The sequence below is a fragment of the Lepisosteus platostomus genome, chromosome 13 (assembly GCF_059453375.1).
Source record: "Lepisosteus platostomus isolate fLepPlt1 chromosome 13, fLepPlt1.hap1, whole genome shotgun sequence".
In the NCBI taxonomy this organism is placed as follows: domain Eukaryota; kingdom Metazoa; phylum Chordata; class Actinopteri; order Semionotiformes; family Lepisosteidae; genus Lepisosteus; species Lepisosteus platostomus.
In genome coordinates, this window is record NC_142623.1 from 33,265,986 (window position 1) to 33,554,343 (window position 288,358).

Consider the following 288,358-nt stretch of genomic DNA (forward strand, 5'->3'; position numbering starts at 1 on the left):
CTGTGAAATTAATTAATAATTATTTTTTATGAAAAATGAGACATAGTGAAACATGAACTGTGTCATGCCCCAGAACCAAGGAAACTGAGAATGGAGAACAAGACAGGTACAGATAATTTAGAATGCCCATATGTACTTTTGGGATGAGATGGTTTCAATTTATTATCTAATGCTTTTTAAGTCTTTTATGATATTACACTCAACAGGTCTGCTGCTATCACTTATCCTACTCGGAAAATGTTATGTGTGCTTTTTATTTTAGATTCAGGCAGGAGACTGTGAGCTCACCATTTCTTATCTTTTTGATTTACTGCAATGAACTAGCTTCATATCTAGGGTGCAGTCTGTCTTTGAACCCTGTGCTTGCTAGATAATCTGTTGGCTTCCGTGACCTCTGTGACAATGGAAGGATGTTATTGTTGTGCATCTCGGATGAAATATCAAGAAAGTGTTGACATACCACTGATACGGCTTTAACAAGAAAAAAACATTAATTTGACATTCAAGTAGGTGTACAAGGCAGGATTCCGTGGATTAGTCTTGTTATAGATTTTGTCCTTGAGGGGGTGGGAGCATAGATGAAGAAGGTGTCAGGCATTATCATTGTGTATATCCTGAACCCGTCCTCTTGTGCTGTTTGCCTGATTTGTCGACACCTCCACACTTCTGGCATGCTGTTTTCAGCAGGAATTTAACTACAGCCCTGGGATTTGCCTGCTACAAAAGATAGGTTTAAAACCACTTGGCCTCGTTTATTTTGGAAACAGTAGCATCTGCTGCATATTAAAAACAACGTATTTTTTGTATTTTTTCATCTTTCAGCTGCCGGCTGCATCTTGGTTCCACCATGTGACTGAACGTTTTACACGGCTTGAACTTTGTTTTTCAAAATGTTTATCCAGTGTCCAGAATTTAAGGAAAATAAATGATTTCATTCATTCGTTTGGTTGGACGTCCCAGCTTGATATCCTTATTCTGAAGCTTGGTAACAAAACCATGGACTGGTGGCTCTGTGGCTCAGGCTCTGCGCCTGTGGCTGGAAGGTTGCCAGTTCAAATCCCACAGCCGGCAGAGGAATCCTACTCTGTTGCGCCCCTGAGCAAGACCCTTAACCCCAGCTGCTCCAGGGGTGCTGTACAATGGCTGACCCTGCACTCTGACCCCAAGCTTCTCTCCCTGTCTGTGTCTCATGGAGAGCAAGCTGGGGTATGCAAAAAAGACGAATTCCCACTGCAAGAAATTGTATGTGGCTAATAAAGTGATCTTATCTTAAAGGGTAATTTTTGCTCTAAATGTTGCTGTCCTCAGGCCAGAAGGCAGGTAAACATGTAGGCAAATGCAGATGATCAAAGAGAAGTCCTAATACTTTATTCCAGTTAATCAACTTCACTATAAATCATTATGACTGCCATGTTTAACAATAAATATTCAACGGTGACTGTGCCATTTCCTAGCAAGATCTTTAAACTAGGCTCCATAGGAACAGACCACAACATACAGTAAATACAGGAACAGACGTGCATGTGAAAACAGGGAAGCAAGAAGGTAGAAGAGGTAAGAAGGAACATCACCCATCATCCTCCTTTTGCTTTTTCATCCATAGCTTGTATTGTGAGAGAAATTATACTTAAATTTATACTTGAAACCAGATTCTGTCCAGGTAATCTGAATGCTGAAAGAGTTCCGCACATTGAGCTTTATAAAAGAAGAGAGCTTTGTCTTTTTTTATTTGTAAATTCCAATTTCCTTCATTGTGGAAATGTGAGAGACGTCTCCCACATTTCAGGAGGCCTTTGTGGAATTAGGAAATTGGTTCCTAATTTTTTATGAGGTATCTGTTAAGAGCTGGAGAACTAGTCCAGGTTAGGACACATTTTGTTTATTAGAGCACAGGTTCTCTCTTTACGGCCTGTTAAAGTTTTGAAGTAGTTCAGGTGAGTAGCTGTGTCAGCATGCGTAGTCTGCAAAGGAACAATTAATAGGTTTATACCATGCTGAAAAGAGAAAACACAATGTTTTTGGCTGTGATGTCTTCTTCAGGTGCCTCAGGTTACTTGTTCCTCTGTTAAAGTTTTGTTGTCTTCAGATACTCAGGAAAGAATTCAGGCTTCAGAATCTCACTGAATTGTGTATATCTGTGCATGGTGTATGTTCTGTGTTTATATGGGTGTGTAATTTATTGTAGTTTTATATATGGATTTAGAAGTTTGAACGTAACTCTTGATGTTCCCTTACTTCAGGGGATGAAAATTATTCACCTTTATTATTTGCTTACATAGCAAGCTGATGTGGTTATCTCTATTAGGAATTTTAACACACCCCAATAATCCTGTAATAGAATCCTGTAAGATACAGGATGTCAGTGTTCTGAGTTCCATCTATGTCATAGATATTGATTTTGATAGTATTCTACAGTATCTGCTGCTAACATTTTTAGGGTATAAAGTGCCTTTACAAGTCATGTATTGGACTTATGTTGCAATCACATGAGCTGTTTAGTACTTCACCATTACTATTTTATGGTGTTTACTTCAGGGATTTAAATTGGTTCAACTTTATATTATAGAATAACTCAAGACATGAGGAAATCATTTCACAGGCTTGTCTACTGTAGAGTGCAGTGGAGTTTAGTTTTAATGATGACACTTGATGCAGGAATGGAGTCTCTTAAGAAAATTTTGTATGATTGAACAATAGATGTTATACAGTGCTTTGCAAAAAAAAAAAGATTCACCCCCATGATGTCCTACTTTGTTGAACTAAATTATGCATACACCTTTCTTTTAAAGTGAATGTTTTGAATAATTCAAATGCTGAAACTGAACTCTGAAAGTGGTGTTAAAAATAATTTAGCTGCTTTTGCAATTCCGTCACAGGTATGTAGGTTACTTCAGCTGAAAAGATTAGACGATACGGTATTTACCAGTAAAATATGTCTATATCCCCTGTAGGCAAAAGAGAAACCGACTTCTGCACAAAAATACGGAGCTGCAGTGTAGTCACAGATTAACTTTCATAGCCTTAGGGTGGCCTGGGGTCCAGTCAATGTGATTCTGGAATTCATTATTGAAAAACATGTTGGACACTCCATCACGCATGTGTGACTAGAGTATCACTGTGCATTTTGACATTTGACAGGTTACACAATTTCTGCTGTTCCATGGGAATGTTTTCAGGCATGCATAATTATGGTAAAATACAGGTATTGTTGAGTGCAGTCTGTCCTTGTTTTTGTAGAGGTGTGTTTGTACTTAAAATCTCCTTTTGTGCCATCAGCAGTAGATGTGAAATGATGTTGGGAATGTGTTGTCTATACATCCTTATTAATCCCAGGAGGCCAATATGTGAAGTAGTGCTGGCTGAATCATCATTTGGCACCGTCTGGCATCGTTAGAATATAGGATTCCCAAAACAATAACTACACATTTTAACTAATTACCAGCTTGATTGATGATCTAAACTGGTGGCTAAATGCTTCTGAAGTGGGGGCAGACAGTATACACTTCTGAACAGCTGTCACAACTACTGTAATCAAAAAAAAATATTAAACTCTATCTGGAAAAAATGCTGATGATCTCTCTTAAGTGTATTTCTACAGTCTCTGTTCCTTTACTTTTGTAAGTTCCTTTATGATTGCTTATATTTTCTGTAAAACACTATAAACTCGCGCAAGGTCTGGAAGTTGAACAGTTATAATCCTTGCTTGAACAGTCAAGTTCTGCCTCCATATTTCTCATATTGTTATTAATAATAGAAATATTGAAATAAATACTTGTTGCAAGATAAAGATGGTAAAAATTTCAGATATTTATCTCAAGTAAATTCAGAAGTTTTTGGAAAAAGAAAACAAAACTGAATTATAAACAGCTTTATTATATATCATAACTAAATGTTTGCAAGTCATTGTAAAACATGTTTGTGTGCAGACATATGTATTCCATTACAAACAAGATTTCTTCAACAGTTAGAAATATACATCTTCAGCAGACATAAAGTGAAACCAATAAATTCACTTCAACACCAAAATTTTAATTTAAAATGTCTTATTTAGTTTCGACACACTGATATTAACAATGTGAACTCTATAAAGAATAACATATAATACTCTAAACAGAAAAGCACTAATTGTTTCTAATTTTTACTGTACTGGATTTGGATATGTGAAATTGGTCCAGAACACCCACTGATGCTTAAGGATGCTATACACCAAATAATGTGAAAATATTTGCAAATGCATATCCAAAAGAAAGAAATCCCTGAACATTAATAGACATGCAAAGCATAGTTGCAGTGCAAAAATGTTGGCATTCATAAAACAAAAAAGGCATATTGTAGGTTTCAATCTGCCAGGATCGAACTAATCAGCTTTGGCCACAACCAGTAAAAAAATTCATTCTCAATTTTAAAATTTTTAAAGTGCTATGGAATCACAATGCCTACTTTTCCAAAAACTATAAAATACATACCACGTCTGAAACCAATAATACTTTTAAAGACATCCTCCCCTTCTGTAGTAATAGTACCAAGCTGATTAGTCTAACAGATTAAATACCCTTCAAAAGTTTCCCTTTTGGCTGAATAGCTTCCTCAAGATGTTCCAAATAATCTAAGTTTAATTTTCTAGATAATGTAAAAAGCCTAGTGGTGTAATTGTTTTGTTCTTTATACAATACTGTATATTTAACTATTATATTAGTCAATCATAGCATAAGAATAAAAACGTAAGCATTTCAAATCCTAGCAATTTCACCAGTTTCTAAGTCCACACTAGAATGTATTGTAAATCTGTATAATCATATAATATATGGTTTTATTACTTATTCTAGTAAACATGCAAATAAAATAGCATAAAGTGTCATTTGTTTTGTTTTTTTGATGGCTCCAAATATCAACTGGGATATAAAATGTTTATTGATTAGCCCAGCCTTGATAATCAATGCCTTACTACAACTATGTGAAGTAGAATTTTTCCAATAGGTCTCAATTTTCTACAAAAGCATTATTAGAGACTTACAGGTGGATCCTTCAACTTTAACAAAGCCAGGAAGGTCCACCACAATTCTGTTTACATAGTGAGGGTGCACAGTGGTCGTAGCAGTAAAGTGTTTTTAACTATGCCAAAAATAACAACACAAATGTGTAGTAGCAAATGGGTTACAAAAGGGAGAAGTAACAACTCAAATTAATCCTTATAAAAATGACTTATACATATATCAAAGGTGTGACATTGTACATGTACTGTAAGTGGGTGAGAAATTACATTTTGCAGAGATTTTAATAGCAATGTTGTTTTGAGGTGCTTCTAGCAAAGTTGACGATCATGTTACTTTGAGTAAAGTATCTGAAATTGTAGTCCAGCATTACATTGTAGGGTTAGCAAGAATAAAACCAAAAAATGATCCTGTGTCATTTTAAACAGAAAAGCAATGTGTACAACCTTTAAGATTAATTTTCTGCAAGAAAGCACTACATTTCTCAAACTACGAATTCTCAAATTTTCAGTTTTCATTTTGTGGACTATGAAATATAACTGTACATGACTAAATAGCTCTAACAGAACTTGCACATAAGAGAGCACTGTAAACATTTCTCATTCCACTGTCTGCTATAGTAGTCTGCTGCAGTCAGTAGGCTGTATCTGATGTTTCAGTCCTTTACTTGGCATGTAATGAAATCTTAATTTCAAGTGCTTTAGTCTAATTTGCAATTGTGCTCTGCATTGAGTTTAACCCTTATCTTTTTTTGTGGAATTTTCCATGCCATGTTCTAAAATAGAAGAAAATATATTTTTTCGAATTTGTATGCCAATGAACTACTAACAGATACAAAGTCTTTGTACATGTGTACAAACCTCGACAAATGCTTATTGAATATGTGCACTTCCAAATTAATGGTGAATTTTAGATGTTAAAATACAAAATGCTAGAATAATATAAAAATACTTTCTTATTCCAGTTCGTGGTGTCAATATGTTGAATATTGTACATGGGTCACATTTCACTTCCATAAGTACCAAAAACATACAGTAATAAAATACTAGGTCTTTGAATCTTAAAGTGTACCAGAAAATAAGACTTGAAACTCCCAGGCACCAAACTTGTGAAAAGGCTAAACTCAGAGTTTCCTTGAAATACTGAGTTAATGAAAAAAATCTATTTACTTAACATGTTCTTTGGATTCATGTGCTTATGTACCTTGTGTTGTAAGCCACAGGTTTAGCTTAAAACTAAAATGGTTACAACTTCAGGACATGATTTAGGGTTACTGAAATATGTTTTTTTCTACGATAACTAATAATTTGCTGAAATTTTAGCAAATTATTTAAAAGTAAAATAACAAAAACAAAAAAATACGGTGACAAAACAATCTGATCTTTTCTGGTATTCTTTAAGAGGAATTAAACTAACTTTCTGTGCAACCTAACGTTTTTTTTAGTTACTCAAAAGTCAAAGTGCTGTGCCACACTTCACAACTTTATGCAGCAGTGGGAGATCTCTCTTCCTAACTAGTCAATAATTGATCATTAACGTCTTGTGTATGTTTTGTTTCCCAGCACTAAATAAATGTTTGTGTGAAAACATCTTGCGTTTACAGATGTTAATGGACATCAAAATAAAGGCCTTAGGAGTGCTGTTGAAATAGGCAAAACTCCACAAGTGAGACGCTATGAGCTGAATGATCTCCCAGCACTATCTACTGAAAGGAGAGGCCTGTGACACATGTAGTGATGATGAGGTCAATGAGATTACGCACAAATGCTTAAAAGCTTATCAAAACTGAGATTATTCCAAGTAAGGCAGTGTTCCTGGCGTTCGTGTGACGTTAACTTCACGGCAGGAGAGAGCCAGAGTAATCCAGCCTGACGTTCCCTTGTTTTAGCTTTGAGAGAAATACTCCAGAACGACGCGCAGGTGTCCCAGCCGGTCCCTGAGGGACGTCAGCGACAGCACCGTGGTCTGGTACATTGGGTCCAGCTGCATCACGGAGAGCAGCCACCAGCACCAGGACGGCCCGCTGGGGGAGGCCTGCAGGGCAAATGAAACGCGGATTGAGGCGCCGCAACAGAAAAGGCAGTGAAGTCGTTCTTTCGCTCGTTTTTTGGTCGTCTTCCGCCACCCAGTAGTTCAAATGAATATTTTACATCTAAAATCAAGGCTCACTGAAGGTAAGGAAAAATTTGAGCGCTTTGTTTTACATTTACCTGGTGATCAGTGTATGTCTTGTAAAATGTACACTCCCCCAGCCCATACCCCCACTGACCGCTCATGAAATAAACCCCAAAGAAACTGTCCTTCTACGACTCTCCAGTGACTGAGCCCATAAAGATGTGCAGTGGAACACGGGCGATGTCACTAGCCAGCTGGATCAGGGGTATCCCAAACCAGGACATTGTTAGCTGCAGAGGTTGGGGTTAGCTGAATGAGGCTCCCTCTCAATGAGGGACCTTCTTCTCCTTGAGTCAGCGATACCTCAGCAGTTGGGTACAGTGGAACCTGCCAATGACGAACAACTTAGCGGGTGGGTAAGTGGAGAGAGTGTGCCTACATGTCGCATTCTGGCCCTAACAGTCGTGGGCGGAGAGGTGGCTTTGTGCCTGTGGCTGGAAGGTTGCCGGTTCAAATCCCATGGCAGGCAGAGGAATCCTACTCTGTTGGGAACCCTGAGCAAGGCCCTTAACCCTAACTGCTCCAGGTGTTCCATATAAATGGCTGACCCTGCGCTCTGAACCCAAGCTTCTCTCCCTGTCTGTGTGTCTAATAGAGAGCAAGCTGTGGAATGCGAAAAGACAAATTCTTAATACAAGAAATTGTATTACGGCTAAAAAAGTGATTTTTTCTTGTCTTAAATGGGGGGGGGAAAATAATTGCCGATTTAAAAAAGGATTGCTTATCGCAATTACAAAACCTGACTGTGTATCAATACAATACACTGCTGGAAGAACTTTACATTTTACAAGACTTGGACTGATCACCAGGGAAATGTAAACAAAGCGCTCTAATTAATATTTCCTTATCTTCAACGGACTTCAAAATTCAATGGACTTGTAATTTTAGATGTTGCACATAAACTATTAATTTGTTTACACATAACTGTAGACAAATAAAAATGAGTGAAACAACATACTTTCTTTAAAGGATTCTTTAAAGTTTGAAATAAATATAATATTTATTTCAAACTATCTTCTGAATCTAAGACCCATTTTACAGCATAAGATAAAAGGCCTGCTACATATTATTGTATGCAGTCAGGTGTCTGTAAACACTAAATTAAAGGAAACAAAAGTTCCAAAACGCTTTAATAAATAATTGGAAGTATTACTGACATTAGTGGAGAGTGAGGTCCCAACCATCAGACAGGGCCAAAAAACCAAGTTCAGCACTTCAGTTTATATCCTAGGGTGAAGTTCGAATTCAGTGAAGGAACTTTCTTATAGCTTAATAAGAGATTAAAAGAGCTGTTTTTTTTCCCTTACTCTCAGTTATTGTAACAAAATGCTTAAATTTTGAAGTTCCGCATACCCCTCTTTCTTTTAAATAAAACCTCGATTTTCAGGATTTCCGTGGGATATTTCTCTTCCTCATTGCTTTGCTCTCCACTCATGCCTTACATACTCATCTTCATCCAGAAGGAACGGGAGATTAACCTGAATGTTGTCCTCCCTCTCGGGCATGTGGCCATACTGCTTGTTGATCTGATCCCGGATTCTCGGATTCAGCCGATGGTACCAGTCACAGGCTTGCTGATAAATGCTATCGTGCAAGCGCTGCACGAGCTCCAGCTCTGCACCTTCTACCTGTACAAGAACACACACACAAACCTTAGAGCCTATGGGCAACACAATCCAAAAGTAGAGTATGCTTTTTTAGTGTCTAAGTGTGCCAAAAGCTGAATCATGTAGTACAGTACAGAGTTACAAAAGTCAAAGCTGGTGAGGGGATTCACAAAGTGAATCACATTTCACAGTTATTAAGTTAGTTATTAAAATAGTCTTTCAGTGCAAAATAATTAATGTTAGAACTTGGTGAGGACTGGATGAAGGTCAGATATGTCTTAATATTTGAAACCATAACATAAAACATAAGGGAGTGTACTTTCTTTTTCACATCACTGTATATGCTGAACCATATACAGAATATAGTGTACATATAGTACCATATACAGAACCATAAAAACCTAATGTCAATATTAAATACAATGAAAAATATTAGTGTGGCAGGTATCTAGCCCCTTCTTGTATATAACGTGGTCAAACACAGGCTACACAGAACTAAACTATCTACCAGTTTTGTAATGATATTCTGTAAGAGAGCCAACGTTTGACAAGGGCGTACTTTTTGGTCCTCCAAATATTCTATGTCTGCTGTGTGGTAGCCATCTCTTTGACCTCTCTTTGTAACCCGGAAGCGGTTCCTTCCTATGGTGTCCACATAAGACCTGCCATCAGGAAGGAGATCCAGACCCAGAATCTCTAAAATGCAACCATAGTCTGCAAACCTTGAAAGCAGAAAAAAAAAGTTCAGTTTTCACTACATGAAATGCCACAATTTTCACACCCCGTGCACATGTAACTTAAAATGTTTGATAATGCAGGATCTTTCCTTTTCATGAATTTTGCACATTTCAAAAGTGTTTGGTGAGTGTGATTTTCTTTATGTAAAGAATTATGAATTGTGTGTAGCGTATGATTCCGAATAGTTTTTTGTGCTAAAATTAACACAAGGTACCAAAAAGAACTACTTAGCAAATGTAGTTCAGGTGGGTAGCTGTATCAGCTTAAGGCTGCTAAGCCGAAACATTGCGTTTTCTTTCTTCTCTTTCCAGCATGGAATAAACCTATTACTTGTTCCTACTTAGCAAATGATTGCAATAATGGTTTTATTATGTGAATAATTGGAATCCTTTGAAGTTTCCAATCCTGCCTAACTCAGGGGGATCGCTAACATGGTTTTCTGTTCAATTTCCAGTACCCTTTTCCATGTTCGTAAGTACACATTCCAAACTTCTTTGTGCCCGTTTCCATACACCTGCGCATCATCAACCGGTAACGAGGCTCAAATATGTGCAGAGGACAAGGAACTCCAGGGAAAGCCACTGTGCACACGAAGATCGGAATGTCCTTTGTTAAGCTGAAAGACAAAGCACATGTGATCTTAAGGGACTGAACAGGAAAGGTAAGGTCCATTGCAAATGATCCTGCAGAACTTGTATTTTTAAATGTCTGTTAAGACTAACTTCACTAAGCATTATAGTAAAGCAGTGAAGGTAGCCAAAGTTTAGCAATCATTCTCATGAGCAACAGATCAACAAAAGAGTACTTACTTTGAGAGCTCTGCTATTTCAGCATCGTGTATCTGCTTCCTCTCCGCAAGTTCACAAGGGAACAGTCTGGACATAATGTCCTCCAGCAAAATTGTACGGTTATACTTTCTGTTTTTGAGATACTGCAAGGGGGGGAAAAATGCTTATCAAGGTGTGTAATGTAAAAAACTGCTTCTCTTTTCATAATTAATCATCTCAATTGGACAAAGGAAAAATCTGCACACGTCTGCAGTCTTTGGAGCTTCACTCACTGTATAATGATTTTTTTTATGGGCTTCTTATAAAAACTATACTTAGAAAACATTAACCAAAACTTTTAAACTGTAGTTTGATAGTAATGCCAATAGATGATGCGTGATAGCTGTAATACGTATACCCATTTATGTTTGTTAATTAAAATATGGTTAATGATTATGGTTTTTCATAACATTTGGCCATTGAAGCTTCATGAAATAATAGTAAGATTCAGAAAGTTGCTTTTTTTTTTGCTATTTCAGATCAGACTGACAGTGTGATGTGTTCTGTGATAGTCATTGGTAACACTAGAGTTAGTTATTAAGCAAACAAAAAGGTAAATTGTCAAAGTAAGTGAAAATGAAAACTTTCATTAAAAATATATGTAAAATACTGAAAATATTTAAGAAAACCTCCGGAGATGTATGTTCATGTAGTAATTAATAATTAATAATTTGTAATTAATAACAGTACCCTCACATTATTACTTTTTGTAATTTTTCACACACAGTACAGATATGTTGGTGGACATCTGTGAGTCACCTTTTACCACTCTCCAACCATTCATGCATTTTCAAACAGCCTCATCCTGTTTAGGGTTCCGGAGGAGCTGGAGCTTATCCCAGCAAGCAATGGGCCCAAGACAAGGTACACTTTAGATGGGACACCAGTCCATCTCAGGACAGACACAGACACCAGGGCCAATCTTCCCAGAAGGCAATTAATCTACCAATATGTCTTTGGGCTGTGGCAGGAAACTGGAGCACTGGAGCACATGTGAACACAGAGAGAACATACAAACTCCATACAAACCACCATGCCGCCCATCTTTTGCTCATTAAAAAATCACAGAGGAGAAATGTGGAAACCTGCAGCCATTATCATGAAAAACACACCTCCTGGAGGGGCTGCTTGCACAGAGGGCACCTCAGATTGTGGTCAAGGCTTCGTTCGATACAGCTTTTGCAGAAGGTGTGTCCACAGGGAGTCGTGACTGGTTCGAAGAATAACCTAGAAAAGTAAAGAATTTGAGTATTATTTGTATCATTATATCAACAGCATTTACAGTACCTTAGAATATGATTTTGAAAAGTTACCAATGTAAAGTACATGTACCTCAACACTACTGAAGCTCACATCAGAAAACATGGTCCTATGGATCATTTTTGTATAAATTCCAAGAATTAACTTAAAACATGGATGTTTCCTTACCTTATGCACAGTGGGCATTCAAAGTCCGATGGACTGAGCATATTGAGAGGAAACTCTTGGACGTCGCTGCAAATCTCTGTACTCGCTCCTAGGTTTTTGAGAGAGACATTAAATATGTTGGAATACAATTTTACTCAAATTAACTAGGAACTGTCTTTGATCAAGAAACAGCCCATCATGGATGTTCGGTCAGTACTGGGGTTTACCAGGGTGTAAATACAGGGAGGGCAATCTGTTGTAGGGCTTCAAACTGAAACTGCAGGTGTCTGGGAGGGCAGAGGCAGCTGAAGCATCCAGTGAGCACCCACTTGAACAGGCTGAAAACATGCAGAGTTCACACAGACAGCGAGGCTAGTATAAATGCTAACTACCATGCCACCATGCTGAGGTAACCTTTACTGGGCCAGAACAAAGATAAATAAAATAATATACATATACTTCTGAAGAAATAGATGTTCTGCCCCAAACATTAGACTGTTTCCATCTTAATGCCTTAAAGGTGTCAATTGTGTGACATTTCACTTGCTTTAACTCCCAAGTGGCTTGTACTGTATTTGTGCTTTCTGCAAAAGGAATTATAAGGGTTACAAATGAAAACCAACCTGTCCATTTTGCTTATCTGGTAGCTAGTGGGTTCCTTTACATGTATATTTCTTTAGAAGTCTAAAATTGGTTGCTTGAGCACACTCTCAGCTACCTTTTAAAGCGTTGTTTTATGCATCTGATATTCTCTTGGTATTTAGGCATAAAAAGATAATTAACTGGTGCTTTGACATTGTGATTTTCCCTTGGGTTCTCTTTTTGACCCCCTTGGACTTTTCCTTTGAATTCTCTCCATTTTCGTATTAGTTTACGTGTTTTTAAATTTCCCTGTGAATCCTTATCTCAATTCTGATGTAATTTATCACATCTGTACAGAAGCTGTTTGCTTCCTGTGGCCTAAAAAAAAACTGAGCCTCTTTCGTCACCCCGTGTCCTCAGCCACTGTTTTTGTGTTTAAGGATTCACATTTTGGTTTGTTCACCTTTGTACAGTAAAGCCAGGAAGCCGGAGAAAAACACTGATTTGGTCCCAGTCATCAGTCAGTTTCCAGTGAAGTCAGCCTTCTTTGTGGAGATGAGAGTGACAGATGTTGCTTATACTGTATGCGTTTGGCCCTCCTGCTTAGATTTTAATTCTTATTCAAGCTGCCTTATCAGCTCTGCATGTGTACTTTAGCTCACAATAACATGAAATGAGTCACAGGACTCTCTTGCTCTGTAAAGTGAATCAGGAAATGGTCTCAACAGGTACCACTGCACAAAAATGCAAACAAGTACAGCTCCAGTTATTTGCTTCCTGAGAATGATATTCGGGGACATCTGCTTTGCTATATGACAAATAATTTTTTCTTACCTGTCTTGGAGCTTCTCCCTCTTAATTTTTCTAAGCTATCGTAAAATATGACACTTAATCCAACACTTACCGCTTCTTTGGTGCTCAGTGTCCCTGTTCATCAGTTCCTCTTCATTTTTTCTGGCTGGGAGAAGAGAGACAGAGTGGCTCAGGCTGACGCAGCTGTCGGCCTTTTTGGCTTTGTTTGTTTCTCCCGAGGCCTGGAGAGAGGAAAGGAGTGGAGAACTGCGTCAGAATGATATCTTCATGTCAATACGTTAATCTCCCCTCCCTCCTGTCTTTACTCTGATGTGCAGAGATCATTCCTGAAAAGGGGACTGACTTGCACTCTCTCCTCCTCCAAGGGCTGGGAAAGTGGGGCGTCTTCACTCAGCACAGGGTCTGCTGCTGGGCAGGTGTTCCTCAGATACATCGAGGTGACCTTCAGCAGGTCTTCTACTTCTTCTGGCACAGACACACCATTTGAATGCAGTATCTGAATATTTCCAACCAAAAAGAAACCGATATAAAACATGTTTTTACAGTTTTAGAGAAAATCAATTTGGATACTTCCATTCAGGTGTCTATGACAGTACATCTTAATTTTTATTTTTCTTCCCAAAACCATGATTTGTCCAATTTGGTGTACTTATATCATAATATTAGTGCTATGTGGTAACGCTCTCATGTCTTTTATCACATAGCCCACCCGGACCTGACCCACACTGCTTTTGCCTATTAAACTACACTGTCATAGATATATAAGACATCATCGGGAGTTTATTATAATGTATGCATGTTACAAGCATGAACAATTTTCCTAAAGCACCCACTAGTGTTTTAAACTGCTACAGCAGCTTTGACTTATTAGCACATGTTAATCTGGGCGAGAAGAAACCAAGCTTGTTATTTAGCAATATTTAATCAGATTATCAAATCCGTGATCAAAGCAACTCGGGATAAACTATTTAAGCAGCCAGCATTTATTGTGCAGGGTCTAATCTATCATATTTGCCCGATCAAATGTCATTGATTCACTGTAAGGTGTTCCTACATATTAATTTGTTACCTAAATTAATTATAATCGATGTCCTTAAAAAACATAAATAGGAAACAACAAGACTCTCCTTTTTTCTCTTTCTGTGTAGATCTGTTTAAACTAAGTTTTAAGTACCACTAACCATAAGATCTGAAATAACTTAAAGTTGTATTTGTCTTTTTTTTAAAAACACTAGATAATCCTTGCAACTCCTGCTATAATTCACAGTAAGAAATACAAATGCTGAATAAAATAAATAGATACTAGTTAACATCCTGTGCTTTAATATACATGTATTTACATTTCTTGACTTAACATAAATTATTCTACAGCTTTCAACAACAGTTTGAGAAGTTTTAAAGTAGCAATACATAGTTACAACACAAAATTCACAGGATCAAAGGCCTGGAATTTACCTTTTGTATTTCATGCTTGGCAGGAGCAAATTCATGCTGAAGTCTGAGACAGTGATGATATTGAATCAGAGCTTCTGTTTTTCTTCCCATTTCCAGGAATATGTTCCCTTTTCGAAAAAAAACCTAAGCAGAAAAAAAGATCAAAACTAACAACTGACTTTCATAGAGGAGGAGAGAAGTGATTCTCTAATAATCATCTGCACATCAAAATGTAGGCATAATTCATTCAACAACAGAAAGCATGTTATCATACTGTCTATACTTTCTAGAACACACAAAGCCACTTCTTTTTGTGTCTTTCTAAGAGGGTAAGATTAAGGTTTTGCTGTTCTATTGTACTGTATGTAAAACAGTGGGAAAACACTTCCTGGGCTTCTGAAATTTTGAGGAAATACTCTAATGAATAGTCAGATGACGGACAGAATTCACATGAGCAAAGGATTATTTCTGTACTGTAACGTCTTGGCTTGAAAACAAGACTCTAGTGGTATTTTCACAGATGTTCAGTATAAATTTCATCTCACAGGTCTAATACTATTCCTTTAAGCTTATGGTAACATTATCAACCTGAAGTAGAAATGACAACTTCACGTACATTAACCAGTATGACAACTCTATCATGTCTGCCCCAGGCAAAGTAAACATAGCTCCATAAATCCATCACCCATGAATGGTTACAAATATCCCTTGTACTTCTTCACCAACTAAGAAAAACAGAAACGTAAACTGACCACTCCCCAAGAATGTTTTTAATCATTTAAGGAAACAGTTTAAGAAATAATGGTTCTTTCTTTTTCTTATTCTCCCAATGGCAGGTAAATCAATGGATTTGGGTGTTTACTGTACTTCCCTCTTAGATACTTAACACTAGAATACTTTGGATTATTAAAGACCATCTTTTATATTATTTAACATTATGTACAAACTTACAGGGAGTGCATACTGTACAAACAACTTTAGTTAAGAACACTACTTTATAAGCAGGCCTGTGTCATTTGGAAGATGATTTTGTTTCTGGATTCACTGCAGTATGCAGCATTCCATCACTAGCTTTGTTTTTCAGAAAACAAAATGACTCAACCCTGTGGAATATGAAATTATACTACAGTATACCAGGAATATAGAACCTGGATGGTGATTAATATACAAGCTTTAAGTATTTTTAGCAGTTTGAAAAGTTTTAGCTTTAAAGAGAAACGTAAGAATGAAAATTAAAAAGAGTTCCCTCTGAGCTGTATTGTTTTATTGAAAAAAAATCAGATGGCAAGGGCTTAATCAAGTCACTGAAACACTCCATTCCACAGTAAGTTCTACTGCAGAGGAGTGTGGCTTACATTTTTCTGTTAGTATGACACACGAAATGGGGAGGTTTTTTTGACCTGTTATTTATGAAAAAACATGTCACCTCAGTCCATGTGGGCCGCATTTCACATAACAAATCCAGATCCTTCAGTGCGTCACTATAGCGCTGTAGTCCCAGTTTGGCCTCTGCCCGTGAAATTTGCAGGCTGACATCATTAGGTGCTGTAGGAGGAAAGAGAAATAGTCAAAAGTTTCCCTTGGCACAACAGACAAGAAGAAAACCGATTTGCTTTTTGGTGTACCACACACACCACAACACTACTGTACAACCCAAGTGGACAAGAAAGAGCTATTATCAGAATCTAAAAAGGAATGTTCCTCCTTTGAAAATTCCAAATTTAAGAAATGGCATATTGCACTTGTTGCATGATTCTCACATGACATTTGCTCACTGTTTCAGAGAAATGTTTGGGGCCTTGAAGAAACAGATTTTTAATAAATGGACTCAGTCTTGAATAAGTCATAGTGTGATACTTAAGAGTTAGAAACAACACAAAATAGTTCCTTGCTCATACAGTAACGGTCGTTTTCCCATTTGGAAGGAAGTACTGGTAGTTATACAAAGTCTCTTGTCGAAGAATCAATTTCTTTAAAAGCATGAAGGACTAAAGCAGATTATCAGGAGCATAACTTATGTTGATATAATGTTTTGCATATTCTGCCATGTTGACAGCCTTATTACTAGTCGGAACAAGAACCAATACAACAACAGCCTCCTGTTTTCTTCTTCGTTCATTCTTTGCATATTGTAACATGAGAGTATGTTACATAAGAGAAGGCATGCGCACTCCTTATTACTATTGGTACACAGGTACACAATAGTACTGAAGAGACTGACTGAACGGCTTTTGATTAGCTTATGAACTTCTCTCTATTGTAACCTTCTATGCAGTACTTTCTTATTCTTCAAGGGAAAGTACATTTCTATATTAAGAAAATACCTCATCTTCAAGTTCCGCATCTGAATCAAAATGTAGTAACTAGTGTGCTCTCAGGGTCAGCGCTTCTGTATTAAGAACCCCTACTGACAACCACATCCTACTGCACTAAATGATGCACAGATGAGAGCAGATTCAGAGACACATCTGATAATGGGGAAACAGGTGTTTGAAGATGAGATGTTTAAGGTTATATTATAGAGAATAATAAATAACCCTATATTAAATTATATCCAGCTACTAAGCATTTAACATCATTAAAAATCATTTTTATCCATTTCCTTCTCTGAAGGTATGCATGTTCTTAGCAGTGTTTGCACACTGTCTTTTAAAGAAAATATCCTGGTGCCTTTCAGCAAGCCAAAGCACCTGACAGAATTCAGTGACATTAGAGCAGATACTGAGGATAAATCCTTCAAAACAAGAAGTGTCATCCAATTGTTTAGTATGTTAACTCAAAAGTAACAGACTTAGGTTTAAATCCTTTTTTTTAATTTACTGAGGCTGAAAACTGTATTTTAGTAATGAAAAATTATGTACTGATATAAACAGCAAAAGATTCAAAGATTCAAAGAAAACAACTTGCAATATATTCTTCTCCAGCGAGGCATGGTAGAGCTAGCACTGCTGCCTCGTGGCTCCAAGCTGGGTTGGATTCAGTCCTCAGCCATCTATCTGGCTATGCGCTACGTGTTTTCCCAGTATTCATGAGCATTTTATCTTGGCAGTCTGGATTCCTGCTGTCCCCAAGACACACCGACGGGGTTTAACTGGCTATTGTAAAATTGTCCCTTTCTCTGTGGTCCTGCAATGGACTGGCATTCAGCCCCAGAGACAGAAGCTGTGTGCTGTTAGTCCCACTGTGCACTGTATACTTCCAGAATAGGCCCAAGCTTCCTGTGAGCACTGCCAGGACATGTAGATTTCTGAAAGTGTACACATAAAAATCTGCTTTAAAGTGCAACATCAGTCTAGTTTATATTTAGAACACATACTGTTCTAGTTCTGTACATAGTTTAAATATAGAGTAAACCAATAACCTAAAGCACAGTGCACTGTCATCTAAAAGCTATTTAGGTAAAGGCTCCAGCAAAATAATCCTAAAAATCATGTCAATGGCGTAAAAATAACCTAAGAGTAAAATTAGATGTTCTTTTATATGAATTTTAGTTCCCACTTCAAGTTTAAAAATCTAGATTCCAAAGCAAAGCTGGCTGAATTACTCCTGTTACACTTGGAAATGGACTGATATTGTGTATCTGTCTCTGTGATTAATACATCCCACAGAGTAAACTATGTTGCGTTATAGTACAGGACATTATTTAAAAATCCTAGAACATACTGACAGTTAACCCTGAGAACTGCTTCATTATCAACACAGCATTTAGGACAGAAATCAATATGAATTTCTTTACAGCGAAGCTTGTGGAATCTTAAAACATATTGCCAAGCAATTCTGTTCAGGCAGATTCGCTGGGGTCCTTCAAAAATCTGCTCTAGAAGGGGACCATCAAAAATCTGTATTAATAATAAAAATTAATATGTTGCTAGCTGCCAAATAAGTGATATGGGCTTCCTCTACTTTCTTGTGTTCATATAGAGGGGATGCCAGTCATACATTTACAAATCTCTTTGACTTCTGTACAAAGAATATATCCTGCTATAAGATATGCATATCTACCCTTGTGTACCTCTTGGTTAACCCATGTCTATGCAAGTTTTATGGGGATTGTTACGAAATGAATTAACACATTTTATCTATACTTGCTCTAATGAGAAAAACTGACCAAGCTTAATGATGTGATTTTATACCACCATTTATGCGTTGCCATAATTATTTTTTGTAGCATTTAATATGACACCATTTTAAAGCACATCAGCTTTTCTTGTCATGTGTAGCCTAATGCTAGTGCACAGACCTTTAACAGAATCAGAAAACTGCACAGGACCACATCAACTTTATAAAGCAGCTGAACTATGCTGCACGAATCACGGTAATATTTACCTGGGAATGAGAAAAGATGTAACATTTAATAGGATAAAATACGATTTAGGAAAAGGGTCTCATCAAGAAGGCCTAAGCCTAAAATAAATTAATTTGAGGGTGGTTGCTTTACTGAGTTATTCAGGAGATCCTAAGCAATGCATCACTGAGATCCATTGTGAGGTACTGATTCAGTTGCTCTTGTAGCAAGTCTTGTAAGAGCAAAATAGTAGCTAGACACAAATAAAATAATTGCTGCAACATGAACACTTAATCTCTTAATGACACTGACTGATGCGTAATGGAGAATTCCAAAAACAGCTCCTGTTTTTCAAGCAGAACACCTATACTCCCATGCCCTGCGAACCATCTCTGAGTTTTCAGTTCCCATTTCTTCTGCAACATTAAAAGGCCAACAGTTATAATTCACACACCAAAAGTAGTCTAATACTTATAACTGCAGCAAATTCAGAAAGACTGTCTTTTTGAACAGACATGACCGTGGGAAATCCATTATGCTAGTATTTGGCTATTGTGAAAATAGATGTTTTTCCCGAAGTTAAGAAATATGCTTGCTATTGGATGAACATACTTAATATATAAAAGACACTTAGGTTTTTTCTGGAAAAACATATGTGGAGACAAGACAGTTTTCCAGATAGCAACCCCCCAAATTGCAAAATTCAATTTGCAGATTGCTGCTGACGTTTTATCTACATATTTTAACACTGCACTTGCTTTATGGGTGTGTATGTCATAACCAGTATTTTTTTTTTCTTTTCTTCAGACGTCAGGAACCTATTTCAACAACAACTGCAATGGGGTTTTTTTTCCCTGGGAGAGATTGGCAAACCTCACTGAAGTTCCTCGAATTCTCCACTAGGTGTCAGTGAAGTCTTAATGTTGCACTTAAAAAATATTACACTAGGAAATCAGCATGCGTGCGTTATTAGTAATATTTCAATCGCAAACCACGTTTCACGTTTTGTTAAATTGGGTATATAACAAAATGTTTGATTAGGTGCCCTGCAGTGCCATGAGAACAGCAGACTGAGCACCACACAAGCAAATTGCGTAATTGGGTGTAAGGGGCGAAGTACTCCATGTTGAAGTTATACAATTTTTTTACATTACATACCTTACGGGTTACATAAGTCTTTTTTTTTTTCGCAAAATATATTCGATAAAAACCTTACCCAGCCGCATTCCTTCATCTATAATCCGCAGGGCTTCAGTAAACTCGCAGTTTTTAAGACGATCCTGCAAATTGCACTTCAGTTTTGTGTCTTCTGGGTAGCATTTTTCCATCACGCTGAACAGCAAGACGTTGGTTTTTATGTTTTTCACGTCTCTCAGCTTCAACCTCTCTCTGCAGATTTGGCACCTCGAAGGTAAAATCGTTCCCATGCAGCTTTTGCAGAAAGAATGTCCGCAGGACACTGTCACAGGCTCGGACATAAGACAATGGCAAGTTGGGCAGAGTAAGAGATCCATTTTCGTCAATAAACTTTGTCAGGTTGGTTTCACTTTTAAGAGATGTCGTTATAAGAGTCGGGAATACGCCTTTTTAAAAGGGCAAAGAGAAAAGTTAATTGCGTGTAATCCCAGATTGCATTCAAATGTATACTTTAAACGTACCCTAAGCACCAGTCTAGCGAGGTTTATCTGCACTTTGAGGTACTGTAGTAGTAGCCTAGATATCCTTTTAATCTGACAGCAGCGATCTCTTAGCAGCCAAGACATTAACGAACTGTTCGTCCATCCTGGTTTCCCCAGAGTAAGAAATCCTTTCAGTGTTGACCTTCGGATTATGATCGCCGGTCCTTGATCATTTATCCGAAATTTCGGTCAAGCGCATTGAAGAAAAGTATGTTGTATCCTCTCCTCTTCCATTGATAACCACAAAGAGAAAATTCACCTCTTCGTTACGGGAACTGCCGTACTTCTTTTGTGTGTGTTAAAACAGAGCACCACAGAGAAACCACAGAGCCGAGAAAGAAATTTCCTACAGTTTTGCGTTATTAAATTTCCAGTGTACCTTGGTAGGCTTCACCTGAGCATCACAAACAGTATCACAAGGATAGACTACTGTATGCATACCCCATGGGATTATATAAATAGAGACCATGTGATTCGTAAGAGGCTGTGCCGATTGGCTTGAAACAGCCGGTCCCACCCTGTTGTGAAACAGTCTCCCAACGTGTTTCATAATCCAATATCAAAGGCGGAATCGGTGAAAATGTTTCTTTCATGGGATATTTAAATTATAATGTCGAAGTGTCTGTGCAGTTTTGTTGAACGATTTTTATCCGTACGTTAACTGAAGAAAGCGGTATAATTTATCATATATTATTACTTACGATATTATTCACAAGCGGTGCTTGTGAAATACCCCAGTAACCTAGTTAATTTAATTGTTAAAACGTAATTCTAAAAATGTTGGTATTTTAAATCTACGGTTAAAAATCTCTAAAGGAGACACCCGCATAGAAAACGTTTATTGCTACCAAAAGAAAAACCTATTTTAAGGAGATTGCAACTGTGTACCAATGGGAAACTCCTAAAATCTCTTCGTTGTTGAAACAAGCTGTTGACTTGTAGGTTAATTTGTAACTGATTAAATTTTACTGGAATACATGTTTATAAACCGAGTTCTTAGACGTATATATGTATAAACTATAAACATTGAAGTACACAAAACATACCTCTTTTTTGCCTTAGTCCTTACTTTGGTCTAATTATGGAGTGTCATATTAAGTAAAGCTTTGCACAATGATTGTTATTACTAAACATATACCTTGACTTATCCATCACCAAGAGTCGTGTTTATAAAGCAATAATTTACTCCTCGAGTACTTCGTGTTGCTGAAAGTATGCATTAATTTACTCCTTACTTTTCCTCCCCAGATACAGTATGCAGTGATTGCAGATTTAGAAAATGAGGAACTGGAAACAGTCATAAATATGGGCCTTAGCGTCAGCCAAGCCAAAAACAATAAAGTGTAATAAACTGAACAGAACACCAATAACACAAAAATAAATGTATATATAAAGCGTTGTATACAAAATACAATACAGTATATAAAGGAGCAAAATGTACAGTTTCATGGCAGTCTATACAAAACACTATCTGTGTCAAGATCATAATGCATACGTAATGTTATATCATTAAATTAACTTTTATTGGCAGAGGTATTTCCTATGTCTTAATAGTACTTAACGTACTTTAATTTTTTACATGTAAAGATTTTTGTAGTTGTGTAGAAGTGGGTGGTGGTCTGCTTTTTGCCCCAGCCAAGTATTTCATCACATGCTGATTTTAGTTTTCAGCCTGCGACCTTTTTTTAATTTGCTTTCACCTCTTAAAATCACATTTTAAATCGAGAAGCTGAATGAGGTTTAGAATTGACAAATTGAGAGTCTGCAGTTCTGCGTGCCGAAATGGTCAGAAATTATGTACTTTAACACTTTCAGGGTATTTTTGAAACCAAGAAGATTAAACCAGAAAGCAGGTCGGTTACAGATGCCAATTAGTACTGGTGAATAAGGGCCCATATGGCACAGAAGCATTGCTGTGGCCCTGGGTTCAATTCAAGACTTGGGGTGCTGTCTGCATGGAGTTTGTATGGTGTCCCCATGTTGATGTGGGTTTCCTCCAGGTGATCCAGTTTCTTCCCACTGTCCAGAGATATGCTGGCAGGTGAATAGGCTTCTGGGAGAATTGGCCCTGGTGTGAGTGAGATCATGTTAGTTTGTCTATGTGCGCACTACAGTGGACTGGAGCCCGTTATTGGCATTACCTGTTACAGTGGACTGGCATCCCATTGACTTGTGCCTGTTACGTGCTTGGATAGGTTTTAACTCCCCCTGCAACCCTATAATGGATAAAGCCTTTAGAAAATGAATGAATAAGAGCCCTTTTAGAACAGTAACCTGCAGACACAAGTGGTCTTCAGGTCCAAGACTGACAACCATCAACATAACCCACAGTTTAGAAATGATTTTTTTATGATTTCTGGTATTGTACTTTGAATCATCTTCCTTCTGAAACATCCTGCTGTGTCTGTGAGCCTAATTTAATCTTTCTGGTGAGCAGGCATAAATTATAGTTGATATAAAATGTGCTTGAAATGCCCCGTAGTGTGTTTATCAAAAGGCAAGCTACCAGTTACAGATTAAATTTGGCATTTCATTCTCAAAGCTCAACAGTGAATGTGTACGAAACCTTTTGCCACCCACTGGTGTTAAATGCTTATCTAACAAACAGCCATTTTGTAATATCATATAAGAACACATCTGAATCATTTTCATGTTTACCTTAAGACATGGCTATACAAAGCTAGCCTGTTGATACTACCAAGAAACCGAGAGGCTTGTTTATTGTAGTTTTTTTCAGAATATAGTTATTATGGCCCTTAGCAAAACTGTGCCCAAGTAGAGACACTACAGAAACTGAAAGTGATCATTTTTGTTTTTGTATGAAGCTGAGGATATATTGCACTAACAAACTAACCTAATACTGTTTAGTTCCTGATTCTATAACATAATACTATTGAAGTTATCACTAAAGGACTGGGAACTTTCGTAAGATTGTGAACTAGTAAACAACATTCAATCTCAAAGAATCTGATAAATATTTTGCATTCAGCACACCAGGAAATGCCTCACCTGGATAATATTCTTATGTCATAAAACTAAAGTGCACTTGTATAACAGAATACATAAGCCCAGCCCATATTGTATAATATTTTCAGTTTATTAAAATGAGCTCTTCTGATCCACAACAGCAATGGCATAGCTTTGTAATTTCTCTTTTTAAGTGGCTCAATTAGCTAAGGCTGTAATTGTTTTAAATGGGATTTTACGGACATATTTTTTAACGAGATAAAATCACGCAAGGCATGCGACTTTTGTTAACCCTTTGATTACAGTACATCCATCCATTTTCTAACCGCTTCTTCTAATTTCAGGGTTCCAGGGGAGCTCAGCAAGCAATGGGCACAAAGTGGGGGTACACCCTGAATGAGATGCCAGTCCTTCATAGGGCATGCACATGCAGACACACAGCAGGCCCAATTTTCCCGGAATCCACTTAACCTACCAGTATGTTTTTGTCTGTGGGATGAAACCCACACAGACATGAGGGAACATACACCATCTATGCAGATAGTATCGCAGGAATTGAAAACCCAGGGCCCCAGCACTGAAAGATAGCAATTTATACCAGTGTACCACTGATCCCCTCACTTTGATTACAGCATATTCAAAATCAAATCCTAAATAAATGCAGTATTTGGTGAAAATCATCATCATCATAACTTCCCCACACTAAGAACACACTTGATCTTATCCATAACTAATGTCAATCACACAACAGCAGTACATTCTGTGAAGATTCACACTGGCCTCCTTGGGTCCTTTCAGGCTCCAGCAGAAGTTGTCATATGAGTCCTTGAAGAGAGCAGCTACTGTATCTACTTTGTTGAAACAGCAACAGTTTCTGAATGGATCCTGTGATCAGAGGAAATACTTGGAGGTTCAATAAGGTAAGGTAGGCCTGGTATCTGGAGAGCCATATTCAAACTATCGGTGACACTGACCCACTGCATTTAAGACATGAAAATTCTAGCTACATTGTGTGCAAAAACCTAAAGGACGTGTAACCTTCAAGAAATTAAGGATGAGTAAGCAATTTTAAGTCACATCTGAAATAGACAGCTTGTGGTATTTTTACAGTGTGAGCCAACATGTTGCTCTCTTTCCATAGTAACAGTAGTTTGCAGAGGCTTCACAAAGGTGGTCAGTTATTCCAACAGCGTTGGAGGTTCTGTGTAATCATCTACCAAAAGTAATTTCATCGACAGATACTGTGCGGAAAGATCAGCATATTCGCAAAGGGACAGCCATCTACACTAACAGATTCTTGAAATTAGAAAATTATTAGACCCCTCTTTTCCTTTTTGTTTTGAAATGTTACTGGCAGAGCTCCGAAGAGTAGGGGTAGTATTTCCACTTTCTACTCCTAATGTACAAGGAATGTGTCGATTATTCTTTGATCGAAAGTAACAGGCATCAATCTGTGTGAAACAACGACCGAGTCTGTCATGCGTTTAACGAAGAATCTCGGAAAGCTTCAAAAATCATATTCCTGCCAAAATAATAATGATGCCCAAATCTGGGATCGAAAGGTAGCAGAAAATGTCACAGTTCTTTAGACTTCGTTTAAAATTACATTTGCATTCTCCCTTTTTAGTATACGTATGTAACGCATAATCTATGTATTTACCATAAAGCACCTTAACTCAGATACAAATATTTCAATTTTTCATTTAAAATGAAAAAATATTCGTACCTTGAAACATGCGGCATAAACTACGCGGAACACGGAACCGTCGACTCAACTAGTTTAGCTGCTTTACCTGCAGTTCTGCCTTGGCCGGGTAAAAATAATGCTCTGGTATTTGCTAGTACTATGCATTTGTTTTTTAACTGATAAACTGGTGAAATCGTTACTAACCGATTGAAACATTTTAGGTAGTTTGTGTCCGTTAACTGTAATGCAGTCTGTAAAAGAGATATTCCTGTTTTTTAAAGCGGCGCGCTGTGATGGCCGAGTGGTTAAGGCGTTGGACTTGAAATCCAATGGGGTCTCCCCGCGCAGGTTCGAACCCTGCTCGCAGCGATAAACCTTTTTTTAAAAAAATTGCATCCAGCTATTTATAGTTACGTATTTACAGTATGGAACATAAGAATTTGTTTTATAAAACGTCTCATTTATTTAAAGATTATTTTCTACCGTCGGAAACGTGGAAATCGGTTGCCGGTTTTAAAAGGCGCCGCTAGATGACACTAATTCTACATTCATTTTTAATTTGTAATCGACTGCTGCAGAACGTGGCTTGCTTGGTTAAAACAACACTGGAAAATACGTTTTAAAAAAGAAAAGGTTACGAAGGCGCTGTATGTGTACTTCCAAAAATGTATGGAGTTTGGAGACTTTTTTTATTTTAAGAATCAAATATTCTAAAAAAGTAACGCAAGACTTCAACAACAAAATAATGAGTTTGTGATGGGTGTCATTAGTCTGCGTTAATGATCTGTTGATTAGTCTAATTGATTTGCGTTAATGAACCACTAACAACGTTCAATTGCAACCTTTTGAAAAGATAAGTGTCTCAGTTTCTGCACTAACTTACTAGGTCAAGAAATACACTCAGTTTTCCTGATGATATGATTGATACTTTATTTATATTCAATTAGATATTAGTTTACAGATCATTTTAATTTTTAATTTTGACTCCTTAAAAACGTATTCTATTCCAGAAGAGCTGGTGCCAAAATCTCCAAAACACGATTCGTGTAAAACTTGCCGTGTTGTTCATTATATACACACAAATTTTTCAAAACCTACTGTTTTTAATTACTTTTTCTGAAGAGAAATCTTTGTGTTCAATAGATTTATACAATACACTTTCAAACAAATTGTTGCAACCTTTAAATAGGTTAAAAATTTATATAGTTTAACAGACACATTAAGAACTATTGAGGATGTGTACTTAGAGAGCCAAAGTGTTATTTTACATATGATATATACTTGTGAATAAATACATTAAAGTAGTGGACACTTTCAGTTTTTGGCTACTTTTGGGAAAATGTGAAACTGTTATAAGCTTCATTTTCAAAGTAGACAATACCAGTTCATTGTTCCCAGTTTCAATATCTACAATATTCACTTGCTACAAAAATAGGACATAGGAACTAGAATAATATTGAGACATCAATTCTGATACTTCAAAAGCCCTATAATTTGTTTTGGTAACTAAACTGCTTTATTATCTTAGACCTTTCAAATGTGTTACAAAATGTAATAATTTGAAGTATTTTTTTTAGAAAATTCGATGGGGAAAAAAAAGCCACTGATTAACTGTAGCTCCACTGACTGAATCAGTCTGAGACCACACTACATCTAATCCTGCAAAACTGAAATAAAATTGGTGCTAGAACAGGTGCTAAAGCATGAGTTTAAAATGAGAATCTAAAAAAAATGGAATAAAAAGGCTGCGATATTAAAAGCAAACTGCAACACTATTTTTATATTTCGTGGTTACAAAGAATAAGCACAGAAGAGTGCATTTCAAACCTTAATAAAAGTAAGATATACAGAGTAACACGTGATACCTCTAATTTACATCTCAAAATAGGCAAAATTTCCAGGTATGTGCAGCACTATATTCGGCGATTCAGAACAAGGCAACAAAAAGTCCAGTGATGTGAAGCTGCCTTATCACATTGTAAACAAGCAGACTTGTGAAAACATCTCTTGTAATCCCATAGAAATATTACTGTCGACTTCAAGATGGTTTTCCTTTCAAATACTACTCACTAACTCTGCTTGCAGATCACGTTGGAACATTTCTGGGGTGACATGTCTGCTGCACAACCTGTACTTATTCGCTCGGAAATCACAACACATTACATACTGTACAGTCATGACAGGGACTAGTGACCAGGAAGGGCCACCCCACGTCACAATTCACGCAGTTCTCGAGAACTCTCACCCGTGACGAGACCAAGGGTTTGTGACAACAATGGAGATTACACAGTCATTTCACAAAGTTCACGGTTCTGTGCTTAATTTGGAATTTGTCAACTATTTCTGTGCCAGCAATTATTTTGTTACAGAGATTTAATAACCGGTCTGGGAAGTTGGGACTGCAGTTCCCCCTTAAGCTTGCTTTGGTCAACTGGATACCTAACCTTTCTTAAGCTTGCAGCGAAATGAAAGAGAAATGTCCACTCAAAAGTGTGACTTTTATTTCCGAAAGGTTCCTGAGATATTTTCCTGCTTGAACAACAGCATCGCCTCAGATAACACAATACTCAAACTGTTCATCCCCTAGACACTTGTGACTTCTGCTTATTTTTGCTCTCAACATGCAACCAAAGAGGACATCAACATTTTAGCATACACAGCCCCTTTAGCCACACAATATCATATCTTTATTCTCACAACTCCTGATGTTGCAGCTTCAATGCGGTGTCGCATTGCTTTGAGAAAAAACACCCACGTGGTATTTGAAAGTACAAGGAAAAGTCTGTTTATGTCATTTCGTCAATGATGCTGCACATGGCCGCGTCCTTGTCCCACGTTTTGTCCCTTTTGTCCTTTTCTTTGTCCGCCTGTCCCACCATGCAGCCGCCACCGGCTTCGTCCACGTCCATGGGCTCCGATTTCAGCCGGGGGTGCCCGCCGGTGCCCGCCTCGGGCTGGGGCAGGTCGTCGGGGAGGGAGGCCAGGCAGCCCTGGATCACCTCCACCACCCGGTCCAGGTGCTTCTGGAAGCGCTCGGCCGTCTCCAGCCGCTGGCGCTTCTGCACCTCCATCATCACGCGCAGGGTCTCGCGGGCCTGGTGCGGCCGGTATTCGTTGATCAGGTGGTGCATGTGCACGAAGAGCAGCTTGAGGTCCTCCAGCTTCTCCTCGCGCTTGATGCTGCCGGGGCTCTTGATCAGGATGTCCAGGAGGTCCAGGAAGTTCACCAGGATGGACATGTTGAGCTTCTTCAGCTCCTTCTTGTGGTCAAACTGAACGGGGTGGAGGCGCTCGATGCCCTGGCTTTCCAGGGGGCGGATGATGAGGTCGTCGCACTGGAACTGGTTGCCGAACATCATGTAGGTGTCCTTGATGGGCGGCGGGGGCTTGGGGGCGAGGGCCTTCCGGACATTTTCGTCCGTATACTCCTTTATGTACTGCATGGGCGGCGGGGGGAGGGCACTGACCTGCTGTGGCTCGCCCATGGTGGAACCTGTGGAGACAGCAGTTTTTTTTTTAAACTCTGCTATCCAACTACATAACTCATTCTCGTGTTGCTAAACAGCACTAGTTTACCACGTTGTAATGCAGATCGGTTCTGAAATAACTTGCTTTCAGGCAAAATACAGTGTAAAAAGCTGTTTTGGAATAAAAAACACACAATGCTCATGGAAAATGCAACTAAACATAAACGTATGTGCAAAGTTGTTGCACAGACCTAATAAAGATTGAGAAAAATTAACACTTTCTGATCAACAGTTGCCAATAGCATAAATGTACTCCATAACATTAAACCCAAACGTATGGTAAAGTAAAACTCCAATGTATGAGTATTGGGTGTGTGATTATTTTAACGAATAATCAGTTAATATTGACAATAAAATGATGAGAAAAATGTTTCAGCAATCGGCTCTGACCATCTATCTACAACAATTTTTTTTTTAGGTTATATTTTGTCCCCACTAACTAGCTTAGTTATTAGTCCCGGACGATCTAAAAAAACCCGCAGAATGTAGCATTTACTTTTGTTTATACTACGTTGAAAATATTTAAAGTTACAACACTTGCCAAATAAGACATGCCTGCATCAAAATATTAATCTTCGAGACCAATCCAAAAGCATCTTGCAGAATAAGGACACACTGTACACCACATTCGTTGTGTAGCGCTCACGAAAACAAGGGGCTTACAACATCGCATATTTTTGTTAAATGTACCTTATAAACATTACAACTAGCCGTATGGACCACGAAGACACCAATGTGCCAAATTTAAAAATGAAATGTATTTACAGCGAACAGTTTACAAAAGTAAAACAGGGACTGTGCTGGTGCTGTTGATATGACTGCTATTCAGTGGGACACGCTCCATTCACTCACACTACCTGTACATATGTCACGTTTTACAAAAACGCAGGGTAAACTCCTACCTACCGTTCGTCGCCTTTATAATTTTCTATTTCTGAAGCATTCACAAATGGGTATTGAATCCCTTGAATATTTTAGATGAAGACATCTAGCATTCTCTCAACAACACTCGGTTCTCTTCCTGCACAACAGGGGAAGCCCAGGCGCCATTGGCTGGAAGCCGTCTCGATCCTCTTTGGATCTCATTGGCTTTTCCAGTCTCTCCAGATTCATCAGCAAAGTCTATTGGACGTAACGCGTTTAATAACGTTAAATCCGATTGGCTACGAGAGTACCTCCCTCTCGCGGGCATAGGCGGAGAAGTAATAGTAGGGCAATAGTTTGCAATACTTTACTAATAGTTTGCGATCTGAAGGGAATGTATTTAAATTGACAACTAATTATATGAAATGTCTAAAAAATTGATGAAATAAAAATGGAAGTTTATTCTACTGTTTTTCAGCCTGGCCCAAGCGTGGGTTTCAGTTTAGAAGTGCTGTCTTTACTAATTAAATTATAAGTTGATATCACCCTCCACCCCGAGAAAAATACACAGTGCAGGGTTTCATAGGAGAAGCGGTCCTATGAAGGAACTGAATAACTGAGTTTAACCACCCTTGGAAAGAACCTGGTTATTCCTACCCTGGTTTCCGAGAAAAAAAAAAACTATTCGAAATTGTCTTCTGTGTAGACTAGTGCCACGATCTGACAAACCCTACATGAAAAGAAAAATCAAACCCACTTCTTCGGACAAATGTGCTGGACCATATCACTGAGTCTTGCTTGTTTAAGCTCTCTCGACCACAACTGGGTCAAGGTCTGTGTCAGTTCTGCATGTTGCTGTTTGAACTATGTAATTCAGGGTTCCATTTATGATTTTCTTATAGGAGCTGCACATCCCAGTGGATCTGGTGTTTGGGGGGCTACCAAAACGTGGACATTCAACTTTGAGAGTTTGTGAACTTGTCTCAGGACTGGGTGAAACAGAAACAGTATAATTTATTTATTGTCTGGACATGCTTTCACTGCTTATTATTTACTGTTTTGTAATGTACTGTCCACATTGTGTGGTGTTGTCGGTTGCACTGTGCATGTCCTAAGAGAACTGCCCAAGTAAGAATCCCAAAGTACACGTACATATGGCAAAGAAACTCCTCTATCTATCTAATCATGGGGGCCAGAACTCTACTCTTTGTGAGCAGGTCTAGGTGTACTGCTTCACAGGAAGCAGGAAGGAGGGGCAATAGCCCGTGTTTGTGGCATTCTGGGAGGGACCCACACTGAACAGCTGTCCAGTGTGGTTTATGGAGAGTTCTGGGATGTGTTGCCTTATGAGGTGTAACGGTTCTTGGGGTCTCCGCCCTAGCTGCTCCTGACCTGCCAGTTGGTCCCTCACTGCCTGGGCGCGAACCCGTGTCTCCGGTGTCACACAAAAGGGAACTTGCCAGCTGAGCTAAAGGAGACTTCCCCCCCAACCTGGGCAGCTAAGATCCCTGTTATACGGACATTGGCTCCTCCACCAAGAGCAGGGGTCAACAGCTGGACTCCAGCTTATAGGACTTCTAGGACAAGGAGGGGTCAGCAGACCACGTGCAACACCTGCCGCCAACAACTTCTGGATCCTGGTTGTAGCAGTTATGCACCAAGACCTCTAATCCAACTGATTGCCAGCAGGGGGATGGCTATCTGAACAGCGGGACTAATGAAGCAGGGAACCTGCAAACTGGGAAAAACCTGGCTTGGCTCTAGAGTCAGGATCTAGAGAGATGATATAAATAAGTACCTACAGGAAGATTCCACGGACTGATTCTTGTTCAGTAACTTTTAATGCATTTATGTCGACTTGATCAGTTCTGTATGCATGTCAATGTGTTTTATAAGACCGTGTGAGAGACCACCAAGGTTGAGACTGGGTAAGTGAGAGCTGTTGCTCTGCTGCAAACTTCTTCTTGGTAGAGAAGCTATCTTATACTTCTGCCAATAAGAGAGCTAAAGAGTAAGTCCCTCGCCTCTTTTTTTCTGAGCCTAAATGGGAACATGCCAGAATTACAAGTTAATTACAAGAGTTAAGACCAACGCTGATATACTTATTTAAAACAAGCCCAATGCACTTTGGCAAGAGAGCCACATCTTCAAGACATGGTTATAGATTCAGATACACTGATTTGATGCTTTTGAGTCTGACGAACCAGGAGTACAAATGTTGACTTTCACATTACCTGGGAAGTGGTTAATTTGTAGATTTTTTTTCATTTTGTCTGTGTAAACTCTTTAGTGTTCATTAAAGTAAAAAAAAAATGCTAACCTTTTCTTAATTTGTGAAATATAAGAAACAAAAAACTTCTTCAGTCCATTTTTGGGAAGACAAAAAGTATACGCGAGGAGATTTCATTTTAAAAACATAATTTATTGTCCCCGTTTTTTTTTACCTATTTATATCATTAAATGTGTTTAAATATTCGTGGGATACATAATGTTTGTGTGATGCAAATCAGTGGGTGGACAGATGACTCATAATCCAAGGGATTATTTATAATTTAAGATGTCTGTACTGTCACTACTGTACAGTACGTAGCACGGATATAATTTAAAGTGACAAATGTATTCATATGTTACAGCTTTCAGATTCACTCCCAAAAATTGTATAAACTCTAGTTCTGTACGTGTATATTTGGATTTGTAAATGTATATATACATTTAAAAACTCGGTTTATTTCTGGAAAGATTTTAATTTACGAACAGAATTCAGAAGGAAGTGGTTTTGCCTGCTGCCTTGCCGGAAACTAAGTACCTCATATACTTCTTGATTGTTGTGAAGATAGTGCATTGCATTTTTTTTATTGTGTAAGCACCATACCAAACTAACAGTACACTGTCTCGGTTCTTCTCTTTCGACTCTAGTAAAAGGTTTCTCCATGAAGGATCATTTTCTTTAGGATGAATAGACAAATCATTTTAGAAGAGTTTCTTTTCAAGAAATCCCAGCAGAAACGAAGAACCTCACCTTGCAATTACAAACAAAGATATTTCGTTTTAAGTAAAGATGAACTGGCTTACTTCGAACATCGCCCTGGGGTACGTAACGTCATTTCACTCTTACTTTCAATGATAAAAGTAGAATTACTGTAATACAAGTGTATTTTATACAAGAACCTAATGCTTCCAAGAGAGGCACCTGAAACGAGCACGACATGTCTTCAGCACTGTTTAGCGCGATGTAGTTCCACAACCGCAGTTATCTTGGAAAAAATAAATAAAACAGAAGGTGATGTGCAATTAGAGTTACGCCAAACTTCATACAGTAGTCTTCTGATTTAATTTATCCTGAAAATATCGTCTGTGGCATAATGCAGTTAAATCATTGATATAGCGGCGTGAGTTAAAACGGGTTTCTTTTGGTTCTGTGTTATTGCAGCGTATAATGCACAAACATTTCAAAATGTCAAAAGGATTTTATTTTTTGGTAAAGCATAAAATTAATAACTTGCCATTTCAGGCACTGTGAGTTTCAAGGATTAATATATTATGGATGTCAACATGTAGTAAACAGCTATGATGGTCTACGTAAATGTATTACTACATACAGTTCAATTTTTAAAATTACTTTTGATATATGCGTTACATCCACCCCCAAAAATTAAATAAAAAGATGCACATCTACTAATATCCATGAAAGACTAGTTTTAGAACTAAAATAATTGGATAAGCATATGTAAGACTATGTTAAAACAGCATCAAATTAAATAACTTAAAACAAAGTTTTTACAGTATACAGTACAGTATATTCCCAAACAATTCCATTGTGGTAAATATCTAACACAGACACAACATTCATAATTTACAATTATTCCTCCACCTGTGAGTTTGATGTCATTTTTATGCTTTTTTTAGCTTAGTATTTTGTGTTTAAATTTATTGAATCAACATGTCTGTTTTCTGTTCTTTTGAGGCAATTCTTATGGGGAGTTAGTTGTATTGTACTTGCCTTGGACCTCAGTTGTTCATTTTTATGTGTATTTTAAGAGCAATATTACAAGATTTTTAAGCCTGAAATACATTTTTGGTTTTACACAATGTTGGGAGTTTTAGCATATGTTTAATTCAGTTGTTTTGTTAAATATGGGAATTGTTGTTGGCCAACATGGAAACCTTCAGATAAAAACATAGCCCTCCCTGCCTTTAATCTTCAAAGTTACAGCTGAACAGGCTACATGTTGAAGTTCTTATTTTAGTTTATTTGTCTTTGTACATTGATTAGTGTTTTGTGTAGTAGCAATATCATGATCCACACCCCAGGTGGAATCAAATTAGTCTGTCTTATTTGTCGACTCATGTTTAACTGATTTTTACAAAACAAGCTATAGCTTTGCTTTTATCCATTTAAAAGTAATAAACAAGTGAACTCTAACATCATTGCTAGAGAATGGTTGTTTCAGACATCGATAAATTGTATTAATCTTCTTGCCTTATTTTGCAGGTCTAATTCATACGAGGTTGTTAAGTTTATATTTCAAAGTTGAATGTCCTTTTCCCAATATACTGTATATATGTGTAAATTCCACAGTTCAACTTTTAAAATAGATTTGAGAGTGCATTTTTTGTATGTATTGTAATATGGATATAAGGTCATAATGTTATAGTCATACTAATATAATCATATAAGAGTAAGCAATTCCACGTGAACAGCAGATATTTTTCTGTATTTTTTTCTATTAACCAGTGTCACAATTAGCAATACAATATGTGTAGATACTTTATAAAGCCTGTAGAATAAGGTGTTTCTGATTAGTCTGTTAACAGTTACTTATCTTTGGCAAACAAAGTATTGAAGTGATGGAGAAGTCTTCTGCCCATGGTTAAAAATCTCTTAATCCCAAATGCCTCCATGTGTAATCTGCAAAACTTTTTTTTTTTTGTTTGAGGTAGTCTTTTTAAAGTAAAAATAAATAAATTGTGAGCTAAAATGTTATTAGAATGTAATAGAATTTGTAAAACAGCTTTTGAATAGTATTTAATCTATATTCATTACGTGCTGAACATACTGTATATACATTAGTTCAGTTCAGTTTATTGTCATATGCACTGAAATGTGTATTTGCATGTGTGCTCCAATACAAAGAATACACAGATATTAACAGCGCACAGAACAGCAGCACCACCAACAACAAGTTAAATAACATACATATTAGAATAAGTTATATGTAGTTGATTAAAAGTTATTTTTAAAGAAAAACTTTCTTTCCCCTTAAAGATCATGTCTCCTGGTACAGAAGATGCCAAGTAAATTTGTCAGATGATTTAGAAGCATGATAAATCTGTGTAGACATCACGAATGTAGAAGGTCCACCCGGTCTTTTATGTTATAACTTGAAAATAATCCATCCATCAGTTGTTAAAGATTGTTTATTTGAAATTCCATATCTGTTCATATTTCTATGAAAACTGTTCAGGGAACGCCACATAATGAGCAACAATTATGTTCAGGCACAAGTATGTAGAGTATTTAACTGAATTTAACAAAGACTGCTCTTAAAAAACATTTCAACCATATTTAAAGATTTTTTTGTCCGCAACAGTTTTTCACAGAAGCACCTTTGAACTGGGAACTTCAGAGATTCACAGAAAATCCATAACTTTTTACAAACAGTAACCTCGTAGAAATTAGAAGGAGATATATACATATATACATACTACTACTATACATATATACATATTACTGGGATCTTCGATTAAACAGGAGCTTCGGAGCTGGAGGAACACTCCATGCACTTTCATGAAGCAGCGATGTTTTGTTGTCTATGTGCTGTATAAGGATTATCGTATAATCCGTACAGTGCAACAGGCTATGCTATCATTTCATAAATAGAATTTTATAGAATTTATATAGAATTTATATAGAATAGAATTTTTTTATATAGAAATATAATTTATTTCAAAATGTATAATTAATTGCCTAAACATTTCAAAGGCAAAGGGTGATGACATCATATGTCATGGATGGCCCTCTCTTTATCATCAATGCTGTTTCCCAGGCATGGGTTAATTAATGTCAATTCTAAGATCTTGTAAGACTTTGTCCTCTTGTCGCCTGTATTCACTTTTAACTATTTTTAAAAACAGTACAAAAATACTCAAAGGAAAGTCATCATTCCTGGAAAGGGAGAATGAGGGATATCGGGACCAGATGGTTATCCCCTCAGGGATATTGGGAATCTGTGTCTCCTGATTAATGCTGGAACATTATACATTATTTTAATGTACTTATTCTGTGTATTTGAAGCCCAAATATCTTTTTAGCGACACTGTTGCTAAGTGGGTTCCATTTTCAATGCACTACACATGTGCGGGGTCCAACATTGCCTACAAACTGCAAAAACCTTCTTCACTAAGTCTTTTCAAAGGATGAAAAAGATATTTGATAGGACCGATGCAGGAGGGAATGTGTGTGTATCTAAACTTACTTTTTCATGTCTGTATGAAATTCTGTTTATCTGTTCATCTGTACTGCTTAGAATCAGAATCTACATTCTACATGAGGAAAAAAATATCAGACAGATAATGGTTTAAATTGCACAAGTGGCTAGACATGCTTTTGGGTATTGCAGAGTGCGAAGTAGAAGGTGAAGAGTTGTGTTTCTTATGTTTCTCAGAAAAAGCCGACACTGAAAGGCTCCATTGAGCTCTCAAGAATCAAGTGTGTCGAGATTGTTCGAAGTGGCTGCTCAATACCATGCAGTTTTAAATATCCTTTTCAGGTGAGTGTAACTCTTCCCATTGGATACTGTATGTTATGTATGGGTTTTGATGCTCAGGTAAACAATACCATAGCATGTGCAATTAGTGCCTACTTGTGCAAGAAATGTTCTTACATATTTTTCAATACCTAATCTTTAATACCTTCTTAAGGTTCAAGAAATGCTTAAGTTGGGATATTTCTCTTACGAAAAAGCAATATCTAGCAATAATTTAGTTTAATTGCATGCCCCTGACAATTATGAGATCAAATAATTGTGTCCAATGAAAGCATTCAAGAATTGTCTTAGATACCACTGACTTAGATGTTTGATCATTGCACAGTCACATGGGCACAGAGCATGACCTTTCCTACTGCACTGAGCTGGGCACCATCAGCTGTTACCTTTATCTCCTCTGTGCAAATAACTGCAATATCAGTCAGATAGGGTTGAAAGGAGCTCTTGGATTTCTTCATTAAGGGAAATAGCAGGTGCATTAAAGCTTATCTCTCTTCTTACAAGTTTTCAGGATTTCAAGAGATAATAAAGTAATACAGTTGTGTTATCTCTAGGTTGTTCATGACAACTACTGCTTGTATGTTTTTGCACCCGATAAAGAAAGCCGTCATAGATGGGTATCGGCATTGAAAGAGGGTAAGTGAAGTGTTTTTTTCCAAATATTTAAATGAATGGGCATAATACGTTAACAAATTCACGTATTAATAATTATATATCCTTTGTGTTTCTTAGTTTCTCTTGATCATGCTGATGATGATTGAGGATTATTGGAAGGCAGTGACATTAATATTTTCACTCCATATTAAGTTGTTGTATTTAAAATCTATTATATATATATTTTTTCTTTTCAAGAAACAAAAAATAATGTTTTAGCTCACAAATACCATCCCAACTTTTGGGTGGATGGAAAGTGGATCTGCTGCTCTCAGGCTGACAAGCTGGCTACAGGCTGTGTTGAATACGACCCCACCACACCGAGTAAGTATTAACAGGTTTCCTCTCTGGGGTTCTGGAGAAAACGCTTTGTATTGTGTTCAGTTAATAACCTTTAAAACAGTTTTTGAATTGGAATGGAATGTTTGCATTCTGTAACGGCATTGGGAAGCTTCTTCTGTTATTAGTTGATTTGGCATTTATAGATTTTATTATAGAGTATTTGCTACTTTAAGAGAGTGCTAGAATAGTGTCTACTACTCTCATTAAGAGAGTACATTCTACATTCTACATTCTACTTAATAAAAGCCTTCCTTCTTAAGAAGAAAAACGCACAGAGGCAAAACCAAGTGAAGATGGGAAAGAAATCTTCAACATCACTGTCAAATTCTATATATCACTTAATGTTATCAAGCTCCTGAACACTTTGCCTGACCTCACCCAGTATGGGGAGCCAGAGCCTATCCCAGCAAGCAACTGGTGCAAGGTGAGCTCCACCTTGTTTTCCCAGAAGCCAGTTTACCCACCAGTATGTTTTGCTCCACCCAGAATAAACCCACACAAACATGGGCAGAGCATACAAGCTCCACAGATACTGTAACACTCCAGGTCTGGAACTGAATCCAGACCCCAGCAATGCAAGACAGCAGTGCTGAGCATCCGTGCCTTCCAGTGAAATATAGGTAGCCCCGCTTTTCTATGGGAACACCTACAGACTACACACTTGATGAGTTCAGTGAAAACTGAAAACACGATTAGCCATAACTCGAACTGGCAGTGGTCCAAGTAAACAATATGCATTGCACACAGATCTATCGGTAGTTGATTTTAAGTAGGACATCCACCCATATGGATGATGTGAGTTCCCAAAACATTCCCATTTTTTTAACAAAAGAAGGTATTTTTGCCATTTTTCACCATATACTTAATGCATCCTCACATTCATATAGTATTTTCCACACCCAAAGGATCCTGAAGTATTTCACATATAGAAGGGAACCTACTTCATTCGATAAATTGATCTTTCACCCACAGCTGACCAGGTGACCAGGTGGGAGACATTATTTCACCAGTTGAAAGAAAAGGGTGATTCTAGCAGCTTCGTCCAATTCAAGGTTGCAGGGGATCAAGAGCCTATCCTGGCAAGGCCTAGACGCAGGGCAGGATACATCCTGGACAGGACACCAGTCCATTTCAGGGCACACAGAGACACAGACCCAGACAGAGACTCACACCAGGGCCTGTTTTCCCAGAAACCAATTACTCTACCAGCCTGTTTTTGGACTGGGGTAGGGGGGGGGGGGGGAGACTGGAGCACCTAGAGGAAACCTACACGAACATGGGGGGAGAACATATAAACTCCACACAGACAGCACCCCAGGAACTGAACCATGGGCCCTAGCTTTGCAAGGTAGCAATGCTGATCAATGTGATGCCCTTTCTCAAAACGTAATGAAACCAAAATAAAACAAAAGCAGATTCTTAATCAGTTGAGATAACCTTCACTAGCATATACAGAGTTTGAGATCCAGCTCTCAGAAATGACTTTCAGTAATATTTTGTTTTATTTTGCAGCTCCCAAGCCACTACCTCCAACACCAGAGCTACAAGTGAGTTTTTTTGTTGTTTTTTTTCCCCCAAAGAGGACATATAAGTACATATACTCTCCCCCCCTTGAATTTTAAGAAATGGTTGAAATACATTAGTAACAGAAATGCAGTAAATGACTGCATCTGCAGAGAAAGTGAATGCACCGTGTTTTTAGAAGATATGTAATGTTAGCTGCTTTTTGCTGAAAACCAGGCGGTTCATTTTTATCAATATGAAGAACAACATACAGAGAGTGTGATTTTTTGAAGCCATAAATAAAAGGTATTTAAATTCCGATTATATTGCAGTCTAGCAGGCTAACATTTGAAATCTTTATTGTGGTGCAGTATACTGTCTTTTATTATAATAATAATAATAATAATAAACTTTATTTTATATAGCGCCTTGCAACTCTTACTCTCATGCCTTTAGCTAGAAGCTGTAATATGACAACATTGCACTTTGCCTCTGGACTTTCGTGTCTTTCAACATCTTCTTAAAAATTTCTGAGACACATTTTCAAACACACATTTTCAAAGTTAGTTGAAGTTGGTCTGAATGATTTTTTCAGTGAAGACTTTTGAGTCTAACTGTGAACTGTGTGTGGTGAGAGTCACCGTGAGAGAGATTACCGCTGTAATCGTATGACCACAGTCTAAGTGGCACTAAGGTGTTAGTGAGAACTATAAAAACCAAAGAACTGCAGGTTAATTAATAGATTTTTCCGACTTTAATTTTCAGTGTTTTTCTTGTAACATGCATCTTGACCACTGCTTCTGTTAGAGACCTGTTTTATCTTCAGGATGCGTGCATTATATATATTTACTTTAAGAAGCTAGACAATGACTAGACAAGACTTATGGGTAGATTTAAGTAGTATAGATCCCTCATTTGAGTCTATGCCTAGTCACTCTACATAATCACAAAACATAAAATGCCCACCATACTGTATTTCTATGTGTCCACTTTTAAACATCTTACGAGGATAATAGATGAGGGGCAGTCTTAAGTTAGTACAGCTTTCTCAGAGCTAGAACGGAATACATTAGTTTGATTTCCTCAGCCAATTTCTGTAGGCACAAACATGCAGTGCTTTCAGGAGAGCCATAAACTAAAATAAATAACATGTAACTTGACATTTGTAGTGAGTTCCATGTGTGTTGGCTTTTCTCTAGCCTGCTTCTCCTCTGCTTCTTTTTTATTATCCTCTTGGTAGAGAATTTTTCTGTTTTTGTATATATTTATTTTTATAGACACGATTTAAAATAATGCAGTCTGCAGTCTTTGTAGCCGAAACCTTCCTTCACTGTGAGTGACATGATTCCAAAATATAATATCAGATCACTTTATTGGCCATATACAATTTCTTGCATTAGGAAATTTGTCTTTTCGCATACCCCAGCTTGCTCTCCATGAGACACACAGACAGGGAGAGAGAAGCTTTATTGGGAGAGCGCAGGGTCAGCCATTGATTTGAAATGGCAACCTTCCAGCCACAGGTGCAGATCCTTAGCCACAGTGCCACTGCTCCTCCCTTATATGGAAGAGATTCCCTTATATAATTTCCTCTCTCTTTTTTCCCCAGAGGTGCTTCTCTGATCCTGGGGAGCTTGTCGTGGTCGCCGTCCACGACTTCTCACCAGCAAGAGAGCAAGATCTTCCCCTGTACAGGAATGAGGAATATATTGTCATAGACCAGTCAGACCCATACTGGTGGATTGTTCAAGACACAAAAGGGTAAATGACACATCACACCCTTGAAAGTAGGTCATTGCTGAAAGCTGATTTATTCAGTGACTTAGGTGTTTGCCATGCTAGCCAGCCACTGGTATTGTATGATCAATCTTAAATTCTCTCAAAATATTTCATTTTTGTGTTTTGAGGGCTCTGATAACTATAATATTGAAAGCCTAAAACTTCATATCTCAAAAGGATTTTGTATCATTCTTGGCCCCTGAGTTTAGCTGATCATGAATCTCTCAAACGCCTGTTGAACTTTGTCATTTTAATGGTAAGGTAATTTTTTTTTTCACTTCCCCAGTGACCAAGGTTATATTCCAAGCAGCTACGTCATTGTGAAGTCACCGGAAGGCATAGAACATCATGAGTAAGTTCAGCATTCTATTCATTCTACAATTTTAATTAATTTTAAGGTACTTTGTTAGAATTTTTTCCCTTGACAAAATTTCCCATCTCATAAAAAGTATTATTGCATGCAAATATGGTTATCACAAAAAACTCAAAATATACCAGATAGTGAGTTTTGTATGTGTCACTCCTTTTCATTGATTTATAATACAGTGAATACAATATATGTGTTTGTGAATGGAGTTTCATGATTGTGCCCGTTTGGTTTTAGAATAACCCTAAACCAAGGCTTGGTTTTCTGTTATAGATGGTACAACAAGGATATAACCAGAACAAGAGCTGAGCAACTGCTCTTCAAAGAGGTACAGCCATTCGAATAGAAAAAAATGTTTCTCTGAGATTTGCTTTAATTCTTAGATGTATGAACGGGACCATTTCTGCCTGCTGCACAATAAACTCCAACTCTTACATGCGCTGCAATCTTGCTTCTTGACATTATGTTACCACAGATCCAACAGGTCTTGTAAGCTTTCAAGCAGATGCACATTAAACCAGGACAGCACTTCATTCTGCAGAGGTGAAAGCCACATTTGCAGGATGTGCAGTTGCAAGAAACTTAGTTTTCTACATTCAGGCTTTCAAGCCACACTTCTGGTTGGGGATTTCCTGTCTGCAGCCTGTAGTGTTTTTTCTTCATAACCTGCACGGCAAAGGTCTATAACATTGCGAACGTTTCATAAATGAGATACAGTACATCTCCCTTGTTCCCCAAATCCAAAAATACAAATTGCTCTTCCACTCTGAAGATAGATTTAATTTGCTGTTGCAGTGGTACTCCGAGTAACACACAGTGGCCAAATACAAAGAGCATTGGGTTTATTTGACTAATAAGGTGAAACTGCAGTGCCTTTTGATTTAAAGCCGTTTTACATGTTATTAGAATCAAATAAAACTGAAAACATGAGTACGTCTATAGCATGTACTTTCCTTTTCCCACCCGAATCAGTTTAATTTCCACCAAGAGAGTGCCAATGAATAAAAGCGATGTTTTCTGTCTATACATCAATTTTCGCTTCCCCAGTGCTGCTTCCCCAGTTATTCTGCTTAGTCCCTGTTGTGACTTATGTATATTGAGAGGCCTTGAACATAAACATGAGTTTAGCATTAGAATTGACTAAAAAACAAAAAAACAAAATACAGATTCATTTATTTCTGAGGCAGAAACAATACACATATGAACATATTGTCAGGACATGCTGCATGTACATTGTCACATGAATGTGATATTGTCAGCTGGTGCGTATCTCCAGGTGACCCTGGACAATGAGTTTCTGCCCTCAGCTTTACAATGACCACTTCCCTTCTGCTTTGTGGCATTTTTGTTCAGCCACGTTCAGCGCTCATTACCCCCAGCTTTTTCATACCCACACTGATTAGGAGTGGTAACGTGAATATGTTATATGCCACATTCCCATCCACATTTGCGCATCTGCAGACCACAATTCCTTACATGCAGGGTAACAAATCTGGAAGTAAATGAGATGAGTTCTTCATGTTTGGTTAATTGATTGTTTGGAAATGAAGTGAGTGAAATGATTTCTGGCAATAATTTGTGGCTAATTGCATTTGTATTTTTAATGCCTCTCAAAATATGTCAAATATTATAACAGGTTGTATTGTATGCACTGTGTTATTTAAATTAAATGCTGTATTTTGAGGCACAAATATTGAAATATTTACAGGACAAGGAAGGAGCTTTCATGGTGAGAGACTCACGGCACGCTGGAGTGTACACAGTGTCTGTGTTAACAAAAGCTCTTGGGTAATTATTACTGAGACTCGAGACATACTGTACAGTATCTGTTCAGTCAGGTTTTCAATCATTGTCTACCTTTTCTGCACTTTGCACTTTTGCATCGCTATTTTTATGTCTTTATTTCTCCTTCATGTTATTTTGACTTTTTTCTCTTTTTCGTGTGGTTTTGTTTTTACCCTGTGAAGTGCTCCAGACACTGTTGGTGTACATAGGCACTGAAATAAATCCTTCCAGTTGTTGTTTTATAATTTTGTAGTTAGCATGGGTTTTTAATGCTCCACCTTCCGTGGTTTCGAAATGTCCAGTTCTTTATTTGGTGTATTTTAAATGAATCCTTTTTCAATTTACACTCTGCTCCATTGTGAATTATTTAAATTTCAGATCTAATGGCGAAAATAATCCAAGGGTAAAACATTACCAGATCAGAGAGACCACAACAGGAGAAACAAAATATTACCTGGCAGAAAAATACCTCTTCAGCTCCATTCCAGAACTCATATATTACCACCAGCACAACGCTGCAGGTATGTAACACTATATTTATCTCTTGAATACATGATCTAACAACAAGGGCTCCTAAACATCCTCATTGCTTTCCTGGAAATGTTTTGAGAAAATGTATTTCTTTGTGCCTTTGATCTTAAAAGCATACTTTGTAGCTTCGTCTTTTTCCTGTTGTTAAACTTATTTCACACCTTGTACTTACAGTGTGTACTTTGTAACTCACTTTGCTGCTGCTGGTGGTCCAGCTTCCTAAAACAACCCCTGAAAAAAATAAGATTTTAAGTAAAAAGAAAACTGCACCTGTTGAAAATGATCGTGGTAGTATTTATTTTATTGCAAGGCATGTCACAAAAATAAAATGAGATATAATACTTGACAAAACATTTACTTCCAGTTGATTTTACCTAGTATATATTCATCATATTCTAAAGGCTAATACACAAATAGATCATAAAATTAATATTAATTCCCTTGTTACCAGCGTAGCAAGTGTGTCAGGTGTGTTCTCCCTCTTAAGAGTGACCAGTGTAGCAGACAGGGAGAATTGATCTACAGTATTTAATATTTTATCATCTGTATAAACAGCTTTCATTGAAAATGAAGGAGAAAGGAGTTTGAATCTCTGGTGCTCAAGGGCATCATGGGTTGTGTGCAATCGTTTTTATTCCTATAACTAAATTGACTTCAGCTCAACAGATTTCTTGATGTGACGTATGTCCTCCTATACTAGGAGATGCAACAAAATAAAATGCATAAAAAAGACTTAGTACTGTAGCTCAAAATAGCTCAACACTCATCAAAAACTTAGCAGAAAGAACGTTTTGGCATCTAAACATCATTATAAATGTCAAGGTACAGTATGTTGAAATACCATCCTTCAACACACAACCTTTCAACAGATGATTTGAATTTGAGTTTGTCTTACAATTTGAGTTTTGGAATATTTAGAAATTGCAACATCAGTCACAATTCAGAAACAGGAATTCCAAATGCAACAAACAACTATCCTACACTATATGCAGTACTTTATACAATTAGATAATATGGTATTTATGCAGTGCTCTTTCTATTGCCTAGTTCAACAATACTTGTTTTTCTCTTTGTGTCTTCGTTAAATGGCATGAGCGTGACAATCACACATTTGTGTGGCAAAGGTCTTAAGAAAATGAACTTATTAGCTTATAACAAGTTTGCGTTGTCACTGAAGTCTGCGTACACTAAAGAGTTTATGATTCTTTTATCTGTAATCTCAACAGGTCTCATTACAAGACTGAGGCATCCTGTTTCTACAAGGAGAGAAAGAGCTCCGAGACCAGCAGGTTTTCCAGCTGGTAAATATTGCTTCATGCAATCATAGATTACTGGACTTTGTGGGGTGGTGTTCAAAGAAGGGGTGATAAAATGTTTAAGTAAAATAAAGCTGTGCATAACATTTATGTTTTCAGACATACTGGCGATGAGAAAATAAGCTTCTTTGGAAGGGTGAATTACACTAAGGGAAAATTACTAGCCAATATACTAGTACAGTATGTGCATGCAAAGAAATCCGGAGCTAACAAAAGGAAGGAAGCTTAACCTGAATTATTAGCTACAGAACTTTGTGATCCATTTCGTCTCAAAAGCCTAACGAATGAGCAGCAAACAACTGTAATCCAGAGAGAAAGTCCCTCTGCTCGGGGAGACAACTGAGGGGGTTGTTATAGCTACAGATGGAGCCTATGGGTTGAAAATCTACCCTCTGAGTTCTCTCAGCTCAGTTGCGTTCTTTTTAGAAAAGAAAGACACATAGGAATCCAGACCTGAGTCCTTTCTGCTTAATTGTTACCGCAACAAAGAGTAAGAGTAAGCTGGAATGAGTGTTTCAGCTTGCTTAGGTGCTGAATCACTCAAGTTTCACAACAGAGCAAGTCTCAGCTCTTCAGTAACGTTCTTCGGTTCCTCAGAAAATTGAAAAACATGAAAATTTCAGAGTAATGATTCCGCCTTGTGTTCAGACATCTGTTAGGGAGTATTAATTCATAAATTCAAGTGGGTCAGTTTATGTAGGCTGCAAAGGAACAAGTAAAGGTTTATTCCGTGCTGAAAAAAGAAAAGAAACACAACGTTTCGGCTCTGGAGCCTTCTTCAGGTGTGACATCTGAAGAAGGCTTTACAGCCGAAATGCTGTGTTTCTTTTCTTCTCTTTTCAGCGTGGAATAAACCTTTACTTGCTGCTTTTAATCCATAAATTGCTGTCTAAGTAATTGTATGTCTCTTAAATACATGTTTTAGATCTTTGTAATGTGACACATGTATATGTTTTAGCAAACCATTCCAATAAGATTATATTTTGTGGGATACCTCACCTCTGAAAAGTGTAAAACTGGTTATACTGTATAGGCTTGTGCGCTAAAAAAAGACAACTCTGTTTCGGTGTATGCAACTGCTAACAGGTCCTAAGAAAAAAAGGCTTTTACAAAATTTAACTTTGTATTCCTTTTGGAAAATGCTACATATTGTATAGTTGAAACTGTAGTGATGGTTCTTTCAGAAAAAAATCACCATTAAACTTTCTGCTAGAGAAACAAACAAAACTGTGTTAAATCAGTTCTTTGGAATATCGGAGGATGGATTCTCAGTGAAAATAAAAATGTTAGGAGGGTAAAAGCACTTCTAATTAAAATTCACACTGCTTCAAAAGGGTTAATATCACATAGAGGATCTGCTCTATATCTGCTCTATCTAGCCATTTTCCAAACCGTTTTCCGGTTCATTTTTTTTAACCAGACATATTGGAGATCGAGCCGTCGGAGGTGAGCTTTGTTGAAGAAGTGGGGAGCGGCCAGTTTGGGGTGGTGCAGCTGGGTTACTGGCACAGCAATGACAACCTGAAAGTCGCCATCAAGATGGTGCGGGAGGGGGCGATGTCTGAAGAGGAGTTTAAAGAGGAGGCAAAAGTCATGGCGTGAGTCCTTTCTTAATCATTTCATCATCCATGTTCTTCCAAAAGAACACTTTGTAGAAGAGATTTAAATTGCTTTTGGAAACGTGTAGAGAAGGATAGGTAGCTGAGCTGTTGTTTCTGCTCATTGTACACTGATTTTACCTCAGAGTGACCTCAATCTAAAGAGGAAAAAGCAACAGTTTCATGTTTCTTCACAAATATTAAGTTCAGTAGTTCTTGCTTGTTTTCAGTAGCATTTGATTTACATTTGTACTTAGAATGCACTATTTTGATGAGGAATAAATTAGATTCAGTGATGTAAAACCAGTGCTAATTCTAAGATCCAGGCCTGTCCTTAAAAGAAGACAGATCACTATGCTTTTAGAAATACTGTGAGAGTATTTCTCATGTGAGAGTGAATGTATGTGCTAAGAGGCAGAAAATGATTTGAAGGGTTGAGGTGAAAACAAACTTAACCGATCAGTAAATAATAGCTAAAGCAGTTTTCCTAATGCTTTTAAAAAATGAGAAGAATTATGTTTTCTTTGTGATTTTTTGTTTTGGAACAGTAAAATGTCTCATCCAAAGTTGGTTCAGCTCTATGGACTGGTTACCCAGACGGCTCCCATGTGCTTAGTGTTTGAGTTCATGGAGTACGGGTGCCTATCCGACTACTTGAGGAATCAGCGGGGAAGCTTTTCCCAGGATACTCTACTGGGAATGTGTCTGGATGTTTGCGATGGAATGGCCTACCTAGAGAGTGCCAATTTCATTCACCGGGATCTGGTACTGGAAACTTGCTCTATTCCAGCTTTTCACTCTACACCAAAGCACTCAGCATATAGATTATATTTAACAATTGTGTGTCAAACTTTTTTTTTCTTGTTTCACTAACAAAAATTGTAGTATGTTATTTTAGATTTAGTTTACAAACACATCAAAGCTTTATCTAACGACATAAACACTGCTTAAAGCTGAAACCTTAGTGGAATTCAGTAATATTCTCTCTTTCAGGCTGCAAGAAACTGTTTGGTTGGAGAGAATCAAGTGGTAAAAGTCTCAGACTTTGGTATGGCAAGGTATGAATTTGAAGTTTTTTTCAGTTCAAGGTCCGAGATTCAGATTGTTATTCATATAACAAAAAAGATCATGTACAGTAATAGCAGTTGAATAATGCAAAAGGTTGAAGATTTTGCACTGGCCTGATATGTTTATGTAAGTTAAAATCTTAATTGTTTGTTCTGTATACCTAAAGAAAATTGCAGTACAATGAAATGCTTTTGTACAATGACTGATTGAGGTTCCCGTTTTTTTCCAGCACTAGTATGTGACATATGGTGTTAAAGTATTTCTGAAATGGAATCTTTGCAGTATGTAGCTTAAGATTTATTTTTTCTCCTAGGTTTGTCCTGGATGACCAGTACACCAGTTCCTATGGCTCTAAGTTTCCAGTGAAGTGGTCAGCTCCTGAGGTAATCCAATACTGCAAATTCAGCAGCAAATCAGACGTGTGGTCCTTTGGTAAGTAATGAAGCGGAGTGAGATAGTTAATCTTCATGTGCTGACCTGGTATAGCATTGTAAAACACCACCTGACATACACAGGACAGCCACTGGATGAGTTTGTTCTAATGAATAAAATAATGCTATGAAGTGAAAAGTGGTATGGTGTGGAGTGTTTCCTGTCTCACAGTTTTAGGGTCCTGGGTTCAATTTCAATTTAAGGCGCCTATATTCTGCTCTTCCTGTGATTGGGGGGGATTTTTCTGGGTGCTCCGGTTTCTTCCCTGCTCCCGGTGACAAATGTATTAGGTTTGATTAGCTACTTAGTCACATTTATCTAGTTCAGGCAAGGATTCGAAGGGGAATTCAGCAGTTTCCTCCCAGTACAGTACGTTACTGGATATGAGGTTACTGGTAAACACAGTCACATGAGGTTGATACAGTAGGTCAAATAGCCTCCTCTTATTTGTGATATGTCAATAAAATACAAAAGTATGTCAGAATGTGGCTGCTGACAGCAGTAAGCCCTGGGAAGATAAAGTAAGAGAGTATGCAATCAATATCAGAATGCATTAGACTTAACGCCACATGTGAAGAGAGGGTTTCATTGCGTAGAAAGTCAGGCAGAAATGATGTGTGGGCTTCACACGGAAGTTGAGAAAAGCCTTAACTAACTGTAAGTTTTCAAGATGTATATAAACTCAGATATATACTCTTTCTTCACCTCTGTTATTAGTGAGGCTGTTAATGTTGCCACAGCAAATGACTTCAAACTCACAATGAAGGCTAGGGCTTGAAGCTCTCTGGCGTGCAGAAATGTACTGTATGATGCGCTTGTCCGTCTTTTTGTAAAGTCAGTAAGAATGTAAAGAATTAAAGGGTCTCGTCGGCTTTGCGTTGCTGCAGGGGTCCTCATGTGGGAGGTGTACAGTGAGGGCAAGATGCCGTACGAGAACCAGTCAAACGGAGAGGTAGTAGCTTCAATTTCATCTGGCCTCCGACTTCTTAAACCCAGACTCGCTTCAGAGGACATTTATCAGCTGATGGAGTGGAGCTGGAAAGAGGTCAGTGCAACAAGGAGCCAAGTAAATGAACTGAAAATCAAATCTAACACACATATGCTTATACAGTATACCTAAATTCTGCTTTAATAATACGTTTTCATATGTTTGTTTTAATTTCAAACCTCTGCATCAAGGCTTAGAGCGCACATGAATCAAGGGAGAGTATGCTACTTTCACACCACTAGTTATGGCAACTGACGCAACAAAGCTGGATAGTTTTCTTTTTCGAGCAAATAAAATCAGCAATTTTGTGGTGCAGAGACTAAGCTGTGAAAAAAGAAAAGATTCACAACACAAAAAAGAGTTTTTCATTTTACCTATACTGTTATTGTTGGGATAGAAGAAGTTCTCCTGATGCAAACTTTTTAAACATTTTTTTTTCATGTTTTTGTTTAATTCTCTCCTTAGAAACCAGAAGACCGCCCATCTTTTGCAATTCTCTTCCATCAGCTGGCAGAAATTGCTGATTTCTGAAATTAAGCTGTTGGAAGCCCAGATGAAATGGACATAAACTGTATAAAGAAAAGAATATATATATATATTTATACTGTATTTATTGCTTTTTCAGATACCAAAATTTACATTGCAGTAGCATACAAAAGCAGAAAAGCTACAAGGCTCTTAGACAAAGCCTTAACAAAAATGGTTCAGGTGGGGAGCTGCGTCAGCATGCGTAGGCTGCAAAGGAACAAGTAAAGATTCCTTTGAAGAAGGATCCACAGCTGAAACGTTGATTCTTTTCTTCTCTTTTCAGCATGGATTAAACCTTTACCTGTTCCTTGACAGAAATTGTCACATGGTTGCTTAATAAATACCATCCTGCATTTGTGTTCTTTACAATGTAATTTAACAGTAATCTTTTTCAGAATCGACCATGGGACTTTTTATGGCTATCATGACAAGCTATCCAGTCATGTTGTTTAGGCCAATATCCTGGTTTCATTCAAGGAATGGCTGGATGACATCCCCAATCAATTAACTACTAATTAACAATTGGTAGTTTGATAATTAACTACTTTTGGTATCAAATGGGCTGAATGTCTCCCTATTGTTTATAACCTTCCTTACATCTTTGTTACTTGCTTGTACAAATTGAGTTCTGAGAAATATTTTAATCCTGACATCTTGTATTTTAATTACATTTTTCCTATAGTTAATTATGATTTCCATAAACACCTACTGTACTCTTACAAACAGTGCAGCTTTAACAACCATAAAGCTAAGAGCCAGGTTTAAATTCTCAGTCAGATGGTGACTCTGGCCTGCTGGTCCACAGCCTACAACAGCTGCAGGTTCGTTTTGCTCAGAGTAGGAGCTCCCAGCCTTGGTCCCGGAGATCCACACATCTGCTGATTTGAGTGCTCCAGCTGAGCAATCAGTTGAACCCCTTAACAGACCAAATTATAGGTGTATAAATGTGACTTCTTTAGTTGTTTTGAATTGTTAAACATGTAGGAGGTTGCCTTTTAATGATTGTGTTTCAAATGGAACTTAAGGTATCAAACCTTTCAGTCCAGAAAACATAGTTACAACGGTAACAACCAGGACAGTCACTGGTTCAGTTAAGGATTTATCTGGTGTGTGAGGTGCAGGACTGGGGATTTTCCATTCCTGTGTTGGTCAGTCCCATCATTGCCTAGCTTCTAATCAGGCTAAAAAGTGGTATACTGACAGATAATGTCACACTAACACTTGTACAGATGCTTACACACTGATAAACCCTCAAACCTTTACAACGGCACACTGCTGTGATGACAGATAATCTCACACTGACACTCTTACACTCACTCTATTGGTCATCCATTATTTTTATTACATTATTTTTTTAGTTATTTTTAGATACTATCAAAAATCCGCATATTTCTGGTATAGGTAAAGATTGCGGTAACCTGCAGCCTAACACAGACAGACAGAGTACAAGGCAGAACTACACTCTGGATGGGAGTCCAGTCCATCGGGACTCACAGAAGGACCATGTAGAGCACCAGTTAAACAGGCCTTTGGGAGGCAGGAGGAACAGAGGGGGGAAATCTGAATTGCCTGTTGTGCTAACCATTAGTGTTGCGAGCATTTGTCTGTTCATATGAAAGAGTGACATCTATTGGCAGTGATTGATTTTCTTGTGAATGTGTTTGTTCAATCTGTGCGAGATTCTTTAGCTCTCACAACTATTCCAAGAGTGTAAAAAGGTTAGCTTTGTTAATGTATTCAAAGGTTTTTGTTTTTATTACTTTAATTCCATTAAGGAGGAAACAATGGCTTAGTTGCATTCGTTGCTATGTGCAATTTTAAAATCCTATTTTTTTCATCCGTATATTACTTTCTTCATGTATTGAATGCTCCTTCTAATTTATCTGAAAGCACTACTTTCTGTATAACATTCAATTGTCTCCTTATTTGTAAAAAGAATAAGAAATATTTTTTCTATATCAACCCAGTCATGCAGCTTATTTGAACACGGTAATACAGTATGACACATACTTTAATATTTTACATTTTAGTAGTTATCTTTACTTTTTGGTCTATAAGTACCTTGATTTTGTAAGTAAACAATTAAAAAATGGAATGTCTTACATTTTTCTCCTTGTGTTTGTGTCAGAAGTTGCTGTGAAGTCCAGTTACTAAAAAAACACAACTGTAACAGTAATAATGGGTAATGTTTCTTTTTAAACTGTTAACACCATAAGATGAGTAACAGTAAATCATTGTGTGCAATGGAAGATGGGGCACAATGAGATCTGGAGAAACGCAAACACTAAAAAATATTCCAGTCTTTACATTTAGAGAGTAAAACTGCAGTGGCCCTTCCAAACTTCTTTGGAAGAGTGAGACACACATGCTGTATAGGTTTGTACCCTGTGCTAGTTTTTGTTATATGCAATTCAAAGGATGCTCACTATTATTAACCCCTAAAATAATTGTGCCTGAAATCAATAAAGTATAATTCTCTTAAATCTACAGTATAACCAAGGATGATCTACTTCAATAATTGTTCTAAGAATAAATTGCAGCTCCAGTATATAACATTTTTATCCAAAGCATCTCACATATTAAAGATTTCGCAAGTTAATCAGTATTGCAGTACTGCCATTCTTTCGATAAAATCAACTTAGTGTGGTGGGCAATTGTTCTTTTACAACTGTGGACCTAAATAACAAGATATCTAATCTAATTACCATGATTTGGTCAAAGACAAAATACATGTTCATGTATGAAAAGTTTTATTCTTATCTGAGCATTGCTTCACATTTCCCTGCAAATGTCTGATGCTTTAATGTCCCAGAGATGGTACAGTACAGTATGTCTCACTGTGTCCTGCCTGATGTATCATTACATTAGGTGGGGCAACAAAAAGGGTGAGGCTCAGTGAGACAGCTTTCAAAAATTGCTTATATCTTCTGTTATACCCTCTGTTTATAGTGTTGTATTGTTATATTGTCCATGGTTACGGTTGATATGCCAAAAAGGAGTGATTATGAGAGAAATCACTTTAAAGTTTCTGGTTTCTATAAACACAACAGACACTCGTGTCTCAATGTACCACCACTCTCCACTGTTTTTTTTAAACGGATACTGAGATTGATTTGTGGCATGTCTAGAAATTATTTTTTTACCCGACTTGATATATTTCAGACACTACAATTTAACTGTGACCCACCTGCACAAGGACAGCCACACGAGATAAGGGAAGGATGGGGGAAGGAAAATGTTAATTTCACATCTTGTATATCTATATTTAGGAAAATAAATGTTATCTGAAGTTCATAACAATGGTACAGGACACACTCCATTTTCCACTGATCACTGACTGTAAGGTATAATAGGCCTTTAAGTCACTATTTCCTAGTGTTTGTCACAATATCACCTATTGGTATCCATCCCTCCTAGTGCTGCTGCCAATGTAGAAAACATCTGGTTTATAATATAGCGGGTCTCATACATTTATCCACGTGGATGTCTCAAGCAGGTTTAAGCCTAGCCGTACCAATAAATGTTCCACACTCCCATTATTGGGGTTTGTGTGTTTCTTTGAATTAAGGGTTTTACTATACATAATTCAGTATGAGAATTAAAACAAACTCAACTCTTAGAATTACATTGATCTTGTCATGGTTGCTTTATGTTCTATATATCAAATCTGGGTTAATCTTAGAACGGTATCGTTGAGCTACAGTATTTATAAGAGGTTCGGTTTAGTACTTTTTTGTGTTTGTTCAACCCAAGTATTTGCATTCTGCAGATACCAGTTACAGTACTTACCCGTTCTCGAAGACCAGTAGACATGGAAGTCAGTTGTTCTTTTTAAGTTTCGTTTTTATCTTCTACTGTTCTGTTTTTCGTGTTATGCTTTTAATCTAAGAACTTTTTATTTTTTTTTTATCTTCGCACGTTTCTTGTTCAACACTCCAGGACAACCCTGACATGAATATGCTCGATACAAAAAAAAACTGGTTAATTTTTTTTTGGCCATGTAATAACCGAAATAGTCTCCATCATGCAGCATTATACTGTATGGTTTGAAACCCCGCTTCCAAGTGAAAGAGGAATAACTTCTGTAAATTATGTACACATCAGTGTCATTTGCACAATTTGATGGTTTTATCATTCAAGTGCTGCCGTTGGAATAAACTCAATGCAGATTTCAGTCTGGGTTATGGTTCAGTTACCATGAATTGGCTTGCTGATTGATATTGTAACGCATACGGCTACAATATTAATATTAATTTGTATATAGCTACAGTTTATAAAATAACGCGAGCTTTCTATGTTTAGGGGAAGGGCAGATTAAATGCATCAACAACTGGACTGAGAACATTAAATGAAAAAAAAAATACCCTTCCAACCTGCACATTCATCCACTAAATATAGCTAACGCGAGCCGCTTCGGAGCCGAGCAGTGATGTGACTGCTGCTGTGTTGACTGTCATGTAGCTTTAAGGAAACACATTTGCAGCCATTTTCTGCTCTTTGTGTTTCGGGGATTAGCGGATGAGCATTCTGCCAGGCAAGAGCATCACTGAGACATCACCACTTTAAAACACAGGTCTGAGGCGTAAATGCGAACCGTTCCGTCAGCATCGCCAAAAAGGGTCATGCGAGCATCAGGTAAGATTTAATTCTTTATCATCAATATTGTTCAAACGCGATGAGAGAGATGCCACAGACCTGCCAATGGGTTTAGTGCAGTTACATGATGCTGTATGCTACCACAGGCTTTGCTATTTAGATAATATGAGAAAAAATTGTGGACATTTTTTGCAGGTGACTAAATCTATGGATAAGTATAAATATTTTTTCCTTACTATCCTTTAGGTATTCTAGAAGATTTTTCTCTCGAACGTGATAATGCATAAGCCTCAGCTACCATTCGAGTATTTTTTAATTGGGTGGGGTGAACTGTGTCTATGTGTGCTACTCGGTATTGTAATTCCTGTATGTCTTACTTGATATCGGATGTGTGCATTACTTTTCACGAATGACGGGTTTTCAGAAATATATAGATTATGCGCTTTTTTTTTAAATGATGAAAAATACATATCATCTCTATATTCATGTTGCGATCCTTATCTACAGTTTAAACCTGCATTCACTCAAATTTGGTGTCTGTTATTGTTTTCAATACATTTTGAAGTGATGGACCTGGGCTTTATTTTATTTTTAATTTTGTGTCGCTTTACACGACGTGTCTCTTTAAATCCACCTGAATACCCAGAGCTGGATGTCGCGGTTCTGATAGGATCTCTGTGGTGTCATGCAGGCAGCTTGCAATAGCCAGGCCTCGTATAGTTTTTCTTTCTGCAATCGAAAAACTAGAGCAAATATGCAAATTAAGAATAATAATATTCATGAAGCATGGTCTCTCATTTTCTATTATTACCTGGTTTCAACTGGTTGATTTGTTTCTGTTGCAGTCACTCTGCCTGAACATTAAGAAATACTTTGTATCTCCTCAAACGCTACGTGACGCCCTGTTCTCAGTAATTCAAGTACTGTAGCTACACGATCCCTTGTCTAGACCTGAATAATGCATAATATCAAACCTTGGGCATGTACATTAAATAACGTATAACTGAGTGAAAATGTTATGTTGTCATTCAGCCATTTGCACAACCAAATCCAAATATGTTGTAACCAGGAGCTTGGTAATCCGGTACGCAATGACTTCAAAGAAAAAAAAACCGTTTTTTTATCATTTTAATGTACAGTAGAATCTCTTTGCTAAAAATTTGTTTATAAAATTAAAAAAAAAACTTTTTGATGCAAACATTTAGATGAGTTACATTCGTATAGAATTAATTTAAAAAAACTTAAGGAAAAATGTGTTAGACAGTAGTAGGGCTCTATTACACCTTATTATATATCTTAGAAAACATTACATAGTCTGTTGTAAAAATGATAAGTGCTTTAAGATAAGCTTTTTAAAAGCTTTCTTTGTTGCATCAAATTGACTTACACCTTCTCCTAAATGGTATTTTATTTCTGCCATTGTGTGGAAAGTTTGCTGTTTTGTGGCCAGGAACATTTCTCCTGAACTGTTTTGGTCACAAGTCAGATCCTTGTTGTACAGTATGTACAGTATGAACTACCAAAATGCAACTTCGAAGTCTGTAACTTCCTACTGTACCTGCTAACTTGGTGCAAAGCTTGACAGGAACTGCTTGATGCAATGGTTCTGAAGTCATACCATTGTTTTTTTCCTATTGTACGTACTGTATGCGGTGTTCATGTGTGTCTCATTAAAAATGTATCCCAGGGAACCGGGGAACAGGAACCAAGGGGGAAATTATTTCCCATCACAATCATTGCCTAGTTAAACTATCAAGGAGACTTGGCAATAAAGCACAGGACTATCCAGCAGTGATACAGTATAACAGTTAAATAAGCAGGACCCCAAATTTACAGACAGCTCTAGAACACAACTGATGTGTTTTGTTTTGGCATAAGCACAAGATATTGTTTGTAGACCCAGGTAATTCAGCACTCCTGGGAACAGATACCATCCTCTTACATCAGTTCCTCGTTTGAATGTGTTCTCGCATGCACACAAGAGAAATCTGACAAACCTCTGCTTAGGACTTAGAGGTATCATGGTTTTTGCTTCTATTTGCAACAGAACGCAAGCTGTAGAGTGTGTATGTCTAACCCTGGGCGTGGAGAGCCTCAGTCCAGCCGGGTTTACTGTATAACCAACAAGTAAATCTGCAGTTTCTAAAGGTTGAGAGCACTTTTGTTTCAGGTGTGAGTATCCCATGCCCATGTCTTTACTTTTGACATGAGAACAAACAGATAAGGTGAGTTCTCAGTGTTTGAGGGAGAATTAAAGCTTTATTAGCGTCCAGTATAAACAAGATAAAAGTTGTCTGCAAAGTATGACATTTCAGACCAAATTAAGGGCAACATTCAATTAAACCTTAAGTGCGTTTAGCTCAGAGATTGTTGGCTTTCTAAGCTAAGAGGGATTTCTGTCCCCTAAATTTTCTTTGGAAGGACTGAGAACTCTTCAAACCCTTTGCCAAGTTCGGGTCTTGGCACTGTTGGGAAACTATACTATAGTGTCTTATGGGAGTTAGTGCTGATTTGAGGAGCAACACATCTCCTGGATACTTACTTTATAAGCCCAGATGGGAGATTTGCACTGTAGGCAGATAAAAAAAGGCAATCACAATACATAGTACTTTTAAAACAACATGAGTCCATTAACAAATACAAAAATATACACATCATAAGATTAAAAAATAGAAGCAATCCTCACTGTCCAAAATAGGTATATAAAAGATTGGACAATCTGTGAGTGAAATAGATACCGTACCTCAGTAAGATACAAACATGATGGAAATAAAACGTAACAATCCATTGCTTTGTGCGAATTGAGCAGGTTCATAGTTGTGGGAATGAAAGAATCTAAAATGAAAGAATGAAAGAACATTTGCACTTAAATCTAGGCAGTCTAAATCGACAGAGGGAGTTAGGATTTACTGTGCTAGGTCAATCAGTGACTATATTGGCTTTCCACACTTCTTTTTTAGTATAGATGCCTGACAGCTAGAAGCTGTTGTACGCTGATACCTTTGCTGGCTACCTTCACTAGGTAATTGCATGGTCCATCACTGAACCACCAACATCTACACTCTTAAACAAGAAGCTTTACTGTTTGAGCTACTCGGGAGTTCTCTTCTTTTGTACAGTTTTGTCTGGTTCTGTGAAAGTACTGGATTATACTGTAAGTGTGGATGAAAACTTTTCTTTCTTCAGTGAGCCAGCTTAAGTCTTCTAGCTCTGTTAGTGTTTCCAGTCTCAGCAGTTTTTGTTAGTCATTCATCTGAGTTTTCAGTAGATACACGCCTAGGAGGATCAATCTAATTACTACATTTTTATCTGTTCAGCTCTCAAGCTGCTGATATAGATGGCTGTTGCGCTTTTATACTGGGTGTTCCCTTGCATTTATCTACATTTTTGAACTGGGCAATCCATGTTGTAGGATGACAAAGATTTTGCTGTTACAGGTGTTATTAATGTTATTCTCAGCAATACTGTGAGACTCTTCGCCAGGTGCTCAGTTATCTTAACTCGTTTGGTGAAATGTTTTTTTGACTGCCTGTGGCATCAGCAAATGTATGTGCTTTAGTGTTTGCAGTTACAGAGTTTGCAAGTAAAGTTAAGAAGAGCAAACCATGTACTGAAAACTGCTTTATGTTGGGGGTGGCACAGTGCAGAGGGTAAGCTTTTGGACTCGTAACTGACACATTGTGGGTTCAACTCACCACTGGAGATGCTGCTGTACCTCTGAGTGGCTGAGGTCTGGTCAGATGAGGTTCAGGTATGAACTTTAACTCCCTTTCACATATAGAGTATATACCCATTTGGAGGTAATGTACTAAAAATGTCCATGTGTTCAGGGCTTGAGAAAATTGTGTTATGCTGATAAAAAGGCTACAGTTTATTTCCTGTGAGGCAGTGCACTACTGTAGCATGATTCTATCAATATTCAAAAAGGAAATCATTTTTTTCAGTATCTTCTGTGCAGCCAACCAGAAAAAGAATAACTATTGTATCACTCTGAATAAAGGCTCACATTCCTACTGTACCTCAACTGACAACAGTGACGTGTATTAAAGAAAATCCAAGAAGTACAGTGGCATAGCACTGAGGTTTGTTTTAGCGCTATTTCTATCCTGTGTGATGGTGGATTGTAGTAGTAAGTCAGTTGTTAAGTTTTATCAAAATTGTAACAATTATTTCACGACTCCTGTGACAACAAGTTTCACACGTCTCAAAAAATAGGGTGTAAGGAATCTGAATGAGTTGACTTCATTGCTGTTCCTTTTACAGCTGCAAGTTGAATGTGTTTGAATATTAAAAGGGGAAGTTTTTAAAGCAAGAAAAAGACAGAATAATATGTAGAAGTGCTGAATGTACGCTAGCTATTTTTATGTCAGATAATGTAGTTTGTTCTGGTTTTTGAGGTTTGTATTGTTGTTGACATTTAATTCATTTTAAAAGTCATTTAGACTTTCCAAACTCTATAACCCTTGATAAAGTATTACACAATATGTAAAACATAGTATTATATAATACAATATATTTTAAAGTTATGATGAATCTGTAAATGACCAGTGTTGTTCAATTTCACGTAGCAAATTTGTAATGGCTAAGGGACAGTTGTTTCTAAAAGTGCATTTGGATTTTTAAAGATCTAAAGTTTCAGTAATAGCTGGCTCATCACCATGCTGAAATCGTTCGCTCATTGACATGCGGACCTCGCATGCACGAATAATGTGCACCAATGGAATGCCAGAAGGAAGGGTTTCGCGTTGCTCCTTTTTGTGAGTGTGGCAGTGTGGGAAAGTTTACACAAGCTTTACTGAATGTGCATTTCCAGAGAAAAACACCAGGCTAAGCGGTGTCTTTCTGAGAGCATTCATAGTCCCTGCAAAGGAAAAGCAGAGTTCTCGGGCTCCTGTGATCTTGAATACAGCAAGCTGTGAGGGGTAAGGATTTTGGTGCAGGTTGCTGGAGCTTCTTGGTTATTCTCTGCTCATGTCCTCATCAGAGGCAGTGTCACAAGGGAGAAAAGCCTTTTAGAGCTACTTTAGAGCGAATGCATGACATTATCCATGGTGCTGAATACTGTATGGAAATCCTTGGAAGTTACTTCAAACTACTGCTGTATCAGAAAAAGAAATTCAATTGCAGGCTGCTATTTTTGGGGTAAATGTAGGGGTTATGTTAGAAATGGATAAGACGTAGAAACCAATGGATATAATCTACCAAATGGGTTACATTTGATAATTTTTACAGTATGTGTGAAGCCATTAGAGAACTGATTATATGTGTGATTTTAACTGGAACACTGATGGTATGCAAGTCCCTTGACTTCGCCCAAGTAAAAATCACCACGTGTGCATGTGATGGCAGTTTGAGACACCCGCTGTCAACACCGGGTGTGGTTAGGTTAACAGGAAGCTTCACCCTTGTGTGCAAGGCTCAGTAATGGCTCTTGAATTGTGGATTTTCGTTTTAATGTGTACTGCTTGTCATGCGTTATTGTTTGAAGAAGAAAAAACACAAAACAGTTACTTATTACCGGGCCACAAGTTGAGATTCAGAGTTCAGTGTCTAAGTGGTTTTCATACTGGTTATTTCTCTGTCTCTCTGTGAATAGTTTCAGTTTAAAAGATCATGCCAAACACTGTTTCCTCACAGAATAGGAGGTCCGTTTTCTGAAGTGGGAAGGTTAATTTTAAAACGCCGTGTCTAATTGCAGTATATAGAGTTTCACCACTGAGGGAAAGGGCAGATTCTTTCTGATACTTTATTTTAGATTTGTTTTCCTCCTTCCTCTTGGTGCCTCCTCAATTTCACTTTGCGCCTCTCAAGCTCACAAAGTTACAGACGTTACGCCACATTTCGGCATCATTGAGGAAACGATCAAGTTCACAGGCGATTGTGCTGTTAAAAGAAAATAAATGGGTTTTCAGTAAAAAGATCAAATTGTGTTAAATTGTATCCAGTGAAACACCGCATGTTTGTTATTAAACTGCATGTCATTCTCTTGTGAACTACAGTGTTTAACTTAATCTTACTAGTAACTTAATCTACTGCTAGTTTTGTCTTGCCAAGGTATAAAAATGCAGCACGACTGCTGTCATTTCTCACACAATGACTAAAAAACCACAAAAGGCCTTAATGGGACAGTACCTACTGTATTAGGCCCAACACAAGTTGTCCCAAACTGGTTGAATTAAATTTTATTTAGACATGTCAGCTTAAGACAATCACTTAAACCCCTGCTTTGGAGACAAGGTTGAGATCTCTGGAGATTTAGCAGTATCTAAATATCTGAGAAAGAAAGCTGATCAAAACAGAGTTAGACCAGGATGATGATATCCTTTTCATTGTTGTTACTATTGAATGTGCCTTGTACAATTATTCTACACAAAAGTTATAATAATGCTGACATACTGATTATTTATTCATCTTTACTTTATCAAAGTAGACAGAAACCTAAAGTTTTAGTTGAGTCAAAAAGAATAAGCACAGGTGAAGCACAGAAGGAAAAGCCTCATTTTGAAAAAACAAAAAAAAATGAGTGTAATCTAGGAATTTTAGTTGAAAAAATTGAGTAACGCACCAAACATTCTGACATTTAAGATATTATCATTTAAATTGAGTAATTTTTGGCAAAATTGATCTTGGTAGCCTAATAATAATAATAATAATAATAATAATAATAATAATAATAATAATAATAATATTAATAATAATAATAACACTTATATAGTGCTTTTCTGGACACTCCACTCAAAGCACTTTACAGGTAATGGGGACTCCCCTCCACCAGATAATAATGGGAAAGGATTTATGTATATTATTATAAAGGAAATAGAGTTTACAGGTTCTAATAATGGTACACATGTGCCATAAAATAAAAGCTTTCTATTAAGAAAGATGTACAGTAATTGAGCTTTGAAAATCTTATTTTTAATTCAAAAACCTGTCTGATATCAATTGTTGCAGGAAAGGGAAGAATGGAGTTCCATAAAGTGTTACATTCAGACAATTAACTGAACAGCCTTTTACAAAAAAAGGAAACAGTTTGGAACAGCAGTTCCCTTAAGTCTTGGGTTTGTTCTAAAAACAGAAAGAACTGCATAGCTATGTAAAACAACTTATATAAAAAAGAAAAAAAGATACATGAAGTCAAATGATAAAGACAGCATATGACAGCAGCAACACAGACATATGGCATGCAGACAGCACCCTGCCATTTTAATTTTCGCACCAGGTGAACGATTTAGTTGTGCATGGCCTTTAAGTGATTGCTAATTGCCATGTCCAGAGTGTCAGACATTAGAGGAAAGCATGTGAACTACATTGTGCTCTCTCACTGACAAACAGCGACAGGGATAAAATATTATATATATATAAAATGTTTTGAACATTCAATCGAAAACAATTTTTTTTCAATTCACAATCAAGAATTCAAACCCATCTTATGACCAAGTGTGAATCAATATTTTTTTACTGTTGCTTTAATACCTGAAAATAAGATGTAGTGTATTTATATTGAAAAAAGTTGAATAGACTTTGTGTTGCGGCAAAAATTTATTTCCCACGTGTTGTTTTAATACAATATTTAAGAAACGAATTGATTCTGAATCATTGCAATTGTAGTCAAGTTAAATAGCAGTTAATGCTAATGCTCTAGATCTGGTCAGAGATTCCAGCCTCATTTTGAAAGAAAACAAAAAATGAGTGTCATCTAGGAATGTTTGCAGAGGAAGAATCCAATTATCAGCCCCAAATTCAAACCACAGAACCGGGGCCTGCTGAGTCAGGAGAATTAACATGAATGATCAGTGTAGGCCAGTCCCGGAGACAAATGAAAGATACATTACTAATTTATCTTTAACAACAAGTGTTTAGCACACGTAAATCCACACACTGGTCGATTGGACTGCCTTGGACCACTCCAGTCACCTGCAGTGGGATCTCAGAGAGTCCCGAGTAAGGGACGGCTCTATTATAGCTCCTGCAACAGCTGTCCGGCCCTGTAATATTAACCCCAGTATCAGCACAGCTGTCACTCTTCAGAATGGACAGATTTAGTACAGGGTAAATTAGGTGGATGTCAGTTTCAATATTGTGCTGTTTTAGAGAAAATAAATTCTTAGGCCTATTTAGCATAAATACTGTAAAAAAAATCATATTCCAGCTTGGTTAGAATAAGTAGTTTATTGCTTTAATTCTTTATTATTTAATTATTCAATTATTTTCATTCTTTATTATTTTCATTAACAGTATTTCTCATCAGCAATTCACTATATGGATATATGGATCCACTATATGGGTCTTTTCAGATAAGATCTACTGTTGTTTTAACTAGTTTCAATTTTTCTTTCAAACAAAAAGTGTCATTAGGCTAATGTTAATTTTTAGTTAAACCCAAAATATACTGATGGAAACGCAACACCTCCTCCTCCACTCTCTGGCCCTCCCGTCTGCGTGGAACAGACTGAACAGTGACTCATCCGTGAAAAGGACCCGATGCCACTGCTGATAAGTCCATCGCAGCCTCTGTCTGGCCCAAGCCAGTCGGGTGTGACATCAAGGAGGTGTGAGCAGAGGGCCTCTGACAGGCTGCCTTGCTCTTAGGCCAGCAGCATGGAGCCTCACTGTCCTGTCACTGATGCGGGCATTGTGTCTGCCAGCAGTTTCAGCAGCAGTAAGTGACAGGTGGCAGATCTGATCTCTCTTAGATGGACCAGTCTGATGTGTCGGTCCTGCTCTGGTTTGGTCACTCGAGGGCGACCGGATCTTGGACTATCATCTGTCCTCCCGGTCTGCTGAAACCTTCTCTGCAGTCAGGACGCAGTGGAGCGGCTTACACCATAGTGTCTGGCAACGCTGGCACATGACATGCCTGCCTGCAGCATGCCAATAGCCCTCTCCCTTGCTTCTGGTGACATTCGAGGCATTATGGAATGCACCGAAAACTGACTAAGTGTGGCCTTTTTCTTGCAGTGACCTAAGCTTTGAATCATGGACTTAAAGATGACCTGATCAGGCATTGTTCCACCTGGATCTTGTTGGGTGAAAGTGCACCTAACGAGCTTTCTTGTGATTGGCAAGTTGAAATGCCTCACTGCACAAGCTGTATTGCTGGTCAGAGGGCTTAAAACACATTGACAACTTTTTGTGAAAGTACATAAGCTATAACTATAGTATTCTCATTCTAGAAAATGTTGCGTTTCTTTTTTCCATCAGTATACATACCGCAAGCTAAAGTAGGCGTTGATCAATAGCATTACACAGTATTGGCAATTAGCTGTTTGTTAGGCAATAGCATTACCATGGGTAATTAATGGTTTATTATGTGTGCATCCATCTTGAGTGACGTCTGTTGGTATCAAACAAATGTGAAATCAGAAAATAATAGCATTAAGGTGTGAGTCTGGTCAGTACCTGGATGGGTGACCTCCTGGGAAAGCTAAGGTTGCTGCTGGAAGTGGTGTTATTGGATCCTGTAGGGGGCGCTCACCCTGCAGTCTGTGTGGGACCTAATGCCCCAGTATTGTGACGGGGACACTATACTGTAAAAAGGCGCCGTCCTTTGAATGAGACGTAAAACTGAGGTTCTGTCTCTCTGTGGTCATTAAAAATCCCAGGGTGTTTCTTGAAAACGGTAGGGGTGTTACCCTGGTGTCCTGACCAAATTTCCCATTGGACCACTCCAGTCACCTGCAGTGGGATCCCCATTACCAGTAAAGTACTTTGAGTGGAGTGTCCAGAAAAGCACTATATAAGTGTAAGCGATTATTATTAAGTGGAAGGTTAAAGTACTGCTATCCCTGAACTCTGGCTGTCTTAGTAATAATTATATCTATTTACAGTACGTAAGTGATGTGCTGTAGTTATCTTATGCCCCGCAAGCAATTTGCGCGCTCTCACTCTAGCCTTAGACAGATCTTTTTCTGATCACGCCGGGATAAATGTGTTTCACACTGGGGGATGGACCAAGGAGAAAGAAAACGCCGCTCCTGGAGAAATGTCTTCCATATGGGAAGGTTTCCTTTTCTGGCTGCTTTTGTTTTGCAGATTAAGTGTTGGTCTGCTTCAAACCCGCGATCATGACGACCCACGTGACTCTGGAAGATGCCCTGTCCAATGTGGACCTGCTGGAGGAGCTCCCCCTCCCTGACCAGCAGCCCTGCATCGAGCCCCCTCCCTCCTCCATCATGTACCAGGTCGGTCCTCGAGGGGGCGCGCTGGGAGAGCTGTCGTGTTTGATCAACTTCCTAATTGATGTGCAGCGATTGCAGTTATAATCGGGTTAAGTAGCAGTTAGTGCTGATTCTCTAGATCTGCTCAGAGTTTTCACGTCTCAAAGAAATGTCAAATCTTTCCTCTCAAGATTCTGGTACTCATTCAGGTTTGTATCACGATTCTGGAAACCATAGTTTACCATCAACCCTGGTTTTAAGCTTAGTGCCATCTTTTGCCATCTGCTAAAACGTGCAAGTAACTGACTTCTAGAGGGGTCTGCAATCGGTTCTTTACTTTTTAATGTCACTCTGCCTTTGCGCTTTGTATTACAAATATGCATGTCTTCATTCTAGGGTTACTCTAGGATTACTCACTTGGTTTGACAGCGACAGTCAAACAGCGACAGTCAAACAGTCAGTGTAAGACCCTTTGGAAGTGGACTGGACTTTCTTGATTTGGTGCACTTCCTTGTCTGTAGTGGTTTCAGTTCACTGGGGTTTATGTTCACTCTGGTGTGACAGAACTGAAAAATCCTAGTGTGCACAGGCTCTTACTTGCTGCAGTACATGTTTCTGCATTCAGCAATGTTTTGACACTTTACTGTGGTTGGATAATATGTCATTGTCAGTAAGTCATTGAAATTGTGTGAAGAATCACAATAGGGACGTTTTTGCGTTTCCCGTCTATAGCTTCCCTTACTGGAAAGTAAATAATTTGGGCCGTTTTTAGAATTGGCTTTAAATATGCCTTTTTAGGATGTTTACATTTGTCCCTATAACAACTTTTATACATTTTATTTATTGTCAAGTTTAGTTTTTAGTTTATTTTGCCAGGAATAGCCATTTGTCTTGATATGCAGAACTGCTTCTTTTTTCGGTCAAGCCTTGTAAATGAAATGTCTCTTTCTAGGCTAACTTTGACACCAACTTTGAAGACAGGAATGCATTTGTTACAGGGATTGCCAGATACATTGAACAGGCCACAGTTCATTCAAGCATGGTGAGTATCTTACTTAGAAAAAAAATTGAAAAGGTATTTGAAAATTATCAACCAGGCCCAAAAGCACAATAAGTTTAAAAAAAGACAAGCGACACATTTCAGGACATTAACTGCCGGTGCTGGATAACACATGTTTTCTTTGAGTTGAATGTTCCTTTAGTTTTGCATTGGACAGGCTCCAGGTTTTCATGTCTGTTTTTTTTTCTGTGTTTCACTGAATCCTATCACCTCCAAACAGACTGGAAAATCCTAGTGATTGGCTAGGTCAGTGACCAGATAGGAACATGGGAAAACTCCTGAACAAAGATTTCCTTGTTGTTTTTTGAGATATATACTTTATTGAAATTGATGGCGACATTTTTCTTAAGGAAAAAAAAAGGTTTTATAATCTTTACAGCAGAGCCAGGCCTATGTCACTAACATTGCATGTTTGCAAAAATATAAAAGAGATCTACTTATTTTAGGTGCTGTGGTTTCTGTAACTTTCATTTTCCCACACAGAAATACCCTTTGCTTATTGCTGAATCTGAGGCAGAGTAGTTTCTGTGAGCACATGCATTATTTTGCCGCTGCTGTGAGTGTGAGGCCTTTATTCTGAAGGTCGTGTGAGAAATGTGACACATTTAATGTGTTTATTAATCTGTGGTTGCATTTCTTATCCCAGAATGAGATGCTGGAAGAGGGGAATGAGTATGCTGTCATGCTGTATACATGGAGAAGCTGCTCCAGAGCTATTCCTCAGGTACTAACCAAACACAGTGACCTCACTGTGATTGCTCAATAGGTAGCACTCAGAACCTTGTAACACTTCAGTGTTGACAAATGTACAGTATATTACATGTTTTTCTAGATATTCACTTTACAAGAGCAGACTGACTTTATTTTCTGTTATAACTATGTTTAGCAATTCTATGTTTCTATTTTCACTGAACTCACAATAGCATAATAAAACACATATCTTCTAATCTGAAGTGTTGTGCCAGGGGTAGGGGAAGTTAGAGTGTTGAATGACTCATAGACTGAGTGACTGACTGGTGTGAGAAAGCTGATGAAGTATTGTTTTCCCTGTCCTCAATCAATAGCTGGTTAGCCTATTCTGGAGTTCACCTTTTGCTGTGCTTTCTTTTAAGAAAAGAGAAATGTGGAGATATGCTTTAGAAGCAATACATATTTTTTCAATGTACTGTGTATATTCAGAAATGTATGGATTGAAAAAAGGCAAATGAAACTCACCACGTCATCCTAACACACAAGATAAAGTAGGATGATCAAATGGTAGTTTACTTGGGCAGAATTTCAATCTGTGTACAGTTTTAGCAAGGGGTCTTTAAAGCAAACCAGCAGGTAGGGTTATTGTGAAATAATCACACTCCTTTGGTTGTGGTTCATAGCCAAAGGATTTCTGGTATGGTCCATTTATTTTATGTCAAATGCACACCACAAAGAGAATTTTGGAAATGTAGTAAGATCAATTAGTAAAAGTACCTATTGTAAGTACCTGATTCACTTACTGTGTCTAAATGAACTGTGAATCAATCTTGTGCCATAGTGAATTTTATCATGTTCCTTCTGTTTCCAAAAATAGTACTGTCTACATTTGACCAATATGTTAGGCAGAATTTCAATATGAATGATATTTTATTGTTTTTCAGTTTTAATTCTTAAATAGTTGATTCCTTCTTAACTGTAACATGCTGGAAGCAGTTCAGTGTAGTTGTATAGTGCCTTGATTTGTCTATGTTTAGTCTGCTTGGTACACCAAAAATGACAAAAGACTGCTTTTAATGTTTCAATATGCTGCAAATGCAATAGATGTTACCCAGACAAACATGTCTACAGCCCCCTTGTGGTGGTATAAAGAAATTTCACAAACTAGGAAAAAAAAAGTCCCTTGAACCCCCAAAAAATCACCTTTAAAGTCTCTTTGTTCTGTGAGAACTGATGTGTGTCCTGTGCAGGTCAAGTGTAACGAGCAGCCCAACCGAGTGGAGATCTACGAGAAGACAGTGGAGGTGCTTGAGCCGGAAGTCACCAAGCTGATGAAGTTCATGTACTTTCAGGTAAAGCCAGCAAAGGAAATAAATACAATAAGATAGTGGTGATGATGATGAAGGATGTGGGATGTAGCCCATTAAGATAAAAGCGTCTTGGTCTCTGTTACAGCACTTCTGATGATCTCTTTGCATTATTTCCCTGTGTGATGTTTCTTCGAGTCGATGGTGAATGTTTGTTTTGGACCTCAGCTGTCTTGATCTGACTGACGTGAAGTCAGATTTGTGGCCAGCATCCATGCATCACAAGTGACTTTGCTTAGTGAGAGTTTTGAGACTAAACGGCCCAAACATGAGACATTTAAGGCAGTTTTACACTTTAAACCTTCGCTTTTCTATTTTATGAATAATGGTGTTCAGATATGCTAGTCTAATTCAAAACGAGAAACTCGTAAGCCAGCAGAAACTAAACAGATGTGAGAACTTCCCTTTCGCTGGAGATTAAAGCATATTGTTTGCAATAAGGTTAAAGGTGACTTATGAAATATATCTGATTGTCCTTAACAGAACAGAAAAATAAAGACATTGATGTATACTAAATAATAACATTTAAAGTCTTGGTTCTTTTCCCTTTTTCATGTCCTGTTAGCGCAAAGCAATTGAGCGGTTCTGCAGTGAGGTGAAACGCCTGTGTCACGCAGAAAGGAGGAAAGACTTTGTCTCAGAGGCCTATCTCCTGACCCTGGGGAAGTTCATTAACATGTTCGCTGTGCTGGATGAACTGAAAAACATGAAATGCAGTGTGAAAAATGACCACTCAGCCTATAAGAGGTGAGCTCTTCATAACACATTGCTAGCACTAGACAGCAGGCCAGGCAGGCAGCGTATTTCTGTGAATATGTCATAGCTGGAGTCTAAAATTATTTGTGTGCTAACTAGTTTACCTACTTTCCATTATTCAGGACGTGCAAAGGTGTTGTTTCTGTGAAAAAAAAAATGATCATGTCACATCATTACATCCTGTTTGACAACCAATTAAGGGAGAAAAATGATTTCATGTATTATTTGCAGAGCTGCCCAGTTTTTAAGAAAAATGGCCGACCCTCAGTCAATTCAGGAATCCCAGAACCTCTCCATGTTTCTGGCCAACCACAACAGAATAACACAGGTATACTTTTTCATCCTGCCTTGTTCTCAATTCCTTGCTCTTCTCTCATCCTCCAAACCAATCCACTGTAATTCCCAAAACAGTACCCATTGAAGGTCATTGCGTCGTGTTCGTTAGTGTTTGCTTCTGTGTTTTTATTATTAATTACCAAAGCCCAACCTCACAGCTGGGTGCTGCTTGTTCCCCTTGCAGTGTCTCCACCAGCAGCTTGAAGTCATCCCTGGTTATGAGGAGCTGCTGGCAGATATTGTAAATATTTGTGTGGACTACTATGAAAACAAGATGTACCTGACACCCAGCGAGAAACACATGCTTTTAAAGGTAGGAAATATCTTGTTTTAGAATACTGCCTGTACACGCATTATTGGTTTTGTTCACATTCTTGTGTTTTAATCTCCCCAGCCAACTGTCCTTAAGTTTTTCTTTAACATCACATTGTTACCGAAGACTTAGTAAATGCGTACCATTATATTCGTATTGTTGAATTCCACATTCTTTTCAGAAATAAATATTTCCCAAATTTATCTGGGGTAAATAAAAACTAAAGAGCTTTATTTATATCTGCTTATCAGAATACAAGATTTTTTAGGACTTTCTAGAACGCTACAGATTCATGAGTTTTGTTAAGGAAACCAGGGCATTTCTGTTGTAGATAAATTGGTTGGATTTGATATCAACATGCGAATTGAACACCAGGTGGCACTTATTAGCAAGCAATGATCCTCAGCATCCATTTAGGCCATTCTGTTAACTCCGATTCCTCAAACCATTGCTAGTTGTGAGCTGAGCAACCTAAAATGGAGTGATTATTTTTTTGTTGCTGTGTTTTCAGCAGGCAGTTTCACAGGAATCACTAGTTTGTCGGCCACTGCCATTTTCTCCACTTTCACATGGTTTTTACTAGGTCATTCAAATCTTTCTGATGTAGGTGATGGGGTTTGGTCTGTACCTGATGGATGGCAACGTTAGTAACATTTACAAACTGGATGCCAAAAAGAGGATAAACCTTAGCAAAATCGACAAGTTCTTTAAGGTGAGACTTTGTTGGTTAATCACTGAAACGTATACCGTAGATCTGGTCTTTTACACAACATATTTGTGTTTATCAATATTCATGTTTCATGACATTTTTTTAAGGAATAAATAAAAAATATATACTTTTTAATCTCAAAATGACCTTAAAAAGTAAGTACCACAGCCCAGTAAATTAGGCACCCTCTTATCATTTCCCCTAGAGATAATAAAGAGCATTGCATAAATGAGTTATGAAACATTTCTTTTGTCTTCACTTGTTATAAAGACACCAGGGCTGCCATCTGTCGACATTGGTATGTTGTGTGCTCCCAGACTTCTGTGTGTTAGGGCAGCAAGCCAATTATTCCTTCACTGATCGTCCAACGCTGAATTCTTGTTTCCTTAACATCTAGAGTTTGATCTGACATTCTCCTGTATTATTTTTTAATATAATGTTTGTGTCTACTGGGATGTCTTCAGGTTTAACTAACACTCGGGTATTTATGAGGCATGTCTGTTGAGCCAGCAAGTCCTGAAGCAAAGATCCATGTTTCTGGAAACTGCTGTGCTCATTTCACATGTACCCGTTTGGCTTTTGCTTATTCCTTTTATTATTAGCATACTTTATTTTACTAGCAGTTGCAGGTAGTCCCTCTGTTTGGAGACATGCAGATTGAGTTGTCCAGATACATTGAGACCAGTGCCCATTATGAAGAGAACAAATCCAAGTGAGTCATTTTTTCCTCTACTACAGAATTTGTTGCCTTAGGATATCTGTTTGTAATCCATTGACATGTTTTGCAGTTCGGTTGTTTAATTCAAGTGAAGTTTTTAACACATCAGAAAACAGCTATCCTTTGTTTTCTTGGGTCCACTATGTGTACTGTACCTCAAACCTCCTGAAATATCTAGGAGGTACCAGATGTTTGTAGTTTCCATATAGCACAGCTTGATGTGTTTGTACTGTAATTTGGTGGAATACTATTATGTAGTAAGAAAATAGTTTATGTATGAAAGCTTTAAGGTCCTAAGGTATCAGAATAGAAAATGAAACATTAACAATATAAAACATTAAAACATATAATATATATTTTATAACATATACAAACATTAAAACATGAACAATATCAATCCTAGAACAGAAAACGTACTGTTTTTTCAAATTCTGTCCAGGGTGGTGTGTAAGTTGAACAGCCCAAGCTGAAAATGGCACATATCTGTTGTTTTTTTTGCCTTTCAGTGGTTAAGGGTGTGAGCCTCCTCACAGGCTCGCGTTTTTATTTTTTGAGCTGGTGGCTACCGCAGCCTTTTTTATTTCCATTTCTGAAAAATTTGGAATGAAAAAAAAAAGCCCTCCAATTTGCTCTCCCTTCTCCTCCCCTAGATGGACTTGTACTCAGAGCAGCATCAGCCCCCAGTACAACCTGTGTGAGCAAATGGTCCAGATCAGGGATGACCATATCCGATTCATCTCCGAACTGGCCCGCTACAGCAACAGCGAGGTCCGTGAGTGACGAGTGCTCCTCAGTCTTGGACTGCGTGTATTCTTTCTCAGTCAGACGCAAGCAGGAACATTACATTACAGCAACCATTTCAACCGGGCTAATTCACTGACAACAACATTTCAAATCACATAAGTCGATGATAGCGTTTTAACAGTGCTGAAGTCTTGCAGTACTGTTCGGCAGCCAGTGGAGGGAAGAAAAACTGCAGGCTCTTCACACTGATTTACTAATAAGTGTGGAGTGCAGCAATGAAGGCTCCATCAGCTTTCTGTTCAGAAGAGAGCAACGTCCTTCTTCTCTGGTTATACTGGAAATCTGCAGCTTTTCTATCTGCAAAAGTAACTGCAGATTTCCTTCCAAAGCCCCCGAAATTTTCTGTGTGCAAATATTTTAATGCAAATCTTTTGGATTTTAGTGCGCTATACATTGCTATCCGAGAATTTGAAGTGTAATAACAATACGTTTATTTCTAAAATCACCACATTTTCTATAAATGTATACAGGTCTTAATCCTTCAGTCCTTCAACCTCTATGGCATTGCATATGTACTTTATATACTTAAAATATTCTGTCCCATAAAGATCCATGAACACTCCCAATTCACAACTTTATTGTAAAATATTCATTCATTTGTATGAACAAACTGCCTGTCACGACATGTGTTCAGCAATGGACTCCCACCTCTACTAGCCCTTTCTCTTGTGCTGTTGACAGGTGGTGACAGGCTCGGGGCTGGACAGCCAGAAATCAGATGAGGAGTACAGAGAGCTCTTTGACTTGGCACTCAGAGGCCTGCAGCTCCTTTCAAAATGGAGCACCCATGTTATGGAAGTGGTAGGTAACCGATCCTGAAGTGTCACACTGTTTCCTTAGTAAAGGTGGATGGATTAGCAAATATTTTCGCTGCACACACAACGCAAAAGACCACCTGTCCTGTCTCTGTGAGATGGCGGACTGGGCTGGCAGCTCTCACAGTCAGTGTACTAGTGCTTCGTCTATAATTCATGTGACAGCTGAAATGATCAGCTGGGTGACACTGTGATTTTCCCTGCCTCTTCCTCATTCAGTACTCATGGAAACTTGTCCATCCCACTGATAAGTTCTGCAATAAGGACTGCCCAGGCACTGCGGAGGAGTATGAAAGGGCCACCCGTTACAACTACACAAGTGAGGAGAAGTTTGCTCTAGTTGAGGTGAGAATGGTTTGCTATCCTTATTAGACAGTGAGTTTGCCCTCAATATAACCACAGTGCAGAGAAAAACCCCAATATAATTTGAGAAATTACAATACCTAACCATGCTTCTCTTGTTTACATCAAAAAATGTTTTTTTTTAAATAGCAGGATAATCACAATTAATAATTTAAAGATTTACATTTACTAATTATGCATTTAAGGTTCACTCAGTGTTTTAAAATTGAGAATCTGTTGTTAATTTACAGAGTATAAATATACTACTAATGTCTTCTCTGCGTTTGTAGTTTTATGACAAATACAAAAGTGCAGTGACTGCATTGCCAAGTAATTTTGGAGCAGTGTCTCACTTGTTGGCTTATAAAAAATGAAGAATGCTGTGGCAAAAGACTCATTATATGATTTAGCGCTCCATGAATGAAATGCTTAGCTTTCTGACGGTTGCCTTGGTAAGTAACGAGTGCAATAAGCATACTTTGATTTTTTCCAAAATGCTTCACACGCAATTTGATCCCATGACCCATTCCTGTTATTTATGTATTAAACTTTCTTTCATGTGCACATATCTGTAATTTATTGTTTAATGTATAACACACTGAAGTCTACGAATGGCAGGGGGGCTGTTGGGTTTCATCACTACCAGTGACCCCTGGTAATGGAAGGAGCTTGTGTTTGACATTCCCAGGTGATCGCTATGATCAAAGGCCTGCAGGTCCTGATGGGCAGAATGGAGAGCGTCTTCAACCAGGCCATCCGAAACACCATCTATGCTGCCCTGCAGGACTTCGCCCAGATGACTCTCAGAGAGCCCCTGCGCCAGGCTGTGCGAAAGAAGAAGAATGTGCTCATTAGGTAGGGGACCTCTTTGAAAACAAAAATGTTTTGTTTTTCTTTCCCCAAACCTGAAATGAAAAAAGAAGTCCCTCTCCAAGTAGAAAGACATTGAGAAAGACACACCTGAAGAAGGCTCTGCAGCCGAAACGTTGTGTCTTTTCTCTTTTCACCGTGGAATAAATCTTTACTTGTTCCTTTGCAGCCAACGCATGCTGACACAGCTCCCTACTTGAACCTCTTCAACCCACTCCTGCTGTGACCCACTATGCCTTCCTCTAAATCTTTGTCTCTTCGTCATTCCTCCTCCTCCTCCCTGAGCTACTTGCCCCCTTCTCTCCACCATGAAAGATGTTGATTCCTGTCTGGGTTTCTTTATTTTTTCTCGACTCATTCTTCACCAGCGGTCTTCCTCTGTGCTTTTAGTGTTCTTCAGGCGATTAGGAAAACGATATGTGACTGGGAGGGAGCGAGAGAGCCCCCCAACGATCCCTGTCTGCGGGGGGAGAAGGACCCCAAAGGGGGCTTCGATATAAAAGTTCCCCGACGTGCCGTTGGACCTTCTAGCACCCAAGTAAGCTGACTCCTCAATCGAAATATCTGTTTAAATCTATATTATTAAATATAGATTTATTAAGAATTTTATAGAATATTAAATCAGGGATGAGTAATCTGGAGTTTCCATTCAAATCAGTACGTGCTTTGAATTGATGCTTTGATCTGGACTGGTTTCTGTCTAGATGTGGTTTGTTAGTAGCCGAGTAACTATAAGGCTCTGTAAGTACCAGACACTGATGTATTATATAATGCAAGTATATTACCCTGATGTATTATGCCCTAGCTAGAAATAATATAAATTTATAAATAATAGGTATTTATAAGTTGTTATCGTTTGGTTTAGCACAGTCACATCTTTGTTAAAGTTTCTACTTTTTGACAATAAAAGAGGGAACACTCATTTGCAGGTTTTCTGAAAATCAGGTTATTAACACTGAACAGCTCTTTTCTTCTGCCTGACTGGGTGAGCAGTATCACATGCTTGTGCATTGCATGGCAATAAGGTACCTCTATTATTCTTGAGGAGGGTTTAATAACTTTCACTTTCTGTGCAAATTAAAAAAAAAACTGGTTTGAAAACATGAGGGATGATAAAGGAATGAAGTGACTTCGACTAAATGGTAAGGCTCTGAAGCCATGACTCAATGTCTAGAGTAAAGCACGAGAGGGACTCCAAAGGTTATGCGTTTTTCTTTTCAGCTTTACATGGTGAGAACCATGTTAGAGTCTCTCATTGCTGACAAGAGTGGATCTAAAAAAACTCTACGAAGCAGCCTGGATGGGCCCATAGTCCTTGCCATCGAAGATTTCCACAAGCAGTCCTTTTTCTTCACTCATCTGCTTAACTTCAGTGGTAGGCTTTTGGATTTTTTCTTATCCTCTTTTGCAGCTCTTATCTTTAGGCCTGTGTTTTTGTAAGAGAAAATATTTAACCATTAAACTGTGTACTGTACATTCCTTTGTGTATAGTATATTATTGCTGTTTCTACTAATTTATTATTTTCTAAAGTATGCTTCTCCTTACTTGTAAGTTTCCATTTTATTGTAATACAATGCCTCTGTTCACTGTTTAATTTAGATTATATTTTTGCATTTTGCTGCTTAAACTGGCGCACCTTGGTGTTAGAAGGAGTTTTGAAATGAAGGCTATGTTGTTCTAAAGCTGTGATGTTTTAACTGTTTGTTTTGGCATGTGCAGAAGCTCTCCAGCAATGCTGTGATCTGTCCCAGCTCTGGTTCCGAGAGTTCTTCTTGGAGCTCACAATGGGACGAAGAATTCAGTTCCCTATTGAGATGTCGATGCCCTGGATTTTAACAGATCACATTCTCGAGACCAAGGAACCTTCCATGATGGAGTAAGCCAACTATCTTCCCCATAATAAGCATCTTCCCATGACATGGCTCTGTGTTTTGAATACATTGTAAGCTAGTTGTGTCAGGATAGAATGTTTTGGTAAGGCCCCATAAAGTGGCAAAGTTTAAAGGTTACTTTTAAGATGGAACTGAATAAATTCACCAGGTAACCCCCTCCCACCTGTCTTGTGTTTTTATAGAATTAATTCAAGTTGTTTTCCTGTATAGTTTTTTGGGAGCCAGACTACATCTTTTTCAGTTGAATGTCTGGAAGTGGTAGCTGTTTTTGAAGACCATTTTTCAAACAGAAGTCAAGATCTTTTTTTCTGCCATAGTGGTGCCCTGGCAACCCCTCCACACAAACACATAGAGAGACACACACACACACACCAGGAGTTCACACACTCACAAAGTTGTTGAATGGGGATAAAAGGCTTTCAGAACCATAAGGGTCACAGAAAGTCGACTTCGGTTTTAACCTTGATGTGAATAAACAGATTATTTTGGAAAGCCCGTGTGAACAAGCAATTACATTTAACTTTTTTCAATCTTCTGTTTTATCTAGATATGTTCTTTACCCACTGGACCTTTACAATGACAGTGGATACTACGCTCTGACAAAATTTAAGAAGCAGTTCCTTTACGATGAAATTGAAGCAGAGGTATTTTTTTTTTATTGTGAAACCATCATAAATCAAGATGCATCATTTCCAAGTAGAAACTGGTAAACAGCAAGCAAGATAGTCATCAGTTTCCTGGCTACATTAGTTTTTCCCCCTACTTTTAAGATTAATGTGCAGAGTTTTGTAGCTTTTTCAAGTGACATCCATCTTATTTTTCATTTAATCCATTTTAAATGAAGATGAAGCTAGTTCATGCCTAATACTGAGAATATTATTTTTTTTCAGGTGAATCTTTGTTTTGATCAATTTGTCTACAAGTTGGCAGATCAGATATTTGCCTATTACAAAGCAATGGCTGGCAGGTATGGTTTTTGTAAATTGATGCATGTTGGGGCTGGTGAGTGGGTTATTTTTGTGATGTTGGATATTGCTTAGTGCTGTGAACTTAGAAGCCTATCAAGTAAAAAATTAAAAATCAAATATTATTGCACAAATTCCCATTCATTCATGGAATATACAGCATACAACTGTAACTGAAAGTTGTGGGATAAATATTCATGGAATGATAATGAAACAATGGCATTTCTTGTCTTTCAGTGTTCTCCTTGATAAGAGGTTTAGAGCTGAGTGCAAAAACTATGGAGTTATTATCCCATATCCTCCATCCAATCGCTACGAGACATTGTTGAAGCAGAGACATGTTCAGGTATACAGTTTTGCAGTTGCAGTATTCATCTGCAAAAATATTATAAAATGCGTGCTGTACAAATACAGACATTTGGAATAAGATAAGGCAAAATAATTACATTTTTTATTTACTTTGTACTTAGAAGTGCACCACATAATTAACTCTTGCAGTTTGCTGCTTAATTACTAAATGAGTAACTGTTTAAATACAACGCTTGAAGAATAAAGTTAAAAAATGTAAGCAAGGATGTCCTTTTCTTTTTAATAAACAACTTTTTAAATAAAAGGAAACCTAAGCAATTTCAAGCGTTACCTTTACCTCGGTTCTGCTCTCCAGCTTCTAGGAAGGTCAATTGATCTGAACAGATTAATTACACAGAGAATATCAGCTGCTATGTACAAATCCCTGGATCAAGCAATCAGCCGCTTTGAGAGTGAAGATCTCACCTCCATTGTGGTAAGAGGCCTTAGCACACATGAAATATTACTTTTCCTGTTGTGACAGGGAAAGGTTTGTGGGACTCGGACATATATGAATAGTATACAGTGTATAGAGATATGGCATAATGACTTGCCTTGTAGCTAAAGGAACAAGCAGAAACTTGTTTGTATGTCGTTTATCACAAATAAATGTAAATGTTAATAATCAAATTAAACTAAGTAAGTAATGCTATTGAATTGTTTTCCTATGCAGTTTGATCTGTGGCATATTCAGGGAATTGCTGTTTGGCTTTTAAAACTTGCAAGGAAGCGTATAACAGTCTTGCTAGTCACAGTCAGCGCTCCAGATAGGCTGTGCAAACCGTGTGTTGAGTTTTATTCTTTATTAACGTCTTATAGGAGCTGGAGTGGTTGATGGAGATCAATCGACTGACTCATCGGCTGCTGTCGAAGCACATGACTCTGGACAGCTTCGATGCCATGTTCAGAGAGGCTAACCACAACGTCTCGGCTCCCTATGGCCGCATCACTCTCCACGTGTTCTGGGAACTGAATTTCGACTTCCTGCCCAACTACTGCTACAACGGTTCCACCAACAGGTCCGTGCTTCTCTTTATAAGGGGAACTGTGACGCTATTCTTATATTTCGGAGTTAGAAAGAACCAGTATTGATTGCATTTCAAACCACAATAAATGTAAAATGTACATGGTAACTTGCAAAACCTCCAATTTACACCACAAAATACACAACATTTCCAGGTACATTATGCGCAGCACTGTATACTGTGATTTAGAATGAGGCAATAAAACTTCCGGTGATATGAAGCAGCCTTATTAAATTGTAAAGAAGCAGGCCTGCGAATACATCTCTTTTAATCCAAAAGAATTATTGCTCTCAGCTTCAAGATGGACTTGCAGATAAATAGAATTAACTTGTTAACTCTGCATGCAGACCACAGAAACATTCTGCGGTGAAATATCTGCTGCACAGCCTGTATTTATTCGCTTGCACATCACATTACATTAGTCATTACAGTGACTAGTGAGCAGGAAGGGCCGCTTCACATCGCAATTCATGGGAACTCTTGCTCTCGCCTGTGATTTTGTTCTTGATTTGAAATTTGTAGAATTTATCGATACCGTCAATGAATGAATTTTTCCCTGTTTAAAGTTGGGGATGTACTTGGTAAAGATACTTACTGTCACACGCACATCCAAGCTCACTGCAGTTAACAACATGCTGGAAAAGAACACTTCCTTCTTTACATTTTGTACTATTTGAAGAGATTTTTAACAGAGAGTCTCTGTTACCTGTGGTCAGAATCATTTATAATGTTTGCAAAGGAACAAGTAAAGGTTTATTCCAAGCTGACAAGAGAAGAAAAGAGACAACATTTCAGCTGTGGAGCCTTCTTCATGTGGCTCGGGAACATTGTCTCTTTTCTTCTCTTGTCAGCTTGGAATATACCTTTACTTGTTCCTTTGCAGCCTGTGCAGCTCCCTACTTAAACTATTTATAATGTTGTATCTGTAATAGTAATAGTGGATACCAAAAATCTCTCAGCTTGATAATCATGTATTGGTTAAAGCCATGATCATAAACATTTATGACTGAATTCTAAAATATTAGCTTTTTCCCTTAGATTTGTACGGACTGCAATTCCTTTCACCCAAGAGCCACAAAGAGACAAACCTGCTAATGTCCAGCCATACTATCTTTATGGCTCAAAGGTTGGTACTTCACAGCATTCAAAGTCAATGGGTACTGAAGATCTGCTTACTTTTTGAGACTGAAAGCGAAATATCTTTTTCCTTAAGAGTACAGTAGACACATAAGCATGATAATCATTCGTCATTTCTTGTTTTAGAATTGTGGAAAAAAAGCAGAGGCAGGCTTACCTTGACTTGTTTTGCACAGATTTCTGGGAAATGATCTTTGTATCTTTAAAGTATGTTCACACGCTTGTTTGCAATGCAGCTGCGAGCAAAACACATTTTTATTGCAGTGTTTCTCCTTTTTTAGCCCCTGAACATTGCTTATTCCCACATCTACAGTTCCTATCGGAACTTTGTGGGTCCCCCTCACTTCAAGACTATTTGCCGCTTACTAGGGTACCAGGGGATCGCTGTGGTGATGGAGGAACTCTTGAAGATTGTCAAAAGTCTGGTAATGTTTGAGTGTTTCCTTAAGGCATTCATAAGGCAACTTTACTGACTTGGCACCTCAAAGTTGTAACTTTGACCATTGTAGCCAGAGTGAAGGACTAGCCCGAAAGTCAGGGACAATGGATTTATAGCTCAACAGCTTTGACCAAAGAAAGAACTCACTGTCCAGAATGAATTCAGCTCGTACAAATTATCAACTGCATGTGCCAGGTGTGCAAATTGAACTACATATCACAGTGACTGCCAAAAAGGTGCATTTGTAATTTTCTGGACATTCTTTAATTTTGACCCTTTTCATCTTTATCCTGTTGCAGCTGCAGGGCACTATCCTTCAGTACGTGAAAACCCTGATAGAAGTAATGCCAAAAATCTGTCGTCTGCCGAGGCACGAATATGGATCTCCAGGTGAAATACAATGCCATGTGTTCTTTTTCTTGTATAGCCCACAGTAATATTACCAACATTGAATCTTTCCCAGGATTAGTCAACTGTATACTGCATCACTGGGGAATTGCCATTTTACTGTTGGGACAGACTCAGTACCAAATGATACCCATTCTACTTCTGTTGACCTATTTCATCTTCCTTGAATATGGAATCTCTTTCTGAAATGATGTTGCTTTTTTATCTCCTGGTGCCAGTGCTCCTTCCCTACTAATGCATGTGCTGTAAATAGTAAAGCAGTACTAGAAATTGTATTAGCTTCCATTAGCATTAACCTTCAAAACTAAGGTTAGGCTGATGCAACTTAATAAACCAAATAACCGTGTTGTTCCCTTTTTACTCATTTTCCATACATGCTAAGTGAACACCAGAGAGACCCCCTATTTCTTTTCTGTCTCTGTTTCTACTTACATTCAAATATATTCTAGGTATTCTGGAGTTTTTCCATCACCAGCTGAAAGACATAATAGAATATGCAGAGCTGAAGACGGATGTGTTCCAGAGCCTCAGAGAAGTGGGAAACGCCATCCTCTTTTGTCTGCTGATAGAGCAAGCTTTGGTAAGGACCATGCTTTTTGTGCTTTATTGACATTGACAGAGGGTCCTGAATACATATTTGAATGTCAGTGCATTAAGAAAAATTTAACAAGCAAATTCCTCCCAATCTTCCTTTCTTTGTCATATTCTTGTGATCCATAATTCTGTTTATTTTATTTAATACTTCATCCTGTTTTTCATTAAATATTGTAGGTTCTACCAATCAGAAACAATTGTTCTACCTTAATAGCACCAGATATTCACTTCAACATGGTGTCAACTGCATTGCATCAATGACTTAGCTTTTTTAACTAAAACTACACTGCTTAATAGTTTGGGTTAATTGATTGTCTAATAAAACTGTTCAATTTTATGAAAGCCTTTCACATACATATGCCTTTAATTTCAGTCTTGCTGTGGATTTTGTGCTATGGCAGCACTGTGGCTTTGCCTGAATACACACACATTAATACGATTTCTGCAGCTGACGTTTTCTCATTTTCATAACAGGTTAGACTGTTTTTAGTAGGGTTTGCGTACAAGGTTATTAAAGGTAACTGATCCTTAGCTGTGGGAGATATTGTAATGGGAAAACTGTCTGCTAGAAACTGGCAGAACTGTTGATATATTTTATGTTGACATTTTTCCAGCAAACTGTTTAAAAACGTGATCTTTGTTGGTAGTTTAATAACTGTAAATCTTTACAAGCAGCAGCATGTTCCAGGGATTACTTGTTTAACAGGATCACTTGTCAGATGTTTGCAAGGTTCGCACTACCTCTGAAGATAGAAGTGTATTAAGTACACACCCAAATTACAAAGAGACTGTCAATGTGAAATTTGCTGAGTGTTTGTATATAGCTACACTGAATAATTTGTGTTTTTTCTTAAATGTTTGGTTTAACTTTAGTGTCAGTGAGCTTTATTATTCAAGATTCACTAGAACTGCATGCAGTGCAAAGATCTCTCATTGTTGACCATTTTTTAACCAGTTGTCTATTTTAAATGCATAATGTGAAACCCATTTATCCTGTGTCAATTGTGAATGTTTCATGCTGCGGAATGACTGATCATGGTGTTTCCTTCCAAATTTGAATGACTGAATATGGAAAAGGTATTGCTGTTCTGATTACAGAGTTATTAATTATTCCTGAAACCTTATTTTTTCATTACATGCTGTCAACATCAAAGGTGGTAAGAAATTAGGTCATTTCCATGGTAACAAAAAACACATTGGTACCAGTAGCTGTTTCAGCTGTCACCAAGTTCATTTGTTGCTCAGCATTAAGTTAGGGTTGCCATGGAAACAAGGTATTTTTTTCTTTTATGAAAAGCAATTTTGGGGCATTTACAGATTCAACATTTTTTTCTAGAATATTAAAGACAAATATTAATAATTCTGTAAGAGAAGAACATACAAAACCAGATATTGGGTTATTTCTGCCAGATGCCAGATGAAAACTATGCCTGCATCTTCATTCTTCCACACCTTTTTCTTATTGATACTACATGAAAAGAGCTCTATATCCTTGGCTTCCATGGCAAGAATGGCCATATGCTCTGTCTGAGATGCCTTGCATTGCACTTTTGCTTTGGAATTGCTATTCATTGCATGTTGAGCTCTTTTCTTTTGTTCAGTTGCCAGTAAAAATCCCAGGACCTTCTGGTTGCTTTGCCAAATTTAAAATTCTAAAAGAATGCACAAGAATCGTTCTTAAAGGCTATTTCTGTGGTGCTTGTGTGTTTGGATCAGTTTGTTGTTTTTTTTTTTTTTGCTTATTCGTGCCAGCAAAAGCAAAGACAAAGTGTGATGTTTTGTTCATATAGCTCTATTGTGGAAAAAATCAGTCAGTGCATGTCCTGTAACCATCTACTCAGCACAGCTATGTGCAAGGAATTTGTCAGCGAACTTAAACAATGTCAGATAGTTATCACACAAAAGGCACATGCTTTAACGAAAATATTGTTTGTTACATTCTAATGACCTATGAATGTTATTAAAATGAAGAATTATAAATTTATTAAGAAGAAACCAATAATGAGTGGTGGTAATTGTATGTACTGTAGTTCTATTGAAAATCTTTGTTTATGGTGTTTACTCATGTATTGTTTTAGGAATCATATAGTCTCTAAGGCAGATCTGCCTCTAATGTAGACTTACTGTACCTTTGACATTGTTTTCATAGCAGCTTCTCCATAACAAATCTTGCAGAACAGATTTCGGGAGAGTTTCTTATGATAACATACCTGGGACTGGCTGTATCTCTGGGTCATCTGAGGGACCTACGTAAAATGTTAAAATGTTTTCAAAGTTTCCAAAGTTTCCAAAACTATCATGGTAACTGTATCGGAGGTGAATATGCCATGGAAGAGATAACGAAAAACTACAAACATTAGTGTTCAAGGCATAGTTAATGTCCTCTTTTTTCTACATCTAATTTATCAAAAGAAAACCTGAAGGTCTTAACATTTCCAATTTATGATAATGTACCTGTTGATAATACTGAATGTATTATGACAAAGCACCTGTTAGGGATTATGTAATATGGAATAATCTTCTAGATAAAAATCTATTGTCACCTTTGGTATAGAAAACCACTCTGTTTTGCTGCTTTAAGAATTGCAATTATTAGCAAAAGGAAAGAGGACTTAGTAGCTTAAGAATGAATAAAAACTATTGTGAATTTCTTATTTGTCTTAGAAACAGTAACCCATACTCACTGCATTTCTAATGCCATTTCATATGGCCACCGTAAAGCATTTGAAATCAACACACAGACTGCAGTGGCCAATTTTTAACTACACTTAGAAATTGATTAATGTGCTTTGCTATAGTTTATCTGGTTCTTTGCCATCTTCATCAAATATTTGTCATGAGTTTTATAAAAGAACAAAACCTAAAGCTTGAACAAAATGTACAGTCCAACACACAGGAGCTTGTGAGTTTCTCAAGCAGTAGAGCTGTCCTCTCAGAGTGAAGGATCAGTTGTATAGCCTCTGGACAATGACAGTTTGAGCTTGGCCTGTCATTAGCTGACAGTATCCCAGTGACCAGGATCCCAGAAGTGTTGGCTAACAGGTTTAGGTAAGCTCAAGTCAGCTGGTGTTTCCTCAACTTTCTGCTCGGAACAGGCCCTGGGATTGCTCTTCTGTGAGCTTGTGGAGTGAGTAAGAGACCCTACTGGTCTCATAACACCTCTTCCAGCAGCAGCCTTAGCTTTCCCAGGAAGTCTCCTATCAAGGTACTGGCCAGGCTCACACTTCTGAGCTTCAGTGGGCTGCCAGTTGTGAGTTTCAGGGTGATATAGCTGCTAGCTAACACACATTCATACAATTAATGTGTGGTATCACATAGTCATACATTCATTCTGTCCTGGATTTAATTAAATATGGCACCTTTACTGAACTCTTTACATACTCAACAAGTCAGTTACTGGAGTGTATGCATTTTATCACATTTGTATTTTCATCATCAGCAGCCCTAAAATATGGAAACACTGAGAAAAAAGCTTCAAAATGGATTATTTTTCAACTTATTTTGCTTGAAAGGAATCGTTGGCCTTAGAAGTGCCATTTATTTTGACTTGTATTATGCTATCACTTCCATCGTTAAACATGAGAAGAATAATTATTGAGTATTAGAGATTCATTCCTGTTAGAATCTTCTTTCCAGCGTGTTTTATGTTTACCCAGCCTCTTGTATTCTTAAAGTCTTTCAAAGCTCCTGTCATCTTCACATATAATTCAGCCTGAAGCATGACTGTGCACAATAGTGAAGTAAACCTGTCAAACTAATTCCTGAGTTATCCACAACAGACATGTGAAACACAGGAATTAACAACAAACACAATAGAGTCTGCTTAACCAACGTCATTGTTTTAATGACCCAAGACAGCTGTAAGGTTCTTAAATCAGCATGTATTGTAACTAAGGTTACATCCAATGGATAATTCCACCCAGGTTCTGTCATTATATGTCACAATGCTGCCATAGCAACTGTCCACTCTGAATCGCTTCACATTCCCATAAGCATGTCTTTGTTTCTACTGATTCATTTAAGTGGGTTGCTCATCTGTGAGATATCACAATTTTCCAAATGTCACATCTAATAATTCTTAAGTTAACCCACCAATAAAAAAAATATTTTTTCATTTATTTTTGAACTGATCACCTTATTAGCATCACATGAAAATCATGTAAATCCTAATTAAAATAACATACATACTCTCAAAGTTGAAACACAATTTGTTCTTGCAGCTGCTTCTCTTCTGTTGTGTCAATATTTTGGGGCTTTGTTTTTTCTCTTTGTGTAACGACACTTTTGGGCCTAAGCTTTCACAACTAATCTCCAGATGACAGGGATTATAAACTGATCTAAAATAGTCATCCCACTTTGCACTTTAAAAGCTAGAGGAAAAAAGGATTAAGTACATTTGAGTTTAAAATGTTACATTTAATTTGCCATTTGATAAAATGAAGCCCTGTATAACTTCAATGAAGCTTAGGCTACAAAATGAGTAAACTGCACTCAGCATGCTGTCACTGTAGTTGTCTGCATCACATTTCCATGTATGTTATGTCTGGGCATGTTTCCAATTAAAACAATTAACATAAATCAAGGATTGGGTAGTATCAGAGGCTGAACTGCTCTCTCGAGTATAGAAAAAGGCAAGGTTCTTGTAGGTAAGCTGAAGAGGAAGAAAATGTAAGGCTCTCTCCAAAGATTTGTCTGCTCTCTGTAGTCTGTGGCTCAAATGCTCAGCCTTTTGACAAAACTTCTGCAGCTGCTTAAAGAAATGGCGCCATCTTGAATGGTTGTCCACTGTTTTTGTGATTCACAGCTAAAGGTAAACTATAAAGTTCTTTAAGGGCTCAACCATTGTAGACACGGGCTCTGAGTGCATGTGATCCAGACGTCTTACTTGGGTTATGTCACCAGTCAGCTGTGACTGTGTGTCCCCACGCAACAGTGCACAAATGGGATCTGCATACCAGGGATTATTTGGGGATAAGTCAACCAGGGCTCTCTTAGTTCCCTGCACAGCAAACTTCCAGGGCACATGACACGATGAGGTCAATGAGGGACTCGTCTCTCCTCCAGCTTTTGGAGCAATTTCATAGAGATGACTGGCTTGATTGGAGAGCAGGTTGGCAGACCACTTCCTCATTCTCTCCTGTGGGCACGGGGGTCAGCACTGCACATTAAAAAGGCAAAGACACCACTGACACCTCCTGAAGGGATCGGCCTATGAAAAAATAAAACACAACTGACAATTCAAAAATCAAATAAAGCCAAGTGATTCAACAGTTTCTTCGTTAAGATCTCCTCTAGTCTAAATAACTCCAGCCCGTACCATCAGTCTGTCCTCCCCACTTCCTCCTTACTGAAACAGACTTTGACCTGTTGAGAACAGTTCATGCCAGCTGCTGCTTCATTCTTAGATTTTTCCATGAAAAAGAGCGTATGTTACAGACTTATCCAAAAAAGGTTAGGGAGAGTTTAAAGAAAGCTTCAGAAAGTCGCTGATTTAATTTCAGCCATTTTAAGAATAAATCTGACAAGTTACTCTGTGTAAAAACACTAAGCAAAAAAATATTTTTTACCCAAGTAACAATAAATTCACTGACTCATTTTGAGTAAAGCAGAAATGCGCATTCTTTATCTGCACGTACTGTATTTTGTTTGGTTCTATTAGAATATAGAGAACAGGAATAGAAAACTAAAGGATATTTTGCACAAAATCATGATCTGATCTCCTGCTGAAGAAGTAGGCCTAAGTGTGTATGTCTTTAGAAGTTGGTTTAACTGGTTCATGGTTTGTTTGAGAAGTGTGACAATTGTGAATACTGCTACAGATGTTGCAGTTTCAATGTAACACTCTTTTTCTAGTCCCAGGAAGAAGTATGTGATTTACTTCATGCAGCACCTTTTCAGAATATCCTCCCTAGAGTCTACATTAAAGGTAATTTTCTTTTTTTTTCATATTTAGATTTTCTCTCAAGGACGTGTCTTGTGCACAGGTTAGATGAGTAGTTTGTCTTACTAGTGAGCTGTCCATGCGTTTTTGTGTCAGTGCTTGATTTTTGTTTCGCAGACTTGTTTTTTAAGGCTTTTGAAAGCTGAGAAAAATGACGTCAGGGGTTCCCAGTGCCTGGTCTCGAAGGACCGTACACCTTGTTTTCATTCGTTCTGGGCCTAATTACGCAATTGAATATTATTACATAATATTATTATAATATATTGAAGTCTTAATTGCAATACCAATTTGCATGACAGGAATATACAGTATGCATTTGTTTTCCAATCAAGAGTATGGGATCTACTTATAAAATATACAAGTTAAAAAGGTGATTATCGCCATGTTTAAAAAAAGCAAACAGTCAAACAGTCCAGACTAATTCTATTATTAAATCAATTAAGGGTTCAGCTGTGTATGTGAGATCTGGACTGGAACAAACACTAGCTGGTGTGTGGGTCTTCAGCACCAGCACTGGGAACCCGTGATGTGTAATTGATGGTTTTGAGGTATTTTGATTTGCTGCTGCCTTATAGTTCATACAACAGCTGATCTTTCAACAGATCTGTGCAAGTTTGTTTCTTCTGGAGTAATTCTGTAGCATTTTTAAGTGAAATAAAACTACAGACTCAGACCATACACATGCTTATTTACATTAAAAAGCTAAGTAGTGAACATTCATTTCATATTTGTTAAACAGGGTTCAACCAATAATATAAACACTATGAATTGTTTATCATTCTTATTTGTCTTGCTCTGAAGGCTTGGATTGGAACCAGACAGGCTAGTCTTACTCAGGGGGCATTGTAGACATACTGTAGATAGTTTAGGCTAGTTTCAGTATTTTATGGAACACAGCAGGAAACATTTTTGGGAAGGAAACAAATGTAGCTCACAGGACTGTCATTTAAGTCCTTTTCATTTTCCCGTAAACAGAGGGAGAACGTTTGGAAGTGAGGATGAAGAGGCTAGAAGCGAAGTATGCACCTCTTCACCTGGTGCCCCTGATCGAGAGGCTGGGAACCCCACAGGTAAGCAGCAAGAAGAGCCGAGAAATTAAATGAAAATCTACTTTTCTTCGGTGCTAAGATGAACAATGTTTGGATCGTTACTTTATCACCACAGGCTGTCCGAAATTCTTTTGTTGTCCTGTTAAAAACTTCATCCCAGCCAGCAGAGGAATTTCAGGCAGAAGAAAGGATCTCGTCAGCGGAAGTAAACAAGGTTCTAACAAACAGCACAAAGATGGGCCTCATCTGGACCTTTTGCACAGAGTGAAAGATGGATTGTCAGATTAGATGTACTAAATTTGTGAACCTATAGTCCCTTAAGCATAAATACATAACTTTTCATTCCAAAAGCCTTTGTTTGCAAACTACCTAACTACTCTCCATTTATTGAAGATCAAGATGATAGATTACTATTAATAAGAGCATAATTGTGTTGAACAGACTGGGATAAAACCCAAAACTCCTTTTTTTCTTTGGTTGTTGAATTTGCTTGACGTCACAGAACTAGAGTGCAGAGAAACTAGTTTGCTCCTTAATAAATGAAATCTTTAGTATGAAAAAAAGTGTTTTGATATATATATACTTTATATACAGTATATATTCTATAGACCAACTGAAAGTTTAAAACTTTTTTGGTTTTAGGATATACAAAATGCTCTTGGGTCATAATCATGAGGCATTTTGTAATGCTGCAGAGCTGAGACGTTCTGAAAACATCTTCAAGAAGTTACAGTACGTGTACTGTACAGTGTATCTGTATGCTGAATAATGACCATGAGAAGGCTTCTGAAGTTATCCTGGTTTGTTTGCACTCTTTATTTTCAATGCGAAAAAAATAATGGAAAGAAAAAAACACTTTAAAAGTTCATTCCTGGGGCTACAGGCGAAAATAACGTCATTAAATATCTAAGTGCGAAGCATTATAACACCAAAAAAAGCTTCATCAGTGACTGTGCAGCCTCCATGTTCCTGTAGCTCTTACACAGGGCTCTGACAGGCAGCTTCCACACTACCGAGAGAACACCAGTGTGTTGAAAGGGAAAATCGCAACTTTCTGCTTTCCAACCTAATCTTTATAGTTCTATTTTTAATATTTACTGTTTTATTCCAGTCTTTTGCTGAGAGAGGGCATAGTTTTTCTTGCCCAGACTATTAGTTTTCAGTACCTGTTTAAAACCACTAGATTATTTTATACCTTATTGAATTTAAAGAAATATCTGCATTTTTAATCTTAAATTTTCCTGCACTGCAGAATAAGACGATCTCTGAGATTGTTGCCCCCCAAACACCAGCAGAAGTGAGACAGTATTTGTACACAGCATTCCTGAGAAAGTCAAGAGTCTAAACAATGGAGTGATTACACACACTCCAAATTGTAGAACAAAACACAAATGTTTTAGTTAAATGAATCATGGAAAGTAGCATTAAGCAGTGTTATAACAAAAAAAAAAACAGAAGTGAATGTACTACCTAAACCTTTACTAGCTAAACGCAGAACATGGAAAAGGGAACCCATTCAATTACTGTGATATTTTCCAAAAGCATTGTAGAGAAGTATGATGCACTTTTCTCTTTAAGAACAGTGACTTTTTCACAAGAACACACCCACACACCTATCACGCTATATACGTTTGCTTACTCAGTGAGATAACCTTTATATTAACACTAGGAGAAACAGGTTCTGGCAATGTACACTGTAGAGCAAACAGGAAAGTAAACACTGCGACAAAGGCAAAAAAAATGCTAAATGTGTACCAGGTTTTTAAAGCTAAAATTACAAGCTGTCCCAGAGTATACGAACTCAGGCGTTGTCAAGATTAACATGGAAGCTATCTTTCTTATATGTGCTTAGTGAGTATTGCCTCTGTTCTGCAGAAAACAAATTTTAGGTTAAGCATTATGAAACTGACATGTCAGTGAACATGAAGAATTGTCACTAGCTTGGGATTTCTGTAACAATCATAAGGCAACAGCAGCTGTCCTGCCAGTTACCCTTCCTCCTCTGTTTAAAAGAAAATCATTATTCAATGTCAGCACCAGATTGGGTGTGTAGGACATCACAATGGGGACATCTGATGCTGGGGATATCCACTTTGATTGTTTTAGGTTGATGGGAGCAGGTCTTTGCTCTTTGTGTATCCTCTGACACAAGCTGCTGGCAGACCTAAGGTTGTTGTTGAAGGACTTAGGATATTAGTTTTCTCTATTAGTTTTGACCCTGAATAATTCTCACAGGAGTGCTATGGTCTGGGGGCCAAAGTCTTCAAATACAGCAGGTGTTCTGTGGAAAAATATTTATTGTTTTCAGGTGTTTGTATTTTTTAATGACAATCCATCCCAAGAATAGTCTGTACAGTGGAGTTAGATCTGGCTGTCTAGTGTTACTGCTGCTAAGAGAGCATGGTAACTCAGTGGTTGTGGCTTCAGTGGACGTCACTAGAGCATTGTTTAGCCTGTGCCTACAGACTGCTATCTGATGCTGGGGCGGGAAAGGGCTGCCACCTAGGATCACAAGACTGTTTGCAAACAAGTCGGGATCATTCAGGCTTATTTGGCTTTTAGTAGTTTTTTTCTGAGCTCGCCTCTAGCCATTGCTTGAAAAAAGAAGGGTGGAGATGTTGGGAGTGGGGAATGGCAATATGGAAGGTATAGGAGAAAATAGGATTGATATTTCTATGTTCTTTCTATTATTTTTACAACTTTTCCCAAAATATAAAATACAATATGCAATATAGAGATCAAATATAATACCAACTGATTAAATTACTATTATAAGTAAATAGACCTTTTTAGTTTTTCAAGATGAATCAACCTACAAAGAATGTTTAAGAATTATATGGCTGGTAAAGTTCATTTTTGTTGTAGTTGAGGATTTTCAAAGACTTTTTCAAAGGGCCTTTGGAGCAGTCCTCCTGGTTAGAGCAGTCCTCCTCACTGCTGGTCTTGGAGGCAGGAAATTTGTTCCAGATCTTTGCAAACTGACAAAAAATAAAAACGGCTACAACACCTCACTAGGGTTTGCCGGACTAAAAACATGGACTGAGTCGCAATTAAGGTCAATCATTGACCAGGACCAGGACCCGTCGGGGAGATTTCTGTTGTTCTAAATTTCCTTCTGATTTCCTTGTAGCAAATTGCAATTGCGAGAGAGGGGGACCTCCTGACCAAAGAGCGCCTGTGCTGCGGTCTGTCCATGTTCGAGGTGATCCTGACCCGCATCCGGAGCTACCTGCAGGACGCCGTGTGGCGGGGTCCCCCTCCCACTAACGGGGTGATGCACGTGGACGAGTGTGTGGAGTTCCACCGGCTCTGGAGCGCCATGCAGTTTGTGTACTGCATTCCCGTGGGGACCAACGAGTTCACAGCGGAGTACGTCGCGCCCAGCCCCGTCTGCGTCTGTCGCACTTGATGATGATCGGACTTGATCACATGCACATAACGCATTTCTCAATCCTTTAACATTTGAATTCAGCTACAGAATAACGTGCAAAACTAGATTTGCAACTCTTCTGAGCTTTTTAAGCCAAAAGGGCTACGCCTGCATTATATACAATGAATTGGAAAGACGTGTACATGCTTGACTTCTTAATATACTGTATGCTCGTCCACACAATCTGTTTAGTTTCTGTGTTTTGGAATTGATCGTAGAACGCTGGTTTAGTCCTTGGTTATACAAAGAGATGTCTAAGCAGGACGGTGGAGTAATGCATTGCATCTCATTTGGGTATACAGCAAATTCCTATCTTATCTGTAATATTACCAGAGAGTTAATTGTTTTTAATCTGTTCTTCCATTAATTTTTTGGTAATGTCCTAATATTTTAGGTACTGCATCTCATAGGTATTAGATACTGTATCTCATAATGTATTATTTATCATGTGAAATTTGTTGTACCAGGCATTACAATGCTGATTTTACGATACACTTATTCAAACTGGGATAACAATAACAAAGTGGGATAACTGGAATAATAGCGGGAAATAGGCAGGACAATTATTAATTGTAATTGCAAACATGAAGTGGAGTTGTTAAGTCTGACTCCTGTCTCATCACTATTGGCTAACATACAGTAGTAATGTTTATATTCCATGATTCGCAGTGAGATTTCACAGGAGAGACAGGGACAGGTGTTACAAACAGGTTTGATAAGGTAGATGACTTAATGTTCCTTTTAAAATCACAGTACCAGAATATTTTTTTAAAATTTATTCATAAATATTTGCAGAATGAGTGATCGTAGACTTAAGACATTACCTTGAACAAATTAGGAACTTTTCAATTTTGAATTCCAGCTGAATGCAAAAGTCAAAGAAGCTGTGGCCTAGAATATAGCTGTAGATTATACATGCCAGATTTTCCAGGCTTCCTTTTGTTTTCAGTGCAGAATACTTAAATGCACACGTATATTACTATTTCACTAGGGATAACAGCATCCAAGAGCTGAATGCTTTGTGAATGTTTCTGTTATTTGGTGAGAATGGTTTGGCTTAATGGCCTTTCAGGCCAAAGAATGAGAAGGCTCAAACTCCAATCACAGAGGAGTGAAACTAGGGGGAGTTGCAAGGTGGAGATGGGTAGAGGAGAGATGCTTGAGATGAGAGTGAAGGGAGGGATTTGAGTTTGATGTATAGAGCTGATTTCACAATGATGGTGATGAGGTGCAGCTGCCTGCAATTTGACATTGTTATCCCTCCCGAACTTCAGCTAATGATGTCCATTTAGTAAATGTAGGAAATGAACTTGTATTTCTTTCCTCAGCGCTCAGAGCTCTTGTGCTTTCTGTGTAGGCAGTGCTTCGGGGATGGGCTGAACTGGGCTGGCTGTTCCATCATTGTCCTGCTGGGACAGCAGCGGCGCTTCGATCTGTTTGACTTCTGCTACCACCTCCTCAAGGTCCAGAGGCAAGATGGCAAGGATGAAATAATCAAAAATGTGGTATGCTGATTAGGTTTTTTCATCAGTTTTTTAATGTGTTGCAGACATCTGAGAAACTTGTCTTCAGACAGACATACCTGCATGAAGTTATCTGGGGAACTGGTATGCTGGCTGTGCGTTACAATTCTGGCTTCATCATTGTTGCATTGAATCATTTCTTCAATTGTATCACAATATATTGTCAACAAAACTGAGTTATGTTAAGAGTAAGAAAACTTTATGGGTAACAAATGGAACAATTAAATTATGTATTAAAACAGGATTTTGCTAGCAGAAAATTTTATATTGACACATTAAGTCTGCTTTGGCAGTGGTTGGCCACAAATTTGCATCTGTACTGGTTTTCAAATATTTTTGTATAATTTTTAACCTGTATATTTACAAAATGTAATTATCCAATTTTTGCTGTTCTTTACGCAGTTTTGCCATAAGATGTGGAAAAGTGATTAACCAGAGTGGTCAGCATGTTTGGCTTACTTATGAGTCATTTTTTCTAGGGTGCAGTAATGTTTTCTATGGGTAATTATTGGTTTTGCTTTGTAATGTTTTAGTTTGGTACAACAAAGCCCTGACCCCTTTCATCTTTAACAAAACTAAAAGATCATGTTTCAACCTATTCTTGGAACCAAGCTTTTGTATGCAGCATTGTTTCCTTCTCATGGAAACCCAGGCAAAGTTCACTGTTGAATCACTTTTGCTGATCAAGAAGCAAAAAGACTTTGACTGATCATCGCTTGAATTAGTGGACACTTTATTTGGACTGATAGTTCGCAATCAGTCACTGCTAAACCAGGCCAGACAGCCTACGGAGCAGTTTATGAGGTCCTATTTATGATGTTATCAGCTGTTACATTTTATTCCAATGTGTCATTTTAATGGCAATCTCTTTTCTTTCTTTGCTAGCCCTTGAAGAAGATGGCTGACCGCATCAGAAAGTATCAGATTTTGAACAATGAGATCTTCGCAATCTTGAACAAGTACATGAAGGCCGTGGAGACGGACAGTTCTACAGTTGAACACGTGCGCTGTTTCCAGCCTCCTATACACCAGTCCCTGGCCACCACTTGTTGAAAATGGCCCACTGCCCAGGAAGCCTTTAATATAGCAAACCATTCACTTGGTCTTCGGCAAATTGGTATTAAAGATTAACGTACCCCATAAATGCTGTTAAAGCCTTTTTGCCTTGAATGCTGTGGTGAAAACTGTCAACCGATCTTCGCATGCTCTCATTTTGGTAGTTTTAACTGATGCAAGGGAGTCGCTGGCTGTGGACCTTCAGCTCCTGCACGCAATTTTCAGAGGGTGGTCAACCATACTGGAGGAAAGCTGAGTGTGAGCTGGTAAATATGACACCAATAATCTAAGCCCTTGATGCGTTTAGCTGTATGGTGATAAAAGTATTATGATTTTAACCTCACGTTCAAGTACGTAATCTTCACAGACAAAGTTTCAGGAGAAAAGGTTTTGGTTTCAGGTTCCTTTGAGACACTGGATGTCATTCAGTCTTCAGTTGCTTTAGTCTTGTCTCCAAACTGAACAGACCTTGGGAAATAATGATGCAGCTTTGGGGTTACTTAACTAGCTTTACAAATCTGTGGTATATATCTCTTTCAGATAGTGAAATGATGACTTCATTTAAAAACTGGGTTTCTCAAAATCAGCCTACAGAGAATTTGTGTTCCTTGAAGGTAGAATAGTAAAATGCACATAAATGCGGAGACTTTAAAGGACAGAGACAAATCTATGTAACTTGAGAAGCCCGAGTATCAGTTTGGCCTTTGTAGTAATACTGATGATATTACTAATAATATGGTGACAAGGCTTTTAAAGGAAATCTGTGTGCTTGGTGGATAAAATGAGCGCAATTAGACAGAATAAAGTGTGTTATGTTAATAAAGCATAATATGGCCAACAGTTTGCATTCCAAAAAGGCCAAGTGATGACTATGTAAATCTTCCTGTCCCTTCACAGTGACTTTCTTTTTACTTTTCTTTTGTTTTTTAAAGAGTGAGACGTTTATTTTGACCAATTCATGTATGTTCTCTGATGTTTAAAGAATTCCTTAACGTAAATAGTTCTCAGAATGACACATTTTAGGATCACTTAATGGTGTGCATGCCTCCTTTAATATGAATTTGTAACATGTGTAGGAAACTAACAGCCCCACCTTTGAAGTCTGTACATTCTCTTTTTTTTATTTTTTAGACGTGCTAATTGTTCATTCATGAGTAACAGAGTTTTACAGTGACAGGCCACCATAAAATAGTTTCACTACCTTGGAAGTTGTATATTCGTACATACCTGGTTATGTCATGCTGAACCTCACCTCATTATGCATGTTTGCTTAATCTCTTTACTCTGGCAAAAACTGCTACTTTACCAACCACAACACACCCCTTTTTGTATGGGAGCCACTGGCTATGAAAGTCCTGCAGGCTTGCCTTCTTACCACTGTGAAGAGTTGAAGGCAGCACTCCTCTGGAAAAACTAATTTGACGTGTAAGATTTTACTTGTAAATATTCTTGCTTTTGTCTTACCCATTCAATTAGGCTCATTCTGGTTGGAGTCAAAAGATAAGAAAAAAGGACAGCACCCACACTGCTTTTCAGAGCTTTTATTTTTTCTTTTTTCTTGAAAGCAAAAGAAGAGCATTCCCTTGAAATAGCAGCCTTTTCGTGTTCCCATTTTTTTGTTCGCAAAATACCATTTTGAGTTCCTGGGTGGTATAAAATTCAGCCAAAGATTTATGAGTCAACGAAGAAGGAATTAAAATGTTCCCGAGTGTAGGGTGTGTGTGGCAATGAGGGACAGTGACAACAGATTGCAGAATCCTGTGTGTTTCTTGATGTTTTGTTAAAATGAAAGAACATACCAGTGTGAAACTATATTATGTCAGGGCCCTGCCTTTATCTCTTTATGCTCATGCAGTTTAGTCTCCAAACTTTCTCTGTGTTAACACATCTGTTTAACAGATATAGAAGAGGGAGTATAATTGGGAGATAAAATAGGTCAAAATGTGTTGTTTTCTTCATATATTAATGCACTTCCTTGATCTCCATCTCTGCAGTGACTTTCACAGAAATATTCTGTACTTGTGAAACATGGTTATTTAATCTCATTTGTAACACAACAACTATGTTAAAGAACAAGTTAAATGTCAAAAGGTCAAGGAAGTCAAACTATAACTCTCTCACATTGAGTTTGAATGAAAACTTTCCTAACAAGGGGAATGTCATCAACAAAACTGGTGAAATGGTCAAATTACTTCTGAATTTACTCTTCTGACTCGCACCTCTAATGAATTTACAGTAGTTGTCATTTAGAAAACACTTTCCAAGCCATGGTAGGATACAATCAAGTTTTAAAAAAGTGCTTTGAGATGTCTTTAAGGAAGGATTTAATGTATTAAATGTTTAAGATATATTTTTTTTCCAGAAATAAACAAGGAAAAAAAAAGTTGTTCCTCTTAGAACAGTGTACTGTAGATCCATTGTGTAGTTTGCAGTGACCAGAAAGTAGCTCCTGCGTCATGCTTCGAGTTTGCCTCAGATCTTGAGGAACAGAGTCTCATGTCATTTATCAAGACAGATACTTGGCTTTCCTGATCGGTAGTATAAGCACAGTGGAAACATTATGTAGCCATTAGCATTCCATTTCCTGCACTGGACTTCTTTTAATTTTGTTTTGTACTATTTTAACACTCAGGGCCTGATTTTCAAAGCAAAGTAAGTTATTCCAAGGAATTTGTCATGTTTTGTTTTTTTCTTTATAGACTGCCAAGTTTCTTGACTATAGGCTAGCATTTTAAAGCAACATTCCCACAATTCACTGTTACTGTGATGAAGTCTTCTTGTGATGTAACTGACCTCATCTTGGGTATTTGATAATTGTAATAAATAAAACATAACCTGCATTGGTGGCGTACATGAACAGTAGTTTAGGAAAACTACTCAGTCACAATTTCCTATGAAAATCAGACCTTTACATTTTGTGTTAGGTCCTATTGACATTTCTTAAAAGTGTTTAATATAGGGATGAATATCTCTTTCTACATTACTTTTGTGTATTTCACTAGTAATTTGACAGTCTCTAGTATTGTAAACCTTGTCATTTGCAGGTGTTCATATCTTCAGTTCTGATGAACAAATGACTTTTTTACCAATCGAATTAGAACATTGTATGTTTCTGCTGCCTTTTTAGCGGTTGTTTCATTGCAAACGTATGCAAACTGCAAATGTGTCTGTAGATTTTCAGATCTGTAAGAATTTCATCACAAAGTTAGAATCAATTTTGTAAAAAGAGCCAAGAAAATAAATGTCTTGTTAACAAAAGGTGTTAAAATGAAATCCTAATTAAAACTGTTAAAAGAGAGAACTCTCAGATTTACAAATAACATGGAATAGTGTTTGTGAAAACTTAAGAAGAGTCAGATTGATACACATTCATTTTGTGACCTTCTGAAGGGCACATTTACAGCTTTGTTTGGAGAAACACTTTTCTGAAAAGGGGGACAAGACAGTATTAATGATTTACTTTTTACTTTAGCAGTGTTACTTGAATATATATATTTTTTCATTTGTTTTAAGCAGGTGCATTTTGATTATCAGTTAAACACACTTGTGGAAAAAATGCACGACTGTGTCTGTTGTAAAACGTTTTCTGTTGAATGCTTTCTTTTCTTGTTTAGTTTTGTATTTAAAAAAGACCATTGGTTTTACAACGACTTTAAGAAGTAGCTGTTTTCTTGAACTGTATTTATTAATACATGGATCCATTGTGTCGTTCCATAAAGGGTGGACGTTATTTAAAAACATGACATTTTAAAAAATTTAGCATGGCAGGCAATTGAACATGTCTCTATTTGTGACATAAGGTTATGTTCATGATATTGTTGTACGAGTGATTATGTTCTAGAAAAAAAATAAACAACAAAATCCTTTAAGGATACATTGAAAATATGTTGTATTTTCATTAAATAAAATCTAACTTAAATATGTGTAGAAAATATGTGTCATTAATATGTTGGAAGGAAAAAAAACACTTGCTGAGAGGAGAGTGTGGCAGCATGCCATTATTACCCACAGGCGTCTTTGTATATTACACAAGGGATATAAAAGTTTGATAAAAATCAGATTAAATGCCCAACCATAATCCAATAATTTGAAATGACTTTGTGTATTCTGTGTGAATTTATCATGTTTGTTTTTTGCTAACAATGTCTAATGATAGCAAAATAAAACAGAAAATGCTGAGGCATGGTGATGGGAAACTAAGATATTATTGCAAACCATTCTGTCAACAAGCGTAGATCAGGACCCTATGCAGACAGTAGAATCCGGAAGGGAGTGAAACAGACACGGGGAAGAGACAACTAGGAACTGGGCTCGCAGACAAACGGGAGCGTGACCACTGTGCACTGGGGCTCGGGGGCGTGGTCCAGGCATACAAGTCCAAAGGAGTTCGAAGGGTAAATCCAGGGTGAAGTCCAAGGGTCCACAGCCGGGTGATCCATCCAGGACAGACAAGACAAGGTTTAAAAACGGGAGCCAGATTCGGTGCAGGGACGGGGAATAAAAGTGGGTTAACGGGGCCGGGCACTCCCAGCCCTGGACCCAGAGGGTCAGGACGTCGTGGTGAAGCCAATGCCTCCGGTCTCTCCTGGACCCGCTGGTAGGTGGGCTTCCGGGAGTCCATCTTCCAAAGCTGAGCCCAGAATGGTAGGAGTATCTGGCTTAAATAGGGAGGGGCTGAATAGGAGGCAGTGGCACAAAATCAACTAAAACGGGAAAGAGCCGGAGCTCCCTTAAGAGGGGGGATTTACGATCTTGACACATTCATCTCAGAAGCATGCTCATCTTAGGGAGTTTTCTTTTGAACAGAAAATATCAGAAACAAAGCAATATGTAAACAGGGCACCATGCTGGCACGTATGTTAGCATTGCTGCCTCACAGTTCTGTGGTTCATTTCTGGACCAGGGGTGCCATCTGCGTGGAGTTTGTAAGTTCTCCCCTGTGTGTGTGGGAGTTTCCTCTGGGTGTTCCAGTTTCTTCCCACAGTCCAAAGGCATTCTGGTAGGTTAATAGGCTTCTGGAAAAACTGGCCTGGTGTGAGTGTGTGTATGTGTCTGTGTCTTGGTGTGCTCTGTGATGGACTGGCGTCCCGTCCAGGGTGTATCCTGCCTTGTGCCCACTAGCTGTTGGGTTGGGCTCCCCCACCACCCTGAACTGGATCCAGTCCACTTCAGTGGTGAAAGAAGAGGGTTCCCTCCTATATTTGAAGTTGTTTGAGATCCTTTGAAGTGGAAAGAATACAGATGTCGGCATTAATAACTTTAGGGAAATAAACTGATGGAGAATGAGTTCCAGGCAGTATGGAATCTGTAAGGCTTATTGCTACACAGCACAAGAAATTAAATTTCTTTTTACAGATTGTCAAGTTTTTGCTCTTTTCTGAGCAGTTTCGTAAAATGTCTTGAATCCACTATCATTTCTACATGATTCATTTTTAGATATTGAAAACAGCATAAGTATATGGAAAACTTCGGGCATATGTAAAAGTACAAACTTTGGTATTTTTCTTCTAAAGTCTGAAGCTTATAGTTCTCTGCCATTGAATTGGCAATTGGAACCAAATAGTCTTATTAACATAAATTAACTGTGCATGGGTTCCTTATTCTGCTGTCTGGTCTTCAGGGCTGTGTTGCTGTTCCCAGCAGTATTTCAGGTTTTGCAGCATTCTTGGGAGAACCAATGCTTTTTATAGTTTTTTTTTTCCAGGAAACTTAGAAATCCCACGGGAACGGTAAACATCAACAGGATCCTAAAACAATTATGCTTTCACAAAAAAAAAATTAATACTCCCCTAAGTAATACATGTTAGTAAAAAGGCCTGTCATGTCACAGATAAAAACATTTTTGCCTTTATTTTCTGTAGCCTCACCTCACTTTTTTTTTTGTGTGGCTTACAGTCCCCAACGCTTCAAGGTCGTTTCTCAATGACGAGCTTATCTTTCTGGAAAGCTCTACAAGGGAACGTTGATGGAACTACTTCAACCACTGTTTTCATCATTACGTTTATACAGAGATTCCTTATTTATGTTTCCAGCTTTTTTTCCAGGACAAAATTAGCAGACTGGTTTTCTAAATACCAGTTTTCTTTTTCACCTTTTCAGTATCGTTGTGTTTTTTTTTTTGTTGTGTAAATGGTTGTGTTGTTGTTGTGTTTTGTTTCCTGAAATAGTGATGCATGGTGCTTTCAGAGAGGATAATTTTCTTTACCAGCTCATTGAATACCTTCGTGGTGCTTCACACCTCCAAAGACCAGGCACTGAAAGAAATCACCTATAACCTGACACATTCTTTCCCCGATTTAATGAAAATGCGGTCTGCAGAGGCGTGGTCTATATTACTATGCTCAAGTGTACTAATGACAATACCATCAAAAACAGGTTTTGTCAGAAGCAGTAACAGTTCTTTCGAATGGGAGTGTCGCAGTTTACAACAGTTTATTAAGTCTGCAAATTGTGAAGCGCAGAAAGGGAAATCTTTGCAGAAAATTACAAAAAAAAATCAATGATAAACAATAAATATCAGCCCAAATGATGAAACGTAAAATGCAATCAAAACGCATTTAGACCCAGTAACCCAGTTGATCCTGCAGTCATGTTTTGAAAACCTAAAGGCTGTTAAAAGATGCTTTACTGCCGTAACAATTATCGCAGAAATCTCTCACGTGTTTACGTGGAGAAGTGGCACTTGATCTGATGAAAATGTAAATTAAATCGCTAAAACGATTTCTTAAGTGTAAAATTAGGCTGTGGTTACGGTGGATTGCTAACCCGTTACTACTTCCACCAGCTCTATCTTTAGGAGTTACATTTTACCCCTTCAGCCCTGTGTTTTGACTGCTACTGAAACATGCATTGCCATGTGTTTTTAATAGTTATGAGAAAGTTGCACATAAAATTACATAGCAATAAACATATCGATTCGCGTATTCATTATTTTAAATTAATTTACCACAAAATGTTATTGCTTTCACGCTGCATACGAGTTATCCAGTCTTGAAAATATCAAATGTAAAAAACTAAACTACTTGGTGGTTCAACAGGGTATTGGTAGTTTATATTTTATTATTAATAAAGTGACGCAATACGGCAGATAGGGAGTGCCAATTGACAAGCTTGGCAGTGACAACGCCCGAGAAGACACGTGAAAAAGTAGTATCGTTACCTGTAATTTACATTTCGAGTTTTTTAGATAAATGGGCAGAGGTGTTCAGGGCGAGAAACTGTTCTCCTTTTCAGTTGGAACTGAAAAGCATGCGTTGTACGGTTTATATGGAAACGATATAATGTCAGATACAATGTGTGATTTTTCTACAGTTCTCATTTGTTTTGTTCTATACACCACAAGTAACAAGTATGAGTGTCTTTTAAAAGAGTTTTTCTTTTGCATGACTGTAATATTCTTCCTCAACACCGAATCTTCATGAATCACTATCATCCTTTATATAAATTGGAATCCGGAATATAGGAATTGTCGATATCGAATTGTTCTTTTTTTCTTTTTATAATTTATAACATAACATACAATCTTTCTATAAAGGATGAGCACTTTTAGGAACTGTGGTCTAACCTGTGAGATCGCCTTGTGGCTGTTCAGAGGAGGGCGGTGCTAATCTCAGGTAGAGTTCAGCAGGTCGGGTTGTTTTTCCTCTCAACACAGTTACACGGCAGCCGGACTCACGGGAGGAGACGGTCTATGTATGAAAACATACGGACCTGAGAAATAAGATTGGATTTCTGTTCTCTGAATATTTTCCCCACCGCCGTCGCTGAATTATTATTCGTGTTTGGATATTTTTTTTTGGGGGGGGGGGGAACTGTTTTCACGTTTTTTCGAAGAAAGAAAAAAAACGGAACTAAATAAGAAAAAAAGATGCAGGACGTTCAATTATGGAACAGTTCGTGTGAGAACGGTAGGTTGCTGCCCAAACCCGTTTCATTTCCTTTAAAGATAGATTGCAGTGAAGTAGCTTTTATCTTTTCCGTGCGATTTGTTTGACTGATATCGAGATGACGTAATATGCCCTTTATTAATGGTGGTTTTTGCATGATTGAGTATGCAGTCAATAAATAACGAGAAGAGGGTTTTGCTGTAATTTGTAAACGTGCAAGGTGAAGTTCCTGACCCACCCAATAAAGCTCTGTTGAACGTGGAGCTACTCAAGGACAAGTGTTAATATGGATATTCAATGTGATATAAAGCATCCGATTTATCAAGATGTGAAGAAACTGGTCATAATGATAGATTAAAAAGCACTTTTATGGTTTCACACGTAAAGTTTAATTTTGACCACAGAGGAAATCACTAGAAAATTATATTAAGCTAACAAGTCTCCTTATTGAGATACACAACCTTTACGGTCCGGAAGATGGTGAGGTGTGTAATGATCCCCGAGTATTTTAGGGGCGACATGAAGTTTGTGAACTCACAGGTTTTGAAAATTCTATCTCCGATGTAATGAAAAGTCAGTGTTTGTATTAATTGATGTGCTTACTTGTTGAAGATGTTTAATCTGAAAAACAACACACGTGTGACTAGTATTATGGCTAAGGTGTTCAAGGGATATGCAGAATTCCCCGGCGATGTGTAATAATAATAATAATAATAATAATAATAATAATAATAATAATAATAATAATAATAAATAACCCTTGGCATTGTTAAAAGTTGCTCTAGGTTGTTAAAACTCATGTTGGAGCTGTCCTAGCAACGCTTCATGTGCTCAGTACCCTCTGTAGACCTCTTCATTAAGGGCTTTTCCTACTGTAGGTACATAGAACACGAAACTATGTTAGGGAACGAGATACGCTTCGAATTGTGAAGTATAGGACTTAATATTTATTGAATGGTTAATTGTACACATACATGAAGTCGTATATACCAATTACCTCAACAAATTAACATCATACGTGTTTATAGTTATTTAAACTTGAAGACGGAGTTTTTTTCCTGTAAATTACCTAAAGTACCTAGTCCACATTTCCTATGAGGCAAAATGGTTTGACGTAAAAAACCTAACGGTATCGGTAGAAAACTATGAAAGATTAAAGAATTCCAATGAATATTCTGTATATTTTGTATTGTTTCCTAAAAAACATAAAAAATGTCAGACTCATTTATGTATCCTAATCTGAACACTTGTATATATCCATCATGTGTATATCAGGATTTGATCAAGGACAATAAGGATTTTTTGTCATAACAAAACAAAATCATTTCACCTTAATTCTTATATTTATGTGTATACATTTGTGGTTTCAACCAAAATATATACTTAATACAATATTTAATTTTTAAAGCAAAAATACCTTTTTGACCAGGAAGGTCATGTATTATCAATGGATGATGTGTGTTCGTTTGTAAAAGTATTCTGTACTAAACCACTTGTCGTGCACAACACTTTATCTAATGAGTAGCTTGTAAAACAGTTTTTTTTTTTGGTGTGATTTACACGGTCAATAACTACACAACACGTCTGTCTTAATAGCTGGATAGTAAGTTAAATTTCACAACAACACGCTTTTCTTCACAGTGCTCGTTGTAAGTGTTTAAAAGCTACCAAATGTATTGGGGGTTAGGAGTCTAATGTTGTGTGTTATTCATTTTAAATCATGTTTTTGAGACATAATTACATTTTTCACTGTTGAGTTTGTACCCTAAATATATTTTTTCATTGTGTAATAAGACAAAAAAACCTAGGGAGGTATCCGTATCCATGGTATCTTAGGAACAAGACTCTGCTTGAAAATAGTGGAAGAACAGGAAACTCTTGATAAAGATAACCTTGTCCATTTAAGCATTTGAAGACAATCCCTAGCTTGTCCTGGTGACAGTAGCTGTGAAGTAAAAATGATCATTTGTTTGTTTGGGTCTCGCTATACTATTAAAATTTGATAAAGCATAAAAGATATGATTAGCTGACAAGCTCTCAGGTGACTTCATTTTTTATGACTAATGATACTTATTTGTGTCCAGAGGACAGCCATCTTCATACTTCTGCATGTCTTTTTAATTTTTCTTTAAATATTTGAAGAACAAATGTTTGCTGATTAAATACAACTGCACAGAGACTTTGCAGTAAATGTATATACACTACCTTAAATTCATTTAGAGATACGGTATACTTGTAGCATAAGTGCAGGCATAAGAACCGGAATGGTGAGGAAACGACAAATCACAAGGACTTTGAAAAGAGGTGCATAGCTGGTTAATGGAACCAAATGATCCGTAGACAATCACATCTTAGCTGCTGATACTGTATATACGGTAGCAGGTTGATCATCTTTGTGGTTTTGACTAAATGAGGAAGTTTCCAGTCATTAAAACTAAGTTGATCTATGCCACCAACAGTGAGTACTATTCTAAACTGTTGAGCCACAGTTTCATTTCTTAAAGCAGCAGTAGAGATGTTTTCATTAGTCTTTTCCTTATGTGAAGGCATACATTTTCTGAATATACTGTGTCCAAATGGGGGGGATTTTGATTTATGAAAAGTGACTTTTTATTGTAGATTAGAACCTCCCTTGTGTCAAAAGAGGATCTTAATTTAAAGTTGTTCATTTCATTCTCCATGCTGGAGAGCCGTTAAAGAAAGATTACGTGTAGTTCAGGCTTTATCTACAGTACTTGCCACCTGTAAGAGCTCCAGCTCTCACCAAGCATCTTCATGCGGGACAAAGGTTCTTTCTTTGATAAAGTGTAAGAATGATTTGTTTTTTTTTTCTGGCTGGAGTACAGTTTGAATGCCAAAGTTCAACTGGCAATGTCAGTCTTTTTTATGCAGCTTTATCTTCACAAAACTGACACCGATGGTGTGCATTTTTCAACTTTCATGGAGGTAAAAAAAAGTTGGACTGTAGGCAAAGAACATGCAAGTCTTCTTTACCTTTATGAAATAGATGATGTCATACATTTTTTTCGGTTTTCTTTCCTTTAAATAACCATACTTTAGGACTTCTGTAAATTTAATATTTAAACAATTAACTGTGATGCAGACTTTCACTGGATGAAACCTCTTCAGCAATGGAATTAAATGAAGTTTTCACATTCTATAATAAATCATAAACTTCCAAATGGGAGACATCAAATGCCCAGTTCTTTTTAATTATAATATGCATTACTTGTAATTAAGACGTCATGCTACAATCAGAACTAATACATATTGAGCCTTATAATTAAGACTTATGTGTATAATATTATGTCTTTAAATTGCATTTTGAATCTATGTAAAATGAACATCACACGTTTACACGTCCCCATCACCATACAGAGGCATTAGGACCCACACAGGCCGCAGGGTGAGCGCCCCCTACTGGCCCCACCAACACTGTGGCAGTGCGGTGGCTCTGTGGCTCAGGATCTGCGTCTGTGGCTGGAAGGTTCCGGTTCATATCCCGTGGCCGGCAGAGGAATCCTACTCCCTTTGGCCCCTGATCAAGGCCCTTAACCCCAACTGCTCCAGGGGTGCCATATAAATGACTGACCCTGGGCTCTGACCCCAAGCTTCTCTCTCCCTGTCTGTGTGTCTCATGGAGAGCAAGCTGGGGTATGCGAAAAGACAAATTCCTAATACAAGAAATTTTGTGTGGCCAATAAAAGTGGTCTTATCTTATCTTACCTCTCCCAGCAGCAACCTTAGCTTTCCCAGGAGATCTGCCATCCAGGTACTGGCCAGACTCACACCTGCTCAATTTCAATGAGCTGCCAGTTGAGTTACAGGTTGATATACAGTAGCTACTGGCTATAGTGTAAATAATTTCCCAATTCTTATTTACTCAGGCTTCAGATTTCCATAATAGATATATATTTTCAGTATACAGAAGATTAGTGTTTTAAGTGAGTCTTCTGTGTAGGTAAGTGAAAACGAGTGTTATATACCACATTTTTCACATTTGTGTGAAGTGTATGTGCTGAGAATATCCTGCACTTTAACATCTTTACAATTCAACTCTACTTGACATTTACAAATGGATGCATACTTCAGTCTTTTTTGTAGTTTGTAAATTAAATTCAGTTTTCATTCCTGTGTTTTTGTTTCTCTTTCTCCTGCGCAGGTTCGTTTATTACTTTGCCCTGCCCCTCACAAAATATCACTTGCGAGGTCCTCAATGAGATGAATTCCACCATCATCCTCAGCTACAACAACGGCACTGCCATTGACCTCCCGGAAGACAGATGGCGAAATTCCAATTTCTGGATTGGCCTGTGTCTGGCTGTTTTCTCTTCAGGCCTCATTGGTGGCAGCGTCATCCTGAAAAAGTTGGCTCTGTTAAGACTGGCTCGGACAGGGGAAACCAGAGCAGGTACTCGCGTTAAAATTGTAGTAGAGTGGGGGAAGCTTAGCATGGGTAGGTGAGCCCTGGTTTCAAGATTTTGTTTTCTGTGATCACGGCTCCATCTCAGGCAGCACAAGTAGATGCACCAGAAAGGGCAAGAGATCTCAACATAAATGGCACTTTCGGGTTGTAGAAAACTGTGAGGTACTGTACATCACGAATGCAGTTAGTGCTCACTGACCTGTAAGGTGCTGTGGAGCTTGCAGTGGGTGAAAAGAAAAATGCTCTGACACTTGAGCACCTGTGTAGGTCTTCATTCTCCCTGCTCTTTGGGTTAAATACCTGGCAGATAAAGGAGTTGCCGCCAGAAATCCGAATCTTAAACAGTTGCTGACACCAATTTGGGTGGGTATAGCAAACAAAAAGGAATTTTTGTATGGTTTAGTTTTTGCAACGTCAGTCACTTGAATGGATTAAGTAATGGTAGGGGGAGGAATGTCTACTGAGATATGGAAATATGTTTAAAATATTTTAAATGTGGTGCTATCTTCACTATCTTTCTGATGTATACTTATCTGGGTTCCTTGGTTCATCCTGATATTTGTTTTTTGGATTAACTTGTTTTCTGTGCTCAACTTAGTAGAGGAACACACCACTGCATACCCGACTGCACAGAGAACCTACCCATAGCCCGAAGAGAAACAAGAGATCAGAAGGTTCTTGGGTATCTGTTTAGAATATAACAGGCCTGGAAAAAGGTGCTGTACTGGTTATGCAGACGGAGGTTCGTGACCCGTATTTCAATAAAACATATCTGTTATTTTAAAGGTGAAGGTGGTCATGGATACCTGAAGGACTGGCTGTGGTGGGGCGGTTTACTGACCAGTAAGTCCAGTCTCATGTCTAAGCAGCTGGTCACATGGTTTAGCAGCACTGCTTATGCTGAAGGTAGAATTAAGAAGTGTGAGAAGAAATGTATATCCGCTTTTTTTTCTCCTGTTAAGATTCAATAAAAGAAATACTCAAGTGATTTGAGTAAGGGGAAAGAGAGTTTCTCCAAAGTCTCTGGAAATGTGTTTTTACTGAGAACTTACTGCAAATGCAATCAGAAAATACAAAAACACTTCTGAATTGTTAGTTCTATGGGGGAGTAGACAATGGGTTGCAAATCATCCTGGTTCTTAAGTGTGTCCCATGGTAACAATTCCAGGTTTAACTTAATAAGATAACATGATTTGATAAAAAAAAGACTTACCTTATTTTTTTTTCTACAGTGGGTGGTGGTGAAGCTGCCAATTTTGCTGCATATATCTTTGCTCCAGCGACAGTGGTAACTCCACTAGGTGCCTTAAGTGTTCTCATAAGGTAATCCAACCTCTTCGTGGCTCGCCTAATAATATGTGACATTTTACAGATGCATTTTCAAACTCTTAAGTTCCAATAGAATGCGTTATGTTTTGCCCACTATTGTGTGATGTTTAAAAGTGGGACTTCATGTTTCTGAATGTGGTTTTCTTTCACCTGCGCTTGAGGCTGTATACGGTTACAGTGCATTGCTTTACTATGGGATGGTTTATGCCCCTCCATGCCTTGCTTCCGATACTCTGATTTGCTGTGGCTTGATTTCCAAAAACATGTTGTGCCTTGTGCACTGTCCTGTTCTTCTGGGTACTAAAATTGTCAACGTGTGTAAAAAAACAAGTGTGGAATGTGCAGTCGTTGCAAAATGGGTTACACAAAAAGATAAAAGTAATTCTTAAAAGGTGTAACTGAGGGCCAGAACAAGGTGCTAGTTTTCAGCTAGGGTGTGACGCAGAGCACATACAGTTATCTTGTGTGCAGTATGGGCATCTCTTAGAAGAAAGCTCTTTTTGAGGACATAGTTTGTATAGATAATTATGATCTGATATGATGGAGATTCAGGTAAACCAGTAATAATGAAACCTCTAAAAATAACAGGAAAAGGATTGTGTGGATGACTTGTTTAATTTCTAATACGGAAGATGCTTGTTTCCCCACAGTGCAATACTGTCTTCATACTTGCTTGGGGAGAGCCTGAATTTGATAGGAAAACTAGCTTGTGTTCTCAGCCTACTGGGTAGTACTGTAATGGTCATTCATGCCCCAGAAGAGGAGGAAGTAAGAACATTGAATGAAATGACCGCCAAGCTTTTAGATCCAGGTAAGGATCTGTGTTCCCCAAAATGCTGTGTGGCAAAATCCCACTTTGTACTTTCATTCTGGTCCTTGACATAAAATAAATACTGACTTGAGCTAGGATTTGAAAAACATTTTTTATCTTGCTATTTTAATCCAAGGTGATCCAGAAAAAGCCTTTTGACATTTTAACAGGGCTTTGTATGCTTATTTCACCGATATGGAGAAGTTGCTATAATACTGTATTCGTCATTGCATGGTTTTATTTAAATCCTATTTTCTTCACGTCTGTTAGACAAACTCTAGCTAAAACAGGTTGTCTTACAGGAAAACTCAGAAGACCTCGGTGTATTTCTTTATTGCTGTTAACTTGTGATATTTCTGTTAACAGGATTTCTTGTCTACGCAAGTACTTTGCTCATTGCAACTTTGCTGCTGATCTTCTACTTCTCACCACGGATCGGGCAGACCAATATCTTGATCTACATTAGCATTTGCTCTCTTCTTGGGGCCTTCACCGTCTCCTCCGTCAAAGGTCTGGGCATCGCCATAAAGACGTTCTTCTCGGACCCCTCTGTGATAAAGCACCCCCTGACCTGGATTCTGATTGTCTCGCTAGTGGCTTCGGTTATCATCCAGATAAACTACCTGAACAAGTCACTGGATGTCTTCAACACCCTGCTGGTGTATCCCATCTATTATGTCTTCTTCACAACCGTTGTCCTGACCACGTCCGTCATCCTTTTTAAGGAGTGGTACTCTATGTCAGGAGTGGACATTGTCGGAACACTGTGTGGGTTCCTGGTGATTGTTTTAGGGGTTTTTATGCTGCACGTTTTCAGGGATCTCAAAGTCAGCTTGGCCAACCTTCCACAGACTATTAATCATAGACAGGTGGAAGAGCCGGCGCCTCAGGTGATCAAAGTTGATGACAAACACATACTCATTGAAAATATGGAAAGCCTGCCTCCTTTCATGGAAGACTCACCCAGAGTGTTCATAATCAGCTGAAAACATGGGTTGTGCGTCTTTACAGTGTATATATTTTAATGTTGTTTTGTATTTATTCGCGTTTGTGGCTGCTGACAACGCTGTTGATGAAGTGGCCAGTACAGAAAGCAGTATTGTTCTGAAATGGAAATATCCTAAAGTGTAAAATAATATGTACACAATTGCGGTTTTAAGTGCAATTTGTTTTGAAACTAACCTACACCTACAGTTTTCAAAGTTGTAGGATTTGCTTCTTGACTCCCGAGTTGTCACTTCTGAGTGAACCTGGATTTTTTAAGTAATCATACCTTGGACCTTCAGTCCTGTATGTTTTAAGGAAGAAAGCCATTCTTGAGAAGATTGTAAACTAGATTAAAGATATGGAGAACTGTTTGCTTTTGAAATGTTTAGTTTCTAATCATCAGTAGATTTCCACATTTCATTTTCAGGAGTGTACTGTGTTTAAAGAGAGGCAATATCATAAATTATACATATGTAATACTTAGTTTCAGAGTTTTTTTTAATATGTATCAAGTGCTATTTTTATACATTAGCTGAGAGGTCTATTACTAAATTTAATCTGAAAACAGATTACATTTTCTCATGTACAGTATTGGTTAAATGCATCAGTACATGTGAAACGTATTCTTGCAAAACATTTCCTTCTGTAAATCAGATTTTATATTGGTAATGAGATCTATGAATAATAAACCTCTGTAGAAATATTTGTTGTTTTTTTAGGTGGGGAGAGGGTAGAACTTTTTATATAGTAAGTCATCCTTCTGTCTTTTTAGATTTTTGCTTTTTACTCAGTCTCAAGACTACTGCCCTTCCTTTAACAACTTTTTGTCTATATAACGAGGAGTGAACAAACTCTCATTCTAAAGTGGTATGTAGTCGACACTTTAATAAGAATATGTTGTACAGAAACTAGAATTTTCTTCAAATTCCTATTTTAATTCAATATGATTATTACATAGACTGGTGCACATTTTTCCAGTTCATTGAGGTATTTTAAATCAAGAGCAAAGTCTGAGATGTATTTGTTATCACAAATTCATTTGAGATAGTCACTAATATGACTCTAAAGTACATATTACGCAAGAGCACTCCTGGTTATCTTCCCTTAAAAAAAAAGAGTTTAAATCCAATGCCAGAGTACATGGCCTAGTTATGCATGCAGATTAATAGTGTCAGTTAATTCTGTGCATGGAGAGAGGAGGAAGCAGGAATTGTTTTGCATGCGAGATTGAGCACAATTCCTGAAGGCAAATGTGTGTTCATTATGCATTACAAAACCTCTCTCATTCACGAACCTTTCACATAGTATACATAGCATGATGAATGATGGTGTGTGGTGGGGGTTTGATGTAGAACTGATGTTCAATGTAACTTATGTTCAGAACTGCCTCCTCCTAATACTCCAGATGTCAATCATTTACTAGTTTCTACAGTTTCAGCAGAAACAATATGTTGTTGGAACATTTTCTGCATACTAGGATGATCTTGAATTTCTTAGTTATCAGCCTCTTAGACATCTGCCTGTTTGAAATGCTTTGGGCTATTGATTTATATTGATGAGAAATGTTCCAAACTGTTATTTCAGTATAAGCTGTCTGAACCTTTGATCTTTGTTAAGCAAATAGCTAAAGTATCTTTTTAGCAGATGCTCCTCTTGCAGGCTGAACAAATGTGTGGAATGAGAATTAAAAAAACTCTGAAAGTTTGTACTAATTCAATGATACACCTGTTTATATTCATAAAAGGCAGTTCTGTCTGTGGGAACAATGTTCCTCTTTAAACATCTTGTAAACGGCTACTGTTTTTTAGGTTGGTCTGTAAAGCTTGGGATTTTGTGTTCTAAAGTATGCTTTCACTGTGAATGTAAAAAAGCTTAAGCGATTCATGTTCCTGTGATTTACTGTATTTTAATCTGACAATTTTGTTTTGTAGTTTTCTTTACATAAAACAATTAAAAGCAAAAACCTTGGTCTGATAAAATGTTTACATATACTTGTGTCCCATCATTTGCCTTAGTAAAAGTTATTTGTTTTTTTACTATCTCATTTGTACCCTTAATGTCATAGAATGTTGCTTTTGTTTCTGTTTTCTTAGGGAATGTTTGAGTCTATTTTCTGCCAAATGTTAGATTTTCTTCACGTGGACCCCCATTGGGAGTTTCCTTTTCTCCCCAGAAATCTATATGGAATAAATGTATTTTACAATGTAAAACATCTTCTTAAGAGACTTTTGCAATGTTGCATGTCAGTCATTAGGTACATACATCTGTATCAGAACAGTTACGTAAAGAAGGCTTAACTGAGTCACATTTATTTATGTCAAAATTAACAGACATATGAAATAGGTTGGCTAATTAAAAAACAATCATTTAAACTGCAATATTGTATAGTCATTAGATATAAAAATGTTAATACTGCACCTATACATGTTAGTACCAATTTATCATTATAGTTCTTCCAGTAGTTTAGAAACTTTATTACCCGTTCAATTTAATTACATTTTAAAGGAACAGGTAAAGTTTTATTCAATGGTGAAAGGAAAGGTAAAAGGACAAGAGAGAAAATGTTTTGGCTGTGGAGCCTTCTTCAAGTGCAAACTTCATTGAACTTTGTTTTGTAAGTCTGGAAAGCACGTTTCTGTTAGTAAATTCCTTCCATAGGTAGGATACTTTCTAAAAAGCATGACACCTAGTGGAAATACTGTACAACGCACCAGTGTGGCCCATATTCTGTCTGCTCTTCTGTTTTCCAGCTGGAGGAGCTGTCGATTCAAACTGCGGTGTCAGTTGTATGCAGATCACTAAAAGACCTGAGAGATGTGGTAGAGCATATGCAGGGAAAAGGGAATTCTTCTCTTCAAGCTATTATTAGTTAACACCTTTTTCTAAATTTTATGTGTAATTAATAATCAGTGTTGCCCCATGTCTGAAGTTGTTTATATCACACAAATGACTATTTTGATCTAGGATTCAAGACTTTGTCCCTATACGTATGATAGAGATGCTACAACAACTCTTTGGGCCCTTTTTAAAATGTGTAATTATGGATTAAAACATACTTAACATTTCTGCAAATGAGGTACGGAGTCCAGTCTAGTTCCTAGGGGTACCTTTGAGCATATTTATGACTAAATACCTAACCTCCTAATCTGTACAGTGCGACAGCATTAGTTAAAGCATGTTGAACTGAATATTTCTATCAACATTAAATGCGGATTCCAGAAAGACCCCTGATTCAGCCAGCCCCTGACTGCAAAAGAAAAATAAAGTGAGTATTTTGGTTTATTTAAATGCTATTTTGGAAAATGACATGAAAAAGAAACCATGGAGCCAATTTTGCTCCAGAAGCTTTGAATGACAATATAAATGTTTTTTTTTATATTATAACTAAAACTGAAGGCAGATTGATGGTATGTGAATAGTCTATGCGAGTCAATGACCATGAGCATTGTCTTGAAAGTATCACATTAGCCATCTGGTGACACTGCTGAGTGCTCAGAACATGAAGTGTTGTTTTAAAGTCACTAATGGAGTGGCAGGTGGTGAAGCTTATCTTGGTCAATGCCTGTGATGAGATCCTTACATATGAATTGTTCTGTCACCCCGCATCTATACAATTTAGCAAGACAAACATACTTAACGACTTAGAAAACTAAATTAGAACTGATTCCATTAAATCAGAACTTGCCAACAGTGCAAATTTTAATTCACCCACAAGGGTGGTACCTACGTCACTCGTGCCGAGCTCAGGAACATTGTAGGGGTATATATAGGGATGACAAAACTGGCTTTCCCAGCATCTTTCAACTTCCAATTTGCTTTGTTGAAGGTAAGAATGATCTTTGAGTTTCATGCCACGCATATATCAATCAGACAGGAGCATTACAATATGTTTTGGAACATTTGTAAAGTGTTTTGAAAATCTACCTGGCATATCTCAAGAAAATCTATATGGTTTCCAATCTTAATGGTTTCAAAGTGGAATAGGATAAAATTCAAGACAAGCTACCACAATATTTTTCATTGCATAAGAAAGCTTTTTTTAATTACATAATCTTGACTGTTTTCTGAAATGCATGTATATAGGACTATTCAATATGGGTGTGAACACCCAAGATTTTCAAAGTAAACAAAGGATTAAATAAGTACTCAAAACTTTCTGCAATTTTTACAGGATTATAATAAATATCAGTATTTCTACAATACAATAACTCTAATGTAGTGATATAGTAAACAATACAGTAAACATAAACATCAAGGTGTTTGCTAAACAAATAATACAGTAATAATACAGTGAATATTCATGTCCATATCATTTTGAAACCAACAAATAGAAGATTAATTGTTTGGTTCAACCAGTAAACAATTCAAATGACGTCTCTTTGTCACGCTAGACTCAAGTTACTTGTAATTAAACAGAGAATGGAACAGAAGGGAGTTTAGTTAGTGCATCTTACTCGTAGCTTAGTGTTTTTGACCATAACAGTGAATTGACACCTGCAATATGATATAAATTACCAAAAATATCCCTGCCTTCAGGATTTCGCTGAAACTTTTTTACCGCTCCTACGGCTCTCCGCAGCGCTAGTACTATGGCTCGGCGGTTCCAAGTTTTCTCTCTGCTCGCCCTGCTGGTCCTGACTTCTCCACCCGTGACTGATGCTGCAGCCAATCAGCATCTCTGCGGGTCTCACTTAGCGGAAGCCCTGTATTTGGTCTGCGGAGAGCGGGGATTCACCTACGATCCCGATAAAATGAGCGGAACGGAGCCGGGACTTGGTAAGCCGTACTTCGCTTTCTCATCTCTGTGGCTGAAGGCTCCAGTCTGCACAAAAGCTGATATTGTTGAAGCTTCCGTTTTGACTAGTGCCTCATGGCAAAGAAAACATTTCTACAAACAAGTGTGTGGGGAGGTTATCCCGATTTCTCCGTCCAGCAAAATGAATTCTAAACGATCGCTCCATATTAAACAAATGTAGCAGTGGACCTGCTATATAAAAAAAGTTGTCTTTGTCTGGACTAGCATGTGCTCGTTGTATAGTGTGTAATCAAGTAATAATTATAAAATGCTGAAAATACGTCTTTTCTTCTCTTTTCAGCATGGAATAAACCTTTACTTGTTCGTTTGCAGCCTACACATGCTGACGCAGCTACCCACTTGAATATAAATAAAATATAGTTTTTAAACCCCTATCTGACGTGCTATTTATTACAAATTATACATGTAATTAAAAACTAAATCTATTAAAGCTGCATACCTAACTTCTTGCTGTTTTGAGAGCTGGTTTTAGTTAGGTGGTTATTTGATCATCGTTTTGATTCTGTTTTTTATGTTTAATTAAAACTAATTTTGTAATGTTGGACTGCTTGTAGGTTTGCTCACTGGAAAAGCTGGGGAGGAGAATGTAGTGGACGAATATCCATTCATGGAACAAGGAGAGATGAAAGTGAAGAGAGGCATCATTGAACAGTGCTGCCACAAGCCTTGCACCATATACGAACTGGAAAGTTACTGCAATTAAAGCCAAGTGATTACACTAAATTAATGTGATTTAAAATATCCATGTGTTGCATTATTTTGAAACATTAAAGATTTAAAAACATTGAAAAAAAGGACTTCAGTTTTTTAAAAACGAAATCTGTGACAGCATTAATGAATTAACATCCATCTGCCACAAAACTATTAGCTGGCTTTAAACCTTTTGCCTTGACATTGAATTAAAACATATACATGCATCCCCCCCAACAGGATCCTATAAACAGCTTGCTCATGACATAAAAGAAAATGAAGAAAGATCTGTGAATAAAGGTTGCAACATGACATGAATGTTTGGTACAGTAGCTTTAAACTCAAGTTAATGTGATTATTAAAAACACATGGTGTTCATAAGTTTGTGTTGTTTGGTTATATAAAGTTACACTTACAGTATCTGTTCTAACAAAGATTTGTTTTTGCTACAAAAGATGGCAGACTTTCAGAACACCCAGAATCAATTGGATATAACCCTCACCTTAAACCACTTCATCTTAAAGGGTTTCTGTCCAGAAAATGTGAAAGTCTTAGGAAGCAGAGACACTAAAGTGATACCAATGCTTCACTTTTGAAATCTTGAAAACTGAATACTAGACACAAATAACTGTGGCTCGAAAAGTGGAATAACTCATCAGCTGATCTGATTAAAACATGCATTTCATGCAACATACAGGGGTACAATACCAGTGTTACCTTGTCATATAAGTCAGTTAAAAGTGATTCTCAAGCCAGGATTTAGGATTACAGAAGACAATCCATAAAATATATCAGGAATACTAGGCATAATTATAACAATGTTTTTCATTACAAAGAAATCTTAATGAATTGCAGTAAGATTTTCCAGCCCCAGTTCTTGGGGTTGCCCCCTTGAGAGTGTTTTTTTATAATCTCTTCCATAATATTCGAAAAATGGAACAAATTCAACATCCAACAAAAAAGACAGCATAGGTTTTCATTAAATATATATAATACTAGTTATATATATATAAAATACTGCAGCGTAGGCTGCAAAGGAACAAGTAAATGTTTATTCCAAGCTGAAAAGAAAAGAAACACAACATGTTTCATTCATGTTTCAACATTGGCCTGTGGAGCCGTAATGTGCTACATTAATACTATATAATGTTAAATACAGTGCATAGTTTTACAGTTTTTATCCTTCATTGAAATATAATTCTTACAGGCACATATATAGTAAGAAAGTTTTAGAAAGCAACACCTGTTTAGGAGTTCTTTTTACGTTTTAGAAAATGAATTGGTATTGGAGGCTACCTGCCGTCATTCTTGCTCAGTGCCTGTTGAGAAAGCCTTTGATTCATGGTTTGATTTGATAATGCAAGAAGAGGACGAAAGGAATCACAATTGCTATCACGATGATCTTCGTAGTTAAATCAACAGACTGAAATGTTTAATAGCTTTGACCTAAACGGCGATCCGTAGGTGAAAGGCACCGGCGTTGAAAAAAATAAATGACGTAGAAACGCTTTTCGCGATGATTGGCGGAGAGCGCTCAAACCGATTTCTTTGCGAGGGTTCGCCCTCCGGCTGGAAACATGCAGGTGAGCTACAATTGGCTGTAGAGTTTACATTTCCGGTTATAATCTGCTCTCTGGTTGGACGTTTAGTTTAACGTTCTAGTGAGGCAAGTTTGAATATTTCTTGTTTTGGCAAGTGTCTATCTGGGTGAAGCGTTGTTATTGTAAATCGTTCCAGATAAGGACAGGAATTGCAGGACGGATTTATACATACGGTTTTCCCCGAAATGTCTTTCCCAAGGGCTCCGATAAAGCGATTCAATGAGCAGATTGGTAAGTAATAGCGTAGTCATTGATGAGTTCAACGGAGTTCGCACACGGCCCTCTCTGTGTAAAACATCTAATGTAAAATTGTGACAGGAAGGGAGCGATTCGTAGCGTATTTGACATCATTTCTGCATCCAATTTGCGTTTTCAGGCACCGGTTTCAGACACGGTGTTTTAACCTCTTTCATGCCTGGAAAATAAGGCGTAGATAGATTGAAACGATTCGAGCTGCGGTCGTAGTATCTCAAGGTAACCAGCGGGGTCTCCTGTATGTCATTCACATTAGTGGTAGTGTGTAGATGTTTACCCCGACCTTTATTTTTCTTCCACTAGCCAGTATAGGAGCAATTCTTATCGGGTTGCGTGAAAGCAAGTTTAAGAGTTTAATTGAAGTTTCCCTATGTAGAGACTACAGTGGTAACATATTTACTTTTTTAATATATTGTCTAAAAACTGTAATCTGTCTTTTTCAGGGTGTGCTCCTCCTCCTGGAACCTACGAAGTCAAGCTCGTTGAATCCGGATCAAAGGGAGCAGTGTCCTTTCAGAAGTCTGATCGCTTTAAGACTAATAAAGGTAATTTAAATGAGAATGTCTCTTATCAAGACCCTAACTCTCTTCTCAGTTTTTAAAGGTGTGGCTGAAAAGAAGAGAGTGCATGCTTTTCCCGTCACATACTCTTGCAGAATCTGTTCAACATATTCCTGGTAACTGTATGATTCCAGAGTGGTGTAGGATTTTTGGTAACCCCGAGCAATTCCAAAAGAGGTCTTAAACTGCATTGTGCAATTTTTAAACAGCATGCAGAAGTCTACACTTTTATCTAAGCCTATATATCAAACAGATCATTAGCCTTTTTTGCATTATGGAATTTGTTTAGAAGATTGCATGCATCAGCATAGGCTCTTAGTTCTTTAGCTCTGGGCTTACCATTTTATACATATAACTCTCTTCTCAGTTGTTAGTATTGCACACATCATGAGAGAAAAATCTCCTCTGTACATCTGTAAGCTGTGGGAATGGTGTAGTAGTTTTTATGTACTGTACAGCTATCAAGATGAGAGAATACTACAATATTGTACCTGTTCCATGTAGTGTGTACAGTATATCTCTTGATTACAGTAGTTTAATGTTATTTCAGGCAACTTTGTTCTCCCTAGGAAATTGTGATAGAAAAGCAAAACTATGTCTAGGTTGCTCATCTATATTAAAAATATATAATAAACATTAAACACTACACACTTCTGCAAAGTTTGCGATGTTGTCCATTGTATTAGTCGAAGCAATTTATTGCTGTAAATATGGTGATATAAGAGCACTTTTTATTGATTTTGAATTTATGATGCGGCTTTACAGATGCATGTCAGCCGTCTACTGGGATGGAAAAGATGACATCTCCCATGCGACGAACGTGGTCTGCCGACGGCCTTGTGAGTACTTCCTTTTAATGCGTGGTCGTGCAAACCTTTGAAATTATTAATGGTACAACACCTGTAGTGAAATTATTAATGGTACAACACCTGTAGTTCATCTGATGCTGCGTGTACAAGAGTAGGGTAACCCACGTTCCTAGCTGTTCATAGAAGAGACGGTGATTAAAAATGACTGCAGTGTGCTGTATAATCTGACCTGAGACAAGGACTTTGTTCTTGCAGTTTACCAAAATGTATGGTAACAGCAAGCAGGAGCTAATGTAATTCAAATGATTTAAGTACAGTTGTTAGCCTTGCAGTAAGTGAGTATTTTTATGCTTTTCAAAAATTTATTTTAAACAATTGGTCCAAAGATTATCCATGCTTTAATTAGCTGAGGTAGCTTTACATTGCCATTGCTTAATTAGGGGCTTAAATCTGATCTATGAATGAACTCATAGGCAGGCAGACATTTCTCAGCTAAATTAAGAAAACGTAGAGACACTTATATCCCTAAGACTTTTCTAGTAGAAAAGAGGCATCGTTGTTGCTTTAATATTGTATACATATTGCCCCTTTGTAACAATTTTAAAGAATAACACAATTAAATGTGATTGAGTCCTTCAAAGCACTATTTAGTTTTGCCTTCTTAGATTCTTCAGAATGCTGAAGAAAGTGTAATAAATATTTTTAAGTTGACTGTTCCTTGATATATCTGTATGCCACTGACTTTACACTAGGTGATTGGTTATGATAAAGGCACAATGGGAAATTGTGGATTTAGACCAGATCCCTGTGTGGTAGCTGTAATTTTCTTTTTGGGATACAGAGATGGTACCACTTCATCCTTACCCTGCCACTTTTTGGCTGCATCCATCCTTCCCATTAGATCGATGGCGCTTTCTTTGGAAAAACCAAGCGCTGAAGATGTGGCTTGATATGAGTTTAGTGGAAACCAGCATTGTTCTGATTTTTTGGGATACTCATGATGACTTATACCACACAGTGATAAGGCATGTTGGACCCGAATCTGATTTGGCAGGAGCATGGTCTAGTGCTGATGTTTTGCATTAATTAGCCTTTGTAGGTATGCAGCCTGTATATGGTACTTCACAGTATCGTACTCAGAATTGTTTTTCATTGTGTTGAGACATCACATACCCCCCAAAAGTTACAGCTTAATACTGTTCAGGGAACCTTTTTTGCATAGCTTTCAGAATGAATCTTTGGTTCTTCACAACATTAGATGAGGGTCTGCTCTATAGCAGTTAAAGCATGAATCATGTACTGTAGGTAGGTCCCTTTTCGGGCCATAAATGCCCATGGGGAATGGGGGCAAGGGCCACCATCTTTCTTTGACCATCCGACACTGGAGGTGATGTAATCATCATGCTGTATGGTCAGGTTATTCATTTTCATACGAATTTGTCCTCTGTGTACATGAAATTTTCCCATAATACTTGATGCTGCTGGTGTTCTTTTTAAGTAATGCTTGTTTTCTTTTCAGTCTGGTGTAGGAAACCAGAAAAAAGAGAAGCAAGCTCTTCTAAAGGAGATGAAACAACACAAACTGCTGGAGAAAGAGGTAGGATAAGTCTTGGACAGTGACAGTTTGTGTTGGTTCAGTCTTAAACTTAGGTGGCTCCTCTCCGAGTACACTTCGTATTTTGTTTTCTTCAGAAAAACATCTTTCTTTTTTTTGATTTAAGTATTTACTGGTGTTCAGATTTTAAAAAAACAACAACCAAAGAAATTATTGGATTTAGTCAAGGCTCTGTGTAGTTTGACAGATATTTGACATGTGCTGTTAGTTTTGGTCATTGTGTAATATGCTGTATGTAAGTAGTAAATTTATATAGTAACTCAGTAAATTGGCAGTTAAATTAATTTCGTGTAATCAAAAGTTTCACTCTTGTGATTTCCATCATTAGCATCTAAAGATTTTAATCATGTCTGATTTAATTATACGCCTGTGGTACATCCTGAAATCAGTTGTCCTCGTTAACAGGCACGTAAGTTACCCTAATAAGTAGTGACTTCATTTTCAACGTGGATGTGATTACTGCCCTGGGTTAAGGTGTGATGATCTTCTCCGCAGATTCGCTCACTGGTCCAACAACGGGGCGAGCAAGACAAGAGGCTTCAAGCCTTAGAAGAAGAGCTGAGGAAAGTGGAAGCAAAGCTGGTGGCTGCCATGCGAGAGAAGACGGGGCTTGCAGCCACAGTAGCGTCTCTCGAAAGACAACTTGCAGATTTAAAAAAGGCAAATGATTTGCTGAAAACAAAGGTAACAGTGTCTTACGATTTCAACTCTGCTTTATATAGATGTATGCACGTCCGTAGAGGGCTGCTCTTTCCACAGGCTCTCATCCCAGTGCATCTCTAAAGAACCTGACTGACCTCATTCCTTTAACGTAGCATTTTAAATCTTCTTCATATAACAGTTTGCTCTTCCCTTTTACGAGCCTCTTTATGCAATATTGTCTCGACATCTGCAAACTTACCATTCACAAATTTGCTTGTTTGCGTGTTGGTCAGGCCAGTGGGAACTTGGATGAAAGAAGAGCAGAGCAGGAAGAAACTAAGATGAAGGTTGTCGAGCACAACTTTGAAATGAGCTGCACAACAGCCTGGGGTCATAAGATGAATCTAGCTAGTTGAGTGAGCCTATGTCTGCCGCCTACACAAGTACCCAGTACTCGGCATCAGCATCTCAACGTGCTTTTGTTCTTATATGTTCTGTGTCTGGAGCTCCTGGTTAGCTGATTACTCTAAATTTGCGATAAGTGTTTTGTTTTGGTAGATTAATCCATTTTAAATTTACTTAACAGCATCGCATTAGCACTTTAATTATCGTATAATAAAGGGTTACCTATGTCTTTTAAACAAACATACTACTGTTTATACTGTAGTACATTATGCAGTGGTTTAGATGCTGACTTGGTTATATCTGAATTTGGTTAATCGTGACAGTTCTCTGCTCAAGCTGAAATCCTGGATGTCTCTGCAGGTCTTCTGACCATCTATATTTCTAATGACCTGATATGGCTTATTATTGGCTTAACTAGAACACTTTATCAGTTTCTCCTAGTTTATTCCTCTGCTGGGGGTTAAGAGCTTTAAAATAGCGAGCTTATTATTACTTGCACCTGTCTTCCAACTTGTTGGAATTGCTCCAGAATAATTGAGGCGCATGCGTTTCTCAACAGTTTTCCGAGGATGGCACTAAAAAGAAAATGAATGCCCTCTCCATGGAAATACTGGAATCAAAGAATAAAATAGATGCAAAAGATAAGGTATGTTTTCTGTGTAATACAAAATGATCATTTCCTAAATGGTTGCCTCATTGGAGATGAAGATTCCCAGGGGAATTTACATTACTTTACATTACTTTGTCATGTTATTGGTGGTGGTGGAGGGGAGTCCCCATTACCTGTAAAGCGCTTTGAGTGGATTGTCCAGAAAAGCGCTATATAAGTGTAAGCAATTATAATAATAATAATAATTATTATTATTATTATTATTATGTTTCTTTATATTAACTAAATTGTCTTACCTGTGCACTAATGCTGAACATGGATACAACAGTTGGCTTTTGTATCTGTCTGATTGATTTTGTTGTCCAGGATATTTGCTTATGCACAGGTCTGATGTGATTATTTTCACACTTTGTTTAAATATGATGGTGGTGTTGATGATTTTGTAAATTTCTTACCTTTACACAAATCGCAAGAAAATCTGTTTTTGTTTGTAGTATAAAATAACTTAATACAATGTAAGCCTGTATTCAAATGTGCTTAATCATTATTTTTAACACTTTTAGGAGCTTGGTTATATGCAGATTAATTTTGAAGGACAGATTAAAGTGTTGGAAACTGACTTGGTAGCTTCCAGAGCTACAGTGGAGGCAGTTAAAGAGAGGAATAAGGCCCTAGGTAAGTTTGTTTGGTGTACCGAGATGTTAGATTTGTATTGTTCTGTATAAAGGAATGTTTTGTTGATTTCAGTTTGGGGAAATGAAGATGATAGAATTTCAGATGTACATGTTTCACGCAGGAATATGCTGTTAATGTTCAGTTTTTATGGTATACTTTGAATAATGAGCTCTACTGTTCCAGATTTGTATTTTAAAATGCCAACCATGTAGTTTTACACTATATATGGCGGGGATAAATAAATACCACCTCGTATGAATGTTAAGCAGGCAATAGAAAGAAATAATCCTAGTCTAAGAAAAAGCATTTATGATCCAGTCTTTTCATTACGGATCACAAACTACCATTGTTTTGCATTCAGAGGATCTGCACCAGGAAGCAAAAATGCACAATGAGGAACTTGAAAAAGAAGTGGACAGGCTGCATGGTAAGAAATGGAAGAAAACTGCTGAGAATACCTGAGTATGCATGTGCTTTGTATATGTTAGTATATGCTTTCTGCTATGTAGTACTTCGAAGTCTCTTGTGACTTAAATGAGTGGGGCATAAGCACAATGCTGATAAACATGAGCTGTTAAAGGGGGCAGTAAGGGCTAACAGCCCTGTAAAGGTACAATGCAGTCTACACCTGCTTAGTTTTGCAGCTATACACCCGTATCTTTAACATGTTTTACTGTTTATGTTGGTTAGTACATTCAGATTTTAGAGCATTACTAGGATCACTTACAGTTACCATGTATTGCAACTTACAATGTTTTTATTTAGTGGACACTGTTTGCTTGCACATGCATCTAGGGTTTGAAATATAAATATATTGTGCAGATTTCTCACTCTTTGTCTTGACGGAATCTTTTTCAGCACTTATACAGGAGTTGAGGAAAGAGATCCAAGTCTTGGAGGGTTACTTGGATAATGCTAATGAAGAAATTCAGGTATTTTTTAAGATTAAAAAAACTTATTAGAGGTTTTCTGTATAAATAATTCCTTTTACCCCAGTACATTGTTTATTCAAGCTCTGTATTTCCTTACAGCAGAAATTTGTAGTTTAAGGGTGGCTGGTTGATTAAAAGCACAGGGATTTGGCTGTGATTTATTTTTACCTCGTTGGTGTTAAGTCTCGAATAGAATTAATTTGGACAACCTGCACATATTATTTCTTCTGATCTCAGGAGCTCCGCCTAAAAGATAGTCAAAGGGAAAAAGAGTTTGAGAATCAACTCCAGCTGACTGCTGCTGCGTCTGAAGAAAAAAAGGTACCTATTGTTTTTCTAAAACATCTGTTTTTTTTTTGGTATTGTGCATGTTTTTTATGTAAATGACTTCCTGAATTTCAGCATATGATGAAGAAGCTAGAAGAAGCTGCAAAAGAACTCCAGGGTTCTCAAGACCATTTGAAAGAACTTCGCAATAAAGTTGAGCTACTTCAAGACAAATTGTGAGTGGCAACCGTTTAACTTTTATTATACAAGTTATCTCAGCTTGAGCCTTGAAGACGATTCTTGCATCTTGTTTTTATTGTAAGAATTGTAAATATTTTACATCAACAAAATGAAACTCTGAGTTTGTTCAATTTAAGTTGGAGCCATGTAAGAATACAAATTTCTACATTTTAAATGTTTAAAAAAAAACTGCGATTATTTGTGAAGACACCTGTAGCATTGTCTTATTTTTGTACTTTTGTTTTGTAGATCCAAAACTGAGGATGACAGAGAGCAAGTTTCACTGGAGAAAGCTGAAACTGAACAAAATCTTTCAGCTTGCGTAGCTAAACTAGGGTAAATATACAACAATTCGTGGATATATGCTCTTAATCATTATATTTTTGAGTATTTTATGTTTTGAAAAACTTTACTTATGTCTTATCAGGTTAAATGTAGTGGTTATCATATTCTGATTACTGCAAATGATCATAATCAGAAAAAAAACGTTATCTGCAGAAAAAGTTTGAATAAGAATAACAATGTTTCTCCCTAATAGTTTAACATATAGCATTGTTTTCAAATAAAATGGTACATATACCATTGGAGTTTTGTCTATTTAAAAAATGTTTAGTATGGTACAATATTCATTTGAAAGGTAAGATGCCTCACTTGTTTACATGCTACCATGAGTCCATAATAAATAGTATGGTACATTTCTGTTGTCAGCTACTAATAGGAGGAATAGATTTTGCAATATACTGAAAGCATGAAACTGATTTCTATGTCTTTGACCTCTGCAGTGAGCTTGATGAGCATCTGGAGAAGCATAAAGAAGACGTAGCCAATGTGCAAAGCAAACTAGAAGCTAAAGAACAAGAGGTCATCGAGTTGAAGGGGCTCCTTAAAACCACAGAGGAGGAACTAACCCAACAATTCAAAGATCTTGAAGTTAAATACCAGCGTCTAGAAAAGGAGAAAGGTGCCTTACCTTTGTTTGAAGTTTTGCTGTCACTTCTTAATGTCTGAACAGTCAAACAGAAAAGTATTTAAAGTTCAAGCAAGATGATTGCTGCCTACCCCATGACCATACTGACAGCTATGTAATGTCTTTGATGCAGGACCTATGTAGATCATACCATACTGAAGTAAAGTAAGGGTTGCTACTGCGGACCACATGTACGGTATACAACGAGTGATGTCCCACACTTGGTTGTAATTGTTGATCTTTGCTTTGTCTTCCTTAGCTGTGAAAGAGGAAGAAAGCCAAAAGCAAAAGGATGACTTGAAAGTTGAAGTCAAGGCTTTGGAAGAAAAGCTAATGAAAGGAGAGTTGGAGCACCAGAATCTTCAGGAGTCGCACAAAGAACTCCTTGCGCTCTATGAAGAGGAAAAGGTTTCCATCTCTGCCATCTTATTAAGCCGGTTTATATGTTACACAAAACAATTTGGGTGTACATTTATGTCTAATCAAGAATCGATGTGTGTATATACACAGATGGAGAAACAATTCCTCAAAATAAAACGGCCTATATTTTAAACCATGGTATTCATATAAGCATATATACTTAATTACTGAGCCTAAATTGACGGTATTCAAGCTCTTATTTGAATAATCTGTATCTGCAGTAGAATTTATCTTGAAGATTTCTTGCCTTGTATCCAGGGTCTCCATATGAAATTTTAAAGAGTGAAATTGCTTAGATGAAAGTGTCAGCAAAATGTATTTGATGTTTTTCTTTAAGCGACGTTAGTTTTTTACTCAATGTTGGGTCCTTCCTTTCCGTGCCCTGCAGGAGAAGTCCAGCTCCCTGCATGAGTTGCTGGAGGGGCTGCAGACAGATACGCAGGCGGAGAGGAGCCAGCTGGAGACTGAGCTGGAAGAGGCCCTGGACGAGCTCGGTCAGATGGAGACAAAGGAGATGCACAGTGAAGAGCTCATTCGACACCTGGAAGAGGAAAACCAGCAGAGAACTCAGGCCGTCCTTGACATTGAATCTCAGCTAAACAGGTTAAGTTCTAGATCAGTGCTTGCTTTGAGACGTTCAGCTTTAACTTAAGCATTTTTAGGGCTCTGTTGTTTTTTTGCTACTCAAAACGTCTTGTGTGTCATTTATAAAGTACAAATTCTGAAAGTAATCTTACTCCTCCTTCATTGAAAATGAAATATTTTCATCCTTGTAGGAAGAACAAAGAAATTGAAGAGATGATTGAGAGTCACGAGCTGGCCATGACAAAACTCAGAGAGGATCACAGCAACTCACTGAGGAAGATTGGAGATATGGCAACAGAACTTGAGAGGTAAGTTTGCAGTTTTGCAACTATTTTGGAACTCAGGTTTTGGCCATAAATTGAATTAATCAAAGGAATCTTCTGTCCTAAATGTGATAAACTGTATTTGTGGTGTGACAAGATGTTTAAAGGATTCAACCAAGGAAATAAACCATTTAAAAAGACAATTTTTAATTTTGTATAGGGGAGGAATATGCCCAGTATATCATTAATGGAAAATGTGAACCCAGAATATGTTTGTGAATCTAATTCTACTCCTTAAAAAAAAAAAAGAAAAGCTACTAAATCTTTTAAGTTTTGAAGCTGTGCTGATATAACTGATTTTTGTGAAGTGACACCAAACAGAACAAGTGTTTTTTTTTCCCCAGTGTAAAAAATCTACCTGATTTTAAACCTTCAATGACATTTCTGAAATTAGAAACATTCTGCTCCTGTATTTGTAGTAAGAAACACTGCTGATGTCTGTCTAATAAACTTGCAATAGAGGTCAATCGCAGTCTGATGCATTTTTCCTGTAGCACAAAAAAATCAATGTCTGAAGAAATGAGACTCCTTGAAGTTAGAAGCTGTACACTAGAGGAGAAAGTGTTGAAGGTGACACAGCAGCTGGAAGAAGAACATAAGCTTCTTGTTGAAGCTGAGCAATCCAGGAACAAGGCCAAGGAGGAGTATGCAAGGTACATTGAATTGGCAGGGATCTTTATTATTTCTGGTTTTAGGAATTCTCAAATTTGTGGTGAATTCATGACAAATTCATGTGTACTGTCATTTAAAGAATTTTCACTTTTTGTAAAATATTAGTTTGTTGGCAAGAATCCTCAGTTAATAGCAAAGCATGAGTTGAGACATGGACCTGAAAAGTGTTTAACATTTCTGTACATTAGGAGTTTTTTTTTACTAGAAGTAAAACGTAGATATTGCAGAACATATCAGCCTCCTTGAGGTCTACTTCTAGTTGTCTATATGTATATCTACATTTGAGACTGGATGAATTTGAAGTTGTTTGAAAGTTTGTTTTGTTTTTTTACCCACTAGAATGTTACTCGATGCCCAAACTAAACTAGCCCAGAAGGACTCCGAGCTCCGCAAATCGCAAGAGTGTCATTCTTTGGAAATGATGCAGCTCCAAGAAAAGATGGAACGTCAGAATAAAGAGTTCCAAAAAGAGCTCAAAGAAGTGGAGGGGCGAAGGTAGGTACCGAGGAAGTGCAGTCCAATATGTTTGTGGTGTGCTGCGTTTGTTTATTTATAAATTCAAAGGTGTTCTGCTGGTAACCTGTGCCATACAACAACATGTCGCAATTTGTGATGTCCTGCCTTTTCAAGTTTCTTTTTTTTTCTTTGTGTTGCCGTTTGGAAAGTTGTGTGCATGGATTGACCAAGGGGTTTACATTTGATTCTGTATGAAATATGAATGAACATTTTGTTCACTATGATGTGCTTAGAGTACAATTACAGTAACTTTGCCTGTTGGGAACTAATGTAAATATATTTTGGACGAAAGCAAGTTTTGAACTAAAAACAAATCTCAAGTTCTGGCTTGTGAATGCTTTGCTGCTCTGTTTTTGCTTCTGTTCTCGGGGAATTTGTGCATGTGGATTTTGTTAATAAATTAACAAGTGGCATGCTCCACCCAAAATAATTCAGTCTTATGTTTTGTGGTTTCCTGCATTTTATGATCTCTTACAAATAATACAGGATCGTAGGGTGAATTGCAATTTTTAAACTAACCTCAGTTAAAGCTAAACTTTGTGATCTGAGCTAGACCTAAAGACAGGAAATTAGACTGGCCTCATTCAGCTTGCTTTTTATTCACAGTTCACACATGGTGACAACGTCAGAAGTTGAGCACTGGAAAAAGCTTTATGAAGAACTATATGCTAAAGTCAAACCTTTTCAGGTAAGTTGGAGCTTTTACAACAATAGTGTAAATGTTTCTGGTAGCCAGTGTAAATTATGGCATTAATCAAATGTACACTATTTAGCAGTGCGTAATGAGGTAATCCCTCATTTGTATTAGACTTATTCATCCAGCAAATGCTTTTATCCAAAGTAACAAGTTGCAAAGGATGTCAATAACGGTAACCTTACAGAACTCATGAAGGATTCGTCAAGCATGTTAGAGTTGTGATATTTAATTGTACTACCTAGCTGTTAGTTTTAGCTGGGCCGCCATGCTGCAGCTAATATTGCCATTCTTGGGAGAGAGACAGGCTGGAGAATGCTGCTGTGCTTAATTGAGGCATGTGTTATTCTGCAGGGTCCATGGCAGTTTGCCACTTTAAAAGTCACTACAGGTGTTCTAAAACATGGCATTAACAAAAGCTCCCTGGATGCCTATGCTTTGATACTTAACGAGCCAGATGCATCTAGTTATTGAAATGTGTTTAAGCAAATCTTCGAGATCTTCACAGATGCATGAAAGCACTGACTGCCTGATGTTTACTTATGCCTGATGTTTCCTGAGTTATTCAGATGTGCATTTTAATTTTTGGTACAGCAACAGCTCGATGGCTTTGAAGCAGAGAGAAAAGCCCTCTTGAATGAAAATGGAGCTGCCCAAGAAGAGCTGAACAAACTTGCTGATGCCTACGCTCAACTTCTGGGCCACCAGAACCAAAGACAAAAAATCAAGCATGTGGTGAAGCTGAAAGAAGAAAACTTTAATCTGAAGCAGGTACGGTCTTCGAATACAGTCTCCAGTTACTGGGGAAATGCTGAAGCTTCTACATAGTACTATTAGTACACTAATTGAGGTGCAGGATACACGAGTGTGGCTTTTGTCACTTGTATTCTGCAGTTTCACTAACTTATAGTTCAGTCTGATACCTCTGATTGTCAGTCTTGCTACTCCAGACGAATCTGAAGTAATGAAATCCTCAGCATTCTATTCCAGTGGAAGACTATCACCTACCAGTGCTGCCTCATAAAAGCCGTTGTAAAAATTATTTTAAAAACCTTGCCAGAGAAGGGGACAGCACAGTGGTGTGCTGATGAGAGCTCCTGGTTCACGGCTTTAGTGTTCTGGAAAGTCTGGTCTTGTGCATCTGTCTGTGTGGAGTCGGCACGTTCTCATGTTCATGTTAACTTGGGGATTTTCAGTTTGCTTCTGCTTCCCAAAGAAGTGCTGACTGGGTTTGATGTAAATTTTCTTTTACTGTGACAGGCATCCTGTTTATGGTGAGTGTAGTTGTTTGTTGTCCATTCCAACTTTCACATCGGTCACGTGAAATGGATTTCTATTTCTATGTTAAAATTAAGTGGCTTCTTACTAACTTTTATTATTAAAAGGAGGCAAGCCAAAACATGAAATACTCTAGTGAAAAAAACACACATTGTTTGCTTCCAGGGTTTCCAGACCTGCTTAAGTTATCAATCTTTATCAAAAACTAGAATTCTTAGGAAGGTGATCAGTATATGAGGTACAATACAAATGGGTTGAATGCCCCCTTTCTGCTCTGTTTGCCTTTAAAATTTTTAAGCAGTTATTATGTATATCACCTTACTTTTAATAACCATTTATTCACTTCAGGGTCATGGTGGCCTGGAACCTAACCAGGAAAGCGCCGGAATTGGTGGGATACTAAGTGGAATACACCCATGTTGGGATACCAGTTAATTGCAGGGCACACTTAGAAACGAGTATAGACACACTTAGACTCGCACCAGGTCCAACTTCCCAGAAGTCAATCGATCTACCATAGTCTCTGGTCTATGGAAGGAAACTGGAGCACCCAGAGAAATCCCATGGAGAACTAGACAAACTCCACACAGATAGCCCCAAGGTCTAGAAGTCAACTCAGGAGCTTCAAGGCAGCAATGCTAGCCACTGCACCACTGGGCCATCCTATTAGGTTTATTATGTTTTCTGTACTGACATTGAAAAGGCAAACTTCTATTTTTGTTGCATTTAAATAAAACACACTGGCATTGCAGGACCCAGGTCCATTGTGTGGTGGCAGGTTTTGGTCCAGTAAAGATCTGTTCTAGGAAGCATGCCTTATTTTCTGATATGACCTGCACAGAAATGTAGTTATTAATGTTATTATTTATATACTCAGGAAGTCTCAAAACTGAGGAACCAAATGGCAAAACAGAAAAAAGAAATGGAGCAACTTAAACATAACCAGGGACACAAGAGATTTGATCCTTCTAAAGCCTTCAAGCATGATAGTAAAGAAAATGGCCCTCCTATCACTCCTCTTAAAGAAGGTAACTTTTGTTTTTGTAATGATTTATATTTGTCATTGGGCTGCATAAATGCTGAGTAAAAAGTTGGAGATTAATGCTACATTTGGAATGGGGAGGGAAAGGATCCTGCAAAGGGATCCACGGACAAAAATGTTGCTTTTCCTTTTTTTCCAGCGTTAAATTTAATCTGCTGGTTCCCTTGTGTCTTCATATGAGCTGTAGCTTCCCAATCAAAGCTCTTCTTAAATGCTATAATCAATGCAATTCCACACTAAATCGGGTATTGATTCAGTCTGCATCACTGGGGACAGACATTATCAAGGGTGTGGAAACTGCTCAAGCTCTTAATATGACAATGAACATCTCTTTGTATTGAAACCTAGTCTACTATGTAAGTTTTAATATACACCTTGAAAGATATTACAAAGGGAAATAATTAGAGCTATTTTAGTCATTTTAAGTGACTTAATATAAGTGGGAATGATACAAATCTAACCTTTTGACCTAATTTTCCTTTTTAGGTAATCGGAATATGCTTTAAGCCTTTTGGACATCTGTCACTTTTACAAATAGCAGAAGAAACGTCTGGCGTTTTAACTGATGTATTTTTAGCTGTCCAGTTTTCTGTAATAAACTTAAGCTGTTTTTGTACACTTTAATTGTTTTTTACACCCTTGCTGCAATCCAACCTTGGTTTTAATGTTGACGCCAATTGCTTTGACTTGGAATTGAATATATCATAGTTTCAGTCCTCTTGTTTTTGCTACTGTCAGATGAATGTTTACTGCAGGTGTTGAACAGGAATGGCCAAAATTTACCTCGAATTGGAGTTTCTTTTGCTGAAGCGTTCAATAAAGGTATTTTCGCTTGTAGGTTACACAATTGTTTGTGTAGATCTATAATTATTACATGCCAGGTAATGGGTAATTGAACAGCTGCTGAAACGTCTGATAATGAGACCTTCATTACAAGTCTGTGAGGCTTATATTAGCGGAACTGCAGCTGCCCATGGGCTGGTTTGGGCTCCGAGATTAAGAGGAAGGGCGTTTTTGGCTGAGAATTAATCCGTTTCTCATTTTTGTTTCTGCTTTGAATGGTGTGGGATATGTCTGTCATTGTGTGACCTTGGTGGTAAAGTACTGGTTTTGTAAAATGCTGCACCAAGATACATACTTTCTGTAGAGAGTGTTTTGGGTTTAGTTTGTTAGTGTTGTAAATAGATTTTAAATTATTTTCTGTTCATTTTTCCGCCACCAAAGTGTTAATGGACGATTAAAGAAGCTGTTATCCCTCTTCTGTATCTCTTGGTTGACAATGTTTTACTAAACTATTTTACTTTATACTGTATTTTATCAAGTTGGTGTCGGGATTATGAACTAATCTGAATTTTATTTTCTTTTAAATATTTATTGCTCTTACTTCTAACTCCCCCTCTCTTGCTATAAATTATAAAAAACACCCAGATGGTTTAAGATTTAATTGAAAGTTAGAAATGTGTTTTAAATTCAGATAATTCTTATGTTTTCTTATAAACATGTATGTACTTTTTTTCCCACAAAGTCTTGGAAAAGAGTGTTCTGTCTGTAATGCAAAGCAGTGCAGTACTAAGAGTTGGGATTTTTAACTCCCTGAAAAGCATAATGGCATCATTTGCGATAAAAAGTGTTATGTTCGCCATATAGCTATTACTAATACACCTTGTTCCCCATACAAATATGTGCATCATATTTAATTCTGAATATAGATTTTAGGTATCCTCTTTAGTTGTTTACTGTACATCACAAAGTGCAAAAAATATTCCATTATATAGTATACTATAGAGTAGAATATTGTTTGGTGGAATGCTAATGTTTTAACCAATCCATTGACTTGTTGTTCATGCCATTGTATCTTGGATCTAGAAATTGAAGTTGCCAAAGATTAAAGTCTTGATGCAAAACTTTTCAGGGATCTTTCTTTTTCTGTCAAGCCATGAGCAAGCTGTTTCTAGGAGTCTTTTTTGGGGGGATGCATGTACATGGTTTAATTTAGTGTTAAGACAAAAGGTTTAAAGCCAGCTAACAGTATTGTAGCAGTTGGAAATTCATTCAATAATGCTGTCACAATATATTTTTTTTAAAAACTGAAGTCCATCTTTAATGTTTCTGAATAATGCATAATTAACAACAAATGGATATTTTAAATCACATTAACTTAGCGGAGCGATGGTAATCACTTGGCTTTAATTGCAGTAATTTTCCAGTTCATATATGGTGCAAGGCTTGTGGCAGCACTGTTCAACTATGCCTCGCTTCACTTTCATCTCTCCTTGTTGCTTGAATTGATATTCGTCCACTTCATTCTCCTGTCCAGATTTTCCAGTGAGGAAACCTACAAGTAATCCAGGACTTAATTACTGAAATATGAAACATTTAACAATAATACGCATAGCACATGAAGAAAATTTTTATTTTTCATTTACTAATGCTACCTAATTAGTAACTGAACTGAAACAGTACTTAACACGCCAGCACTAATCTATCATACAGTGGCTGTGGTACAGCTGTAGCTTGGGTTTAATTGGTTTTACCACAAAGTCCTTACCATAGGATTTCGGTTCATCTCCCTGTCAGGCAAGTATCTAGATTACTTTAACTTTTTTATACAAAAAACAAGGTATTAAAATGTTTCACTAGGTTGGGATATCTCTACCATTCTGCTTGGAGGTTTAGGTTAGAAAAGGGAAGCAGCTTACCCAATACTGGTTCCATGTCTCTCTTGGCTTTGTTGGGGTTGTAGAAGAAGCCCTTTTCTCCACAGACTAGATACAGAGCTTCCACCAAGTGAGACCCGCAGAGATGCTGATTGGCTGCAGCATCAGTCACGGGTGGAGAAGACAGGACAAGCAGGGCGAGCAGAGAGAAAACTTGGAACCACAGAGCCATAATGCCAGTGCTGCCAGAGAGCTGTATGAGCAGAACCGAAAATGTGCAGTAGTACATTATACATCATACCACAGAGCACAGCGCAGATGGTGGTTAATATTGCTAAAAAGCAGATTGGTGGACTAAAACTGAACAGCACCTTAGTTGTCATCTTATGTTTTTCCATAATTGAAAACTTACAAATATGTAAGGCTTTTATGGCCATTTTATGCATTATCTCATGCCTAAATTCAGTTGCCTCTATTTCTTTTTCGTCTTGCTATTGCTTTTAGTAAATTTTATCGCCATTTACCCACCACACCATGCCAGCCCCCGTGAAGCAGATTATTAGTTCCTCAGGGTTGAGTTATTACATTCAGGTATTCAGATTTATACTGCAGTGTTCAAATACCCCTGGACAAATGGTACGTGGTTGGACGAACCAACTGTGCCTCGGGTCGCGTAATGCTTGTTGAAGCTATTCTTCATGATACTTGCTTCCCATGTAGATGGGGGTTGGAGGAGATGCTGAAGGAAAGGGACATGACTACATGCCAGCGAGGTCTACTTATTAAACCTGTTGAGGTTGGACTTTGGGGGGTTACTCTTATCTGGCAGCAGAAAGAAGAAAGCTGTTCAGGCAGGTCATGGTATGACAGCTGAGATCTTCCAACCCCACCAATTCACTCCTGCCTGTACTACATAGGAAGCTCCTGAGCTTTTTGTTAGTGGCAAACCTTCACTAAATGAACACGAGTTCCAAAATCCATGTATTAGATGCTTAATGACGAAAATCCTCGCCTTTATTTACTGAACTGTGCAATTCTACGAATGTTATCTTGCAGTATTATTTCCATCATATAAAGACTAGCCTGTGTAATTCTTAGATTTTACATTCTGATTGGAGGCTTTGACTTTAATCGTGATCATTTATTAAAAAATGGGAATTATTACATCAAATACTGTTGTTCGCACTTGAATTCTCCATTTCTGAGTGCTATCTATTGTATTTTCTTGCAGAAATGCCCTAAGCAGATGTATTTAAGAAAAAAATAAGGCATAAAGTACTCTATAGTATAATGCATAGCATATACAAGTTATTTTCCCCAATCAGTAATATTCATTCAAAAAAGCTTACCTTTTGATTAGGAGCTCAGAAGTGGAAAGATGTTGGAAAAGTCAGCTTTGGTGTTGCTGTATATATACTGTTACATTGACCATAGAACTGGCATGAAGGAACATCTAGTGACGTTTTCATCGCCATGTGGGAAAGTTAAATGTGCACTGTTGGCAAGTTCCAGTTTCATCTTCCAAGTCATTAAATGTATTTGTCAAATATATTTGTCTTGGTAAATGGTATTGTTTCAATTCCAGTGTACTGAACTGTACAGGTAGACTACCAACTGATATGTAAATAACGTGCTAAGGATCTCATCACAAGCATTTGACCAGAATAAGCTTGACCACCTGCCACTCCATTAGTGACTTGAAGACAACACTTCATGTTCTGAGGACTCAGCAGTGTCACCAGATGGTTAATGTGATACTTCCATAGAAATGTGCTTGGCCCATTGTGGTGTACGGGTCATTAATTTATCACCAATCTGCCTTTATTTATTTTTTTGTTAAGTAAGCTTACAGGAGTCTTTCCTTAACTTTTTGCTCTAGATGCAGAATTTGCTTCACCTCTTTTGACTAACAATCACATTAGTCTAATTTTGCAAAGCAATGTACTTTGTAAGGAACAAATATTGACTTCTTTCCTCTGAGTGTGTTGCCAGACTTTTACCTTCAGACATTGTCCATTATATTTAGAAGTAGGAACAAAATTGGACTGATGGAAAAAGTTTTGTATTTTCACCTAAACTACGTCTTCCATTTGGAACTTGTATTTAGACTTTTAGTGTGGTTACTGTAAGCTTAGAGCTCAATTTGACATTGGCATTGTCTCCCTTTTTTTGTTCTTTTTTGCCAGGCAGAACATATGAAAAGTTAAAAATGGTCACAAATCGCTACATAGTATGGCATGGGCTTTCACAAATACATTTTTTTGTGCACCACACAAAGAAGTCACCACATTAAGGTACTGTATGAGGCTCATGAACAGAGCCAATGGAAGATTTAAAAGGGTTGGTCAATGCGCTTGGAGGAAACATGCAAACACTAGTTCCTTGGCCTCTATTTTAAATGTGAAAGCACACTACAGGGCATATCGGATGAACAGTTACTTTTCTACAGAACAAAATGGGAAATTTCCCCTTTAATCCTGGACGAAAAGCCTCTTTAGGTGTGTCAGCATTTTGAAAAAGTTTTTTCAGTTTTCTTTCTGCTTGGCCTCTCTATGTTCCTTTGTGGCATACATGCTGACACAGCTTCCCACACAAGCATTATGTGTCTATATGCTCCAGGAGTTTAATTCCTTTTTCCCTATGCAATATACTGTAATGACAATGTTATTGACAATATAGGCAATCTGTTATAATCTAATCTTATTTTGTCAAGTTATCAAGTTATAGTTATCGAGTTATATTTCAAAGTTTGTCTTCTGGGTAACTTCTAGATCTTGGTTGTGTTCAGCACAGCTGATCCTGGGTTGCTCTAGTCTAAAAAAATAGCTTAAAAAGCTTTCAGTCACTGAAAAGAGTGTTTTGCCTTGCTTGTCACATTTTCCATGGGTTATTTCATTAACTTTAGAGGGATATTTGGAGGAACACTGGAAAATTGCCTAATCTCTGTCTGTTCAGGCTCTTCTCATATAGATTGCTAATGCATTGTACAATTCTAACATACCATCTCTTGCCTTAAATTCTAAACCTTTCACTAGAAATTGCTTGCATTTGTATTGCTACCTGCATTGTCTAGAAAATGAAAATGTCAACATAGATACCCATGTCTTTCTTTCAGAAGTAACCGCTTCAAGCCCAGTGAATTGTTCTAACAGTCTGCATTGTCAGATGTTTGCACAATCTTGAATTCTGTCTAAATATTTCGAAATAATTGCAAATCCTGCTATTTTAGCTTCATCTGAGGGCACTTTTAGAGACTGTACCAGAATCTAAATCGTTGATGTAAGTTAAGAGTGGCAGTCCCATTACAGATCCCTGTGGTACTTAGCTAAAAACATCAACCCATATTGAGTATTCACTCTTTCTATCCATTAATTAGTTCGTAATCCAAATCCATTAATTTGAATGTCTATAACCTATAGTTTGAAGTCCTCAATGGTAAAACTGGAAATATGCAATTTGGCCTCCAGTGCAATTTTCTTCTATTGACTTTTCTCATTCTTTTTTTACTTGAGCTTGTAATATAAAGTATTGCCTTTTTGTAGCTGTTTTTTTAATGTTGTTCATTTGTGCATTTTGTCCTCTATTTTTTCCTAATTGATTTAAAATGATTTCAACCACTACTTTCCAGGATTTGATTTACTTAATCTAGTCACGGATACGACTGTCACTGTCAGTTATCTGCAGATTCCTTCTCTACCTTGTTCAATTCTACATCGCTGAACTCTTTCATAGTTTGCTTTACAAAAATGATCAATGTTTGGTGCTCTGCCTGTGCATTTTCCAAGTACAGTACAGCAGCTTTCAAATTAACCCATATTATGATGGCTGTTCCTTAGTAATTCCTCCACCTTTCTTTTCCTCAGTTTGTCTAGATTGTTTGAAAGGATTAAAATACATTTATTGCAGGAGGATTTCAATTTCATCTGTCGCCTTTTTTAAATCTTTGATTTTTTTTGCGTGTGTGATGCATATTAAAATTGGCACAATAAATAATTCCTCCTCTTCACAGTCATTCCCGATTGCATAAAGTTGCATTATAATTGAATCTGAATTTCATGAAAAAGGAACACATTCTGAGCGATATAGATTTACACTTGATTTATCAAGGTTACGTTCCTGTGCCTAAATGCTTTATTCCCCCAGACACAGTGCTGCATCTTTCCAATCTCTTCAGATAGCTGTATATACACTGATGCTGATTTACCAATCTACTACAATCAACAGTTTCTAAAAGAGTTCTGCGGCAAACGCTCTATCAAATAAAAATCGAATAGTTTTCAACAGGTCTTTAAACGGATTGGTACGTAATGAAGACTGGAAATGGCGTCAGTACAAAAAAAGTCATCAGCAATGTGCCATTTCTCCACTAGATGTCACCCTTTCCACATGCATACACAGCATACGTTCCGATCTCCAGGTTTGCCAATAAATGTTTAATGCGATGGTTTCTGTATTCCGAAAATTGAAATTGCATATGCCAATTTTTATGTCAATAACCGTAAGACTTTGGAAAAGGCTCTTGGGAAATTTGTAAGAAACTAAAGGAAATCTAAATTAGAAGTCACGTTACCAGACAGTCCTTGCTTTAGTTTATTTCACACATATCAACGTTCTGGAAGAAATGCGTGGGTGAGAATATCTGAATACACAGTGTTAGTCATGGTGAATTAAACCATCCATGCCCTTCAGATTTAATTAAAAATGCAATGACCGTTTGCGGAATCCAGGCTATCGACTGTGTGCTATGAAGAGTTGCGCAAAAACGCCACAGTAATAACAGTTGGCTATAAGTAAACTACAGCAGCTATCGTCAACAGGCTATGTATCGAAGCCCAGGTAATGAAGCTAGCTACTGTAGAGTGTATTCAATGTTAAATATTTTGAATGACAACATATACGTTGTTTTTAACGTAACATTGGTCTTTTCCTTACATCAATAATCATTTTCCTTACATATGTCTCAAGTAATGTTGTTTTCTAAAAATACTGTAACATACTTGGCAAGAGGTGGTTGTGGTATCCCCGTTTAATATTTTAGTACTGGTATGCGCAAACCTTAAATTAACACGCTAACAAAGAGTTAACCGACAAGCTTTCAGATGTGAAAACTTTGCAACAGGTTGAAGTATACCGCCGCCGTTTTAAAAGCCCTCCTTACATCAACCCCTTACAACAGCCTGAATATTCATGTCAGCCATGACTTCGTGGTTCTTTCAGAGAATTACGACAGTCTTGCCTGACCCTGTACTTTAATATTTGTCTTGGCATCACGTTCTCTGCGGTCTCTCAATCAAATACCATCAATAGCGTAGCCTAGTTTTCAAACAAAGATTAAGTGACCCCGTCTAATCTGATGCCAAGGGTAATGGAAATGCTCCAGACCTGATACATTAGCATCAAAATGATTTGTGAAGCTGTTGAGAATAAAGGATAAGATTATTTGGCTCGCTACTCCCTTTGCTTTTGTGAGATGCTGCGCAGTCCCTCTCGCTACGGCATTCTCTGCCTGTTACTGATGGAGAATCTGCTAATACCTTCTAGCAAGTGTGTCACTGTGAATTTGAGAGTGCTTCCCAAGAAAAGTTTCCTTTATCTGTGCACCCCAAACAAAGTACTCTCTAGCTCTAAACTCCCTGACATTAAAAGGCTTATACAGTAAATGAATATCATGGTGACTACCATGTCCATGGTCAACCGATTTACTAACCATGAAGAAAAAGGCTCAGACACCTTAAGCAGAATGTGTACCAAGTGATGGGGGTAAATCTGATAGTTCTTTCTCAAAGTGCTATATTGTGTCCTTCTAGCTACAGTAATTGTAACACACCTCCATTGAACGTGGTAGAAACAAATGTAGTGCATGCACCTGCATAATCAGAGTGACTGAATAGATATCAGCTACTGAACACAAAAAAAATCAGTACTTAACACAGAAAATGTGAAAGAAACACATTCTTTTTGTAACACAAGTGAACATTTAAAAAAAACTGTGTCTAAAGCAGACACAGATGTGTTTATTTGAAATTTTACATGATGGAGATTATCAATAAGTTTGATTGCCCAAATACAGCAGAATAGTCGCATTCTCAATGTCAAAGATCACTATGCATTCGATATTCATGAAATATAACACCTTTGATGGGACATAAAGGAAAAATGAGTCAATAAGTGAATTACACAGCATACTTTAAAAGGCAAGGAAATCAGTGTGCCTTTCCGATACTGGCTGCAAAAATGTCTCTGAAATCACTGAAGCACATTCATTTCTGAGTAAGAACAATGCCCAAGAGCTTTGATTGTGACAGTTTCTTTGTAATCTTTTTCTTTTTTTTCATATTTAAAGGTTAAGGAGGTAGCCATCCATACAGACAGGCCTAGATCAGAATTCCTGACATTAAGGAAAGCTGGAAAACACTCACCAATGGTAATGGTGAGTGCAATAAAATAATTTAGGTATTAATGTGTTTTTAATTAATCTTATTAGTGTTTACATGTCAGACAGTATGAAAGGAATCTGGTAATAGATATTTGTTCTTAGCAAATACTGTATTTAATACTGTACACATGATGAGCTTCCACAAATGTTCGTAATGCATTCTAATCATGCATATGGGCTTCTGTGCATTACAAAGTGAATGCAGAGTACCAAATATATATTTGAATTTAAAATATTTTAAGGTTGCACCTTATTAGATAATTGACACTGGTTTTAGGCAGTGAGTGTCACAATATAACCTAACTGAGTTATTTCCATTATACTCTATGTAGCTCAAGTACAGGGGTTCTCTACTGTCATTCTTACATACAGCGCGATGTTGGAACAATGTGCACATTGAGTGTCATCTGTTTTTTCCCCCCACATGAGTTCTAATTTACATACTGTAGTTGGTCTAGGTGTTCGTGAATTAGCTTGCATAATTATACCTCTGATTCAAGGCACTTGATAGATGATTTTGCTTTTAATGGAGTTAGTTACGAGTATTCCACGGTAAAAGACAATAAGAAACATCCTTTATATGTCTTGCTTAAAAGTAAATAGCTAAATTGCTTAATTAACTACATAATTTAGAAAAAAACCCAGAAGACCTGCAGGAACTGAGTTAGAAAACCCCAGTAATCGACCTATATAGATGATATAATGGTAATAATGGTAATAGCTATATTGTGACAATCACTGGTTAAAACTGTTTATTTTGTAAGATGCCATGTTAAAAATATTTTAAATTAATATATGTTTATATTTTGGGTACTCTGCATTTGCTTTGTAATGCATAGAAGCCCATTATATTTTTTTTAGAGAACCACTAATCAGACTAGCCATCTGCTGGACTCTTCTGTTGTTTCTCCAGTGCAGTTATTTTGGAAACTCAGTAGATGTCACCATTAACACATTTTTCACCATCTTCTCTCTCATTTGTTCTGAGACATTTTTCTCCTTCAATCTAGGTCACCTTTGCAGAATAAGAGAGATCAATGTTACATTAATTAAAAAGATCCTTTCATGTGTAAAAAAAGGGAAGACACTTCATTACAGAAAGTAAAAGAAACTAATCAAATTTCTTTGCAAGTGTGTGGAACGCTGAATCTGTAAGAGCAGAGTTACTCCTGAGTGTAGGAGTGCACTGCCATTAGTTCACTATGGGAAGGCAGGTTATCCCTGGTTTGTGTCATGGCAATTCAGAACCTGTCCAAGAAGCACAAGGTGTGACTACACCCTGGACAGAACACTAGTGCATTACAGTGTACCAATGCAAACACAATCGTCACATAGGGATAATTCTGAGACACTAACAGCCAGTCTGTCTTTGGAAGGTGGGAGGAAACCACACAAATAAGAACATGTCAATTCCACACAAAAGCCACAAAAATCCACCCCTGAAACCTATTAGGGCATAACTTTCACATGTTTTCTGGCAGATTCTTCAGACACTTAATGAAGAATTACCTAAAGCCATGTGCTGTGTATGCTGATGCTTGTAATGTAAAATAAACCATCCTGTTTTCACTGATTTGTTAGAAGTGTGTTGTTAGACGAATCATTGTCTGCATAACGTCAATTAATTTTACTGCATGATACTGTGAGCCTTATTTAGCTTTTTCTTATTTAGTGTTATTCCCTTAAAAAAGTGAAATTGTAGTGCCTGCATGGGATTCACAGCTTTTAATAGTTTAAAAGCTTTGAACTTAGTTGGATGATAATGCAGAGAGACTTTGTCTTTATTATGTAAACTCTGTGAATGCCGGCACAGTAAAGTATCTTGTATCTTGACCTCTTATCTATTTTTTGCTTAGTGCTGTGTTTTTCCAGACGTCCTGTAAAAATTGTCAGTCTATAGTTTCATGATACAGAAGGCGTATCAGACTTAAAGTACTGCATTCCTTTCCTTTTCAGAACATCATTTAGAGGCTGGTCATTTTGAATATCCCTTTTCATTCCTGCTTATTGTGTTTTAAAATATTCTGGCTTACTGTACCTGGTGTCAATAGAATATTGATCCACAAAAGAAGAGCAATGCTCGGGTCTGATGGATTTATTCACAAACTTTAAATGTAGATAGAAAACATAATTGCAAAAACAAAGTGTATCAGTAATACAGATCGTAGAATTGTGGTAAATTTTGAGTATGTATTGGGTCAAACGGTCAAATTCCAAGCACTAATTTATTATCAGATCTGATTTCCCTGAAGATTAACAGTCCTGATGTTGTTGGCTTACAGATCCAAGACAGAGCACTTTGTGATGTTCTTCTGCTCTTGCTGTGCAGATCCTACTGACAAAAGTCAGTCAGCCAGTGGCAGTGATCTGCTGTCAATGGCATAGGTGACTAGTTGATTGGATTAGTGGTTGTACTCATTTCAGAAAGAAGGGCTGACCATGACAAGACCTCTTGCCGAAGTCGTGGAATTGTTAGCCTTGCACTGGGTGGTGTTGCATTGTCAAACAAGAATGTTGCCATTTCTGAAATGGCTTGTCGGAGTTTAAAAGTTGTCCCAAGGACAATAAATAACTGAGCAGTTAACTTGTCCTTAAATCTACATCAAACAACACATTCTGGTGTTAAAGAAGAATCCTCCCCAGGTCTTAGCAAATCTTCCACTGTGCTGATGGCTAGATCTGGCTGCAACAGTCAGCATAATGTGAGCCATAATGTCTGCACTTATGTTTTCTGGGCCATACAGTATTCAGCAATGCATGATACACGCCAACACTCTCTCTGCTGCCACCTCAGAAGATCTTTGCTGCTATCTCTGGCCCCCAGAAGATGACAATCTAGTTTCTCAGCTGTCAACATGTTATCGTTGGTTAGCCTAGAAGCATAGTGATCTTTTTATGCAGATGACATGCATGAAAGTGGCAGTCTTGGGATAGTGTCGTGACCCTGTACCTTCCAGGATATGGCCTGTAATACAGAAAGCCAGTTTCCTGGGTTCTCTGGACTAGTCGGTTGATTGTTGAAGCAGAAAAGCTCATCCTTTAGGCAATTTTTCTTATAGCCTGGATATTTTTGATCATGCTGATACAACCTGTTGAACTTCATTATGCAGGCAGGGCATAGACATATTATTCTCTGTCCTTGCGTTAATTAAAATTGTATTTTTGAATGGCAATGCAGATTCTTCGTCAACTTATATGAGCAATTTACCTCAATTCAATACCAAACACAGACCATCAGGTTTTTAAAATACATTTATATGGCTTAAGCTAAATAATGAATTCCAAGGTGAAATATAGTACTGAAACCACAAATCTATCTGTTATTTAAATTGTAAATAGTGTCAAAAGAACTACTGATGTGAAACTTAGACTATTTTAATTGTGCTTCCCTATACTGGAGTTTGTGGCTATAAGGAAACTTTATACATTCCTTTATCAACATTTACTGTGGGTTTTAGCAGGGGGCTGACTGCTGTGAATTCCTATCTCGTTATTGGGAAACCTGAAGCAGTTTAACAGTAAATAACAATATGCAGTATGTTTTTCTTTAAAAAATCTAGCAGTGTAATGTTTTTTTAAAATTGTTAATACTACGGCACCATTAATTTCAATATAGGACAGAATTCAAGACCGTCTGCATCTGGCCCTACCGGGCTCGGTATAGGTACTGTAGTCGGTGACGGAGACAAAAAGTTAGTGAAAACCCTGTTGTCGAACAACCCCAACCCACATCACCCAGTCAGAACATTCTCAAATGTCATAAGGCAGATTAATGAGCTGAGTGATTTCCATATCATACCGAAATGAGACACACGTCTATAGATAAATCAAAAGGCTGTATGAAATCCCTTTTTTAGATACCACCAACCTGCTGCTAGCTCTTACAAATACTTCACTGCAGCTTCAGATACTCCCTGACTTTGCAAGTCAAAATTTAGACTTGAAATCTCCTGACAGAGATAGAGATGAGAGTCAGGAGTGGGTGACAGATGAGAAAATGTCTCTGTGTCACAAATGTGACAACTTATCAGGCCTGGGGATGATGAAATCATTAAAAGGGAACAGAGAAAGGCAGGGCCTCCATATGGGGAATGTTTGTATAAAAAAGGGATATCTTGAAAGCGGTATGTTATTGACCCATGTGACCTTTAATATGAAAAAACGCTGCCAAGGAGGGGAAGAAAAATAATTTGAAATCTAATTTTGTTCTCTTTCATTTTGATATAATCTTGGCTAGATAGATTTAGCAAGTAATCCTTAAGCTTCTTGAAGTCATTTTTCATCTTCCGCATGCCGTCAGGAGTGCGTGCCGTATTTCTTCAAAGATAGGCCTGCTCAAAAGTGCTCCTCCGCTTTGGTAAAGGAGTGCAGCAGCGAGATGTGAGAAAAGTGCAGGAAATCAAGATTTCAATAAGAGTTATGCATATAGCTTGTGTAAAACCAAAGACTTACTGTACATTCAAGAATCCATTCAGTTTATTATTGATTTGAATTAGTGCATTCCTGCTTACATGCTGTTTTTTTCCAGTGTCACTACACAGTGGCTTTCCTAAACTGTCAAATTAGTGAAACTGGCCATAGAAATTGGGTATGTTTTTATTTGCTTTGTTATAGGCATTTTTAGGAGTTTGACGTTTGTATTATTACTATAACCTGGTTCATCGACTTTAAATATTTTGTTACTATGCTGTAGAGTTCTGTATTGCAGTTTTTTTTTCTATTTGTCTCTCCCTCATACAGTATAACCTGTGTATTCCTTCTCACAAACCGCAAATGTGAGCAATGTGTAGCTCCTGTGTGCTCCAGGCTTGTAAAAAAGAAATTCTGATCGCCAAGTCATCGATGTACATCAGAGTGTAGAAAAACTGGGCCTTTTGATTTCAGTGTGCAAAAGTGTCAGACAATATGATCAAGATGTTTGCTTCAAATTAAACAATAAACAGAATATTAGGGGCATGATTTACTTAAAATTAATTCACTGTGTTGAAAAGGAAGAACTTCCTGAAGAGACTCTTTATTTCTGCCTTTTTCATGTATGAAGTCATAATTAATGGGCTCATAAGCCTTCGTAAAGTTGCACTACTTATGCATGAAAGACAGGGATGCAATTCTCTTTTCATTGTTCCGACTCTTCAACATAGTGAATCTTAAAGAGCTAATTAATATTCATTTCCAAAATATAAATACATATGTAGAGACTACAAGCTTTTTAATAACACCACAACAGGTTTTGTTCCATAAAAAGAAAGATGTTTCTTGAATGATAGCTATTATATATGCTGTATATACACACATACAAAGAAGACAAATAAATTACGCCACTTAATTGGACAAACTTTTATATTTTTAGTGTATAAAAACATTAAGGAATGGGTTGCCTTCTTGTCATGTAATTATTAAATATCAATTTGATGGCTGAAAGAAAACTAAATCGATTTTTTTGAATTTCAAATTGACCATCTGTTTTCAAAGTAAACTCTTTGAGATCTGAGCTTAGCATTCATTCAGCTCTAGTCATAACAAATGTCAGCTTTTTAAATACAATCCTGTTGTGATTTATGGAGATGAGCACAATGAGTGACAATCTTTTCATCTTACTGTAAGATTCAATAACACAAATAGCTTTTCTGTCTCTAAAGATGGACCTCGAATGGGGGTATTTTTCATATTTTCTTCATTCTGGTTTAATTTTATCACACTCCAGGGAGACAATAATCAGTGTATTTGTAAAAGAAATGTGAAATTATATTAGTAATAACAAAGATACTTCTTCTAATATGAAAGGAATTATCATGATAACAATATTGAAATATGTCAAAACCACAGGTTTAATAATCCTGCTTTTCCAGTTTTTATATTAGAAGTCCTTCTTTGATTAGTCCTTTCATTTTCTTAAGGATTAAAGGCCCTGTCAATAAATAGAGTGCATATCTAATGTTTTAAACTGTAAAAATGTATTATTTTATACTAGTTTTAACCAATGACTCTTTTATATAAGAGTAATACTTGATGATGAGAGAATTATGCCTTTCTGTGTCATTACATCCACTTCTGTTTTTCCTTAATAGGAATAAAATTCAAAGATAATGGAAATCGTTAAATATCAGCTTGCAGCAAATTCAAGTCAGAGAATCTCAGTATCTGTTTGAAGTGACGCAGAGCTATTTTGCCTGATGAGTTACTGTTACTTAGCATGAATATGTTAAGAAAGATAATAAAAGTTAATAATAATGATCAAATTGGAAATAATAATCACATAAGTTGTTCTTTTTTAAGAAAAACTTGCCATTAAGTTTCCTTCAGTTCTTCAGTGGTAATGCTGGAAGAACAAGTAATAGGTTTATTCCATGCTGAAAAGAGAAGAGAGAAAACGCAACGTTTCGTCTGTGAAGGCTCACACCTGAAGAAGGCTTCACAGCCGAAACATTGTGTTTCCTTTCTTCTCCTTTCAGCAGGGAATAAACCTATTACTTGTTCCATTGCAGACTATGCATGCTGACGCAGCTACCCACCTGAACTACTTCGTGCGTTGTGAATAAAATAACGCTATTGAAGAATAACATTGTTCTTTTTACACATTCCTTTAGCTTGTATTGACCACGTACTAAAATCTTAATATTAGTAACTCTGGGGAATCCGTGAAAGAGTTTTCTTATCAATCATCGTGATGTTGTGGCAGGACAGCCTGAGCTTCATTATCAACATTTAATATTTTAACTTAGTTTAACATTTTTTTCAAACAGATTGCACACTTACTGCATACGTTTCTTTTTTCTTCCTTTTCGTAATGAACTTTTTTTCATCACAATAAACCACTTTAATCCTCTGTCATGTTGTTATGTTAACAACATAATCCTAAACCTGATCACAATTTTTTGTGCAGATATATACTCACTGACATATGCGTCACAAATTTGGTATGAATTATTTATTTCTAATCAGTCAATTTGAAACTTTTGTGGGTTTATTTGAATAATTTGTCTCAAGTCTTTAAAAGAACTATTCAAAGTAAATATTGGTGAGTTTAATTTAAACCACATCACTTATCTCTAAGGGATCATTCTGTTTTATCATTGTATATAATCCTATAATATTAATTTACCAAACCAAACCAGCACTATAAACATCAACAAAATAAACTTCAATATGTCCCTGTTATCCCACAGGCTTGCAGGGAGGCATCTGGAATGGATTTTAAAGATCATTTTGATGGCATTCAAATGATTAAAGCTGGATCTTTACAATGAATCCTGTAACTCATCACCAGTATGTTGCCTCAGTGTTTGGTAGCCTACAAGACTTACTTAACAAGGGACTGAGACTTGATAGGGACTGAGGCCATAACTAAAGATGTGCCTTTCTTTTCATCTTTTTTTTTTACTTTATATAGAGGAATAAACCTCATCTGTTGTTTTTCCCAGCTTCATCACTCAAATAGTTCTATAAGATTTTTTTCTGTATTTGCAGCTGCTCCTCTCATTTTTCCTCAGGGGAAAGTATGAGTATCTTCTTCCTTGTCCTGAGGAGCTTTGAGGTTTGCCGAATGAAACTGTTTTTTTTTTTCAGCAAGTAAAGTGTCTTTTCATACTGTGGAAACTATAACGTTCTGTACAGCTCCTCTTACAGGAACAAAACTACAAATACATGTGAACCAAGTTGTATTTGTATGGAAAATAAATTAAAAGATAATATTGTTTTATTTCTTTTAAAAGTTCTAATCACAGTCTGCTTTGTATTGGATTCTGTCAAGAAAATGAAAGACATTTAGTCTTTGTTTGGGAAGGGTCAGGAATTTAGTAGATGTTTTATAACAAAATACATTTTTGTTGCAGATTTAAGTTCTGCTTGTACAGCTAACTGCAGGACAAGTGACATAAGGCAAGGGTATCAATTTAACATGTTTTTTTCTGAGATCAGTCAGTGTTTATATACGGTATAAGCCTTGTTGTCATGGTAAACTACAAAATCATTGCATTGATTTACTGTATTAAATGCTCTTGATTAACTAGCCGAGCATGTTTTCTTAATTGTCTCAATGGTGAATAAATCACTATGAAATAGAAGGGCTGTCTATGTTATACATCGTATACAACAATCAGCTGTGTTTGCAGGTGTCTCATGGTGCCTGTATTGATTGTTATATGAGACCTCATTATAGTACAATGTATAACTTTTTTTTGGTTCTGCTGTCTGCCTCATCCCTTTACCCGTGCCAGAGTTACAAATGTCACTGAATCTAACAGGCAACTAAAATTGACTACTGACCTGGCTGCACAATAGGTGGTTTGGTAATTACAGGCTGCTTTGGGAAGTTTTTAGTTGTAAATCAGTACCTTGTGCTCTGGGGTTCAATGGCTCTGCATTAGTATTAAGAAGGTTTGGTGTTTAAAGAGAGCAGTATGATAGATGGTACTTCATTAATTTAATCTAATGAAAATTGCTTGGTATAAATCTAGTCACAAGTCTTGTTATTTATTGTCCCCAATTGGGACTCAGAGGTACTGAGAAGCTCTGGATGAAGAGTAAATAGACCAGTCATGTTTTGTAGTCATTGTCTTTACACATATGCAGCCAGATGGGGTTTGCATCTCCCCTGTTTAATGGAAGCTTGGCTTTGAGCACACAGGCACTGAGGATGATCAGCAAAGCTTGGGCATACAAATGAACTGAGCATTATACTGTACATAATAATCTGAACCCAGTAGTTAGTTGACTTGAGGTATGAGACTAACTCCAAACTCTGAATCAGCTGCGAAGAATTAAACTTTGTTCCACCTATGTATTATGCCTGGTCACGACCTGAATCAGTGACCCCCTGCTCTAGAGTTGGAGATATTATACTTTACTTTTGCTAAGGCCTTAATAGCAAGTCTGTAGTTAGATACGTTATACCTACACCCTATCTGTCCCAAGGGAGTCATCTTTTACAATGGGTTGCAGCAAATGAGCTACAGATTAGAGCCTCGGGAAACAGGGAGAAAGAGGGAAGGAAAGAAAATAAGACACGATAAATGTTTTATGCATAAGAAACGGACCATCGGAAATGTCATGCAGCAGTGCAAAGAGTACAGAAAATTGTTGTTATTCTTAAACAGATGGTGCTACAAGCAACACCTTTGCTTGTGGGGAACTTATTATAGTTAGCTAATAGGAGGAAATCAGATCAGTTAGAAATATTTGTCGCAAAGCCGGACTTTCAAAGATAAACACCTAAGGTTTGTAAATCCCAGATTAAAAAGCAAAAAAAAGAAGTCAAGAAGTAAGGTTTAAAATGATAGAGGTGAGCCCATGTGATGTGCACTTGAGCTCATTTATATAACAGAGATCACATTTCATTTTTAGATTAAGAAAATTTCAATTCTTTCACACCAGGCTGTACAGTACTAAAGGTCAGAATAAATCAATTCTGTGCACCCCCCTGCATTTCATGTCTGGCAAGAGGACTGAGTTACTCTCTGGTTTGTAGAGATAAACTGGAAGGGATAAGCCAGAGGAAAAAAGGTCAGAAACCTCAGGCTTGCTAATGAAGCCAATAACCTAGCCAGGTGCGCACAGCCGGAACGCACTGTGCTCTAGGGTTGTCAGTAAAGCATGAATTAAAAATGGACTGCATAATTTTTGTCTTTTTCAAAGTGTTCAGCTTCATTTTATACAGTCCATTTTCTGAGGTAAAGACATTTCGATAAAAAGAGCAATCAATAAGAACTACTACAGCATTACATATGATATAAACATGTTTAAAGATAAATCTTTATAATCTATTTATTAGGCTTCTAGGCTGGCCTACACAGGCGCTGGGGGGATTTATTTTTTTCGCTTAAAAACTTTTTCAAACTTGCCTGTTTTCTTGTAGCGTCTGTAATGGGTGTCTAAAAAGTGCTGGAATAGGTTTCAGGTATTTGGTAGACTACTTGTTTGGATTAATTTGAACACAAAAAATACCATGTGTGACAATTGTAAATAGTATGTGTTCCTAAAAAAAGCATGAGCTACATTTCCTATGTTGGTGTCTTGTATTTATATTAAAATAATTTGTCATGACAATTTATGTGAGGACTTGCTTGCCATCACTTCATATTTATAATGTAATTGCTGCAGTATCCAAAAGGAGCACCCTGAGCAGAGTGAGTCAGAGCTGGAAATGAATCAGACCCTTACAGTAAGGAGATAGAGCTTTTATAGAACTTGGGTCAAGCAAAAAAAAAATGTTATCATCCGCAACATGTAGTCCACAGAGTTCCCAAGATGACAGCCTGGATATTTCAGTATTACATATAGGTTATGATGGTAGTACGGTATTACATTCCAGAAAGCCAAATTAGACATCTGTGGCAGTGCATTGTGGTATATTTCCGGAGGTCCAAATGCTGAGAATGCCGATTAGCAAAAAAAAGTTCTAATTATTGTAAAAAGTATACAGTAGTTCTTCTATTTCATGAATATAATTATGTAAACAGTGTTAAATTGTATTACAAATATTTTGGCAAGGTGGCAGGTTTTGTGGTGATTAAAAAACAAAAAAAAGATTTTTGCAAACCTAACCCCAAAGTCGAATAATCTATTGACGCTGAAACACAAGGTGTACTCTTTATGAAACATTTTTTTACTGTGTACAGAACAGTAAGAACATTTCCCATCCAATTTAGATACCAGTTTATAGAATAGCGGCAGAAGTATATAAGGAAAGGAAGGAGTGGTTATTTTGAAAGGTTTTAATTTTCCTCACATAGACAGGGAAAAGTCAACAGGGACGTCAGTAGCTGAAACTGAAATGGAAGACATTTCTAATGACTACTTTCAGATTGTCAGGGATCTTCCTACAGGGAATGCCTGTATTGATCTATACTTTTCAAACCACTAAACTAGAGTAAGAAAAACAGAGGTGAGAGATCTGTTAGAAAACTGTGAAACTGTGTCTTTTACAGTTAGGGCCCAAAACAAAGATTTACAATTTCAGGAGAGAAGATTATGAAACAATGATATGGAATTTCAGAGAAGTAGAATGCAGTATGATAAAATATCAATTAGTAGAATAAATGACAGCCTTCTATAGATTGTAATTTAGTGGATAGGTAGTAAAAATATAAGGAGAAAGCTTTTGAAAAATTATAAAAAAAGTCACTGCCTAAATGAAAAAGGGGGAAAATTAATTGCAAGTACAATGCAAAATAGAAATTAGAAAGACCAAGCAAAAGGTAGAAAAGCATATACAGTAGCAATGTTGGCAAAATATTTTTTTTCAGCACTTTTGTCAGCAAAAGAACAGTAAAGGCTAAAGTAAATCAGAAATAATAATGGAAACGTTTTGAAGATGAAAGGGAAATAGCTAGTGTATTAAATGAACATTTCCCTGTGGTGTTCACCAAGGAAGAAATACAGTAGGCAACATGCCTCAGGCTGAGGAAAGACAAAGTGCAGTCTTAAATAGTATTTGCATTGACGAGGCAGAAATGTTACTGGTACTAGACACGCTTAAGATACAACCTCCAGGGCCTGATAGTATTCTACCATAAGAGCACAACAAAACGTACAAGTGGGATGAGGCTGTTCAGCCTGTCTAGATCATCATATTGCTAATTGACCTGAGGATCCAACCATGCATTTGATTAAGTGTTTTTCTCTGGTCTGAATCCATAACAGGAATATATTTTCTAGGTCTTACTACAGGTAGTTTTTTATTTACTCTGCAGACACGAAATATTAGGCCCAAGAGATGCATTATATGCTTTATATTATAATGCTGTTGCTTTTTTCAAAAGGACTCTGACTCTTTTTTTAAATGACGACTAGCCCTTGCAATCCTTTCAGCATATAGATGATCCTCTAGTTAAGCTCTATAAGCTTAAATGTAACAATAATGAGACTTAATAGTCTATAAGTACTGGATTCAATTTTGTATGGGTGCTTCATTCCCGATTATATGCTTTTTCATGGAAAACCATGGTCACAGTCAGCTAGTGACATTACCTAAGCTGAACCACAGCTTAGCTGAATCACTTGGCCCATCTTATCCTGCTCAACACAATTGTATACAGTATGTCCTTAATATTTTCTTATATACCTCTGTATGTGAGAAATATTTATCTTCATTAAAAGACTTCTGCATATATTTCATTACTGAATGTGAATATAACTCAACTTGGTATTCCTGTTCTCAAAAAAGGCATCTTATTTAGAACGCAAATGCTGGCATTTGAAAAAAAAATTAAATCCATCAATATACCATTCATATACATCCTGTCCTTCCCATATCACGTTTATTTTGGACCCCTGTTTCTATGGAAACAATCGGAGGTACAAAAGGGGCATGAGAGAGCTACCAAGTGTTTAGATATTTTATCTTCTTGTGCTCCTCAGAGGTTGAATACATTTTTAGCAGAAATGAGTTTTTGTCATTCAAAGGGACTTATTTTTCAGAACAGAACATTGCATTATTATATTACTGTTTCATACGCTATGTGCTGGTCTGAATTCATTACGACTGGGACCAGTACTAGTTTTGAGCACCACTGTGACTAGAATACTGCAGGTTTTAATTGGATTCTGACAAAAAAAAAAATCAGTGTCTGGTAACTGGTATTCACACAGATAAAATGTTGGACATGGCTGTTCATACTGACAGAAACTTGCTTCACAAGTGGATCTTGGTGCTATTTACTTCCAATATGTACAAGGCTATGGAATAACTTGAAAAGAACTCATTAGAATTCTAATTAGAACACATTCTCAAATACCACCATGTTGAAATGTGCAACTTCAATAGATAGCTGATATAAAAATGTAAAAAAATAAACATAAATGCATGAGCTACCTCTTTTTCAGAGTGTATTTACAGTAAGCAATACTGTATGCTGTTTATTGGAGGAAGAAGTCTAAATTATCCTTAATGTACAACCTCTGAATTCAGCACGTATTTAGAAAGTATGAAATTATGTAACATGTACAGTATGTTCCACTGTTCCACATCTTTAACTGGCATGCAGAGTAAACAAAAGTTTAAGAGAGAAAATATTGAATACAATTTCTGGCAAAGGGCATGTACCTAATGCTACAGTACATAAATAATAATATGGGATAGGTGGGTATGATATTCAGTGTGTGTTCACTCTGTCTTTGGAAAGAGCTGTATGACCATCTCACCCCCACCTTGCCCTGAGTAACCCTCTAAATTCTACTTTCCTTTTTGGAACAAATCTATCCTTGCAAGTTAAATCCGGAAAACATGTGATAAATAAACATCAATCTTTGCATTTACAAAAAGCATGAAATTATACACTGTCCTTGCCCTTGCCTTTACATCAATGTGGGAAAAGTCAAGCATTGCCATTTCCATAACAATTACATCATTGACCTCTGAACAAGAGCCTTTGGAGCAGAATAAACAGAAAATGTTTCTGCTTTCTGGCTATCAGGAAGAATTCAAATTAGGCATTCTTCCAGCTCAAATGTTTGTTGCTTCTTGAAGAGAAAACTAAACAAAATAAACATGGAAAGCTATACTGTAAGTAACATTTCTCAGTTTTGTGAAGATTAGAATATTCTGTCACCTGGGCTGGAGAAATAATTTTTAGTTATACATCTCATAAACCTTGGTGTTTAACCAACCATTTAAAAGCCTTCTCTTTTAAAGGTTTGTTGTGTGAAAGTGTTAAGCATGCTCATCTGATACTTTAATGCAGTAAAACGTCAAATGAATTCATATGAATATGAAATAACCTGGTCATTTTGAATGACAAGAGCCACAAAAACTACTTTTTTATGGTACATTAATATCTGTAAAGTATTGTTTTATTGCTTTTTTGCAGAATTGTTGGTTTATTTAATGTAATCACTAATCAAATATGTTTGATAATAGCAATAGAAACTGAAGTATTCTGTGGGCTGGTATTTTAACCACACCCAATTAGCTCTCACGTTTGACTAAATGAGGTAATTTCATGGTCTGATGAGGAGCCAAAGCCCTTTAATAGGCAAGAATTTTTTTCATTTGTCATTCAGAGAGATCTGAAACCATTACTGAGTTTTTTTCCCAAATAAGCCTTTAAATGCATACAAACACTTTTTTCACTTGAGATTAAGATAAATAAGAAGGGAGACCAGAGAAAGATATGCTTGACCAGGTAGGTACTGGTGAAACACAGGAGTAATTGTTTTGTATGTGATGTGTATAGAAAAAAATAACAACAAAAGAATTTGACTCATGGTAAATTGAAGCAATTGCAGTACAGTTTGAATTTATTGATGAATCCTAGGCAATTTAATGTGTTGTTGGCATTCATTGCAATACTGATAGACTTGCCGGAAAATTAATATAATAGTCCTGTGTGCAATAGAAAAAATGTTTGAAGTTGTGTCTTAAATCTTTTGTCGTCACCTGTTCACTAAACTCCACACATTTCTTTTGTCCACAGCATAGGGTGCAAATGTTTCCCTATTGGGAAAAACCTCAGCCTCATCAATGGGCATTGTTAGTGTAACTAACAAACATAATGTAGCAATATAACTGGCCAATATTGCATTGTACTGTTACATATATTTGTTACTTTTTTAAATACAAACATTGAAGAATAAAATATCGACACATATACAAATGTATTTATCTCTACAAACATGCACATTATAAAATCATGAATTAGTGCTATTCTAATAGCACTGTTTCTTTCAAATAAGATTTTCTTTCCATTTACGTAATGAGGATAATAAAATTACTAGTTCCTAGGCTATTATTCTTCATATATAATTCAAAATTTTAATTAGGTTCTAATTCATTAAAGAACTATGAAATAGATCATAATCTATTTCATTTTTGGTATTGGTTCTGTATCAATAACTGGTCACAAAGAGAAGTGAAATATAACTCCTTACAGTGTGCTGCCTTCCAGCATTTTGTGTGACTAAATGTGTAATTACTTTTAAACATTTTTTGAAAGGTACTGGGAATGAATACCTTAAAAGGTGAGTGATTAATTTAGGCATTTAACCTGGAAGCTAAAAATTACACACTATTTAACACGAAGTCAAGGTCTGACCCACAATGTTCCCAATCCACTTATTATGCGGAGTTGCAAAAACCTTGCGCTTTTTGTAAAACTTCTGACGTTTATCCAGAGATTAATAATTTCAATTTCAGTTCCCCCCTTGATCAAGAAAATAGGGTGAAAAAGAGAAAACACGTTCTAGAGACAGTATACACACATGGACAAAGACATTCTTTCGCGCTTCAGGAGGTACAGTACTGTCTATTGTTCATTAACAATAAGGTGCTCCACACAGGACAATGGATAAAGCAGGTTGCTTACCTTGATTTACTGAAGATAACCATCTGAAAGCTCACATCATCCATTCCTGGATGACTATGATTGTGTAAATCTTTGAGTAAGCAACATATGTACACACATTTAACATGTGTGTTACAGATATGCATACAATGTACCTCCAGGTGAGGATGACTTCTGTGACATCATCTCCACCCAGATGAGTCATAGATGTGTCACACTCATTGCTAAGAGAGAGCATGGGAATGGAGAGACTCCTGGTAACCTGACAGACTTGTGGCAAATGGTGGGGATCTATCCGATCAACAGGAAGCTTTGCACCCCCAGAATCAATGCTCCTGTAGAAGAGATGAATAGGTCTGGCTTCTAAGAGCCCAGTTGTTGTAGGAGAGATGTACACATACTGTAGGTGCTCTCTTTTTTGTGATGTTGTAGGGCTTTTTATGTTGCCTCTTGTGTTAAAGAAGAGGTGTGTCCCCTGCCATTAGCTTACTAAGCACTGTCCTTAAGTGAGTTGGAGCACACTGAAAATACATGTTGCATCACAATATGTATCCTTTACATCCTTATGATTTTGCAAACAGTTTTTCTAAAGGAAGGACCTGTGCTCTAAGAAGATTTAGTAGCCCTGATTATGCATTCACATGTACAGTATATTAATGCAAGATGAACTGTATATACAGTATGTGTATGTACTGTAGCTGTCTGTATATGTAATATATCCATATACATACATGTATATGCAATTCTTACAATGCATGTATACATTATTTCATTCAATGTAACTTATTGTTATAAATGAAGAATAACAAATATGTATGCAAGCTGTGATACAGTAGGTTACCTGCAGTGGAGGGGCCACCAGACTTTGTCTTCTCCTGCTGTTGATAGTTTATTGAATGGAATGTGGGGAAGTCTCACATGGGTTAAACCTGTATGAAGGGTGTGTTACATAAAGATAAAAACAGAGACCAGAGAAAGGTAAAGAAAGAAGAACTGCGTGCAGAATGTGGAGAAAAGTGAGCTTCAGTGTCTACTGCTTAGACTTCTTTGGTTAGGCTCTCTGTTCTATTTATTAAGCAAGTTGTGAGTTTGATCCTCCTGGACCTTTGTACATCTGTGATTGTGCTTTCATGTGAGAAAGTCCCCTCAGCCACATTGCAAGAGCCTGGGATCCTTCACATGTGGTGGTAGCAGTGGGATAGTTTCACCTTGGTACCTTGCAAAGGTAGTACTGCCCTGAAAGAAAATCATGCTGGAAACACCATTGTTGAGTATGAAATTATTTTTGGGGGGAGAAGTACTGTGTGTGGGTCTAATCCATTCACAGTTGTACAGAAATCCCTGTAAAAAAACAGCAACATGCTGCATTCTGAAAAATCCACAATAGTGATGGAGGAGCCAGCTGTTCCCCAAAAATGTCCCCAGCATTCCTTGGGGGAGCGGGAAGTGGTATCATGAGTAACAATACTATGGACATTGGCTGAAGGAGGAGGAGCACAAAAAACTGAGTTTTAAGAAAGAGGACAATTGCCTCCAGTGTGGGAGGAGAGCATTACCAGGTCAATGGCACACTGGCCAATATTTATTTTTTCTTAGAAAAATACATTGTGTTAACTGTAAATGAATGTACTGTATTACAAAGTATTATGTTGTCAGGGATTTGCCTTAATGTTATTTACACTTCCTGTAATGATTTGATCAACAATTCAAACAGCTTTTTAATTTAGCCCCAGACTGTATGTGTAAGGCTGCCTGGTAATCGTGGTGAATTTGATGTAAATAATTCTATCCTTAATTGAAAAAAATATGTTTTGCCATTTCCAAAGTAATTTGGGAGCAACTGGCTCAGCAGCACTCAGTATATTCAGCTCTCTTCAGCTTCATAACTTCAATTTCAGCCTTTTTTTCCTTTGGATAATAAATCTTCACCATCTGTTTTCTGGTAATTTGTAATTGAAATTCCATTCTGAAACTTTAATACCGAGTCTCTTACAGCTCAATGTTACCTCTTGATATTAATGTGAATAGGTATTCAGATTTTATCCATAAAAGCTTGTCTACATTTTCAGGATAAAGCAAATGATGTTAAATTAAACTAAACGTAAATGATAGGTTACACATTTTTCCTGTAAACTAACGATTGTCTGACCTAGACTCATCAAAGAGCGTGAAAACAGTCCATGGAAGATTTAGTCTTAGAAGCTGCCTTAAAAGAATGGATTCAGCTTGTCTTTACTTTAAAATTGCTTTTAGGGCTAGGCTTTTGTACGGCAAGAAAAGAATTTGGCAGACAATTTTTGTGATGTATTAGACTGAGTCCTGTTCCGCGGGAAAGGGCAAATGCTCATTTGTCCACAAGGTTTTAAAGGTTTTCTAAAGTTCATTTTATTGCTTACTGAAGTCGCCATCTTCTCAATTAGGAACAAAAAACCCTAGTGAGGTGCTGTGCTTTTTCTCCGAGCTGCATGCTGACTGCTTCATTAAGAGAGCCGCATCTGGTTGGAGACCTTTTAGGTTATTGCATTATGCAGCAAATTAACATCCCAGTTCTGCATATACGAACAGCATTGTTCTCTAGCTGAGTAATGTCTGGAGCAAAGCTAAGCTTCTCAGTTCCAGTGTTTGCTTCACTTTGATGTTTAAAACAATGCCAGGCACAGAATTGTTGAATGGCATCTACATATTCTAATTGAAGTGAAAGAATTGCAACAAAAAGCGTTCTGTTTTTTTTTTCTTCTGTGAAATGACAGATTGTTCTGAGTGGTGGCTTACTCTATGAAAAGAAGAGAAAAGGAGCTTCCACAGTATGAAATTACTCATTAACTGTAAAGTAATGATCTTTCCTGCAGCCATGCTGATTCCTGCCTCATCCCTTCCAGGGTAGATTTCCAATAGATGTCTCTCACCTTGGGGTTTTATGGGATTCAGATCATGGATGGTTCATTTTGTATTTATCAGCCTGCTTCAGGAGAGCCAAAAACTTTAGAGTGCCACCACGTTTTCAATTTATATGTATAATAGGCTTCACAAAAGGATTATTATTTTTTACTTGAAAGGTAACAAATAAAGGGTTCACAAAAAAGGACAGGGAGAACTATTGTCAGAGAAGGTTGAAACTGTGAATATTTGGAAAAATGCCTTTCCTCCTCTAATTCAAAAACTTTATTTTTCATAAGTATCTGTTAAAAGCAGTCGTGGTGTGCGACATAATGGTATCTACCTATTAATCACATTACTCAGTACCACTTGAAGCATTACAAACTAATTATTAGGTCATGTGCTGGTAAGCAGTTATTTGTGTTTGAGAAGAAAAGCATAGTAAATATTAAGAGCCTCAGCCATGATGTGATCTGTGTTGATAACAGATTTTTTGGTCAGAAGAGGAAATTATGTTTGTCAGATTCTGTGATCTCAGTGTTTGATACTAATGCTACTTTAAAAGGACAAATTGCTATTTACCCTAAAGCAAAAGCAATTTTTGTTTCAGCTGTACTACAGTAAATTCCCCTTTGCTCCAACTGCTAACTTCCCAACTGCTCTCAATTTAGATCTATCCATCAATACCATGTGTCAGCCTTTCCCACTTATAAGCAATGTGAGCTGGGTTTATACCATCATGAGACAGGTTAGATTTCCCCTACTGATGAGGTGTTGTTGTAATCCTGCTCAGTATGAGAGGAATTTCAGCTACAGATGTATTTGATGTACATGCTAGACTAAGGAATCAATGGTGCAAAGCTATCATCTGTGGGATTATGACTGAACACCTCTAAGTCAGAATCCCCTATAAAAGACCAAGGAAACATATTCAAACCTATTATGTTGGTAGTTTGTATGAAGGTATGGTAAAAAAAAAATACCATTGGTGTAACACATGAAAAAAGGTCTCTTGTAGGTCATTTGTGGGTGGCAAAATTTTGCATATCTCTATTATTTTTTGTATGCACCATGCACTTAATTCAAAATAAATGACATCAAATACAGTAAATATTGTTAACAAGTAGTACAGTGGCACAGAGTACGAGTTTGTCAGTTCTCCCCGTGTTTGTGTGGGTTTCCTTCTAGTGTTTCAGTTTCCTCCCACAGTCCAAAGACATACTGGTAGATTAATTGGCTTCTGGTAAAATTGCCCCTAGTGTGAGCATGTGTGTCTGTGTCTCTGCCCTGTAGCAGACTGGCATCCTGTCCAGGGTGTATCCTGCCTTGTGCCCGTTCCTTGCCAGTATAAGCTCCAGCTCCTCCGCAACCCCGAATTGGATAAAACCGTTAGAAAATGGACAGGATGTCAGTAAATTGCAAGGCAACCATCTTTCATTGTTTCCTTAATTAACTGTGCAGTGGAGCTTCATATCACCGAAACTGCCTTTATACAAAACTTGGATTTTAAGTCTGTTTTTGGAAGTGAAATGTTTTATTAAAAAAAACATTTTGTCCAAAGTGGACATTTCCACATGGGTTTTGTAGAATCTGCTGTATATTGAAGGATTATGCATACAGTATGTACACTTCCAATGTCTGAGTGACACAATCGTATCTCAGGCCCACATCAGGCTGTATCAGTAGTATTTGGGGAAACAGCAAAAGGCATTTTTAAGGGTGAAGAGCCTGTGCTGATGCTATTTGTTCAGCACAGTGGGAGTGTGGTTTGACACAGGCAGTTATACAAGAAACAGACAGATTGAACAGTAATGTAATGATATGTTTTAATTTCATCGTAGTCCACGTGTTCCCTTTTAATATTGTGTTGAGAAAGCAGTAATACTGCATTTATGATCTGCATTAATTAGATTTGCCTCCTTAGAATGACAAGGAACAAAGTAAGAAATCTCTTTCAGGCTTTTCATTAGAACCGGAATCCTGTCATTAGCTGACCGTTACTAGAGATTCTCAAAATGGTGAGAACACACAATTAGCTAAGTGCTGCCAGGATAGAGCTGGGGTTAGCAGCCTGGGGCTCTCCTCACTTTCTGGCAAACAGCAATTCCTGTGACTTGCCAGGTGCCTCCAGACTTTCTGTGATATCAGTTAGAAAGATGCCCTGCTGCTACACTTGGATCTAGCTTTCCTGTGAGGCACTGTGGAGCCTGCAACATGTCAAATGACAAATAGCACTGCAGATTGGCATGTTGGAGGAGAATGCCTGCAAGTCTCAACCTCTCCCAAGTGATACAGGAGTTGTAGCCAAAAATCTGTCAACTGGTGATTCTAAATGGCGTGGTTATAAAAATAAAAATAACTTGCAGTTTCAATTGGTGTTTCACATATTTGTGCTTACATGCAGTGAAAAAGTGGTGTAATATGTTTTAACACTATTTCTGTGAGTGATTTTTCTTACTCATTTTTTTTGTCAATCTTGCAATAGAAAATATAGTCAAAGGTCTAAATCCAATGATAACTGTACTGAGCTAGGAACATGTTTTAAAGCTTTATAAAAAAACATCAAACATCAAAAAAAGTCAAACCAGGGCACATGTAATGACTAGACAACTTAATAATCATTTCAAATTGTGTTTTTTGTGTCTTTGTATAATTCCTGTCTAAAGTCATTGTCAGTAGGAGGACACAGTAATTGACTTCATTAAGCACAATGAAACTCTAATTGGTAGTTAAATCAATGACTGAAAATATGATTAACTGGTGTGAAGCTCCTATCTTGTAGAAATAAGGGTTTCTGGGAGTGTTTTCCAGTGTTTCTAAGGCAGTGTGATCCATCTTAAATGACCACTCAGTGATAAATATTTAATGTCTCTGTGTTTTCGTTTTAATCGAATTAGATAATTCTATTAGCATCCTGTTGTGAGTCTGAGTTGATCATACATCACTGCTCTGGATGTAGCTAATAATTATGAAGGTCAAAATAAAGTTTTTTTTTTTACATTTTTACATTTTTACAGTACTCTTCAGCATTTTTCTTTTTTAGCAAGCTACAGTACATGCCATTTGCTTTTCAAGCTGTCCCTGAAAGTGACTGAACAACTGTAGTGTAACAGCTAGAAAAGTATGAGTTAGCTATCATGAAGAACCACATCAATTATTGGTCTGAGAAGATTCTGGCTAATTGGATATCAATAAGATCATTTTATTCTGTTTATAATGTGCAGTTTATTCAGTGGGGCACCCTGTAGGAGGAACCTTTTAAATGTTTCATTTAATTCCTTTCAACAAATCATACTGATGAACACAAGAAATGCAACATTCAGTTCTAATGGATTAAGTCAAATATTATAAATATGGATATGAAAGAAAATGGAAAAATCCTAATACTTTTCCAGTATGAAACCTTGACAAGATGCTGTAATAAAGAAGACAGTGATGCCTTCTGTTTAGAGTGTAATGTGTAAGACCTGCACAGCTTTGCAATAAAGCCTCCAGAACCTGTCCGGGTATCTGTAAGTAAGTGGTAAGTGTCTGTCATGGTATGTTCAGAGCCCTGGAGCCACTTTACCTTATAGTGCGGTTGTCGTATTATTTAGTTTGATTTTCTCTGAATTATCCATCGATCTGTTGAATCAGAACGTTGCCAGACAATGTCTGTCACAAACCAGCCACCTTCACATGTGCTGATAGCAACCAGGTGATCTTCATTACTCAAGTGGGGCATGTGGATATATACTGTATATATATTCCACTGTTCTTGTATTAATTAAAATCATGCCTTTTAGGAGGTCTATTTATACTCAAACTGAAATGTCAAACACTGGGCATCCGTTGTTTAAATACTGTATAATCACATGACTAGAGCTCACCATTTTGTTATTTGCTGAAATATGCTACAGTACGTAGATAACAAATACGCTCATATCTTCACATACATGTACAGTAAGTAACATATGGCCCCTTGCAAAAGTATTCAGACCCTTGTGCGGTTTTTATGTATTATTTCTCAGACACTTGTAGTCATGACACTTTGAAGTATAAATGAATAGTTGTTATATAGACAAAATGCTCCACGAATCCAAATCAAAAAACAAAACTAAATAGATAATAATACAAAAGGTTTTAAGATACCAATCATTGTATTAGTTTAGGTTACATTTACCTTTCTATTTCATAAAATTCAAACATTTTAGTTGCTGTAGTTGTAAATAGAATAGTTTTGAAAAAAAATATTTGTTTTCTTCTACAGTATCTTATGACATTTTAGTTACACTACTAAATAAGAACCAAAAGATACACTGATCAGGAACATACTTGGGTTGTGAATTTAATAACAGTGTTCTGTTTCAGGAATTCTTAAGGCTGATGTTCAGCCAATTATTAAAGTATCTGATTATATTTTATGATGTATTTCCTTCAACTATAAGATGTAATTGTTTATTGCTGTGAAAGTAGAAAGGATCTCCTGAAGCAGGTTTCCTTTTTACGATTCACCACTGTATGCAATGCAGAAATTATGAAAAATGGAAATGCCTATCTTTAATTTCAGACGTGCACATTCATTATTTCAGATCTTGCAAAGCTCCAAAGTGCTTGACAGGTGAAGTGGTGCTGAGTGGACAAGAGGCGTGTTTTTCTCTACTTTCACTGCAAACCTGCAGGTCTGCGGTGACTCACAGGAGTTGTCATTTGCTATAAAGCTAAGAGAGTCCTGACAAATCCTAGTTGTACATTGATGGCACTCAGCCAGCCAGTTACATGTATTTGCCCCAGTATTTGCTTTTATTAGTTGACACATTTGGGGGTTAGGTCTAATCCGAGGCATTGTTAACCCCTCCTGCATTGGACTAACTACAGTGATTAAGGATTGTACATGTTTTTCTTTATTATCCAACTTATGTATAGTAGCACTTGGTGCTAGGTTCCTGATTCCCTGAAATGTTTTCTAGTGTTGAATAGATTTTAATCATCCCCCTCAAAAAACATTCCCTAGATATGTATAATTTGCATTTGTCCATACCTCCATGATATAATGTTTGTAATGTTAAGTTCCTTATGTCTTTTTAATCTGTATCCTTTTTCCTGATTAACACTTTCCTTATGGTTTTATGTGCTAAAAACCAAATAGATTGTGAACTTGATGTCACAATATTATAGGTTTGCTTTATCGTATCGTTTTACAGCTACAGTATGTGTACATTTTAGAGACAATGTACTGTGCATCATATTGGAAAGTGCTTCAGGATTTATTAGAATACATAGTTGGAATTTTAAAGTGTTTTTTTTATTAAATGGGGTGAAGACTGGATGAAAGGGGTCACACTGGCCATTAAACAGATTAATGTGCTGTGTTGAGGGGGAAAATGCAATAAACTTAAAACTACCTCAAAGGTCTACTTGAAATGAAAGCAGATCAACTAACAGGATGTAATTCAGAAAGGTAATGTCTGATAACTGCAGACAAGATGAATTTCGGTTGGCAGTCCTGCAGGGTGTGATATGGTGCCGGCACATTTATGTACATTATTTATATCCAGTAATGAACATTATAATGAAAAGTGGACCAAACTATAAATATGACTTGATAACATAATGTGCAGGATAATGGTCTGTACAATTAAATTGTCTTACAATTCTACGTTTTGGTCTTTAAAATACATTATTTTTGTCTTGCATTTGATAAAAATGCTGTACACAAGAGTAGAAACCTTCACCAGAGCTCATGTTGTGTAAGTACACCACTCATTATGGAGTAAGATTAATGTAGATTGAGAATAAAACGAGCATTGTCCCTCCTTGCTGTTGCGATTGTCGGTGCTTACCATATGTTGTTGTCTTTTTTAGCATTTGTTTATAACCAAACTGATGCTGTGCTTGAGGGTTTTTTACTGTACAGGGTGCATCTGGGTACTAGAATGGTTGCACAGAGATGTGTGGCAGACAGCTTCATAATAACCACTCGCTTGCTAAGAAAACATTTCTTGACATTAGAGTGGACAATCTTGAATGAAAAAAGCAACCTTCCATCCATTTTCGGATTCTTCTAGTTGAAGATCATGGTGGAGCCAGAGCAGCAACAGGCACAAGGCCCACACAGATACGCTCACACCAGGGCCAGTTTTCCCAGTAGCTAGTAGGAAAGCGGAACATCCAGAGGAAGCCCACGTGAGCACAGACAGACCATACAAACTCCACACAGACAATGGCCCAGGCCCAGAATTGAACCAAGGGCCCCAGCGCTGCAATGTTAACCACGGTGCCACCATGCAGGCATCTAAATGAAAAAACAGTTCTTGCTAAATCAAGAACTTCATCAGTATTTACTGTTATAAATCTCGATTACTCCAATATGCTGGTGAAAGTACGTCTACTTCATACCAAAAATATTTCACAATTATCTTGCCAAAAACATAATGCATTCCGAAGAATTTGGCTTTGACACATTTGTTTCTAAATTAGGCCTGCTGCGTAGTACAGTGTATTTTAGGAAATACGTTTATAGGACCTTTTCTTTAGCTTTTATTTCTAAATGGTGTTACAGGTGGACTTTATCTGTTAATATCAAAAGCAGTAAAAGGATTTTACTAAAAACCATAGTTTAAGAAAAAAGTCTAAATTTCAGTTTTATTTCTGTCATAAAGGATTTGAAACCATATCTCTGCACCATTGTCTACACTCAGTAAACATGGGGCTTATTCAGTTTTAGTTACTTTCCGTTTTTTTTAATAGAGAAAATCTCTTCCTTTAGTTTTTAGTATTTTTTTTCTTATTCAAGGAAGATTAGAAACCACTTACAGAAAGTCACTTCAACATTTTATATTGTGCTTGTTGCTGGTAAATCAAAAAAGGAACAGATGTATTGTACCCTCAGACTTCTTTAACTGGACTTTGAGTCCAGCATGTCATACACTCATGTGCTTTTCTGATAAATTGATTCAGGAGACTGGTTTCTCTGGAGACAATACTGTAAATCAGTTTCAGATAACTTTTTTTTTCTTCTATTATAAGATCTTATAAAGCACTAACCTAAAAGTAATTTTGCCTTTACGAATTCTTATGAAATGTACAATATTACATAGAGCCTATTCAGTTTTGACCCCCCTCCCCTTTAATAACACAAAAATAATAACTGAAAGACTTTAGATTAACATCTGAGATTGTAGAGACCAGAAATCATTCATTTGTATGGGTGTTACAATAGAATCACACCATGACAAACACTGTATTACAGCAGGATTGGAAAGACTGACAGCTTTAGGCAGCTAAACATAATAATACAGAGTGAATTTAGCAAAGTTGTCCTGTTTTACGGTTTTAACCATTTGACATGCTATTTAATTATTATTAATACTGGCCAATCCATTGATCATTATTAAGAGTGTGTGTCAAGGTCAAGGACAATGAATGTGCTATTTTCGATGACCAGAGATGTACTGTACTGGTTGGGTTAATTAATGTTTCTGAATGGTCTCTGGGCTCTTGTATGTATATGTGAGCCCCATGATGGACTGTTGACCCACCCTGTCTTGTACTTTATACTTCTATGATAAGTTCTTGGTTGCCATGACATTTATGCTTTGGATGAGCTTTATGATAATGGATGGTTAAAGCAGTATTCCTTGTACACAAAGATCTTCAGAATTGTGGCAGCTGAAAGCACTATTAACATTGCATCTCTTTAGCTAATTGGTAGAGAAGAATAAAGTAGTGTTCTGAAAGTGAATACATATTTCATGTAAATGTGAGTGGGCGAGCAGTGTGTTACCTTTTATTAATATACAAATCTGATTAGCAGCTGGGGGAACTGTATGGAGGATCTAGAAATCAATTTCCATTTGAGCCCTTGAAAATCAACAGCTCATGGAATGAATCCATGGGTAAATGGTTTAACAGATGCTTTATTCATCTGGGGAATTCTCAGAGACACAGAATTGAAAAAAAAATTATAGGGTCTCCACACAGAGTAATAAGCAAAAAATAAAACTGAGGAAAAGGGGATTATGTATTCTGTTCTTTCTTCTGACTGAGGAGTTCAACTTCTCTGATTGCAATCCAGTGGAAATGCTTCAGTGTGATCAAGCAAAGAAAAAAGCCTACAAGTACGCAACCTTTAAATGGTAGCTGTCATCAACAAATTCTTTTTCACCCTCCAAGGACAGTGTAAAAACAGTATTAAACTTTGATAGAGTACTGATGCAGCTTGACTTACATTAGTAGTACAAAGGTATGAGCCAGCTCCTGTTCGGGTCATTCTGCACCACTTCGATCTCGGAGATTCTTGGTGAATCCTGGGAAAAAGTGAATAATAACTTCTTGGCTATAGGTCCCAGCCAGCAGTAACCCCAAAAGTACTTCTATTTAATTTTCTTAAAAAAGAACACTTGTTTTTAGGGGGGTAGTGCTGATAACAAAAGATCTTCCATAAGACACTATACTCTCCAGTACTGATGCTAAGCTTTGACAACTGTTTTACAAACCACATAGTGCATGCCAGACATACTACACACAACTACAGGCTTGACAAATACCGTACTGAAAAGAAATTAATCTTTCCTCAAATAGAAAGGTTACACATCGCTTTGGACTAAATTGACTTCCAGTGCCTTTAGGAACTGAAAGATTGAGGTTTCTGTCCTCAAAGGGTAGACACAAGTTGTAAGAGCTTAGTACATAAATAATATCAATATTTTAAAAGGACAAGTAGAAATCTTGTTAAAGAACCCAGAAGCCATGCAATGGGATTGTTGGAGATTTTTTATTATGGTTTATTACAAGTTATACGTTGGAATTCTCTTGTCAAATTGTACTGTGCCATGTTTATCATTTTGAATCAGACTTCCAGATTGCTGAGTTTAAACATTCTTGTAATTCATATTGAAAAAGCTACATATTGTTGTTCTGTGGAAAAAGATACTTCCTATCTCTTGACTTATGCCCTGTGACTTGAACATTTTTTAATCTCCTTGCTTTTCAGTACATACTGTAGTTAAGATTACAGCAAGGACACTGTGGATCCAGGTTGAACACTGTAATTCTCGAGATGTCAGATCTAGTTATACAGAGTGATTTCTATGTGACCTACATTTCCGCTCAAAGCACTGGTTGCAAGCAGTGTTTCACAATTATTTCTTTAATTCATTATAATTTTCTAAATGACAGGGTACTGTGACTGTAACATCTTGATTCTATTCTTTCTCTTCCAAACATTTTATAGGGGGCAATTTCCATACACAGTTTTAAAGTCTAAGAAGAATTTCATCACACTTTTTTATCTCTAAGTTGAAAAATATGTCCATTACCAATACATAAATATTCAGTCATTGTTGCTTATAAATTCAGCATATTCTAAGTTAAAAGAGAATTACACCAAACACTAACATCCAAACAACCAAGATTGACCAGATGTATATGCTGATAGATACTGCTAAATGTTTTATTAGTCTGTGAAAGTATTTTCTGAATCAAAACTAAAAATCCCTGAGATATATTTTATCAGGGCACTTCTCCATGTTCTCCATGGTTTCATTACATTTTGAGAGATTAAGTTATTTGACTTAGATTCGGTCTCATGAATGTTTGCTTTTTTGGTTGAGGTATATTAATTTTATTGTAAATGCATTTTTAAAACAAGAATATGTATGTGATGGCTTTCATAAGCCTTGCAGAGAAAAAAATAACTGTGTACAGTAGCTGTGTGTGTGTACAGTATATATCAGATGGGCCACCTGAAGCATCAACTACTAGAATTAATTATAATATAGAATATATAATGTATTAGATATGGACAGATACTATATTATATACACTGTACAGAGGGTTTGTGTAGCATTACAAAATTTTAATATAAATAAACTTGAAATTAATTGAAACACGGATTATTTTTCTGAAAGAGGCAAACCTGGGCACTGGGCTGCGAGTCTCTTCATTAACTACGAGAGACGGCTGGCTTATCATGTTAATTGTAGAGTCTTCTTCTCAAGCAGAGACGTTCTCCTCTCAGGTGACATAAAAAATGGCTTTGTTGCACTTCACTTATCTCATGAACTTCCAGCCCTGTAAAAACTGACCAATGGCAAATGTGCACAACTATAATTGAAGTTCCCTTCATGAAGACTCCTTTTGTCAAGATAGATTATGTAGAATAAAATCTGCATGGAAATAATTACCAGTAAATTAAAACACAAACAAAAAACAAGTCATTTTGAGTGGCACCTATGACATAGTGTTTTGGCTGATTGCGAAGAGTGCAGTTTAAACAGTTTGCGAGACTTGTATACTTTCAACAGGTGTACGAATTCGCTCCCATTTCACTGACTTCAACGCGGATCTGGCTGTTAATCGTCACAGGAAACTGGAACAAGGTGTTAGCGTTTAGCACGCTGTAGTCTGATGAAACTGTGCTCGAGAGTCAAAGTCACTATGTGTCGAAGTGTGTTTTTAGTTGTACGAGTTTGATATAATTGTATAAAATACATTTCCATACCTCTCACTCACAAAAGGTAAGAGGCTATAGAGAATTCACTGCTGTTCTACGTTAAATTTCTACATTGTAAATAAATAACAAAATGTTATGTTGCGTTAGTTAATGGTCTACACCCAGGTGAAAGATTAATGGCCTTTTTAGGAGCCCATATAGGATTTCTATTTTTGCGGTTTAACATTGCAACTAGTCCGCGTTATATTTTGTTTTATAGTAATGATGGTATTGATAAATTATGGAAAAGTATAACTTTGTCTAAGAATGTTTGGTTTACATTCAACGGGTGTTTGAGATAGGCATATTTTTTCAGTATAGTTTGTATAGCAGATGTCCTGTGAACTTTAAAAGTTAATCAGTTTCACCTTATTGACCGTTGTTCTGCAGTACCTGTGCACTATCGTTTATCACAAGGGGTTGTGACATGAATCAATCTTACTTTATACTTGAAAATTGAGGACAGCATAAAGGAAAAAAGCTTAGAAACTTTAACGCATAATACTGCAGTTGTCCATTGACATTTTAAAACGCCAAATCGTATTAATGCGTTTTAGATATTAGAAGAAAAGAGAACATTAATTCTTTGCGCACAACGATATTTACATTTAAGTTAAAGAGCTTTTTCAACACATACGTCTCAAACATGCTGTTTCCAAGTCTTGTTAATAAGTGTGTTAATACTGAATATTTTTATTAAATTGACTTTGATATGGTCATTTTGAATAAATTGCAGCAGACTAATAAAGACAAGGCTGTTGGGCAGTACTTTACTAAAACCTTATGTAACGGAGAGAGGACAATCTTATAGGTATTGGCCAAATAGATTTTGCCGAAGCACACTGCAACACCATTTTCCATTGAGTTGTTCATCACTTTCAGAGCTATTATACGTTTTACACCATTGTAGAGAGCTAGACTCCTCTGAAGCATATCTTTCTCCTTTGGAACTGTATCATTAAGAGTTTCCAAGCTCTTAACTAAACTGGCTAAAGTCATTCAATCTATCCCCCATTCTTCAACAAGTATTTGTACTTGTGCTTCTTTGTGTTCCTAAAATATATTTAATCATCCTGGAGGGTGCCACTGTCTGTTTTTCATTCCATCTGTGCGCTTATCTGGATCAATATCAAAATATAAAGAGTTTGCAGCCCTTCAGATGTGGGTTAGAGAGAACGGGTTCTTCAATACATTTTTAAGAGCCCAAAACGCTCATCTTAGTGTTGTCTTATCTAGGTGTTAAATCAACTTAGGTGTCCTCAGCACCCTCAAAAATCAGCTCATTTTTTGAGATTTTCTGATTTTCTTTCTCATATTAGAGAAGCAACTAAAAAGTTTCAAACCCGGGGATTCCTGCCGAAAAATGAAACGACGACAAAGTTCAAATCAACTTAGATGACGCCAACAATTACAAGTGGATGCTGTGTGGCGTTCAAGGCACCTCTTCTGAGTGCTGTGTCTTTCATTTTAGGCGCTGTTGTCTCCTTCGAAACTCATTATATTTATGGCTGCTCGTAGGCATCTTCTCAGAATGAAATCGTAAGCACTTGGCACTGAAATCGGTTGATAGTGTGGTTTGCAGCTGGAAGGAAGCAGCATTAATCCAGAGCAAGACTTGGTCCCCATGGGGGCATTTAAATGGTGGCTTGTCTCAGCATGTTACCTATCAGCAACTATCAGTCTTTAGAAAACCACCCTTAGGCAAGCAATCTTAAGCTTTCTGTCATAGATTATATTACTACTTTATTATGTAAAAAAAAGTACAACACTTTGTGTTTCAGTTTTAATGCTGTTGCCAACTCTGATTTTCAACTTGGCTGAGAGAATGCCTCATCAATAATTTGCACTTTTTAATGGTAAACCTTTTTTTTTGTATTCCCAACACGAGTTCTCCAGGGGAAATGACAAAATGGCATTTTTCTGTTTAACACCCGTAGGTAAATGCATCTGAAAAGTATTTATCATCAGAAACATTATATCCATAAGTGTACACAAAAATAAATTGGTTCTGCATCACTTTGTGGGGCTGTAGAACATATCAGTAATGGAATATGATTTGCAAAGTCTGCCCCTTTAACTCTTCAATGGAACGTGTGGATTGATATGTGTATGATACAGGGCAGATAATGGATACAATTGAACTCTACGATAATAGCTTGTCCTTTTCAAGATCTTATTTTTTATTTTCTGCTTTGCTTTATTCTCATTTCTTCTTGCCACTTTCTCTATTGAGCAACTGTTGCCAATATGCTGAATAAATGATGCAAAGATAACATCTTGACTGCCGCTGAATGAAAAAAGGTGGCTTGTGTGAAGCATGCACTTTTCATCCAACTTAACTAGTTACTCTGCCTACAAAGAGAAGACAATGAATTACATACTGAGCTGGAGCTTTTACCATTTTGCACATACTTCTATAAAGAATATTCTATGTTTTATTTCCAAATATGCATATAGTGATATAGGAACATTTCTGTTCAAGTACTTTTTAAGCTGAGTGATTTAAAATGAGAAGGAATGATTAAATAATAATTGTTCATTTTAAGGTAAAGGAATATACAGTAGTTACGCTTCCTTTTTGACTTAAGATTTTTATATTCTGATCTAATATCCTTGGGCATGGACATTACTGCTTTGATGCTTCTCTCTGGCAGGCAAATATATAACTGATTCTTCTTTCAATCTTACCATTGAGCTTTTCCTTATGATGTCATTAGTTTGGCAAACATAAACATTGACCTCATTTGGCATGTGTGAAGTGTCAACAGGTGGAGAAAAATACTTTAAGAGACACAGATGGTAAAAAAAATCAGAATGAAGTCTTATTGCCATGTGTGGCTTTTTCGTATACGTGCTGTTAATTTTTGGTTCTAGTCACATACTGTATGCTGGGCCCCTCCTTTCTCTCTGGATAGTTCTTGGTATAATTCATTCTAGATTCTGCATTCATTTATTTTAAAATGGTTGTACAGTGTGATATCTTATAAATTGAATGTAATAATTAGATTTTTGAAATTCATTCATTTGTATCAAATACAGACTGATTTGATCTCCAAACAATTTGTGGACGTCCTTGTACAATTTCTCGTCTTACTCTGTTGTCATATTTTTCACTTGTGGCATAATTCATAAAGTATGTATGCAGTATATTACAAATGCATAACTTTGTGTAATGAATGTCTCTATGTTCATTACGTATTCAGAAAATTCTAAATCTGTGTTTGTCAACAGAAACAAATTACTAGACTAATGCAATTTCTGCACCAGGACACAAAACAAATTATAGGAATAGTTTTGCTAAATGTTTTATTTATAGGTCGAGTTTGACTTCTCTAATATAATTAAGTAAAATGTATAAATTTACAGCTTCAAAACAGCCTTTTACGATGCCTTTATCACAGGTCTAGTTAGAAATCTCCTTGGGTTGTGAGATGTCTTTTTCTTGCTTCCTCTATAATCAAGACATGACTTCATAACAGCCTTGAAGTACCTGGACAAAAATCCTTTTTGGTGATGAAAGTCAATGTATCTCTGGTGGTAGTGATTATCATTGCTTTTCTCTCCCCCCTTATTTTTAAGAAATTCAAGTAGAGCAGGAAAGGAAAAGGTGTTTTTATTAATCTACATTAGATGGCAGCATTGGGCTGGTGAAAATCCTCTTTGAATTATGCTTAATTAAAAATCTTGGACAGGGTTTGTTATTCATGACTGATTCGGACGGTTTTTCAGTATGTGTTTAACGCAGCAGATGTGAGTTGGTCCTGGTATTGTGTTTCAGAAAGCATAAGAAAATAATTAGATTTAATCAAATTTAATCATTATACAGAAATACACCACTAAGTTGTTACATATATATCAATTAAGAATCCTTTGTTAAAACAATTGCAATTTTATACAGCAAAGATAAACAGGCTGTTATATCCAAAGAAAGTTTTTCTTTTCTTATTATTTTTTAAATAATTTGCTGTACGAAGAGAGGTGACTGACAACAGTATACAGTATGTGTGACCAGTTCTTTGAGCAGAATACATGATGGTTTAAATTCTCAGGGGGAGTTAAACAGAAGACTGTTAATGATTCATTCGGCGTGCTTAAAGATTCAGTGTGCAACAGATTATTGCAATATTTAATTTGGCATCAATCTAAAATCTGGTAAATCTAATATTTTTATATTGCATTAAGTGTTCAGAATCATAACTGAGTATACCTATCTCAAGACTATTTGAAGAAGAAGCAGCATACACTGGGAAGAAGGCTGCAATTTCGGACATGGGCTAAAACATATTTAAATCTCTTGTCGTAATTCCTCTAAAATCTCTTCTCTTTTATGCTTGAAATAGAATGCAATTATTCCCATAACCCTTTTGGGACAGTGATAAGACAAAACATCCCAATTTAATGAATCAATTGCAAAGAAGTTGAGAAATTAATTATACTGCTAATATTGCTCTTTGCAATTGGTAATAAAATTAAAATGTGTCCAATCAGGTGGAGACAAAAGGTACTTAATTTAGCATTCAAATGGAATCCTTGGGAAAACCTAATTTATAATAATGAGCCAAAATTGAGTCTAGCAATGTTAATAACTCAATGGTTGTTTAAAGTTAATTCCTTTTTGCTAATGAGTGATTATTATTAAACCAGTGAGGTTTAAGTAATCAAAATTATCAATATGTCTAAGTCAGCAGCCCCTGTAGCTCGTACACTGGCAACGCGATTGTGAATTATGCTTTCTAGAACTGTTTTGTTTAAATGTGGCCATCAAAATGTTTTTGTTTCATGGATATTAAATGCAATCTTCTTTAGAAAATGACATAAGAATATATAAGAATATTGTACTTCAGTTGCTACACTTTCTGGGGACTTAAAATATCAAAATAAGGCTTCTGTGCCTGAAAAAGCTGTGAGCTGAATCACTTTTCTTCAGATTGATATAGCTCTCAATGTACAGTGACCTAGTGTACTGCATTGTCTGTTCTGCCTGGTTTAACCCTGAGGAGATTCCAGCCAAATGTTAAAATATATATTTTTTAAATCTAGAATTCATCATATAAGTAACAGACTTATTTAATGTATGAATGTCCGAGGTGCAGCTTCCACGTCAGTGCAGACATGGGGTTTAGACTTTATTCCAGTATTTAAACTGCTTAACCTCAAAACATTTATGAAACAACTTTGGTAAGACTAACTTACTGTAAATGTCATTTTTTAAGTATTTTTCAGCTGATTGAACATTTTTATGAAGTAGATACATTACTGAAGCAGATGAGATTCCAAGAGTTTTTTTTCAATTATCTTGATTGTTTTCGACTCATATGTTTTTGGTTTGAGGAACATTTTCAAATCTGATGACTGGAGGGCTTCAGAGACATATTGCAGTATTGCTCTGTTGAAACTCCTGCTAGGGTAAGGGTTAGCACTCCCACACTACTTAGACATTTTTTACTCTCAGTGCTGGATTTTGGGTCCCAAGTGAACTGGCAAGTGGCAATTTGCTCTTATCTTCAACTTTTTTTTTGAGACTTTTGGCTGCATACTGTACAACAGTCAACGTCAAGAAAAGCTACTACGGTTCAGTAGTGAAAGGGTGACATGCTTTTTGATGTCTTAAACCACATTTGTTATTTTTTTACCAGATGCATGTAAAAATCCTTTTTGAATGTTTTCTAACTGTTCATGGAGTCATATACAGTTCGTTTTGCTCTGAGGAATTTACAATTCTAGCAAAGATGTCTTGAATCATATTCACTTGCTCTGGAAATATTGATTTGATGGGAAAAAGTTCCAAAGATAGTAGAAATGCCAAGTGATTTGTACAGACCTGTGGGCCAGTTGAGGAAAAATCCAATTTAATGATTCAGGTGTAGCTGAAGTAACAAATGTACATGTTTATACAGCCAGTTAAAATTTGAAGTGACAGCCATCACTCTGACCTGTTGGATTTTTTCAGTAAGCAGATACAATAGCATTTTTGTATAATCTGCAAATGCATCAAGTATGAGTACAGTATATGCAGTGTAAGGTAAGAAAAACAGAAGTCCTAAAAGCAACCCAGTAGTACCTCACTAATGACTTGGCTACAGTAGTTACCTCAGTTTACACTATCTTCTCCTCACCGAAGCATTTACCCAAAATATGTGCTGCCTTCTTCCTCTCTCTTTTCTGTTTCAACTAATACATTACCCACCTTAACACATGGGCAAGGGATCCTACAGCCTCATGTCTGAGTATTTTGTTTTTCATGTGGAATTATATTGAAACCTAAAAAATGTGCAATGTAAGAGTGCAGGAGTTAGACCTCAGTGGGTGTGTTGGGCTACACAGCATTGCACAGACTACACTTTTAATAAAGACCTTGCAGGTCTAGAGGCAGTGCAAAAGAGAGCAGCCAAACTAATTTCCTGCTCTCTATTCAGATAGAGAACGAAATCCTTTTAGCTTTGAAGTAGTTTAATTCAATTCATTAATAGACTAAGTTAATGGAGCAATGAGGACAGAAAACAGGAGAGACATCTGTACACAGAGGCAAATATCCCCCCTTGTCATGTTGTTAATTCTTACTCTGTGGGATCCTTTAAAACAGTGACTTGAAGGAGTCCTTGTATTGCTCCGCAACTAGCAACCAAGGAAGTACTATGGGATGGGAATGGCCTCCCCTTATTTATAATCTTTGCTGTCAGTGCTAAAATTACTTTTATTGAGATAAAATTAATATCCATTGCAAAATATTTAACCAGTTAACAAATTCTTGTTTACTGGTTAAATATTTCTGAACAATTCTAAATCCCAAACTCAATTCTAGCACAATACCTTGTTTTTATTTAAGAAAAGGGTTTTTCAAATTGAGTGAAAAACAAAATTTGGAGTTTGCACTCAAGAGTTTCCCACTCCCTCGTTACAAACATTTATTGAATACCCTTCATAATATCTAGAGTGCCGAGAACAGCCTCCCCTGATTTAGAACATGCTGTGTACTAATCACATAATAGTTATCAAAAAACATCTTCTTTTGTCCCTTTTAAATAGGCCTTGTATTTATAAATCCCTGGTTAGTGAGGGACTGTTATTCAGCACCTTGTACGATTAATATTCCACTTGGATTACTGGCTTTCCTACGTTTTCATTGATTTCAATAACATACCCTTATCTGTGTGGCGAAACTCGGTGTTCACCTGACTGTTGCGCATAGAATTAATGGGTCTGTTTCGCTGCCAGCCAGCTTTTGTCTTTACACATTTTTGTCTCTTCGGTTAGGGTTCACTCTTTTTAGTATATCATGAAAGATAATTTTAATGTTTTGTTTTTCCTCGTATGCCACCCTGTTTTAATCACAGTAAATAATATATTGCTGAAATCTTGAACTAATGTTAGATGTATGCCGCTGTTACTTTGTACCACAAGCACAAGCATAGAATGCAAAGCAGCTCCAGCTGTTGCACCCACCCTGTTGAGAACTGATAAGGTTCTTGCTTATAATGTTTCTTACTTTCTCTGTTGCTGATGCAGAATAACTGAGGATAGAGTTAGTGTGTTTTCCCTTGTATCTAACAATGCAACAAAGCTAAAAATAACAGAAATATCGGGCAAACTAGAGTTGTGAGCATGCTAGATGATGTTAAGATTATTTGTACAGATAATCATAAAGATCCTGCGTTTTATCGTAAAAACATTTGAAAATATGGCAAGTGAGGCTGGCATCAGACCAATTTCTTTTTCACTATTGTATTTTTTTTGCTGTTGACTCCCAACTTTTTATCTAGCATCTTTATATAGTTTTGCAACAGTCTTCAAAAATGTAATTGTTAGAACGTTTTGAAAATTCAGTAATAAAGGTATATGCCAAGTGATTGATCTCGGCTGCCACAAATTAATTTTTGTCTGAACAATAAAGAACAAACCCGATTTGCAGTATATTTTTTCTAATCCAGTTTGGTAGTCAGGATATCAGATACTATGGTACGGTGTATGTGGACACTTCATTTAGTGAGTGGTTGTATTATATAAGTGGAACTCCATCACCCCTACTCATTTTAACATGAGAATAAAAGTCCTTACATCACCCTATCTTCCCGATGATTTAATATGAATATTTTAGCCATTATTTCTTGAGAGTTAAAATCCCTGTCAGCATCAAACCATTGAAGATGCATTAAACCATAAAAGGAGGGTGACATTTGGAGAGCCGAATTTGGAAGAATACCAAACTAATTACTGGAAGGATATTGCTGTTCTTAAAGAGAGGAAAGACAATATTCGAAACAGTCTTCTAAAATACCTTGAAAATAGTTTGCTGAAGGAAGATAGCAGGATACATATGGGCATGTTTAAGGTAAAAAGTTTTATAAATTGGATCTTCTAATGCTCAAAGAAACACATATACTCCTATGGATTGTGCTGGTTAGCGTCACATTTTGTTTAAATGTTTGATTTTGTACTCTCCATGCCACATAGCATATTATTGCAGATAAGTAAAATTAATTGCTTTCAGCTTTTGATTTGCCAAGCGATAACTAAGAAGTGATAATATTCTTGTCTGTGATTTCAATACCACTTAGATTGTACTCTTCTTTGGTGTCTTATATTAGCAATCACAATAGTAAACTGTACATAGCAAATAAAATATAAACAGCAATTATCTCAAGATGGCATTCTAAAGTTTGGTGACTTTGTAAATGTTTAAATGTTTTCACTATAACAAACAATTAACAAACTTATCATCTACCTAGTTTAATATGCATATATTCTGTATAGGCTATGATTGGGGTTTATGTGAGGTACTTAAGAATAAGTATTATGAAAGCCATGCATCGACTTACATCCATATTATGTCTTCAAGGGCATGGTACTGTAGCATCTCAGCATGCCATTTGTTTTATCTTGGCAGCTGTTTTCATTCTCTTTTGTCATTTGAAATCATTAACCTGTGCCTACTTTACAACACAATTAGGGTAGTGCAGTGTGGTCCCAATTTAATTCCTGTGGCCAAATTGGTGAGGTTGATTAATGTGGTTATACATTTGTCAATAAGAAAAAGGTGAAACATTTCAAGTTTCCCACTCTTCTTAGTGTCCAGCAAGTTTCAGGCTGTGTTTGATTTCTAGCTTTTGTAATCTTTCTTCGTTAAATGTTCCATTATTAAATCTTTATTTTTATACAGTACATTTTGCAGTAAACACTGTTCGTGTGTATTTTAGGAATTTCTAGCACCACCAGTTGAGGGGAATATTTGGGGAGGTACTCTTCTGGTGTTGATAGCCTTTGCCAGGTGAACTCCCATATCAAGGAGAATAAGGCAAGAAGCTGCTGCAAAGGTCATCATTTGGGAGGAGGGGAGGCATACAGTAGGTTATGAAGTGATTGATCTTCATCTCTGTTTATACTTAGGCAGGTGTGTAGTGAAGAACTTTGTCCATGTGAACAAATTCTTAGCTCTTACCTTCTCTCCACTGCTGGTAAGTCCACCTGATGCGCTGCTCAACCACGTCATTCTGTTGGAGGCCTGAGGGCCCTGAGTAGCTGTGTAACATGCAGATGATGTTTAGCCGCCTCCTTACCGCTAAATTGCTGAAACACAGGCTGATGTTTCAGATGCTGTGAAAACAATAACTAAGATGGTGCATGATGGCGTGCCACTCTTGGTGAGGTGTTGTGATTCATTGTCTTGTTGTGAGGCCTATCGTTGGTGAACTTTGTTTGTCTGGAACGTTACTGGCCGTGAACACTCCAGACAGTGAACGATAGTGTGCTGACATTGTCTGGCTTCCAACATACTGACGGCACAAAAGCATTGTTTTCTTGATATATGGGGCATATTGATTCCTTTCAGTGTTTCTCTCGTCACCAGGGTTGATATTCAACAGGTTTAATCACCTCATCACCTGTATCCAATCAACTCTCTCGCGAGTGAGGTAATTTAGTGCTTATCCAGCAGTCACTGGATTACATCATGATCAGTCATGAATGATCAGTTAAATAATACTAAAATGATACCAAAAACATTTAATCCATATACAAAATCAATTTAATCCATTGACAATGTTGTGAAATACAAATTATTTTAGTATTTTAAAATGGACCTATTTGTGTTATTTTCTCCTATTTTCCACTTGTAATCTCATATATGCTTTATATTTTTCTTATTTGTTCAGTATACAGTATATTGTATATGAAGCTTTCATTGCATGGTAAAGTTTAGGGGATTTACAGCATAATCTAAATGTATGAAGGTTAATTCTTTGAGCTTCTAAGTGTGTTTTAATCATGCATTTATTAATATTATGTGAATTGTTTAGCTAGTAAATTATATTTAGATTTCTTTTTGGTAAGTCTGGAAATATTGGTAGGATTGTGGAGCTACAGAGTGAATGAGCTGAAAGCACTCCTGGACGAAGCACTGTGGTTTTTAAACAGTCTATTTTTATTACTAAGTCTGAATTAATGGGTTTTTGAAAAATTCAGGATGTACTGTATTGCCCTTCATATCTCTTTCTTTGTCTGCAATAAGCATTTTGCACTAATATATTTGATTAGTAAGCCTGAATAAATATGTCAAATATGCATATAAAAAACAGGGAGATGAGATTTATGTTTTTAAGAGACCTACATTAAGGAATAATAAATGAAAATGGCGTCTGTGGTTTTAAGGACTCCTGCTGTCCTAACTCTCATGTTAGCACACTGAACTAGAGAGTTTTTTTAGCATTAGTTTCTAATAATGATGTTACCCCATGTACCTTGATGCCCTGGTTGTTGATTAACCATTAATTGCACAGACTTTATCACTCTTTAAAAGACAGTTTCCTTGTTAACACTGCCATATTTCAGAAGTAGATCTCCTAACTTAGAATGATCATAATTTGGTAAATTAAACATGTACTTAAACTTGAACATGTAATTAAACTGTAAGACACTGTTTTATTAATAGATGCAGTGCTGTGCCATTCATTTTGATTCTTGCTCAAATTACATCTAATAACTAAGTTGTGCTTTTCAGGGTATTTAATTTCAGTGTTTTTCAGGAATAACATTTTTATACAGTACGTTTCTGTATACATTTTTCAGGAATTATTTGGTATTTTTCTAAAACAATTGAATGCTTGTGCTTTTTTCAGTAATCCTGATTCATTTCTTTGAACTTACTTTTGCCTACCATAATCATTGTGCTAGCCCACACTGGTAGTTTCTTGGTGATTCACTTAAGCGCCACAGATAATTTACTTTTAATGAGAGCAGTTAGTTCACCATAACTAAGGGACATTTTGCCTTTTCTTTCCTGATGAAAGAAGCTAATTGTTAATAATATCCACATTTTTCTCTTGAGAGCCTCTTTAAAATGCAGCTACAGTACAAAATCCTGAAACTGTGTACTTTTCATAAGGTTTTGATCTTAAGGGACTGAAATACCAAGAGGCGAAAGAAATAACAAAACAACAAAAGTCAAATGAAGGAGCTTTATTCAATTATTTAATTTGATGTTTTTGCTTTTGTTGGACCATTACAATAATTCCTTTGCTGCTCACAGCGTTACCCATCGATGGAACATAATGTACATTAAGGGCTTTGACTTTCACCAGCTGAAGGTCATTTTTAATTTAATAAACAGCTCTCAAACTTCTCTTGTACAAAGAGAGCCTACTTAACATGTGTAATATGCATTCTGTACAAAATACTAATTGCTATTCTCTTTGAAACCTTGAAGATTATTAATTTTTTATTTTGTGAATTAAAATTTAAGATTAATACATAAGATCAAAAGAATCAATGTATTCACATTGCTAGCAGACGTAATCCTTTGTGACAGAACACTGTTGCTAGATAGTGTCATGTTCTTCACATGTTCTGAAGTTGGATTTGATGTTTGCTCAAAAAGGGTAACCCCTGTTGGAAAGGTGATCATTTACAACATCTTAAATTTTCCAAGCAGCCTTAATGGTGAAAAAAGCATAACGATTAGTTTCAGGTTATCCCTTCAGTTAAACTGAAACGTCAGATGTGCATCATGTTAACTTCCTAATCTTTTCAAGAGGAAGAGCAATACTGAATTTTAACACCAGAGGGGGCCATGTCAATAAAATCCCTGAACTCTTTTGACCACATTTACAGTATGCTTATATTGTATAAGAGGTGATGAATTCCTATTCAGTTGTAAAATTAAAGGAAACACGTTTGAAAGCTGCTGCAGCCTTCTGATATGTTAATTTGCCACCTCTGCCTAATTCATCTAATACAATGTAATGAAACTGTGAAATATTACTAATAAATCAGCAAAATGAATACTACATTACCAGTTTTGAGGTCATGATGCCCTTTACACTGCTTGACGTTTGTGGTCTATGCAAATACATCTCTGTCCATATTCCCTTTTTTTTGGAAAACTATTCAGAGGAATGGAACCGTTGGTGAAGTCAATAAAGCATACCACTTTTTCTAATCACAAAACCTTGGTCATAGGACATTAAGCCCACCAAATAAAAAAAAAGAAATGTTGCTAGGGCCAAAGAGCCAAACTGAGACACCCCAGAGATGTTCAGTAAGTGGGTTGTCTCTGCTGCAAAGTCAACATGCTTACTTAACTGGGAACTCAAACAACTTCTCCCACTTTCAGTTTGTTCCTAGGAGTGCAGAAGGAACAGCACCTGTGTCCCTTCTTTCTTTTTGGCTCCTTGTCTGCTTTATCGCTCAGCGCAGTGGTGATATTTTCAGTTGTCTAATGAAATTTCTACAGCCTCAGGCATAGCTCCTCTCATGTATTGCTATGCAGATAAAATTAGCATAGCCTTTATGTAGTGTGTTGACTGCTGTGATTCCACACAGTGCTGTGCTTAGAGTGTTTATCTTGTTTATTGGCTTAGATAAGACAATTGTACTCAAACATTTACCCTGTACCTTTTTGCACAGTCATTTTCATATTTATTGTGGAATATATGGAATGCATCTGAAATAAATATTGTTGGAAGCACTGTTCAGTTTCAATTATAATACAGTGCTATTTTCTTTCACATACTTAGATATTAGACCTATTATATCTGTGAAATGCCACATGTATTACTTATCTGCATAGTACAGAGTTCATATGAATGCTTTACTTACAACTCCATTTGAATTAAAATCTAAAGTTCCCTTTATAGACTATAAATGTCTTTTCAGATTAAGTAATGAAACAACAATAACTGTATCAAGCCCAAGATCAAAACAAAAATAAAGTTAACAATACAGTACTTTGTGTTTTAAGAGATCTGATTATGGTGCAGCTCAATATGTAAAGCATGTTGTCCATTTTTTGTTGGGATTTGACGATAATCTGCATATTGCTGTTGACACCATGGGAGAACCTTTTAACACTTAAAAGCTTGATTGAAGAATGAAATAACTTTTAAAGATGATCCCCACTGTAAAAATAAAGTGAGAAGCTGTTTTCTCCAGCTTATTTTTGCCATTTAGTTTGTATTTTATTATTTACAATGCTAAATTGGACAAGACAATATCAGTTGTGTTGAATTGCCACATACAATATTGTGATTCCTTATGTCATATCTATTTACATGTGTCTACAGTTGTAACACTTGCCATTGTGCTACAGAAAATACTTAATGGTCCGGTAATGGGCTTCTTATGCCTTTGCAGTCCAATGAAGCTTTTACCACCCGATTGCTTTATGTGACACTTACAAAAGCGGATGCAAATCATAATTATTGAGCCATTTTCCTTCTCAGTAACTACAGCTAAGTTGTATAAATACCAGTAATCACCCCAAACATTCCTATCAAAATCAGTAAAAATGGTTCAAATTATATTTTTTATAGATTTGGGCTAAATTCTTTCACATGCAGTGTCTTTGTTTGCTTCAACAAAGTCTTGACTATGTGATGGCTACATGGCAGCAGAAAGGTATCAACGATACATTTTAATTTGTGAGATGTCTCTAAGATTTTCGGAAGGCACACGCCATTATGCGATATTGCATGTATGGAGGTGTGCAGTGGCCTTTGAACTGTGTTTTAATGGTTTTGGAGTCCAGCAAAATGGCATAACCTTGAATTATTTAAATTCTTTGTACTGAACTTAGTTTTTTTTTCTCAGTAAACCTCACTGAGAAGAAAAAAAGATAAAAGAATATGGGTGGAAACGGAGGATCAGAGAAAATAAGTTTGAAAGGTCATGATCAAAACAGAACTTTCATCAGTGCTTATTTCCCACCTAATTAGCATGATATTCCGGAGGGTGTTGGGGATCATCAAAGGGAGGAAAAACTACAGTGCTGATGAATAAAAAAAAAAACGTTTGATTTTTTTTCTTCTTGTATTCATTCCTGACATATGCTTTATTATATGTTTACCTCAATATTAACAGAGGCATATCTATTTTCTCTGAACGTAGCCTTAAAGCAAATGCTTTAAATGAGTTTTGTTGGGTTATCATGTGTAACTATTCGTATATTGCGAATACAGTCGGTAAACATCCCAGAGTTGTGCCAACAGGGCTTCCATGTCTGACCAGCCAGATCTACACTTCTTTACATCCTGCAGAATTGAGGCCTAGTTATTATGTTTCTGTATTCTTCATCATGTGTCACTGTTGTACACATCCACCTGTCATACTGCATGTGCTCAGTTTGTCTTGTGAGCACTTCCAAAACTGTACTGTTACCATACTGTGACGTCAGCAAAACTCACTTCCAAAACAGCTGAAGTCATGCACAATGAAAATAGCATGGCAGTTCATGCACAGAACAGCTCAGTGTCTACAAATTCAAAATCTTCTTGCTAATCATGTCTGTCTGGAGTAGAGGTTATGTCAATTGACAAAAAGCTCAAATTGAGGAGTTCGGAACTTTTATTTCACAGCTGTAGAAGAAAATGGGAAGAAACAGATGAATGGATTTACTCTCCAAGTAATGCAAATAATAGTAATTTCTATTATCAGTTTATTTTTGCATGTCATAGGTGAAAATGCACCTGATGTTTGCACAGATACGTACTTTAAATACTTCCTACACATTGCACTTGGTTAGTGTAAAATTGCACTAATCCAGTGCAATGTGTAAAGAGGTCCCTATATTCAGGACATTTCAGTTTTGGCAAGTGGAATGTTTGTAGGATTCTTTCCTTTATCATATTTGGAACTTCTGGAGGTCAGAACCAACATGATAATCCAAGTAACATTACAGTTGCCCTATTCAGAGTTATATAAAAGTAGTGGAATTTGACAAGTATAGGTTAATAGACCACATTTGTACATGTTGATGAATTCAGATGCAGGGTGTCCAAACCTACGTTGGTACCTTATGTAATGATCTGCCACAAAGTATTTTGAAGTATCTAGTTGTGTCCTTTCAGTCTCTTCTTTAAAAATCTGTTAGACACTTTTATTCTAAAAATAAAAAAATGACGCCATGGTGTGAAAAACAATTTAAAGATATGTATATGTCATCTAATAAATGCATATATCTCTGTCACCTTCTTAATTATAATTGGAGCAAAGATCTTTGTTTTGAACACTCAGTTGAAAGGAGGGGCAGAGCTGCCAACTGAGAACCTCTTGGTGGTGAGTTGGATCCTTTAGATTTATAGATACAGGAGGCCCAAAAGATCAGTTTGGGAAGCCTGGGAATGTGTGGTGGAGGACCTGATGGTACTTGGTGCCTGCCTGTTGTGGTGAGAGCACCAGCTGTCAAGTCCAAGATCCAAGCCTTCCAAGCAATGCTCATGAATTGATCTCCTTGTTCAACTGAGAGGTATTGCCTGGTCAAGAATGGTTATCAAGTGACCCCAGAGTGGTCTTCTTTGAGGCAAGTTGGTCAAAACTCTGGTCCCCATGTTTAAGATAATGTTTTCTGTCTGTGGTGCAATTGCACTCCTCTGTGTCCCTGGCAAAGCCTATACAAGAGTGCTGGAGAGCATGACTTGATCTGTTAGCTGACCCTCCAATTCAGAAAGAACAGAGCTGATTCTACCTGAGTGCAGATAAAAAGGTGATTCCAATAAAAACAATGTTGGTTTAAAATTCCATTTCTGTACTTACAGTATCAAAAGTGTTTCAGAAATTGTCACAGGCAAAAAACAAATGTCTACAAAATTAAAGAACACTTTAAAGCAACCCTACAAAAAAAAATTGTTACTTTAGTTGTTTTCTATGAGCGTTCTTCCAAAAGTAGATCATAATGTGATATTTACACTCAGAGAGGGGTCTATATTCTGTGCCTTCACATAGTGTGTAAACAGTTTCAACCCAGACATCTTTGAAAACAAAGATCTCTATTTTTTGGAATGTTTCTAGAAACATTTGAAAAGTTGACAGAGCTTGATAATGTCGTAAAGTAAAGATGATAATGTTACAGTAGATCTATTATAGCTTGATTTTGAGATGAGACCCGTTCACCTGTCTCAAGCAACCTCCTTTGAGACTTTCCCGTGAACCTACCACCACAATGTTCAAGACCAACAGACATGATGTAGCAGGAATGGCAGTTTAATTTTGTTTAAAAAAAACACTAGGAAATAAGACATAAGGCAAATTGCTGTGCTGTCCATTTGTTATTCAGAGTGATGGGTGCAGGCATTGCACAGTGTGAAGAACCTGCTGATGCTGATACAAAGCAGGGCCAAAATCCCTTCGCTAATGAAAAGTGATAAATTAGTTTGCAGGCGTAAATCAGCATTATTGAAAGAGCACACACCATTACAAAGGATTTGTTTAGCAATAACTTTCACATGATGAGCTGTGTGTGGAACCAAGGGTACACTGAAAATTGCATTCTAAATGCTAAACAAATGTTCTCTGTTTTCGATTTACTGAAAGAGTAGAGCTGAGTAGGAAAATGAGATTAAACTAACAGTAGTGAGAAAGGTGAAAATACTGCAACATTAAGAGCTTTATGCCATCAATGGTGCTTGTTAGAAGCAAAAATGACTTGTGAAAGTGAATATTAAAGTCCTTTGTTAGTAAGGTTTTTAAGCAAGTTTAAATATAGCCAGTTGTGATTAATAATAAAACATTTTAGAATCAAGGTCCATTGGGCTAAACATTGCTGTTCTGACAGCCTGTGTATGTATATAAAAAAAGAATTAATTAAACTTGAAATGATAAAAAGGTCATGCAATGTGACAGATGAATAATCATCAAGGTCAGATGACAGGGTCTTAATCCTTTTGTCATTTCCTGTCAAATTTACATTGCAAGTGTAATTGATTGTCTGCATAACCTTTTGAATAGTTCCAGACGAACCAGAGTCTGCATGTTACTATTATGTTAAATGTCACAATTTTACAAGGACACTTTCAAATATATAGAATATTGCATTTTGCAATGTTCTAGCAAAGTCTAGCCTAAAAACGGATGGACATAGCAAAGTGAGAAAACAGAAGTTGGATGAGTTCCATTTTCACGTTTCATGCAGCATTTCTATAATTGAGAGCCCTTCTGTCATACAGTATATTCAGATGAATGGGGCTTTAGAAGAAAAGACTCCAGTGGAGATGCTGTTTGTGAAACGTCAGCCCTGCCTGGAAAGTTTTTATTAATTATGGCAATAGCTGTCTTTCTGGACCATGTCAGCTCAATTTGGAGAAGTATTGCACTATAAAAGAGCATTGTGTGAGAAAATCTGTTATATTTGGACCAGTAGTGCTACTCAGGTGGGGTAAAAATGTGATGTAGTAATGGTAGCTCTTATATGCCTTTTATATCATAGAGTGTCAGTTCTGAGTCTAGAGAGTTTGACTGGCTAACAGTAAAAGCATCAATGGGAATACTCAGGGCCTTTCTATTTATAGCTAAATGTACTTGAAACGTATATATATAAAGTAGAAAGCAATTACTATGCAGGTTTGAGACATGGAAAAAGTTGCAAGCAAGTAATTTTATCTCAAAATCAAATCTTTCTTTGGTCTTTGAAGATCTAATTCAGATCTGCAACTAATTTTATTTGAAATCCATATCTGTGTATCTCTGTGAGAAAATATGCAGTGTAGACTGGAATAGTAGTTACAAAAAACAGGTCTACAGGACCATTTTAAAAATCTTCTGTTATGGTTTTTAACTCCTTAAAACAATCGAGCACAGGAAGTAAAACATTTCAATACAACTAATGGTAGTATATCAAAAATTGCTTAGCACAGAGCCTAAAAATACATCTTATTATTCCATTATTTTTAATTCAATTAGGCATTTTTAATTTTTAGAGCAGAATGAAAAAACAACAAATGGGAGCACATACACTGTAAAAAAGGAAGATGGCCCAATAAGAAAAGTTTTTAAGATTGGAACAAATCTCATCTTACTGTTACAAGACTAAAGTGTCTTTCTATTCATACTTGTATCCAAGCAATTTTATCTTTAGCAGGTATTTAGGAAACTGAATTTTTTCTGAAAAAGAAATCTTCTCTTCAGAGAAGTGTGGTGCACTCCGTAGAAGGACAGCTATTACTAAATTACAAAATTAAGAAGAGATTTTTTTTATGCTACTAGGTGTGAAATTCTTGTTGCATTTTTAAAAGGTGGATTACCATTCCCAACAGTAAAAAAAAAAGAAAGAAAGACCCTTTTAGTCTTTAAATAAAATTTAAAACTCAGCTCAAAACTCAAAATCAGTTTTCACTTATCAATAAAGATATCACTTTTATACACCTAAGTATTGTGACAGATTCTAATAATTCAGCAGATGGTACTAAAATACACTTCTAGTACATCATTTCATATTACTGAAATAGCTATTTATAATGCAGTACGCAAGCAGTATTAAAAGTTCTTATTCTTAATTAGTGTTATGTGATTTCTTTGCTTCTGTTACCAGGATGAGGAATATAAGCTGAAAGCTGTCTGAAACAGCACTGTAACCACTTTTTGACTTAACTGAATTAAACTTTTGACCCATCATCCATTACAACTGTCAATGGATGCCACTTCTTTAATTCCCTAATAAGCCATTAAACCAGTTCTTAGAATATATTGTTAGTATACATACTGTAGGTAGATTATTTATAAATGCAATTATCCAAATGTTCATTAAAAATATATGTATATAAGAAGTAATTGCCTTATGTATGTAAGGTTTGTGTTCCAATATTTGTCTGAATAATGAAGTTTTTGAATGAACCTCACAGTTGCCTGAATGTGATTAAAACATGTTTGATTGCCATTGTGTAGTTTAAATAAAATAGGTTGGTTTTATTTGGATGTTAAGTCAGTTGATTTACTTTTGGAGAATTCATATGTAATAAATTAGTTCTATGGTAAAACGGCTCATAAAAAACAGCTTAGTATTCATAAATTTTGTTGTCCACGTAATATGCTAATCCTATTTTGAATTGTAGATGGTAATTAGAAATAATATATTCAGGACATGTTGCAATATTTGTATCAATGGCATTAATAAGTACTGCTGTGTTCTTGCTGAATTATTAGATCCTTTATGTATACTGCATCAGCAGTAGACAGTGTTTATAAGTGAATACCAAATGAGAAAGTATTTAGCTAAATGGTTTGGAAATTATGATTTGTTTCGGCGATAATGCACATGCTATGCTCTGCATTTCACACAATCATTGCTGACGTGCAGGACTGTTGAAATTGTGACGACTCATTATAATAATTCAACTATCTGGATGGTATTGAAATAAGCTTCTAATAAATCATTTAATATTACTGAAATACCTATTTGTAATGCAGTGCGTGATACAGTAATGCCAGATAGCCGCAGCTGAAGGTAGGCAGTGTAATTCTGTGACTTTTATAAACCTTGGTGTTTTTCCTTTGTAATTTGCTTCAACTGCGTTCAAATGTGACATGTTTTTAGCAAGTCTTTCTACTTGAATGACACTTAATAAAATTTTAATAGAACCTGTACACAGGACCATTTTATCTAAATTAAGGCTGCACTTGCAGTCACTCACCATTGAAGTGTATTTATGTAAATTAAGTTTTAGAATCAGGGCTCTCTGATCTTTCAGAATATTAAGTATATTGAAATAACATTTTTTTTACGTGATGGCAAAGCTGGATAGGATTGTTAATGTAAACATATCTGAGTGTAAAGCTGATCACGTTCCCTCTAATAATACATGGTCATTTGACAAAAAAGGAAGAGGACGGGGCATAATCAAGACTGATGACTGCCTTCATTTTTATTGATATTAATTTTAAATAGTGAAAAGAACTATTATAAATCCTGAGAAATACTTCAGGAACATGTTTTTTCTCCTACCTGAGGCTGAAATCCATTGAGCTAAGATTTGTCATTTATTCCAGATTTTCTTATGCGGCACAGCTATGGAACATCATAAATCTTTCTTTTTGGAGGATGTAGGGTGATACTGTATATCATGACTTTTTCCTAGAAAGGCGCTATAGAAAATAAGGTTGGTTTGCTTGAGAGCCTAAGGAGGTGTGTGTGAAAATATTTATTTAGAATGCCTGTCATAGGTAAACACAAAACCTCATGCTAAGAAAATACACTGTAATATAAAAGCAATGAAATCTTTGAAACGGTTGAAGTTGTGATCATTTAACATGATCACTATAAGATCTCCCTAGCTCTTAATATCTTACATTTATACAGCATTTTAAGGCAATAGGAACTTACATAATAGCAGACTGCATGCTGAACAACACAGTGTCTCAAGAGCAGACTTGGATAAATTTAGATTTAAAGTGATTAAAATTAATCCAGAGTCAAAAATGCTGAGCTAATTCTTTCTATGGAGAAGGAATTAGGAACAATAGTAAAAGCAGCCTGGTTTTGGATCAATAATGTAGTGACAGAATGTTTATGGGAGAAACCTTCTATTTACATGGGCCTATAAACGCATTTTAAGTTGTCGATGAAGGTACCATAATGTGAAGATTGCGGGTTCCCTTTTCTTTTGTATTGATTTCGGTATTAACTGGTACTCGAAGTAAAATTCAGAGCAACTGAATTTATTCCTATCAGAGGAATCCCATCAGAGGATCTCATAGTGCACCTAACTGGGTAGAAGGGAGTGCAGAGGATAAAATAGATGGCTGTCTTGCACAGCTGTGGCAGCCTTTAATAAATCAAGATGCGGGAAAGTTGTGAAGGACAAAATGGAGAAGGCAGTGGGTGTCTGATTTAATTTTTCTTCATATTAATATTCCTAATTTGATAAGTGGTTCAGCAGAGTGGAATATCCTGCATATTTATGCAGCTGCTATGTTTTTAGAAATAGAAAGCTTTAGTCTTCTTGGGTTGACTTTCATAAAATTCACCAGCTTTTTATTTTGAAATGTAAATTTGTTTAGTTAATAGATACTACCAGTGCAGGTTAGACGAGCATGCACAGCTAAATCACTTTCTGTTTCTTTTGAACCTGACTGGTCATAAACTGTACATAACAGTGAAATCGTATTCACATACTGCTCTTTGCGAGTCATTTCTTGTAGCACCATGGTGGGAGATGGCTGGCTCATGGATAATGAAAGGGAGATTACATTTATTCTGCCTTTTCTGTTCTTGATCTGTAGATTAATAGCTCTTTGATCTCAAGCTCTACAAATTCAGCGCCAAAATTAATCATTCAGAAAAAAAAAGATGTAAATACTTGCCATTAAGTATCCTAAAGTAACCTGGCTTGGAATTCAACCATCTGAATTCTTTAGACAGGTGATGGGAGTTCTCGACCAATGTTTCTTCATACATTAGGTCTTGCTACCTGTAGTTGTGCTCCTTAAACTCTTTAGTATTTTTGAAGCAATTTGTTTATGTACTTTTAAATTCCCAAGTTGACAAGTTGTACTTTCGACTAAATTCACAAACTGTATTTAAATGTAATAGAAGATACACTATAACATACTAGGAGTATAAACATGCTAGCCATCTATTGAGTAAATGACTAGCATGTTTATACTCCATGCATCACCCTGCTAACATGATCATTATGTATTTTTTTAAAGCAAATCGGAGTGTTCAGTCTTGATCTTTCCCTTGATGAAACACACGGGTGAAACTTTCAGCAAAGGTTCGGTGTTTCTTTGTAAATCACTCTGAATCTCAGCCTTAAAACCCTGTGCTTCGGGGGTCATCAGATTTTAAAGTTTTCATGGATGTAAATTCTAGTTACTTGAAAGCTGAGCCCAGCGTATTCCCCCACCCCCAACTTCCACCACTGTACTGAATTATTAGACCTTTATAGACATCATCATTCATAACCTATTTTCTCTCTTCTCCACAGGAATCCCAATCCTGGGCTTTTACATACTTTATCCCCGCAGAGGCTTTGGCAAGAAGCAGCCAGTGAGAGAGTTCAAGTCACTGCACCAGTATAATTGGCGGCAACGGGATGTTAACCACTGACCTTGTGCTCCCCAGGTAACCATTTTAACTGCTGCTCAAACCTATCAGACTGCCATTTATGGAGCTCTGTAATATGTACAGATGTATATGAAAAACATGAGAAAAAGCTGGAAATGAAAAAAAAAACATTTTCACAAATGGTTGCTTAATTAGAGAGCAATGTTAAAAGCAATATGGATAACACAAAAGTGACAAAGTGGAAAATCGATTGCCCAGTGGTCTTTTTACTCAGTGTTGATCAAAGTTGTTAATTATGGGAGAGGCTGAATTTGCTAATTGCGGAAAGCATGTAGAAAGTGCTTTATTTTCCCTCCATGGCTCAGTCTTAAAGTGGATTGCTTTTGGTAGTGGGAGCCTGGATTGAACGGCAGAGCGGCCGTGATAAAGTTTGTTATAGATATTGTCACTCACGGACTCTTAACGCTGCAAATATCACTTGCTAACATCACTAAAAACTGCATGCTAGCGATTAACTTTGGAAGTTAATTTGAAAGTGCATTGATTTGATTGTACAGACATTATATACATTTGCAATTAGTAGAAAGATAACAAATTCAGGAATCTGTTTTCTAAATTCTAATACAATTTATGCAAGTTTTCCGTCAGTGCCCTTTTCTTCATTGGAGAAATATACAGTACTGTAGTTTAGTTGACTGAGGTGCCAAGAAAAGCAACTGTCAGGTATATTGGATAAAGCTGGTTTAAGGAAAGGACATCACTGTAGGCACCCTATTTAGTTGAGGAATAGCGATAGCTTGTGAAGTATTTCGTTATTAAGGGAAATCAATCATTCCTGCATTGGATACTGATTCAACCTCTCTGACTCACACACCAATAAATCTGCTGCTGTAAAAATACAAATGAATTCCTTGTCTGATGAATGTATTGTGCTGCTCCTCATGGGGATTCGAGGGGTGATTGTCTTTCCCTGATTTAGTGGATTGAGGTTTAATTACACTAGTGTACTCAGACATTTAATACTTTAACAACCAGAGGTGAACAGGTCTGATGAATTGGCATGCAAGGTTTAAACTGCACTAAATGACTGCAGGTCCTAGATCACTGAGAAAAAAATAAGCTGTGGCTTCTTTTTTTAGTCTTGCAAATGTTTTCTATATCATAGATCATCAAAAGATTAATGAAACTAAGGAAAAACGGTATTTACAAATGATATGTACATTTCAAAGCAACTATTATTTCTGAATATGACTCTGTTCTGGGAAAATCACGTTCTTTATTGATCTGTAAATGCGGTAATAGGCTCATACATCATGTGTGAAATGTTTTATTAAGCAGCCATCATAATGGAAGACAATTTTGGGACCAAATAATTATCTTGAGAGACTTTCCCAATTAGGATCATTAGAGAGTTTTAAACATTGCCGGTTTGTGCAGGAGCTTAAACATACTGAAACATGAAGCCACTGCTGACACTGTAGTGTTAGAAAATAGTGGTCTGTACAAAATTGCATTGGAAAAACAGACAGTTAAGAAGAATGTACAGTATAACTGCTTAAAATAATCTATAGTATCTTTCATTATACAGTATGTTAGTTTCTACGTTTTGGTTTTCATGTACCTAAGTTCAGTTTGTGAACCGACAAGATTTCAAGCTAGTGAGGTATAACTAGACCATTTCTGGTTTCAAGGTACTGTAGTGAGAGACCCCAAGATCGTTCCAAAGTATACCTTTGTTTGGCAAAGCATTGTGGTAATAAGTATAGTGTATTCACAGCACATTTGTTGACATACCTAATTAATTAATGAAAACTGATCATTAAACTGTATAAACTTGCATGATTGATATGGCACATGAAAACAAGAAAGCAAACTATGAAATATTAGTCTTTAATATTCCTGTACCACCTGCAAACTGGGAGAGTAACCGTTCTATCAGCTGTGCTGTTATTGAGTTATAAGCGACAGGATACATAAAATAACATCTGTGTTATACTGCGGAGAGTGGATCTGAATGAAACAGCAAGACACCTCTCTTTTTAGTACGACTGAGAATTTTAATTTGCTTTTGACTGCTAAGAACCTGTGGAACTCCATCTCTTATGGGCAATTTCATGCCATTAAAACCACAAGGAAAGAATGCCAGATGTTGAGTGGTAGAAATGTAGAAGGGCAAATGATGATGAGATGCCTTTTATACTAGAATATGAGCCTAATGAGTATTAAATTGATTTCAGACTCTGGGATTGTAGAAGAGACACCCAAAAATGAATGTGCATTTCAAAACACAAGAGCATTTAGCACTTAGCATAAATTTTGCCCTTTAAGAGGGCTGAGCAAAGACCCTTTATTCAGCGTGTGCCAGCAATTTTTAATTTTGTTGATTATGGACACCACAGCAAGAGCTAAATTGATTGCAACCTTTTCTTAATGATAAAGGTTCAGACAGCTTTGGCTTTTAAAGACACTGTGCATTTCACATACAAATTGTGGTGCATTATGACACTAATTAACCAAGTATATTGCTTCAGGAGGCTGCCCTTGGAGGTTACTTACATGTCTGCCTTCAAATGTATCCTTTGAAATTTTGCTCAGCACTTCAACTGCTGGATCTGGAACTGGATCTTAGAATATTTGAATGAATTATCACACTGTTACTTCAGCCTTTTTAGAAAAAAATACTTCTATTGTTTTAGTGAAATAGTCTTTTAACCATTTCTCCCTTTTGTTTTGCTAAACAATAGCACTGTGGTAATTTCACTTCCTTTTCATCAGTTACAAAATGAATAAAAAAATGTGCACAAAAATACCCAGAATGGCAAGGGCAAGGAAATAATTGTCTTTTAATTTTTTAATGACCACCTGAGTAAAACAACCTACTGTGTGTTGAATCACATTAAACGTATCGGAAGTAAAGATATAATGACTGTTGAAAGCAGTAATTGCCAGCTGAGTCATTGGGGAGTCTCAAAGAAAGCATTTACATGTCAGATGAAGAAAGGTTCTTTAGATGTTTTTTTTTAAAAACGTTTTTTGACATCTTGTTTGGAGTTTGTTTGAAACAAACGAGACTTCAGGGTATATAGCATGAGAATCATTATTGAAAGTGCCATATAAATGGTTTTAGTTTTGGAAGAAACCTCGCTGATATGGGTCATCAATAGGAGATGACAGGAATGCTGGGGCTATTTGGGAAAACATGGGCCAGTTCAGGAATGATGGGATACGCCAATATTGTTGGCTGTCCTTTTTTGACATTTGTTGTTCAATTGAAAGAGATGCTCCTCTTTTGTTTTTATGCCTTCCTTAAGTTTGTGAGTTGTTGTGACTGTAACAGTGGAAAGAAACGTCCAGTCTTTCACTTTGATGCCCATGACTGTCGTTTTGCATACACATCTGGATGAAAATGGGCATATTTAATGCTTCTCTCACAGTGTAGACAATGATGATGTTCTGGAAACTATATGCTGTAAACCTTCAGCAAGTAAAGAATAAATCTTGGAAAGAATACATCAATAAATGTAATTTTTATGACATTTTACTTTATGGTGTATGCATATTGGATGTAGTATTAAAATAAAAATCTTACATTGTGTTTACTGCCGTGCTAATGGATTCCATTGGTACTACCAAACATAAAACAAGAGGTATCTAGCCTTCAACAGATACTTGTGGTGCATTTGTCTATTAGTTTTTTTTCTTTGTGTGGTCAGTTGTGATTCTGACTTGCAGTGAATAAAAATCTTGTCTTTGTTTTATTCTGAAAAGCTATACTCCCACACTTACTCTTCATCTGTGCCACTTAGGGGTCCTTTTAGTATAGCCCAGTTTGTTTTTTCAGCAAATGCCTGCTTCATTGGCACAAATCTATGATCAAGGGTGTATTATTATTTTAAATTCAGTAGTGTAGACACTGCTATATGCTGGATACTAGCTTTATGTAAACGTATGTACTGTATAAAGTCATTAAAGATTCCAACAAGTGTTTGATTAAATGTTCATTTCTAGACCGTTCTAATGATTCTTACTTGAGTGTCCATTTGCACATTTCACTAGTTAATGATTGAGGTTCAAGAAACCATTTCAGAGCACTCAGTTTTCTGGATTATCGAAATGCGTATATTTGATCAAATTATTTTATAAGTAATATTAAAATAAAACTATTGCTTTTTTAAATAAAATAATTCTGATAAAGTATAGGTTGCTTTGATTAAACATAAAGCTGATACCAAGTAACAAACAATTATACTGTATATTAGCAATTCAGCTCTTGAGTTACAATTAATATGTATTATGAGCATCATATATATACTGAACAGTGTTTAGAAAAAGTAGTCTTTTGCACAGTTATCCCATTTTGTAGCTTTAAAGTTTGAAGTAGCATTTACACAGTCAAAGCAAAAAAGTAAGTAGTCAGAATATTTTGTTAAAATAAGTGGCAAAGTCTTGATTGCATTGGTATTCAAACCCTTTGTTGTGGCAAACTAAATGTAGACTACCTTAATGAGACAAAGGATTAGTAGAGTGGCTTTTGTCCATGTGCAATAAGAGTGTTTTTTATGAATTCAGGTTAAAAACCAGCTGCCTCAGTAAGGTTCCTTGGACAGATAGCAATTTTTAGGCAAGTACTCGAACAGGAAGACTAAGGAGTTCCAAAGCAAATCAGTGATAATGTCATTGAATCGGACAAATTAGGAGGAGGGAAATCTCCATACCTGTTAGTACAGTGTAATCAATCATCAAGAAATGGAAGGTGCATTTTAGGACCCAGAAACTGCCTACATCAGATTGTCAAAACCGAGCAGCTGTGCAAGGAGGAAACTTGTGAGGGATGCCACTGTTAGGCCAATGACAGCATTGAAGGACCTACAGAATCCAATGGCTAACATGAAAGGAAATGTCCCAGTCACTTCACAAAACTGGCCAGGAAGGCAGAGTGACAAACCCAAATCCCACATATACAGTTAACTGCGTCACAGCATACTGTATAATTGGTACTGCAAACATGTGACAAAATAGTTCAGCCAAGACCAAACGGGAACGTTCTGGTTTGATTGCAAAGGATTATGTCCAGTTTTAAACCAACACAGCGTTTCTCCCAGTCAAGTATGGTGGAGACTGAAAAGCTGGTTCAAATAAAAAAATCAAATCAAAGTTTATTTATCAAATGCACAGCAATACAGCGTGCAGCAGTAGTTGCTGGCAATGAAATGTCTTTTTCTGTGAGCTCACAAGAATCACAAGAATCACAATATTCACAAAAACACAAAAACAGAAAAATCACAAAATTGAGGTTACATTTTTTTAAACTGAATAAAACTCAATATGAGTAGAGCTGTTATGTGTCCATGGTACTGTATATGCAATATATACATGTAGTGCAGTTATGCTGAATACAGTGAAAACTGTGTGTCCATGTAGCCATCACAGGTGATTTGCTAAGGAGCTGCGGGTTGGCTATTTAGCAGTCTTATTGCCTGGAGGTAGAAGCTGTATCGTAGTCTGGACTTGGACTGAATGCTTTGGTTGAGGTTGAGACTGAGGGGAGAAGAGACTATACAAATGTGAGCAGAGAATGTGCATGTCTTCCATCAAAACCAACCTCACCCTTCACTTTAGCTGAACAGTATGTATAATCAGACAGATTGTATTCTAGATAAAGGATAATTGGCGATATCATAATTAATTAACTTGACATGTCAAGCAAAAAATAATTTAGTAAAGGCACATGGAAAAACTAAGCTTATTGATTTGTTGAAGTGTATTCATTGTCCAACAGAAACAGTTTCTCACTTGTTTATATAAATAATGGAAATGCCCTTTCAAGATTCTTGGGTTTAACTAAAAATGGAATCCGTATTCATCAGTAGCTTGCACATGTAGCTGGAGGCCAAGCTAGTTGCAACAAAAACAGATTAACAGGAATGATCCCTTGTAGGTAAGGTATCTAAGGTAGGTAAGGGTGTTTCGGTAGAATTGGCACATTGGGAAAGATTGAATGCAATGTAATTTTTTATTTCTTATTAATGTCAAGGGTGAGACCCTGTAGGGATAAGAAAATAGCTGTGCTGTCTTGTTTGCACTGTAACACAACCTAAGGATAGAAATGAATTGTGATATAAAGATGTTCGTCAGTAGAAACCTTTGCTTTCCTTTTGGTAAATGTACCTCCAGGAATACAACAAAATCCAGCAATTTCAAAGAAAAGTGTTCAAACCAAAAGAAACTCGATTTGCGAAGAATATGTGATGTTTATATCATTTGGACATTAGGCATATTTGTCATTCAATACCTTTTCTCCGTCCTTTAAAGGTGTTTATTATCGACACATTAACATATCATTCATGATGCAACTACTGTACACTTACAGTATAAAACATTAGATACAACTTTGTGAAATATGTGACATGAAGAATACTTCCTAGATCAATTTGTTTCTTAGATAATATTACATTTTTCGCACGTTACAAACACCATGGAAGAGGTCTCAATCTTAGATAATTATAAATTAGTGATTTATAATTGCAGATGCTATTTTCAATTGATATAATATAATGGTAATGTTAGACCCTTTCCCTGTTGTTGCATTCTTCCTGGTAGTAGTATTAATTGCACAATGAATTACGAACAACTGTCACTGAGTTAAGTCTGTCATTACTATTACTTATACAGTACAGTAATATATACAGTATATTACTTATACAGTGTCATGGTCATAGTAAAGGACATGAAACCTCATCCTCAGAACACGTCAAAAATACATTTTTGTAAGAATTATCTATGAAAATGATTTAGAGAATTTCTTTCTTACTCGGTATTGTTTCTCAGAGCAGAGATAACTATCTTCTGCATGGCTTTTTAAATGTCGGTGTTTTCACCACCACAAAAATTGTCTGTTTTGGTGGAGATAGCTTCAAGATGTTAAACTAAAGAGGAATGATTTCATGGACTCAAAATGTATGTGGACTGTAGTACCCATGGATCTAAAGTATGGGCATGTTCTGTGCATTTATTGAGGATTAAGGTATTGGGCCACTGCAGAAAGTTTATCAGCTCTGAAAGTGGATTGTATGAGTCTTTGTTTGTCAATATTGCAAGTCTTGTCTGGGGCTCCAGATGCTAATCTGGGAAAAGAGGCCAGTTGTCATCTTCTATTGATTACTCAAAGCATTAACCCCTACACCATGCTTTGTTTCATCACACAATTCTGTGTCATTTGGGATGTAGATCTTCTTGGCAGAGTGAATGAACAGAATTGAAAATACAGGTAAATGAGGGCAATGAGGTTTTTTCTCTGTGGTAATTTGACTGGTGAAGCAAAAGAAGAATAATGGCTTTCGCATTGCATAATTAATTTAAATAAATATTCTGTGGCTACAAGCCATTATTCTGGCATTTATGTTTTATACTGAGGTTAGGTTTCATTGACAGTTGTGAGTAATATAATATTAATTATGCTAATCATTGGAATTTGTATTCAAAGTAAAAACAATGTATTGTTTTTTAGAGTTGGATCCACAATTGTTTAAAACATTCTTTATTTATACCTATTTATTTAGCATATCAATGAATTTTCTAATGCAGTGGTTTTCAATTACTGAAACAATGTTGAGAGAAACATTTAAAATTGGGCCTATGTATATAAGTTTTATAAAAACAAATAGGATTAAACTTTCCTTAGCTCCTGTATACATGCTGCAATGTATTTACTAAATAGTAAGCACTGAGGACCCTGTTTAATTTCCTATTACTATAAACCGTTTCCATAGGTACTGTATTTCCCAGTTAATATCAAAAATTCTTTTTGTGCATATTTTGATATTGTACTATATTGCAATGCAATATGAATCTCAGTACTTTAAGCAAATGAATGCAAGCACCAGCTTTTTTCAGTAAATCATTCTCAGACTGCAAGATTGTGTTATAACAGGTGGTGAAAGAACTATTAAAAACCTCTAGCCTTAACTGAGTAAAGTCATGATGATGCAGTGATAGCTCTGTGCCTTTAAACCACTAGTGTGTGCGTTTAGGGCACTCCATCTTGATACTCTTATAATAAACTTGGTTACCAGGATGGTGGGGCCTTTAAGCTGTAACTCACCCTCAAGACCATCCATCTATTTTCAGTAGTCACTTAGTCCAATACGGGGTTACAGTCTGAAGGTCTCGAAGAAATTAGCTCCAATCCATGTGGACAATGTATAAAATGAACCTAATGTTTTGATTTATGTTTCATAGTTCACAGCTGTTCAGTATTGCACAGTTACTGTATGCACTGTACATTATCTCAGCAAAGTTGAATTTAGACGAATTTACAATTTCAAGGCCTTTCAATTTTAAGCACAGTTTAAAAATTGCCTCACACTGTTCCAGTAATTACTGAGTTACAGTACACAGTCACTGCAACAATGTGATACAAAATAGCAAAAATAAAAGCACAGATTTCATACAGGATTTAACTTGTAACTGTGAAGTCTTTTGCTCAGAGACAAAAACCCTTAATAATTTGCATCCTCACCCAGAAATTGTAAAAAAAAAAAAAAGGATAAAGGGAAGTTAAAGCAAACATTTTCCAGTTATCCATTCCATAGCATCACTGGTTTTTCATTCCGGGCCTACTGTCTAATAGTGGGGTTAATTTAATGAATCGCTGTGCTAGATTTTTTTTTCATGGTACATTTTCATGTAATTAAAAACCACCTAGTAACAACACCACCTCCTGAAAGTGGAAGAGACTCTTGTTCAGTTATTTTTCTTCAAAAAGAACCTATCCAAATTATATCATTTTAAATAAGTAAAACAAAATTACTTTATTATTGTGCATTCTGTGTTTTTAAGATAATTGCCATTTTCCATTTGGCATCTCATATATGCTACATTTACAAGTGAGGAAACAATCTCTTAACCTTGAAGCTTTCACTGATTGTTCTGAAATTGTATTTATAAGCCATTAAAGTTTCAGTAGCAGCTAAACCAGTAATTATAGAAACTAAATGGCAATTACAGAAAGTAAAGAACTTGAGATCATACTTCAGTTTACTCTTTAGATGCCAATTTAAGTCTATGTATAGTACAGTATGTGTGGTGTACGTGCTGTACTATTTTTGTTTTTACTAGTTTTTTTTTACATTTCTTAAATTTTTCATATATCTTAATGTTTTATGTTTTTAACTGACCTGTTTTCTGTTATGGGCAGACAGTGTGGGGCTTCTAAAAATGTTAAACTGTAAAAATGCTCCTCCAAGTAACTGGCTGAATCTTAGGATTCTGACCTGGCAAGTTTCAAGCCTAGATCCTGTTGCAAAACTAACATGGTTTGGTGGTTGAGGATTGGTGATATTTTCAGGGACTCTAATCATGGATCACTGTTAATATTGAATCAGAATCTTTCTACATGCAGAGAAGTATAAAAAAATGAAAGTTTTTTGTAGAAGTTGAGTTAAAGTTTACTGTACATAATCGCCAATAGTGAAAAAATAATTGCAAATTGCAGTTTGAACACTAATTTCCTAGTTTGCCACCTTAAGGTACAAATGTGGCTATTTAAATATGTATAAGACTTCTGGTTGCATATAAATAAATTATTAGGGCTTATTAAAGTACTTTGCTAAAAAGTTGTAAAAAACATTAACAGTGCATGGTAATAATGCTGTATGCATGCTCATGCTTATCGGGTCCAGTTTCATAGCTTTCTTTTCCTCCTACTCCTTGTATTTTAATTCGTTTGATTACAGTTGATGTTTTTTTGACAACATTTGAAAAAGGTTTAGATTTACAATTAGATTGGTAATGTACAGTTGCTTAGGTTTTAAGTAATCAGGTAAACGTGCTCAACTTAATTACCATTTTGTTGTTGAATTTAGGTACTGTAGCTACGGTACCTGGCCATGTAAGAGGCACAGTAATTGTACCGAAATGTGCTGAACCAGGTCGAATGGAGTCTCACAGAGATGCTGCTGTTACTAATATACTGAGTATTATGGCCGTCAGATGTGCTGATACTATGTTTATTATCAATATGTTGGTATTACAGTATATTATGATTTATATATTGATTTAATATGAATAAAATTTGTAATAACATTCAACATTCTTCTGAAAACTTTTTATTGTAAATTATTTTTAACTAGGTTTAAAAATTTAAATAAACTAGATTTATTTTAGATTTTGGCAGCAACTAAATTAAGTAAAATGAAAAGGGTTACAATCGGTATGTTCTTAGCTCCAAAACTGGAGAATAAGCAAACACTGTGGATACAGAAAATTTCAAACAAGGATTGCATTTGGACTGCATGTAATGGGGGAGACTGAACTTGAAGAGCATACTTATGAAAAAGACTTATGTTGACCCATCATTTAAATCTTATAGGCAATGTGATAAAAAAAATATAAGAAACAAACAGAGCATTGGGATATGTGGTTAAAAACATCTAATTTGTTATGTTACTGTATGTACAGGGCACTAAAGCAAGTGTTAATGTGGGGAGGAATTTTAAAATGAGGTCCTCAATTTGCTGCTCTGTGATACATTGACAAAGTTGTTGAGCCAAAATTTGTTTTCGGTTCCTGTAAGCCAATCGTGTCAAATGTCCAACACAACAATGCATGAATACTGGATTCACAATGCCATGACTTCAAAAGCGTATCGAGACCAGCTGTTTGTTCTTTAACTGTTTGTCCCCACAGGAGACAACTACTATCAGTCAACTTTAACCTGTGCAGGGTCTTTCAGGATTGTTTAAATGCTCAGAGAGATTATACCAGATCCTAGCTATGTAATGTTTTTATTTTGACAGCTTGTCATGCTTAATACTGAAATCCTATCATAACTCTTACATCATGTATTTTTGACATTTACTGTAATTTTGTTTCAGATGTTTAAAAGGTTTTAATCAAATATTTTTAAACTTGAGTGTTGTTTATTGTGAGCATCAGTGGGATATATGTCAGAGTTTTATTGGAAATAGCTAAAGAAGAAAAATGGCATAACATTTCAAACACATTAGAATGCAGTTATGTTGTTGTCATATTGAATTCATTTTGAAATTAGGAAATAAAACCACTCTTTTATAACATGCACTTGATGGTGGATAGAGCAAACATGTTCCTTAAAAAACTATTATAAAAAAACATTAAATTGATCAGTTTTTTTTAATGGACCGTCCCATGGAATTATAGGCCTTACTGAATAGTTAGTCCATCAAAATGTGTTCTTTTAACCTAAGCATTTAATGGTCTTTGCTTTCTAAAGACCGGTCTAGTCATATTTTTAATTGGCTTTGTGAAGATTCAACATTAATCAGTGCTTTGAACTGTAAAGGTTAAAATTTTGTCTTCACTTCATGAATTTTTGCATTGATTGAAGTTTTCAGGTAGTTTGCTTCAAACAAAACAAAATTGTTCTGAAAGATCATAGAAATTAAACTGTAGCTATTGTTGTTCGATATCATTGTTATTACTTTGCTCTTTTGTAATTGCTCTTCCAAGACCATATTTTTAACTGTTTTTAAGGTGTTTGTTCATGGAGTGGCCAACATATTGACTACATTCTGTGTCTTGGAATCGGTAAAAACACTAAATGAATGTTTAGTTCAACATGTACCATATACATACCATATACATAATTTAACTTTTAAGTCCTTTTTCAGTTATCAGTATTGAATGTTAGAATGTCGTTTCTTTACTTCTCTGTCAGTATTAAATAGTGTTAAAAGATACAAGATTTAATTTAATATATTGATGTCTTTGAAATACAGTATGAGAAGAAGGGAAAAAAAAAAATTTTGCCTGTGGAGCCTTCTTGGGTTTCAGTGCTATTTATGGACCTTTTGCTCTTCAGCACAGGTGAGGTCATTAACTATCATACTGTATTACTTAACATGAAAACGCTAAATTGACCCTGATCTTCTATTGTTGAGTCAGCACTCCTAATTCAGAGATACATTGTAATGAGCAGTACAAAATAACAGTATGTACACTGGAATCACATTAAGTCTAATGCAATATACTAGTATTACTTTTTGTTTAACATGATATTAGAGGGGTGGCATGGTGACACAGTGGTGAGCGTTGCTGCCTCGCAGGGCTGGGGCCCTGGGTTCAGTTCCAGACCTGGGTCCGCTTGGGTTTCCTCCAGGTGCTTCAGTTTCCTCCTACAGTCCAAAAACATACTGTAATGGTAGGTTACTTGGCTTCTGTGAAAATTGGCCCTGGTGTGTATGTGTCTGTGTGTGTGTACTAGCCCTGTGATGGACTGGTGTCCCATCCAGGGTGTATCCTGCCTTGCACCTGTTGCTTGCTGGGATAAGCTTCAGCTCCCCTATGAGCCTGCATTGGAAGAAGCAGTTAGAAAATACAGTATATGGATGATGACAGAGTACTGCTGAACAGCATGCATTAATCATTAATCACCAACTGTATAGTGCTTTATCAATAAATATCACATCAGTCCATCACTCAGTGCCAGCTGGATGCTATGTGACTCAAAGCATGAAAGGAGACTAATATTTGGAACTTAAAACATAAGATTATACAATCTGACAAAATCCAATGTTCTTTTTGTATTCTAAGGAGTAATAGTGCATGGTTTGAATGAAGATATGTATGGTCTTTATAGCTTCTGTCAGTGCTGGTGTGCTTGCTGTTGATATTGATGAACAGTCTATGGTTCATTTGTTCTTTTTTCATTTAAAATGATAACTTTGATCTTGGATCAGGTATATTTCTATTAAATTTCACTCTGTGAACACAAAAAAAGATTGGCATGCTCTAAAATACAATCTGATACTAATCAATATTCCACTCATATTCTAATAATGATCAATGCTAAGGAATCACCCTTTTAATTACATACTGTATGATTGGTTTAACGTGAAAACAAAAAAGATATATTATAAACATTAGATCTTCACTCCTTGCTGAAATGATACTTTGTATATTCTCAGCAGAAAATTATGATGCATTAAATCTGCTTGAGAATGCCATCTTTTATTTAGTACTCCTTTCAAAACTAATGGAAAGGGCTAAAAAGGGCAGTTACATTTTTAGTTGCAGATAAATATCTGCCACCATCCGGTTATAGTAATTCATTTAGTAAAAGGCTAAGCTGAGTGTAGGAAAGTGCTTGATTGAATCCAGAATATACCACTGAACTGATTGTAACCAAGGGTCCTTGGTGAAAGCTCTCTGGAGCGCCACAGCTGTTTAAATCGGATCTTACTCTTATCATCCATTCTTACCTGGCTAGATGTGAACAATATACAGTATACTGTACTTTCCTATTTGGTACTCTGCACTACTCTGGCTTATTTGTGGATCATAATACTAAAGGAAGTTACCATCTTAAAATTAAGTAAGACAACAGCACTTTGGTTCTTCCTGTACAGAGTGAGAAATTACCGCTGAAAAAAGTGAAAAAATTAGACCACTCACTATTGAAATTAGTAACCCCAGAAGACCTGAGGTATTGTGTATGTATTTTAAAAAAATGTATTTAGTGGAGTACCTCAGGGATTTATATTCAGACCACTGCTCATTTGTGTTGGTAATGTGGATTCTGGTATAGTTATCAAATTAATCACGTTTTCAGCTGATATCGAATTAGGAGGATCGGCAAACAGTAGAAGCTGTAAAAGTATTTTAAAAAGACATGACATTTAGTGTAGACTATTCTAGGTGCAAGCAAGTAGCAAAAGTGTAAACCATAAATATAAAAATGGAAATGCGGAGCTTAAAGAGGGTGCATAAGAAAAAGATATTGACAACTTTTGTCTCCCAAGTTAAAACAAAGATACTGCTGCTCTGAAATCAGTCCAGAGAAGTGCAGCTAGATACATTTCTAAATTCAAAGGAATGTGTTACATTGACAGGCTAAAAGAGATTAACCTTTTTCATCTATAACACAGAAGACTGCAAAGGGGCCTGATTGAAATGTTAATATTTTGAGAATAAATTCTTAAAAGCACTGGCAGGGTCAAAGCAGTGGTCTTCAGGATCATCCATGGAATACGAACCAGAGGGCACTATAGGGAAGTGCATTTGAGTGTACAAGTGTAGGGCTTTGCATGCAGTTATAAAAAACATAAACTAAAAATACAAAATGGGGATCACTAACATACAAGAATCTATTTATGAAAAATCTATTCTAGATAATGTAGATAGGAGATTAAAAAGGTAGACAAAATGTTGAAATATATACTGTAGTTAAATATTTAATGTTAAGATTGTATGGTGCATTAGTAAGACCTTATTTAGACTATTGTGTCCAATAGGTTTGATTTCTCTATGCCTCTTTCTCCAAAGGACATGGCTTTGGATGAAGCTAATTTACAGCTCCTGGAGGTGTATGGACCTCATGTCATATCATGTGTGGGTGTGCAGCTGTGCCTTTGATAGGATGTTAAGGGCGGATGTTAAGCAGTGACCTGGGCTTTGAAGTGCGTCCTATGCTGGTACCCAGTGACTTCTTCAATCAGTTATGGAACCACTTGTCCATAGACAATTTACAACTGATGGCGTCATATGGCAGACAGTTAAGTCTGAGCTCTTAGGAACTCGACACAGATGTCTGCTCTTCTGGATTAAATACAGTGGCCTCACAGAGGGACATACTGTATACTGTACCTAAAGAGATTTGGAGGCTGAGGAAAGTTGATGTATACTATGATCTTATTATTGGTTACAGTATATTGTACTCGTAACTACTGTACTGTATGTGAAAATAATTGAGCTCTTGTTTCATATTGAAGCACCCTCTTAATTAACAAGACCAATAAAAGATGGATAAATAGCCATTTTCTGTAAAAAAGTTATATTTTTTCATTTTCAAATAAAATAGTTAATTCAGTTCTAAAACTTAAAAAAAAACAACCTTTTTATTGCTCCTTTTTCATAATAAATGATTTTGCAATTTAGAGGCATGCCACATTTAATTCCCTCTCCATATTAATCTGAACGGCGGTATTAAATTTATCTGAATGAGGCTAATGATGTCATCCCCGCCGCTATAAAAATCACAAGTCAGAGTCCCTCATAAAACTGTCATGCTGTGGGTCTTCATCCCTTTACTGAGAGAGAAGTGAACTTAATGAACACCAGCTTACCTGAATCAAATTAAAGAGATAATGCAGTAGTGGAATTATTTTAGCTTATATTGCTGTATTTGTAGTAATTGATTTCATCAGTCCCATTTGATAGAAAACTGGAATGCTTGATAAGGCATGTGAATTGCTTCTATTAAAAGAGAACGACATATATCTTTATTGAGTTTTTAAAGCTGAGTGTGGTACATTTGAATTGATTTTTTTACACTTGAATATACATAGAAATAAATATTTGCCCATTTTGGCTTATTTCAGTCTTACAGATACTGTAGGAATTGCATTATTTCCACTTCTGGAAAGCTTCATTTCAGTTGTGACCGCAAGGGTGTAACATATCCCCAAAGAGAATGTAATTTTTTTGTTCCTGACAGAACCACTATGAATGTTGATCTTTTAATTTCCCCTTCGGTACTTCTTTTAAAGTCTGGCTTTCCTACCTCCTTTGGAAAGACTTTAATCTCAACTTACTTTCTGAAAATCACCTTTTGCCGTCTAACATGACATCAAAAGCTATTTTTTCTAGGGTTATTGGTACCAAACAGACTCCTTTGTTGTCTCATTCTAAAGGAGCTTTTGAAAGACCTTTTTTTCACAGCAATGAATAAAAATAAAAAAAGAATAACATTCCACCATTTATTAAGCTTTTGACTTGACTGTTGAATCATACTTTGTACAATACCCTACAATTTTAATGGTGGTGATTAGTGGTGATGATAGTTTCTATTACTTGAAATGACTGAAAAATAGAAACTTGTTTATATATTTATGAGCTAGAATTATACCTTAACGTCTTAAAGGAAAACTTTGTATATAAAAGCAAATGAGCCAACAAAAAAGGTGTTTGAGTGAAGTGCTTTTTTTCTTCTTTGTGAAAAATAGAGAAAGACAAAACATAGCTTGGGCTTAATTTAAACATGTTTCCTTTAAGAGACCTTAGAAGTATTCATTGAGTGGGCACCATTAGTGAACTCTTTTAAGATATAAGATACTGTATTTAATAGTGTAAGAAACGCTTCAAGATAGCGTTTGGGGTTGCTGGTTATGAAAATTAAAATGTGTATCTGTGAATACTTCAGTTTTTAAGTCTTAGCCTCAATTTACTTATTGTTTGTTGTTTCACATAGGATTCAAAAGCACCAGCAGAAAAAATAACCTCTGCAGTTGTCTAGTATTGCGTTTTGTTTTCTGTTGTTTGACTTTTCAGTCAAAATATAGAACACTCTAAATACAGTAATTTCCTTAGCTCTTAAAGTCATGCATCTAAAGGAATTCAGTTCTTACAGTTCTTCAGTATATACTCTTGTGGGATCATTTTTTTTCTCATATGAGAATTCTCTCATTAGCAGTCTGAAAATTTTTCTCTCAACCTATTAATAACAGTTTACACTGGAGAACAAATTCCAATCAATAAATGGCACGGCGACCTTTTATTGTCAGTAGGTTCCATTTGGCTCAAATAGATTTTACTGTTAAGGCGATAGCGGTACAAGACGTTGTAAATCTGATTTTTTAGACGCCGCCGCTTCAGATCAGACACCGCGTGCTCTCTTTTGCCGTTATTGTTCAGTCCCATGAGACTGGAGAACAGCAAGAATAATATAAGGAGTACAGTTGCATATAAAACAACAGGCATACAGTATTGTCAAAAACTAAAATGTTTCTTTTTGTTTGTCAAAGACAAATTTTAAAATTTTAAAAATATTTACAAACTGCGTGAAAGTCAAATCATGCCTTCATGTGGGACACTTAATGTTTCCAAGACGGGAAATGCAGTGGCACTTTGTTCTGGAACAACTGAAATTATTTCTATTAAGGGAACAGGAGTTCATTTATCAGACAATTATTACTTATTGACAGTTTTTTGGTTGACATGGTGTTTAGTGCTCCAGAGTTTGATTCTGATCTGACTGACCTTTGTGTGTTGACGTTTCTCTCTGTCTACACGTAGGGATTGGTCAGGGACTTGCATTCTGAAACGGAATGTTACGTCATTGAAATGCCAGTACCTGCAAACAGAAATGTATCATTTAAAGGATGTGGCTAAAATATCAAAATCTAAATCTCTTGAGATTGTGTGTAGAATATCGACACTCCTTGGAAAAGTCTGCATTGAGGAAGTTCAAGACGTGTCAATTGGTACGACATGCATACAGTATTCAGAAGCGTTTTATCCAACTAAACTTTCATATCAGAATGTTCACAATGAAAACATGGTCAGAATGTTAGCACTTTGCTACTAAAACAAAATTCAGTGTATAAAATAGTTTCAGTGTATTAAATTATAATAAAACTAGGTTTGTCAGCTTTGCTTGCTGCACACTGTTTAGGTTACCCCATTTAGTACATTTGTTAAGAGAGATTTCAAGATTTCAAGCATCTAATTTCTAAAATCTCATGGAAGTTCTGCATCTTTTAGTTTTTTACTGTATTGTTCTAAAAGTCCCCTGGATTAAATTCTAGAATGTGCTGCTATCTGCGTAGAGTTTGTTTTTTGCGTACGTTTTTGCCAGGTGCTCCGGTTTCCTCCCGCAGTTCAAAAGCATACTGGTAGGTTAATTGGTTGCTGGGACAACTGGCTCTGTAGTGCCCGTTTGTGTTTGTGTGCCCTGTGATGGACTGGCGTCCTGATCTGGGCTTTACCCTTTGCTTGCTGGGATAGACTTTGCCGCCCCTGCGATCCAGTATTGGTTCTGATAGGCAACGATGTGCAAAGAATCCTTGCTATTCTTCATGCAATTAGAATCGTGTCTTGATTTAATAGAATTAATAGCAAAAGATTAATGAAGAGAAAAATGTGTTTCTTTGTCAACATTGAAAAACTTAGTACACCAATATGGTCTTCATAATTTTCTTCAAAACATATTTAAATTTTAAAGAAAATAATCAACTTTTTTATATAATGCCTTTCACATCTCCTGTAAAATGGATGCAGTGGATGGTTTTTGATTTTGGAAGTTACCTATTTCTGTTTTATCTTGTTTGATTAAGATTAAGTGTTTGAGATTAAGTACTACTAGTGACCTATATATATTGCAAACAAAATAATAAATTTTATTTGGACTTGATACAGTTACAGTTAGAGTGGAATTGTTGATACCAGTATCTTTTTGCTCTATTGTAACATTTCATAGGTGCTAATCTCCATCTTTATGACCATTTTTTTGTATTTGCAAACGTTATACTAATAATCCTTACTTTTTCATTTTATAACATGAAATATACAGTGTATTGTTCAATAAGTCTGTCTTTCTAGATATATTCTCTTATTGATTTGTTTATAGCAGACTTTCTAATGTTAAAAAACTAGAAGTGGTTGCAGAAAAAATATTCCTATTGCAAAGCAACAGAATAGTTTTTACTTAATATAATAGTGGTTTTCTCATTTATCATGCTGTATTCCATATGTCATGTATGTTTGCATCTACATCAGTTTGTATGTTTGTATAAAAACTGGCTCATACACATTTCTAAAGATAGATTGTCATTAACTGAGCACAGCTTGAGCACAACTGTATAAAGGATTTGGTGATCAAATCTGACAAAAGATGTAATGGAAACAAATACAGTATCTGTGTTTCAGCAAAGATGGAAGGTTGCATTTTGGGGTGAGGAGGGTTTTTAAATGTAAATCAGTAAATTTACATCAATTTACTAATGTTGTCCAAGTAAACTGACAAGAGCTAAACGTATTTAAGTTGAAAAGAGAAGGAACATTTGGCTGAAGTTGTGGTTTGGCACCACCTGTTTGTATTTTGATATTGTGCTGATGAACGACGAGCGTGGCATTTCTAGATATCTGACTACTTTATGTATATAGAGATCTTGTTGAAAATGGAGGAACAATCAGTGTTAACTAGCTGTTTGTCATCAATGTAGGACTGGAACAGAAGGTGGGGCAATACGTGCTTATGAGGAGACCTTGGTGGTTTGTGTTAAACTGAATGCAAACAAGTAGGACAAAATGATAGGACATAGGTGGGTTGTATAAACCCATTGAATTGTCCAACAATTCTAAGAGGAATGCATGATGGTGTCAAAAGTTGTTAATAGAAAGAGTACCAAAGAATAAAGTACAGTAGATACCAAGTGGTGTCTTTGTAACTGCTGATGAGTGGATAGTAAGTCATCTTTGGTAGGGCAGTTTCTGATCTGTGGAATAGCCAAGAAACTGAGAATGTGTAAAGTATTAAACAGATTATAAACCTGAATTACCTTGACATTTTCAATACCATTAAAACCATTGATTAGTTGCAGACACCTGATTCCCACTTAATTTAGGCTGTTCTTTTTGACTGATAATGTACAGCCTAAATTATTATTGATATTACTGTATATATGAAGAGCATGTTTTAGAAATACAATTCTTTGCAGATTTCTGAATATGTTGATATATAGAGCAATGCAAAAGGGGAGTGTGTTTTTGTATATGAATTCCAGTTCATATGCATCTGAGTTTTATTATGAATTTGTGTATACTACATTGGGCCTATGATATAATGAATGAAATGAAAAAAAAAGAACTTACAGCTAAAATTCCGTCAGAAATAAAGTGATGTATGTTATATCGATGCTTCTATATAAGCGGACAAAATACTTCTAGAAACTTTAGAAAAATGTGAATTTTCACTTAAGAATTTGGTTGCAAAGTGCAAAGATGAGCAGGGATGTTTTGCAACAGTTTTATGGATGGATGAAACTAACATAAACTTTCACCTTTAAGGTTAAAGTATGGAGAAAGAAATGAATTGCAAACACTCCTAAAAACACCAACTCATCTGTGAAGCATGAAGGGGGTAATGTTATAGCATACTGTAGGTTTAAGTGCAATGTCTGAAACTGGATTTCTGGAAACTGGATGGACTCATCTTTATTGATAATATTTTTAATAACGGCAGAAGAAATTCCATTATTAATTCCTCTAGGCAGTAATTTACCATCTGGCATGACAATGACACAACACATTTGGGCAATGTAACCAGTAAGTACTGTACAGTACATCATAAGGAAGAAGTAGAAAGTATTAGACTGGCCAAATCCATCTTTACATTTAAATTCATTTGAATGCTGGCGAAAAAAATTAAATTCAGGACACTCCAAGAAATAGGCAAAAATTCAACAAAGCTGCAGCGAATTCTTGACAAAGCATTGCCAATGATGAGACAAAGAGCTTAGTAAGCTCAATGGATCACAGACATTTTTTTTGCCTGAGCAGAATATGCAACAACAACATTAAAAATAATTTTATACTCTTAAATGTGTCTCCCCAATACTTATTGTCATTTAAAATAACAAGGGTGAACACAAAGCACAAAGGGTGTGTTGGGTCTAATATAATCAATGGAATAACCCAAACTAAAGCATATTTTACATATTTGCTTATGATCAGAAATACAAATTGCTTGACTGTAACACTAACATAATAGTTTTGAGTTGGGTGTCCCAATACATTTAGAGGTCCCAATATATAAAGTTTCATTTCTCACCAAAATCTTTTTTTTTGTCCAGCTCTCAGTTTCTTTTGCACATTAGTGTCCACTTCTCAAATCCTAAGCCTTTAAGCGAACAACAAAACAAAATACAAGATTAGAATATAATGCTATTTACATAATTGCCTAAATAACTGTTGATTTGTATTTATTATTTATGGGGGGAGGTAATTGAACCTTGTACTTCATGCATTTTTAAACAGCTTGGTTCATTGTGTGCTGTATGGCAGTTAAATCCATATTGCAGACTAACATCAGGAAGAAAAAAAAATGTATTGCTTGCACTTACTGCCTGGGAGTGTTTCTGTCTACATTCACATCACATTGTACAGCCCAGCGGGGGGCACGCAGAACCACAGCTTCCCTGTCACACTGTCCTCTTCCGTTGCCTCAGAAATGTTTTTTTTCCAGCTCGCAGACACATGGCACTACACTAGAGACCTGAACCATTCCTGGGCTTTTCGACTCGCATAAGTCTGAGAACAGCTGTGTAGTGGGAGAAATAACAGCAGCTGACGAAGGAAAAGAGGCAGACGGGAGCACAAAACAAATCAGAAAAGGTACCACATCAATATTGTGAGCACTAATAATGGAAGCAAGAGGTCCGGCTTGTCTAGAATAAGATTTAGAGAAAGCTCAGTTAATGTATGACTGTGTTTTAAAAAAAAAAAAAAGTGGAGGGAATCTTCTTTGACTGCTAATAGTCTTAAAATTTTCTGCACTGTGAAAAGGAAAGAGGATTTGTAGTCAGGTAGGATGATGGTGTTAGAATGTGTATAATGACTGGATGCAGCTGCTGTCTCGCATATTTATTAGTTTTGGGGCTTCTTTTCAACTTTTATTCTGGAGTGTGAAGTGACTTTCATTTATTATCATAACGAGCTATTTTTAATCATTCCACCTTATCTCTGACTAGTGATTAATTTCCTCTGATATTATTTGAAACTTGGTTTTTCAGAGGTGAACAATTAGCTGAGAACAGTCTCATCTTTTACACTCTTCATACAAAATAGATGGTTGACTTTCCATTTGTGTGCCATGTTGATACAACTTAAGGAACCTGTCATTAGAAAATGTGCAAAAAGAGTCAAGGATGTTCTCTTTGTGCTTTAGTGCATTTCTATATACTCTAGTTTCATTTGGAAGGGCAATAGAAGGCACTGGATATAAAGCGGGTAAAAATATTAGGTTGCCCAACTTCACTCTTTCACTTCTGGAACAGCAGAGGCTCATTTGTTGCAGTGGAGAACAGTTCAGTCTGGTGTCACTGATGAGTATTTATTGTCATTCATTCAGGGTCTTTCAAAAACTGTCATTTGTAGCAAATGGATGTTCCTCTGTAAAGTACAGTATTTTCGTTTACCTGAGATCTCACCCGATATCATACTGGAATGATTTTCTGTCTTCCTGGTCACAGATAAAGGGACAGTCTGTTTAGGAAATGCATGAATCCTTGGCCATTTCCCTCTAGCAAGCACCTCCAATGGCACTGCCTTCTTTTTTAATGAACTATCAATCTGCCTGATCTATGTTTCCTTCTTTATGTGTCTGTTTGAATCAATACATCTGGGCACATTACATCCGTTTCCTATTTTTTTGGTTTATTTCATATATTTTTTTAAAAGTTAAGACTGCCTGCTTTGGAGACTAGCAGACAAACACTCTTGATATTTCACATAAACAAAAAACAATTCTTGGAGCTTTTAGTACAAAATGTAATACAAATCAATTCTTTCTGCTTTTTTGTTTAAATTCTCGGACAAAATGTTTTACGTTGGATTTATTTTTGTCTGTCTTGGCTGTTTTGCAAGCAGTGTTAACTAAGTCATGATGAGTGTGTAAAAGTTGGCAAAGCTCTCATGAGTTCATGCGTTCAGCCATATCGAGTATCTATTAAGTCTCGCAATGCATTTTATTGAGTAATACACAGTACATATGAAATAAGGTTTGAAACAGAAGGATCTACATGAAAGGAAACACAATTCAAATGTTGAATATAGCTTTTCTGGGGGGAGTGTTGATAAATCAATTGTTGCTATCCCTTTAAAAGTGGTTATGACATATATACTGTATAACTAAAGGAACTGCAGTTAAGATATTTCGATTCTGCTGCTGACTTTATTACAAATAAGTGGTTAAACCACAGTCATTATTATTTAAAAGCGCAAAATATGTTCGATTGTTATATATTATTTTTGTGACTTAAACAAACCATATTTCACTTGTTGTCAATTGTTGTTATTGCTGACTTTTCACTTTATTAAAATGTATGCATTTTATCACAACACAGATACCGTACAAGTTGGAAAACTGGTTAAGCAGTTAAATGTGTACTGACCAACAAATATAACCTCATGTGACCTTCCTTCTCACTATGAATGTTCATCCTTCCTTCTCACTATGAATACCTTGAATATTCATTTTTATTTCTTAATTGATTTTTGAATAACACCGTTCACATTTCTACATCCCTTTGGAAGCCTGAAGTTTTAAACATGTTATGTTTGAATTTTGACACAGAAAATTGACTTTACAAAAGTAAATCTTAGTGTAGGATATTGTTTTCCTTGTGTAGATGTATGCAAATAAGAAAGAAAATACACTGAAAAAGAGAACTTTTTTAACATTAAGATGAACATTTCTGTTTCATAAAGAGAGGACAGATCAAACCAACTAGATACTTAATGTATTCCGGGTATATGACATGAACTGCATCAGAGCTCTGGCAATACAGGAATTAGAACTCTGGGTTTATTCTTATTTGTTGAGCTGAAGGAGCTATTTATTGGAACCTAAATACTTGCTAATATTTTCACGGCATGAGGTGAAGGTCATAACAACTTTTACAAGTGGGATTGTGCCTCTAACAGCAGTTACAGTACTGCAATTGACCTCCAGTGGGAGAGTACAAATACATCTGATTGGAGCAATTTAACCATTGAAATCAAGAAGCAGTTCTGCGGGTCTGATTACTACATAGATTCTCAGTTGCTTTTTAAAGGTTCAGGAGGACGTCTGTTGAAATGTATTTGGAATAATTTTAATGTCCTGTTTCAAAGTAATGACGTTAATTGGAAAGGTTAAAAGTGTTTGCTTTTAAATTTAAAAATGACTTTCCTAATACTACTGAGAAAAACAAAATCTCAAAACATGGTTATATTCAGAAAAAAAGCAATTTAACTCATTTTTTTTTTACCTCTGCACTGAGCAATCAGTAAAAATGAAAGCTGATGATTATCAGTTAATCACCCAATCAGCATGATTTAGCACCTCCTACAAAGCTCACTATACATGTGTAAGTCTCCTATGTTTTACTATATAATCTTATTGCAGATTAAGGTGGTCTGCAAGAGCTATAGCATAAAGGTATTGTGGAGCCTGACAGACTTATTTCTTCTTGTGCTGTAATTATGCATTTCATTAGCACAAATTTTATGTTCATGATTCAGCTTCATGCACACCAAATTTAGCTTCAGTAAATATATATTTTAAATCTACTTTGGCCATCTTGGTTTAAAAACACACATTTTTCTCTCGGGTGTAAGATGAAAGTTTACATTTGTATCTCATGAAGCTTATATCACATACTAAGCAGATGCAATATGAATAAGAGAAATCATGATAGTTTTAAACTTGCTAATTTAGCTCAGGGGAGGCTTTAAGAGATAATGTTTTGACATCTCACAAAACCACTTTGCATAAATATTTTGTAGAACAGAAAACATTTGCATCTGTAATTAAAGCACTAATTTACACATAGGAAGAATTAAAAAAGCCTTCTCTGAATGCGTACAAGAAATGCTGTAATTGTCAGTCACTTGATTGCGTTAGAATATAAATCTGAGAAACTGTGGCATATAGCTGTTCCTTATAATTCTGCAAGAAAGTAAATGTTTCATAATTGCAGATAGTATAAACTCCAAGGCCAAATGAATTTGCCATTAGTCTTGAAATTTCATCCGACCTGTTGATTTGCATGTTCTCACCCGAATCTCTAAATGTAAAAAAATGTCACTTCAGCTCTTGTGTTTTTGTAATCTTTTCTTTGAAGATGTCTTTTTAAAGTTTTAAGACCCATGTGTGGTAGCTGTTAATCCCTGTGAACATGTTGTAATGTTGTGCAGTCTGAGTATGTACAGTAATATGTCAACAGTCTGTTTTAGCTGTCTGGAGTTCTATCTGCATGGAGTTTGTGTGTTATCCCCAAGATTGTTTGAGTTTCCTCTGGCTTCTCTGGTTTTCTCCCACGGTGAAAAGACATAGTGGTACAGTATGTTATTTGGCTTCTGGGAAACTTGGTCCTGGTGCTACTGTGTGCGTGTCTGTGTCTGTGTGTGCCCTGACATGGACTCGCATCCCATCCATGGTGTATCCTGTCCAGTTGTGTTAATGCCAGGATAGGCTTTGGCTCCTCCTTGACTGCTGTATTGGATAAAGCGGTTTAGAATACAAGTGAATGGATGTTTTTATGGTTCGCAAAGGGTTTATTTAAAAAATACTTGCTGCAGAGCACTGGCAAAGGAACACATACAGTAACTGTTAGATAGAAGGTACTGTTAGTCACAAAAGTCCTATTTAGATATGCTGACACACACACATATATATATATACTGTATATGCATTACATATACTTTTAACAGTGCTGAGATTCAGATTGAGCCACTCAGAACAGTTATAATGAGATGATGTCCTTTCTCATGAGAAACAGGCAGAATTTGAAGACTGGCATGGGCAAATTACAGTAAATGCATTTTAATTGTTCTTAAATGTCTCTTAAATGTCTAGCAGTTTTAGTACATTTAACTTAGATAAAGCAGATTGAAAAGCCCATTTCATGGAAGTAACTTCATGGCTTTCTGTACATTTCTTGATTTAAATGCATTAAAAAATAAGCATTTTATTCACAACACAAAGTGATGCTTTCCAAAAACATTTCCACCGATACACTCAGATTTGTCTTGGTGATTAACTTAAAAGGTTGGGTTTTTACAACCATGATGAGCATGAAATTACTCAAGACTGTTACAAATATAGGTACGTTCTCTTTTTCATTGTGTTAATGAGCTATTAACCCCTACTGAGAAGATTGGTTGTTATTTAACTCCCATGTGTACTTCATTGCAAATTTATCAGAGCCAGCGCAGAGCTAGGAAATGTGTGTGAAAACAGTCTGATATTTAAAACTACCACAAGTGGTACAATGCCCATTTGTAATTATTACTCTAATTGGGGTCACCTTTTTCCATTTCTTTGTACATGAAGTCATTGGGTAATCTGTTCAGTTGTGTTTGGTAAAGGGTCTTTTTTCCAAAGATCTTTGTAATTACATTCGAAATGGAACTATTTCTCATGTGTTTGTTCCATTTTTCTGATAATTATGGACTCATAAACGTTGTCAAGTATTATTGGAGTTGCTATGGCAAAAATGCTGCTGTGCATTGCCCCAGAGTAGTCATTTGGACTTCCTCTTGTCTGTAATGTACAGTGTGATCTTTAAGGATCAGAAATGCAGAATGGGTAAATAGTATTAATGGTATTATTCCTATTTGAATGATGTTTGATAATCAAGTACTAGAAAGTAAAGTATAGGTAAAGCCCAAGAAGAAGGAGAGGAAAGTGTAATGGTTATATTATTATGAAGTAAGGCACATTTCTAATTTTCAGGCAGGCATTCTATGAATTCAGAACCCCAAAGTAAAAGAAGTATTCAATTCAATTTCAGTCAATTCCATTCAGTCCTACACTTTATTGCTGTTTCAACAAAGTTGATTGGAATTTGCTTTAGTGTAGCCAAGATAAAAAAAACAACGAAAAACACATATTACACTTTCATATACAACATATTTGAGCTTCAATAAAAATTGAAAAACCTTGGGGTTATATTCAATTCTGGCTTAACGTTCGACCCCCCTGTGCCGCATACTTTCAAAACATCTTTTTTTCACCTTAGAAATATCGCTAGACTACGCCCTATGCTATCATTAACTGTGGCTGAAAAGCTGATCAACACATTTGTATTCTCTCGAATTGACTACTGTGATGCTATACTCGCCGGGGTATCTACAGTAAATCTACTCTGAACAAATGGCAGTATGTCCAAAATTCAGCCGCCAGAATCCTGACCAGGTCCAGTGCAAGTGTTCACATTACTCCTATCCTGGAGTCCTTGCACTGGCTTCCGGTCAAATACCGTGTAGACTTTAAAATCCTCATGTTAACCTATAAGGCTCTGCATGGCTTGGCACCTCAGTACCTGTCTGAACAATTATTGCCCTACTCCCCACCTCGCAACCTTCGCTCTTCTAATTCTGCTCTCCTTACTGTACCCCAAGCCTGTCTACATTATAATAATAATAATAATTGCTTACACTTATATAGCGCTTTTCTGGACACTCCACTCAAAGCGCTTTACAGGTAATGGGGACTCCCCTCCACCACCACCAAATGTGCAGCATCCACCTGTTCCACCAACATTGTATGGGTGACAGGGCCTTCTCCTGTTATGCCCCCAAGCTCTGGAACTTTCTCCCCATTTCTCAACTCCTTCAAATCCAGACTCATAACCCTCTTCTTCAGAAAAGCCTTTACTTAACTGGTTCCATTCTTCACCCCTCTGCTTTTCCTAGTACCACCACCCACGGTCTCCTCTATGTATTGTAATTGTGTTTTATCTTGTGTATTCTTATTTATTGTTGTTGTCATCCTGTAAAGCGCTTTGAGAAGCCACCTATAAAGGCTCTATATAAAGTTTATTATTATTATATTATCATTTTATTGAGGTGTCTAATGGCCTCTAGATAGGTGCTATTTTGGAAATTAACAGTACATTTGATGGTTTGAGATCACCTCCTCCCCGAAGGAGCGGGCGGGACCCCTTCTTAGCTTTCTGTTTGACACGGCTGTTGAGACTAGAGGCAACAGAGCGAAGATTGTGTCCGATAATCTTGGATGCTGTGCGCGCAACTCTGTCTCCTCTCTTAGCTGTTTCCTCACTGGGGCAGGTGTGTTGCCGTACCACACTGTTATCACTGAAGGTAACCATGCTCTCAGTCACCATTCTATAGAAGTGGGTCATTGGTTCCTCAGTTGTTGTAGTGAGTAAAGTCTCTGATGGGCTTTCTTCATGAAAGAACGGTGTTTACTTTACACTTCAGTAAGTGCCGGATGGTTGTGCCATGTAACCTGAAGGAGTCTACTGTCTTTCAATGTAGTTAAAAAAGTAGTAGTTACTGCTAGTGATAGTATTAGCAACAACTCTTAGACATATTCATAATTTTCAGGTTGGAGTTAAATAAGGTCCTCTTACCTAAAGGAAAATAATATTAATTAAGGAAATGCAGCAGGGTTTAAATAGGATTGTGGTGTTATTTTGGTACTGATGATAAACTTTTTTGGGGGTTGTGCCAGTAAACCCTTTGGTCAAGTAAATGTCACAGTTAAGTTCTTCATAAAATTTCTGTTTTAAAGAAATTTGAAACTTGAAACCATCAAAGTTAGAACAAATACAACATGATAATTTGGAAATTAAATCCCTTTTTGATTTAATAGTTTCACCTGCTATGGTACATTTACTGTTCAAGAGCAAAATATATAGTTACAGCCCCAGTTTTAATCTGTGTAAAGCATTGCTTAGAAACATAGACTCATACATCAAGAAAACAAACCTTTTTGACTTGTACAGAAGGATGTTCCAGTGGTAATTTGTTCCTCTAGAAGTAAAACTTGAGATGGATGAAAGGTAACTAAAAAAAGTAGTGTGTTGGATCAATCAAAAAGTATAAAATCTGCAAAAAGCACAGCTGTTGAATGATGTTTAATGCTATCATTTAATCTTTACTGACTCACAGTAAACTGTGATGAGTTTGAAATTGTAATTCTCTTTTCATTTGGATTAACATTTCTCCCTTTTTTGTTAAAATACTGGAGAGACAGACATTTCCTCAGTGTATGTACTGTATAAATTATTTTGCGCACTTTAACTCAAATTGACCTGAAAAAAGACAGCAGTCAACAATTATGGCAACAAAGAACAATCAGAAGTTCCTGGTTATGGTATTTGCAATGACATATCCAGAGAGGCAAGTGCTTAATTTTAGACTCTCAACTATAGGCATCAGACTAGAAGTAAATCCCTTGCCAGATATGTATATTAAAAATAAAGAACTTTTTTTAAATAGGTAATGAGCTTATTTTTGAATGTTAAAACTTTCAAGGTGAACCTGGGAAGCTTTATAGATGCACCCACTGATATTATGCATGACATTTGGTAAGAGCCATTGACGTTTTACAAGTAACTGGGTAAAGCAGAAAAAAGCAAAGGAAATTGCTGCATGTCTGTTTGACAAAAATGCTTTTAAGTGTCTTTGTTTTGTAGCCTTTGCTTAAAAGGCCATTAACAGAAATCAGGAAGCACTATGCAGTATACCAATAAATATGGTAAAATAAAAAGGCAGTTCTTTGATCCAATGAACTAGTTTCCCTTTGAAAGAGTCAGAGTTAATCGGTAAATCATAAAATCTGTTTGAAGTTGAAGGGTACCTTTTTTTGAAATTGTATTTATATTTATTTATTTTTTTCAAAGGAAGATCACGGTAAGAGGTGGTTAATGTCTTTAATGTTGTTATAGATGACTTCTCTTAGCACACATCACTCTAATTAATAGCTGTGTCTGTCTTCACAAACCCATGTGAGCCACTTTAACCTATGCTCTGAAGGGAGTAATATATAACAGTTCTTTTCCAACATGTCATATTCTTGAATATCCATCTATGATTGAGAGATTGAAGCTTCCTACATGCATAAAGGGCATAGCATATTATATAATGTTATATGGGAATAAATAATGTTTCCACCTTTCATACAAGGTACCTGTAAAGCAGTTATTTAACCTTATTTCAATGCAAAAAATTATTTGGTCCAGCTTAATTTGGAGAGTAAAACTTCTTTTATTATTTATGTTACTAATACTAATAGTTATGAATTTCTATAGAATTTGTATGCACTTGTATGTAATAACACATTGTATGGCATGTTAGAAATACAGTATTTCTACAATGTTTGGGGATTATTATATAAATTGAACATTGTGACCTTATTTTGCTAGTAATCTAAAGATCTCTTCCAGCTATTTCTTGAAAAAAGCTGGGTTATCAAGCTATCTGGATAGATTAGGTTAGACAACTGAAACCCCTTTCATGTAAAATATGCTTTATGTTTTATATACACTCCATCATAGTTCCACTTATGTCCTTTCATGTTTAACTGTTAATTCTGAATTTTTGATTGTTGACTCAATGCTTTTGAATGCTTAAATCATGTCCACTTCTAGACTTTTCTGTTCAGTATTAAAAGATTCAGTTGTTTTAGCCTGTCAAAGTACGGCATTATTTTAAGAATGGAGATCGGTACCTGCTGCAGTAGGTTCATAACAAGGTATGGTAAAAATACTGCAGATGTGTCCAAAAACCTTTGCTGAGATGGATAATTGTAATGAAACAATAAAGCTGAAATGAAATGCAGAAATGAAACATAACCACTGCTGCAGCTTTTCACTAAAGAATATCTTACTATTTTAGAAAGCCAATAGCAATATCTATTATAATTATAATTAATATCAGTGATTTAGGGAGTGCATCCTGAGATATAGATGTTAATAGCACTTTTGAAGACATGTTTCCAAGTCTAATGTAAACCACCTGCTGAAACATGGAGAACATTAAATTGTTCTTTCATCAATTAAAACTTTGTATTGTATACACTTTCCATGTGGTATTTGCTTCAAAATCTATAGTATTTACCACACATTCATCACATTGCAGTAGTATTACCATCTAAGTATGGTAGTTGATGATTACTTGCATGATACCCATGTGTACTGTGCCAGCAAATACTGTAACTGCCATGATGCATCTCATTTATACAAGAGATGAGGTTCTGTTTGTGTAATTTTGCCGCTATTTAGCATGTGTATTTGTGTAAAAAGTTAAATATTCATTTGACTGCCTCTCATCTGATAATGAGAAAAGTAACCTAATGATACGGGACGAGGAAACTCTGGTTGATGCTGACATTGGTGCACTTTCAGAGTAGATTAATAAAAAGAAGCCAACAATTCAGTCATTTTTCTGGCTGTAAGGCTAATAGAGCTCAGAATGTGATAGTTACATAGTTATAAGAGTGTTCATTTTCATGTAGGTAAAGTTACCTACTTTTGATTTGTTGTGGAAATCTAAAATGTTAGTATGAAGATGTACCTCATTTAATTAAACATTAGGCGCAAGCATATGTCCATTTTTGTCTGAATAAAAACAAATGTTTAAAAATACCATTGAATTTCTACCTAACATATCTTGGATTTTCAGTTAAAAACCTAGACACTGCAAATAAATGCCAGAGTAATGTCAAAAGCCAGCTATAATGGGGATTTCAGCTTTGGTGAACTACTGGAGGAATTTCACCAGGGTTAGGGTTGTAATTGACAAACTTACCAGACACATACAGGATTGCAGTGATGTCAGAGAGGGACCCACTTCTCCACCAATTAGCTCTAATTGTGTTGTTGGGCTATGTGGTTTAGTAAATGGGCACATCACAGGACCTTGTCTGCGGATCTGCATTCTGCATTCTGCCTATGCATAACAGGAGTCATTGCTGTAAACTGCAACATAACTTAAAATTGTGGATTCCAAATCAGGTGGGTAAAAGTGGGGGGGATATATACTTAGAAAAACAGAGTGAATAGAAATGTGTTTGAGATTTTTTTTCAGCCCTTGATGATTCTATTTATCTTCAGTACAATCAAGCTAGAAAACCTTTGGGAGTGTTTACAGGTGACATAAATCATTCTAAACCTTCCCACCAGCCTCCACAAGGCTTAATGTCTAAAATTCCACTCTAACCCCTCGGTATTAAACCTTCTAAACTGTTTTTCCTTTTAAGAGATAAAACCTTCAATACCGAAAACAAATGGAGGAGAGATCCCCAAGAGGGGGGAATATTTCCAGCATCCCTGAATTATGAGCTAGCTTGTCAACAGGCAAGGGAGGGAAACTAGATTGATTTTTATGAATCAGCACAATCTGAACCCATCCTATTGAGCCATGTCTCTCAATCTCTTTAACATAACTGTTCCTTTCTTGTTACTTTATGTTATAATCAATCAGCAATGAGCAAAATGGCAATTACAACCTGCATCGATACTGGCAACAGGATGAGCAATAATTAGAAGGCGTAACATTAGTGCAAATTGGTAATGAACTCTTTTTTGAGGGTTAAAGGGTAGGAAATGGATTAAAATAAGTATATCAATATAAATCGTTAAACCAGTATTTTAATTTTAATTATAATTTGAGTTTCCCCAACTGATCAAATATAAATGCTTACTGTATATAGCTTGACTGTAATTCTTTTTGTGTCAAGGTTGTTAGAGAAATGAAAGGAATGCAGTGTTTTTTCAAATAATTAAGACACAATATATGTATTGTAGCAGTATGTAGTAGCCTGGTTTAGGGTTGCAACAGGGCTTTATGCAGATGTTCCAGCAGTTCATATACTAAACAGAGAAATGGTAGAAAATATAGCATTTTCGCCTTCTTCGGGGTTCTTCTGTGTTTTAAAATTGCTTCTTTATATATTAAATTATATAATAAAATGAAAATAGCAGTCTGAGTATTCAAACACTTCATAATATCCTGAACCTGACCACTCAATCAAATTATTTCTACAGTACAGTATTGTACTGTATTACTCTTTCTTAATATAAAATAAATATTACAGTGACATTACATAAAAACTGTCCACTTGTACTGTAAATTTAATATTACAATACTGTTGCATATTAATATTAATTCAGATTCAGATTGCAAAGATAAGTATAGATGTGGTTTTGCGCAGTACCACTGCAACACAATACTACATACAAACATTGTTCCTTATATATCTGTAAACTTAAATTTTAGATGCAAAACATTGAGACAACAGAAATGTAAACACCGTAAAATATGTTGCAGCTGTCTGACTGGTAATCAAACCCTGTGCATCTCTAACTTACTGTTAGTTTTGATAATATACTGATGATGGCTGACTCATGCAAGAGTGTCTTGACTACTTTCAAGTGGTCAAGGAGGTTCAGATCATTGGAAACACAATGCTATACCCCTCTCTCTATTGTGGTCAGACTAAAAGAGCTTTAACATTGTTTTGCTGAACATTTAACTGTCTATTGATTTACTTTAATTAGCATTTGAAAATTGTCAGGTGTGGTTGATATGTCCTTGAGTTGTACAGCTGCATTGAAGGCACCACTGATAGACTTCTAAAAAAACAAATGAGCTTAGATTCATAACAATCAGCAAAAGAAGATGTAATTAATGTTAATCCAACCAGACCTACATTACATCTGTTCAGATGAAATCTTTTCTATGATTACAGGTCAACTATCTTCCGTTTAGGAAATAATGAAGTGATTTACAGCTCTGATAAATACAATCTGTATAGATAAGATCTTATGTGCTAATTGTGTTGCATAAATAGGACAGTCTTTTATATTTAAACTGCACCAGCGTAGTCCAGATTATACAAAAGGATGGTAACAGCCAGACAGATGGTAACAGCAAATTATATCACACAACAAATATGAGGAACAATATGCTAAATGTTTTCATAGTTTACACATAATACACCTGCAGTACAGCAAGGGTCACAGGCTTTATAAGTGTTCTTTTGGAGCATACGTTGAGGCCTATAGTCCAGCCATCACTGGTTTGTATATTGGCTGTGCCCTTAGCTGACTTGGATCCAGAGCTGAATTGCCTTGAATTAGCCAGGTCTACTCGCACATATGAGCATTGCTGCCAACGAGAGTCTCCTCAACAAGTGAAGGCACAATTCTCAACCACTGGTGAAATTGGAGATTGAAAAATGCATTGACATTAAAGGCCTTCTGATTTTGTCTGCATTTAATTCAGGTCCAATGCTTTGTTTTGTACTGTAGGTATCGTTTACCTTTGTAATTATTCTTGTGGGGGAGCAGTTGTCTGATCATTTGAATCTCTTTTAAACACTAGTGGAAGATAGTGGTTATCTGTCATTATATAATAGATCTAAAGCTGTGGTGATTAGAGTGTGACTGAATACATGTTGTGATCACAGGACTGGGTGTTTAGCATAAGTAATCGGGTACAAAACAAAATATATAGCATAGTTTGAGGTGCACAGACATTACACTTCTACACAAGAGCATGTTCTAGTTTTTGAGATCTTGTCAATGTCTTGATAGAATTACAAACTAGTTTTGGTTAACGATTCTAGTAAATATTTGTATCGTTTATTGCAGTTGTCCCATAGAATCTTGTTAAGGTAAAACATATACAGTATTCAGTAATCTACTCTTCTTGTGCAATTGTCTGGGCATTAAATTATTGTTATTCTTCATATTCAGTCAAGTGAAGACCTTGCAACGCACTCTTGTTTTTTAAATCAGCTTTTACCTTAGAATCATATCTGCCTCATTGTTGACCATGAGCGGGTTCCTTTTCCCCAACAGAGTCATTGCAGATGAAGACAGTATTTCTACATTCTGCTCAGTGTAGAAGTGGACCTGAATGAAAACCAGAGTTGCCTTAGACCAAATCTATCTCAAAGATTCAATTGATTAACAGTTCCTCAGCAAGTGAAGTTGCAAATTGCTCCTACTCTACATTTTAAAAAGAAACCTTCTTAAGGATCTGAATTATATTTAGTATTTAAAGAAACAATACTGTACGTTCCAAAAGTTTTTTTTATTAGCAGAGTTTTGAAATTCATCAGTAAAATGTTCTGACCTTGACAAGACCTCTTGAGAATTAATAAGATTTATTTTCATCCAACCTCACACCCCTTACAAACTGTGGAAATTAGCATTATTTACCAAAGGTAGCATTTAGGTTGGCATTAAAACCTCTGGACAGCATCTCTGGCCTCGTTATATTCCTGACAAGCCTTGTTTGCATTTGCAGCCCCAACAAAATAATTCTAATTAAGGCATGAAAACGTTTCACTGTCTTGACAGACACCTTAAATAAGCACCTAAAGTGCTTCTGCAACAATACATTCCTAATGAAATCATATACCTTTGTTGAAAAAATATAATGGAGCAGTATTTCAGTAAAAATCTTTCAGCATTTCTTCTCTAAAGCGAGATTCTCAGCGTGCCAGTAAAATACACTTGGCTCCTAGATATTTCACTGAATTGAAAAAAATCACCTAATTACTTTAGAAATTTTCTGAGGTCTACCTATTGCTATATACAGTACCATAATGTCTCATTATGCCTATTAGACAGAAGAGTGAAAAGAAAATTTATTTATTGAGGGACACTGCTCTTTTGTGGACAATTGCTACATTCTTCTTAAGAATTCAAGCTGTTTCTATGAAGAACATAAAGTTTCTTGGTAATGATTTTAGTTAAGAAATGCTTGTACTTCCTACACAATTCCATTTGATTTGATTGTTAGCAATTATCATTAGGTTTTCTTTCTCCATAAATTTCCTTATACTTCTATCCTGGTGTTTTTTTTTTAGTTGATGAACATGGTCTTTTTGTTTACTGGGAAAGTGGGATACATTTTTATTTTAAAGTGCTATTTTTTAAAGTGTCTCGTTTAGCATTTTGTCGTGCTGAAGAGTTTATATAATTGTGCTTGTCATTGAATGTTAATTGTTATAGACTGAAAGCTCTGTTTAATTGGGAGAGGTTGCACATAGGTTACTCACATACTGTAACAACATAAACTACTGTATAAGCGAGAAGTTATAGACTGTGATTTTTTTTCTTGCATATGATCTTTATATTATAAAAAAAGTTAATTAGATGTAACTTTTATCTTGGTGTAATATTGATTTTAAAAGCAAACTTGAGTATGTCATTCTTATATATGATTTATAGCAGGTATGTTCATGGCCTTTCCATGAAAACACCCGTCCTTCAAATTATATTTGAATAATGACCTAAACATCTGTTTAGGATTAGGTTATTATCCCTGTATAATCTATTCCCCCATACTGCCTTTATTCTGGACATGTTTTCTCTTTTGGTCAGAAAACGAGAATACAAATCTTTCAACAATACTTCTGGAGCTCAACCCAAGTATAAGAGTCTGTAAATCCTTTAAATTACTGACTAAAATACAAAATAAGAATAAGACACCTCTTACGGCTACAGCTGGTATAATTTATGTCCGTGCAGTCATGTTTAGCATGCATGAGAAGGGAGAAAAAGTGTGCTCTTATTTATTGTTGCATTTATTTAGGTGATGCCCTTTTCCACGGCAACATCCATTCAAACTTCTAGAGATGTTTGGATGGTACCATTGACACCCGAGCCATCTGCTGTTTCTTCTCTTTTCAGCATGGAATATATCTTTACTTGTTCCTTTGCATCTTAATACCATTCCTAAAGAATCAAGCAACAACAACATAAGGTGTCAGTGAAGCCATATGAAAAACCAGCTGTGTGATAATACAAAAAGGTTAATGCTCTTATACTCTTAAGTGGAAAACTACTACACTAGGGAAAAAATCTGGCTGTTAAGGGTTTAACAGAGAACATCATATTCAAATATGTTAGTCTCCCAAAGGTGCATCACAAAACAGCTGTTTGTAAGACTAAAGCAGGTCACAAGAGCCATCTGCTGTAAATATGTATTTGCCCCTGAGTCCACATGAGAGAATGTCTGCGGCAAAGTAAATTGGAGACATGTCTTACTGAACTGACAGAGCTAAACAGACTCGTGGATGAGCCGATTGCACATTCTACTGCAGTCGTTCCTTGGTTAAGCAAATAAAGCCACTTCATCAAAATCAGTTGCTGAGGCTGGAGATTACCCACAGGAAAATACTTCTGAGCTCTAAATAGCAATCAATTTCACCTACTTTTCTCAAGACGCAAGGTCTGATAAGCACTGCCTTGCATAGCTTAGTGAGAAAAGGAGAGACGAAGTGAGAGAGAAAGTTAGAACGGGCACTGCTGAAATGTACTAAAGCCATTTTTTATTTATATTGCTCATGAGGATAACGCTTAAAGAGGTTTAAGTGGTCATTTAAAAAACATGTCCCATAACCTTATCATGTAAATTTGTTTAATGACAAAGCTTAGATTGACCTCGTCTACATTTGTTCTTACTGGACTCAGCACAAGGTATACTTAACATTTAACCTGTTTTAAAGTTCAGTTACATGTACTGTATAGCGCTATGCAGAAATTTACTCAGAGCAGTGTTTGTACATTGAGATAATGAACTAGAAACTAAAGAAGAGCTTGTGCGTTCAATAAAATCAGATTTTATACACACTTGTGCACATTACTGTCATTACAAAACTAGACACAATGAATTCATTATCTCTTTCCCTGCTACAGCAACTGTAGGACTGCGTTCATGATACAGCCAGTGAAGTCTGTCTCAATGATGCTTTCATATGTGGCATGAATATTGAAAATAAGAAGCTAGCTGGTGCGATTGTCTGGCCTGTTTTTGATATGAATTCTACTGCATTATTTTCACCACTTGTTGTGGCTGAAGACTTAGACTGGAGCTAGAAATGGAACTAAGTCTGGATGCTTTGAAAGAAGCAAGCCTTTCTTTATTCCCTTATGTCCTTACTTTTCTCTTAGGGCTTAGCTTTCTTTGTATCCTGCATCAAAGGCTTAAAGTGCTCTATACTACTTTAGATACTGAGCATTATTTTTTGCGAGGTTTTTGGATTTTTTTTTTTTATAGACATGGACCAGCATTTTACAAAAACCTTAAATTATTATTCTACAATTAATTTTAAGGCTTTAAAAGAATAAGACAAGACAATAGAAATGCAGATGAAAATTGGTTTATAGTATCTTTTGCAACTGATTTCCTACATAGACCTGTGTGGTACTATCATTAGCTTCAATTAAAAATAAACTACGAAGCTCATTTTATCTCTGCTTTTTTCATTACAAAAATTCCTTATCATTTAACCTATTAATAAGGAGCCAGTTCTTGTCAGTAGTTTCTCATTTTCTTTCATTGTGAGTTCACATACAACACTTTCAATAAAGCTCTCAAGTGATTTTTCCATTAATGTGAAAGAGCAGCATTTCTTAATGACATGTTAAGTGCAACTTGTTGTGGGTGTTTTGAATATGACAAGCCAAAGCTCAAAATGCATTATTGAGCATATTAACTATAAAATGTTTTAATAGAGGAAAAGAAGCTCAGATAGTGTTGCATTGTTTTCTTATTTATGTAATTATTATTTATTATAAAGCAGAAGGTAATAAATTGCTCATCTTTGCCAAGTAGTCACAATTACACAATGTAATTGCTTGTGTCCTACAGAGTGAAATAAATAGAAAATGAAGTCAAGCATAAAAGAAATACTGTCAAGCATAATGTCCATAATTTGGTACAGTTTAAGTGAAGAACACATGACTAGACCATATATAAGGTTGGAAAGAAGACAAGCAGATTGTGTGTATGTGTGGTATTTGTAAGAGACAGAATATAGGCTGAGTAGAAGAGAGGGGAATATGGCAAGACATGAGAGAGTTACTGCCTGCAGTCCATCCTCAACAATGGATTTCTACTGGATGAATCAGGTATTGGGCACTGAAGGGACTTTGACTACATTTTGGGAAATGAGTTGTAAGTTTCTTTTTTCAGTAAACTAGGAAGTTTGTCACTCTTGTTTATTCGGATGCTTTATTGTTGGGGACTAAAGATTTTCTTCTTTTAGCTAGCACTAATTTACAGGGCAGGCTTGTCTGTGGAAGATGATTTACTTTATTTAAGTTACTGCACCTACACGTAGCTATACATAAAGATCAATTTCTATTGCGTCCATTTCTAAGTGCATTGGAATGGTCACACCTGGTCTCTAAGACGTCACTCCATTTGTAAACAAGACAGTTTGTGTTTCTGTGTATTAAAAAGTTTAATACGTTTCTTTTAAGATAATTGCTTGGCATTTTTTGACTAGAGGGAGTGTTATTATTTAACTTGTTTATAATAATAATAATAATAATAATAATAATAATATTAATAATAATAATTGCTTACACTTATATAGCACTTTTCTGGACACTCCACTCAAAGCGCTTTACAGGTATGCCAGAACGCTCACCACACATCAGTTATCAGTGGAGAGGAGAGCAGAGTAATGAAGCCAATTCATAGATGGGGATTATTAGGAGGCCATGATTGGTAAGGGCCAATGGGAAATTTGGCCGGGACACTGGGGTTACACCCCTACTCTTTTCGAGAAACACCCTTGGATTTTTAAGACATTCACGACCTCAGTGTTGCGTCTCATCCGAAGGACAGCGCCTGTTTACAGTATAGTGTCCCTGTCACTATACTGGGGCATTAGGACACACATGGACCGCAGGCATGCACCTCTTCCAGCAGCAACCTTAGTTTTTCCCAGGAGGTCTCTCTCATCCAGGTACTGACCAGGCTCACACCTGCTTAGCTTCAGCGGATTGCAAGTTGTGAGTTGCAGAATGATATTGATGCTGGCCTTATACCCAAACTGTTGTCAGAACTATAATTGTGCTTAAATATTTAATATTTAAAATTAAGATTAGGAGTTTTGCATTCTTACTTTTGATCATCATGATACTCCCAAGTTAATTATGTCAATTTTTGCAACAGGCTTCCTGTTTTCAAATCATCAGGTGTAAGCATGTGGTTGTGTAGACTGGATAATTGCTTACTGACACATTGTCATCTGATCAATGTGTGTCATTTAAAACTTTAAGGAAATGGAATAGTGTGAATCCAGTTTTAAAGCCATCTCTGCATTATGAAACAAAACGTAAGTGTTACACTGTATTTCTGAACATGTCCTCAAGGACTTGAACATTAAATAAGCGTGTAATTGATCCAGTCTTGCATAAGGTCCTCTTCTAAGCATGAATTACTCGGCCACATTTATAATAATAATAATAATAATAATAATAAACTTTATTTTATATAGCGCCTTTAAAGGTGGCTTCTCAAAGCGCTTTACAGGATGACAGTAACAATAAATAAGAAGACTACAACAATAAATAAGAAAATTTCACAAGACAGGACACAATTATAATTACAGCAATACAACAATAACAATAGAGGAGACCGTGGAAGATGGTATTAAGAAGAGCAGAGGGGTGAAGAATGGAACCAGTTAAGTAAAGGCTTTTCTGAAAAGGAGGGTTTTGAGTCTGGATTTGAAGGAGTTTAGAGAAGGTGACTCTCTAATATCCTTGGGCAAGGAGTTCCAGAGCTTGGGGGCATAGCAGGAGAAGGCCCTGTCGCCCATACAATGTTCGCCCATACACAACATTTACTGTTGTGAGGGGGGCAAATAGTGTTAGAATAAAATTGAAAACCTTTTTAAAAATATAGTATATTAATTATTTAATATTATTATGATTATATTTAGAAAATGTGAGTGAACCTCTCTCAAAAATCTGCGTTGCAAAATTTGCAAGATTTTGTCCCAACAGATGGTTCTTGTTAAACATTCATTCTTCTATCAGTAACTTGCTGACTTGAAAGAATCCTTATTTTACTAATTTATAAAATCCATGTATCTGGCACATTTTGAAACCTCATTTTGATTTTTTGATTTAATCCTATTTTCCTCATTAAAGTTAGCAGTGCTGACTGTAAACATTTTTTGATTTAATCTTATTTTCCTCATAAAGTTAGCAGTGCTGACTGTAAAAGTTGAGCTAACAATATAATAAATCTCAGTAAATTTAATCTCAAACACAGGTGTTCAAAAGCATACACTTATTTTGTGGTGTTTCACATAAAGCTTATTTAAAAGACTGGAATAAAATAGTTTATGTATTCATCTTGTAAATATGCAAAAAAAAAATCTAATTTTTAGGGGAACCTAACACTGTTTCCCTGTGAACCTTTCTCTGTGTATTCTTGTTACAGCTGTCTTGGTTTAAGACAGGTTTTGTTTAAGGGAAGAAAGAGACTGTGAATCTGCAAAAAAAAATGTTTTTTTTTTTGGGGGGGGTGCATTTCCTTTTCTGTATTTTCAATCTTCAGGTTATTTTCTACCATTCAGTGATGATGAGATAAATCATCTGTTGGCCTAAAAAAGTGATTGGTGCAGCAGCCACAAAAATGCCTTGCCCTGTGGTGGAGAAGTGGGATCTGAGTTTTAGCTTTTCAGTCAAATCCTCGCCCGTGGACCGGAAGAATGAGATCGCAGGTGCAAGCGGAGGAGATGGGGTATTTCTCCGTAGGGCGGCTGGGCTTACTCCCCGCGACTGGGTGAGGAGCTCGGCAATCCAGGAGGGCCCTGGAGTCGAGTCGCTGCTCCTCTGGATGGACAGGAGCCAGTTGAGGTGGTTCGGGTATCTGGGGGGGATGCCCCCAGGTGCGTCTCCCATTGTGGGTGTGTTGGACAGAGACTGCAGGGCAGACCCAGGACACGCTGGAGGGATGATATCTCTCAGATGGCCTAGGAGCACCTGGGAGTCCCCCAGGAGGAGCTGGAAGAAAGGGATGTCTGGTCTGTCCTGCTCAGCCTGTTACCACCACAACCCTGACCAGGAGTAAGTGATTAGAAAACGGATGGATGATCTAAAAAATACAATTTTGTAGGGTGTTATACATTAATTTCCTTTCTTATTGTGGTTAGAGTTTATTTAATGAACACAACAGCATACTCTAAGATATCAATTAATGTGTTTAGAATAATAAAAGCTTATTCTTATAAAAATGCTTTTGTTTTTTATTTTTGATAATTAACACTTTACCCTCAGCAATACATTTGTTATGGAATGCATGTGGGCATAATTGCGCTATTCTATGAATGAAAAAAATGTGTCATAACCAGCACTAATACAATCCTTCAAAACAGCTTGATCCAGGAATGTTGTTAACAGATGGCAATACTTGTCCACTAAGAATACAACATAGAATACAGTACTTTACAAATATTTCACTCAGTAGGCCTAATTCTTCTGCAGTGTGATCTTCAGTTTCAAGGAAAGCTTTTAAAAAATGTTTCATAGTCCCTTCTTAACAGAAAATCTGGATCTAAAATACAGATTAAAGTTGTGGATTGGCATGACATCAAATTTATTTACATTGCAAGTTTTGCAGACACCACAACATTTATTGCCCATCACATTACAATTCCATTTTTTTCGAAGTATTATTAAACGTTATTTTTCCCTGTGGAATTTGCATTAAAGTGTCTGAGGTTATGTCACAGTGGTTAATATGCTTTTGTGTAATTATAATAGCTTCATGTTTCTGACAGTGATTCATTTAAATATTTGCCCCAGCACAGTCATCAAGTTGTCAAATTTTTGAGCATGCTTTGTAATCAGTGTGAAATGAAAAATTGTTACAATGGTAGGAAATTACACCAGCACAGATGCATGCAGTTTATGGAAATTGCTTTCTGATGCTTAAAAGGGCAAATTCCTGTCTTTCTGTTTTCCATTTATATTTACTTGACTCGTTAAATATAGGCCTCCCATTGAGCAAATACATCTAATCTTAAATATTTAAAATATTTAGTAGTCAATTAACAATACATTAAAATAAAGAAGATTTAAAACTATCAATAAACTGGTGCACACTGTATTACTTTAAGTGTTTTTTAATCTATTATTGTTCATCTTTGTCAAAACTAAAAACAGTGCTGTTCCTCGAAGCAGCTACTTAAAATATCCATTAAGAGAAGAATATAAATGATAAGTGTCTTTTCATTCCAAATCGAATTCACTTTCAGCCAATGGATGAATTGCTGCTGCTTAGCACACAGTTTCTATGCTCTTACAAGGTGTTCAGTAGAACATTAGTACTGGCTCTGCTTAAATGTACGGTTACAGTATTAAAAATATTATTTCATAATGTTTCCTCAAACAAATGGTTATATAGCAAATGCCAGTAACTTTGAGCATGTTTCATAAGTCTCACTGAAAAGACAGAAATGCTAAGAATTCTAAACTTTATAAGGAAAATATATGGCAATTTTAGTTTCAAAGTTTAGATCATAATAATAAATACAGTAGAAATACAGTAATTAAATACACATTAATTATACAGTACTTATGGGAAGACAGTATACAGTATTTAGCATAATTACTTATAGTATTCACTCCAGCAGATCAAAATGTTACATGAAGACAGGCCTTTGTAAATAATGACAAAATAGTTTGTTCATGGCTCTTACTGTTCGTGTAATATACTCTTCCTGCTAAGAATTCTAAACTTTATAAGGAAAATATATGGCAATTTTAGTTTCAAAGTTTAGATCATAAGAATAAAAATAATGATGTATATAACAGATACATCAGACAAAGTAAAGATTCAACACTATCATGTTTAGCAAAAAACTATGAGGTAAGCTAATTTCCCCTCTAAGAATTCCAGTAGAACTACAATTTGTCATCTTATTTTACTATTAACATCTTTCATATAGATGACTTAGTCTGTATTCATTATTGCCCTACTCTACTCTTCAGTATCTACTGTTCCACCTCTTTTGCTAAAAAGATCCTAAAGAATTTATTCAAATGTACCTTTTTGCTTTCCTATAAGTGGAATATTACATTCTTGGCATATTTACTCTTACTTTATGTCTAATCTCTGCTTCAAGTTGTATACAGTACAGTCTTTTAAAATAGCAAGTGTATAAAGTAGCAAATAGTGCATCGAAATTGATAGACTTTGATATACTGTACCATATGTCTTTCACTTTATTAGTATGTGTCCTAGGTTAGTTTTTTACTTTTAGGTTACAAAGAGAAAGGAACAAAAAAAAGAGAGAATTTTCACTACTCTTTGTTGTGTTCAAAATTAGCTAGCTGTTTTCCTCCAGAATGAAAGGATTTGGGCACTCCAGCATTAATTTCAAGGTTATGTGATTCTTTTATCCTTCATAGTTTCTTAAATTAGCTTTGTGAATGAAAGAGGACTTTAAAATATTTGGAATTGTCTTAAGTGAGTGAATGATGTGGAAAATGTGCAGTTCACAACATTCTAACTGCATTTAAAAATGATCTGGTTGCATTTGACAAAAATGTTCAAGATATTTGCAAAAGAAATTGTCGACTTTGTGAGTGGTATAGTGGCACAGTGCTAAGAATTGCTGCCTTGCAGCACTGGAGCCCTGCGTTCATTCTGAACCTGGGGTGCTGTTTGCTGTGGAGTTTGTAAGTTCTCCCCGTATCAGTGCGGGTATTTACTTCAGGTGCTCCAATTTCCTCCCGCAGTCTGAAACATTCTGGTACATTAATTGTCTTCTACGAAAATTGGCCCTGGTGTGAGTGTGCGTGTGTTTGTGTCTGCTTGCTAGGCTCCAGGTCCCTGGTGACCCTGAACTCGTAAAAGTTGTTAGAAAATGAATGGATGCATAGTTGTATACTCTGTATCCTGTATGAACCAGTCTTTCGAATGTCTTGAAAAAGAAGGTATGACAACTTCCAAATGAAAATAAATAAATCTTTGCATTTGTAAATCATTTGATTATTTCGTTCTTAATATCCTTACGGTATACTGTAGTGCAACAATAAGACATATATTTAGAGTAAAGCAATAAAATGCATTCCCTTTGCCACCATATTCAAACCAAGGCTGAAGTAAGCGTCCAGCTGAGAAGGACACAATACAGATAATTACATTTTTCTCTTTGTGAATGGAGGATAAATTAATTAAGGCATACACATCTCTCACCCTCTTTTCAATCTTACAGCCATTATCATAGTCTCTTCAGACATGCCTGTACACATCAAGCATTGACACTACATTTTTAAATCTAATTTTAATGCCATATGTCTTCACAGTTCTGGTCATTTCTGTTTTTTTTTTTTTAAAGAATCTATCCTTCACACTGCCATCACAAACAGCAAAAATTGACTTTTTTTCTGATGGATGAACAGGTACTGTATCTAATTCAGTCAGTCATATTCAGAAAATTAACAATTATTTCTAAGTAATTTTTTTTTTTGACAGTTAACATTAATCGCCAAAGAGCCTGGAAGAACAGGAGGTAACATATTCACTCTGTCATACTAGTCCTAGGTCCTCTCTCTCTGGGAAATTACCATAGAGTCACAATGAAGCTGTGAAATAACTGAAGGAATGATTCCCTGAAGAGACAATGTTCTACTCTTCAAGCAAATTTGTGATACTGAATAGCCCATTGTCATAATGGGTGTATGTCTTTTAGATGTGCTTCACTTTAAAGAATATTAATAAAATGTTCATTCTCATGCTAATCTGTTTTCCCTGCACAGGACATGGATATCGGCTTTGAGAATTTCTTTCAATATCATCTTATGCTTGGGTAACCATTTAGGAAGTTTCAGTAAGGAATAGTGCAACATTTTTCGGTGTGAAGAAAAAAAAGAAATTTAGATGCATCATAATAAAAAAAGATACTGTATACAGGCAGTGGAAACTGCTTATTAACTGTAAAACTGCTCTTAAAAATGCAAAACAATCTCCACTCCACATACCAAATTATACCTAAAATGTAGATCTAAATATACAGTACAAAGAAAAGCAGTTTAGAGACTGTGGTAAAATTTCAAAACTCAAACCTTCATCTTTTTTGCTCATCTGACTGCTTCTTGAAGCTGAATCAATATATTAGCATTTATCCTATTACTAACAGTTTGAACAGGGTGAAATGGTTCATATTATGGTCGAATTAAAGTAGAATCCACCTTAAATGCTTTAAAAAAGTAAGAAGTGGTACTTTTATTATCCCGTTTGGGTGCTGCTTCGTATTTGTTAGTCTTTTAGTTGACCATAAAGACAGCTCTGATAATAGATTTTGCTTTCCAATTGTATTATATAAAATTGGATTTACTAGGCATTGAGCAATCTCACAGTAAACAAACTAGCATTAATAATTTTGGACAGGATGCATGATAAAACAATTGTAGAGTATATAAAATATTAAATCACTATCTTGCACAGAATTCAATTTTAAATGGTCTGTGCATTTTCTTATCTCTTTGTCACATTTCTGCAACATTTTATGACATATACAATAGTAATATTGTATGTTTGTTTTCCTTAGTTGAAAAACAGATGCAAGTCACATTAAGTGGAAAAATTGGGGAAAGAAAACAGTATTTGGTTGGAAAGTACTGTATATTATTGTAGCCTGGATCTATACTGCATATGAGGTATTGCATAACTTTGCTTTCTTTGCCTTGATTCCTGCTGTCATTTTCAGAGCCATGTGCTCTCAGTTTAAAGAAACTGTGTTATAGCTGTTCAGTGCAAAATGACTTTTACTTGCTTTGTTGATGTAAAAAGGTATGTCAAAGTCTTAATTCTGTAAACTTTGAAGTTAGCTCTTTGCCACATTTATTTAAGCACTTGACAAATTATTCACAGTTGTACAGTCATGTCTGTTAAAGCTAAAGAAAACACTAAACATGATAAACCAAAAACAGCTAAGCCATAACATATACATCATAGTTGTTTCTTCTTACTTTTGGCATTTTTACCACTTGATCCATATTTATCTAGCCATATGCTCTTAAGACAAATATAGTAGTGTATGTGTATTGTTTTGCAGTCTCAAAGACATTATTATGAATGTCTTTGTACAGATCCAATCCTTGTTTCTGTTATACTCAATATGTACACAGTTTATTTAGCATATGTATATATTGTACATACACACCATTGTAATAAAATGTTATTTAATATAAAATGTACAGAATCTTTCTCAATATCCTTTACAGATGCCGGTAAACTTTTGAAATTGTTATGGATTCTAATGGTTTATATAGTTTAAATAGTAGTTAAGAGCCATAGGCTATATGAGGACAAGCAGAAGATTTTCAGTGAGTGGAGCTAAACATCTGCAAACAAACAGTATTAGCATTATTAAGAGAAATTTACACTTAATCTTTAGCATAACCCAGATCGTTTTAGAGGTTATCTTTTTCAAATGCTAATGCTTACAGATATACAGTCAGCAAACAACAGTAAAAATAATGGAATGCTGGTCTTAAATTATACTGAGTATCAAAAGGAACCCAAGGCTCCATTGATGTTAGTATGTTTTAGAATAAAGAAAAGTATATAACTTAATTTTTGGATATTGAGCAACTCTTTCTAGTATCACTTTGATAAAATGATCATTAGTGACTGACCCTCCAGGAAGGAAGAGGAAGTTGAATAGAAACAAATAAAGAGGTGGTTAAAATTGCTTAATGTCAAGCCTAGTGAAAATCAAGGGGAAAAAGCCGAAAGAAACCAATTTGCCTTATTTGTCAAGAGAGCAATCAGCCTGTGTCATTGACTTGTTAGGCCAGCACTTCACAGTGACTTGCCAGCAGTGGGGCTAAATCCTCTTTAGCTGTGAGTTATGTGCAGGCTACCTTATGTGTGTCAGTGTGATTCAAATGTGCAGAATGGTATGCTAATTAATATGTACAGTGCAATAGACCAGTTGGTAGGGAGGAACAAGCATGATGGTCTGGGCAGGAGTGCCTATTTGCTACAGAACTCCACTTGTAGTGATTGATAGCAACCTGTTGGCATGGTGCTACACTGATTAAGTCCTTGAACCTCACTAGCTCTTCCTGATGGATCATCCTGATGTGTCTACATTCCAACAGGACATTGCCATGCGCTGTTATATGCTGTTTGTTTAATAGTGTCCTGCTTGCAACATGTGAGGGAAACAGTTATGCTGTGGATGCCCTATTTGCCAGAACTGAGCCTAATCAAAGCTTTATAAGATGTGCTTATAGGGGCAACATGTAGCACCTTGGGCTCTGAGACCACTGAACAGGCACATGCCTGCCCAGGCTCTGACAGAGTAGTGGGATGGAATCCCATAAGCCAATATCTGCAGTTGGTGCAAAGCATGATGATAATTATATTTTGCTTCCAGTGGTGGCTGTACTGTTTATGCTACTTGTCTGTGACTTTAGAAGTAGAAGGCTTGTTTTAACAAATATAAATTGGCATAGAATAAAATGTCTACGCGCTACAAAGAAGATTGTCAGTTTCCTATGTGGCAGTAACTCTATGAATTTAAAAAGTGATGTTTTTTTTAGTTTTACTGTACAATAAGACATAAAAAATGATAGGACAGTAGGGTTGTTTCCATGTTTCCTTTAATTCTGTGAAAACTAATTTCACTAGTTTAATTAGTCCATGAACGTCCAAGTTACTGTCTGAGTTTTGTAAAGAATATTGTGGAGAGATGTTAAGATTTTGCTACTAAGTGTGCTGATGACAAAGCCTTTACATTAAGGATTAGAGAAAAAAATAACTCTCATAACTAATCCAGCTCTCAGTGGAAAAAACAGCTTCCCAAGAGAATGCAAGGTCTGTAGAACAAATATGACAGTATGCACAAGTTAATTACTTTTTCCTTTCAGATTTAATCATCCATTACCCTAGAGATGAGACACTATCAACAGGGTGTGTTTTTTGTACAAGAAAAATGAACAATTTCCCATTGAGAAGGCAGTGTAAAAAGTATAAAGACTGTGACAGTCTCTTGACTGAGCTAAAAATCCAGCAGTCTTCTGTATGAAGTGATAAAACAGTTTAAAAGACACACTTGCATTCCACTACCTTTTTTCTACTGTGTTCAAAGCTGGCTTTGTGCATCTAATGTGATAATAAAGACCATTCATCTCCATTCTTCTTGTGCTGACTATTTTTTAAAGCTATAACTTGCCACAGAAACAGGTGAGAGTCTTTAATTTTGATTGAAGGATGAAAATTAAATACTGGAGAATAGCAACAACAGTAATTTGTTGGTTATAAATAAACAAAGATTGATGGCAATGGGGGAAAAGTGTTACTTGTAGAATAAAGGGTATTTTGTGTCTTCAATTTATACACCATCTGCTTTCAGTTTTTTTTATTTAGTTTAAATATCTTACAATATTCCTCAGACACCCAAGATATTCTATTGAATAAAAGTAAGCAACACAGCTATTTGAAACATTATTTGTAGGTACCAATTACAAAAATAGCAGTTTTATTAAAACCTAAATAGCAGGCTGTTGTTATTAATAAAAATTCTCAACGCATATATGCTTGTCTTTCATATATCCTGCATTACTTTGTTTCACTCTCTTAGTGCTATTCCAACAAAAATGTTTCTTAAAAAAAATATTCAGCTCTGTGACAGTGAAATACGTAAAAACAAAAATAGTTCCAAAGAGTTTTGTGCTTGAGTTGACAATAGGGGCAAAGAGGTTTAGTGAAGGTGAATAAAGAATAAGCAAAAAATAAAAATAAAGTGCAACATAGTATGTAAAAGGAACGGAAACAGAAAGGTAGTAATGGTATTTTTCTTCAAGACTAAACTGGAGGAATTAAAGCTTCATTAGCACACAAACTAGGAGAATCAAATGACAGATTGACATAAGGGTTTCATAAATACCTTGTTCTACAGCTATTTTGTTTTTTTTTACATCGCTTAGTGCTAAATGACAAAATGGTTATTTTCCACAAAACATTTACATGCTACATTAAAATGTGGTTTAAAAAGATGCTGGGATCACAGGAAGTCTGAACACTGAGCTCCACATTTGTCTAGTTTAGTTTCTTCAACTTAGTCTATGCAAATGTGTTCAGTGATGTGTTGCTTTGTGCTCCCATGAGCTAATGATTCTAGTGGGAACTTCCATTCTGTTACACTGTTTTAGACTTGTTAGAAGCTAATATAACGAATGCTGACAATACTTGGAAATTCTGGGCATTAATTAGCCACTAGTGTGCTGTTTTCTGTTGGAATGTATAAATTCTGTGTTTACATGTTTATGGGTATTCATTTACTGGATTTATACATTTTCTTCCTTCAAGCCGATATGGTTATTTTCTATATTAGGAATAAGAGGACATTGCATGCACAAGGACTTGTTTAGTGCAATGTTTACCCTAATGTTTACCCTAATTTTGTATTAACAAAACAGCCAAGCACCTTTTGAAACTAACCAGTCAGCTGAACACCAGGCTTGTGTGATGTGGCTAAGATAGATGCCTGTCAGCTTTGACCTATGATTCCTCAGTGATCTTAAACCCTTTCAGTATTAAACATAATTTGCTGAACATCCTATTCATATTTTATGTATTTATCTCTTTAATATGAAGAATTCGATTATAAATAATTATTAAAATCCCATAATAGTAATAGAAAACCGTTGTTTATTTGCTTAGACATGAGAATATAGGAACATGAAAAACATTGCAGATGAGAAAGCTATTAATGTTATGTCTTGACTGGCTAGTTATGAGTACTTCCTTTGACAACTGAATTGGTCTGAGCTGTTACTGTGACACTTCTTTATGGACCTTTAAAAGCGTTGTAAACTAGCTGGGTCGGATTTGTTCACTTTCCTGTTCACTGTAGAATGTAGAATTGTTTTTTTGGTACTAGAGAGACAGTACTGTATATCAAATCCCAGTTGGGACATTGAAAGACCCTAGTGAATCAGCTTCAGCTCAGTAGCTGGGCAGTTTGTTCCGGAAATCCATGACCGTGTAAAGCCCTTTCTCCATTTTTGCAGCTGTAAATACAGTTGTACTTTATTTCAACATAACTACCAAAGTCCTCATTACACTGTTGAGCTTGACATAGTCCTCATGAATGAATTTGCTGTTACCAAGACTCTTGGACACTTGGAACAAATACTAGTGTATCTCTCTTGTTACGGGTAAATGCAGATAATTTCCACGATCCCAGGTCTTTTCATTAATTCTATCTAGAGGAACCATTTTTTATAGTACTGTATCTATGTAATTCTACACTTACATTATTTATATTCTATATATATCCATTGATGTTATTTGCTTTCTAATCTTTCATACATTTCATTTTGAACACAAATGCTTGTCTGTCACTAATGTACTCAACGCAGTGGCACTGAGTTCCTTTTTTTAGAATGATGGGAGTGACATGATGGTTATTTTAAATAAATGTCCAGTTGTAGCATTCCATTATAAAAGCTATGGAGCTTGTTTCAGGGCCTTTATGTGATTTTGTTTAGAAGCTTAGTAATTCACCATGTTAACTTAATGTTTGCTTAGGAATTCAGAATCTTTCAAGAGCACAAACATGTCTGGTTTTGCTTTCTATCACTTTAAAATGCACTCTCCCCAGACAGTTAAGAGTATTAATTACTGTGCATTACTTTGCCCATAAAATGTAATGAACTAGAGACATGAGAAGCTATGCTCTTCCATTTCATAATACTGCCACTAAAATATATTGCCATGTCAATACAGGTTTTCCTGTACTTCCCTTCTTTCTGTATCTCCATAAAACCCCCTTCTTCATCCAAACTAGTGAAAAGTTTATTGTAGTCTCATCTGACCATAAAACAGCTTTCTAGAGGACATTGTCCCTGTATTTGTAGAGCTGTGTTATATTGAACAAAGATTTAGATCAGTGCCATGAAGTCTGTTCCACTCTGCTTGTTGCCCTTTATCAGACAAATATTTTTCCATAGCAGTGCTGCAAAACCAGTGTGTCATTGTCCCCATGTTATCTGTATGCTCTGGATAACATAGCAGTCTTTGTAAATGCTCTTGTCTGTAGGACATCCGTGTTGTCTTTCCTTTTTAGTCAGTTCCTTTTGTGCAATTTTTGTGCGGTTGTGCAATTTTCTTGCCTGAATCTCCAGCTGTGTTATCTTTTACAGCAGCATTTCTAGCAATGTGGTGTTCTACCCAGTTTTTTCCCACTCCCTGAATTAGATTTGACCAGAAATTATTGTGCACTGTAATTATTCATCCTAACTCATTATAGGTGATGTACTGTAACGGCAGCTCCGACAGCATTGTTATACAATGCTGTTTCATGCAAACGTAAGAAAACGCTGAAGAATGATAATTGTAAAGATAAGAGATATATAAGCAGTAATATTATAAGTATAGTTCATTATTTTGCACTCTAGACCACAACCTTGAGATATGCAAGTAATCACTTGTATGATTTCAAATACCATCTGACAGAAATTTAAGGCATGAAGGAAATGCTGCTAGTCAGTTGTGATTGCAGTTGTATTATAATTGCAATTAATTATACAGTACATTACACAGTAACGCTTATTGTCTAGTTCTGATCAGTTTGAACTATCTCTTTCAGACATAAAATGTTAGATTTTAGGCCTCACCTCTAGATAGCTTTTGTGAATTAACAAAGATGTGTTGTGTGGTAGTACATATTGGTTGTGGTGCCACCTAATGGCTATTACACATACAGTACATTTTTGTGGCAGGTAATAACAGGGATAATGTAATTGGGATTTAAGGATGAAGTTCTTGTAAAGGCAGTCTTAAGAAATAACTGCAGTCAACATAGAATCACTGGCTTTCTTGATTTACTTACACACTTTTAGTTGATATTAGTACTGGTAGTTTGACTTGAATACAGTGCTTTGCGTGATGCGGTTTAGTCCTGTTTCTTTTTAGGTCTGAAAAGTTCTTATTTTTCACTCCATAGTTGCATACAAATCATGTAAAGCAAAGGCTATTGCAGGGGAAAATGTAAGCAGATGAAACTAAAGTTTAAAACAAAATACTTTGTTACTTTATTATACTACAATAAAGTGGTTGAAATGACTCTGCAAGCTATTTTGTTGTATGTTTGTTATATATGCGCTGTATAATTTTAGATTTAGTATACTGTAACATCTATCTATTTGCAGAGCCTTGTGCAGTATCTGTCAGCACCATATAAAATATTTACAGTAGCAGTCAAATCACAAGACTTGTCTTGTTTGACAGGAAGCTCAACAGTTTAAATGATATGTGATCTGATGTATCAGTGCTTCTGGTGACATGGCTTGTCCTTTCATTTTAGATTATAAATGTCTATAGGTAGGTAATATTTCAGAAAAGGTTTCCCTTTAAACAAAAGCATGACATTCCAAGAGGGGTTGTGTTTTTTTTTTTATTTAGGAGCATGCATAGCAAATCTTTAAGGCAAACTTTTACCCATATCCCTTTTATTTATAAATTTATGACTACATAATTTAGTTAATCCTAGTCTCATAATATTCTAGAGCAAATAATAAGGTAAATATAATGTAAATTCCCTCAGAGATGTGTTGTCTGGTGCATTTTCTCTCCCAGTCCACTACAACTGGAGTAGAATACTGTTTCCAGCACCATAACCTTTGCATACTGCATTACGTTTAAGAGCGCTCTCTTCTGGAGGTATGGAAGTGACCTGGTCTTTCTGTTGGTAAAATTTGCTGTCCTGAATAGTTGCATTGTCACATAAGGATTTCTTGAATATTAAACCACAAATGCTAAAGGAAACACTATAAAAATATTTTCCTATTGTAAAATTGTAATAACACTGCATTATCATATGCTTAAGCCTAATAATTCTGTAAAACCTGAAATATTTTTTTACTTATGTCAAGGAGATTAACATTTTTTAAAATTCATAGTTTTAGTGAAAATATTACCGTATCTACTGTACCTAATTCTTCAACAAACTAAAAAAGGAAAGGGGCCGTAAAATGTTAATATACTTTGTAAGGTTAAAATAGGACTGCTGGCTGTTTGGTCTAGAAGTGGTAACTCATACAAATATATTCAAATTGAAAGCTTTTTGAAAGTGAAAAAATCTAATGTTTAATAAGAATGAATTATTTTACAGCACAAAATGTTAAGTAATGCAGTGTTAGGTAATAAACAGTTCTTTCAGAACCATTGACTTTATTGAATTGGTTTGCTGAAAGGCTTTTTAGTTGATTTGGCTACCATTCTAAATGCCCTTGTCCAACCCTGTCAACCTTGACAATAAAGCTGATGTAGAAAACTTTTGTGTCATCTACAGTGCCCTGACTACTCTGAGTAAATGAAATGCAATACTAGAACACTCTGGCCAATCAATACAGCCTTTTTGCCCTATTAATTTTCATAAAGCCAAAGACAAATTGATTCATTTGCTGTGAATCATTAAACATGTTTATCCACAAATCAATAGTTTTATATTAAAAGTGAACACAAAACAATTTTTGCCTGATTGTTCAGATGACATAACAGACTTTGAGTAAAACTACAAGTGTGAGGAGAACAGGAAAAATAAAAATTGCTGCAGGCAGAGATTGCTTTGTTTTTTTTATCTTTGGAGTTTGCACAGTGCTGCCGACCCCTTTATTTTCTGAAAATAGAATTTGGAACACTTTCTTTGTGGGAACATTTCATATATATATATAATATTTCCACACAGAAAGCCATATTACTATATAAACAAATATTTTCAGAGTGAAAACTTTTGGAACTCTTTCATAGATGGTCTAACTTTTTTTTTCCATTGCAGCCAAACACATGAGCACCCATTTAAATAAATATGGTATCTTTAAAGGTTTCAAAAACTGAAACTTAACGCAATTATGGGATATGTGTTTTAGAGTCTTATTCTGAAAAGCAGATTTTCTGAGAATAATGACACAAATTTAACACCTATTCAAGCCAACACAAATGGAACAGATTAATAATTGCCTTGATTTTACTGGTAAATGTTATTTCATTTTACTTTCGTATGGTTTCAATTGTAGCAGTCTTCTCAGAGAATGCATCCTTTAACTGAGCCAATGTAAATGTTGTTTATCAAACGTATTGTGCTTTCCCTGTTTTGATTTTTATATACAGTAGTATCTGATGTTCTGATAGTATCGGACATTTCTTACTTTAAAACAAAACATGCAATATTCTTGTGTTGATCTACATTTTAATTTATTAAATAAAGTGCTTGCTATAAATTGAAGGTCGTTGCCATTGGTTTAACATGGTAGTTACAGCTGGCACTTGATGTGTAATTGCAGAAATAACACTGTGGGTTGGCCTTCAGCACACTGCTCTGCTGCTCTACTGTCAATCCTTTGTGTTATTGACTCCATGAGATGTGGTATTTTATGAGACTGCAGGGATTCCACTGCAGGCGCTGTAATGACATTGAACTAGTTTCGCTGAGGTCATCCCTACATGGATGGGATTTACTCGGTCTCAGTATTACTACAAAAGCCATTTGTGTTCAGTGACATAATAAACAGAGTGAAGGCATCTTCTAAAGCTCCTGGACTTGAGATCTTTCTGACCTGAAGGAAGAAAAATCAAACTATTCCGGTGTCAGTATTTTCACAAAGTCCTACTACTAGTGAAATGCTTTGTAAAATTATTTTGTCAAATTAACGTAAACTCTGATGCAGTAAGAGCAACTTGTTGTGGCTGAACTGTTTTAGATTTGACTTATGTAAATCAACAGGATTTAGTTATGATTCTACTTAAAATCAATCCCAATATATAATTCATAAAGCACACTATTTTAGCATCACATTAAACATGATACATTTGACATCCTTTCATGTCAACTGTTTTGCTTGAAGATGATGTATTTTAAAGTCATTTCCATTTTATTACTCTTAGATCTATCAGGCTTTTTCACCCTCTTAAACTAAAAAATATTATGAATATTTCACATTATGGAACATGTTTACTGTACAAGAGTATTTAGTGGTACTGTAAAAATAATATTTGCAAAAGAATTCAAATCCTTTTCACATTTTGTTGCAGTCATGACACTTTTTAGAGCAATATTTATTATACACATCATACTCCACATGTTCAAAGCAAATATGTTTCAGGGATATACTGTACTGTAGCTGTAGAAAGCCACAGATGAGGAGAAAGGTATAAAAAATCCATATGAGCTTGTTAGTTAAATTCAGTTGTTAAAAGTCAGACCACCCAGACTCTCACTGCCCTTCCTAACTGAGCTGCTGGTCAAAGAGAAAACTGGTTAGTGATGTATCTGTGAGGATAATGGTGTCTTTGAAAGAGATTTGAAAGGTTTTGTTATGAGCCGAAACAAAATTAGAAATGTTTGGTCTAGACGCGGAGCGTTCCATCTGATGCAAACCCAGCATAGTGAATCACTCAGTCCCTTCTGTCAGGCATGGTGGTGGCAGCGTTCTGTTAAAGTTCTACTTCTCATCACATCAGTAGGGACTGGGAAGCTTGTTAAGACCGAAGGAAACATAGAGCAAAGTACTGGTAAATCTTAGAAGAAAAATGGCTTCAGGCCCTAAACTGGAACAAGAAATACACCTTTCAGCAGGACAGTGATCCAAAGCATGCTGGCTTAAGAATAAAAGAGTGAGTGTCTGTGAGTAGTTCTGTCAAAGTCCTTACTTGAAGCCTACTTAGAATCTGGGGAATGACTTTAAAACTGCTGTCCATAAGTGATCCCCAAGCAACTTGAGAAAGCTTGAGCAAATCTGCCAAGATGAAGGAGCAAAAATTGCAGCACGCTGGTATGCAAAGATATTCGAGACTTCTCCAGAAAGCCTTGCGGCTGTAATTGCTGCAAAAGCTGCTTCCAACAGATATTGAGTCCACTTTTGCAATGAACATATTCAATTTTTTCTCTGTTGTTTTTGCTGACATTTACTGTAATTTATCTTGCCATTAGATGTCTTAAGTTTAAGCATCCAGGTTTTGAAAAAAAAATGTTAAAAATGTGTATATATTATTTTGTAATTTCACTGAATGGGGCACCACAGGCAGGGTCTGAAAGGTGCTATATATAAATTACTGTAGTCACATTTCTTATACCTTTACAACTTTGTGGTGTATGTATTCATGAAAAATATGAGTTACAGTACCAACATCATCTTTTTGCTGTTGACTTGGGGTGAATGCAAGTGTACCTGTTTTTAAAAGAACCATTTCTGGATTTACAATCATTGCAAATATTTTGAAAGATGTATTTCAGTTCCAGATTTATTACTGACTGAAGTTTTCATCTTAACCATACAAATACACAAAGAAGAAAAGAGATGAATTTCAATGCTAAGAACCTTTCCAGCGAGGATTTACCAATATCCTGATTATACAAGCTGCAACTTAAAGGTATTGGACATTTATCATGATCTTTAATGTACCAAATACAGATTACATCTGCAGTCATATGTTGCTCAAGGCTAAAATACTTGGTGCACTCACTAAATATTCGCCTGAAAACGGATTGCCGATATTGAATGCAGAGTTCCTGAATAGAAAACTTTAGAATGCTACAGCATGGAACATTAATATGGTTGCTTTTCTTATAACAAGAACCTTTAGTTATTTACTGTTTAAAATGTACAATACGATACAAGCAAATTGTAAATATCCTGTTTAATTTATATATATGTAATTAACTTGACCAGTTTTAAGTCAGTTTTTGTCTTCAGTAAGAGAGCTACATTTTACTACATCTGTAAGCCCTTTGCTTTTATGTGTCAAAAATATTACCTGGAGGTTGTCAACTGAACATTCTTCATCATGCCACTTGGATGTTCAGAATGGGTTATAAAGTGTAATTGGCTACATTTGCATTCATCTACAATGGTTCATTACCTGGTCAATAAATATTCATGACCTTTGATGCCATTTTATCCATTGTGAAGCCAATGTGATTGCAATGCGAAATGATCTCTTTAACATGAAGAGGTGACTTCAGTGCTTGTTGTAGATTATTAAAACTAATGCAGTGCTTACTGACTGCAATTATTAACAGTTGTCTATGTGACCTACATTATAATTGTCTTTTTAAGGGAAACTTTGGGGCTGCTTCAGACATGCTTTATATCTTTTGGGTGCAGGATGATGTCATTACACTAAAACACCACCTATAAATTAACAAAAGCAACAGCGAGCAGTCAAGGACTGTCACAGAGCCCAGATGACAGAGCTGAAGTCAAATCATTTTCCTTGCAGCTGTCCTTCTTTTTGCAAGAGAAAGAGGTGGAAGCTGCAGTTTTGCATCCACACAGATTTTTAAAGGGAATTTTAATGTTTCGGATGAAATATTCTGAGCACCATCACAAACGGAAAATGTCAAAGCTGTGATGCTGGTATATAAAATGACTGCATTGAAAATGCATGCTGTTCAATGCATACATCAGTGTGCTGGCATCTTATCTAAAGGCAGGTCTTGCTACAATATTGCCAGAAAGGTTTTTACATGGCACTTTCGTGGCAGGAAGATATTTTTGTTATAAACTGTACCTTGATTGGTGTTACTAATTTTAATTCTTATTCTTTTAATTTTCACCCTCATTTTGTCTTCTCTTATTGTATCTTTGCCTGTTTTTTCATCATGCTTCTCACACATTCTATTAAGAATTATTTTCTTCCCCTGAACTTAGAGTTCTGTCACCCATCTTATCTCCATCTTCAGAGTGCCTCACTCAGGCTGTTAAATTAGCATCTGATCTGTATGCACTGTAATTTGTCAAGGAAGCTCCTGGTGGCGCTCTTGTCATGATTAGTACTATTCTATTATATGTATTTGCCTACAGTAGCTGTCTGGTTTTAGATAAACCTTAGTCTCTCAGACTTTCATTCTGCTCATATAATGATGCTTAATACATACATAATTATACTTAATTCAATACAGTTTAATTTGGATTTAACTCTTTATACATGTGGGTAAAATATGCAGTTATGTATTTTCTATACAGTACGTACTTTGTAATAAAAGTATGACTGTTTCCTGTTTTATTTTTAGGATAAATGGTTATTCTTTCATTTTTGATTTGGTGATTAATCAGTTTGTTTAGTATTATGAAATGTTCACTCCTATAGCATATTTTTTTTAAGCAGTTTTTGGTAAAATATTCGAACTTCAGGTTTTATCCTACAGAACACCTACATTTAGTCTAGGCTCTCCTACCAATAACAATGATAATAATAAAAATACTTTATTTTATATACTGTAGCACCTTTAAAGGTGGCTTTTCAACGCGCTTTACAGAACGACAACAACAACAAAAAAAAATACACAAGATATGCACAATGAGAATACACAATGAGAGGACACAACAGATGAGGGTACTGAATACTGTAGGAGCAAAGGGGTAAAGAACAGAACCAGTTAAGTAAAGGCTCCTCTTAAGAAGAAGGTTCTGAGTTTAGATTAGAAAGAGCTTAGGGAACCAGAATTAGAAGAGCGAAGGTTAGGAGGTGGGGAGTAGGAGGATAGTAGTGATAATGACAAACATTTTTCATGTTTAGATATCAATCATGTTTTCACAGTGTAACAGCAATATCAGTAACATTCATGTTTTGCTTTATAGACATTTCATAGTATGCCTTGACGTTTTTGCAGGTACTGTACCAAGAAATTATTTTAGGAAGACATACATATATTTACATGTATTTGGGACTTTTTATTGATTCTGACTCTTTTTATTTGCTTATCCAAACTCTGCAGTGGACCAAACAGACCTCAAATAAATATTTGTAGCACTTTTAGATTTTGAAAATTGGGATATTCTCACATTGTCTCTTGGTCATGAGCTAGTATCTTTTCTGGCATGTTTTCTCAAAAGATAAGACATATCCACATACTGTACACACTATGACTCCCATGGTTAGATTGTGCTGCAATAGATACTGAACCTAATAGAATACATGAATGCATTTGGCAGTTAGCTCAGTGTGATTTTTTTATTGAAAGATTGAAACATATTTGCTTGACTTATCACTTTTGCCCATTACTTTCTGCAGCCATGTCACCCTGTAACTCACCTTGCAACCCACTGATGCTAAGCAGGTGTGAGTCTGGCCAGTACCCGGATGGGAAAAGGTTGCTTCTACAAGTTGGTGTTAGTGGGGCCAGCAGGGGGTGCTCATTCTGTGGTCTATGTGGGTCCTAATGCCCCAGTATAGTGACAGGGACACTATACTGTAAAAAGGCGCCGTCCTTTGGATGAGATGTAAACCCGAGGTCTTGATTCTCTGTGGTCATTAAAAATCCTAGGGCGTTTCTTGAAAAGAGAAGGGGTGTAACCCCAGTATCCTGGCCAAATTTCCCATTGGCCCTTACCAGTCATGGCCTAATAATCCCCCATCCATGAATTGGCTTCATCACTCTGTTCTCCTCCCCAGTGAGAGCGGATATGTGTGGAGCATCCTGGTGTGTTCTGGCTGCCGTCGCATCATCCAGGTGGGGCTGCACACTGGTGGTGGTGGAGGTTTGGTTTATCCTTTATTTAAAATATCATGTTTCTTTCACGTGCACCAATACTAAATGATTTTACAAGAAACCTCATTTTGACAAGTTATGAGTTGACAAGGATGTGAAAGGTGATAGTGCTATGAAAAAATACTACACATTTGCCATGCAAGAAGAAGGTTTTATTAACGAATTGTATCATATGCTGCAATAATAATATTGAAATTCCTATTAGTGATAATAATGATAATGATTGCAGCTGCAAGAGTGCATTAACCATATGAGAGTGCCTTCTGATTGACATAACTTTCAGCTAACATAATGAATGTTACCCATATGTAAGTAGGGAAGTACCTGTAACTGTTTCGCAACAGCACTGTAGACAGTACACGATTAATTGAAATAATGAAGGAGAATACCTGTTATGACAACTGTACCCTTTTCTATTTAAACTTCTAAATAATTCTTTAACTGGAGTAAAATACTTAATCCAAGTAAAGTTTTCAGTGTTAAACACAAATCATTGAAACAAAAATAAACACATTTACAATCAATCATGAAAGCAAAGGACATACTGTATCCTACAATGTCAAGATCCATGATGTTTTTGTGCATTAAAATATTGCTTAAATACATCTTGAGCTTTAAATACGAGAGTGGTCTTTGAATGCTACAGGTAGGTTCCTATACTGTAGGTTTCGGATGCATCTTTGATTTGCACCTGAATAAGACCCGGAAAAGGGGATCCAAATAATTTACCTCTTATCCACTTAAATGCTTCAATTTAATCATTATTATGTAAGATGCGATAAAAGAATCAGAAGCCTGTAATGTTCCATGTAATAATGAAACATGTCAAATCAGAGATGTACTCCAGGACCAGGGTTGCTCACCGTGAAGGCAGTGAGACATTTCCCAGACTGTCCACTTGGTGGCGTCAGTTTAGTCAGCTACACTAGCCAAGGAAAACCCAGTGGCTGCATGTGTGCTTCCTGCTCTCTCCACGCACAGCTCTTCTGCCAAATTGAAGATTTTCTCTTCACAAGGCGTGGAGATTGAAGAACTGACCGGGGAGCAACACTGTATTCAGTCTTCTCTTGACAGCGCATGTAGATGACATAAAAGGCACTTTTGATTCACATTCCACCCTAAAGTCGGATTACAAGAGTTTTTGAGCCTTTTTTTTACACCAAATTTGTTTATAGATTCTGTTGACTAAATAAAGTCTTTTTTGAAAAGCAATCAAAGCAGTTTGGGCCATACCTGTATCTTAGGTGTTGCATCTCTATTCCTAGTGATGTGACTTGCATCATTTATCATAAAATGACAATCTATTGATAGAACAGGACAGTTGGTGTATGTTTCCAAAGTATTATTCCCTTTGCAATATTTTAGAAGAAAAAAAATACAGGTTAGGTGAAATTATTAGCACTGAACAGCATTCATACTGTGCTGATTTTGTCAATAAATAATATTAAACAGTGATCATCCTCTAGCTTCACTATTTTCTTTGTCCTGTTATTAGATTGTAATTGAAGGCTTTTAGTGTTGCTGTGATTTTGTTTTTGAGTTTGCTATAACAAAATCAATATAAAATTCAAACAAAAATGCTCTTCAATCAGCCTTTATTGACCTGTTATAAAAGGTAACTTTAAAGCCTTGAGGTCACTGTGGAGAGACACAGAAGGGAAAAAAACACAGAATGGAGAAGAAAACAGAGGCTCGTGATTAACAGCACATGACATGAAATGATTAAATACGGTGAGAAAACACACCAGTGGGGATATTTCTGCAAACATTTAAGATTTAAGACTATTCACTGTCACAATCACAGTTTTGTAAAGTATCCATCATACATTAAAGTTGTTTTATAGCTGAATCCTGTTTTCTGTATTGGTGGAAGGACAAATAAACTGCCAAATTTCAGTTTGGTAGTTTAAGTGGTGAGCTTATAATGGCTTTTTTCCCCAGCACTACTCTGACAAATGCTTTGATTGTATCACATTTGTGAACACATGGTGGACACAGATTTAAAGGGATATAAACATATTGTGGACCCCACCATTATCAACACTGAATACGTGGAGCTTTTGATTCACAAACCTGTTCTGTGTTGAAGTCACTGACAGCGTTAAAAAATTAAGTTTGAATTACATCTGACTTGAACAATTAAGTTAGAATTAGTCATAAAACAGTTTGTTTCCTGTGTAAAATGAAACATTCTTGCTTTAGGATGTGTGTGTCTTGGTTCTGCACTTCTTTGTCAGGCAGTATTGAAATGAATGAAGCCCTCCTTGCACCCCTTTGCCAGAAAAGCATTTTACAAATTTTCTTTTTTGCTGTTTTCTACAATTTTTCTTTATGAAATCACCAGGTCAGAGCTCAATTTTATATTGTTTTAATAGCTCAGCAATGATTAATGGAGAAAAAGTGATGAGCCCCATTGATCAGCCTTGAGAAGAGCTGAACCAGACCAAGACTGTCAGCTTTAATGCTGACATCATCTTAAAATCTTACTGTTCCTTTCAAGATTACCAGCCGAGGTAGATAGTACTGGTAGATACAGTGCTGTATGCAGATTGTACCACAATAAAGTGAAATACAATGGTTTGAACACTGTTGAGCTGAAATGTTCTTTTTCCAAAATCCATAATAACAGAACATTCTGACTCATCACTAGAAGGTTATTCTGTCATGGCTGCTTGAGGGAACACATTGTTAAATTAAAACTTTGAGAAACAATGTTTGAAAATAATGTTAATCCTGCAATTACTGTTTAGTGAACTAAAAACTAGTATTTTAATTAATTAAGCCAATCTCTGATAACATTGTATTTGAATAATGCTCAATTAAAGTAACTGAAGCTGTTTAACTGTCCAAAGGGAAAAAAAACGTTGTCAATTAAAACAGTAAAACTCAGCCACATTTGTGTTAACAACAAATTTTTTACTGAAGCAAAAACAAGGTTAGCAGTGTAATACTACCTGTAAATAATATTTTGTAATACTAACTTTTTTTTACTGCTCTCACACATTATCTCAACAGTTCAACTCTTTATTGACCATGAAATATTTAAGCTACTACTGTACATACACTTTGACAGATTTAACTCACTTCTAATTTAAACCTCCTGGATACATAGTCAGATGTTCATTTGGAGTCAATTCAATTTGCTCATTACTTGAAGAGCAACTTACTTGCACATGTTGTATATTACAGCTCCTTTTATTATTCATTTTCTGTCACATTCATTTGTTAAATTAGCATAACAGTAATGAAGCAGATCCACACAAGTTCCATGGAATGGGAGAACTGGCAACTCCCATGTTCACAAAGTGTCATCAGAACACCAAGACAGGGAAGCTGACAAAGAGGAGCTTCTCCCAAATTGTGGAAGAAAGCAAAATTCATCACTGCCATTGCAATCACACCTAACATCACATCAGTAACACAGAAATGTTACTTAGATGTACAGTAACTTGGATCTCAGAATCTATGAGGGTCAAACAATAATAATAAAAAAAAAACATTTAAAGAGTATGCAACAAACCACCAAGTTTGAGTATGCCTATTATAATGTGCTGTAGTGTTACATAATATAATAAGAAGCCAAATGTGTACAGGAAAAGAGGTCATTTATGGTAGATGCTAATTGTCCTCAGATCGAAGGACAAGCATGAAGCATGACGGAAATTTTAATATACTCTGTAACTCAAAGAGTGTAAAACAAGGTTTCAGCAATGTAGACTATAAAAGGAATGGAATGATACAGTATATTGCCACTGGTATATATCATTATAGCGGAGTGGTGGCTCTGTACCTAAGGATCTGTGCCTGTGGCTGGAAGGTTGCCGGTTCAGATCCTGCGACCAGCAGAGGAATCCTACTCCGTTGAGCTCCTAAACAAGGCCCTTAACCCCAGCTGCTCCAGGGGCGCTGTATAAATGGCTGACCCTGCGCTCTGACCCCCAGCTTCTCTCCCTGTCTGTGTGTCCCATGGAGAGCAAGCTGGGGTATGCGAAAAAGATGAATTCCTAATGCAAGAAATTGTATATGGCTAATAAAGTGACCTTATCTTATACTGTAAGAAAAGTCAAATGTAGCAGAATAGAAATCAGTTGGGAATGGATGGAAACAATTTGAAGATACTCTTCTTGAAGCACAGAATAGATTCATTCCTAGAGTACATCAAATACAAAATGAAACAAAAATGTATAAAGAAATTTAATCTTTTTATAAAATTATTGAAAAAGGATAGTACAATAATTGCAGTATAACAAAATCCAAGTACAGGTAGGAAGAGCGATGTAGAGAAAACAGTATAATAAATTATCCTAAAAATAGTCTTTCGCTTTGTACCAACACAAGTAACCTTATTCATTAATAATAATAAAAGACTATTAATAAAACTCTTCCACCAGTCATTCAAGACGAGAGGAATACCCGTTGACTGGAAAATTGCTAATGTAGCACATATCCATAAAAAGGGCAACAAAACCGAACTAAGTAATTATAGACCAATAAGTCTTGCTTCTATTACATGCAAGGTTATGGAAGCAATAATTAGAACTAAATTATAGGATCATCTGTATGGAAATAGGTTTCTAGGGGACAGTCAACATGGATTTAGTTAAGGTGGGTCTCGCTGAAGCATGAATTTAGAAATGGTATGGTAGGACTTGTTTAAAGATCTCTTTAGATACTTAAGCAAGCAACAGCAATCATGGACACAAACAGCTGATATGCAAAATGATATGGTTTATAGCATGATAGGGTATATTTCGATTTTCTAAGAGCTTTTATTATGAAAGATTAATACTTAAATAGCAGGCTGTACACATTTAAGATTATTTTTTTATTAAGAACTGGTTACTGGATAGGAAGAAGAGTATATCTAAGGGTTGGATGCTGCAATTGGGGCGATGTAATTAGTAGAATACCACAGGGATTTGTGTTGGGACTGCTGCTCCTCCTTATTCATATCAATGATCTAAATTCTGGTATAGACAGTAAATAAATCAAGTTCACAGATGATAACCAAGCACACGGATAAACAAATGCAATAGAAGATGCAGAGGAGATTCATAAAGACAACTGGAAAAATGCAGTCTGATGACATGTAATGTAGACAGAGTAGAGTGTTGCATGCAGGTTGTAAAAACAAACTACACATTTAAAATGAAAAACTGTTGAGTGTTGAGTGTTTTATGTTGACATATGCAGTAAATGAGAATTTTCCGTTTCTAGACCATGTAGGCAAGCAATAATAAACAGAAACAATGTTAAGACATGCTGCATAGTTAAAAGTTTAGAATTTAAATCTTGGGGTATTAAAATTGTATAATGCACTAGTAAGACCTAAAAGACTAGAATAACGTGTGCAATCTTGGGGGACCACATTAGAAAGTAAGATATTGCTGTTCTGGAATTTGGCCAGAGAAGAGAGATCTGATCAATTCCTGGGTTTAATGGAACATCCTACTCTGACAAAATGAAATAATTGAATCTTTCTGGTCTTGAAAAGAGGACTGCAAGGAGATCCAACGCAAGTATATACTGTAGGATTAAAGTGTTGAACTTTCTCAAAACCAACAGCAAGGAAACAAATCAGAGGACTCAACTGGAAACTGCAAGGAAGTGTATTTAGAACTGAGAACAGAAGGAGGGGGTCTGGGCTAGAGTATTTAGCCATGTTATTGAATGTTTCCTTCAAGAAGTGGCTCAGTGAGATGCTTGGATCATGTAGCTCAGTTGTTCCCGATCCTGGTCCTATTGACCTCCACACCTTTTGGTTTTTGTTCCAGCCGCGCCCTCAGCTATACAATCAAGCTTTGCTCCCTTTACTCAATCAGTGCTTTACTTTCTCTACACCCACGACTGCAAAGCCAAACATACAGTGACACCAACTCCATCATCAAGCTTGCAGATGCCACCACAGTTGTAGGCCTGATCACAGACAATGATGAGAGGGCCTGGAGGAAGGAAGTCAATCTCCTTACAACGTGGTGTGAAGACAACATCTCACCCTCAATGTCAGCAAAACCAAGGAGCTGATAGTTGATTTCAGAAAACTACAAAACGGTCATGCCCCTAACCACATCAACGGGACAAAAGTGGAAAGGGTCAGTAACTTCGAATTATTTCATATCACTGAGAACCTCACATGGTCTCTCAATGCTTCTTGTGTGATTGAGAAAGCGCAACAGCGCCTGTACTTCCTGAGATGGTCGAAGAAGGCTAAGATATCTCCCCAGATCCTCACTGACTTTTACAGATGCACTGCAGAAAGCATACTGACAGGTTGCATCACAGTGTGGTATGGCAACTGTCGTATTGCTGACCGCAAAGCCCTACAGCGGGTGGTGAAAACTGCCCAGTCTGTCACTGGGGTTGCTCTCCCATCCATCCAAGACATTTATGACAGACGATGCTTGAGAAAAGCTCTAAGCATCATCACAGACCCCACACACCACAGTTACAGACTGTATGACCCTCTACCATCTGGAAAATGGTACTGGAGCATTTGGGCCCAGACTACAAGACTCGGAGACCGTTTTTACCCCCGCACTATCAAACTATTAAACTCCCAGCCTCTCTCACCTATGATCTGAACCCTCACAGTGCCTTCTCTCGTTATCAAAACTCAAATACACATTGAAATCTACCTCTATCGCACATGTCAAGATGTTCACTCCCCACAATTTTCTAGCCTTTATTTCATTCTGTTGATGTATGATTTTGCACAACTGATGTCATTTTGCACATTGCCTGTTGTCTCTGTCTTTCTTTTCTTATAAAATTGTATTGTTGTTTTTTGTACTACTTATCATCTGAGAGCTCGCTAAATAGCATTTCGTTATACCATATACAGTACCTGTAAATTCGTATAATGACAATGAACTTGAACTTGAAACCCCTCTTTGACTTGAAGTGTTTGTCCCCAGCTCTTAGACATGTTGGAGTTTTAACCATTGTATTTTGTAAATGAAATAAAATCCCAAACCTTTTGCGAGAAACAAAATAGAAATATTACCTTGAAGCAACTTTTTAGATCAATTGATGCTTCAATTATCTAAATAAGGTGGGGTAGAATGAAAACCAGCAGGTGTGTGGGTCACCAGGACCAGGCGAACAACTGGGAGCCACTGAGATAGCCCCCTAGGAACCATATAATTCTATGCGCAGAAGGGCAATATGCTACACTCTGATTTTAATTTTGTTTTTTATCATTCATACTGTATATTTGACAAAGTGACTTACAGAAGTTATACTATAATTACATTTTATAGCATAGATCTTTTGCCATTTCAGACTGAAATAGATGAACAAATGGCCACCTTGTCTGCCATTCCGTTCTCAATTCCATTTTCATTCCATCTCACTAAGCCGGATTTTCAGTTGCTCACTCTGCTTATTCTTCATTCTTTACATGCTTCACAGCTGTTATTTAATTAAGAAAAGGCAGGGGGAAAACTATGTAGGAGAACAGTCATTAACATTTTTCATTGATTTCTGTTTCTTAATGGTAAAACATCAGTTTAAAATTAGCATTTAAACAAATTGATGTTCATTTAAATCTAATAAGCTATTAGCTCAGTATTTTTGAGATGAAGTATACATCTTTAGCTCCATTTACATGGCAGAAGAGAAAACTTAGTAAATGTTGTAAATACACTCGAAGCCCAATTTGTATGCACATAATTATATGAGAGATATACATACTGTACTTTGAGAACTATAAATTGCAGCAGATAAAATTACAGCCTTTTATGGATATGCAAAGGTCATTTGCAATAAATGCTTCTATTTGCTTTAATAATGGAGGCAATAAATATAGTACCATAACATGAAGATGATTAACTGACAAAGGATTAATGAAGTTAAATGCATGTGTTTTTATTTTAGTCTGTAGTTGTAAAAGTTTCTGTTGTTCAGGTATAATGTACTATTCCACCACAATGCAGCATCTAAAGCCGTATGTAGAAATCTGTTTTGTTTGAAAAGAGGAAATTAACATTTAATTTAAAATTTGAATCTGGACCTTTCATTGATGAAATATCTTTGCATTAGTCTTCAATACCATACACAAATTTCTTTTTTTGTAGACATCAGAATTACAAGTCTGTATTTTTGCATTTCAGTATGATGACATCCATCCATTAATTATCAGAATGCTGTTTGTTCCCGTTTGTTCCCGTTTGTTCCCGAGTGTCTCGGCCACCTAGAGCACATCCCAAAGACGTAGAGCACAAGAGAGGGCGGAACGCTGGATGTGGCACCAGTTCATTTCAGAGCCCACATGCAGGCACATGCAGACAAATTCAAAACACCGATTAACCAAATCAGTATATTTTTGCAAGGTGACAAAAACTTGGACCAACTGGCAAACACCTGTTAGAGCCTCTTGGGAACTTGCAATCTCCAAACAGACATTCCTCCCATGTGGATCACAGGACACAGGGACTATGCTGACAATTAAATTGCCCAGTATCCCAGTATGTTAATGCCATGTTTCCAAATGAGATCTCTGAAACAGAAACTTTGGGTCCCAGAGCTAAACTGTATGTATTTTTATATTGAATGAGTATATTTTTGCAGTTTACCATTGCAATACTGTAGATCTTTTAGCTAAATTAGAGCCACAAAAAACAACTATGAACTCTGGATTATTATTATTTATTATTTAACTTAATTTAAATAATTTAATCTCATATGCCACTTGCTGTTGTTTATCTGTTTCATTTCGCCTGTTCTGCTTCTTTCATGTTTTTCGAATTAGTTTGTGAGCACATAAAATTCAGAGAAGAATGAACTTCATTGTGCTTATCTACAGCGTGCTTCCCATGTTGGTGTTTCTCAGTTGTTTCCACTTTCAGAAGCTATTTTAATTAATGATGTAAACGTTGCAAACTAAGAGAATAATATTCAAGTTCAGTACCTTATAGCCATGACAACTAGTTGCATGGAATTTGGCTTGGGGAGCTCATACAATACAAAGATATACAATACAAATATACAAAATAAAGCCTGTCATAGACAGGATCCACCCAAAAATCCTCACATACCATCCAAAACGCACACCAGTTATAAAATACATGACAGCGTCAGATAGAATAACGTAATACTTGGCTCAAATAATATTTAAACATTTAAATGTAAACATGGAAGCATTCAGAATGTAAATGACTAGAAGCTGCAACACTCTGATATTTGGGTTTTAATGTCATTAGATCTTTGAAGCCAGGCAGAGCTAAGCCTGATCTGTGTATGACAATAAGTCAATTGGAATTTGCATGAAGAATTAATTATATGTTGTTGTTTTTTAAAGTGTTAAATGAACAGGATTCACTGGCACCTATACTATCATTATCAGACACGGGTGTATTGATTAAGACTTGAGAATGTGGTCTTGCAGTTTTATATTAAATATATTAAATCTTAAAAATCAGTTTTGTTCCTTTACGTTTCTCCTTCAGATGTGTGGCTCTGCAGTGTTAAACAAATGTTGCCATCTAGTGGCCGTTTTCAAATATGCTGCAGCTTTTGAAAGTGATGTGGATCTTTCCTGAAGATGCTCATGAACTGCTGTCATCAGACAAATACTGAGCATGCTTTTTATCTTAGGAGCCGTGTATTAAGAGCAGTGTCAGTTTGATGCTGATTTCTGATGCTGGCATAACTTTGCAAAGGTTTTGTAGGTAGTTCTAATTGCACCATTCTCTGTTGAACACAACAAAACGTTTTGCTTTTCATTCACAATAAAAAAGGAGTTATGCTTTTTCTCAAATATCGATTATGTGCTTTTATAGTATTACATCTTTAGTGAGATTCAGTACACAGGGGATGATGAATAGATCCGGACCTTATTTTGTAAAATTGAAAGCAAGCAGTATTTGCCTGTTTGATCAATTGGTCTAAACTGCCTTTTGGGATTACACTGATAGAGTGAAATTGGCATATTCTATAAGCCTTACAAGTTAAATGCCAGGACACTTGCCACATATTTCTGATGCTTTAAAGTAGCACAGTTATAATATCCATTAACTAATTTGAAATATCTCTTTTTGTATTTTCAAAATGACTAATCTTGTTTAATATATAATTAACAGAAACTCTCCTTCTGGCTTTACATCACCTTGTATTTGTTTATAAATCTGTTATAAGTCATGAAGAGCAGTACATCAACAAGATTTGTTTCTGTGTGAAAATGAAATTAAACATAGTTAATTTTAATTTTCATTGAAAGTCATAGAGCGCTTAGAAGATACAATTATAATGAGATTTACAATGAGAAAGAAATTTCAATTTGCTAAAAATTATAATGGAGTTCAAAGATAATTTATAAAAGCGATAGTTACATATTGTACACTATTTAGTTTTGCATTTTGTTGTACATTTAACTGTGAAAGTGTCATGCACATTTTAAATGCTCCTAAAGCTTTGATACAGTATGCATAAGAAACTGTTAGGGTGATAAAATAATCCATTTTTTTTTTAATAACATGAATCTGTACTCTCTCTACAATGAAAATGGTAAAGGATTTTTAAAGTAAAAAATAAATAACATTAATAACAAAACATGTGAATAACTATATTTAGAGACAGAGGTAAAGATGAAGTTAAGCCTTTAAGCTGGGTGAATAAAATTTAAATGATAGTCAGTTGGAAAACCTGAAAGCAAATGGATTACACGCTGGAGTCACATAGAGCCATTTCCTATTCATGAAAATGAAATGAACTTTAAAAGTACCATGCAGATAATATAATATCTTATCGTGTAAGTTGTTAATGATTGAACAGCTCTTTCAAGCTCTTTGTAATTCCTTGAAATGCACTTTATTCACATTCTAAGTTCTGTACTCACAACTCAGAAAGCTAGTTAGATACATAGCCATGTAACTGCAGTTAATATTACCCACCTTTGTCGTGTACACAATCGAAATATCATTTCCTGTAGGTGGATGTTAAAACCTTTTTTCCCCCCAAGAAGATATATTACTTTAGAGGTAGAATTCACACCTCTAAGCAAAGTGTCAAAACTCGCTTTGGATACTGAAACAAATGTATGAGACTGAATATAAAATAAAACACATCCCTGATAACTTCAACAAATTCACAGAATTATAAGCAGGAAATTGTCAAGAATTGTTTTTTTGCATTAGGTGTGGTGACATTTTATTCAACAGATGTACAGTATGGACACTTTTGGAAGCAATAAAAGCTGTACATCTGTACATTCTCATAGAAGCTGGCCAAGCATTGGATGATTCACTGGTCTCAGAGCCCTAGATGTCACATACTGTACTGTCCAGGCTGATCCCACTAATGTTCAATGGGGCTCAAGTCAGGTGGGTATGGTATAACTATAACATTCTCATCTAACTGGACAGACATATGTACACAAGGAACATGTTGTCATGCTGGAATGTTGTTATACTGTATCAAGATGATGGAAAGGTAGTGAGAGGGGACCCAGGACTTTACTTCAACAAATGCAACACTTTTCAGTCAGGTTCCCATAAATCAGCAGATGTGGAGTTCTGTAGAAACTAGACTTCTTCTCAGGTCATCAGACTGGATCAGCAGCGAGCAATTCTAGTCTTGGAGGGCCAGTGTGTCTTCAGGTTAAAGTTAAATTAAGTTAAAATGGCCAATGAGCTTCATGCAGCAAGGCTATGACTTTTTTCAGTAGCATTAATTATTTTAATAAATGTCTCTAAACTAAAAAAGTACCCGGTACAATTTAGCTCCCGTGAGACATTTCCTTAGGAATGCTGGTAAGATGACACCCTGATAAACAAAATAAATTGGGATTCTGAAACAAACCAGGACATACCTGTAAATTGAATCATATTTGACACCTTCAGTGATGAATAGTTCATTCTGTTGTAAACAATTCCACGAGGGGGACACACATAGGCTAAAACACTGGGTAGAGGTCATGTGATTACAAACCACTGACAAGTCTGCAATAATCCAACGATGAGGAACTTGTAGGAGTGTGGATAAACACTACATCCAATGATGTCTTGACTTAAAAGGTAATGCATAGTAAATAGATTAAGATTTTCTCCACTCTGAAAACTAGCAACCTGATGAGCTACTGTAACTAGCTACTGTACAGTACGTGTCTGTGACTGCTATTGTGTGATCTGCAATACAAAAGAAAATTATCTTTAAGTTACCAAGCAAGAAACCATATATAATACAGAATTCTCCCCAAGACATTCTCTGCAACTAGATCTTTCTTGGAACAAGCTCCACAATTGGAATTTTGCATCATCAGGAAAGTTATATATATTTGAAATTTTGTTGGCATCACTGAATATTACAGAATATTAAGAGTAGAATATTCTTTCTATCCAAGGGACATTTTGAACTTTTTCTGAACTATGCCTGGCCAGCATCTAATTTGGATGAGTATATGATCAGGGTTCACTCTATAAGCCTGGAGAATTAAGATGTTATTCCAAATAACTTGTTTGGTTAAGATTTGATTAAATTTCGAGACAGTAACTAGATATAATTCAAGTGATGAATGCTGACATATTATATGAGACTGATGTAAATTACGATGTTGGATACAATGAAAAACATTTTGAAATCCATGGTTTTTATCCTGCTATTTTTATCATCGTTGTAATCTCTGAGTGAGGAATCAGACATTTGTTCACAGCATAATGATTCACTTTTGTTTTCACTCGTCTTGGATTGTGTTGAACATTATATTGTTGTATTAACAGAACTTAAGTATTGTATTCTTTGAATCCTTATTGTCCTGTTTAATTGATTGCTTGTAGCTCTAAACTATTCTTGGAATTTCCTATTTGCAATTTCCACCTGTGTCAGTAAATTCAACCCATCATCTCAGCAATCTGATTTATGTTAAGAATTGTGTTGGAGTTAAGATAAACCTGCCCTTCAAGGACAAGGATTGTGCATTCCTCCACAAAAATCTCCACATTGTTTGGTTTGTTGTACACAACAATAAAATATCACTCAGTATGTAGTATGTCTACACACCTTCACTGCTAAAAAGGATTGACTTCATTGTCGGTGAATCCATCTCATTATGTTGCATTGCTAAACTTTAAATGAGCCACCTCCTCATAGATGAGCTGCTGATGTGCCAGTGGTAGCAACCTGGCATATCTGATGTGCTGGAGCTGGCTGTGCGAAAATGATTACAATGGTGGAGTGTGGTGGTATGTTGGTCTTGGTGAGGTATTTTGTGACTCACGGTCTCCTAAGCAAAGTGTCAGATCCTGGTCTAACAAAGTGTAACATGTTAGATCATCGTCTAACAAGGTGAGCAACTGTGCGCCTCCAGTATTGGCATTGATTTCTTGATAACTGGGGCATATTGGTTCTTTCTGAGTTTGTCTTTCTTGATGTTCACCAAACTTGACATTCAACAAATTAAATCACCTCATCACTTGTGCTCAATCAACTCTCTCACTTAGGAGGTGATTTAGTACTCAATCAATCAGTCAAAATCACCTGAGTGCATCATAGTCAGATATGAATGATCAATTAATCAAAATGATGCCAGAAACATTTAAGCACTATCCTTAATAGGTGTGCTTTGCTCTTTAGTTGCTCAGTATTGTAAAAAAAATTAATCAAGTTTAAAATTGTTTTCATTAAAATGAATGATAAATTGCATAATGACGGGTAAACCAGGGAAATTACTTTGGCAGTCGAGAAATATTTTAGAACGTCGAATCAAGGAAGTGTCTTGAGTGTGTATAGTTATACCGGTTGACTTGATCAGAGAGTAACAAAAAAGGAGAATTAGCATAACATCAAAACGTTTACCCAGCCAAATGACACAAAATGCACCCTATAGCTGTTTTTTATATATAAATTACAGCGTTCAACTCATAGAGAGTGCTAATTTATGCTTAATGCCCTGTAAATTAATTACACGGAAGGGCCATAATTGCAAAAAGAACAAATGCAGAAGTGTGCTGGTAATTTAACTGCTGTGAAGCAGCATGCCAATACTCAATTATACACTCAGCTGGTAGAAATTCACTGGAGCTTTATGCACATGGAAACAGCTGACTCATCGACTACATTCTAACATTTGGTGTATAATTTATTTAAGTGTTTTAAAATGTCTTATAGACAGAATCAGAAATGTTTATAAATTATTGGAAACAAACAATCACACTGTTAAAATGAGTCACACAAAAATGTCTTAATTAGTCATTGAGATAGGAAGTTCATGAATATTGCAGGTTCAAACCTACAATTATGGAACAGTAAGTTATTTTTGTTGAACATATTCATGACTAGATGGAAAGGATGCAGGTAGATCATAGAGATGCAGTAGATATTACATATAAGTATTAAAATAAATAGTACATACTTGAAAGGTTACAATGAAAATGATGCCATTTGCTCCATGTAGCTCATTTGGCTGCTAGTAGATGATAGATCAGAGGAACTCATCTTGTTGTTTTATGATTTCAACAACATACATGAGTAGCTTGTTTCAGACCCTCTTGACCTTCAACCTTAGTTTCCACTTATTTAACTCTAGTTAGTGTTTCACCACTGATTTGGAAGAAGACCATTTATGTGTCTTGTCATTACTTTTTACAGGGTTTTGAATGCTTCTCTCAAGTTCTTTCATAACATCCTCTGCTCTGGACTGAAGTGATACAGTTCAATAAGCTTTTGTGTTCAAGATATTCCTTTGCGACAGGGAATTGATTAAATTAAATTAATTTGTTACCATTTTTTGGACTGATTCTAGAACAAAGAAAATCTTGAAGCATGATTGACTGTACACTGTATTCTAAATGAGGCCTTCTCTATGCAATGCAAACTTTAATATGCAGTAATTCCCTTGATCTGAATCCTACACTTTTCACAATATATCGCAGCTTTTTGTCTCTGATAAGTAAGAGACAAAATCATAGATAATTTACTCTGATTTCTTTGCTACTGGATTTATGCAACACATACAGTATTGTAATACAAACAGTGCTATTGTAGGAGCAGCAAACTTACAAGACCTTTGTTTTTTGTTTGACTGTTTATATAAATTTAATTTATGGCTACTGTGATTACATTAGGTGAATAATTAAGTGAAATAATGTCTAGTGTAAAAGAAGGGAGCACATGATCTAGAGTATAATCTGATAATTAGGTAATGATGAACCATTGTGGAAAAATCTTCCAAATCCATTGATCTAATCCTATCTGTCAGGTGTGGCAAAAGGAGCATTTTCTGCAGTGTTCGATAGTGAAGTCTTAAAGGTTAAGCATTCAGGCCAATTCCCAGGAAACCTCTTACACGGGAACATCTGGTCATTTAATTGGCTCTGTTCTATTTTATCTCATCCTTTTCTTTCTTGTTTTAATTCAGCTGCCTGTAGCTAACAAAGCCTTATGGGCTCCAGCACTGTAACAGTATTTAATCTTCAATTTGCCTTATTAACTTTTTCAGCATGGGAGATGTTAATAGGCCTTGAGACATTTAAGATTACTTTCCAGAGACTCTATTTTTTTGTGTTTACATTCATAGGATCAGTATTTGCATTATTTCAAATGTAATTAAGAACCTGTCTCTTAGACAAGAGGTCTTGCTATACTAAGTATACTAAGTATTTATTACCAGATTATATACTGTATATTTCAAGATCGGTTTTAAAACACAAATCACATCCATAAGAAGAATGAGTTTTGCTCTGAGTTATTTTTTTGCTTAGTAAGTACTGCTTTAAAATATTTGAGTATTTATGTCTTTATTAGTTCAGGTGGGTAGCTGCGTCAGCATGCGTAGGCTGCAAAGGAACAAGTAATAGGTTTATTTCATGCTAAAAAAAGAAGAAAGAAAACACGTTTCTGCCGTGGAGCCTTCTTCAGAGTATGAGAAAGACAAGGCCTTACTTTCTCACACCTGAAGAAGGCTCCACAGCCGAAACATTGTGTTCTCTTTCTTCTTTTCTTCAGCATGGAATAAACCTATTACTTGTTCCTTTATGTCTTTATGCACGCTCATTAGACAGAAGGAACATCTGCAGATTTGAATTAGTAACTAGGCTTTCAAGTACCAAAAGAGAAAATTAAGGGTACTGCATAACACACATTCACGAGAAACCTTGACCTCTTTAGGACACGTTCTGCAATATCATAAGGAAAAGTGGAAAAAAAACGTTCTCTGTTTCATTATTCAAGCAATCTTTCCAACACACATTTTATGTGATGTTTAAACATTGTATAATGCATGGTCGAACCATTTAGATGAAAATATATTTTTCCCAGTGATCTTTAATGGTGCTTTCTTTTAAAGAATGCTGGACCTCCATATTGATTGTACAAGCTACATTATGGCATTGTTTTTTCCTGCTTTGTTTAATAATTAACCTTTGAAAGTTATACACTCAAATCTTTAGCTTATATATCATATATTAGATACTAAATATCAAGGCCTTTTGGATCCAGAATACTGCTGTGAAGAATATTAGTCTATTCAATTTCTTGGCAACCTAGTGTGAAAATAATTTGGCAATAGCAGGAGATTCCATTAACAAAATCAAAAATATGGAAATTGTCCAGCCTCTGTTTAACTCCTTGACTAAAAAGTATTGTATAAAGGAATTTAACTTCCCTGCTGGCTCTTGCAATAGCCATCTGTTCATTCCATTGTAACAGCTGAATTTTAACATCTTATCATCACATTGTAACGTGCCCTTACACCAGCCTGAATTTCAGTGTTGTCAAATCTAAACATTTAACCCAAGCTAGGAGCTAGGCCACACCCAATGTTATCATTTGTGCCAAAAGATCTTGTCTAGGAATTAATGTAAAACATCATATTGCTGTAATTGAATTCATAGTTATTCAATAGATAGATCTACAGAGCGATTAATATAGAGCAATATAAATGTATATTTCCATGTGGTTATTCATTTATAATAATAACACGGTTTGTATTTGGTGATTGGCCAGACCACGGCAGAGCTGTAGTTCATTGATGCTGTTTGGCATGCACAGACAGCCTAAATTTCCAGTGGAGAGTCTTGATCTGTCAGGCAGAATATATTCTATGGACTTCATTTTTGAGCATTATAACAGCTCACATCACAACTCACAGTCATGCTGCTGTATTTTATCATTGTCTCCTGCTGATGGTTCAATGAAAATTTCAGCACCACACCTATATACTGTACAGTACAGCCACTACCCCAGTGGTTAACACTGGAAATCTGCGCTGCCTGGAAAAAACAATGGCAGTGTTCCAAAACAGACAGTACTGCTGTATGAGACATCTGATGTTTTTTTGAAGATGTCTGTGACTTCTCTGACATTTGTGATCAGTTGTTAGGGTTCATTCACAATACGTCTCTTCATATAATTTTCTGTAAATATCCATTTCCTTCTACCAAAGTCCCTTTGGCCAAATACAGTATGTTCGTTATTTTACCAGTGTATAATTATTGCTATGCCATGACATTTCTGTCATCAGACTTTGTGAATATTATGGCCCTTATATCATGGAAATGGAACAACCTATTCCAATCTGTATTCCTTATGAAGAGTTTCTGCAGAATACAACTCATTTTTGGTCCATGTTAAAATCCAAATAAAATACAACTCCAAAGGAAAGGAATTGTACACAGTATACACAATGAACACAGCTGTACTGTACATTGTTTGTTTTTGGTTAAAATTGAAAACTTTTCTCAAATTTAATGGTGAAGAACTCCAAATGCTTATATGCATATACTGTACGACATGTATAGTGTTCTTCATTCATTAGTTACCGTGCTTTTAATTACCATGTTTAAACTATAGAAGATTTATATTTCAGTCTCAGTTATGAGCATGGATGTGGACTTTGCTCAGCAAAACATTTTACTTGGCATTACTTGGCATCTTCCTGTAAAAACATCAGCTCCTGAAGTATGACCTTTTCACTCTTGATTGGAATAGGTACTGCCTGTGTCGGCACCAGAGTAATGCATTGGTAAAATATAATACTGCTGTAAGGGATAAGATAAACATTTAATTATGTTTTTGTACAAAATATTTTAATTTGAATCATATGGATATATGCATAGCATTTATGCAAAACTGTACATTTTGGGTTTTTGCTGTAAAACTTAAACAAAAAGAGAAATCATTATAACCATGTTGAGAGTTTTAATAGGATTCTACCACCCAACCCACTCAGGTTATATTAAAATAATAAATCATGCACCACATAGAGGATTATTAAAATATCCATATTGGAACTTGACATTGGCCAAAGCTGTGGGAGGAGAACTAGGCTGAGGGAAAGCAAATTATGGTCCCAGCATCACGGCAAGCTGGAAGAACAAAAGAAGTGTCCCACTGCTTTTCTTAACAAGACACCCTGCAGCTTTCTTTAGTGGCTACCTCTGCCCAACATCATGAAGCACCCGGGGTGTCGGAGTCTTCTCATAGTAAGATTTGCCAGTGAATGTATAACAGGCACAAAGCAAGTAAAAAAAATACTTTTAATGTGGAACCAGACTTTGCATTTTAAACACTAACTACTTAGCCTATGCTGTTTTAATATATCCTACTACGAGTTGTTTTATTTTTCAGAAATTGTTGCCTTAATCAAACATTGTTGTGAGTGAATTGAATTGACTTCATAGTAAATTTGTTTTCACATTTAAAGTATATTATACTTCTTGTACAGTATGTTTACTAAGTATTATCTACACTCTCTGAAATATGTAGCATTATTAATGGGATGACAAGCTAATATAATTTTCAAAAACAATTATTACACATTGAATGAAAAAATAATTATCTTTGACATACTGTAATTGTTTCCTGTTTTGACTTTATAGGGACATGGAATAAGATAACAATGAGCACAAACACGATCAAACTGAATTAGTATATTCAAGGAAAGGTGTATGCAAATAAAGTAAGATAAGAAAACAGAACTGAATTTGTATTCAGCAAGTGCTTTGGTGGTACTTTGATGGGATCAACCTTGAGCTTGGTCAGTGGTTGTCAGGTATACTGCATCTTGCTCTACAATGTTTCCATTATATGAAGCATCAGCTAGAAAAAACAAAAACAGGCAAAATGTTGGATCCCCAAGTGACCTATCCAGCAAATGTTTCGAACTCAGTTTGTGCCCTGTGGTATAGATATTGATGATCTGAGTCAAAGGATTCTTTAAGCAGCACTGGGGCTTTGTGGTTTTGAGAAGGCCAGGATATTATTGGTTTATCATACGAGAGTGACCCCTTTAACTTAACCTGCTACATTATCATTTTTCTACCTAGAGCCACATCACTTCTCTAATCAAAAACACTCTATATTATCTCTGGAACTTGCAGTACTGTAGGTGCAAACGGCAGATGTATAGTAGTTACTCTGTGCTGCAAAGCATGAATACAATGTTTTCAAAACAAAATACTAAATAAACTGTATCGAAGCCCAAATATAAAGTAAAATATTTCTAATTGTAAAAATACATACCTGTACAAACATACATGTTTTGTACTTCCACACAAATGGTATCTATGGTAATATACTGTATATTTCAGTTGAAAGTTTTCCTGTGCTGGTCTTTAGGCCATAGTGGTAAGGTAGTATTCATAAACAGTGAGTTTTTTTTAATTAGGGTAAATGTAGAACAGATTAATTGGGAAAACATTATTGTATATGCGCACATTTTCACTTGGTTATTATAGAACAAACAGACTTTAATCTGGTACTTTAAAAAGCCAGAAAATCTGTAAAAATGCAATGCTTTAAGGACATTTAAATGCTGAAGAAAATAAAATTGCTCTCACTGCTCTAATATCCCAAGGTTTTGCATGGGGGAATTAGCATAACCATTTAAATCATTTAGTTGTGTCCTTTTGTTCTAACTGACTTACGTCTTAAAGGTTCATCTGCTTTATGCCAAGCAATGTGTGTTACAAAAAGGACTACAGCACATCACTAAAGTGCATATTTTGATGTTTATGTCTTGGAGATTGGCATGTGCCTAATATGCAGAATATTTCAATTTTTACAATGAATTATACATTTTAATACTGGATGGCCTTAAAAACAACAAACTAATATTTGTGGTTTTCTTTTAGAAAACGATATACATATTTTTTCTTCGCTATGCAATCCATGCCTGCACCCTCTGGGGAGAAGGTATTGAAGGAAAATCCTATTGTAATTTCTTTGGAATATTTGAAATAGTCCTTGCTAGTCCTTTGAATACAGATAAGGTTTAAAAAGCATTTGCTAGAGGACAGCTTGGCAATGTACTGTAGTTATTCATTCATTTTGTGAGAAATATAAATTATGATTTTTTTTCTGTTTGCTTAACAGACAATTTTATGCTTTGAGGCTGTTTGTTAAGTATTACCAGCCTTGAAACTCATTAATATTTCAGATGTTATCTATTATATTTCCTGGATGAAATATATATTTTTATAAAGCTACATTTAGCAGATATCTGAAACACAGGGGCAGAAATGTGGTTTTCAGCTAACATGTTGCGTTTCAAACCTAGCAACATACCGTTGTCCTCTAAATCTAAGAATTTGCACCCCTATGGAAGTCAACAGGAGCTACATGTTATGATTGCACCGTTGACTAAATAATATGGTAAAGCATAAAAACTGTATATAATTGTAAACCTGATTTATAGAGGTATGTCAAAAAAGTATCCCGTTGAGACCCTTGGAACAATAATATGTTAAGGACCCAAGGGAGCATGAGAAAACAAATAGCATTTTGCTTTATATTTCAGTTTTTAATTTGTTCTTTTTTTTAAAATAACCTTAAGGAAAAAGCCCATGAGATTATTTGAACTGTTGTTTCTCTTATGATATGCTTTTTAGTGACAAGCTGATCTTTGACAAATACAACAGTAATAATGTTGATAAAACAACGCAAATGGAAACAGTTTTGTTTGAATTTTGCTCATCCTCTTGACTCTTAAATTTCTTTTAGAAATCCGGTGTAGCAGCTTTCTCTGTTCTCCTACTTTTCCACCTAGGGCAGTCATTATTTCAGTCTTGTGACAGCTTCAATGGTTCGTGCTGCTTAAATGGTGTTCACATCAGTTTCAGTTATTTATCTAAGTGGCCTAGTATTTGATACCTCCCCTCTACTTCACCTGAGAAGATCTGCTATTTGAAAACCTTACAATACCTGGCACTATGATAATTTATTGTGACTGTTGCACATTTAAACCTACAGTATGTTTGAACTTAAGCATAATGTTCCATCATGTTCAGAAGCCCTGTATTGATATTTTATGTGTACTGAGAATTGTGAAACGAGTGTGCAGCTTAAATCTGATATTTGTGAATGTTGAATTCAAGGCAGCTCAAATTGCTTGTTAGTGAATTGGCAAGAACAACAGCTTTTACTTTCTTTTGGGCGGCATGAAAATGAATAATAAAGCTTCAGTGTCTTTGAGTCAGTCCTAGATTTGGGTACTTTTGGTCTATATGGCTTTTGCACCTTATTGTACTTTTTACTAGCAAACTCTGTTTTTCTCCTACCTTCCAAAGCAATGGAGGTTACTTTAGATTGGCTATTTTGCATTTTAGATGGTAGAAGGGGGGTATTTTCAGGAAGACCAGTACTCATGTTAGTTTTCATGTTACTTACACCAGATGGCAAAGATATAGGCAAAGCAAATGCTAATATTATTGTCTTAAGAAACACTATATACTGTAGAATAAAAAAAGCTGACAAGCATCACACATCAAGTTGCTGTCCTTTTATAACAACATGGTTGTTAGGTAAGCGTCGTTTTCCCCCTAAAGCTGTTCTTCAAAGACAATACTAATATCAAAGGGCTGTAAAGACTAAAGAGTGAAATACATGAATCACAGAAATTCAGGTTTGTTCTACACGAAAAAAAAAAACACACTGTACATTGCTGTTTTTGTAAAGACAGAAGTGGGTAGGAGAGTAGCTGGTGGAAGGTTATTGAAGTAATATGATAGTACACCTGTCCAAGTTCCTGTGATAAAAAATGGCAGTCGCTAGAGACTGAACGAAGAGCAATAATTTATGGTGCTCAGACCTTGATGTGAACAAGCAGTAACAAGCACAATATTACATCTGATGCCTCTGTTTTCTCACTTTATTTTTTGACCATCCGGTACAATATTAGTTGAGATGAGTGTTGAACTAAGCTAGTTACAGAATGAGAAATACTGTTTGTTATTAGGAAACAATTACTGTTAATCTCATGTGGTCCTGTTTTCTAGTACTCTTTATATTGACCTTGCCTTTTGATGTCAGCATACACTGCTGATAAAAAGCTTGGTAAAAAAGCTTTGTTTCCTGTTGTATGCTAAGACAGTATTAGTGATTCAACCAGACTGTCTTTTTATAACTCATTTTATCATTTGTTCCAGTAGATAATGTGCTCTTTCTACTCAAGATATTAAGCTGTATTTTGATATGTTTCTCTCATTCTGCAGCATATTCTGAATGTAGATCTGCAGGTACCCATATCTGGTTCCATCCCAGCCATATTTTTGGTCTATTTTTCTCCAACATTACAGAAGATCTCTCTAGGATTATTTTTCTTGTTTGAAGTTCAGTTGACCCATCCAATCCATAACTCTTGGTTGCATTTCTGCAATTACTTAAAATGTTAGCCTTTTCTCCAAACAAATCTCTAATCACATTTTTTTTCCTGGTAGGTGATATACTGTACAGTATATCTCTTCAGTCTAATCAACACTGTATCTTTCGCTTTTCTCCACTAGATGACAACATAGAGAGTTACTTTACTTGGTGCAGTTCAGTTGTTATCATTAATAACCCATCATATAATTGCAGACATTTTATGACCCAGGATCAGGAATTATTTTTTCAATCTGTAAATCTCTCAATATACAGTATATTTGTCTTTTTGTACATGTGCATCTATATATATTACAAGATACTATAAAAACAAGTGATTTCCATACCTCTATTTACCTGTTTGTCCCTTCTGACCTTTAGCTTTTAGATGATAGAGATTTCATTCTGGATCCTATTTGGGACCTCTAAGTTGAAAATATTGCTGTTTTATACATTTACATTTAAACACACAATATTATTCATGCTTTGGTTATTCTGAATAAATATTTGTAATGATTCAAATTATGGCATTTTCAGAATTCATGTTTTTGACCCAAATGGCTGTCTATAGTGAAATGACCAGGTTATGTAGGTTATACACACGTATTCTCTAGAAATATCGCCAGTCTTAGTCACAGCAGTAAAGTAATCACCTCTCAAATGAAAATATCAAGTGTTTTATTGACATTAAGATTGCAAAAGGCCACAGGCCCTTAGATAGCAAATTAAATTATGCACATTCCTTTATATCTGAGCTAAATAAAAGCTCCTGTGGTCTTTTGACATTTAAGGAACAAATCACACACAGACAGACAACTCGAGCGCACACATACAAAAGGTTGGGATCTCTCAAACCTTTCCTTCTCATTGATATTCATTGGCCCAGGGAAGCTAGGATGGGCATCACAGTTTTCATTTAATCAGGTTCTTATAGGGGGTCAGGAGTCATCTCACTGTATCACAGGCAGTATGTCGCAAAGGCTGTCAAAAGAGATTAGTAAGCCCTTGTCAAGGTGGAAGAAACAGGGAGGAATGAAACCTGAAGCTAGGTTAAGTAATTGGGTTCTTGTTCAATAAAAGTAGTGGGTGGGTTTTGTAATGAAAGACACTTAGTGCACACAGGTCTGAATCCAAGCATTCTTTTGACTTTTAAGTTGCTGAAGCAATAAGGACAAACATGTTATTTATTTGATCTTTTAAGCAACTTAATAACGATGATGGGCAGCCTTATCTTTCTTTATATTATACTGTAGGTGTTTTGTAATTATATCTGCGCAAAGTTGCCTCAGGAAGGGATTTAGGCACTTGTTTTATATTTCTGAGCCACCTCTCCTATCCAATCCTCCACCTCAGCATGACAGCTCAACCACAATATGACATTTCTGTTATCTGTTGAAAAAGCTAAAGTACATGTGACCTTTCACCACTTATTAGATAAGGACTGCCTGCTATCTTATTTTGGAAGTTTCAGTTGATACCAGAATTCAAGTTCAGATGAATGAAAACACAGAGTTAGCACTACCCACCTCTTGATCATTCTTGGGCTGTAACAAAATTGTCAAGGATACTGAAGAGGTATTCTATTTGAATCGGAAGAATGTGTTTGATTTTGTTTCTGAATGCTTTTTATAATTCTGGATGGTAATCTTTTGTGTTATGTCAAATTAAGTCAAGAGCAAATTATAATTTTGTTGCTTAAAACCAATAAAAAAGTGTGTGATCTCCTGTGGATTATTAATATAATCTACCATTGAGCTATAGTAAGTTTTAATTAATTATACGTGGGACTTGATAAGCTGTATCTTGCATAGAATGTAGAAAGTGTCTGTCAAAATATTACCACTGTACATAAAAATACTGTATTACTTTAGTTGTTTGGTATCAGTTCATTTATTTTTCCAGTTTTTTCAATTTTTTACAGCCAGGAATTTTAAGGTCCCAATTCCATATACAATTACCATGCATGTCTTGAGTAGTTAATATGGAGGTCTGTATGAGCTCCCCATCAGTGTGCAGCTGCAAGGTAAATGGATAAGAACAATGGGAAAATCCAATCAACTTGCACATTTCAGAACAAAACCCATCTCTCTGACTCCTAAAATCCAGTAATCAAATGCAGAAGATGTCACAAGTCAATGTATGCTCTGTTGCGAAGCAGAACTTATCATGGTAGTTTTGGAGTGTGTCATTCCCTCAAGAAAGTGGCACAAGCTCTAAAAATGCTAAAATTAGATGGTTAAATGAACCAGTATTGCACAAATTTCATCTGATAATAAATATTGCATTAGATGCAGTACATATTCACATGTTGTAGATTATAAGAAAGAAACCTTATGTGGATTATAGGTACTGAAAGAAACCTGCTTTTTGCTTCTTGACATCTTTAAATATGTGATTCATTTGTCAAAGTAAATTGAGCTTTCTTGGCAGCAGTCAGGCAGATCTCCACTGTTTCCTTAAATTGTTAAAATATTCAACATGCTCTTCCAGATGGCTGACTGAGTAACAGTCGTCATATTTTATATTTTTTATCAAATGAAGTGAGCCATTTTGGAGGCATTATTCCCTTACATATTCTGCTTTTGAATGCTGCAGTCTAATATTTATTTCCAAACTATTCATATACAGTATACTGTATATAGATGATTTTAAAGGCGTAAAATAATCTCTTCAGAAATATACTGATTTTTGTGGAGTTCATCTTCATGAACAGCTAAAACTTTGTTTTATATTTGTTAGCATTTTTATCATAATGTTCTGGAGTGATGCAAAGTTAAGAAAAACAAGTTTGTATTTATACAGTATGAGTTTGCTTAAAATGGCTTTTTCAGTTGTCTGCTGAATACTTGTTTTTTGACACTCATGATAGGTTTGTAGACTCTGTCCTTAATATATTGCATTTTCAACACTGAAAAAGCTTATTTTCTCCATATATTGTGGTTCTACCGTGGGCAATAAATGTCCATATCAATCACATGAAAATCATGGTTTCTCAGCGGTTTTACAGACAAACATGTCTGCAGGCAAGTGTCTCTCCAGTCCCCAAAGCCAACCACATGTTAAATGGACCTGGGTATATGGGGTACTGCTGGAAGTCAAGAATGGACAGGCAGGCCCTGAGGCTACATTATAACTAATACATCTTTCTGCAAGTCTATACCCAGTCTTTTTTATGTAGAGGTGATCTCTAAGATTATTTGTCAAAAAGATAAAATATTGATGCTTAAACAAACATAACAAAAACAGTCACCATAATAGTTTTAGTTTTTTTTTTACCTTGATATGTATCCAGAACTTTTGAGCTATTTTCCAGAAATGCAAGACCCTACTTGCTAGAGTACAGTACATGCTTTTAAGTGGACAAAGCATATAATTTGCTTTGGATGCTCTGATGCCTAGGCCAAACAGTGCCATTAAACCACTTTATAGATTTCATTTTCTGGGTGGTTTCCTTGGGACCTTTTTGGGCTATGTGATACTGGATCATCAAAGCTTATACTTTGATGTCACTGCTGACTATGATGTAGTGAATAATCCAAGGCTTATGAATGCAATGTTATAAATCACTCTGAAGTCCTCTGTGGAAGAAAAGGTTTATATAAATGCTAATTCATTACCTTATTCACTCCACTTCTCTCTAACCGTGTGATGACTTCACAGGCATCCATGTTATATTTAAGCGAGGACAAGGAAGCTTAGTTTAAAAAAAAACATTGTAATAAAGTGAAAACTGCTTATTATTTGAACCAGAATAGCAATGCCTGTGGTACTGAGTTGAGTTTGTGATACACAAGTCCAGTTCATTCCAATTTAATTAAATTTTCAGAAGTCTAAACTGATACAGACATTTTCATTTTAGAGAGGGTCTTAATGTCAGAGTGGGACCACACTAGCTAATTTTCAAGTATCATCTACATTACAGATTTCCTAACTCGATATCTGTTTCAAGCTACAGGACCAAATAAGAGAAAGGGAATATGCACTTCCGCCAGATCAAATTTAGTTTATGTGCTCTAATCAAGTACTGCAAACCCTTTAGATACATTTTAAAACCAGTAGGCATCTCTGCAAACTGTAATATAGAAAGCAAAGCTAGAAAAATGCATTGTCATTGCCATCACATTTTCTAAACCAAATTCCATTTTCAAGAGTTAACATTATTTTACTGTGTAAAGATGAGAAGGAATTTAATTTGGGATTACACCCATCATCTGCACTTTGTGAAAACTGCCAGAGAAACCGCAAAGATTCTTCATTCATTTTGTGCATGATTAAATTAGTTTTAGGTAATGTTTCTGTTTTGTGTGGAGAAAAACTGCAGTTGTATTTTAATATTTTTAGCATGTCTTTAGTGATCTCTATATTTTATATTTTGGAGTAGAAAAATGATACATTTATTTTCACCATGAATTGAGGATAACTCAATGGCTGTCACAGAAATCAACATAAACTATAGTAATGAATGTAGTGAGTTTCTGCTAAGTGTTCCTTCAAGGCTAATATTAGCTTAGGGTTGGAATTGCATTTGGACCTAGGTTTATAAGAGGTTTATGGAATGTACTGTAGATTTAGGTTTGAGGATATATTTAGTTAAGAGTTATTGCTGAATATATAAGGGTAAGGGTTTAATTTAAACCTGAAGTATGGGTTAAGATTGGAGTGATTCTTAGAGTTAAGATTGGAATGCAGACTACAGGTAGGTTACTTCTGTACTGTATATACAGTAAGTGTAATTTGGGAATCCAAACTTGGAAAGAAGACACGTTGATTTCCTTTGTCTCAAAGCAATTGAGTACAAAAGTGTAAAAAAACAAACACATCTGCACTCTCCTATTGCTTTTGAAAAAAACATGTTTTTTATGTCTAACACCCAAAGAACTGAGTTGCACAAGTAGCATACTGTAGCTTTGGAGAAAATCACCTGTAACATGCAGTATGTCCAGCATTGACTACAAATCTTGAATTTGATGTGTTATAGCAAACAATTTACTTATGAATAAGGCTGCTAGTAACAATTTATAGGCAACTTGTTATTCTTAAAGAAAAAAATGTAAAATGTCCATTCACTTCAAGCTGAGTAGTTAAGAAGAGAAGACTTCCGCTTTTAATTTTATGATTGTTAGAAAACCAGGCTCTTTTGTACTTCTGAAAACTATAAGCTAAAGAAAGTATAAAACAATGGCCTTAGAATATTATTGCCAGTAAGAAAGTGTGGGATGTATTGTGTAATGTGACTGCAATCTGTTTGTCATGTGATCTTTCATTGTTTGACTTTTTGTTTGGAGTGGAAAAATAGTCCAATGTGCCTGCCCAGATTGTGTTCAGACCAGGTGTTGTGGTCTGTCCTGGTTAATGTGACAAATAAATAATGTGAGTCTTGTTAAATCTCAACTGGCAACTTCAAATTAGGTATAAAAGGATCAATCTTGCTGTTGCTTTTGTATTGAATAGACTCATCCCTCTCTATACAAGCACACTTGGTTCCAAAATTTCTTCTTGTAGATAAAAACTACACACTATACTATATTACACTATATTCTCATTTAAATATATGTAAAGGACTACAATTTGTGCTCATGACTGGACATAAACCAGTGGAGATTAAATATTTTTATTATTGTTTGGTATAGTACAACATGTAGAATTTACCAGTAATTCTTTTTATGCATGCTGTTATTTTTTAATGTATTAAGCAATTATGTGGAGAAATAAAATTTGCATAAGCTTGTTTTAGTGGGGAAATTTAACTTGTATAACAAAAACAGGTATGTACATTACACTGTATACTGTATATCAATCATTTTATCAAGTACGCATAGGTAAAGTGCTCATTTTAATGGCTGATGTGTATATACTACATGTGTTATTGTGAATTACAAGAGATTACATTGAATGGCTCTGAATATCTCATGTGAGAGTTATAATCATGAAGAACTATTTAAAATACAATCAATATTTCTGGTTACAGTAAAGATTTATTATAATTCTGGACTAATTTCATGTTTCCAAGTAAGCTTCATGACCATATCCGGAGAAGGAAAAAACACCTTTTTACATTGTTTTTCGCAATCAGCTGTTGAATGTTTTTTATAGTTTTAAATCAGCACGGTTCGTGCTTTCTGAATAGTATAGTCTTTAAAGATTATTTATTCATCTGAAAAAGTGACTTGTCTTATTTAGTGTTACTGCAGAAGAGTAAATTGCTTGAAAATAACTAGGCAAATTTGGAATGACTTTTTTTTTACTTGATCTGATTATTTATTTTTCAGGTTCAAACTTTAATAAACTTTTTAAGTGATGATACTGTTAACTTATCATGAATGTTTTCAAGGTTTTAAATCGGCATGCTTCATGCTTTCTGAAAAGTATAGGTTTTAAGGATTACTTATTCATTTGAAAAAGTGGCTTGTCTTTATTAGTGTTATTGCAGAAAGTAAATTGCTTGAAAATAACTAGGCACATTTGGAATGACTTTTTTTTACTTTATATGATTATTTATTTTTCCATGTTCAAATTTTAAGAAACGTAGTGATGATACAGTTTAAAGACAAATTAATTTTGCACACAAGGACAACTGGATTCACATTAGCTCCAGGCCTGAGAAGTTGATATGTATATTGCAGTAATGGAAACTTGGCCCAGTAAAATTCATTTTAAAATTAAAACTTGAATTAATGTTTCCTGGGTACTTGTGACTTTCCAGCTTCATGCAAATATGACCCAAAAATAAGGATTAAAATGCATTCTGACAAGGGCAACTAAATATAAAGTGACTGTGATTTGCACTGTATTCTATTAATGTGACAGTTTATAGGCTTCAATGTTTTGTTAAAATATTCTCTCACATCCCATAGAAATGATTGCATTACAATGAAAATGTTATTGCAAGTCTTTCTATACATGACTGGGTTTTGAAATTGCAATGTGTTAGGACTGGAACATATTCATGTGCTAAAAGATGCTTATATTTATAAGTTACATTTCTTGTACAATGTGTTACAAAAACAGAATAACAAAAAGTACTGATAACATCAAACCTTGAGCAGTCTAGTTTAAATTGAGGTGGTTGCAAATGTCATACTCCCTAACACAGTACAATACAAGGTGAGTTTCATCAGTTACACATTGTTTTTATTATTTTTCATGCTTTTTAAAAAAAAATATCAAACATCAGTTCTGGAAATATCTATTTGGACCATTGTCACACGGACAACCTTGTATTATTTTTTCTATTCATTGTAAAGAGTGCTGCCTTTTTAAACCATTTTATGACATTTTCTTAGATGCAGTTGTTTTAAAAAAGGGATACAAAATGCACAGCATAGTAAAGACAGATCAAGCACAACACCAAGTGGAACAATGTTCTCAATTATTTTATACGTGTGCTTATCATTACTAATAAAACAAACTGTTATGCCTTTTTGATTACTTTGTTTTGAAGTAATGTGGTGACAGGACTGTTGAGGTTGCACCAAACTGGACTTTTACCTTAGCTTTGACTGTCACTTTAGCTTCTCATTCCAATATACAGGTATTGGCATGTAAATTAATGTAGCTAGCCCACCTAAATGTGAGCTCACCAAGTTCATACTAGAAAAATTTAGCTTTCCACAAAATGTATTTCATGGCATGATTTGAACAAGTGTATTTTTACTAGAGGAGAGACCCCATTGTTTTTAGACAAAGTACTACATTTGTTAAGTAAACCACTTAGAACAGACATTGTGTTGTAACTAAAGGTAAAAACCATGCTCTTTTCTTGTGCTACAGTTGAGGAAAAACAACATTTTAACAGAAAACTACATTTTGTGCATTAAGCCCAATGCAGTTAATTGCCATGAGACCAATTATCAGATTAGTACTGATGCTGTAATGACAAAAAAAAAAAGATGGAAGATGTAGCTTTGAAAGCTGTCTGTTAGAATGACACTTGTACATATTGTATCAGTATAGCATGGAGTGTTAACCATCTGGACTTATTAATAACACCTAAGTGAGTTAATACTGTTCTCCTTGCACTTTTCTAATTAGTGTGTTGTTGCCTAGCAATTACTTAGTTATCCAAAGGTTTTATCCATTGCTATTCTGTTACTATTTTATTTTGACTAATCCCTTTGGAGTTTAAACTGGCTTGGCAAATAATGAAAACAGTAAGAGTGGAATAAAGTAATGCTTCGTTTAAAGTCTACAAATAATACTTATACTGTTTCAAAACTGTCTACAAATAATACTGATCAGAAGTGTTCACTTAAAATTTACTTTCGAAGCCATATAATTTGACCTGCAGGCAGGTGCCTTAGCCTAAGGATGCATCAACACCAATTAATTGTAAGAGCTTAACATTTAAGAATTGGTGAATGTAAGATCCGAGCACCCCAGGCCGTTTTGTCCACAAGGTTAAAGCCATTGCAGAGCTGTCAGTTTAATAAATGAGTTGCTGCTTTGTTTTGATCAGCATTGTCAGAACTGATTGCCAACAAGTTCTGCTGATTGCAGCTGTATGTGGAGAATCCAGCAGAAAAAAAAAAGTAGGGTCAAGGTGAATATCTTATTTTTGTAACATGCATAATTTTAACAGCTCTGCCATTTCAGCACCCTTGAGCCATAAAATGTAATTGAACAGCATTCAAAAGCGACAGGTTTTGAAATGTCTGATTTATTTTTTTTCCCCTACTCCAAACACTCTTTATCAGATTATTTCAGTTTGGTGTCTTGGAAGATGTGATCAGTGTAACTATTTTTAATTGGCTTTTTTCAGATTGACGGTACTGTTTGTAATCCTCTCTTTTAATTGCATTCCAGCATTTTAAGAGCACCATGTTGTACAGTGTCTATGAAAACAGATGGAGAGATGACATCTGCGGTCAATCACTAGTCGTGAAAGGTATCAGAAAAGCTGAGAGAACAAAATAGCTGCGGAAGTAAAATTAATGCAAAGTGCTTTTTTCAATATTGCATTAACAAAAGATCAGTTAGGGAAGTATTAAAGTGTCTTATAGATACAAAAGGATATAGAAAACAAAGAGAAGTGTTTAAATATTACTTTGTACTTTGATTCCTGCATAGCAAAGGATGAGGATTGTATGAAGCAGACCACATGGGATGTATCTATTTGTGATCAGTTATACAGTATAAATCATATGTTATCATTTACATTTTGGTAGGTGCAGTTATCCAGGGTGACTTACACTTACATAGATGATAAATTTACAGTAAAGACTGTATACTGTATATATACATTAATCTAAAAGAATTTAAAAAGGCCAGCACGTGTTGGAAGAGCAATGCTAACACTGTGCTAGACAAAACAGACCAGTATACAGACACTGTATGCAACAAATGGCGAAGAAGGCAGCCTAGTGGCATGTACCCCATGTCTACAGTGAACAGGATTAACAAGGAAACCATATTGCAAGGCTGAGAATCAAGAACACACAGGAGAAGACAACTGTGAGTGTAGGGATCAGAGGTGATGGCTAAATGCTGCAGAAGAGCCTTGAATACTATAGGTTCTGGAAGGTGGTCAGAAATTAAACACTGCAGGGCCTGCATAGAGGAGCATAGAGGAGGGTACAGAAAGGCTGACAGAAGAGAAGGAGGGGAGAGTTCGGGAGGGGGTTTAGGGAAAGATTAGAGGCCGAAGATAAATAAGAAGGGAATGGCTGAGATATTGGTAGGAAAGGACATGGCATTGGAATTGGATGTGTGTAGCAAAAAAGGCATAACCGGAGAGATTGGAGTATCGGAGCAGCCTGACAAATAAAAAAACCACATCAAAGAAATCTTTGGCTTTCTTGAAGTTTGGGTGGATGGATAGTTTTAGCAAGAAAGCCGGTCAAGGTGGCGTTACAATAGTCTAGGCAGGGCAGTAGTCAGACAAGACTAGCAGTTATATGGCATAGTTGATAAGAATGGGGTGGATAGTGTGAATGTTGCTGAAGATGAAGTGACAAGAGCATTTCTTAAGAAGAAATGTTTTGTGATTAGGGGAGGGAAGGGTCAGGAGTGACACTTTGGTTTTTGCAGAGGAAGCAGGAGAGAAAGAGCAATAGAAATAGAAAATTATACTGAGAGGAAAGGAAGAAAAGCAGTCAGATATTGAGTGGTTCAGTTTAAGATGTTGAGGGTGCATCCAGGTGAAGAAGACAGAATTCCAGGAGGAGACCTGAGTATCAGAGTGGCATAAAGAGAGGAAAATTTACACAACAGCATAGAAGTGATATGAATATTGGGGGCACATATGCACACAGTAGATGGGAACCTGAAACCTTTCAAACAATACTGTTGGACCTGACTCCGTGAAACCTTTAAGACATTGATAGAATAGGTTCTCAACATTTGCAATTTTAACATTCGCAAATTTGCTTATATGTGATTTGCTATTGCCGATGAGAACATGGACGGAAAGAGCTAAGTGGGATGAAACCAAGCCAGAGGTTAACTGCAATTTAGCAGCACAACAGACTTGGATTTTAAGATTAATCTTTCTAGTGAGTGAGCCTTTCCCTCTCCCCTGCCCAAGTACCCACTACGCACCATGTGCTTCTTGATGCGGTCTTGTTTTTGTATTGTAACAGACTCTCGCTGATCTTTGTAGGCACTGTGGGGGATGACAGGCTGCAAACAACTCTACAGACTCAGTTTTATTGCCCTTTTCATGAAAGCAGGGCATGCTAATCACGAAGCTAGGAAGCCCAGAAAGTAAGTGCAGGCATCTGCTGGACACAGATGAGGGATTTATGTTGTTTATTTTCACCTATTACTGTATGTTTGTGATTACATTCATTTGTTTTAGTTAATCAATGTTATAATTAACAGTCTATTAGTCTATTAGTACTTAAATTGTCACATAAGGGTCACTTACAGTATGTCTTTTAACCATACCTGCTTTTTACTGCAATACATTAGTATGTGATAGTGTAGGGGCAGATTTGGTTATATGTGAATTTTACTATTCACGACTGTTCTGAACCCTCACTGAATGACAAGGCCATACTGTACAATAAGAAGAATTAATCAACTAGCAAACAAGATAGATAGGCTGAAGGGACTCCTCTAATTTGTTACTTTTTTATGATCTTCCTACATGGTTCATTGCAAAACAGCAGAATACTGCAGACTATTAATAAAACAATTGCTGGTTATGTAGATGGTTAGAAATAAGTAATACCCCAAACCTTTAAGAAAATAGCATTATTGTGGTAAAATTATTGTGAGGACCCAGAAGAGACTCAGAAACAGTGGAATTGGCCAGCACTATTTTTACATCATGTTTTTGACAGATTGAGACCCTTAACAGCACAGGCATAGTGAGCATCAGCAGGTGCTTATTTTTAAGCATCTCTATAAACACCGTTAAAATATATCTAGATTGTTCCATGGAAAAATTAAAGTGCAGACCTCCTGGGACAGATACAAGCTAATAGGATTAGTTTATGCAGTATAGGGTCCTTGGGATCTCTTTCTAGATGTTATGGTGATTTACACAATTCTGTTGTAATTGCTGTAGTGCTTATTAACCCATATTTGTTCAACTAAGTTTACAGGCATTGTAGTGCATTTCTATTATACGTCTATGAAATATTCACAGGCTTACAAAACCCTAATATGGGGATTGGCCAGATTTTAAGTGACTTTTAAAACACAGGTCCCAAATTTGGAGAAAAACTGTCAACTAATTTGCAATGATCAACTTTTTACAGTCATATTAATTTGTCTTTGTAACCTGAAAACGGAACATTTTTAATGACACCTGAGCTACTTAGGCACAGTTACATAGCAACATAAGACCAATCAGAGTTAGTTTCCAAAGAGTAAGAAGAAACCCAAAATTTCAAATTCATCAGCGACCTCTTTTTTGGAAATAATAGTTTTAATCACAAGCAAATACATATCAAGGACAAGCTAAATGATTTAGTATGTTTAACAGGCCCCTGGTTTTTTAATCTATTATATGAGAAAGTCACATTTCTTGAGCACTTGATAATTAACTGTTACCAGTGATTAATCTCTTCAGTGTAGGTAGGGGCCCAAATGAAAACATGACATTATGTGCAATGATTAGTTGGTTTACTGTATTTAGCATCAACAATAAATCTACACATGGTGTGAAGGAGAACATGAAGTTATTAATTAATAATAATCTAAAGATGCCATTAAAGGGAGAGATTAAAAACATATCTGCCTGTGGCACTGCCATTTTTCAAATAGATCCATCAATCTCAAAAACCCATTACACATAAATGCTCTTTGTAAGGCATTTACTTTGGATCATTTGATTGTAGTTCATAGCTCAAGCTTGTTTTGGGATCAAAAGACTAACCTCATGAAGGTCAAAGTTCTGATCCAGCATCTGTAAAACCCAATTAATCTCCAAGATTCTCATTACTGAGCAAAACAAATGTTTACTCAAGTGGAATATTTATATATTGCTTCTGTTTCTCAATTTCATTTAAACAACTTACTGAATTATTTATGAAAGTTCATATCTGTGATACTTCACCATGTTATATCAAATTTGTAATTCTTGGTTTTACAGGAAGTATCCAATACTTCTATGAATATCTGAAGTTTTATTTTTTATAATTTCAAAGCACAGTTTTTCATACAAGATATAAGAAAATGTAAGTGTGCCGTACTGTATACTTTGTACTGTATATTGTACATCATAAACATTTTAGACACAGGAATTTCAATATAAATATGTTAAGAGCTGGCACAATGGCTCAGTGATTAGCATTGCTGCCTCAGAGTGCTGGGGCCCTGGGTTCGATGCCTGGGGTACTATCTGCATGAAGATCGTATATTTTCCTGTGATCACCTGACTTTTCTCAGGGAGCTCTGGTTTTCTCCCATAGTGCAACGACATGCTGGCAGGTTAATTGGCTTCTGTAAAATAGGCCCTGGTGTGTACAGTATGTGTCTGTGCCTGTGTGAGCCCTATGGTGGACTGGTATCCCGTAGAGGGTGTATCATGTATTTCTCTTATTGCTGGCTGGGACAGGCTCCGGCTCCCCGCTCCACAACTCTGTGAATGGATATGTTGAGACCATCATCAATTTCCATGGTAAAGATTTTCTATTGTTACCAACTTTGTCACAATTTATATGTGTTTGGATAAGAACAAAATCAGCTTAAGGTAGCAATCTCCTGTACTTCACATTTACAAAATCTTTAAAGATTTGATTACAGCAGCTCAAGGTAAACTGTTCAGGGCCACACAACATGAAATGTTGTAATAGCTAATCCAGCACATGTAGCAATCAGCTCTAATTGTCTTCTACAGGTGTCTCTTGTCATTAACACCATTTTCTACACATAAACCTAAAAAGCTACTTTTTGAACAACATAATATAGAACTTTTGATCACAACAATTCAAAGTAAACTACGCTTGAGCAGCCAATATGAAGAGTTGCAAGATGAAGCAGTATCTAATCCATCACATTATGCAGTTACATTTCAGTGATGACTCATTGTCAAGCTTTCTCGTAAGTCTGTCAGGATTGTTAGCTTGAAACAAATTGATATACACTATATTCCGGAGGAATGATATAGAATTGCATTTCTGCATTAAGAAGGGAAAACATTGTGTAAAACAGTATATATAGTACTGTACATTCTTGAATAGGAACATATTTCTAAGGCTAGAATATACAAATCAGTTGAAAACTACTTATTCTTGGAAATTAGAGAACTGTATTGCAAAAGTATAATGAGACACTACACATGTTTATACTGGCCAGTGGTTGACACAAAAGTAAGAGGTACAAACCAGATGTTATTTAAAAAACTCCACTAATCTAATGCTACTGTATAAGGTAGAAAAAGTTACCATGGGCTGTTCAAAGGTGAATGAAGGGTTGTTTTAAAAGTAAAAGCAACTGATGAGTATTTGTAGCCGCTCAGTTGGAGCTATACTGGGTTCCCTGTTGTGAACCAATCGGTATCCTTCTTAGCAAATTTTCGCAGTACACTCACTGACTGGAATAATTAACTATGCCCACTGCTGTGGTCTAATTATACTTAGTGCAGTAACAGACGGCACCTGCTACAGTCTTTTTGGGCCTTTCCGTCTGCTGCTGTTTCTTTCTGTTCTGCTCATTCCAAGACAAAGTAAAAACCACCCACATGGAAGTATACACCTCAGGTGTTTTCACAATGACTGGCCTCATTTTTGCTTTTAGCACTAATACTACATTACTTATGATGAATGTTGAGTCAGATAAGTAGTCTCATTGATTGATGTTCAGGAAAAATCTGAACCTCCCTGTAGTATTTTCTTGTCCATCAAGATTACATATAGTACATGAGTTATTTCCTGTTCACATTTTGTATTTTTTCTCGTCTGTTGCTTGTAATTTTCTTTTCTTTTTTCTTTTATTCATATATTTGTACATTTATGAAACTGCCCCAGATTTAAATATTTCAATATACATTTACTGTACATGTCTACATCACAGTGTTTTTTTAATCAAAGTTCATTTAGATCTTCCTTTAGAAATAGGTTTTGTGCTTTACTCAGAGCACTTGTAAGAGATACATCCCAAAATTACATAGATACAGTAGTTCTTTGTTTCAGAATCTTAAGGCAGGCAATGATACTATGGATGGTACTTACAGTATATAATACTGTATATTGCATTTGGGAATGTGATCATATCATCACCTTTGGTATATTACTTTTAAAAATTATTAGGAGTTCTCTTACTGTCTAAGGAAGATGGATGGACCTGATTTGTTTTATAATCTGTTCTTGTGGAAAATGCTACAGTTTTGAAGCAAAAAAGAACATTCTCTAATCCAGCAGTTAATCTTTAATCCAGCATTCCAGTGTCACTGGTGCAGACAATTCTTAAATAGAATTAAATTAGTATATTCTGAAAACAATTTAAGAATTATTTGTACACAAATCCTAAATTGCATTGGATTAGAAGGTCAGTCTAATTCCCCTGCACTTCATCTTTGTCAGTGAACCCTTATCTCTGCGTGAATGGATGGTACACTTAAATCACAATCATTACAGTAAACATACAGTATTATTGACAAACGTGAATATAATTTGTATATATAATATAAGTTTATTTGTTGTACATATTTTATGATTTTCCAACAAAAGTTGGGTATAATGGTTGTGGCAGAACACGTCATTGAAGACTGTTATTTACAGTTATTTACTTCAGCATCCAATCTTGCATTATTTCAAAATAAATGTACGGTATGTAACCAATGTATCTGTGACACATCAGCTGAAAAAACTGTAATACAAATAAATATAGTTTCTATGTACTATTGTACTTAGATTTTTTCAGTTTTGGTGTTTAGTTTAAGATTACAAGGTTCACTTCCTTAAGATAATCATTTCTAATTTTAACCAGAATTTCCTAAAACCATTTAAAAAATCTTTTGATCAAATCAGTACCAGTTGCCCATATCAGCACATTTTGGGGAAAAATGACCTATCAAGAACCCATAAAAAATTACTTGCTTTATTCAACAAGTTCCTGTGGGAAGAATGATTTAAGCAGATACAGTATGTAGTGTGAGAGGACTTTTTTCTTAAGGGAGAGCTAGCATTATTCCCTAATCTCAGATGTCTCATTTACCCCTCTTCTGAGAATGAAGCAAGAATGAGAAACTGTATATTCCATGGTTAACTATGTTACCAATTAGAAAACCATTAATGAGACAAATACAAGTATTGCATGTAATGTAAATACTTCTGAGTGTTATAAATGCTGATTTTGAATGTAAACTCTAGCTCTAAAAGTAACCCATTATTGTCTGCAGTGATAGATGGTTCCAAAGTGGTCATTTGCAATCAGGGGTGTTAAAATGATTGGAGCCATTAATTTATAGTTCTTATGTATGCCCTGCTAAGTAGAAGCCAAAAACATTGTGATTGTAACTAAAATCTGAGAATCCTGTTAAGTCATGTAAGTTAAGATAACAAAAACAATTCTATTGTATTTAATAAATCACCTTTTTTTCTTCCCAAATTGCGAGCAGATGACTCCTTTATTTGTGCTAACATCTCACTTTCAGATTCTTATGCACTGTAATGGCTTGTGGGCAGATTGAATAGAAAATTAAATTAATGTGGGCCATTTCTCAATCATTTTTCATTCCTCTAAAATGATTAAAGCTGATGTAAGAAGTTCATTAAAGTAGAAAACATTAGACTCATTAAAAACCCATTAAAACTATCTCACTACTATGATTTATCCTGTCAGGGTTTCACACAGGCCTGCATTCCCAAGATGAAGTAGATCTATCCGAGCTCTCTAATTTGGATTACCTCTATATGCTGAATCTTGAAAATGGTTTACATTTTTCACTTCATGTGTAAACAAATATCAGGTATTCATGAGCTCAATACAGTACATGCATTCTGCAGTGCAATTTACAGCAAAGGTTAGAAGAATATACTGGACAATTTCAGCAGCAAGAAAAAAAAAATTCTGGAAATTTGAAACCTTTTTACTGCTGACACATATAAATTACTTTATAACTGCTACTTTAAATTTCTCTGGCTGATTTGAAGTCATTGGGGTAACTATTTGAGCACTGTATTTGTAGGCAGGGTAGTACATCTATGGTCTGTAACAGCCGAAGCTAGGGTTAGGGTTTGACAAGTCAAAAATAAATCAAAACTGATCAAGAATGTGTGTGAAAGTGTGATAATACAATTTCCACATGCTAGAGTCTCTTAAATACTGTATCTTAAAACCAACTCAAAATGACTCTTTTAGGCTCTGGTGGTAGTTTTAATTCTTAACTATGAAAAAGCACAAAGCATTTTGATTTTATGTACAAGTTCAGCAGCAAGTAAACAAAAAGAAGATATTGAAATCTGACACCTTTTCACAGCTGAGGCATTGAAATACTTTGATAATGCTACTTTAATTGCTTCTGGCTTATTTGGAGTCATCTGGGTAACTCTTTATCCACTGTATTTGTAGGGAAGGTTGAAGATGTATGGGCTGTAAGTACCCGAGCTAGGGTTAGGGTTAGGTTTGAACAAGACCTAGACATTTTGTGATGCCTTTGCTGTGCTCTAGGATGCATTTGAAATTAAGAAATAGTGTTGGTTTGTAGTTTCCTCTAAAAATAATTTTGGCCCAATTTGCCATTTTGGCTGATCTCTGCACAAGTCAATCAAAAATGGTCAAGAATGAACAGTGTCATAATTTCCTGTCTACATCCTAAACTATCTTAAATACTGCTTTTAAAACCAAAGCAAAATGACACATTTAGGCAGACTCTAGTGGTAGTTGTAATCTTTTACTCTAAAAAACAACAAGCATATTGATTTTATGTACAAGTTCAGCAGCAAGTAAACAAAAAGAAGATATTGAAATCTGACACCTTTTCAAAGCTGAGGCATTGAAATACTTCAATTTTGCTTCTTTAATTGTTTCTGGCTTATTTGGAGTCATTTGGGTAACTCTTTGGTTGCTGTATTTGTAGGGAAGGTTGAAGATGTATGGGCTGTAAGTACCCGAGCTAGGGTTAGGGTTACGTTTGAACAAGACCTAGACATTTTGTGATGCCTTTGCTGTGCTCTAG

At 36.3% G+C, this 288,358-nt stretch overlaps 8 protein-coding genes and 1 non-coding gene across 12 annotated transcripts; 6 read left to right on the forward strand and 3 right to left on the reverse strand.

The window, feature by feature from the left end:
• Positions 1 to 3,853: 3,853 nt before the first annotated feature.
• On the reverse strand, positions 3,854 to 20,988 carry lonrf4 (LON peptidase N-terminal domain and ring finger 4). The gene is made up of 12 exons (XM_088604283.1): positions 20,076 to 20,988; positions 16,001 to 16,119; positions 14,596 to 14,718; positions 13,484 to 13,636; positions 13,232 to 13,361; positions 11,767 to 11,854; positions 11,451 to 11,565; positions 10,321 to 10,442; positions 9,969 to 10,127; positions 9,333 to 9,495; positions 8,645 to 8,794; positions 3,854 to 7,025 (listed from the first exon to the last, which is right to left on the reverse strand). The coding sequence occupies exons 1-12, from the start codon at positions 20,371 to 20,373 to the stop codon at positions 6,876 to 6,878; spliced, it is 1,770 nt and encodes a 589-aa protein (XP_088460409.1). The 5' UTR covers positions 20,374 to 20,988; the 3' UTR covers positions 3,854 to 6,875.
• A 4,491-nt stretch (positions 20,989 to 25,479) lies between these two features.
• On the forward strand, positions 25,480 to 25,561 carry trnas-uga (transfer RNA serine (anticodon UGA)). Its single transcript has one exon. It is a non-coding gene; the product is annotated as a tRNA-Ser (tRNA).
• A 1,391-nt stretch (positions 25,562 to 26,952) lies between these two features.
• med7 (mediator complex subunit 7) lies at positions 26,953 to 29,803 on the reverse strand. The gene is made up of 2 exons (XM_088604284.1): positions 29,626 to 29,803; positions 26,953 to 28,685 (listed from the first exon to the last, which is right to left on the reverse strand). Exon 2 carries the CDS (start codon positions 28,675 to 28,677, stop codon positions 27,979 to 27,981), a length of 699 nt encoding a protein of 232 aa, XP_088460410.1. The 5' UTR covers positions 28,678 to 28,685; positions 29,626 to 29,803; the 3' UTR covers positions 26,953 to 27,978.
• Positions 29,804 to 32,413: 2,610 nt separating this feature from the next.
• Positions 32,414 to 51,339, forward strand: itk (IL2 inducible T cell kinase). Of its 2 annotated transcripts, XM_088604285.1 has the most exons (17): positions 32,415 to 32,673; positions 36,249 to 36,353; positions 36,905 to 36,986; positions 37,203 to 37,328; positions 38,859 to 38,893; positions 40,459 to 40,610; positions 40,915 to 40,980; positions 41,269 to 41,323; positions 42,704 to 42,783; positions 43,159 to 43,301; positions 44,538 to 44,612; positions 46,048 to 46,225; positions 46,774 to 46,990; positions 47,219 to 47,283; positions 47,607 to 47,725; positions 48,613 to 48,770; positions 49,179 to 51,339. In XM_088604285.1, exons 1-17 carry the CDS (start codon positions 32,536 to 32,538, stop codon positions 49,242 to 49,244), a joined length of 1,860 nt encoding a protein of 619 aa, XP_088460411.1. In that variant the 5' UTR covers positions 32,415 to 32,535; the 3' UTR covers positions 49,245 to 51,339. The 2 variants fall into 2 exon arrangements, with proteins under 2 accessions (XP_088460412.1, XP_088460411.1); XM_088604286.1 differs by lacking the exons at positions 47,607 to 47,725; positions 48,613 to 48,770; positions 49,179 to 51,339 and adding an exon at positions 47,362 to 47,595 and having other exon boundaries at positions 32,414 to 32,673; positions 47,219 to 47,329.
• A 2,025-nt stretch (positions 51,340 to 53,364) lies between these two features.
• On the forward strand, positions 53,365 to 96,514 carry cyfip2 (cytoplasmic FMR1 interacting protein 2). 3 transcript variants are annotated; one of them, XM_088604290.1, is made up of 31 exons: positions 53,365 to 53,876; positions 63,870 to 64,018; positions 64,947 to 65,036; positions 65,701 to 65,778; positions 66,995 to 67,096; positions 67,677 to 67,858; positions 68,099 to 68,195; positions 68,388 to 68,516; positions 69,124 to 69,228; positions 69,849 to 69,937; positions 70,594 to 70,711; positions 71,429 to 71,548; positions 71,782 to 71,907; positions 72,593 to 72,759; positions 73,165 to 73,312; positions 73,996 to 74,149; positions 74,495 to 74,651; positions 75,215 to 75,311; positions 75,558 to 75,634; positions 75,870 to 75,978; positions 76,297 to 76,416; positions 76,800 to 76,999; positions 78,044 to 78,131; positions 78,424 to 78,567; positions 78,881 to 78,971; positions 79,439 to 79,569; positions 85,437 to 85,509; positions 86,500 to 86,594; positions 89,704 to 89,942; positions 91,361 to 91,508; positions 92,412 to 96,514. In XM_088604290.1, exons 2-31 carry the CDS (start codon positions 63,902 to 63,904, stop codon positions 92,577 to 92,579), a joined length of 3,759 nt encoding a protein of 1,252 aa, XP_088460416.1. In that variant the 5' UTR covers positions 53,365 to 53,876; positions 63,870 to 63,901; the 3' UTR covers positions 92,580 to 96,514. The 3 variants fall into 3 exon arrangements, with proteins under 3 accessions (XP_088460416.1, XP_088460415.1, XP_088460414.1); XM_088604289.1 differs by having other exon boundaries at positions 53,366 to 53,876; positions 69,846 to 69,937; XM_088604288.1 differs by lacking the exon at positions 53,365 to 53,876 and adding an exon at positions 58,525 to 58,759 and having other exon boundaries at positions 69,846 to 69,937; positions 79,439 to 79,571; positions 85,436 to 85,509.
• A 3,233-nt stretch (positions 96,515 to 99,747) lies between these two features.
• nipal4 (NIPA like domain containing 4) lies at positions 99,748 to 110,000 on the forward strand. The gene is made up of 6 exons (XM_088604291.1): positions 99,748 to 100,489; positions 104,631 to 104,879; positions 105,681 to 105,737; positions 106,127 to 106,217; positions 106,874 to 107,034; positions 107,401 to 110,000. The coding sequence occupies exons 1-6, from the start codon at positions 100,450 to 100,452 to the stop codon at positions 108,018 to 108,020; spliced, it is 1,218 nt and encodes a 405-aa protein (XP_088460417.1). The 5' UTR covers positions 99,748 to 100,449; the 3' UTR covers positions 108,021 to 110,000.
• Positions 110,001 to 111,824: 1,824 nt separating this feature from the next.
• On the forward strand, positions 111,825 to 113,631 carry LOC148650468 (insulin-like). The gene is made up of 3 exons (XM_088604292.1): positions 111,825 to 111,847; positions 112,558 to 112,797; positions 113,392 to 113,631. The coding sequence occupies exons 2-3, from the start codon at positions 112,611 to 112,613 to the stop codon at positions 113,538 to 113,540; spliced, it is 336 nt and encodes a 111-aa protein (XP_088460418.1). The 5' UTR covers positions 111,825 to 111,847; positions 112,558 to 112,610; the 3' UTR covers positions 113,541 to 113,631.
• A 1,534-nt stretch (positions 113,632 to 115,165) lies between these two features.
• Positions 115,166 to 130,539, forward strand: hmmr (hyaluronan-mediated motility receptor (RHAMM)). The gene is made up of 22 exons (XM_088604293.1): positions 115,166 to 115,359; positions 115,827 to 115,928; positions 116,709 to 116,782; positions 118,272 to 118,349; positions 118,863 to 119,051; positions 119,974 to 120,060; positions 120,588 to 120,699; positions 121,061 to 121,126; positions 121,558 to 121,631; positions 121,869 to 121,952; positions 122,034 to 122,134; positions 122,388 to 122,474; positions 122,921 to 123,099; positions 123,365 to 123,513; positions 123,914 to 124,128; positions 124,302 to 124,418; positions 124,928 to 125,086; positions 125,445 to 125,600; positions 126,228 to 126,309; positions 126,910 to 127,086; positions 128,471 to 128,621; positions 129,122 to 130,539. Exons 1-22 carry the CDS (start codon positions 115,314 to 115,316, stop codon positions 129,139 to 129,141), a joined length of 2,505 nt encoding a protein of 834 aa, XP_088460419.1. The 5' UTR covers positions 115,166 to 115,313; the 3' UTR covers positions 129,142 to 130,539.
• A 170-nt stretch (positions 130,540 to 130,709) lies between these two features.
• ins (preproinsulin) lies at positions 130,710 to 132,710 on the reverse strand. The gene is made up of 3 exons (XM_088604294.1): positions 132,642 to 132,710; positions 131,335 to 131,545; positions 130,710 to 130,970 (listed from the first exon to the last, which is right to left on the reverse strand). The coding sequence occupies exons 2-3, from the start codon at positions 131,522 to 131,524 to the stop codon at positions 130,822 to 130,824; spliced, it is 339 nt and encodes a 112-aa protein (XP_088460420.1). The 5' UTR covers positions 131,525 to 131,545; positions 132,642 to 132,710; the 3' UTR covers positions 130,710 to 130,821.
• Between the last annotated feature and the right edge of the window lie 155,648 nt (positions 132,711 to 288,358).

Coding starts and splice junctions, on each gene's coding strand:
- lonrf4 (XM_088604283.1), bottom strand. CDS start 20,373: ATGGATCTCTTACTCTGCCCAACTTGCCATTGTCTTATGTCCGAGCCT. Junction 11,566..11,766: donor GAATGCCCACTGTGCATAAG/GTAAGGAAACAT, acceptor TTACTTTTCTAG/GTTATTCTTCGAACCAGTCA. Junction 8,795..9,332: donor AATATTTGGAGGACCAAAAA/GTACGCCCTTGT, acceptor GTTCTTGTACAG/GTAGAAGGTGCAGAGCTGGA.
- med7 (XM_088604284.1), bottom strand. CDS start 28,677: ATGGGCGAGCCACAGCAGGTCAGTGCCCTCCCCCCGCCGCCCATGCAG.
- itk (XM_088604285.1), top strand. CDS start 32,536: ATGAATAGACAAATCATTTTAGAAGAGTTTCTTTTCAAGAAATCCCAG. Junction 40,611..40,914: donor ATTGTTCAAGACACAAAAGG/GTAAATGACACA, acceptor TCACTTCCCCAG/TGACCAAGGTTATATTCCAA. Junction 47,726..48,612: donor ATCAGACGTGTGGTCCTTTG/GTAAGTAATGAA, acceptor GCGTTGCTGCAG/GGGTCCTCATGTGGGAGGTG.
- cyfip2 (XM_088604288.1), top strand. CDS start 63,902: ATGACGACCCACGTGACTCTGGAAGATGCCCTGTCCAATGTGGACCTG. Junction 64,019..64,946: donor CCTCCTCCATCATGTACCAG/GTCGGTCCTCGA, acceptor GTCTCTTTCTAG/GCTAACTTTGACACCAACTT. Junction 89,943..91,360: donor ACCAACGAGTTCACAGCGGA/GTACGTCGCGCC, acceptor CTTTCTGTGTAG/GCAGTGCTTCGGGGATGGGC.
- nipal4 (XM_088604291.1), top strand. CDS start 100,450: ATGCAGGACGTTCAATTATGGAACAGTTCGTGTGAGAACG. Junction 104,880..105,680: donor GACAGGGGAAACCAGAGCAG/GTACTCGCGTTA, acceptor GTTATTTTAAAG/GTGAAGGTGGTCATGGATAC. Junction 105,738..106,126: donor GTGGGGCGGTTTACTGACCA/GTAAGTCCAGTC, acceptor TTTTTTCTACAG/TGGGTGGTGGTGAAGCTGCC.
- LOC148650468 (XM_088604292.1), top strand. CDS start 112,611: ATGGCTCGGCGGTTCCAAGTTTTCTCTCTGCTCGCCCTGCTGGTCCTG. Junction 112,798..113,391: donor CGGAACGGAGCCGGGACTTG/GTAAGCCGTACT, acceptor GACTGCTTGTAG/GTTTGCTCACTGGAAAAGCT.
- hmmr (XM_088604293.1), top strand. CDS start 115,314: ATGTCTTTCCCAAGGGCTCCGATAAAGCGATTCAATGAGCAGATTG. Junction 115,360..115,826: donor GCGATTCAATGAGCAGATTG/GTAAGTAATAGC, acceptor TGTCTTTTTCAG/GGTGTGCTCCTCCTCCTGGA. Junction 124,419..124,927: donor ATGGCAACAGAACTTGAGAG/GTAAGTTTGCAG, acceptor TTTTTCCTGTAG/CACAAAAAAATCAATGTCTG.
- ins (XM_088604294.1), bottom strand. CDS start 131,524: ATGGCTCTGTGGTTCCAAGTTTTCTCTCTGCTCGCCCTGCTTGTCCTG. Junction 130,971..131,334: donor AGACATGGAACCAGTATTGG/GTAAGCTGCTTC, acceptor GATTACTTGTAG/GTTTCCTCACTGGAAAATCT.